This window comes from Podarcis liolepis (assembly GCF_965112155.1).
Source record: "Podarcis liolepis genome assembly, chromosome: 1".
NCBI lineage: Eukaryota > Metazoa > Chordata > Lepidosauria > Squamata > Lacertidae > Podarcis > Podarcis liolepis.
The window spans coordinates 61298626-61586983 of record NC_139554.1 but is presented as its reverse complement, the minus strand read 5'-3'; the positions used below and the strand labels follow the sequence as shown (position 1 = coordinate 61586983).

The 288358-nt window shown below is 42.1% G+C and overlaps 2 protein-coding genes and 1 long non-coding RNA gene across 10 annotated transcripts; 1 reads left to right on the top strand and 2 right to left on the bottom strand.

Moving 5' to 3' along the window:
- Nucleotides 1-161390: 161390 nt before the first annotated feature.
- On the bottom strand, nt 161391-163075 carry LOC310711219. The gene is made up of 2 exons (XR_014528387.1): nt 162439-163075; nt 161391-162145 (listed from the first exon to the last, which is right to left on the bottom strand). It is a non-coding gene; the product is annotated as an uncharacterized lncRNA (long non-coding RNA).
- Nucleotides 163076-163185: 110 nt separating this feature from the next.
- On the top strand, nt 163186-170970 carry SVIP (small VCP interacting protein). The gene is made up of 4 exons (XM_083512785.1): nt 163186-163365; nt 167252-167302; nt 168132-168245; nt 169163-170970. The coding sequence occupies exons 1-4, from the start codon at nt 163303-163305 to the stop codon at nt 169175-169177; spliced, it is 243 nt and encodes an 80-aa protein (XP_083368911.1). The 5' UTR covers nt 163186-163302; the 3' UTR covers nt 169178-170970.
- Nucleotides 170971-172697: 1727 nt separating this feature from the next.
- On the bottom strand, nt 172698-288112 carry GAS2 (growth arrest specific 2). Of its 8 annotated transcripts, XM_083465404.1 has the most exons (10): nt 287835-288112; nt 272322-272377; nt 269005-269030; nt 268581-268742; nt 258700-258824; nt 233876-234017; nt 218073-218136; nt 214856-215000; nt 208102-208209; nt 174481-175317 (listed from the first exon to the last, which is right to left on the bottom strand). In XM_083465404.1, exons 4-10 carry the CDS (start codon nt 268720-268722, stop codon nt 175099-175101), a joined length of 945 nt encoding a protein of 314 aa, XP_083321530.1. In that variant the 5' UTR covers nt 268723-268742; nt 269005-269030; nt 272322-272377; nt 287835-288112; the 3' UTR covers nt 174481-175098. The 8 variants fall into 8 exon arrangements, 7 of the variants coding, with proteins under 7 accessions (XP_083321530.1, XP_083321533.1, XP_083321529.1 ...); XR_014517072.1 differs by lacking the exons at nt 269005-269030; nt 272322-272377 and adding an exon at nt 172698-174240 and having other exon boundaries at nt 174508-175317; nt 287835-288111; XM_083465407.1 differs by lacking the exon at nt 269005-269030.
- Nucleotides 288113-288358: the final 246 nt, after the last annotated feature.

The following is a 288358-nucleotide window of genomic DNA, read 5'->3' as shown; positions in this document are numbered from 1 at the left end:
ACCACTACACCACATGGGTAACACCTTATATCTTCATATTTACATTTATGAAGGAGCTGAAAAAAGAGAGTCATTTACTTACTCAATAGGGAATTTAGGGTAGATTATTCTGTCTCAGGAAATGGAATTATTGGGAGCTTAGGAGAGTTGAAGAGCCTAATTTTAAATTTATACTTAGCCATCCGAGCAATTTAGAAATCCTTTATGGTTTACTGTACTTGTCTGCATAATACAAGCAAACATCAGAACTTCCCATAAATGTGTACATGTAGATATGATGTCATAAATAAAAACAGCACTACACTAATAAACCTGCTACGGAGACAAATGGTTTCAATTAGCTTTCTCATTAGTTTAAAACTAGGATTATTTCCTTAGCCATGAGTCATTTGGCTAATTTTTAATTTCTCCCCCCCCCCCCGATTTGATAGAGCTCCTCAAGAGCTGCTAAGTATATGGATTCTGGTAAGCAGAGCAAATTTCAGAATCCATGACCATCCTCTTCCATTTATGTAGGTCTACTATTATTATTATTATTATTATTATTATTATTATTATTATTATTATTATGGCTCTTCAGGTCTTCACAAAGAGTGAGCAATAAAGAGCAAGGACTTATTTTCTATATCAGGCTTTGGAACTGATACTGTGGGTCTTGAGGTGGACCTTCTAATTTTAGGAACATTTTAAGAACCTAAAATGTGAAGGTTTTTATCCCCCTTTGAAGATCCATACAGGTCATATAGGCCCCAGGAGAGCCATTATGATATTTCAGAGTACACTTTGAGGCCTGGCGATCAACCCAAACCCCATCCCTCAGCTGTGGAGCTTGCTGCATGGCCTTAGTCATACTCAAACGCTTGGCATCCATATGCACAACGCACAGCCTCTCAGATGTTGAAACAAATAGGCATTGATCAGATGTGGAAGCTGCTGTTGCAGTACTACTTGAACTCAATGACATACAAGAAAGATAAAGGAAAGAAAATTCAGCAGAGATAAATGAAAGTACTTCGTCACACAAGGTGCAGTTAAACCGTAAGGATGAGGCTAGAAACAAGAAATGGAGGCAGTGAGAGATTTTACTTTCTTGGGCTCCATGATCACTGCAGATGGTGACAGTAGTCACAAAATTAAAAGACGCCTGCTTCTTGGGAGAAAAGCAATGACAAACCTAGACAGCATCTTAAAAAGCAGAGACACCACCTTGCCAACAAAGGTCCATATAGTTAAGCTATGGTTTCCCCAGTAGTGATGTATGGAAGTGAGAGCTGGACCATAAAGAAGGCTGATCGCCAAAGAATTGATGCTTTTGAATTATGGTGCTGGAGGAGACTCTTGAGAGTCCCATGGACTGCAAGAAGATCAAACCTATCCATTCTTAAGGAAATCAGCCCTAAGTGCCCACTGGAAGGACAGATCCTGAAGCTAAGGCTCCAATACTTTGGCCACCTCATGAGAAGAGAAGACTCCCTGGAAAAGACCCTGATGTTGGGAAAGATGACAGAGGAGAAGGAGAAAACAGAGGAGAAAAAGGAGAAGGGGATGACAGAGGACGAGATGGTTGGACAGTGTTCTCAAAGCTACTAACATGAGTTTGACCAAACTGCGGGAGGCAGTGGAAGATAGAAGTGCCTGGTGTGCTCTGGTCCATGGGGTCACAAAGAGTCGGACACGACTAAATGACTAAACAACAACAGCCATGATGGCTATCTTCTGCCTCTACTGGCAGAGGCATTATTATAATTAACAACCACAACAATAATTTTAGTATATGTACTGCCCACATGTGAAAATGGCCCCTAAGCAGTTTACAAGTATAAAATCACTTATAAATTCTGCACATAATTAAAAGGCACAATACAGCAATTCCATTGAAACATTAAAAACATCCATAATGCCTTTGAATGCCACTTAACTGCGAGTCACAAGTGAGGACACGTCCACATTGGCGTCTGATTTGCAACTGTGAAAACAGGCCTGCTGAACGAGTTGGGTCTTTGGCCTTGCCCAAAAGGACTATTCCTATGTTCTGAGCCTCCTCCACAATGCCTGTTCATTATCACATGCTTCATCTTCTTCACAGAATCATTTCATAAAATAAGACAGCTCCGTGTATTTTGTCCTGAGCAGCTTTGAAGGAGGTTGGGATGCAAATGGGCTAAATAATAAATAAGAATGTTCCCTACCCCACCAGAAGAGCTTAACTGCACCAACAGGCTGTATTTTTCTAGCACAGATGAAAGCAACCCTACAGCTACTGATAGCACATGCAGCTTTCAAACAGACTTCACTAGTATTACTAGTCTATTACAATTATTTCACTTGCTATAAGTTAGTACATTGCATTTAATATGGTGATTACTGAAGAGTTGTTTAGTTGAGTGAATTAAATTCTATTGATTGAGAAGATCCTGGCTGGTAAATCCTTGATCTAGAACTCTACAGAAACTCTGGCAGTCATAACAGTGACAGCAGTTTTCCTTATTCTTCTCAATTACTGGGGACTTTTCTGTGAATGCACTGAGATTAATGTGTGGCCAGCCAGACCCAATCATTTTTCTGTCTGAAGGGTCCCCTCCCTGCTAGGGCCAACACCTTTATAAAAAGAGGTCTTGCTGCATCATTCACATGCTAAGTTCTGTCTTCATCTGTTGTTCAAAATAAAGCAGCCTGCTTTTTTCCACGCTGTATGGGGAGGAGCTGTCAGCACTGAGGAACAGTGAGTGCCTTGTAAATACAAAAGTTCCCTTTGTACACTGGAGTCCCACATATATAAAGAAATTCTGAGCTCCATTTCATTAACCACCGCTTGCTGGTTTTAAGCACGCCACAAACTTAGGAGTGTATCAACACACCCTGTACACATCTACACAAAAGAAAGATAGCACTGAGGTCAATGGAGATTCCTCCCCAGAAACTGGGTATAGTGTTATATACCCCAAGCTTCTCCAATGCATCACAATCCTGGGTCACCCCCTAATTTTAACCACACACATACACAAACTTAAGCCTGTATACATTTCTTCATCTACCCAACATTTGTTTGTTCACGTGTGGTCATCTATACTGTACACACACTATTCAATACCTACAGCACATTTTAGTCCATTTTTGGCAAAGACAATACAATATTTTATCATTAGAATATACTTCTTCTGGTTTGTTTTAATTACTTTCCCCTTCAATTCCGATCTTATCCCTTGGTAATTGTGCCATAAATTGCTTGTTGTGCTTTTTGTTTACCCAGCAAAATACAAGGATGTTTTAGCAGCACAGACAGGGTAGCCCTATAACTCAGAAGCTGAACTAGGATTTTAAATTGCACAATAACTCATTCTTATGGCAAAGTTCTAAAGGGAGCTTCAAGTGGGGCCATTTCATCTCTCCTCTCTCCATTCAAACTCTCAGGTAAAGAATTGTTTTAAGATGGGATGTTATCCATGGGACCATTGGGTCTCTGGATGAAGCCATGCTATTCCTAGTTGTTCTGAAGATACATACCAAATCCACAAATTTAGGCTTCATCTCCACTTCTGTTCCTTGACTTTTGTATAAGGGCCCATCTGCCCAAAATATTTAAAACAGTACCTTGTCACTTTCAACAGTCATGGCTTCCCCCCAAAGAACCCTAGGAAATAGTGGAGACTTGTATCCATTGGGACTGGTGGCAGGGAAGGCAGGGAGGCAAGGAGGCTCATGGTAGGTAGAACTAGAGCCAATGTTTAGACAAACATGGCTGACACCATGTCAAGTTTCCACTTCAGCAGTGGTGGCTTGTGTCCATGGAGACTGGTGGGGTGGAAGGTTAGGAGGCCCTATCAAGGAAAGGAAATGTTAGGAAACCCAGCCAGATGGGCGGGGTATAAATGTTAAGATTATTAGTATTATTATCAAGTGGTCTGTGAGCTTGATTCATATGGTCCACGGTGTGTTCAGGAAAAATAGCGGAAGCAATGGTTCATATTGCACATTAAATTGTTCATTTTGATTTTTTAAATTGTGTTTTTATTGCTTACATTGCATTTTTGTTATTTATTATTGTGTGTTATATTGTATTCTGCGGAATACAAATTGTAGAACAATAAAATACTATACATAGGAAATACATGGCATGGCATGATCTCACAGAAATCCTGGAGAAGAGGAGGTTAAGCCTGGAGAAGAGGAGGTTAAGGGGTGATATGATAGCCATGTTCAAATATATAAAAGGATGTCACATAGAGGAGGGAGAAAGGTTGTTTTCTGCTGCTCCAGAGAAGCGACACGGAGCAATGGATCCAAACTACAAGAAAGAAGATTCCACCTAAACATTAGGAAGAACTTCCTGACAGTAAGAGCTGTTCGACAGTGGAATTTGCTGCCAAGGAGTGTGGTGGAGTCTCCTACTTTGGAGGTCTTTAAGCAGAGGCTTGACAACCATATGTCAGGAGTGCTCTGATGGTGTTTCCTGCTTGGCAGGGGGTTGGACTCGATGGCCCTTGTGGTCTCTTCCAACTCTATGATTCTATGATTCTATGATTCTAGCCGCACCCACTCTGTGGGTGTGGCTCAACTATATACATACATTCCTCTGCTTTTATCATTCCCAGGACTGCAGTCACATACTCACTTATTTAGAAGAAAGTGAGAATTGTTTCTCAGTAAGCATGCATAGAATTGCATTGCTTAACTGCAGTTAAGCCCTATTGAGCACAGAACTGGGCTGAAATTTGCAATACTATGCATACTTACTTCACAGTAAGCTCTACTGAAAGCAATGGAAATCTTTGCAAGCTAACATGGTTAGGGTCATTTGCATCTAAAGACCTGAATCTGAAGAAAACTAGTTCTGCTCATGCCTCGATTGAATCAATTGGGACCTGAGTTGGGCTTTGTCTCAATTAAGGTCAAAGGCTTAATAACAGCTCTAAAGTATGTTCATTCAACAAAGGGGACACTAGGAAAATCCTAAATTTAAAGAACAGTAGGGTGGATCCAGACAAACTGGTTAATTTTCCAAAACTAGTGACACTTGCTAATACATCAAAACCTGACATTTTGTCCCATTTGAAAAGGGTTATATGCCCTTTTTATCATAACTCTCAATAGCTTATAAAATCCATAAATGACTCCAAAGCATGTTATTATAGTCTGGCTCGTTTGTACTGATTCAATGAATTCTGATATAGTAGAACTTTAATGAAAGTCACCTTAAAGTCTAAAATTGTTTCCAATCATTATTAGATGAAAATCACAGCAGTGGTTAAGTTGTTAGGAGCATAGCTGGTAGGAATATTATGAAGAAAGTGAGGGGAAATGACTGCTCCGACATCATTTCCATGCATCTATTCCCAGTCGTTGCAATCAATATATTGAATTTGTAATGACTGAGTTGTAGAGTTGCTCGCAGTTCTTGCAAGGAAAACCTTTACTATCCAGTTGCTAAAGATCAAATTGAAGAAGGTGTTTTATCTTTCCTATGAGAAAATAAAGCTATGCAATTCAACAAACTGAGAGTAAGTATAGTCAGTGCTTTTTTTCTAAAAAAAAAAATGTTTAGGGATACTCTCATTTTCCTACTCATATTGAAACACTACCCTTCAATGAGGCCAAACTTAGATTCACAAAATGTTTAGGGGTATGTGTACCCCTGTGTCCCCTCAGAAAAAGCACTGAGTGCAGTTATTGGAATCTCTTGTGTACATTTAGAAAAATATACATATCTAGGGATTGTCTACATGCTCAAGATTATGTGGGGCTGGTCATTGTATCTGGTCCAGAAACTTCAACTAGTCAAAAATGCACCATCCAGACTGCTCACAGGAGTATTATTATTATTATTATTATTTTATACTACCCTTCATCCACAGACCTCAGGGCAGTAGATTACTTGCAACATGTTACTTTGTTGCTGAGAGACTTGCAGTGGTGGGCAATTTGGACATTGAACATGGTAGTACAGTTGTACCTTAGATCCTGAATGCCTTACGAGTCGAACGTTTTGGCTCCCGAATGCCACAAACCCAGAAGTGAGTGTTCTTTGGAACCCGAACGTCCGATGTGGCTTTCACGGCTTCTGATTGGCTGCATGAGCTTCCTGCAACCTATTATAAACCGTGTCTTGTTTTCTGAACATTCTGGAAGTCGAACGGACTTCTGGAATGGATTCCGTTCAACTTCTGAGGTACAATTGTATTCAGAAACCAGTGGGAGACCATTTCCATCTTCCAGAGCTGACCTCAGAGTTGCTATGTTTCAAGAAAACAGGCTCCAGTGTGAAATTGCTCATCTAGAATTTATCAGCATCTGATTGTATTTGCTTAGGGCTTAATTGAGAATTTGAGGCCAGGGATTTCTCTTTCATTATGGGAATTAGATTCACATATCTAGAAAGATTATGTTTCCACTAATTATTGTTGCTATGATCACTTTATTTATGTTGTATAAATTTGCACATTGCATAGTAATGCCACAGGCTGTCCCTTTCGCATTTATCAAAACAATACACACACCACCATGTGGGCTGTGAGATCCCATCAAAGCGAAACACATTCTACATTCCCATTTATTTTTGTGGGAGAGGGTTAAGTACATCCTTAACCTTCTCATTTCAATGAATAGGACTTAAAAGTGGGTCATGCCCCATTGATTCCAAAATGTCTGCCCAAAATGACTGAGGCACTAATTTGAATTCCCAGTGCTTTGAGTGTTGTGAATAATTTTAACGAGCCTGAAATAAACAGTCAACTTTTTTAAAAAAAGGTTTATTTTGCAAGCAGACTAGTGTAGCATTTTCTAAGACTGGAAAATATTAGGCATTGTGTTTAAAAGAGCATAACTGTGTAGCTTTTCAGGACCTAGCTATATGCTTTATAACAGTTGAACACATTGGGTCCCGAAAGGACATAGCACACTTTAAGAGACACCCTTACTCACTCATCATCATATGAATAAGAACAGCCAGACCTTGACTGGATTTCAGTCTAGATTTTTCATTGGCTAGAAATGCTCTATTAAGTCTCTTCCCCTCTTCCTCCATACAACCTCTTAGTTCTGAACTTTCTGGTTATGTCTCATTACTCATACTGTATATCAGTTCACAAGCTTCCTTGGGCACATTTTGCTCTGCTTTCCTTAAGGCTGTTTCTCCTGCCCTGTTCAGGAAGCATTGTCAGCATCTTACAAATTAATGAGTCAGTCTGGATAGCTACCTTGGGTCAACAGCTGGGCAATCACAACCTGGACTCCTGAAAGAATTTTCAGAATTATTTGCAGGCTTGAGATGTGGAGTGCTATTGGCGAAGCTGTGTACGTCATGTGGGGGCTTCTTAATTTATTTATATGGGCCAATTTTGTGGTGCTTAGGTTGTTTACCATGGTATTGTTGTCATTTCACCTCTCTCTGCTTTATAATATTTTCTCTCCCCCACCCCATTAGTAAACATCTTTTCCAGTTGTTTTATCTTATGACTGCCTATTCACAGAGTTTTATATTTGTTCCACCGAAAGCACCATCTTTCTGACTGACTCTGTTGGGAAAACCAGGCTTTTCCATATAACTGATGGCCATAAAAGGCCAGTAAATTCTCCTTATTGCTTAGTTTTAAGCTAATTTGGTTTTATGGAAAATGACAACTTGAGAGAAAAGGATATTAGCAGTGTCTAATAAAAATGGTTGTTTCCTTCCTTTCCTTTCTAATTACCTGTTTATTTATGTATATTGACCCACAGCAGCCCTGCAACAGTACTATAAGATTATAAATGAAATATTTTAATGGAGTTGGGATGATGCATAAAATAAATATTGTTTAACTTGTGAAATTTCTATGACAATATGCAGAAGCCAAATCGTATTTTATAAGAGATAATTATTCTGTTTAAATTCCATGGACTCCTCTCTGCCTCCTCCCCCAAACAGTGCACACAACTGAAGGAATAGACAAAAGAAAATGGTCATTTTGGGATGCCTGAACCAGTATGGGAATAAAGATGGAAGACTAGGGGGTTCACCTGAAATATGCATGGGGAAGACCAAGCTGGAGCTAAAGCCAACATGCCAATATGGATCTAATAGGTATTTCATATTTATATTAAATTACAGTATATTCTAATACAAGACAAGACAATATGAATCAGCAAAAATGTCTGGGTTAGTTGGTGTGTGTGTGTACATACATATAATTTTTAAAAATCTAAGAAAAGCCCCAAAACATATATCTCTCTCTCTCTCTCTCTCTCTCTCTCTCTCTATATATATATATATATATTCCCAAAGAAAGTGCAACAACTTTGACCAAAAACAACTCTATCCTGATTTTCACTTTGGGGAATATGGCGACCCTACTTCAAGTAAAAAAGTAATCACACTAACATGGATGGGCAGTCTGTAGGGCCTGAATGCCACAGCAGCACAAAAAGGAGTTGTCTGTGGTCTTCTGTGGAGCAGCACGAGCTGTCTTGCCCTGGTTTGGTTCTGACAAACAATCAGTACTGCACTTGATTCCTAGTCTTACATCTATGCTAAACTGCTTTCAACTGCCCTGCTCAGGAAATGAGAGGGGAAAATGCCTCACGACAGTAGAGTTGCACCATCTAATACTTTTTTGTTGTTGTTGTTTAAAAAAAGTCTGGTGACCACTGCACTGCTCTGTGTTTTGGTCTCTTCACAGTCAATTGATGTATGGGTTTAATAACCTACAAATAACATTTTATAAAGTCACAGTTGTGCATCCTATGTAGGTTTTCATAGTCCCACTGGAACTCAGTATTCCACTGACACAAACGTTCTGTGAGTGCAAGCATTTCTGCTTGCCTGATGGAACAATCTCTCTTCCCCCCTCACACTTTTTGGGGGAACTATCCTTGCCCCCAAAGCCAATGGGGGGGGGGAGAGAAATGAGAGTCCTTGCACTGGTTTCCACTAGTGCAACTACTTAGTTGAATCAGGCCCACTATGGTTTATGAGACTTACTGTCATATATTAAAGGCAGTGTGTCTTTGAATTACTGGGGAGCATGAATGAAACAGTGCTATTGCACCCATGCTCTGCTTCTGACTTTCCCATAAGTATATGGTTGGCCACTGTGATAACAGAGTGCTGGCTTAGGGCTCTGGTCTGTCCTTATGTTCTTGTGTATGTGTGCAGAGGTTTGCAACCTTGAGATGTTCTGTCTAATCAAATGTTTTCCGGCCTCACAAACATCAGCTGTGTACATATTACTGACTTAAAACACAGGTCATTTCCCTCCGCCATGTTTCAAATCACATTTGCATGTCATTGTGCACATCAGTGAGAACATAAGAAGAACCCATTGCCCCATCTAGTCCAGCATCCTGTTTTCACAGTAGCCAACCCATGGGAAACCCACAAACAGGATTAAAAGCCTAAGAGCCCTCTCCCCTCCTGTAGTTCTCAGCAGCTGGTATTCAGAAACACTGCTACCTCCAACTGTGATGGCAGAGCGCAGCCGTCAGATCAAAGCTGTTTGGCAGAGGAAACACATCAAAATGCAGTGTTTCTCAAGAAACTACAAGATAGATGTGGATTTCATAGGGTTGCCATACATCCGGGAATTCCTGGACGTGTCTTCTTTTGGGGGGTCCTACATGCCCATCTGGGGGGAATTTTACAATTTAAAGTAAACGTCCTGGATATTGGGTTTGGTGTTTTGTTTTTTTAATGTGTGTGGGCAGCTGTGGTTCAGGCTCAGGTGTGGGCAGCATGGGTTCTGGCTCGGCGGCAGCGGCAGGGCTATTGGGCGACTGTCCTACAAAAGCCCAACAACTTTTTATTTTTACCTCTTGAAATATGGCTACCCTAGGATTGCATCAAATGTACGTGGTTTTGCAAACCAGCGGTGGGAATGTGCTGCATGCAGGGTAAATAGGAGTGTGTACACAGTCATAGTGCCAGACATCTTAACTAGATTTCCCTGCCTTTCCTGTCAAGGTGAGTGAAGCAGCTTTGAATAAAGGCGCTGTCAGGGCACATCACGTACCTTTAAAAATATTGGCTTTTTAATCTTCAGATATCCATGCCAACTAGGCTAACATTGGCTGTCCTGAAATCTGCTTACGAAGCTGGGCTTAAGTTTATTATATCAAATGCACCAGTTGCTCTTAAATGTATGAGATGGCCCAGCAATATGAAGGTTTTGTGGTTGCACACTGACTACATAGCAATGAATGCAGCCAGCTTGTGTGTTGCTTTCTTGTTTGCTCTACTCCTGTCAGAATTCCCATTGCCAATAATCTCCCAAACTCCTTGCCATGCTGCTGTTGCTCTGACTGTTCCACACTCTGACTATGGATACACAAAATGTTTGGTACATGATATTGGTACATGACAAAGAGAATCCAGCTGTCTTTAGGGAAAATATTTCTGTTATTTGGATGGAACTGTTTTCAGTTCATCATATGTATGCTATGTTCTTCAAATCACAGTTTGTTGAAGGACGGGTGATTTTTTTAAAAAACAAGTATCTCAGTAGGAATCATACACTGATCATGGCTGTTTGTTAACAAGATTCCAGACTAATTTGTGTTTAGCTTACAGTTAATCAAGAAACCAATTCTATAACTTATCCTACAGCTGCCAGTAAAATTTAGCTGGATTGAAACAGAAGGTATGTCTGGATGGACATGCTCAGGAAATATATCTGTATGGATTTCAAAGAGAGTTCAAAAGAATTTTGGCAAAGTTACCTCCCCCCCCCCCCGATTTGTGCATCTCCTGCAATCATCTCCAGTGTTGTCGAGGACTGAAGATGCTTCTCAGTTTTAAGCATCCTACTTCTGCCCTGCTTTTCCTACAATGATTATGAGATGCCTTTTTTCTATCACTGTATTGACACTAGCAGAAACTGCCCATTGCTTGAGAAAGAATCTTGTTGACTAACAAACAGAAATATGGCACTCTTCGTGCTCAGAATTAAAACATTTAAAGCTCCTTTAACTCTTCACATTTTCAAATAGCAGTCATACACCCAAATATAGGAAGTTTAAAATAACTGAGCTAGTTCATTTATTAACTCAGAAAGGACAAGATTCTTGCATATTAGCTTCTCAATAGGAAGCATCTTTGATTTCCTCCGCCCCACTTCAGTTATCCTGAATGGTTTAAATGAGAGATTAGATTAATCTGCATTTTTGTAACATATTTAATACTGTTTGTTTCGAGTTTTGAACATATTTTGATGGTTATTTCTGTTGTTGAAAACCTGTATGAGGCATTGTCCCTTTAAGGGACTGGTTGTAGCCTGTTCCAAGTATTATGGTTTGAAAAGATTGGGGGGTGAATTCATTCTTTCCTTGGGGTGGCACTTCAAGCAGCTTATATCAGACTGTGTCCATTATTCTACTAGTAGTGGATGTTACCACTTTCACAGTAAAAAAAAACACCTAGCACAATAAATAAATAAATAAATAATGAATAATAATAATTATACCCCACCCATCTGGCTGGGTTTCCCCAGCCACTCTGGGCGGCTCCCAACAGAATATTAAAAACACAATAAAACGTCAAAAACTTCCTTAAGCAGGGCTGCCTTCAGGTGTCTTCTAAAAGTCAGATAGTGCTTATTTCCTTGACATCTGATGGGAGGGCATTCCACAGGGCAGGCACTACTACTGAGAAGGCCCTCTGCCTGGTTCCCTGTAACCTCACTTCTTGCAGTGAGGGAACTGCCAGAAGGCCCTCAGTGCTGGACCTCAGTGTCTGGGCTGAATGATGTGGGTGGAGACGCTCCTTCCAGTATACTGGACCGAGGCCGTTTAGGGAAGAGCCATAGCTCATTGGTAGATCATCTGTGTTGCATGCTGAAGGTCTCAAGTTCAACTCCTCAGCACCTCCAGCAGAGGGTATGAAACATTCCTCATTTGAAACCCTAGAGAACACCACTAGTCAGTGCAGACGATGCTAAGCAAGATGGATCATCGGTCTGATTTGCTATAAGACAGCTTCCTGAGTTGCAGCTCCCACATTTCTTGCATTAGCATTATGCTGGGTTTCGCCTTCTCAATACAAAACAAGAAACCTAAGGACACAACTGTGCCGGTATTAAGAGTGCCACTAAGTGCTGATGCGGAGGCTCTGCTCCTGATACAGAGGTATGAAAAGTAATTTGTAACATTGATATTTATGTCAGCTTGAGACACGGCTGCTGCCTCAGCTTTGAGGCTGAAACAGCAGACTTAACAGTTCTGGTTTAACTTACAAAATCAACAGCCTATATAAATGCTTTCAGCTGGAGCCCAAGTCAGCATTTCATTGTAAATAGCTCACACTGTTTCCAAATCTGCATGCACAGTAGTTAATTTTTAATGCCTTCCGAAGCAGGTGTAATTGGCCAAATAACTCCCTGTGCACCAGCGTCGTCTTTTCTAAAGGCTGCACTTTTCATTACAATTGAAAATCATCTCTACATGAGTGGAAGCTGGCTTCCCCCCACCCCCAATCTGACACGCACACACCAACCATTTTTATTCACTTAGGGGGGAAGTCTCTCCCATGGACCAGAGCACGCCAGGCACTCCTGTCTTCCACTGCCTTCCGCAGTTTGGTCAAACTCATGTTAGCAGCTTCGAGAACATTGCACAACCATCTCGTCCTCTGTCGTCCCCTTCTCCTTGTGCCCTCAATCTTTCCCAGCATCAGGGTCTTTTCCAGGGAGCCTTCTCTTCTCATAAGGTGGCCAAAGTATTAGAGCCTCAGCTCCAATTAAATTGTGTAGTAGCGGGCATTTCATTAGAAGCAGCATTCCTTGCCTTTGCATTACACATTGCACCTGCCATAATTCCATTTCTTAACAACGATTTATATACAAATAAAACTATCAAAAGTACAGAAGCCCTGCTGCCCTTTGCACATCTATATCCTACTGAGTAGAACCTGCAGGGACATTTGCATGGGGGTATCTCATTCTCCTTGTTTGGTTTCTAAGACCAAGGGGAAAGTATCTATGAAAGGGCATAGCTGTCAACTTTCAGATTTGAAAATAAGGGATCAGCAGCCTCACCACTCCTGTTTTCCACTGCCTCCCGCAGTTTGGTCAAACTCATGCTGGTAGTTTCGAGAACACTGTCCAACCACCTCGTCCTCATGGTTCAATGTTACTAGTGAGCAAAGTTACCCAGTCAGGATTTGAATCTTGGTCCTAACTTTTGGGGTTAAGTCCATTTAGCTGTCCATTAAAACTGACAAACCGTATCTCCCATTCATCTCTCAATTCCCCTTGTAAATCTAAAGTACTGACCTCACCACATCCTGCAATAAAAAAATTCCCCAAGTTACCATATTTTTTGCTCTATAACACGCACCCGACCATAACGCGCACATAGTTTTTAGAGGAGGAAAACAAGGAAAAAAAATATTCTAAACGAAACAGTGGATGTATGATTTTTGTGGTTCATGCTGTGGCCACAGACATGTGATCTGACGGTGAGTTTGGGGTAGCCCAATGCAAAAAAAGGATGCTGCTAATAATGCAGGCAAGGGGCTTAAGGGGAGAAGGAACACGTGTGGGGTGGGTGGAGAAGGATGCTGCTAATAATGCAGAAGAGGGGTATAAGAGGAGAAGGCTCCTTTCCTCTCCCGCTTTGCTCCTTTGAAGCAAGCAGGCTCTGCTTCTCTCCCACCTCCCTGGCTTAGTGAGCTGAAAAACTTTGCTGCTATGTAGCGAGCTGGGTGGGGAGGAGAGAGGGACAGAGAGCCTGCTTGCTTTAAAGGAGCCAACCAGACAGGAGCCGCTTACACTCGTGTAAGCAGCTCCTCTCCTCTCCCGCTTTGCTCCTTTAAAGCAAGCAGGCTCTCTGTCCCTCTCTCCTCCCCACTCAGCGGCTCTTCTCCTGCTTTGCTGTTTCAAAGCGAGCCACGGTGGAGGGAAGGAAGCAGAACCATGGATCCTCTGCTCACGACTGCAGCAGATCCCCCCCGCCACCCGTAGGCATTCGCTCCATAACACGCACAGACATTTCCCCTTACTTTCTAGGAGGAAAAAAGTGAGTGTTATAGTGCAAAAAATACAGTAATTACACATTGTGTGAAGGTAAGTGTGTGAAGCTACAGCATTCCTACTCTCAGCTTAAGTGACACATTCACTCTCAGTCTCTGTCTCTCTCACACGCACGCACGCACGCACGCGCATACACACAGAGAGAGAGAGAGAGAGAGAGAGAGAGAGAGAGAGAGAGAGAGAGTAGAGCCCTCCGAGCCAAAGGCAGAAAACCCAGCCAGCAGCCAAACGAAGCCTCAAGTGGTGGTTCCCACAGCGCAGCAACCCGGCAAACGGATACAGCAGCAAGGAAAACCATGCCATCACCTCTTCACTGGGAAGCGCTGAAGCAAAGGCCAGTCCCCAGGCAAAGCAGCCAATTTGATTTGCACAAGGCATGCAAGCTCCACCCCCCCAGTCTTTCTCAGACTCTGTATTGGGCAGCTGAGCAATGCAGTTGAGGAGTCTCCCTGGCCGGCAGGGAGGGAGAGGAGCTGCTTCCTTTGAAATCTGGGAAATTTACCGGATATCAACAATCCAGGATAGCAGCGGGAAACGGTGCTTGAATAAAGTAGTTTCATGCCAAATAAGGGAAGGTTGACAGCTATGATGAAAGGGTGTGTGCTGTGCCATTGGCCTGATTAGACCATATTCACCTTTAGATGCCCCCCCCCCCGCCTGATACAGATGGTGTCATATCAGTGTGTGACGAGTCACGTCAAACAGATATGCTTACATTTCTGCCTTAAAATCCCACTTCAGACACGTTTGCTGAGACAGTTTATAATGCAACAAAGGAAATGTGTAGACGATAAGATTGCTGAACCTGTATTTAGGTATGTTTTGTATTCAACACCTTTTGTCTTTCACCCATCTTTTCCTTCATGCAGTTGTACCATCCAGATAGGACATTGGGGCTAAAGTCCAACGCAAGATGAGCTGAAGCCCCCTCCCCCCCCAAAAAAGCAGCAGGGTTTGCTTTCTACTTTTTGAAGTAAAACACATCTTCACCTAAAGATGGGACTTGTATAAGATTATTAAATCCAGCGTCTAATATTGCCTAACTTGTCCCATGCCTTCATGCACATATACACATTCTCTCTGCACAAAATGATTCATGCAATCTCTAGCTGAACAACATGCCCTTCTATGCAGTTTCTTTCCCCTTCACCAAGCCCTTTATTTCACCTGCTTACCCAGAGTATTTTTGTATTCCTGATCCGTATACATGACCCTCAAGGGCTGAAAATACATCTTTCAAGTCTCGATTCTGTGCTTGGATGGCTTTGAATCGGATGCCGGCTTTTCCCTCTGGAGTACACTTCAGGAGACCGACACATGCACCTCAAAGTGTAGAGACACCCAAGAGCCTTCATTCATCCATGCAGTGCCCGTTCCAATAAAATGCTGCTCCTGAGTCTAGCTGTGTGGCACTTGCAAACCCTCCCAGGAGGAAGAAAAGAGAACAATATTTTCCCTTTTCAAAACGTTAATGCTCATTTCATTGCAACATGTCTGGCAATCAGAGTTCTCTCCTTCTTTTCAGAAGGCCCTGCTTTAACTGAGTGTTTAGCGAATATCAGATGCTGTTATTGCTCTGTAGTCTCAGTGCCATAAATATTGTTCCCTTGGCTGTTCAGCAGAAAATGTATATCAAACATTTATATCATATTTCCAGAAAGCCCTAGGGGTATTGTGTTATTGATAAAGTGTTGAGCAACAATTGGGGTTGACCTGTGTGCTGTAAAGCTGGAAGCTTATACCAAGGTGGAAACTGTTGTCCAGTCATCAGACAGAGCTCCTCAGGCCATTGTTGCCTGCCCAAGCCATTTCTCCAGAACTGAGGCGTCCTTGTCTCTAATGGAGACCACACAGAAGTGCAGTCCCTTGCAAAAGGAGAGCTGCAAATCTCAGAAGCCTTTCTGATGTATTGGGATTAGGGCTAAGGTGTTGCTGGACATCTTGCCATGGAGAGCTCCATTGTGAAGAGGGTGTGACATCTCTCTTGACAATGGCTCCATGGTACTCCTCAATGATCCCTCAAAATCTGACACCGTGTGAATCTGGAACAGAAGACGGAAGGCAAGTGTGACGCAGGTGGCACTGTGGGTTAAACTACTGAGCCTAGGACTTGCCGATCAAAAGGTCGGCAGTTCGAATCCACACGACGGGGTGAGCTCCCGTTGCTCGGTCCCTGCTCGTACCAACCTAGCAGTTCGAAAGCACATAAAAGTGCAAGTAGATAAATAGGTACCGCTCTGGCGGGAAGGTAAACGGCATTTCTGTGTGCTGCTCTGGTTCGCCTTAGTCCAGAAGCGGCTTAGTCATGCTGGCCACATGACCCGGAAGCTGTACACCGGCTCCCTTGGCCAATAAAGCGCGATGAGCGCCGCAACCCCAGAGTCGGCCATGACTGGACCTAATGGTCAGGGGTCCCTTTACCTTTACTTATACCCCAATTAATTTTATATCACTGGGTTGTTCTGGTTGTATTAAGCGTTGACTACAGCCTGCCTTTGGTCTTAGCTATTTCTGTTTAAGGGGCTACTTTTTCAATCAATCAAATATTAATTATTATTAAGGAACCATTAAAGAATGCACAAAACATAGAAAATAAACACACACACCCGGGGTTTTTTACAGCATCACTAGAGGTATCACATCTTATCACACAGGAGGCTTGTACCTGGATAATAGGATAGAAGCACATGTAGGTTATCTCTGGCTAACATCTAGAGTTGTATCTGAATGTACATTTCTGATTCAAATAGCTGATTGCAGATTGTGTTCTGCAGTGTGCATAAGGTGATAGAAACAGGCAGGCTACCCCTTGCCACTGCTACCTTTTTGTTTTCTATGATTTACAGGGATTTTTTTTCCAGAATGAAGACTGAATGTAGGCTCTTTGATTACCCTAAAAGAACTCAATCGATTTATGATACTCTTCTACACAAAGAAGAATAATCTTGGGCCAATTCAGAGCTGGCAGGTCTTCATAGATTAACTTTCAAGTATCAGCTGCTGAATCTGAAACCGGTATTGATGCTTTTCTCTTTGAAGCCTTTCCCCCTCTGGAATACTTCATCCAAGCTACCATTGTTGCCTGGCTTGGGAATGAACGGCAGCACATTCCTTTGGCATCATCAAGCTGTGCAGATTCAGCCTTTCAGGTGAGATTTGCTTTTAACCAAGCGTCTAGGTAATTATAGATTCCTTTGTTAATAAGAAGGGGACTGCAAGCCCAGAGTCACACCTGGAAATGTGCCAGGTTCTCACAGCAGCCAATTTGACCGCTCAGCAAATCTGTCTCTATTTACTTCATTTTCATCTTTCCTTCTCTCAATGGAAACATCTCCCCAGAGTTTAGCCCAAATATATTTCTGAACTGCCTTCTTTGAGAAAGAAATGAACCATGTATCAGCATTACCGTTTGTTTTATAGGCCTTAGCCCTTTTCATATCAGGGCACAAATAGTTGCACAGCAGCTACGTTTCAAGCCCTGGGTGCCAAGCAAGAGTCAAAGGAAGCCAACTATGCCATGCCTTTATTCTGCAGCTGAATATTGTGTCATTTCCTGCCATGTAGACAGCACTTTGTTGTGCGTGATGGTGCTCACTGGTACAGAATACTGGAACTTCTTTCTTTCTTTCTTTCTTTCTTTCTTTCTTTCTTTCTTTCTTTCTTTCTTTCTTTTTCTCTGCCCATGGCAACAATTATGTGCTAGCACCCATGGCTTGCTTATCAATATATATATATACCAGCGCCTCATTATTATTATTTAACTAAGGAAGCACTGCATGTAGATAACAGTAAGGAAAGGCCAAATTTGCCAGTTTGGGGTTTTCTCAGTTTTTTAAATTTTTCCTAGCTTAATTATATGCATTTCCTAATCAGTTTAAGAATTGTTTAAAGTCCTCATAAAAATTCTTCAGCATTTTAGTGCAATATTATTATTATTATTATTATTATTATTATTATTATTATTTAAATTTATATCCTGCCATTCCTCCTGGAGCCCAGAGAGGGAAACACATCCTTAGCAATATTATCAACATTATTTTTAAAAGCATTCTTAAAAAACAGTTGTTGTTTCTAAAAAAGGTTAAACATACACATTCCTGTATGAATTTTGCCTTAGACATTTTTTCAAACCTATTTCCAAATGCAATGCATTTTTGTAGGCTATTTTCACTGGTACATGCCTTTTTATGCACAGGTTACCCTCATATATGAATTTCTGTATGCATTACTTAGCCGGAGAACTGCCTTGCAAAATTCACAGAAGTGTGAATTTCAAAGCATGACTGACAAACAACTTTGTGGTTGCCAGAGAGATGCTTGTGGGAGAAATCCCAGAAAACCAGCGCCAAGAAAAATCAAAGAGAGGCAGTGACAGCAACCCTGTGCTTTATAAAACGGTTCCTCATGGGCTGTCCAAGAGATCCACTAAGCTTGCATACAGAGAAGAAAGGAAGAGAGAGCTGCAACTGTCTCCTATAAGGGAAGCAAGTGAGAAATTCATTTCCCTAAAATTTCTTAATGACACTCATTGTATATAATCATAATCTTATGGGACCACTGCAAAATCTTGAACTATGTCTCAGATAGAAGCATCTGGCCATTTAGAGATAACTCGGTGCAGCCACACCAGTTGTGGGATCCCCTGCCCTTCAAAATATAACTGGTGTCAACACCTACAAGTTTTCAGTTCCACCTCAGGACTTGATTATTTGCCCAGGCCTTCAGATGAATCTGGTAATCTGTTGTACTTGTGTATTATTTTCTTTTGTGCTGTGCTTGGTGTTTTGTAATTTTCCTGCTTTAACTCGTGTTTGATCAAATAAGTTAATGAATAAAGTTTTGTTTTCAGAGTCCGCAGATGAAGGCACCCACCAAGAAGCAGGCTTTTGACACTAATGCCTTCATCTTCTGATCCTCTGAAGGGGAGTGTTATGCAGAGCATATATAGAAAACGAAATGGCCAAATTAACTGAATGAAATGGCTGAATGACCAAACATCAAGGATGACTAAGGGAAAGGAACAATCAATAAAACTAATCTGGGTATTTGATTATTTCATCTGGTTAGGTTATGTGATCTCACCCCAGAAGTTGCTAGCAAATTAATCAAAGCAACTGAGGCAAAATAGACCAAGATTTTCTCTAAAAGTTTATTTTGCTTTAGGTCAAATAAAATTCTCTCAGGGTCTCACCGAATGGACTGTTGAAAAGTTGAATGACTACCTAAAATGCCTGAATGGAAGGAGATCAAAGTAAATAATAAATCAGAACTTACTGAACTTTCTTTTAAAAATGTATCGGCCTACTATTCAGCTATGTTTTTATGAAGGATAAATAATATAACTGATGAGGGAAATGCCTTTGCACAGTAGCTTATATTCCATCCACACAAAAGTTGAATGTTTTCATGCACTGCTACTTTCTGCAGGTCATCTCCCCATCCTTCATCAAAGAAAGCAAGAGACATTGTCACGGTTCAAGAACAAGAGCCAGGCAAGAGCACATGTGGTGGGCAGGTGATACATGTGACCCTGGAGAGCAGGTATGGCCTAGGCAGAATCCCAAGGGCCAATCAGAGAGGTCTGCATTTGGCCCCCAAAGTTCCCTACACCTGCTTTACAAAAATAATTATGGTACATTTTGCAAGCTATATTTTCACAAACTTGATCAAATGTCCATGTACTCACCGTGTCAAGGAGGATCACACACATCAAGTGATGTCTCTCACATGAAACATGCCAGTCCAATGGCAGGTTCACGGATGATAACCGTGGTATATGAACTGCTTTCTTTTGGGCAGGGGTACGGAGGTCCAGAACTTGGCCACCCCCTGACAGGTGGGCAGGGGCACCCACCTATGAACCAGCTGATTTGGGACTCAGCTACATTGGTCAAAAAACAGTGATTTGAATGTGTTGTGAATATGCAACACCAGATGGCACCAGAGAGCACAAAACCTTTCTATAGAGTTTTTACATAGGGTTTTTTCCCCTGACGTATTTATAGCGGGTTTTTCCTGTGTGTAGATCCACCCCAGGTGCTTGCTGATCTAACTTCAAAAGAAGACACAGGAGTGCACTTCCAATTCTTTCTTTGCAGCCCCGGCTCCAATTCAAGATACAGCTGCAACGATTCTTGCCAAAGCTTGTTTTCAGCACCCAATTTAAAATCAACTGCAAATGCACGACCAGCTTGAAGCAGGATTGACTATTCTGCATACTCTACCTATCTGAGGCAAATCAGGCAACTGAGATAACTAACATGAGCAGAAAGTTCACTACTGTTGGTGGCTCCCTACTTTCAGAATTCCATTTAGAGAAATATTCACCTGCCAATGGATCATTTCAGCATGAAGTGATGACATCCCCCCTCACCCACTCACACCAGACACATAAAGATTTAAATCCCTTTTTGATGTTCTTAGTTTTTGTTATTTTAATTTTACATTTCGCATTCCTATGCTTCATTTTTATAAACTGTCATCAAAGCATGGCTGAAGGCAGCATATACACTTCTGATTATAAGCAACAAAAATGTCTGAAGCTAACCAGTTGTTTTCCTTTTAGGATAAAACTGATTGGCTGCACTTTTAACAATAAAGAGAAACAAGAGACACTAACCATGCTTTCTGAAAAATGCATGTTGTGTCTTCTATTAAACCTGACTTAATAGGTAAAAATGGAAAATTTGGGGAAAAAAGAAGATGAAAAGGTACACCTTTTCATCGTTGGATTTTGAAGTCTTATTGGCTTTGGTGCTGTTATAGCAGACTTTTGTGGTATTTCTGTTCACTTAGAATGATATATTAAAGATCATTTTTCTGTCAAACAATAAGTGTTATTTTTGGTTTATGAATTTGTATCTTATCCCACACTTAAAAGCATCTGTTCTGTTCCCTGTATACTCAGTTTATGCAATATATAAACTTGATCTTATGCAGCAGATATATTAGATCCAATGCAAACACACACACACACACACACACACACACACTGAATTATATCCCACATAAGGCATTATTTGATTTAATCAGTTATAAAAGTGAGAGATTAATTAGTTGACAGTGATTCAGTAAATACAATTAGAAGCATGTCACTGATTTTAAAGCAAATTAAAACAGCTACTACATTTATTTGGCTAACATTTCCCTACTGTCTTCAACAACTAGTAAAATAGAAATGCTAGCATATGATCCTAATGATAAAAGTGTGTTTTATTCCCAGGTTAGCTGACTTTACAGTGTGTTTAATAGAGAGAAACCAAGCTAGTATTTTCACTGGTTAATTAGAGCTCCTGGGAAATTTATAAATAAATAAATAAGAAACAAATTCCTATGTGGGGTCAAAAAAATAGAGAAAAATATATATCCTGTAATTACACTTAAATAGTTGACATTATAACATAATGTATCCCCCGAACAAGACTCTGGTAGAATTTAAACACCCAAGGGGCACAATGAAAGCACATTACCATAGTCACCCATTTTAAGAAGTCTCAGTATAAGTCAGTATGTATATTATTTTATGTTTGCATTACACCAAAGTGCCCTCCCAGCTTGAACTCACATAGCTTTTAGGTATGCTTGATTATAGTAATCTTGCACAAATCCATTCAAATGGATACGCTTTTTAACCAGAAAGCAATGATAAATAAATAAATAATAAATATTATACATTGCATTGGATCCAAAGTTGCACAAGGGGAAGGCTCCCTGCACAATGGAGATTTTCTGCATTTCTTCCTTTCTGCATCCCACTGTGTCTTCCCAAAATGGTTGTGGTGGGAAGAGAATTTCCTGAAGAGCTGGAACTTCAGTGGGAGTATGTGATGGGCAAAAACTGAAACCACAATATTGAGAATATTGAGAATGGAGGGATCCTAAGTCCAGGCATTCTGGCATCTTTCCTCGGAACAAGTAGTAGAACATTGCTCTTGTTTTAAGAGTGGTTGATCTTGACCCTCTTGGTGGGGAGTGCATGTTCGAGTCAGTGTCAACAATTTTTGAAGGGGAATTTGGAGCTCACATTACAGAATCACAGCAGAGGTCCCATGGGAGTGGTCAGCAAAATATAAATCAATACGGAGGGCCACAAAAACTTTCCAACATCATTGCATCATGCTGGGTGACCAATAGGAGTAGTAAAAATAGCTGTTGTTTTAAAAATGACACATTGAGGGGAACTGGTGGGGCACAAAAAGGAAGTGAAAATCAGCTAGCTAACCCATTGGTCTGATTGTCTCCACCATCTGACTGCAGGGATGGCTAGCCTCAGCCCGATTGGAGAGGATGGGATGAAGAATGGGACAGTAAGGAGGAATACCCAGGGCTCTGCACTTTAAACATTAAAGGTGGCAGAAAAAGCACCACATGCCACAGTGAGTTTCCACAAAAGTGGAATGAGAGTTTCCCAAAAGCATTTGGCTCTGCAGAGAAAGAGCATTATTATACCCAGAGGTGGAGCTAGCTGCTCTGGCACCCGAAGCGGTGCACATGATGTGCACCTGGGGGGCTAGCCGCTAATGGTGAGTGGCCCAGGGGGGTGCCACGAGTGGCGAGCATCCCAGGGGGATTCCACCCACAGTGAGCAGCAAGTGTCCCAGGGTGGTTCCGCCTGCGGCGAGTGGCGAGCATCCCAGGGGGGAGGGGCAGCGATGTCAACCCCCCTCAGGGATGACACCCGGGGCGGACCACCCCCACCGCACCCCCTTTCCTCCGCCACTGATTACACCAGATACCCACATTCTAGATACAACTGAATGACATTGATGGTGGAATCTCTGCAAAGGGTGATTCATTCCTGAGCCATAATATGCAGCTGATTGGCCCGAAGGTTTATAGTCCTGTAGAAAAGTGATAAAAGGAAGGCTACAGGACCTGCTCCAATATTTGTCTTTAAATTTCCTCTGTCTTTACTATCTCTGTCTTTCATTGTGATCTCTAGGTGGCCTGTTCTCACTATCTAATTATACTGCCAATAAGGAGTGCAGAATGTCAGTTGGAGACGCTTGCCTTATGGCAATGCTTAAAAGAGCCATGAACAGAATGTGCAGGAGGTCCTTGGGGAGGTTAGAAACTGGTGTACAAATATGGCTTGAACTTTTAGTTTTGTTGAAGGAGCCCTACACCCACAAAAATCAAAACTTGCTGTGGAACTAATTTTCAGTGAAAGAAAAGCTACATTGGGAATGTCCCTGACAGACACAAATAACAGAACACTAAAATACAGAGTGATGAAAACTTATTTAACAGAAGATCATATTGTTCCAAGTTCATCTATATGTTGATATTGTTCTCTTGCTGATAATCTAAATTCTATTGACATTATGAACTTACAGTATTCCATGAGCCAAAGGTTTGCCAGCATTTTTGTCAATATGTATGCTTCTGAGACACAAGAATGAGGCTCCTCACTATTCTGTTTTTGTGGAAATTACTGAAGCATGCACTAGACATTCTCCAGCAATCTGTCAAAAAATAACGCAGAGGGGAAAGTCCTGACATTTGCCTGCTGTTCAGGTTTCCTGATTCTCAAGATCTTGAAAGGTCTCCACCATTTCTAAAATGGGGGTGAATCCATACAACCTGCTCATTGAGCATTCATCCTGATGTATTTGTGGGGAGATAGGGCACTCACAGGATCATAGAATTGTGAGGAACCCCAACGGTCATCTAGTCAAATGCCCTGCAATGCAGGAAACTCAACAAGATCATACATGACAGATGGCCATTCAACCTCTGCTAAAAACATCCAGGAAGAAGAATCAGCCACCTCTCACAGGACTCCATTCACTGTTGAACAATTCTTACTGTCAGAAAGCTCTTCCTGATGTTTAGTCAGAATCGCCTTTCTTGTAACTTGAATCCATTGGTTTGGGTCCTAGCCTCCGGAGCAGGAAAAAACAAGCTTGCTCCATCCTCCAGGTGACAGCCCTTTAGATATTTGAAGATGGCAATTATCTCTCCTTTCATTCTCATGACCAACTCCCTCAACCATTCCTCATAAGACTTGGTTTCCAGACCCTTGATCATTTTGGTTGCCGTCCTCTGCACACAATCCAGATTGTCAATATCCTTCTTAATGTTGACTGTTTAATGAGCTTTCATTCTTATTTAGTTCCAGGGATGTCAGATGGCATTGTGTTATCATCTCAAAAAGTCTTACATTCTAAAAGGAAAGTGGGTTTGCTGTGCAAGGCCTCCAATAGAACTACAATTGCACAACCTGAATTTGTCATTATTTAACTGAATCCCATCCAAAAATATCAACAGTATGGAAGCTCCCCGTGAATCATCTGATCCACACCCGCTCTGATACCTCTGATGGATGCTGTAGGAGTGAAATGACAGCGCCAACCCACCCCTGGATTCTCTCATAGGGATAGATGGGGAAATGACCATTTTGTCATTGCACACTAGAAGGAGAACTTGTTTTCTTCTCTAATACTTTGATTTGTTTCCCTCTGTTCTCTTATTTTCATTTTCCTGGATTGCAGAACTGAAACTTCCTGAACCTAATTCTCTACCATCCACAGCACAAAGCTTAATTTTGCACATGTTCTGAACTGATACTGGAGTCTATCGACAATTCTGTGTGTGTTTCTCTGTCCAAAGTGTGACCTATAAAATACCTCATTATTTAGATTTTCAGCACTGTTTACTACTTTGCCTTTAAATTAAACCCTAATTTTTCAGGCACCTTGCAGAGCAAACCTCACATAGCTAAACAATGTTTCTAGGCAATCTTAATGGCATTTTGCTGCTACCACTGTTGATATTTACATTTTGTTGAACGAATATAAAGCTCCCAGGTTGCCTGAAGTACCGAATGTGCTATATCTTCTCCATCCGCAGATTGTTTCTCGCACTTTTACATTCATCAGCTTTGCCCTTTTCGCCATCACAAGTGTATTTATTTCTAGATGGCATGCATAACCTTTATGCACACTGTAATTTTTTCCCATAGTGCTTTTTATTTCCTTCGGTGTCCTTTCATCCCATTCCCTTCTTAAGCCCAGCACTGCCTTGCTCTTTTCAAAACTCTGCAGTTCAGGAAATTCTAGGTCCTCCCCCCCATCCTCTTTCCCATTCACCAGCTATCCAATTGGCACCCTAATTAGATGAGTCATTCTTGCCAACTGCTCACCCACTGTTACCTCTCAAATCTTGTTATCTACATTGTTCTGAGCCAAGTTGTTAAGTGCCCCTTTACATGTTGCCTCCTTTATTTACTGTGCAATCCCTTATTTATGAAGCAATCACGAACCATGCAACAAAAACCAAATAGATTGTCTCGTCCTAATTTATATTGCTGGCTGTTTTTACTCATAACACCAATTAAACTGTGATAAATGTACTTCATTTCTTTTAGAGGTTAGATCTCGCTCACATAAGTGGTGTGGGGTGTGGAGGAAAATCCTCATCAAAGCTATTCAGAGTCTTTACCCTATGGGTTTTATTCAAGGCTGTGAAAGTTGTGCAATGGTCCTTCACCTTCACCTCCTTTCCTTGTGCACCCCCCAAAAATCCTCAGGGTCCCCCAACCCAGGGGGCAGGAGAGGAGGGGGAAGCTGCTGTGCAAGTGGAAGTCTGGTGCATGAGCAGAAAAGCAACACTGTAAAAAAAACCTTTGGTTGTTGTTTGTGTATTGATGATGGATCCTTTTCACACAAAGCACCTTCAAGTGGTTTTGCAATACAATAAAAACATCTATAAAAACAACTGCATATATAAAAATAATGGCAGATCTAAAAGAAAATTGAACTCCAACACAGATACTGACTAGGATAAAACAGCCTCCACTTAGAAGGCTCATTAGAAGAGGAAAGAGAACGCAATAATGATGGAGCCTGTTTGATATTCAGTTGGAGGGATTCCTAAAGGGTAAGCGCCACCATACTAGAGGTTCAATTCTGACAATGTATGGGATGGATCTCCTGGTGAGCAGTATTCTGGCCCCAAGCTGTATTGGGCTTTGGACACCAGCACCAACACCATGACCTTGGCTTGCTATCTGTTTGGCAGCCAGTGCAATTCTTTCAGCAGCACTTTAACAGGGTGGCAATAGTTAGCTCCAATGGACAATCAAACTACCACATTTCCCACAGGCGAAAAACATGTGAGTGCAGCTTTTAAAAATGTCAGCGACGTGGAGCCATCATCTGCATCTTCTCTTTTATTACGAATTACCAGCAGGAGAAAGAGGAGGTGGTGACGCAGAGCTGTCATGGAGTCACATCCTTGTAGATCCTCTACCCTTAATATGCTGCCAGAACATCTCAATGTTCTGACTTTCAGTCCTAACATGGTCAGTTCTAGGAGGATAATAAATGTGCTGGAAGTCCTGTGTCATGGTCTCCTTGGAACTAGGAAGGCTCCAGTTCTTAAAGAGACGGAGCACGGCGGAGCAGGCCTGCATCGCATGAACCAATTCCCTCCACCTCTTCACCGACACCACCACTATTGCTCAGGCATTATGGTTCCTTGTGAAATTCATCCTACTTCATTTGTCTGTGCTGCTCACCCAAAGGCACAATGTTAATAATATCACTAACTACTTGAGAACTATAACATGGACAAGGCACCAACACACAATCCCGTATTGAGCCATAATATGCTCTCTAATGAGTGCAGCGTGCACAATAAAAACATTGGGAAGAAGCAGTATTGTGTCTTCCAACTGCTATCTGCAGGAGTACAGCTCTGTTGTTTGCTAGGGTGGGTTCCCACGAGGAGCTCATTGTGGCGGCTTTTGGAACCGTTTGTGCTTCCCCCACAGCTGCAAGGCAGCAATGCGCTGTGAATGCTCCTTTGTAGCATCATAATAGAAGTGCAGTAAAGCCTTTTTTATATTGTGTGGTAAACTATTGTGTATTATTCCTCGAGTCGGAATATATCCTGTGTGCCTCCCTCTTGCTTTGTTTTCACAGTGAATTCTTTCCGTCTTCATTTAAAGAGCAACCTTGTACTGTTGCTACTGCTATTGAGCCTTGACGACGCCACTAGCACCGAAGGCTGGCGTTTGCTGCATTTCTGAGTCACCCTCACCTTGATCTTGTTCAAGTCCTCAAACACCAAACACAATAAAGGGAAGAGGAGGCGGAGGGGGATGTGACTTGGGAGGGCAGGGGATGACAGCTTCCTCTTGAAGGTCTCCTGGGTTGCTGCTTCTCAGATCAAGACTTCTTGAATAATAAAAATGATGTATATGGCCTATGCAAAACATCCCAGTCATCGTGTCAAGAGGCATGAAACATATATTCGAAGTGTTTCTCAACTTTCTTGAAATGTGGATAATTGCCACACACCCTCAAACTCTGGAGCAGATTTTGTGGGTGCACAAGGGACTACAGAGGAGTGGGGGTGGAATTCCCATTGCATGAGTTGAAGTCTGCTACATGAGCAGAACAGCAGCATTGATTACAACCTTCTTATCAGTCTCTCCCTTTCATTAGTTAGTTGGTCTCTAAGGTGCAACTGGATGGATTTTTTTTTTATTTTGTTCCCCCTTTCCTTGTTAAATAATAATGAATTAATGTAAGGTGTAATTTAGATTCTTTACCAACCTTTTTCTCTCCCCCACCCTGTTCCTTGCCTTCTTTATCGAGCCCAAGGGGAACAAATATGCTGTCCTCCGGATGATTTGGAGTTGGACCGCAGTTCCCATCAGCCCCAGCCAGCATGGCCAATGACTAACAATGATGGGAATTCTAGTCCACAACATCTGGAGGTCATTGCACTGACTACTCGTTGTGGTCAAGCCTGACAAAGGTTTGGGGGAACTTGAAAGCTTGCATGCTATCATGTGTCTTTTTGCTTGGATTCTGGAATTTTTCTAGCATAGCTACCTTCAGTTTTTGTGTAACTATTCAAATAAAGCAGAAACACCTGTATTTCTCTCTCTTTAGTAAGAATCGCCATGAAAATAGTATGTGTTTTATATAAAATGTATAGGAACCATCCATTAACACACACCCTAATGACAGATCTAAGTGCTTAGTTTTTTGGGGGGGAGGCTGGGGTTGGGGGGCGGTTGGAAGGAAACTTTCAGGATAAAAAAAACCTGTCAGCTTTTATACTTAAATAAGTCCTCATTGTCATGGTAAAATACTGAGCCAGGCCTGTATACATTTAGAAGGAGTATGAATTTAACTAGAAGTCCCTGTTGAATTTGCAGGCTGCTGTTTCTGTCATGATTGCAAAAGTAGGAGCAGACAGGCAAGTTGTTTAAATCAAGCAAAGTGGAAATACTCCTTTTTTGTAATTCTATTGGAAGTCAAAATGCAGGATGAAATAATATTCAGTGTATCAGTGTATGTGTATATATATATATATATAATCAGCCCATCTTTCCATTCCACCAAGATTCTCAACCGCTATGGATATATAACCATATGCTTGGAGTTTGCTCACAACTGGGTACTTGGCTGTGCAATTAAACAGGCAGTTTGGGAATGAGGGACATTAGATACCTTATTTTTTCTTATGAATAACTACCATTTATTGGCCTGGTTTGCACTTCATGCTAAGCCAAACCTTGACTTCATGCAAATGAGTGGGCTTCTAGAGAGAAGCTCCCAGCCACTTTGCTTCTCCTGTCTTTTGGGCAGTCACATTGCATTCTCTCCCTACTAACTAGCTGTTTGCTCTCGGTTGTAGCTCATCTCTTAGATCAGAGCAGCACAGCATCCAAAAGGACTGAGGAGGAGCAAAACAGCTGGGAGCTGGCTACCTACCTGAATGCAGAGTCAGTTTTAGGAGAACATGGGCACAGGGGAGTACAAGAGGGGGAGCACCGAATTCTGGTGTGGAACAGGGTGTCACTGAAAGTTGAGACCCCAAGGTCCGCCACTGTTTGCTGTGAACCACAAACATACAAGAAAGGCAACAACTGTCAGCTCAAATTAGCAAAACAATAAGCACCAGTACATCTACCTTAGTCTACACATACAGATTGATATATGCATCCAAATAGGTATCCATGTAAAGTTGGTGTTTATGTAGGTTCAAATATAACAAGGGTATTGAGGTCTTGTGTATTCATCCTTCCAGGCTCAAAGTCTCCTAGTGACTTCTTGTCCTGCTATTTGTCTGCATACTACATTTGCAAGTATCAAGGATTTCACCAATCCAAAGCTGATATGGACAAAAATCTCAGACCAAAAAGGAATTATCACTGGCCATGCTCATACTAAGGCACTTCTCGCATTACATCTCCAGCATCCATCTATCTGAATTATACAATGCCTTCCTATAGTGGTGTTGTATACCTGAAATATCACCTTTTTGCTGAATCAATCTCAATTCTGAGTGAATGGAAATATTTTCAATTACAGCACCTGTGGGTGTCTATTTATGGACCATCTGCTTTAAGTGCTTTAGCATCCAACAAATTGATAGAACTGGATCTTCACAGAAAGCTAAAACCATAACTGTTTACAAATGTTTGTTGGAATCCTAAAAAATAAAAGTTCAGGGATATGCTATATAGCCTACATGATGGAAAGTGTCTTTAGACTCTTTACAGCGCCATGTCCATTCCAAGTCAGGGGTCTGGAAACAGGGGTCTGTATCCCATGAAGTCCTCCTGGTAGTGGAAGGTCTTGCTTTCAGAATGGATCTTCCCTTTCTTCATGTGTTCTCTGCACTGGCACCCCAAATCTGCTCCAGGAGGTTGCAAGAAGCCCTATAGTAGATTTGGAATGTCTGGAGGGAGGAGAGGGAGGAGAAGTTCATTTGCACAAGTGGACATCCTTGAGAAACTGGAAAAACTTCATTCAATACAACAGAAATTTACCATAACATAAAGAAAATGGGCCGGGAGCAAGTATTCCTTCTCTACTACATCTCTATTGTAAACAGGAGTGTGGTAGCCACCAGGATTCCATTGCCTCATAATTTGGCTTAAAGAAGGCTGGGGACAAAGGAATCAAAGATAAACTGAAGCATGGGAAGGGGGGCGGGGAGTAGAGAAATAAAAAATATTTTAATTCTTGGAAGATACATTTTGGGAACTATTTTATATCGTCGATGGCAAAAGGAATTAAATCCAGCAACTTAAATAAGTTAATTGAACTTGAAAGACCCAGGTGAAAAAGATTTGGAAATGTGGAAAGGTTAACAAAACAGTTTGTTGCTCTGTCATACCCATCAAGTCCAAGCTCCTTAATACACCAGTTGTCAAGTCATAAGCCAAGCTAAGCATGTACAAAAACAAATTCTCCACTGTGTACACAGTATAATTGAAATAATCAACGCATTAAGCACAATTACCTCTAAGCGCAACAAAAAGCAAGCAGCTAATGATAGCATAATGATTTCCAGTCAGCCTCTTGCACTCTCAAATATCCTTAGACGTGCCCATATCCAGGGATCTACTTTAACCCCTCCACATAGCTAAAGACAATTTAGAAAATCCTTATTGGACAGATTTTATAGCCCCCCCCCCTACCCCTAGAGGCAATTGAGGAAAAAAACAATTAGGTGCTATAGATTTATAAAACATGTTCTAAGATATTTTCTAAGTGAAATTATATTGCCCAGGAAGGCACAATCTGTGGCCTTGGCTACAAGGTGTTGGATAAAAAAAGGTCTAATCTTTATTGACTACAGTGGACAGTGGGGTTGACATGGAAGCAGGGTAAGGATCTCTTACCAAACTTCCAGGGTCTCATTGGGAGATCAGGGAATAGATTTTGGGTTTAGCACCTTCCCTGTTCTTGCCTAGAAGGTCCAAACCTGGTGGAAATCTACACCTGTGTCTCTGGTTGGTGAGAACAGGATGCTGGACTAGACGGGTCATTGGCCTGACCCCACAGGCTCATCTTATGTTCTTACAGGAGGAGGTCGGAACATCAAACTAAAGCTGGATTATAGAGTTTCTCCATTTTCCTTTCCTTTTTTATTGTTACTGTGATACCTCAGTTTCTGAACATAACCCATTCCAGAAAACCGTTCAAGTTCCAAAACATTTGAAAACTGAAGCATTTACTTACAGAAGCATTTACTTACGGAAAACTCAATATGGAAGCCGCATGGCACGTTCGATTTCCAAAAAGCATTTGAAAACTGAAGCAGTTACTTCCGGGTTTCTGGCATTCGAAAACCAAAATGCTTGTCAACGGAGACTTTCAAAAACCAAGGTACCACTATATTAGAAAAATGCTTCTGTTTGGGGGATGTTCTGACAGTCTTTTAAACACTTCGTCCAGTTTTTTCCATGCCTTGGAAATTGGAAAGTTGACTGCTAATACCAAGCCTGCCCCCCCCCTCCAGGTGGGATTTAATGAGGATAAGGCTTCCCTGAGCTTAAGTCGAGTAAATAAAATCTTGTTACTAGGCTGATAATTCTTCAAGGCAAACCTTTCAAATTAAATGAGATTTTAGACAGCCAGCAGGAAGGAGCAATGGGATATGTATGAATATAATTAGCATAATGGATATCTGGTCTTTTACTGATTTCTCCTAATTGCTATATCAACAACAACAACAGCGATACACTGGCCCTGTCCTGCCATCTCTTGATCTACAGAAAAGGAACCAAAATAAGGAAAATTTTAATCAGCCCAATTTTTTAAACAACAATTGAAAAAATGCATTAAAAAGTCTTGATCTTACTGGGCAATTATAATCTCCAGGAAACCAGCTTGAATTGCTGCAATTCAATACAGCAGCATATTAACATGGGCACTTAAAAAACATTAACAATAAATACAGCTATACCAGCATGCAAGTTAATTAGCTGGCTGCATACACACATACAGAGAGACAAGTGGTCCACTGAAGCTTCTCTTTCACTGCTGTAATGTTTGGAAACAATTGCTGGGGCAATTTATTCTGATACTGCATGCTTCACCTTGATTTTCCTTATGTGATGCAATTTGTGCAATGTGATGTCATAACCAAGCTCAGTTTCTAGACAAAATCTAGCACCACGTCTGTATGAAAACATTGACCTGCTCTGAACATCTGTGCTCTTAAATCCCAACATGCAGGACTCTTCAGAAGTGAAGAACATGCACTCTGAACATGCTCCATGAGACTTTTTTACATGTTCCTAGCACTGATAAAAGATGTCAGAATGAGTCCACATATAGCCTGATCACATTCTGGCAGAAAATAAAAAAGAAATCTCTTTCAATAAAAATGTAGCCTGCAAGAGAACCTCTAGATGGAAGTGCCTGAAATTTGGCATGCTTACTTTTGTTTGCAAATTCCATCCACTTATGTGAAGCTGGAGGGAGGTTATATCATTTTTTTATATTCCCCATTATAGTAGGTGGGGGAGCTACACAGCTTTGAATTTAAGAGATTAGAGTCAGTCCTAAACAACAAACTGAATCCAAATAAGGCAAATTAACAGATCAGATTTTGTCCCAAATAATGAATAGTATGACGCAGAACTGATATAAAGCAGACCAGGTTGCTTTCAAATGCTACAAATACAGGAATCGGCTTTGTTGGGCCAATGTGATTGGTTGGTGGAGGCCCGCCAACTTTAAGGCAGGAGGAGGCTGCTTCAAAGAGCAATATTTACAAAGTGCTTTAAGACAGTGCCCATGCTCTGGTTAAACCCTTTGAAGAACAGCAGCATGTGGGCTGTCTTAAAGGGCTTTGCAAAAGTGTCCTTTGACCATTTATCGTAGCTCATCAATAGACTCAGCCACATTAGTACAGTGGTACCTCGCAAGACGAATGCCTTGCAAGACGAAAAATGCGCAAGACGAAAGAATTTTTCATTTTTTGAGTTGCTTCGCAAGACGAATTTCCCTATGGGCTTGCTTCGCAAGACGAAAACGTCTTGCAAGTTTGTTTCCTTTTTCTTAAAACTGTTAATACCCAGGGAAACCGTGCTTCGCAAGACAAAAAATTCGCAAGACGAAAAAACTCGCAGAACAAATTAATTTCGTCTTGCGAGGCACCACTGTAAAAAGAAAACGTTATAAATGCTTACAACACTGTGACATCAGATGGCGCTGTAGAGGTAAAATAGGAACTCTGTGAAATTTTCCATTGTGAGCTTTACAATGCTTTTTTCAGAGCGTTTTCAGAGTGTGTTTTTTATCATTGTGTAGATGTAGCCAATGTTTAAAGGAGATTCTGCTGCTTAAAGTGTTTTGCAAAAAATCACTGTTTTACGCAGCCTTCCTTCCATCTCCTTTAAACATTACTTGAGCATGGAGGGACAGCTTCAAACAGCAATTTTGCAAAATGCCTTGTGGGCCAAACTGGAACCCCCTGGCGGGCCACGACTGGGTCTGAGGTTCCTCACCTTTGCCCAGACACAATCAAAGTCAATTTCCCTCTCTGCTGTTGAATTCCAGGAGGTAAAATTACACTAAGCTCTAGCTATTTCAACTTCACTATTAAAGAAAAATCTATCTTTCCCCTTCCTAACATGTTTGCAGGGCTTTTCACGTTAAGAGTAGTTCACTATCTATTAGGTTAATTCTGCTGCAATGAGGAGTGCATGTGAGCCATATGTGAAAGCACTACTGTGTCAATAGTTGTTTTGTTTTAAGAGGAAATCACATCCCTGCAATCGGAAGGCTAGACTTCAAGCTTGGGTAGCTTTGGCACAGCAGCTGGTGAAATTAATACACTTTGCATAAATGGATTTAACTAAGTAAACAACCAGTATGTTGTTTAGCTTTCTTAATGTGTTCCAATATCAGATGTCATTAATGGAATTCAAGAGTTTAATTCTTTCCCTGCTTAAAAGCTTTTATTTATAATAGCTTTGTTGGGTATTAATGCTGCACATTTAAATTTTAGTAATTAGAGAAGTTTGTTTTTAAAGTCCCGGGAGTTCACTTGTTGTTCTTAATAATGCAACTACTCAGTAAGATTTCTTTTCTTTTACAGAGCAATACTGAGTTTTAGTTTCAGAATGACCTGCTTTATTCAGACACTATAGGCTCATCCACATTTCTGCTGATCCCATGCCTTTTTGGGCATGGATCTAAGTGGTTTTTTCCTTTGTCCTGCTTCTTTGTCCTGGAAAACCCACTCTTTAGTGCTAAATCAGAACAAATTGCAGCAAACTGCAGACAATCTGGTTGCCGTTTGTTGCGATTCAGCAGTAAGCCGTAGGTTTTCCTTGGGAAAGCTGTGGGTCAAAAGGAAGTGGATGAGCCCTAGGTCCCTAAGAACTCCCTGGATCAAGGGTCAGCAAACTTTTTCAGCAGGGGGCCAGACCACTGACCTTGTGGGGGGCCAGACTATATCTTGGGGGGGGGGATGAATGAAATTCCTATGCCCCACAAATAACCCAGAGATGCATTTTAAATAAAAGGACACATTCTATTCATGCAAAAACATGCTGATTCCTGGACCGTCCATGGGCTGAATTTAGAAGGTGATTGGGCCAGATCTGGCCCCCGGGCCTTAGTTTGCCTACCCATGTCCTGGATTATACAACAGGCATTCACAGGCAATGATCATCAGGGTACCTGTCAGGTAGGTGAATCCAATGCACTAGCTAGGATGATGCAAACATGTGAGGTGGCTGGTGTAAAATTGCTTTTGTTCAGTTCCAACAATTTGGCACAAATGTGGATAGACACTTGGTGGGAGAAAGGCAGTGGGCCCGCTTGCCTTGTTGGACCAGGGCAATTATATTAAATGAAATGTAATTTCCCTCAGTTTAAAATATATTTTAATCTAGTTTGCATTGGTATACTTTCCAGTCCCTTCATAGAATTTTATTGTGAGCAACTGAGAAAACTTAAGTTATTGGGTGGTTACCGGGTATATGAATTCAGTTAATTAATAAACCTACCAAATATGTATTTGTTTTAAGAAAAATCTACCCCATTTTCCTGCCCAACCTGGTCTTCAGCATGAATGGACTTCCAAATAAGCCACCTGAATAATTTTAAATCAGTTGGCCACTTCTCTAGGAGCGGTTCAGCAATGTAAAGCAAGGCTACAGAATCCTTGGAGCTTTTCAGGGAAAGTCTTTGAGTACTAAATACCCTGGAACAAAGGCAAAGTGAAGGACCATTCTCTACATGATCAATAAGACCACATTTCCAACCCCATTGTGACATGAAGTCTCTGTTCTTTAAGTAGGATGACTCCAACTGATGAGTTTTTTACGTTCCAGTAAGATTTCATTTGTGGCACATGTGCCTGCTCAGACTATAATATTGTATAAATTATTCCACTCTATTAATCACCACAGCACTGCCAAAAGAATCACGTCTATTTTTATTTGAGGTCCTGGCTCTGTTAGGGCACATGAAAAAGTGTCTGTTTATTTGGAGCAAGCATTTCACGCTTCAATGAATCCAAGATTTTGTAGTTGGGTGTCAAATGTAGGAAGAACCTTGGAAAGAAAGCAGAACTCCTCACATACAATTAGAGAATCTGACAACTCCACAATGTTGGCATTTTAAGTCCAACCAACTTACTTTTGAACTAATTTGGAAGTCCAAACAAAACGCTTACCACCTACCTGGCCCAGGGCAGGGCCTGAAGCCTCACAGGGACTGCTGCGCTCTGCTGCCCAGGAGGACTCTCCTGTGTGAGTGTCTGAGGGCCCTGCTCTTGCCGCTTACCACCTACCTGGCCCAGGGCAGGGCCTGAAGCCTCACAGGGACTGCTGTGCTCTGCTGCCCAGGAGGACTCTCCTGTGTGAGTGTCTGAGGGCCCTGCTATTGCCGCTTACCACCTGGCCCAGGGCGGGGCCTGAAGGCTCACAGGGACTGCTGTACTTTGCTGCCCAGGAGGACTCCCCTGTGTGAGTGTCTGAGGGCCCTGCTCCTGGCACTCACCACCTGGCCCAGGGCGGGACCTGACAGGCCTCACAGGGACGGTTGCTGTCACTGCTGCTGTGGCCGAGGGGGATCCGGAGGGGCGCAGAGTTCTTTTTAAAATGTTTTTAAATTTTCCTTTTCCTTTTTTTGGGGGGGTATATGTGGGGATGGAGATGGGGGTGGGATGGATGTTTAGTTGGGAATTTGTTTGATTTTGATGGATTTGTAATTTTTACAGTTTTTTATTTGTATTGTTTTTTTTTTTTGTTTTCTGGGGTTTTTTTATTGTTTTAAGGTCTTATTTTGTTCTTAAGGGGAGGGGTCAGGGCTGCCGGGGAGTGGGTCCCAGCCAACAAAATGGCTGGGGCATGTTCCACAAGAGGGGGGTGTACTGGGACAACCGATCTCAGTGATCACGGGTAGGAGGAGGAGTTACGCTAAGACCAGTCTGTGTCATTACAGAGGAGGCAGGTTTAGTCGTTGTCTGAAGACTATCCCTGCCTCCGGGTCTGGTCCTGACCGGACGGATACTAGAATCAGCAAGGGATACCCACATGACCTGAAAGTGCTGCTGTGCAATGCCAGGTCAATGATTCATAAGACCACTGCCATCCATTACTTGATCATGGATGGAGGATTTGACCTGGCATGTGTAACAGAGACTTGGTTGGATGAAGCAGATGGGCCTGTTCTTGCCGCTGCTTGTCCACCAGGTTTCTCTTACGCACAGCAACCCAGGCCTTGTGGGTGGGGAGGGGGGGGGTTGCAGTGATTTATAGGAAGTCATTAGTTTGCACCAGGCGTCCTATTGGGAAGACACAGTTCTCTGAGTGCATGTTCTGGAAGTTGGGCAATAGGGGCAGTACAGGATTCCTTTTGGTGTACCGACCTCCCCGCTGCACCAAGGATTCCCTGCCTGAGCTGCTTCAGGTCGTGGCGGATGTTCTCCTGGAGACACCTAGTTTGGTTGTCCTAGGGGATTTTAATATCCATGCCGACACAACCTTACAAGGGGCCACTCGGGACTTCGTGGAAAGCATGGCCTCCATGAGGCTGTCCCTGAATAAGTTTGGCCCAACCCATAGCCACGGACATGCCTTGGACCTGGTGTTTACCTCCATGGATGTTGGTGATCTGACACTAAGTAAAAGCGAAACGAAAGAAGTGCCATGGTCAGACCACTTCCTGGTGCAACTTGACTTCTCCGCGACCCTTCCCCTCTGCAGGGAAGTGGGACCGATTCGGATGCTCCGCCCCCGCCACTTAATGGATCCAAAAGGTTTCCAGAGAGTGGTAGGGGATGCTTTATCCCATGTTGATGGCCTTTCAGCTGATTCCCTGGTGGCCCGCTGGAATGTGGAGTTAACCAGGGCTATTGACTGTTTGGCTCCGAAGCCCTCTCTCCAATTGCATGGAGCCCGGACAGCCCCGTGGTTTTCTTCGGAGCTGAGGGCAATGAAACAATCGTTGAGACGGCTAGAGCGCCGGTGGTGGATGACCCATTCTGAAGCTGACCGGACACAGGTTAGAGCTCAATGTCAAGCCTACCAAGTGGCGGTAGCGACGGCGAAGAAGACTTTCTTCACCGCCTCAGAAAACAGCAGCAGGAGACTTTTCAGGTGGTCCGCAATTTAGCGGAACCACCTGCTACATCGGGGCCCAGTACAGGCCACATGATCTCCTGCAATGATTTTGCAAAGTTTTTTGCAGATAAAGTCGCTCAGATTCGGGAAGAGGTAGACGCCACCGTGGGAGCAGGGCTGGGGCGGGAGAGTGCTAGAGTCCTGTCTAGTCAAATTGCATGGGATCAATTCCAATCTGTTACCTCCGAGGATGTGGACAGGCTGCTTGGACAAGTGAAACCAACCACCTGTCTCCTTGATCCTTGCCCATCCTGGCTTATAAAAGCTAGCCAGGAAGGGCTGGGTGATGGGCTTCGTGGGGTGGTGAATGCTTCCCTCTGTGAGGGAGCCTTCCCAGACTCGCTGAAAGAGGCGGTTATTAAACCGCTTCTTAAACCATCTTTAGATGCGGCCACGATGGCTAACTATCACCCAGTCTCAAATCTTCCATTCTTGGGCAAGGTGATTGAGCGAGTGGTTGCAGAACAACTCCAGGCACACCTGGAAGAAGCGGACCATTTGGATCCCTTCCAGTCGGGATTCAGACCTCATCACGGGACGGAAACTGCCTTGGTCGCACTGGTTGATGATCTCCGGCGGGCTAGGGACAAAGGTGGGAGCTGTTTCCTAGTTCTGCTGGATCTCTCAGCGGCGTTTGATACCATCGACCATAACATCCTTCTGGACCGTCTTGAGGGGCTGGGAGCTGGGGGCACTGTTATACAGTGGTTCCACTCCTTCCTCCTGGGCCGTGTTCAGAAAGTGGTGGTGGGGGATGAGTGTTCAGACCCCTGGGCTCTCACTTGTGGGGTGCCTCAGGGTTCCATCCTCTCCCCCATGCTTTTCAACATCTACATGCAGCCGCTGGGAGAGATCATCAGGGGGTTTGGGCTGGGTGTTCATCTGTATGCGGATGATACCCAGCTCTACGTCTTTTTCAAATCATAACCAGTGAAGGCGGTGACGGTCCTGTGTGAGTGTCTGGAGGCAGTTGGAGGATGGATGGCGGCTAACAGATTGAGATTGAATCCTGACAAGACAGAAGTACTGTTTCTGGGGGACAGGAGGCGGGCAGGTGTGGAGGATTCCCTGGTCCTGAATGGGGTAACTGTGCCCCTGAAGGACCAGGTGCGCAGCCTGGGAGTCATTTTGGACTCACAGCTGTCCATGGAGGCACAGGTTAAATCCGTGTCCAGGGCAGCTGTGTACCAGCTCCATCTGGTACGCAGGCTGAGACCCTATCTGCCTGCGGACTGCCTCGCCAGAGTGGTGCATGCTCTGGTTATCTCCCGCTTAGACTACTGCAACGCGCTCTACGTGGGGCTACCTTTGAAGGTGACCTGGAAACTACAACTAATCCAGAATGCAGCAGCCAGACTGGTGACTGGAAGCGGCCGCCGAGACCATATAACACCGGTCTTGAAAGACCTACATTGGCTCCCAGTACGTTTCCGATAACAATTCAATGTGTTGGTGCTGACCTTTAAAGCCCTAAACGGCCTCGGTCCAGTATACCTGAAAGAGCGTCTCCACCCCCATCGTTCTGCCCAGACACTGAGGTCCAGCACCGAGGGCCTTCTGGCGGTTCCCTCACTCCGAGAAGCCAAGTTACAGGGAACCAGGCAGAGGGCCTTCTCGGTAGTGGCGCCCTCCCTGTGGAACGCCCTCCCACCATCAAAGAGAACAACAACTACCAGACTTTTAGAAGACATCTGAAGGCAGCCCTGTTTAGGGAAGCTTTTAATGTTTGATGTATCACAGTATTTTAATATTCTTTTGGAAGCCGACCAGAGTGGCTGGGGAAGCCCAGCCAGATGGGCGGGGTATAAATAATAATAATAATAATAATAATAATAATAATAATAATAATAATAATAATTACTATTATTATTATTATTATTTACGGTAACTGAATGCGTATTTGGGCTCCAGTATTGACGTCTGCTGGACAGCTATGACCTTTTTAGAAATTGCAAGTTAGAACAATATTTTTTTAATCCCTTTACCACTGGAAATTCAGCTACCAGTTCAAATTTCAGCAGGTCCCAGAATCCTTTCAAAATTTTGTTTATTTTTCATGTGAAGTGAAGACATTTGCTCTTTCTGTGTACATATATTAAACTGCAACATGGGTTTTGTAGCTTTAAGTCTGTATAAAGAAGTATTGATCCTCCCATTTCTAGTACTGTATTACAGTCACAAGAAGGAATTTTTTTTTTTTACCAACTTTGACAAAATAAAATTTGGCATGTTATTAAACAATCCTTTAACATATTTTCATAAGACTGCCCTTAATATTATCAACCATGCATATTTATAGGGCTGCCATATGTCCGAAAGGCGGCACTTTGTCCTGGATATTAGGCAAGTCAATTGGAAAAAGTAGCATATTCTCTGTGCTTTTGTTAAAAAAAGCTCGCTCAACAACTTTGGGGTGTCCTGGTTTTTTAATTTTTGAAATATGGGAACCCTAATCTTTATATAAGTCTGAAGTAACCCTTACAAAGCAATCACCTCTGTGTCCTTGCTTTACAGTATAAGAGGCAGTATCTGACAGAAGTATCATAGTAATATTTGCCATTTCACAAGTTGCAGAGGCTTGATAGTATTCTGATATTTTATAATGGATTGCAACTTTTTTGACAAGGAACTGGTGATGATGATGAAGAAGAAGAGTTTGGATTTGATATCCCACTTTATCACTACCCGAAGGAGTCTCAAAGCGGCTAACATTCTCCTTTCCCTTCCTCCCCCACAACAAACACTCTGTGGGGTGAGTGAGGCTGAGAGACTTCAGAGAAGTGTGACTGGCCCAAGGTCACCAGCAGCTGCATGTGGAGGAGTGGAGACGCGAACCCCGTTCACCAGATTACGAGTCTACCACTCTTAACCACTACACTGGCTCTCTGGCTCACATTGTATACCCTATCTTCCCGACATTATTTAACATATGTAAGCTTGTCCATTAACCCTACAGGCATTTGTGATTTTCAACCTGCTCAAAGTTCATTTAATTTGAAAGTCAAACTCAGCACCTGAGCTGATCAGGGATCTCTCAATAAAAGTTATAACAAACAAACATAGCAATTTGTATACCACAATTCTTCCAAAGATCACAGGGTGCTTCACAACATTAAAATACAAAATGAGAACACAAAATTCATAATGAAACAAAAACAAACCAATAAGCCCACTCCCACATCCAGCAAATTAGTGAGGACAGGCAGCAGTCCAGCACAGCCACCTGCAGAGGCAAAGGAGAAGACCACTCCCCTTCTCTGGGGGATGGAGTTGTGGGAGGGCATCCAGGACCTCCCTGTGACCTGGCAGTGGATGGAGGGATGCCACCCGCACATCACGTCCCCCAGAGCTGACCAATCTGGTTAGCCGGGGCTGTGGCTTGGGGGGTGGCCTCTTTTTGGCTCCTCGTCAGATCTGGTAGCAATCGTCACAATTTTGTAAGGTTAGGGTTAGGCATTGGGTAAGCCTTGTTCATGGGAGGCATTGTTGCTGCCTCCACCTGCCCCTCCTCATTAAGGGTGTCCTGTTAAAGGGATCTGGGGGCATGGTTCCTGTCCAAAGCTTGAGCATGGGCTAGAGCCATGGCACGACCCCATCAGGAACCCTGGGGGCTGGCTCTTAATTGACGTATATCATACGACTCCACCTACTGGTGGTTTACCCGAAAGAGACTTCATTCGGGCATGCAGAAGTCAGGATATAGTCTGGTTTCACCCAATGCCCAAGCCAGACCGCTCCCATCTATAACCAATAAAGTTGTGGCCTTATTTATCCCATTAACTCAAAATATTTGTGTTCATGTGTTTATTATCTAAGGGGAACTGGGGTCCCTGGGGTCTCGCCACTCAAGTAGAGCTGTGTGTCATCATCTTTGTGAAAGGAAAACAAGCTCTTTCTCTTCTACACCTTCCTCTTTATTCAAATTATCTCCGTCAAAGGTTTTATTTGAGAATCACAACAAGATTAAGGAGATATCTTTTTTAAAAAAGATATTGACAATATATTTCACCTTGCTCCTGATTTCATCCTTATTAATCCTGCCTCCAAAAAGGAAATATTTTTGGAAGGGAGCAGTTGCTAAAGAATCAAAATAAGTTGGATTTAATAATATACAACAGGAAAGACAAGATTTCCATGGTCAACTGGAGTTCAGCAAACACTGCCTGAGTTGTAACACCAGACATGGGCTGGGCTGATGGTTACCGCAATGAAGGGCATCACACTAACCTTCCCAGACACATGGGATTTCCTAAATTGAAAGCCAGCTGTCGGTACCTTCTGTTGCCTCTTTGCTGAGCCATGTGGGCTTGTTGACCTATCTTGTCACCTATCGAAGATAAAATGTTGCCCTTCATATCTACTTCCCTAGATACTGTCACCATCTTTAGATTTTAGAAGCAAACAAATGATGCAGTTAGAAACCAAACAGATTGGAGGAGAATTTGGGTTTTCTGGTAGCCTACATATGGGCATCTGTTCTCCTGAAGTGTTTCAAAATTCTCATGAAGGAGAACCTCAAGTTCTTTGATAATAGATTTGTATCACACTATAAATTCCAACAAAAACCAAACAGTATGATCTTAGCTTTGATTGCATATGATTCAGAAATTATGTAGGTGCCTTCACTGTGTTGTTTTCTGTGCCGGCTTAAAGAAAGAAAAAAAAGTCCAGCAAGCCTAAGGAGCTGTGTAATTTTAGCATGCAATTTTGATACATGATTTCAGTAAATATAATTATTTTTCTAAAAATTGTTTTATCTTATGTTTTAAGTTTTTTATGCAAATTGTTCTTCATGTTTGTTTTTATTGGTATTTTAATGAAAATTTTAGATTGTTTATTGTAAATAATTTAGAGGTCTTTCATTCTAGCAAGTGGTATAGATTTGTATATTTGTTTGGCAAATAAAAATAAAAAAATCATATCATCCAGAGTTTCAGTTGTGAACAGATTTTTCCTCTATATAGACCCACGGACACTATTGAGATTTCTCCCGATTGAGATTGCTCCCAATTAAACCAATCAATTTGCTTCATTGAACAAGGCTAATTATAACTTAAATCATTCATGTGGCCCTATCCAAGGCATGTCTTGTTAAGATGTACATTGACACCCACACTTATGTATAATTAAGTATATTTTCTCTTCCATCCAGATGACACAATGCTTGAGGGGTTCAAGGGGAAAGCTGATCATCGCAGCAGGATGAAGTGTCAGAAAAATTATGATGATGATAATAAATAAAAAGAAAATAAACTGGAAATTTGAAGAGAGATAGTGTGTTGCCTTATTGAATCAGCAATTACGTGACATGATCTCTTGTTTATAAGCTGTTTTAATTTTGTTTCTTATATTATTTTCTCAAATAAACATATGTTTAAAAAGGAAATATTGTTAATGTGTTGTTTTAAAATAAGAACACAGGAATTCGCCTTTTGCTTAGCCAATGGTCCATCTAGTTCCATCCAGACAGCAAGGCCCGAAGGTTAACAGCAGCTGTCTATCCTAGCCCTACCTGAAGATGCTGAGGGCTGAAATGGCGAACCATAGCCAATTATATGCCAGCAAAATCTTCAATCCAACAAAAAAAGACAACAGTGTCAGTGGCGCTGGTTACTAAAACCTCCAATATCCCACAGCTGATAAAGTTTGGCCTTCTTATATCAAGTTATGCCACCTGCACTGATGCCTTGATCAATAGCAACGAACCATGTTAGAAGTCCAGATCGGCACACATTGTTACGCAGGTAGGACTGCTCTGGAGAGCCTCTGCCTGTCACCATAGACAATACTGATCTAGAATGGTCTACCTGGATATAAGGCACTTCATAGTTCTATGGTTTTTTGTGTGTCAAAAAGTTAAACTTATTCTGTGTGAACAAGTCAAAAAGCACAGGTCCCAATACTGACAAGTAGCGGGACTCCACTTTATATACCCCTTCATTTGGAAAACTATCCATTTATTCTAACTCTCTGCTTCCTGCTACTTACCCAGTTCCTGACCCATAAGATGACCTCTCTTCTTTGTCGTAGTCTTGTGCTGAGCAACAAGCAGAACTTAGTGGAGTGGGAGGCCAACCAACTAGAAGAGTCTCTGGGGTGTACTTGTCTGGAGGCAAGTCAGTATCCAAAGTCAGGTCCAGTCCTAGTGTTGGGTGAACATCAATCCACATGGTCAGATGGTCCAGGAGGCAGGGAATTTGATGATCTTGGTTCAAGGGTCAAGACGAGCAGGTAGCAGCAAGGTAGGACCAGGAACTACAAGCGTTGTTAAGAGCATCTGACTGCTGCTGGAAGCTCTGCTTAAGAAGGGTGAAGCCAGCTGGCTCTCACCAGTGCCTTCTCCTCTGAGTCTTTGAAGGAGTCACTCTGCCTTCTCCCCCTTCAGGCTGCTGTTCAGCAGGCGAAGCTGACCCCTGATCCATGACCCTCTTATTCCAAGACTGATAAGCTTACTTGGAAGTCTTTGGTGAGGTATCTTGCCAAAAACTTTTTGGAAGTCCAAGTTCACTAGGGCAACTGGATCATCTCTATCTATGTGCTTGCTGACACTCTAATAGGTTTCTGAGACAGGACTTGCCCTGCCAAAGGCAACCATCCGAAAAAGCTGACAGACGCCAACATTTAAAAAACCCTGTAGGCAAAGCTAACAAACAAACACATAGAACAAACAATCAAACAGCAGCAGAAAGCAAAATAACTGAGAATAAGTTACAAGATGTGTTTTATGTCGGCATGCCAAGAAACGAAAGGATGAGAATGTGTTATTGAGTAACCTTGAATGGCACTATTTAGCTTGGAGGATAAAAAATAATTTTAAAAGGCAATTCAAAATGTTTGGGTGCCTTTCTTGAATAACTAAACTGGAATCTTTCCAGTCCCAGGCTCGAGAGATTTTGAACAAAGAAATAAAATGATCTCTAGGATATATTTTATTTGCATATGTCCCATCCCTATATTTAAATGAAGTACCTAATTAACTGTGGTAGTTTTCCCTGTGGTGTTCATCCGACAAACCACACAAAGCATTCTTAAATTAGGGAAAGGAAGGATAAATATATAATATGGTTTGCAATGCTTATATTAATATTGAAATGTACAATCTGAAAACGCAGGGAACTTGTTCTCAGAAGGTATAGAGACGGCTACCAACTTAGATGACTTTAAAAGGGGAAATAGACAAATTTTTGGAGGCTAAGGCTACCAGTGGCTGCTATCATAGAATTAAGTGGCACTGAGCCTCTTGGGCTTGCTGATCAGAAGGTCTAATCCCCGTGACGGGGTGAGCTCCCATTGCTCTGTCCCAGCTCCTGCGAACCTAGCAGTTTAAAAGCACACTAGTGCAAGTAGACAAATAGGCAGGTAAATGATGTTTCCGTGCACTCTGGTTTCTGCCACGGTGTTCCGTTGCGCCAGAAGTGGTTTAGTCATGCTGGCCACATGAGCCAGAAAGCTGTCTGTGGACAAACACCGGCTTCCTCAGCCTGAAAAGCGAGATGAGCACCGCAACCCCATAGTCACCTTTGACTGGACTTAACCATCCAGGGGGCCTTTTTTTACTTTTACTGTTGGAAGTGGTCATCTAGTCCAACCCCTTGCAATGCAGGAATTTTTGTACTAGTTTCATTGTTATTTCCTTCCAGAAAAATTCGATTTGCAAATAACTTGGGAATTAGCACTAAACTTGCACTACGTTCCACTATATTTCCAGATGTGGCTTTTACATTGTGTGAAAGTTTAAATATAACATGGAAATTAACAGCCAGAGAAATGTCTGGAAAATGGAATAAGCTGCTGTGTGCATGCAAGCCTTGAAAGAACAAGCATTAAGAACAGGTAGCATTAAATGCTTAGAAATGCAAGTTGAATGTAATGCATTACAAAGGACACAAGAAATGCCTGCTTTTTTGATAAAGGTTCTGATTATTTTAATGGCCTTGCTTGTTAGCTGTCTTTCAACATTTCTACCCTCAAACTTTTTAGCCAAGCCCCTTTTACTGAAGCATGTAAAAATTCCACCTAAAGAAGGAAAATCAAATGATAACAGGACTGTGAATATGATGCAGACTGCTTGTAGGAACAAAGAAATGTCATGGAAAACTCTGGCCTCTGCCTGCCTGTCTGTTTCCTCTAGTAAAGCCGGGGATATTTCTAAGCTTGGTAAGTGCAATATGCTGTATTCTTCAAAAAGCTGATAATATGCAGTTCGGTCATGATGATCACATCATTTCAAATAGGTAGTACAATGTTTGAAGTCTCCTAAGGTAAAAAAAAGAAAAGAAAAAAGTATTATACATTAAGATAGATCATGCAACTCTGCTTTCATCAGTCAAAATGATGAGGAGAAAATGGTTGCAACCCCAAATGCGGCTTCTTGCATTTGTCTTTCCAGATGGCTTTGAAGTTATCTATTACGGCTCCTTGAAGCTCTCCCTATGGGAAATTTAGAAATATATTTATTTCATCTTGCTCAAAGCTAGAAATCAAGGCGAGCAAATGGGATGCCAGTGAGAAAGCAGGGAGCTACTGAAATGTAAAATATTGCTGTCATTCCCGCTTGCGTTTTTGTTTGCTATCCAAGTTATGGAGGGAACTGAAAAAGAAACAAAATGGTTTTCTTTTTTTTTAAAAAAATGTTTTGTTATATTTCACTGAATGGCAAAGAAAGAGTAATTATAACTGATGAGGCGGTGATCCTCCTAATAACAGTCAGTAGATGAAATACTCACATGCTTTTTTGTTTTCTTCCTTTCCCTGCCTCCACCATGCTGCCCATAGAATTTTTTTTAAAACTACCCAATGTTATTCAAGCAGAGGAAAAGTGGCAAGAAAACGGGGACAAATGGAAAGGAAATTGGTGTTTTAGGTGTAGCTATCTGCCAGCAATTATATTCACCATGCAAAAATCCTGAAGTCTAGTCTGCCTGGGATTCTGAGGCCTGTCACATATATATGTGTTTCGTTTTTGATTACTGTGCTTGGTGATTGCGGACTTTGTTAACAAGCATATGACTGATAAGATGATTGTGAGTTGATATGAGGGATGAGAAATTAACAACAACAACAACAACAACAACAACAACAACAATAATAATAATAATAATAATAATGTGATTCTAATAATAAAGAGCCTTATTAAGGTGTTCCCCCGCTCAAGTGATTCGAATCATATAATCATAGAACCATAGGGTTGGAAGGGACCCCAAGAGTAATCTAGTCCAATTGCCTCCAATATAGGAATCTCAACTAAGGCATCCATGATAGATGAGGGAGGAGAGTGGGGTACACTCCCTGGCCCAGCCGACTTCATAATGTAATGGAGGCTTAACTTGAGCAGCAGGGGAGGGAGCCCATTTCAGTAGGTTCCTCACTCAGTTTAGAACCCAAGTCTATTTGGCCAGTGGTATCAAATTTGTGATTGCCCATTTCAGCGTGAAAGATGCCACTTGATACTACAGCCACATTGTGATGAGTGAACATTTAGTAACATGTATGGAATGTCTCCCAAGCACTGTGATTCAAACAACAGTGTCCTCAAACAACAACTGCTGTGACCTGGCAATCTGAAGCCTTCCTCAGCTGGTACAAAAAGGCTTACATCCCAATCTTCCCCTTCCTCACCTTGTGTTTCACTCATTACACTCATCTTGTGTTTCGCTTTTATCTTGTTCCATCGTGTTCCTTATTTTTTAGCTGATTGAGAGTAGAAGACCAGATAAGTCAATAATTCCACAGAGGCCAAAGATTCCAAAAAAGGCATAATTTAGTTATTGAAAGCCTTTTTTCTTGCCTATAGTTAAGAATCAAATATAACCGGTTTGCTAAACCTTGTGTATTTCTTCATCTCCTTCTCCTTCTCCTTCTCCTTCTCCTTCTCCTTCTCCTCCTCCTCCTCCTCCTCCTCCTCCTCCTCCTCCTCCTCCTCCTCCTTCTTCTTCTCCTTCTCCTTCTCCTTCTCCTTCTCCTTCTCCTTCTCCTTCTTCTTCTTCCATTATTAACAACAACAACAATAAACAATATAGAGAGGCTTTAGACAACTGAACAATCACCATGTGAGTAACTCATTTACAGTGGTACTTCGGGTTACATATGCTTCAGGTTACAGACTCCGGTAACCCAGAAATAGTACCTTGGGTTAAGAACTTTGCTTCAGGATGAGAACAGAAATCGTGCTCCGGCAGCGCAGCGGCAGCAGGAGACCCCATTAGCTAAAGTGTGCTTCAGGTTAAGAACAGTTTCAGGTTAAGTACGGACCTCCGGAACAAATTCAGTACTTAACCCGAGGTACCACTGTACACAATTGTACTTTCCGTGCAACATCACCATTTTTGCGCCCCCTCAAAAAAGATTCCTGCACTGCAGGGCTTGGACTAGATGACTCTCATGGTCCCTTCCACCTCTACAATTCTATGATTAAAATGGTATCATAAAAATTACCAGTTGAGAGATGCTCTGTAGCAAATTAAGTGTTTTGTGTGTACATGGGCAGGGGGAAGCTTCCAGGAGAAGCAGAGGCAGCAGGTGTCCTCTTGCATAATGCAGAAACAGGAAGGAAATCTTTCTATGCTTCTAGCAGCCTTGGAATCTTAAAAAGTACAGTCTGAATGAGTAGTTGAACTTCTCCACCTTATGCACTATTGTTGTTGTTGTTGTTTAGTCATTTAGTCGTGTCCGACTCTTCGTGACCCCATGGACCAGAGCACGCCAGGCACTTCTGTCTTCCACTGCCTCCCGCAGTTTGGTCAAACTCATGCTGGTAGCTTCGAGAACACTATCCAACCATCTCGTCCTCCGTCGTCCCCTTCTCCTTGTGCCCTCCATCTTTCCCAACATCAGGGTCTTTTCCAGGGAGTCTTTTCTTCTCATGAGGTGGCCAAAGTATTGGAGCCTCCGCTTCACAACCTGTCCTTCCAATGAGCACTCAGGGCGCTGTCCTAAATGACTTCTTGAAATGAGGAGGAAGCATTTGATAGCCCAGCCATTTCTCACCTAGTAGCTTCTTATCTTAGATAAAGCTACATTAGCGTAATAATTGATTATCAAAGATTTTCAGTGGTTCTATAAAAAGATGTGACTTACTTAACAAGTTGGGTTTTCTGCCATGCTCAGAATTCAAGTGCCCTCCTTATTCAAGCTTTCCATTTCATTTGAAGCCTGACTCCTGGTTTCCTCACTGAAAGAGGTAAAGTGAATAGAAAGCCAGCTAGCTTGGAAGGCCAGTTGGGTTTACAAGGTTGCTTTGCAGCCAGGCTCCCTGCAGAGTGGCTGATTACTCCAAAGGAGACACTTTTCACCTTGCCAGGAAGCACCATTTCAAATGAATCATTTTCTTCCTGAAAGATTTCAGAAGAGGTTGCCAGATGAAGGGGCAAAGGTTGAAAGCTACAGTCCAAAATGTTATTAATAGGAAGTAATCCAAAAGTAACTGCAGAGTAATAACATTACAATAGCCCACTCAAAAGCCAAAAGAGTCCTTTTCAAAAAGTTGCGGAGACACAATATTACTTTGCATGGTGGAAAAGCAAATCCATGCATTGTAGTCTTCTTTACTCCCATTTTACTTGCTAAACATCCAGCCTCAAAATTATTTCTGGAGACCTGGAAAGCTTGCTCACATACTATCAACATTTTAGCTGGTCCTAATAAAGGCATTACGCAGGTGGCGCTGTGGGTTAAACCACAGAGCCTAGGACTTGCCAATCAGAAGGTCGGCAGTTCGAATCCCCACGACGGGGTGAGCTCACATTGCTTGTCCCTGCTCCTGCCCACCTAGCAGTTCGAAAACACGTCAAAGTGCAAGTAGATAAATAGGTACCGCTCTGGCGGGAAGGTAAACGGCATTTCTGTGCACTGCTCTGGTTCGCCAAAAGCGGCTTAGTCATGCTGGCCACATGACCTGGAAGCTGTACGCCGGCTCCCTCGGCCAATAAAGCAAGATGAGCGCCGCAACCCCAGAGTTGGCCACGACTGGACCTAATGGTCAGGGGTCCCTTTACCTTTAATAAAGGCATTGCTTTACAGACACTGCTGATTCCCTCCCTTTTAAGGCTGTAATCTTACAAACACTAACTAGGGGCAGTAAGGCCCAGCAGATATGGCAGAAATCACTTTTAAATTTGTATAGGATCATGCTGCACGATCTATCAGTAAGGACATAATTTTGCAGTTTGTCTACATTTAGCAGGATTTGACCACTGTTCTTAAGGTTTTGAGTATGCTCTCATAAAAGAGGTTAGCTGGCCAGTTTCAGCAATTATAATGTAACTCTTGTGGGTATATCCATTTAAACATTTTTGCATTCTTTGTCATTTAGCAGTAGTGTGAAGATACCATTATTTGCCCACACATGATATTCTATTCCCTAATTTTGTTTATATTTATTTAATAGAAATATTCATAAACTGCTAAACTTTTAAGGAATATTATATAATAAATCAAAATACAGTCATACATAGAATAAATTTTCGGGGGGGGGGGGACCTGCCAGGAAATTCCTATCAGAATTCATTCATCTGGGAAGGTGAGTTGAAACCAATTTTTTTGTATATGATGAAAAGTACTGTCTGATTTTGCACAGAGGCATGTTCCAGTATGCAAGTTTTTTAATTAATTAAGTCATTCCTGGCATTACAGAATTTGTTATGAATGACTCTCCATCTCTCAATTACTTTTGAGCCATGATGTTTTCAGAAAATTGCCATGTCCACTGAAGTATCTGATCCCTCCATTTTTAATGTCTATAGATGTTTTCCATTGTTTTAAAATGTTTTAAATAAGTTTTAATTTTAATTTTAATTCAGCCTTTATTGGCATCACAATAATTTTCTTTTTAATGGTTCTGTTTGAGCATTTTGGTGTTTGCGGTCCTGGGCTCCTTTGGGACAAAATGTAATAAGGAATAATAACCAAAAAAGTAAGTGAAAAATTATCCTCTGCGTCTACTCAGTACAGTGGTACCTTGGGTTACATAGGCTTCAGGTTACAGACGCTTCAGGTTACAGACTCCACTAACCCAGAAATAGTATAGAATCATAGAATAGAATCATAGAATCATAGAGTTGGAATAGACCACAAGGGCCATCGAGTCCAACCCTCTGCCAAGCAGGAAACACCATCAGAGCACTCCTGACATATGGTTATCAAGCCTCTGCTTAAAGACCTCCAAAGTAGGAGACTCCACCACACTCCTTGGCAGCAAATTCCACTGTTGAACAGCTCTTACTGTCAGGAAGTTCTTCCTAATGTTTAGGTGGAATCTTCTTTCTTGTAGTTTGGATCCATTGCTCTGTGTCCGCTTCTCTGGAGCAGCAGCAAACAACCTTTCTCCCTCCTCTATATGACATTCTTTTATATATTTGAACATGGCTATCATATCACCCCTTAACCTCCTCTTCTCCAGGCTAAACATGCCCAGCTCCCTTAGCCGTTCCTCATAAGGCATCGTTTCCAGGCCTTTGACCATTTTGGTTGCCCTCCTCTGGACACATTCCATTTTGTCAGTGTCCTTCTTGAACTGTGGTGCCCAGAACTGGACACAGTACTCCAGGTGAGGTCTGACCAGAGCAGAATACAGTGGCACTATTACTTCACTTGATCTAGATGCTATACTCCTATTGATGCAGCCCAGAATTGCATTGGCTTTTTTAGCTGCCGCATCACACTGTTAGCTCATGTCAAGTTTGTGGTCAACCAAGACTCCTAGATCCTTTTCACATGTACTGCTCTCAAGCCAGGTGTCACCCATCTTGTATTTGTGTCTCTCATTTTTTTTGCCCAAGTGCAATACTTTACATTTCTCCCTGTTAAAATTCATCTTGTTTGTTTTTGCCCAGTTCTCTAATCTGTCAAGGTCATTTTGAAGTGTGATCCTGTCCTCTGGGGTGTTAGCCACCCCTCCCAGTTTGGTGTCATCTGCAAATTTGATCAGGATGCCCTTGAGGCCATCATCCAAGTCGTTGATAAAGATGTTGAATAAGACCAGGCCCAAGACAGAACCCTGTGGCACCCCACTAGTCCCTCTTCTCCAGGATGAAGAGGAACCATTGATGAGCACCCTTTGGGTTCAGTCAGTCAGCCAGTTACAAATCCACTGAGTGGTAGCATAGTCAAGACCGCATTTTACCAGCTTCTTTACAAGAATATCATGGGGCACCTTGTCAAATGCCTTGCTGAAATCAAGGTAGGCTACATCCACTGCGTTCCCTTCATCTACCAGGCTTGTAATTCTGTCAAAAAACACAATTAGGTTAGTCTGACATGACTTATTTTTCAGAAATCCATGCTGACTTTTGGTTGATCACAGCATTCCTTTCTAGGTGCTCACAGACTGTTTGCCTAATGATCTGCTCCAGAATCTTCCCTGGTATTGATTTCAGACTGACTGGGCGGTAATTATTTGGGTCCTCTCTTTTCTCCTTTTTGAAAATAGGGACAACATTTGCCCTCCTCCAGTCTGCCGGGACTTCGCCTGTTCTCCAGGAATTCTCAAAGATGACTGCCAGTGGTTCTGAGATCACATCTGCCAGTTCTTTTAATACTCTTGGATGCAGTTCATCTGGCCCTGGAGACTTGAATACATCTAAACTAGCCAAGTATTCTTGTACTATCTCCTTAGTTATTCTGGGCTGTGTTTCCTCTGCTGAATCATTTGCTCCAAATTCTTCAGGTCGGGCATTGTTTTATTTATCGGAGAAGACTGAGGCAAAGAACGCATTGAGGAGTTCAGTTCTTTCTGTGTCCCCTGTTTGCATTTCACCATCTTCTCCTCTGAGTGAGCCCACTGTTTCTTTGTTCTTCCTTTTGCTACGGACATACCCATAAAAGCCTTTTTTGTTGCTTTTAACCTCTCTAGCAAGCCTGAGTTCATTCTCTGCTTTAGCTTTTCTGACTTTGTGTCTACATGTGCTGGCTATTTGTTTGAATTCCTCTTTGGTGGTTTCCCCCCTTTTCCATTTTTTGTACACATCCTTTTTTAATCTTAACTCAGTTAAAAGTTCTTTAGATAGCCACCCTGGCTTCTTTAGGCACCTTCCATGTTTCCATCTCATTGGTATTGCCTGAAGTTGTGCTTTTACTATCTCCCTCTTAACAAACTCCCAGCCATCATGAACTCCCTTTCCTTTTAGTATTACTATCCATGGGATCTCACCCAGCACTTCCCTAAGTTTTATGAAGTCAGCTTTCTTAAAGTCAAGAAATTGAGTCCTAGTATGCTTGGCTGCTCCTTTCCGCTGTATAGTAAACTTCAGAAGAGCATGATCACTCGTGCCTAATGATCCTTCCACTTCTACCCCACTAACCAGGTCATCAGCATTGGTTAGGACCAGATCTAAAATGGCTGTTCCTCTTGTTGCTTCTCCACTTTCTGGACAATGAAGTTGTCTGCAAGGCCAGTGAGGAATCTGTTTGACCTTATGCTCCTGGCTGAGTTTGACATCCAACAAATATCCAGGTAATTGAAGTCCCCCATTACTACTATCTCTCTTCCTTTTGCATGCTTGGCCATCTGTTCCAGGAAGGCATCATCTATGTCCTCCGTTTGGCTTGGGGATCTATAGTAAACTCCCACAATGAGGTCTCTGTTATTCTTCTCTCCCTTAATTTTGACCCAAATGCTCTCACTTTGGCTTTAAGGTTCTAAATCTTGGATCTCTTCACATGTATACACACAGGTACCTTGGGTTAAGAACTTTGCTTCAGGATGAGAACAGAAATCGTGCTCCAGTGGCACGGCGGCAGCAGGAGGCCCCATTAGCTAAAGTGGTGCTTCAGGTTAAGAACAGTTTCAGGTTAAGAACGGACCTCCGGAACAAATTAAGTACTTAACCCGAGGTACCACTTTATATAAATAGAGAAGTTATATTTATGCTGTGACTTTAACATGCTTCACAGTTTTTCGTTTTTTAACTTTTTACCCCAAAGAACAGCAAATTCTAGAGCTCCAGGTTCCCCAAATCCCAATGACCTCAGCAGCATGATGTCAGATTTTAATAGAACAGCCCTGCATTCTCACAATGATTAAAAGGCAATAGTAATACATGTGCAGGTCATCACAGAAATCAATATACCTTTCTGAGCCTTAAATCCCTTTTCATAGGGCTATATTAATGATACACAACATTCAAGTCCAGCACTGCAAACAGTTATTACAGGAGGCAAATGGTTATTAGATGATTACCAGACTGGAATCATTATGAGAGAAGAATGCAGGTATGACTCATGAGTGACTTTGAAACGAATGTCAGGACCACTTCAGATATTACTTCCAGAAAATAACTCATGTTAAGTGTTCACATGGCCTATGATCAAGCACCTTATTGGTTTCACTTTGGCCATTAAGTTGCCAGAAAATATGTGCAAGCTCAACAGCCCAGCATATACATCGAGTGGAAGCAATCATGTGCTGTTATTAATGCAGGTATTGTTCTACACAGGTTTCGTGCTTCCCACTTTGGTTTGTTGGTTTTTGGTCTGGTATATTGTCCTGATAGCATTTTTCTGAAGTGCCTCACCAACATTTTTATTTTTCCCTTCTCAGAACAAGAGTATGGTCATTCTTGTTCCTTTCATCACATATTGATTGAAGCATATCACCTTGCAGCAGCTGGTCCATTAGGCCGTAGCAGAAGGGAGAAAGAGAAATGATGCTGGACCACGAAGAGACCGGCCACTTTTGACTGCTCTTCTTCTTCTTGGAGGAAAATGTACTATATGCTTGAAATAAGATTTATTTCAATCTCGAATTCATTTTTCCTTCAAGCACCTGGGCTTTCCTCTTTCTCCCTTTTCTCAAACTGTTTTGCTAAAACACTAATAAGAAATGGTAGCTGAGTTTACTTATTTCCTCCTCCCACCTACTCCATTTTCCTTTTGTATCATATTTTTAGATTGTACACCTGAAGACAAAGGCTGCTTTGTTCATACTGACCTTTAAATTGCTCTGGGAGCCTTTCCCCCCCTTTTTTGCTGAAGAATGGAGCAAAAATTATTCAATTAAACAAATAATAATGAAACAAATATTGTTGGGATACTGCCAGGAAGACAGGCATCTCCAGACGATCCATTGGTCTCCTGTAGAACAGCATCAGTCAGTTAGCGACACGAGCCTCAGACACATTCTAGGACTCGTGCACGCCCTTGCAGCAGACTCCGCAACAGAAGATGCACCCAGAAGAGCATATTTACAACTTTATTCAGCGTTGGTCAGAACAAAGGAAAAACATGACTGCCTGCCTTCGTGTCGAGGCAACAGACAGAAACAAAAGCTATATACAAAACGGAAACTCCCTGTGAGCAGGAAATACACAGGCTTGTGACACACAACAGCCTGCTCCCTTTTTAAGGAGGAACGGAAATATCCTAACATCCTCCCCCTTTCCGTGTAACCTGTAGTACCTGTGGTTCAACCCAATTGCAACATCTGTACATAAACCTTAAGTTGTTCTCTGTTAACAACCTTAGACAACAGATCAGCAGGAATTTCATTTCCTAGCATATAGGACACCTGAATGAGTCCTTTCTGAATACACTCTCCTGCACGATGTAACTTAATCTGCAAGTACTTGGTTCTTTGCTTGCCCATGGGGATTTTATGGACCCATGTTCAATAGAGATGGCTTTGTGACACCTGCAGCTTAAAACGTGACATCTTTGTTACTGCATTATCATTTGGGCACGTAATGAAAAGGTCACCTCAGCATGGTTTATTGAAATTTTTTTGGTCTGGGCAGGAATGTCTTGGCTATGAAATTCACAGTGTAACCGTGGGGCAGTCACAATCTTGGCTTAAATTACCATATAGGGTGGCTGAGATAATATAAAGCACACAGGGAGAGTGGCTAAGGAGTAAGTTAGTAATTACCGTATTTTTCGCCCCATAGGACGCACCGGCCCATAGGACGCACCTAGTTTTTTTTTGGGGGGGGGAATAAAGGGGGAAAAAATTATTTCCCCCCCCCAGGTGCGCTGTGCTAAGCCCGAAGCTTGGGGCGTGTGGAGCTCAGTGCGCCCCAAGCTTCTGGGTGCAGGCAAGCTCTCCGCTAGCCCTGGGAGAGCTGGGTCTCCCACGGCTAGTGGATAGCTTCCTGAAGCCTGGAGAGCGAGAGGGGTCGGTGCGCACCGAACCCCCTCGCTCTCCAGGCTTCAGTGAAAGCCTGCATTCGCCCCATAGGATGCACACACATTTCCCCTTCATTTTTGGAGGGGGAAAAGTGCATCTTATGGGGCGAAAAATACGGTAATCAGCTTGTATCATATGCTGAAATCTTCATAGTTCTATCCTGGCTTGTCATCTTCACCTGATGATGAAAGTCCTAAGCAACATAAAAGCATAATTAACAGATAATCACAACCACGGGCTTTACAAATGAATGCGCCAAACCAGCTAATTGATGTCTGAAACCAAATGTAGATTTTTATTTTTTTGTGTTACTTGCAACATTCATCACCGGTGGGCAAATTCACACAGCCAAATAGCAAAGCACGCCCCACCCACCCCCATCTTGCACACACAGACCTTAAGAATTGTATCTGGAGAAACATATTTTGTCTGCTGGCTTTGCATACATTCACCCAGCAACAATTCCCATGATTATTATGGCTCCAAACTGCATTCACTTTTCTTTCTTTTTTTGAAATTGCATGGGAAACAAACACTGCTGGACAGAATGTAGGATCTTGGATCATGTAGATGGTGCCATAACAGTCGAAAGAACCCCCCTGCCATTGTGAATATATGAGATGGTCCAAATTCTTGTGGATCCAAGAGAATTGCTCAGAAGATTAATGACTCTTTGATCCTTTCAAATGCTGCTCTGAGTTATTGCTCCCAAAGCTATTTACATCAGGAGTAGTCAATGTGGTCTCCTAGAGATGTGGCTGAGCTATGGCTCTCATTGCCCATTGTCCATGCTGGCAGGGACTGCTGGGAGTTGGATTCCAGCAACCTCTGAAAGGTAGCCGATGGTGTATTATAAGAGAGTCTGTAAGCTCATTATTTTTCTGTACTGAGCGTTTCATCACAACCAGTTATAGTCATCCGCCTTCTATTCTCTTCCAAATATGTTTGGCCACTGCAGCAATAATCTGTAGCCTACTCAAGTTCCAATCAGTGTACTATATTTTAATCAAGCACAGCAGCCTGGTGCCAGGCCTCCCTTATGTCACCAAATGAATTTCCACAGTATGGAAGGTTGCAGCCAAAATCAGCGCCCTTCCAGAACACTGTGGTGTTCATTTGCTCATTGTTCTCCAAAGACAAAGACCTTTCTCCTTGGGCCTTATAGTTACAAAAACACAATTAGGAACCTACCCTGCACAGATGCATTAGCTATTGTGTATTTTTAAACTATTTCTCTAAAGACTTGATTGTTTTCTTCCTTCCTTCATCACTTTGTTCTGTAGTTATTATGTGACAGCTAGATCAAAGAGGAGGAGACCCTGAGAGCTTGTGAAAGTCTGTTTGAAAATATTTGTGACTTGGCCAGTGCTATGATTGATCAGCAGTCTTGACATACTCTATTTACTGACATAATGGCTCAGATCGAGAAAAGCACAATTTATTTGCTTTTTGATTGATAGGTAAAACAAACCTTTTCAAACCTGCCCTTTCCTGCCCCTAAGTGCCCTGTCCTGCTCACTCTACTCAAAGCTCTGCCATGATTTAGAATCACCTCTTTCTGTGCCTTTCAATCCGAGCTTTGTTCAGCCCTCTGCCATTGTTTTAAACAGCCACTCCCTCCCTCAGTGATCCTCCATCCCTACTTTACTCAGACTGTTGCCATTGTTTATGTTGCCGCAAGCAACTCCCAGTTCCCATGCAAGCTCTTCTTGCTCAAGCTCCCTTAAAAAACTGGCAGCTTTAAAGGCCAATAGGGAAGGGAGTTTGGGAATGTCAAAACCAGTCAGAATGCAAGCAGGCAGCTCTGCACCCTCTCTTTCTGTTTGTGAGATGTAGGAAGGGCTAGGATTCAGTCTGATTGGAGAGATTTAATCCTGTATGTAGCCAAACAAATTTTTAAGACTCAGCGAGGTGTGTGCAAATGCTAAAAGAAATTCAGAAAGGAAGCTTGTAGAAATGTGACAGGCTGCTGTAAAATATCTTTAATTCACCAGTGATGCTATCTATATTAGGTATCTGAAGAAGTGTGCATGCACACGGTAGCTTATACCAAGAACAAACTTAGTTGGTCTTTAAGGTGCTACTGGAATCTATATCATCTATATCTATATCTATATCTATATCTATATCTATATCTATATCTATATCTATATCTATATCTATATCTATATCTATCTATCTATATTAATAATAATAATAAAAAATTTTATTTATATCCCGCCCTCCCCAGCCGAAGCCGGGCTCAGGACGGCTAACAACAATCAAATAATCAAACAGTCAAATAGTCACACAATCTAAAAATATTTCATTATAAAAATTAATTAAATCAAATTGATGGCAACCAATTAAGGAAAATTCTGTGCAGGTTGCCAGAGGAGGGAGTCAGGCTGCGCCCTGACCAAAGGCCTGGCGGAACAACTCAACACTTTATTTACTCAACACTTTTCAGCTCCTGCTGCTCCTACAGCTGATTGTTTCAGAGAAAAACATTTTGAAATTAAAAGAAAGACAATGTACCTCAAACAAAGAAGAGAATATCAAATCAAATGAGCCCTTCCCCATGAATTAGTATTTTGCCATCCAATGAAATACATATGAAAAACAGAGTAAAAAACACATAACCAATGAAAAGGGAGAAAATTATTATCAAGGCAAAAAAGGCTTGATGTGAGCTTTATTTTCTCTCTCTCCCAGAACTAGAAAGATTTGAGGTGATTAAATATGGGGAAAATGTGTCCCTGCTGCCTGTAAACTGCATCAGGCATATATAAAGGAAGAAAAAAGTACCCAGAGAATGGGCCTGTTCCAACTGCAGGTCATGTAAGAGCTGATAGAGATTATTAGTTTAAAAACATAGTGAATTCGCTTAAACCTGAACTTCATAAAAGTTCAGAAGGTTCAGCAGCGAATGGAGTTGCAGCAGGAGAAAGGCAGTTAAATATAAGTGTTACATTCCATTATGCCACATTTCCAGCTAAAATGCCTTTAAAGGTTGGAAATTTATCTCTGTATGGCTCAAAGTGTTCTTTCGAGTTAAAGCAACTTACTTGGCGATTGTGTTCTTAGCAGTACTGGGCAGCTGAGAAAAGCCATCCTTTAGATTTCAAATAATGTCCCAGAATGATAGCAGTTTATGGATATTGTGGTAAATTAAAAGGGTAGCCAGATTCAGCCTCCTGGTCCTGATCCAAGCGAAAAATCCTGGACAGGCATTAGCTATGGGCCATGGCAGTTGCCGAAAAACAACAGGTGCGGACGCCAACCCTGATCTGGTAGCTCCAAGAAAACATAAGGAGTGAGACTGACAGGCAGAGTGATTCAAACCCCCTTTGCATCAGGTTGGCAGGGCTTTCTGCGAGTAGGGATGAACCAGCCCCACTGCTGTTGTGTGTGGATCAATGTAAGTACGGATGGGTGGCGCTGTGGTCTAAACCACTGAGCCTCTTGGGCTTGCTGATCAGAAGGTTGGCGGTTCGAATCCCTGCAATGGTGTGAGTGCCCGTTGCTCTGTCCAGCTCCTGCCTACCTAGCAGTTCGAAAGCACACCAGTGCAAGTAGAAAAATAGGTACCACTGTGGCAGGAAGGTAAACAGCGCTTCCATCACAGTGTTCTGTTGTGCCAGTAGCAGTTTAGTCATCCTGGCCACATGAACCGGAAAGCTGTCTGTGGACAAACGCTGACTCCCTTGGCCTGAAAGCGAGATGAGTGTCACAACCCCATAGTGGCCTTTGTCTGGACTTAACCATCCAGGGGTCCTTTACTTTTACCTTTTAATGTAAGTGAAACTAACGACTGGGCTATACAGCTGCAAATAAAATGTTTTGAATGTGTTGCAAAGTGCAATATACAATTGCGACACTAGATAGTGACAGTGAATTGTGCCAAGTTGAATGCATTTTTCAAAACTTTATTTTTGGTTTATATGGAAGCCGCCCAGAGTGGCTGGGGAAACCCAGCCAGATGGGCAGGGTACAAATAAATTATTATTATTATTATTATTATTAAGCACTTTTTCAATGTTTTTAATATGTGTAGATTCCACCTACGTAAGAGGGTGAGGACAGCAGACAGGGAGAGAAACTTTGTGATACAGTGGGAAGACAGTACAGAGACAGAGCAGGTGGGACAGAAAGAGTTAGGAATCAAATGCAAGCTTGTTTGAATAAAGTTCTTTGTTTTATATTACTCCTGCTTGATTAATAATATAACTAACACCACTTGGAAAAGTAGGACAGTGCTGGCCCAATCTGGGCCTAGCTTCCCTCAATTTCTGCCCTGTCAGCTATGGGGATGTAACAAGTGACCCTACTGCTCCAGAAAACCCCACCAGACTGCGGAAGAAAGAATTAGGATTACAGCTTTGAAAATACAAGTCCAAACCAGTGCTATTTTTCTAGAAAATGAGATGCTGGAACTCACCATAAACACCTCCCTTGTTCTCTTAGAACGTCAACGACACCCACCTGAGAGATGCTGGAACCTTACAGTGAGTTCCAGCCGGAGGAAAAAGGAAGCTTCACAAAATACATTAAAAATGAACTACTGTAGCCTTCAGGATACCCTGTATGATGGGAAAGGTGTCCCCCTTCCACAAAATAGGGTGCTCACCCTTGTATGCTCCATTGTCTTCTACAAGCAGACAAATTAAAGGCAATGCAGCCCATTGAGTTATTGTGGAAACATGCCAGATGTAAAGTTTAGAAGTAAAATATGTGCATATGTCCATTTCTAAAATGCTTAAGTTCAATCTGATTGCCTTAGGTTTCACATTTAAAGACGTGTATGCTTCGTTTCCACACTTTACAGATTTGCTGGGGTGGGGAGTCATTAATATAGTACCAATATTTCCTGAAACATGTAGTGATGCTCAGATATACTTCGAGGCCTCTCTACCCCCAGCAGTAACAAAGACAAGATAATCATGGAGTATAAATCATGGCTTGTGCCTGGGAAGCCGCTGGAGTATCTTGTCAGTTCTTGGCAGCTGCAAATCTGAGTCCACATGCATTAACCCTCTTTTTTGAGAAGGAGAAGAAGCATATGCTGAAGTTTTTTAGAGGTCAGGGAAACTGCAGAGGGCAATGGCCGTAATGCATTGTGTTTTGAGCAAATAAGCTGTCAAAAGTCCTCAGCTCCAGCTTCTACTGGCAATGGTATAAAGCATTTTAAAACAAATGGAAGCAATTCCACTGATGGGGCAATGTTCCTTGTAACAGACCAGTATATAGAATGACTTGGCTTAGCTCAAGGACAGCTTTGAAACCAAAGTAAAAAATATACATGCGCCAAAATACACAAGGGCGGCTTTGTTAGAGGGCAAAAGAAAGCTCTTTGAGCAGAAGTGGGAAACCCATTTGGATGTATGCAGAATCTTTCGTTGTAATCTTTGTGAAGTGTAAATAGAATGGCAGTGGTGGGATCCCAACCCAGCTTGAATAGAAAACATCCCTTCTTTGAAGGAGTCATGATTTTATACATGAAAAAAAATCCCTGCTCTTTGTCATTGGCATTCTGTGGGAGGAATTCAACATTGCACTCTTCCAGTCATTCTGTCTGTGCAAGCATTTCAGCGTACCAGATTGAATGACCTCCCTCTCTCCTCCTCTGCATGCTGTTCTGGTTGTTCTTTTGCCCCCCCCCCCCATCCTTGCCAACTGAGGAGGGGAGGTGCACAGGGGAAGAGAAAACAGGAAATCCCCACTGTGCAAGTGAAAGTCCTTGCACAAGCTGGCTAGGTGCATCTTGCCCTCTGTTCCTCTAAGATGGCTACAATTTCCTCACAATGGACTCAGCTAGATTGGCAAAGAAAAAGTGTTTCATATGCGTTGTATATGCATTATAACACTGTGACACCAGATGGTGCTGTGGGGTTCTGTTTTTGCCAATGTGATTTTTCATACAAAGTTTCCAACGCGTTTTCCTGAAACGCTACTTTGATGTGTCTAGTTCCAGCCAATGTATAGACTGGACCTCCGAGACCTAATGTATAACGCTGCTTATCATCTTTGGTCATCATCCTTCTAATACCACACTTGGTGGTCTGTTGCCTTCAGAAGGGTAGTGGAGAATTAATTCTGCAATGGCAAATACTCCCCTGTTACAAATTTTTTATCATTATACATTCTATTGTTAGTCAATTAAAGGGGGGAAATGGCTTGACATGGTCTCAGTGGTTTACAGGGAATATGGACTGTCAAGGGCACCTGAGTGTTGTGTTTGGTGGATGAAAATGAGATTTGTGGGAGGGGATATAACTGTCCAAGCCCTTGACAGCTTATAGCATTCTGAAAGAGGGGCATCAATGTCAGGGGTGCACACTATCAAGTTTAAAAAGTGTCCTTCTCACCCGAGCAGAAGGTTCCAGGAAATTTTCACTCTCTTACTCCCCATCAGTTGCATCTGATGCCCTCAGATGTTTTGGACTACAATTCCCATCAGCCCTAGCCAGCACAGACACAATGTGGCCTGAGCCAACTCCACGCCTTCAATATGCCAGCCATTGGTCTAGCTCTTGTCCCAATTTCCTATGCAGAGATAAAAGAGGGGACCACTTGGAGTTGAGGTTCTGCAGGTGACTCTGCTGCAAGGACCAATTGTCCGGCATAGTCACATGTGCAAAACCTTGTGCAAAAGTGCTCTGAGCTTTTCACGGGTAGCTTTTCACTGCCTCCATATGACCGAGAAATGAAAGGACTTGATTTGCATTTGCTTCGTTACAAGTCAGTCTATTATTACTACTGAAATACGTGGCATTTATTCAGAAAAAGTGTGCACAGCTGTAATTTAGAAAACCAGAGGCATCCTTTCAGCATTGCTTATCTCTGTGATGCAGACTTGCAAGCTGACCTCTCTTAGCTGAGTCAAATGGCATAGTATCCACACAAGCTGAATCAACATGCTTTTCTCATTGGCATCTAAATCCATGGACTGTAGTCATTCTCTATTGCATGACTGGCTATTGTCTTAGTCTAGGGGCAGGGATGGATCTTGGTAATATGACATCCTGTATGAGGCCAAAATCTGATGCCCCCCTCAGCCATCATGGTGCCTTTCCAAGGCCGGGCAAAGGAAGTGCCGGGCTTTGGGAAGAAGGCACGAGGCTCTGGCAGGGTCCTGGAGCCCTCCTCCCTCCTTCCCAAAATGGAAAAGCACTAACTAGGCTTTGGCAAGGAGGCTGTGGGACTCCAGGACCCTGTCAGAGCTCTCACACCTGCTTCCCAAAGCCCAGCGCTTAATAGACTTTGGGAAGGAGATGGAAAGGCACTCCCTTGGTCTTGTGGGGGAACCAGTCCTGCTGCCCTAAATCCTAATTCAATATACAATATTGAAATATTGTATACAGGCTAAATAAACCCATGTTGTCTGCATCAGCATCTTGTACTTAGCTGATTTCTGTGAAAGAAATAGAATCCTACAGAGCTAAAGAGTCTATTGGTTGCTTTCTAAGGAGCAGGGTGGCAGCAATTGGGTGGGGTTTCCAATAGAGTTCTGGATGCACCAGGGAAATGCTTGGATGCAAATGTCTTGGGCTGGACCATGCAAGGTCAGAAAGATTTAAGAAACATAGGTGATAGAAATCACAGATTTTAAAAGGGAATAAAGCATGTTTTTATACAGTGGTAGCTCAGTTTTCGAACGTAATCTGTTCTGGAAGACCGTTTGAGTTCTGAAATGTTCAAAAACCGAAAACTCTCAATACAGAAAACTCAATACAGAAGCCGCGTTTCATGTTTGACTTCCAAGGCACGTTCAAAAACTGAAGCATTTACTACTGGGTTTACGGTGTTCGAAAACCAAAATGTTCATCAACGGAGACATTCAAAAACCGAGGTCAAACTGTACAACAAATCTCTAACTGGCAACAACATGACTTCAAAAAAGACACATGGTGAGCCTGTCCACAGCTGAGGTGCCACCACCATGAAGGCCTTCTTCCTAAATTACTGCCCTCCTCACTTCTGTCCAAATAGTACAAAGGCCTCTAGATCTCACTCTTGAATTCTTTCTTGGCACAAGTGAAAGAGATGCGAGTGAACTGTTGCGTGTCAATTGACAGGTGAACATTATAGCCATATGGGGAAAGAACAGACTGTGTTTATGAATGGTTAACAAGAGGCTACGTATCTATTAAGTTCCTGTTTATCATTTCTTTGCAAGAACAGTGTTTGGCATACATTCTGCCTCATTATGCAGCGAAGGTACCTATCCTTCCTGTTTCAACACATGCTGCTGCAATTCTCTATGATGGCTTTAAAAAAATAATGAACAAACACATTTTGTTATACTCTGGATTATTAAATCAACATAACACCACAAAGAATTTGGCAGTATTGGATTAGTGTGCTAAATGAATAATTTTTCTTCATTAGGATGACAGTACGTTGATATTTAAATAACATGCTTCATGGGTATCTAAATCCTGTTCCGATTACCCTAGTCTTGCATCTGTCACATCTGTACCTTTTGCAAGTACCAATTGGTTTTGAACAAAATCCTAACTGCAGCAATTAGTGTGGTAAAGATAAGTACTTTTCTTTTCCCATGAGATGCTGAAGTATATTATGTTAATTTGTTTTCCTCACTATAGTGAAGCTTGCTTTTAATTAAATAGATAAGGCTAGTTTTAATGAAGTCTACCAGAAATGTGAATGTTGAAATTTAGCTTTATCAAGACGATGACCAGTCTAGGAAAGCCAATATATTTCTCATAACATTTTTATTTTATTTTATCCATGCTAAGGAACCTAACATATCCAGTAAGACTTGTTAAGGCTTGGTAATTCAAGAAAAGAAACCAAGTTCTTTAGTTAAGTTTCTGTTGGTGTCACGCACTGACAAAGAAGAAATCACAAGTTGGGGGAAATGGGGAAATAATTGCAGATATACAAAAAGATGAAAGCTTGCGAAGGCTAGCTGAGTGAAGCTCAGGTCATCAGGGCTGCCAGTAGATCAGGATGCAAGGGGGTGGGGGGGAAATTGAGATGATTTAGTCCCTGGTTAATAAATTTTAATATTGATTCCTAGTGAGTTTTTGCTCTGTCTCCAATGTCTTTTTTGGAGTGGTGATGGTAAAGGTTGGCTCCGGGCTGCCAGAATTTTGCAAGTGCAAAGCAGAAATATAGGTTTCTGTGATTAAAGAGGATAACACCTCTCCATCTCTCTAGCACAACAAATCCACTAAAAAATAAAAAATACATCACCAAACTTTGTGGGGTTAGGAAATTCATGTCGAAATGCACTGAAAAGTGTTGGATATAGGAAGACATATGAACACCATAAAAGCAAATCAGAATGAATGGTCAATGAAGACCAGCCATAGTCTACTGTCAGTGTGATTTTTGTGCAAGCAAATCTGGATGAATGCTTAATAAACTGATAATATGGAGCAGCTTAGTGACTATACCTAATGTAGGGGCAAAGGAGGAATTTGTTCAAACTACTTTTTGTGGGAGACCAATCCAATTCCTGAACCTGCTTGTGGATTGGAACACAGCTCCTGATCAGATCACACAGTTCTCTAGATTTTGCAATGCGATTTTGGCATGCAAAAAGTATGCACAAAAATGTGCATTTTGCAGTTAAAATATGTATAAAATGCATATTTTAAAACATGTATAAAATGCATATTTTATGGGGAAATGCATCGAAAAGCATTGGTGCAATATTGTATTTTTGGAGAAATGCATACAATTATGTGTATAATAATGTGCACAATTTAAATGTGACCTTTTCATGCATTCTTTCAAAAAATTGGTAAAAAAATTGCACTGCGCTGTAACTGAGTGCCAGCTAAAATGAAATGGGACAGATGTAGGCTGATATTTCTATAATGCTTTATATTTTATTAGGTTTGCATTTTTATTGATCTTTGTTGCTTTGTGAGCTGCCTTGAGTGCCTCACGCTGAAACAGAAAGATGAGATAAAAAGTTTTCAAAGAAATACACTTGATTCCTTGACATTTGTCTGATATAGCATGAAAGGTGGGTTACAGAGGAAGGGGGAAGTCAGTGACAAATTTCCACTTACCGTCCGTGGGAACAAATTCTGGATCCAATGCATTTGCCTATAATAGGAACTAAACAATTCCAAACAAAAACAAATATGTACAAGCAGACAAAATTAAGCAGTGCTGAGCCTCATCAACTTTCATGGAAGAATTAAACATATCCTTCATTATTTTGCAATAATTAAAAGTGCTTAATTTTTAATGGACCATGCCTCAAATTTATTTCAATTGCTTTATAGTTCTGCCCCAACACATGGCTTGATGATTGTTAGTGGAAAGAGGCACAGCTTTTCATCGTGTTGTTCCATAATCTCTCAAATGTCAGTCTCTTAAAGCAGTGCTGCTCAAAAAATTATTGAACATGTTGTTCATAGGATTTCATTTGTCTCCAAGGCTGTAGATCTCGAAGTGCCAATAGCATTGTTTGTAATTAACTCAACAGAAAGCTGCTTGTTCCTAAAATGAAAAAAGTATTCTCGGAATTCAATTAGAAATTTACCTCCTCAACAGTACATTTGGCAATGCCTATTCAGAAGCCCGGGCCTGTTCTTTAAGCACCCCAGTAATTGAATACATTTTGCCTACCACTGTACATCTATTCAAATGTTTTATATTAAAGGAAAATATAATGGCTGTGTGAAGCCTGCACACAATTTCTTTTAATCTTATAGTTCCACATTATCACGGTGCTAAAAAAAAAAATCCCCTCAGAGAATTTGAGGCAGTCCTCGCAAAGCTTTGAAGTTTATCTTCACAGTATTTTACATCATGAGAGAGGGAAAGGGAGGGGGGAAGGGAGAGATTTTAATTTATATTTTAATTTGTTAATTTGAGCTAGGCAGGACATTTTTGTAAGCACAATGCCTTTCTGTGTTTTTTTAACTTTCTCGTTTAAAAATAGGATTTTACAGGCTTTCCTCAAAGCATGATTTTTTAAGTAGTAGTAGCAGCAGTAGTACATAAGGCAGAGTTAAGTGGCTTCCCCTCTATTTGTTGTTCTTAGCAGAGTTGGATCCAGAGATTGGGCCATTCGCAGAAGAGGAAGAGATCTGTTGGAGGCTCTCACTGGTGGAAGAGCCAGTGAATTTCTTCTTCTTCAACCTCTCTCTTTGAACAGCAGACTCGGATGATGCAAGATCACAAGCTTTCAAATGTCCTCTTATTTGTAAAAGTATGGAATGAGTTATGTGGCAATTTCATTCCCAGACTTTCTCTTGTGGCATACGATAAATAGTATCACTTCTTTTAATGTTTCTCCACAAGCAGGCTCATTGGAGTATTATTAATGCCACACATTATGTGGCCGTATTAGCTCTATTTGCACAATTACTTCCTAAACTCCTTCCCTACATGATCTCTTCTCCTTAGTGTCTTCCTGAACTTTTCATGCCATTTCCCAGGAGTCCCCTATTCTGTATGCAGTCTTTAACCTCTGAAGGACAAAGCATCTCTCAGGCTTCCATGCCATATTCGTTATGATAGCCTGGGCCAGTGTCTGGTTTTATTTTTAATATTTTATAGGGGTACCCTTAGAATTGTTATTACAAAGGCAAAATTAATTCTCCCTCCTCCATTCAATATATTTGTCTTTCGTTCACCTTTCAGTTTTTTTAGTCTTTGGGACCAACATATTCACTAAATATCCTGATCTTCAGTGGATGATATCAAATTTTGGCACACACACAAATGTTATTTAGCCTTTAAAAATGAATGAAAAATGGGTTAAGAAAATATAAAAAAGCTGTCTGGCTTTCTAGTGGTCTACAAAGCCATAAATAATTTAGAACCAGTTTATTTGAGGGAATGCCTTCTCCATTGACCCCTGCCCATCTTGGCTAATGGGGTTGACTGGTGGGTCCAGAGAGTGAATAATGTTTCACTAGAAGAGTGGAACGTACCATCTGTCTTGAAGGAGGGGCTGATGTGTTTTCTCCTTAAGAAGACCACCCTGGATCCAGAAGTGTTAAATAACTATTGTCCAGTGGCAAATATCTCTTTTTGTGGTAAAGTGCTCAAGAGGGTAGCGATGGTATGGTTTCAGGCAGAATGAAACTGGTTGTTTAGATCCATTCCAGTCTAGTATGTGCATTTAAAAAAAGTTTCCAGGACAAGACAATAAAACAAGAGGTATCATAAGTAGGGTACATGTTTGTCTGATGTTCTAACAAAAATAAAACGAACACTCATTAGTCTCATTGCTGCATTACCTGCCTAGACAACTTCCTTTTAGAATTTGGAGAAATACAGATGTTAGTTCATATATTGTTTCTGAAACTGTGAATTAAGTAGGTTCAATTTTAAATGTTAACCAAACTGAATTCCTCCCCTGTTCCATAATGACAATGGAGAAGGTAGAATCCTGTGGCCTCACGGAATGGCCCTACCATAACATAGGGATGTAAAGAAGAGTCCCCATTGCTGAATATAACAAACAGGCAGGCTGATATGAGAGAGAGAGAGAGAGAGAGAGAGAGAGAGAGAGAGAGAGAGAGAGAGGAGCTCCTTCACATATTTCAATACAATACAGTACTACCCAAGAGACTTAGGCTGATCATATGCAAACTGCTACAGCACAAACTAGAGAGTAATACATTTCTCCAGTCATTAAATTTCCATCTGATTGTATCAAATATTATTTCAGGAGAGTATGTAGGGAATTATTTTCAGGAGAGCTTCATTATCTCTGTGGTACATTTTTTCCTATGTAAATATTTGCAATAAGTGTGAATCAGATTTGAGAACAGTGTCTGATTGAAATGATTTTTTATTTTATTTTTTGCAGTTCTCAGTATAATTTGGAGTGCAGTAAATTAAAGAGAGACTCTCCAAACTCTTAGAAAGAAAGGAAATACCCTGAAACTGGAACAGTTAGTCATTAAAATATATATTCACTGCAGACAATAGAGAGGTAGGGGAAATGGGCCAGTCACTGAAGTTTTATTTTATTTTTTGCATGAAGAAAACCCACCATGCCCATATAATAACTATTCTATTGAAAAGGCTAGGAGAAGCTGCCTGAACGGGCTGTTTGAAGGCTCAAAATATGTGCCTGATGCTTTACTAATCACAAAAGAAATGGCTTTTGAAAAGGAAAGGAAACCTGGCTGAGCCAACACTTTTGGGAACAGAAGAGTTCAGTGGAAGAAAGAGGGGAGATGCAGAGAGTGCTTTGGGTTAGTAAATTTGACAGTTATTCCTTTTCATTTTTATGTACCGTCAGCAAAAGAAACTTCAAAGAGAAGTTGGCTGCATTTCATATGTTCAGTGCCCATTTGTATTTGTTTGCACAAAACAATTTCCCAATTCCGTAGTGACTCTGTACGTCACAGGTGGGCAATCGGGCTCCTGATGACCTCATCAGAACCACATGTCAGCTGGGGAAGACCAGAGCAAGAAAAGAGGGGTAAAAAAAATGGGGCAGTGGAAGCCAAAATAGGGGGATGCATTCTCTAGATATATGTACAGACCCCTGGCGACAGTGATTTCACAACAGCCCTATGGGCAAAGAGGCAGGCAAGGGTGTCAACAGCAGAGGCAGTGTGAGGTTTTTTGCTTGCATCATGGAATATTCTCTCCTCCACCCTTCCCCCCACCCAGTGTGTCTTCTAAATCTCTTCTGGCATCCCACAACACTCTGAAGCAGATTTGGGAGTGGTATGGGGTCCTATTGTGTGAGTGAAAATCCCCCCTTTAATGAGACATTAGTTGGATACAGAGGGGAGGGGTTTAGATTCTGGTTGGTGGTTGTGAATATTTGCTTTGATTGCAGCTGTTTGTCTGCTGTAAAAAGGCACGGCAGGGACTGCTCATGTGGGGCTGTTGTTTGGGGACCTCAGGGGTTGCAGAGGCTCGGATCTGCACCTGGTTTTCCAGCCCCAGCAGAGCCGATGAATGCAAGCACCAAGCTGCGTTGCATGCAACTTTAAGAGAGTTTTCAGGTGAATTAGAATTAGATTTCACCTGCTCATGAAAAATCAAGCTAAGGTCCAGGTGATGCCCTTAATTTAAAATCCTGGCTATGCTCTCCTAATGTCACAGGAATAACACTAATTAAAGCTAACCTTTACCCTGTCCTTTTCTCACTCTGCTGATAATAAAAATAGAACCATCACATGCACTCAGGCTTTGCGCATTTTGATACAAGGCTCTTAACCTATATCACTGATGGAATTCCAAACACTAGCCATTGCTAGTGTAGTTTCCAAAAAATCAAGCTGGTAAACAAAGTTTGTAAAGCAGTTTGAGATTTTCTCTGTTCTGTTCTATGGAATGAGACAATTTGTAGAAATGTTTTGACAATGCCCTTATTATGTCTCACTCCCCAAACATACCACATGCCCCCAATGTACAAATGATATGTACTTCATTGACCTGCTTTGGTTGGCTCTAATCTGCTAATTGACATTTTCAGTAAATAAATTAATGTTTATTGCATATGGGTGTGCTATGTACACATACCGTATTTTTCGTCCCATAGGATGTTCCGTCCCATAGGATGCACCTTGTTTTTTGGGGAGGAAATAAAGGGGGAAAAATTCCTTTATTTCCCCCCCCAAAAACCTGGTCAGGGAACAGCGGTATGGCGGCACTCCGCCTCCCCGCTATCCCCTGAGCTTGTGGGGCTGGCCGATGTCTGCCTGGCACGAGGGGTGCTCTGCGGGCTCCCACAGGCTCCCCAGGCTTGCTGATAGCTTCCTGAAGCCTGGAGAGCGAGAGGGGTCGGTGCGCACCAACCCCTCTCGCTCTCCAAGCTTCAGCGAAAGCCTGCATTCGCCCCATAGGACGCACACAGATTTCCCCTTCATTTTTGGAGGGGAAAAGTTGCGTCCTATAGGGCGAAAAATACGGTACTTGCTGGGCAGAGGGAGGCAAGCTCTGTCCCCCAAGTGGCCTGACACACACACACCCATATATAAAATAGAAATGTGTGCCATATTTTTTATCTCTCTGGTGGCTTTGTGGTCTGGACTGAGGATGGTGAGAAGCTGTTGGTTAAACCTTTTGTGATAAGTAAATTGATGGGGAAATGTTTTGCTTGACACATTGTCACACAGTTTCCCTGCAAACAAATTAGAATTGATGGGTTGATAAACAGACACTGTCACCTAACCTTCCCATAAACGTTGTGCAAACAAATGTTGAAGGAATGCTTATTATTATTATTAAATAAGCAGGTCATATTGCAGCAACTAGATTGTTTCCATAATAAAGTTTAGCCACACTCTTCATCCTAAAAACAAGACTTAATGCTCTCTCCTTACTCTTTTTCTACCCTATCAAGTGACATGCATCTGTGCATGCCTCAGCCCAGTATACGTGAAGGAGCATCTCCACCCCCATCGTTCCACCCGGACACTGAGATCCAGCGCTGAGGGCCGTCTGGTGGTTCCCTCACTGTGAGAAGCCAAGTTACAAGGAACCAGGCAGAGGGCCTTCTCAGTAGTGGCACGCACCCTATGGAATGCCCTCCCATCAGATGTCAAATAGATAAACAACTACCTGATGTTTAGAAGACATCTGAAGGCAGCCCTGTTTAGGGACGTTTTTAATGTCTAATGTTTTAATATATTCTTAATCTCTGTTGGAAGCTGCCCTGAGTGACTGGGGAAAACCAGCCAGAGGGCGGGGTACAAATAATAAATTATTATTATTATTATTATTATTATTATTATTATTATTATTATTATTTGGACTTTGAGTATAAGTTTCTATTATTGCAACATATTTTCTCTCTGTTTCCAAGATGCATCTCTGTGCATAGCTGTCAACGTTTCCTTTTTTTAAGGTAAATTCCCTTATTCTGAATAGGATTCCTCGCAAGAAAAGGGAAAAGTTGACAGCTATGAACTCTGTGACCTGGATTATGCACTATACCAAAGCTGCATGGAAGTCACCACAGGAATGGGAACTACCCCTACTTATGAAATGTGCAAATCAAGCTTGTGCCAAGAAGACTTAAGATTCAAATAACTCCCCAGGTGTCCACATAAGTCCACCTGCTCCTGCTTCAGTTTGAAAGCAGGCAACCATGTTCTTCCTAAACTGTGCTCTTTTTGTCATCCTGTGGATCTCCATGGGAAGTCCTGTCAGTTCCTTAACTCAGGAGATGGAAGATAGCTCCACATGGCTTCCCATCCCCAGGCTTAGACGGCAGCATTTGATCTTTCGAGTTTGCTTTGTGAAGTGTCGTCTTGGAGTGGTGGCAGCCAAAGTCGTGAGGGAGTGCAGGGCCCATCAGTCTTCCCAGTTTGATGCTGACATTCAAAAGCCACATGAATCATGCTCCTTGAAGGTAGCACTGATATTGCAGAGAGGAAAGATCAATACAGAAGGACAGAGATGAGGAGGGCTGGATACAAAGGCTTTGCTTATTGTATCATGTCCAGGTAATGCCTAGATTAAAAGTGATAGGAACAGGCTGTACAGGAGGAAAAGGGAGATCTGCTTTCCACATCAGAGCAAGCCCCTACTCACCCTCCCTTTTAATGAGAAGAAGATGCTGAGCTGGTTATCTTCAGGCACAGTATAAAATGGAAAGTGTCTTTCCCTTATATCATTCCACACTTTCTTGGATCAACTGGTAAGGCTTTGATCCATATTCCAGCAAGGTCAAGAAGTGCTCCATAAGGCCTTGGAGCAAAGTTGTTTCTGTTGCAACCCCTGATTTCTGAACCCTTTCACACAGTAAACCCATACTAGGTAGACTAGTTTACATATTTACTATATTGTCTTATGGTCCTGAGAAAAACAAGATTAAAGTCCTAACAAGTGGGCGCTCAAACTGTAAAGACCCACCTGCCTTCAACTGTTTCCAAAAAGTGCAGATAGAAATACTATTCCACAGAAGAAGGGCAGCCATACTTGAAATTGCCAGCAATCTAGATTTTGTTTTCCTGTTTGCTCAAATCTTCCACTTGATTGAGTAATAGTGGATGATTTATTTGTAACAACCCGTGCCCTTCCTTTTGTGTTTTTCTTGCTGAATTGTTTTGCATTGATTGAAAGGGTTGATTTTCATGTTTTATTGTTTTTTAAATGAATATAAATTAGTTTTTTTTTTAAAAAAAAGAAAAGAAGTGGGGAAATCAATTCCTTTCTCTTTCACTCCTTGGGAAAAAGGCGACTTATTCTCCCCTCGCCACACACATACACACATTTTATCTGGTGTGAGGGTTGAAAGTACCCTTCCCCTTGCCTGATCTTTTCTTCCTGCCCCACAAATGAGTAAACTTTGACCATTTTCATATCACACTACTCTTCCACAAGATTAGATGAAAGGGAAGGTCTAACTTCACAGTCTGCAAACTGTTTGGTTTGACTTTTCAGTGTGAGCTTTCAAGATGTTTTAAAGATGTGCTTGCTGTTGCCAGTTATATGTCTCTTCCAAAGTTTTAGATGTATTTTTAAAGACTTTTATCCAGCTTGTTGTTTTTAGGTTAACACTAAGGAGAGAGAAAGGTTACCATCCCTATGAAATGGCATTCCCACCTTTTATGGATAGGCAAATTTTTCTTCATGCAACCTTTTCATTTGGAAGCGTCTTTTATGCAATATATTATCTCCTTGATAATATATTCTGAAACCAGTCAGCAGGCTAGGCTCCCACTGAAGTTAAGACAGAGACCCTTGAACTGCATACACACTAACCCATTCATAACACAAAAAGTAGTTTTTCTCAATCCAGAATTGTTTGTGCTCCTTCTGATCCAGATTGATTCTAGATCCTGCAGTCTATGACAAAGGTGGATGTGTTTACCTGATTTGTGTTTCAAAACTCTCCCCTTGATTGGGGAGGGTGAATGAAGTGGTGGCTGAAATCTTGGCATACATCCACCCATCATGTCATTGGGCAGGTATGGATGCACAACCAACTGATTGCCAGGACCACCTACTCTGTTTTCAAATGTTCACACTGTCCAGTAATACAGAATCAATCTGCAGTGGGCTTTTGTTTTCAGAATGAAATCAGTTTCTCAATAAGAGCTTTTCAGGGCAAAACATATACAACAGATGTGGATTGTGTGTGGACTACCTAGGAAATACTCATTTCCCCTTGAGTTTAGAACAAAATGCTGCAAGTGTATGCAGCCTTGGATTAGTTTGGAACTACCTTTGGAGAGATTGGGGTCCAATTTCAATGACTGTGTGTTCCTTGGAGAAAGATTTTTTTATTATCCTGCTGTACTCATATTCTGGTTCAGCAGTTGTGATTTTTTATGTGAAACCACCTTTCTATTTTTAATAATTTGACTGTTCTATTTTTGTATTGGGATCTTCCAATATTGTGGTTTTTTATACCAATATTTCACATAGTAAAAATGGTAAAATGTGTGATTGCGTAATATTCAGATATTTTATTCCATGAACATTTGTTTATTTTAAAAATTATATTGTGTGCTTATATACATGTATGATTATACGATTTTATTTAGAAAATTTGTATCTCCAAAATCAGATGATTTTCCCTTGTAGAAAATTTCCCCTGGGGCCAGGTGGACAAATAGAAATGAGGACACCTGCTTTTCTATTCCCAACTCTCAGAATCAAATTCACCCAGAAGAAAATAAGGGGTTGGAAATGAGCAGTATTTCTCTTGCCCTTTCCACAATAAACCATCAAGGAAAGCTGTGCTTAGTATTGCTGCACAGAGATCTGCAGGTACAGAACCCTTCTGTTAGTCTGTCACCTCTAATGTAGTTCAAAGGTGTAGTTTACCAAGCAAAGTTAGAGTCATTCAGAGAAGCTGAAGTCAATCTACCATGACATATATAGCTTCCCCACACTATTCTGGTGCAATTTCATTGCTCTATGATGGAGTCTTTCCATTGCCCAGTACCTCAGTTCACAGGTTCCATTATTGTACAGGCCATGTATAGCAACTGAGTGAAAGTGATGGATTTGGCCCATTGAGTTTAATGAGATCTCAGAATAAGTAAAGACGGTGATACTCTGTGCTACAGGACTGCTCACTACAATGTACTATATAAAATTTCTACAAGCACACAGCCTTCCTAGCTGCAGCAGCAGCTGGTGCCTCATTTATTTGGGCAAGCTACTGAAGAGTCCCTCATTTTTTACTGGTCTTCATGTCATGAAAATCATACACAGTTTAAGGAGTTGGTAGTGTTGCCAATTAGTTCAAAAATATGTTGGAGGTCTCAGATATAGTTACCTCCAGTTCAGGCCAGTCCAGGATCAAGCTGATTCAAGGGAGAAAACTTGCAACATTTTATTTACAAAACTGTTGAGAAAATGGGATTCGAGACTGCAGGTTGAGGAATTTAAACAAGAAGGAAGGAAGGTCCAGTATATCTGAAGGAGCGTCTCCACCCCCATCATTCTACCCTGACACTGAGGTCCAGCGCCAAGGGCCTTCTGGCGGTTCCCTCACTGCGAGAAGCCAAGTTACAGGGAACCAGGCAGAGGGCCTTCCCAGTAGTGACACCTGCCCTGTGGAACGCCCTCCCACCAGATGTCAAAGAGAACAGCAACTACCAATCTTTTAGAAGACATCTGAAGGCAGCCCTGTTTATGGAAGCTTTTAATGTTTGATGCATTACTGTATTTTAATATTTTGTTGGAAGCCACCCAGAGTGGCTGGGGAAGCCCAGCCAGATGGGTGGGGTATAAATAAATCATTATTATTATTATTATTATTATTATTATTATTATTAGCATCCCAGCAATTCACTTTGTTGCTCATGGAAGGCGTTTTTCTTCAGCAGAGGCTTCTGTGAATGGAAAGGTGATGGAGGTGATTTCTCCCACAGCCGTCATGCCTGCCCATGTTGCTCTGGAGGCAGTCCTTCAACCCTCTGGAGCAGATTGGGGTTGCATAGCAGACATAAGGGCTATTCCTACTGTGCCCATTGTTGTACAGTGGTACCTCGGTTTACGAACTTAATCCGTTCTGGAAGTCCGTTCTTAAACTGAAACTGTTCTTAAACCAAGGCTTGCTTTCCCTAATGGGGCCTCCTGCTGCCGGTGCCCTTCCAGCATTCGGCTTCCGTTCATAGACCGAGATAAAGTTTGCAAACCGGAGCACTACCGGTACTTCCAGTTTTGCAGAGTTCGTAAACCGAATAGCTCGTAAACAGGACTGTTCATAAACCATAGTACCACTGTAATGATGTACAGTGGTACCTCTGGTTACAAACTTAATTCATTCCGGAGGTCCATTCTTAACCTGAAACCGTTCTTAATCTGAGGTACCACTTTAGCTAATGGGGCTTCCCACTGCTGCCACACGATTTCTGTTCTTATCCTGAAGCAAAGTTCTTAACCCAAGGTACTATTTCTAGGTTAGCGGAGTTTGTAACCTGAAGCATCTGTAACCTGAGGTACCACTGTACAGTGTTCTGTGAATCATGTGAAAAACATGCATACACTGAAAGCTTCAAATCAATGTTAAACTGCCATGAGCAAACAGCTTGTACCATCCCTGTATCGTCCAGCCTTCTGAGGTAGTCTGTTCTACTTTCAGACTTTTGTACCATCAAAAAGTTCTCCCTAATGTCTGGGGACCTTAGGGATGCAGCTCCACACATGGGACTTTGCAAGTCCTAACTATCAGTTCCAGGGTTGGCAAAACTTATGCACAGGGCCTGGTGGGTGCAAAGCTCCTTTGGCCCAGCTGCATCTGTCCCACTATGGGCATCACATATAATGTTAGGTATAAGGCAGGTGTATGTGGCTTGGTCCGAATTGACAAATGAGGAAGCCTGGTGGGCCTAATTAGCCAACATATGACAAGTGCCCCACCTCTGCCTTAGGATGACACATTTCCAAAAATATCTAAAAACCTATTCCTTAGAGAACCCATGAAACATTTGAATAGCAGCTTCAAAAATGAGATTAAAATACCTATTTATTTGAAAGACAAATAAGCAGCCTATGATAGAATGGCAGCTTTGTGGCTTTTTCTTCTTCCCTGCATGAATTTCTGACTTACGTGATCCAAGTGCTTGACTGAAGCTTGGAACATTCAAGCAGATTATAAACACAAGTGACAAATGGGAGATCTTCAAGTAGACAACTACTTTGCTTTCAAATGTTGTTCTTTTGAAAATATTAAGTACCCTGAAAAGCCTGCATAGTGTTAATCAGTTTCTTGGGGAGTAAGAAACCATTTCTTGAGAGAGTTGAGGTTGTTGTTTTTTGTAAAAATGCGCATAAATATATAGATTTCCATCTGCTGCTGGCACAACTGCCATCTTATGTTGATTCAGTAAACAGAAATGCACCCTAAACGCAACGTCTGGTAGTAATGGTAGAATCTGTTTAGTAGTTATAGGAGCTTTTCAGCTCTGCTGTCAGAGGAGTTCGTCTTGTAATCTCTGTTTATTTAGAAAGATGACTTTTTAAAGATGGCTCTCTGACTTCTTTCTTTTCACTTCTTCAATGGTAACACACATATCTGTTTTGCACACAACTGTATCACACTTTATATTAAGAAATACCCTTCTTTTAAATCTCTAGTCTGATGATAACTAAGAATAATCATTGAATTAAAGAGGTGGGGGGAGCACATATATTGGCCTTCTGTACGAAAATGTTACTACATCACATCTGCGCCATCTTTTGAAACCACTCTTATACAATTTTAACAATCATGGCTCCCCCCCAAAAAAAAATACACCACACCTGGGAACTGTAGTTGGTTTAGAGTGCTGAGAGTTGTCAAGAGACTTCAGAGCCACAGTTCCCAGCACCCCTAACCGACTACAATTCCCAGAGAAGTCATGTGGATCTCCTCTCAGTCATCATGTGGGTGTGGGGGCTAATTTAATTCACAGTGGCGATAAAAGACTGAAGCCCACCTGATCTAAGCCAAGTTCCCAATCTATATCCCACCCCTACCTGCCTTGGCTGCTATTTACTTTTTTAGAAATCACAGAAGGACCAATCACATGGCATACATCCTGTCTAGTTGGCTCACTTTCTTCCGGCATCCAGTTCTGCTTCCTCGTTCTCTCAGGGCCCTTCCCTATCGGTTTTGCCTGGAATTTTACTACATTTCTCTTGCTACTGAAGGCCACCAAAGCAAAGTTGCCCAGGCTCCCAGAAAAAATCTGGCACCGTGCCTGAATAATATTTACAGTTTCCTTGAAAAGACTTTAACCTTCATGTTTTATTTGCCATTTAATGAAACTTTTCACATATGGAAGTAGTGGGAATCTGTCCAGGCATTTCTATTGTGAGCGGAATAATACAAACACTTAAGGCTATTGCTCAAAAAGAAAAAGGAAAACCTAGCAGTGGCACATGTTCAAGGTTAATATCTAATGGTAGGGTTTGCTTCTGACAGCACAATTGTGAGTACTTGTGGAAGAGTGACTCATATGGAAAGCAGAACCACAGACCTTGATCACAATAGGCCACACAGAGCTTTGTGCTTGATAAGCATACATACTGAGATTTGTTCTTCATCTGCAGAATAATTCATGAAAATAAGAGCAGCCCTCTCAGTCATACCAACCAACCAGGCATCTATGGAAAGCCCACAAGCTCAGTAGGGTTCTCCCACTCATGTTCCTCATCAGCTGGTCTTTAGAGGCATACTAGATATAATAGCCATTGTGACTAGTAGACATTGGTAGTCCTGATGAGGACTCAGGACACTTTCTCAGTGGAGAGCTGCCAGTACTTTGTCCGAGGCCCTCCCAGCAAGAGAGGACAGTCTACATACCATCTTCAGACAGAGGATGAGTCCCTTGCACTACCACTGTCATCCCAGCCTCACAAAATTGAAAGACTGTAAAATTAGGCAAGAATCTTTTATTAAAAAGATAGTGCCTACCACACAACCCTACTTGTCAGCCTACATAAGCTTTCCGCTTTGTTCTTTGCTATGACAACATCTTCCACCAGCAACATTTATAGAACAGAGCTTGAGCCAGCAAGACCCATTGGAGTTCTCCATGGACCAGTTTTTGCCTGATCTCTGGGGGAAAGAGCTTTCACACAGCTTTTCTCTGTTTGAACTGGCCTTGCCTATCTTGACTGAAGTTAACCTGCTGATATAAGAGAAATATATAAAAATATATTATAAAGTTTGACATATTCACTGCATTCTGTGGCATTTGCTTCCTGCGCCAAAAGAATGCATGTTCAGGTCACTTCCACCACACTTGAAATGCTTGTCTGTCTTCACCTTTATGGATTATAACAATTCCATTTGAAGATTTCTGATGTATTTATGTGCAGTAATAAAACATGTATCCAGTGCTTCTAAGTTCCTCTTTATAAGAAGAATGTGCATGGCTTAGGAGTATGTCTCAGTACCCTCATCCTACTGTCAACACCAGCCATCCCTGGGCTCTTCCTTTGGCAAAGGAAAAGTCAATCACCATTTGCTTTTAAGGATGTAACTTGTCTGTTCTACATTGTAGTTCAGGGGTCAGCAACCTTTTTCAGCTGTGGGCCGGTCCACCGTCCCTCAGACCATGTGGTGGGCCGGAATATATTTTGGAAAAAAATATGAAGGAATTCCTGTGCCCCACAAATAACCGAGAGATGCATTTTAAATAAAAGCACACATTCTATTCATGTAAAAACGCCAGGCAGGCCCCACAAATAACCCAGAGATGCATTTTAAATACTCATGTAAAAACACGCTGATTCCCGGACCGTCCACAGGCCGAATTGAGAAGGCGATTGGGCTGCATCTGGCCCCTGGGCCTTAGGTTGCCTACCCTTGTTGTAGTTGCTTATCCTTACCATTAATTATGTGGTTTAGTTTAGTCAAAATTCTACTGGTGCTTAGTTCCTACACTTTTCAAAACTGCAATTTACTACCTAAATGGGTGCCTGAGGTGCCCGGCACTCCTATGATGAATCAGTTTCAGAAAATAATTAAAGGTCACCATGACCTTACAAAGTAGCCCAGTTTAATTGGGAATGATATCACTCTTTGAGTATCCTGGGGGGAGGGGAGAAGAGCATCATGTTGAGAAACCTCACAAAAGGAACCATTCACAGCACAATATGAGGGTTCTGTTGTGCTTTTGTACAATTAAAGTTCCATTCCCATTTCAAAAGCACATGGCGAAAACCTAAAATTGGTGTTATGAAACTGCTGAGGTTGTTTCTATTATTGTAATTGAAGGAAGTCTAAAAACGTGACTTCATGGAAGAGACGAGAAGATTTATCTTACCTTCCTTTCTATTTGTATTTTCCCCTCTAATAGGAACGGATGGCACCTAATGAACAGTAAGGAATGCAATGCAAACACCTTGTAACCAAACACATGCAGAATTAACAGGAATGCTTTATTTCTTGCGTTCTTTGTCTAAAGATGAGAAACACAAAGAATAGCTTTGATCTTCTCTTCTCTGCAGAAAAGTGATAAAGACAATCATCTGTATAAAAGCATGAGTTCACTTGCAGGGGTGAGGGAAGAAGTATATTTGATTTTTAATCACCTTGCAAAGAGACGCTAATAATTTTTTCAAGGCATATTTGCATATACTAATGGGTGGCTTTAAAAAAATGCATCCCATTATAGATCTAGAGAATTAATCCTCATTCACCAATCACTTTGTTATGCACTGGTATATACAAGACCATTTTCTTTTGGATGATGTGAAAGCATAGAAGCATAGAAAGATAAATTGTGATTCGGTCACTTATTTTTTCCCCATCTGACTGGGATCTTGTGCGAAAAGAAAAGGCATAGATGTTCAAGATATTGAATAAGCAGGGCAGTGTCAGATTTAGTGTGGTACAGGCAGTTGCTCCCAGTGGCGTAGCATCCTACAGCTGTGGGCGGGGTGAGTCGCCCATGGGGGCGGGGCGTTCTGCATGGAGCCTCTCTGCTGCCTCCCCCTCAGCTGTAGGGTGGCAGAAGGAGAGGCGGTGGGCAGATGCAAGTCCCACGTTGCCGTTTCAGACAACGCGGAGCCTGCAGGTGCCCAAGCCACCATGTCACTCCCAGGAGAGACGCGTGGCTCAGGCACATTGCAGGCCCCACGGTAAGTGCCAGCCCCTGTGGTGTGGCACCCAGCCCCAGCTGCGTTTCATTGTGTTTGTTGCCTGAACCTGAGGCACCACTTTAGCTAAAGGGGCCTCCCACTGCCGCTGTGCGATTTCTGTTCTCATCCTGAAGCAAAGTTCTTAACCCAAGGTACTATTTCTGGGTTAGCGGAGTCCTTAACCTGAAGCATCTGTAACCCGAGGTACCACTGTAAATAGGTACCACTCCAGCGGGAAGGTAAACGGTGTTTCCGTGCACTGCTCTGGTTCGCCAGAAGTGGCTTAGTCATGCTGGCCGCATGACTCGGAAGCTGTACACCGGCCCCCTCGGCCAATAAAGTGAGATGAGTGCCGCAACCCCAGAGTCGTCCACAACTGGACCTAATGGTCAGGGGTCCCTTTACCTTTACCTTTTAATCTCAGATATTTTAATGGTATTAAGCATACCTAACTCTCTGACAGATTGTGGACTGTGAGTTCGCATAGGTGCAATTGTTTCCAAACAAAGCATTAAGACTTCAGAAGCTTAGAACTGAACTCCTGCTTCACAAAGGTCTGGCAACACAGCTCCAAGTTAATGCCTAAGCTTCAGCCTTGACTTTGATTTTTTTTTCCCCTCTGGCGAATATAAATGGGTTCTTTTCATATGTTCGATGTTGTCTCTCTTAAACAGTTTTTGAATGATCTCAACTCAGTTTGGATGCAGTCAAAACTTCTACCCACTTGCTTTAATCAATAGTTCTTACTGTTGGAGCACAAAAAATCTTTTTTTATTAAGCTTAAAAAATGAAAAGGGGTGGGGTTTTATGTACAGTATTCAGTTCTCATGCAGCTTGAAATGAATGACTAAATGTAATCTTTTAGAAAATACAATTTCAACTTTGGTGGATTCACACAGAGGTAACAAGGAGTAGCACTGTAGTCAAACTATTGAGCAGTTATCTCCCATCAACTTTTGGGCTTCAAGCCAACCATCAACCTTTTAATTTCAAAGAATAAAAATAAAGCAAGGTTTATTTGCTTCTCAGATAATGGTGCAGTTGTAGAAGTAGTCTTGATAGATGAAAAGATGGAGAGGGATATTCATGATAATGGGCTGTAAGAGTTGTTGAATGGAGAGTGGCTTAACATAGAAATGCAAACTGAAGAAGTCCCTTGGGTTTCCTAAGAAGCAGCCACTATGATTTCACCATCCGGCTTTTATTGTGCCTAATGTACTGACTTCTGAGTACTCACAGAAGATTAAAAATTAAAGATTTACATGGATTTGCACTAACTATCAAGGAATAACATTTACACAAAAAACCCAAGTTGCAGAAAACCTTTCAGTGCAATTTGCATGTTGAATGTGTTTTTATTATATTTTACATTATGATCGGCTTTATGATAATTATTTTTTGTTTCATTATCTAATTTTCTGTGCATTATTTTTATGTACACCGCTGAGAAATGGGCTTAATTAAGTAGTATGCAAATGTCTTAAATTAATCCTTTAAAATGCATTAGTAATATTATAATTCAATTTTGCTTTCTGTCGTAGGTGCCATTTTTGCCACATAAAGAGTCAAGGGGTCATTTGCAAAAGGAGAGGCATGCAGTGACAAAGTTGGCATAAAAAGATTATAATCAACATGCTTAAGTCTAATTAATGCATGGAGGGATTAAGACCATAGAGTAAGATGTCCCACCAGGCTTAGCTCAGCTTGGGAGGGACTAGGTAATCAAGCCTTTGTTCCACCTCAGCCTACCTGAGAAGCTCAACATGTGAGGGCTGAACTGGTTGCTCCAAGCTCAGACCATATGATTCTCACAAGCTATTCTTGATTTCCTACACCAATAATTGAGGAACTTTAACCACTTTGCAACTAAACCAAGTTTTACAACTTTTTCTAAATGCTGAATGGGAAAGCACATGAATCTGACTTTTGGGGGCTTCGTAACTTACCAAACATTTGGCCTTTTTCTATGCTGGGGGGAAAGGAAGTTTTGGAACTCACAAGGGCATATTTTAAAGGTCTAACAGCCTCTATTTACTTTACTTTATGTTTTGTGATTTTAGATCTCTGCTGGGGTTCTCTCACCAAAGAGTACTTGCCCCAAACCTCGATCTTGGCATCCAGGAAATTCTCATTTATATGCCAATTTTTTCCTTGCACCAACAAAACCTTCCCTCATGCTTTGGTTTTAGGGTCCTTTGGGCATGCTAAATCCCTCTGCAGGATGCCTGTCTTATCACTGTTCAATGTACCTGAAATGAAGCTGCAGATGGCTTGTGCCACAGGAACCTCTGGCGGTACCCGAAGTCTGAATTTAAAAGGACCTTTATCTTTTGCCTTTCTAAACCTTTCAGCAGCTCCTCTTGCCCTGCACCTCTACTGCATTTACATGTTCAGTTTCTACACACTTTTTAAATTGCCCAAGAGTACACAGATTTTTTGAGGGAAACTATATATAGCGTTTAAGTTTTCAAATAACCAAATTACAACTCACACTGTTAGGCAGCAGAGGAGTGCTCAGTAACATATGTGAAAGGCCTTTTACAAGCTCAGCACAGCTGCCAGTTGCCATAGGAAAAAAGAAACTGTATCACTACACTTCCACTGCAATGTTTTCTTAAAAAAAAAATGTGACAATAATGTAAAATTTATTTAATACATTTATGTCTTTCCTTTCGTCCATCATGTATTTATTCATGTTTTTAATGGCATTTATATCCTACATGATTCTCTCATTCCTCATTTAATGCCCACAATAACCCTGTGAGGTAGGTTAGGCTGAGAGTGAGTGACTGGCCCAAGGTCACCCGGTAAGCTTCATGATCGAGTGGGGATTCAGACCCCAGTCTCTCAGGTCCTAGTCTGTCACTCTAACCCATGGGTAGGCAAACTAAGGCCCGGGGGCCGGATCTGGCCCCATCGCCTTCTAAATCCAGCCCGCATCTCTGGATTATTTGTGGGGTATAGGAATTCGTTCATTCCCCCCTCCTCCAAAATATAGTCTAGCCCCACACAAGGTCTGAGGGACGGTGGACCGGCCCCCTGCTGAAAAAGTTTGCTGACCCCTGCCTAACCACCATGCTGTCTTTCATGGAAACCAAGGGAATGTACATGAGGTTCCCAGACAGTCCTCAGGCCAGGCACTGATCAGCCCCAGATCTGCTTAGTTTCAGCAAGAGAGTGGCCTTGAGTACCGGCAGACCTGAGCTTATTTTGAAATGAAACTAATGTGAAACTAAATTAAGATGACCTTTAGAAATGCAAACTAAATGAAAGCAGAATGATTTCACCCCAACCGCACATCCCTAAGAGTATAACCTATGTAGGATGGTGGATATCAGTGGCAATGAGCCGTGATTAACATTATGCTTTTGCAGGTTGTGGAGGCAATGCTCTGCTTCCATGTTTGGACTGGAGAGTGTTCTTGTGCTAGGGTTTCCACAGGGTCAGCCACAGGGAGAACAGGACGTTTCACTAGATGGGCCATTGGCCTGACCCAGCAGGCTCTTTTAAGTTCTTATGTAGTGATGCCGCCAGAGTTAGCATTAACTTACTCAGAATACAAAATCGCCCATCTTACCACATATAGCTGCACTGCCTTATAAACCTTTCAGAGATTTTATTACGATCTGGCAATATATCGATTTTGCTAAATAAATATAAATAAATAAATATTGTGAATATTTACTCAACCCCTCCTCCCAACTTTTCCTCCAGTTCAAATGTAAAGCGAGATGTTAATAAGTTTCTCACTGGCCTGCATCTTTGTAGGCATATGTGAAAAAGCTCTTTAAAGTTAAACTCTCTATTCTCTTTGAAACTACAGAGTTCTTTAATGTTTATCCCCACCATTGAACTGTGTTACTGGGTCACAGGCCCAACAAAAGCATCCTTTTATTTGGTGTGTATCTTCTCTATTTAGGACCGTTTGTTGCATTGTCTTTTGTAGTTTTATTCTTTTTATGCTGTTCCTGTACCCCATTCACATCTATCGCATTTCATTCCCAGATATGTTTGTTTACAGGGGAGCAACAAGATATGCATGTGTGGCACTATCAATTTGTATGCACCAGCTATTGTCAGGAAAAAATATTGTTGCCTTTTTCCAGGCCTTGACTGAGGAGGGTTGTTATTGCTAAGCTGATTCTGAATAGAGCCAGTAAGAGTTTGCCCAGCACTAGATTTATGTGGTTACTCATTGAGGCAGTCCTTATGCTTTCTCCAGACAGAGTTGGGAGAAACTCAATGTCTCAACAGGAAGGAGGATGGGGACAAAGCTAGAATTAGTTGGTTCTACCTCTGATTGACTCCAGTTTCACCTACTATTGGCTTCCCTGTTTTTTGCCCTACCAGTTCCAACTAGCAGCAGCCATCTTGGATGAATGAGTATCAAACAATCTGAAAGGACACCCAAAGAAGTGTGCCTGATCAAAACTCCAAATACCGTGATAATGGTCTGGGTCTACCACACTGGAATGTAACTATCATCTGCTCCTGAGTTTAGTGAATTCAAATGTTTTTGTGTGCTTTAAAAACAGACAGAAGCCTCTGTGGGAGCTTAATCTGCAGCAAGATTTGGGAACTACTGCACTCTCTCCATAGATGCCAAAAGGCTCAAATCACAACAGGACAGAAAGTAATTTTCAGGTGCTAGATTCTTGCTATCTGTTATTATTAATTGAATATATTTTTTTAAATGGCTTATCTGTCTTTCCCAGAAAGTATGCTATGTGATAGTTCAGTAACTTCAGATTCAATTTCAGAGCATCTCCATGGAGATCACGAAACATTTTTGCTGTAAGGAAGTTCAGGAATCTTTTGGATTTCTTGACTTACTTATGTGGTGAATTGGTCCCATTACAGCAAACTATTGCAAAGAGTACTCCAGACTTGCATTATCTAGCAGTGAGGACTTGAATTTCCCTTTTGGTGCCCAAGATTGCTTTACTGACTCTCAAGAGATGTTCTGCTTTTGAAGAATAATATCTTGCGTGACAGTCTAGCAGATGGAGCACCACTTTTGGATCCATCGTGATTTTATTGAAAGTCTCTATTGCCTTTATTATGACATAGAATTAAAATCAGGTCTGAAGCCTGCCATCAAACAAGGGAGGAGAAAAAACATAGCAAATATTTTCCAGGGGGATTTTCTGTCAAAGAGAGAAAAAGTAAGTGAAATGCCCACTGCAGTTGTAGCATATGTCTGTGCAAAGGAAAAAAAACCCAGCGGTTTCCCCAAGATAGGATCCTTAAATACTTGTTTAACCTAGCAAAATGACATATCGCAACAATAACCTGCCTTCCAGGCAACATGCAAAGCTATGGACTGTCACTTTTGCAGGTCCTGCCAGACTCCTTCACGTAGTTTCATTAGGATATATATACCTCTAATTGTCAGCTCTCCAGATGTAGCAATTTAGATGCCAAGGAAAAAATCTGTTTTATTCATTCTCAAGAGTATCATGACAAAGACAGTCTGGAAGCTATGAAACATTTTATAATTGCATGCTGTTTACAACCCATTAAAGAAACAAGCGGATCTCATAGCAAAAGGGGTTTGGGTTGGGATGGCAAACATAATCTTACCCATGTAAAAAACTGAGGGCAGGCCAATCTGTTTGCGCTTTGAAGTCTCTTGACCCAACCTGTAGTTGCCCGGGCCTAGGTGCCTAATATCACATTTTCCTGTTTGCTTTCTCTGCCTACAGAGACATGAGTACTTTGGTAAGTAAAGGATCCAGAGCAGGCAGCAGGTCCAGTGAAAGAAAGGAGGAGTCTTGGAGAGGATGTAGTTAAATAAAGAATAGTGAAGCTACACAGACTCACAACAGGAGGATCAAGTCTAGAATCATAGACTTGGATAATGGCTTTCCCAGAACTTGGGCAGCCTCTACAGATGGCTGTTCAGAATCTGCTTGAAGATATCCAGCAAAGGAGAACCTACTCCTCCTCTAGGTAATTGGTTCCATTGTCAATCTGCTTTTAGAATCAAGAAGTCTAAAGACAGGTGACAGGGGCACAGGAATAGGCCCCTTTCAGGCTGGCCAGTGGTCTTGTACTGTCCCAGTGTCAAGGCTTCCATGTGTCTTCTGAATAGCTCAGTCGGTTAGAGCATGGTGCTGATAATGCCAAGGTTGCAGGTTCAATCCCATATGAGACAGCTGCATATTCCTGCATTTCAGGGGTTGGATTAGATCAGGCATGTCCAACAGGCAGACTGTGATCTAGACATCTGTGGTAGATCACTGGTAGATCACCGGCTCCCCCCAAAGAAGCTCAACAACTTTGACCAGAACCCCTCAAAACAGGGCTTTCGTTCCTAAATAAACTCAACAACTTCGACCTGAACCCCCCAAAAGCGGGTAGATCACTGCCAGTTTTTTGGGAGTTGGCCACCCCTGGATTAGATGATCCCCAGGGTCTCTTCCAACTCTACAATTCTATGATTTCTAAGGTTCTACAAAGATGTAGAGAACCTGCAACACCTCTTCAGGCTGGGACAAAGAGATGAGCTGGGAAATGGCACTAGTATCATACCATCTTCAATGCCTATAAAAATTATCTCTGGCTTCTGCAGAAGGAATTCAGCCAAAGTCTGCACAAGGCAGCAATCAGTCACATTTCTTTTCATAATTTGTGCAAAGTCAAAGGATTCTGATGGATGTCCTCAGACTTTCCTGCTTTGCTCACATATTCCTCATCATTTGAACAAGCAATTTCAAGTCTTTGTGCTGAAATGTCACCATATCTTTCCCTATGAAAAGCTTTAAAATTGTACCCTTTATTATTCATTTAACAAATGGGCCATGTAAAATTATTTTCATTCGTTCTTTTCTGTAGGTCTGAAGTGTGTGTTGACCATCCATCTACAGAATTGTTCAGGTTTTCCACCAAATTGCTTCAATCTGCAGCTTTTGAAATGAGACTTCAAGGTAAACTTAAACCAGGTATGGTTCACCAGCATCTTGTAGAGACACATATTTTTTACTGGACTTACCTTGACCCATAAGATTGGACCTGTTATTGCTGAATTTTATTCTATTGCTATTCTACCATTTAGCTGCTTTATATGTTGGTATCTCTGCTTTTATACTGTTTTATTGTTTTGGTGTTGCATTTTTGTATCCCGCCTAGAGATTTTTAAATATTAAGTGGTTTAGAAATGCTTGAAAATAAGTAAAAATAAAATAAATAATTTCAGGAGAGCCATAGGCTCTCCATCTCTGACTTAAGATAATCTAAAGTATCCTGTGAATTGACTATAGATTCACACATGCTAGCATTCAGACTTGCACCATTACATTCAAAACTGGACAAAGATAAAATAAATAAATAAATAAATTTACTGAGTAGTCCTATGGCCATTTCTGCCTGTATTTCGTTATTTAAAATTCTCAACAAATATGGAAATGTATTATTAAAAATTCATTGATCTGTAAAGAATAATTTAAGGGAATGATTGTGAACATTCTGCTGATCCCATTTATGCATCTCTCCTTCCTTAGACAAGTCTCATTCTTGGCTCAAGTCAAATCCCCAATATATTAATTTTGCTATAATTACAAATAGATGACTTAATTATATTTTTCCAATGTGTTTAATCAGAGTGTTTGATTGCCTGATATGCTTTACAAGATCTTATGTGCCAGGCTGATGCTGTGAGTCACCACAAATCTTCCATGCCTAGCTGCAGACTTCCTTGTGGGGTGTTTTTTTTATTGAAAAAAGCTGTGAGTTGGGGTTTTAGCTAAACTAAACTAAAAGATTGCGAGTCTTACACTAAATCATATCCTGGAGACCAGGCTTTAATCACATAGTACATTCCACAAGGCCAACCTGATGTATTTTGCTGTTGGAGGTGAAGGGCAAAATGCACAGAAGTTGACCATATTCACAGCTGGAACTTACTGATAGCACAGAGAAAAGAAACGCCATAGTACATACGCAACAACATAACCAGCTGCCCCAGCTGCAGCAGAACATGTTTCTTGCCCTCTTAAATATTCCAGTAGTAAATTCAGCAGCAACTAGGCCCCTGACAACCTTTGAAAACCTCCTCCTAACAACAAAGGGACACGGCAAAGGGATGGTATCCACAATATGCAAAATGCTGCTCAAAAATCCCACAAACACCCTTGACGTAATCAAAAAACAATGGAAGGATGACATAGGTTATGAGATTAACCCCACCCAATGGACCAGAAAAGAACTCACTCTGAAACTCTCAGGTGGTACCTAACACCACAGATACTATTGCTAATACGCCCAGGAACCTCACCAAAATGCTGGAGAGGATGCACCTCCACAGGCACATACCTCCACATGTGATGGGAATGTCTTAAAATCCAGCACTTCGGGACATCAATCATATAAGAAATATACAAAATAACTAAGCAAGTATTAGAAGTCGCCCCAGAACTAGCCCTACTAAACATCTTCCAAAATAATAATAATACCCACTCACATCATAAAGAGCTAATAGCCCACCTACTCTCAGCAACCAGAAGCATCATAGCCAGACACTGGAGAGACATGTCAGGAGTAAGCATGGACCAATGGTATCAAATAGTATGGAAACAGCCTTATTAGAAAAAGTAACCAATAAACTGAGACTGACACGGAGACAAATAGAAAAAGATGCCTTCACCCTGATATTGTCTCCCATTTATCACATACACAGCCCAACAGAACATGTCTCTCCCATATAAGTCCCTACAACCACAGCAGGCACTGTGACCTTCCAACAGTTTGACTTCACCCCCAATGGCACACTCCATCATTGTCTCCTGAAACAGACAGGTGCCAACCTAGCAACCAACCTGTAATAAGAGTAATGGAAACAGTTTATCTGTGTGAGAAATTATAAAGAAATTATTCTATGCTGTCCCAAGAGTATACTTGTAAAATATACGGAATGCCATGTACACTTCCAATGTGAGAAGACCATCAATGATTCCTCAATTGCCTCGCTAACAATTTCATTTCCCAGAAGGTGGAAGAAGCAACAAGGGGGTCATCTATCTTGGACATGGTCCTCACCAATAGGGAGGAACTGATCAATGAAATGGAAGTACTGGCAACCTGGGAGGAAGTGATATATCCTCTTGGGTTTCATGATACACAGGCAAGGGGAAGCTGAATAGTCAGAAATGCACTCTGGACTTTAAGAAGGCTGATTTCGAAAAGGAACTATTGGGTGAGATTCTATGGTCTGAAATACTCAAGGGAGCCCAAGATGGATGGGAGTTTCTGAAAGGTGAAATATTGAAGTGACAAATGCAGACAATTCCAACAAAAAAGAAAAGTGGGAGTCACCTAATGAAACTGGTGCGGCTGCAAAAGGAGTTGACAGATTAGCTGAGATTTAATAAGGACATGTATATGAAACAGAAGAAAGGGGAAATAATGAAGGAATGTACACAAGAGAAGACAACAGTTGCTAGGAGAAGGTCAGGCAGGCCAAAGTTTAGAATGAGCTCCGGCTTGCAACAGATTAGCTTGCAAACTAATCTTTTAAAAAAAGTTTATTTGGCAAGAAGAAGAGTAAACAAGTAATGGGCGCTCAGTATGGAGAAGACAGAAAAATGCTATTAGGTAACAGAGAGAAGGCAGAACTACTCAACACCTACTTTCCACAAAAGGAAAACGGTGTCCAACCTGGTGATATGATACTAGAAGGGAGCTACAGCCAAATATAGTAAACGAGGTGGCAACCTAGCCACTTTAAATGAACCTACCAGTAGCCACTTTAAATGAATTCAAGTCTTCAGGGCCTGATGAGCTGCATCCAAGGGTACTAAAGGAGCTTGTGGATGTAACCTCAGAGCCTCTGTCTATAATCTTTGAGAATTCTTGGAGAACAGATGTGCTCCCTGTGAACTGGAAGTGGGCAAATGTTATCCCCATCTTCAAACAGGAGGGAAAAGAAGACCCAGGTAACTACTGATCAGTTAGCTTGACATTAATAATAGGAAAGGTCCTAGAACAGATAATTAAACTGTTAGGCTGTGAGCACTTAGAAATGGATGTTGTGGTTACTAAGACCCAGCATGGATTTCTCAAAACAAGTCATGCCTGACAAATCTGATCTCTCTTTTTTATAGAGTTACAAGTTTATTGGATCAGGGGAATGCTGCGGACGTAGTGTATCTTGATCTAATGTATCTACATGGAAGATGGAAGAAGGTTGTTTTCTCTTGGTCCAGAGGCTTGGACCCAGATGCATAGAGAAATAAAAGTAGTATAACATCAAGAAGAATATCAAACATTGAGTGGATCCAGAGAAATAAAATAAACTGAATTAGATCATCTAAACAATAGTGAAAAGACAAGTTCCTTAAGGTTTTCTTAAATGCCAGAACTGAAAGGCTGAAGCAACTGTTTTACCTTCCTTTCCCTTTCTTGTTACAGTGGTACCTCAGGTTAAGTACTTAATTTGTTCCGGAGGTCCATACTTAACCTGAAACTGTTCTTAACCTGAAGCATCACTTTAGCTAATGGGGCCTCCTGCTGCTGCTGCGCCGCCAGAGCATGATTTCTGTTCTCATCCTGAATCAAAGTTCTTAACCTGAAGCATTATTTCTGGGTTAGCGGAGTCTGTAACCTGAAGCGTATGTAACCCGAGGTACCACTGTAGTAAGTTATTGAGCAAAGCAAACTAGAAGAGAATTCATGTCTTGAAGAGTTTTATTGAAGACTGATGTTAATGCTGACCCCAATTTTACTTTCTTCGTATACAAAGTTAACTTGCTTTAGCTGTCAAAAGCTACTAATACAATTTACAACAAGAAAGTACACACTGTAACATTGTCATTTCTATAGACTAGGTGACAATTGCTCTGTAGTTCTATAGATGTGCTAAATGTAGAGATAGTCTTTGCCCCCACCCCCAGGAGAGCTCTTTTACAGGAAAACCTTTTAATACTTTGCCATCTTGTTCAATGACATCAAGCGCAGATACCCATCACCTTTTCCAAACGGTAGTTTGGTTTTCCATAGAAATATCTATTCAAGTACTGACCGAAGATGACCCAACATACCACATGAGACCTGAAAAGATCACAGAATGGAGATTTGCAATATGTCTGTGGGTCATGTATTATTGGTTGGAGTCTCGTTATTAAAATCAAAACCGTCTTTTCTCATGCTTTTTACTCTCTTTTATCAATACCACAGAATAGCAGAATTCCCTTTATATTCCACAAACTATGCACTTCTTTAGTTAAATAAAACTCAAGTTGCCATTTGAAATAGCACAGTTCTATATATTATTCCAGACATCATTTTTCAAGACTAGTTTTCTGTAAATGTCCGTGTTTTTTTACCACGAAATATCAACTGCCATGGGAGTGATAACATTTTCACCTCCAAATGAAATATATATGCTAATCTATTACAGATTCAGAGATACTTGGGGCACCAGAAGTCTACATAGAGAGTATTAGCTTTTATGCCAAACGTATTTTCAGCTACCAAGAATGCTAGCTTTAAAATGACCAACTTTATATCTATATCCATCCTTGCAGACCACATCTCAAGCATGGGCTCCATATACATGTACAGAGCTCCAGTAAAGAAGGACAGGTCCATGTTCTCCAAGGAATGTGATAGTGGAAAAATGCCAGGTATGTACTACAAGAGCACCATGCCCAGTGATCACTAGGATGGGGTGAATGGTATTAAGTATATATGCAAAATAGTATATATGCAAAATACTTTTGAATGCTGGAGCCGATCTTGGCAAGGGAAATTAACCTGACATTAGGACAATTGGGGGAGCAATTAAGAGGTATTTCAGCACTGATATTCACAGTCGTCATCAACAGAAAGGAGTAAAATGAGCAGAACACGACAAACAGGAAACTGTTAATTAACATTAAAAAGGAACTTTTCTGAATGGAAGTTACATTTGAGTAAATACCATGCAAAAAATATTTTTCCACTACAAAGGAAATTGCTGGATAATTTAACATGAACCATTGTGTGCATTTCCATTTTAATTTTGCTTCCATCTTATTCCCAGCACTGTTAAAGGAGATGAGTAATTATATAACATTTAGGAAACATCTGAAGGCAGCCCTGTATAGGGAAGCTTTTTAAGGTTTAAGGTTTTACTATGTTTTTATATATGCTGGAAGCTGCCCAGATTGGCTGGGGCAATGCAGTCAGATGGACGGGGTACAAATAAATTTATTATTATTATTATTATTATTATTATTATTATTATTATTATTATTATTATTATTAATGCAGAAGCAATCTATAGCTCTAAAAAGAAACTGGTGATACATACTATTTGTTGTAAAATCTAGCCTGATTATTATTCTAAAATATATTGTTTTAAATGCCAACTACAATTCAAAGATATATACTTGCAGGACAAAAATTATAATTTCACATTCAGTTGTCTCTGTTCTGTCCCTTAATAGGTACTTATGAAAATGTATTATATGATGCTAACAAATTGATATCTCCTGCATCACCCAAAAGCTACTAAAAATATGGGAAGAAAATATACAACGTGATGGCATTACACAACACGTTTCCTTAAATTCATATTGCGGGGAAAAGGGGGGGAATTCAGTACAGTGGTACCTCGGGTTGCAAACACTTCGGGTTACAAACTCCACTAACCCGGAAGTAGTACCTTGGGTTAAGAACTTTGCCCCAGGATGAGAACAAAAATCGTGCGGTGGCAGTGTGGCAGCAGTGCGGCGACAGAAAGCCCCATTAGCTAAAATGGTACCTCAGGTTAAGAATGGTTTCAGGTTAAGAACGGACCTCTGGAACGAATTAAGTTTGTAACCCGAGGTACCACTGTATGTGACTGCCACATCATCATCACCCAGCCCTGCCTATACCCCTTCATCTGTTTAATGAAGTTCAGGCAAATCATCCATATTCTCTTGCTATCCTCAGCATATTATCAAGCATGTGTTTGGAAGGCAGTTATCAAGTGTGACTCACTGTATATGTTTCCAACAGGATCTTTAAGCAGCAGTACTTTTTGCAAGTGTTTTGTTCCATTTCTGTGGGACATAATCACAAGAAGCAATACAAAGTATTACAGTCCTTCCTGCAGATGGAAATTCATTTGTCTCCATATGTGACTGTTTTGATCCTCAGTTCCTCTGTGAGAATAAGAAAATTAGAACTATATTTTTAAAGAAGTATGTATTTTCCATTGTGTATCAATGCCACTTTCAAAAGATAGCTTTAAATAAGATCCAAAATTTTTAAAATCACATAATAAGCATATTTTCTGGGAAGTTTGAAGGAGAAATGGAGGAAGGGCACTTGAAAGCCTTGAACAAGGTACTTTCCTACCTGCCTTAGCTGACAGGGTAGGAACACGCCTTCAAACACCCCCTCCACTCTTCTCCTTCAAATCTCCATGTAAACTATTCCCACTGCCTCTGCCATCAATGCCTTCCTTGAGTCATAGCAGGGAGGGCTAACTACTGCTTCCCTTCCTCCATGGGATATGTGGGTCCTCAGGTGGTTTTAGTCTCTTCTACAGTTCAGGAGCAGGAATACTGGGCTGGCCCAGGTTTGAAGTAGAAATGGGCATGTGCAGGGACTGAAGATATGTTCCCATCTGCCCGGATGGCAGATGGAACCACACTTTGCTAAATAAAAGCAGGAACTGGGAGCTTGAAATTCCCAATTGCTCCTTTGAAGTCCTGCTCTTATCTGCCCCACACCTGACATGAAGGTTTCCTGAAAATGATCATGTGGGTCAAAAGCAGGAGGTGTGGAAGTTGAAGGTTCCTCACCCTGATGTAAAAAATATGTGCACACTTCAAACATCAAAACACAATCCAAAATAGATAATTTTAACACTTCAGTGGGATAATTGAGTTTGCACTTAGCATTCTCACCTGGAAATCAATTGGACCTAGAAATCCTTCTCTTTAGTTACTAGACCAGGCATAGGCAAACTTGGCCCTCCAGATGTTTTGGGACTACAACTCCCATCATCCCTAGCTAACAGGACCAGTGGTCAAGGATGATGGGAGTTGTAGTCCCAAAACATCTGGAGGACTGAGTTTCCTATGCCTGTACTAGACCATAACCCTTCAAAATTATTGCAGACTTAGTGACTGTTCTAACAGCAGTGCTTTGCCTTCTCTGGAAGTCTACCACTGTAGATCTCCAAGTACACTGAATCACCACCCTCAGGGTTGCTTTTTTTGGTGTGGAAGGGGAAGAATATAAATTCAGAGATTAGGAGCATGAACAACAACAACAAAAACTACAAACAATTCAAATGTATGTCAAACAGCTCCTTAATGTGACAGCTCCTCAATGTGACAGCTTTACTAAATCCTGGATTTATTGGTGTTTAAGAATTGGTTCTAAAACATTAAACAGAAAGGTAATAAAACCCACCAAAGTGGCATTGTCATTTTGAAGAAGAGCAGAATTTAAACATGACTTGTTAGAGCTTAGAAAGCATGGGCCAGTAAGAGGATCATGTGTGTGCTAGCCCTGATGATGCATTATGTGGTGTATTAGGACAGGGATGGGGGATCTGTGGCCCTGCAGAATGAAGTTGGATTCCAACTGGCATCCCCATTGGCCATGCTGGCTGATACTGATGGGACTTGGAATTCCTATCCTTGCAGTAAGAGTTGTCCCAAGCATAACTGGCTGAACTCTCTCATTCTAGAGCAATCTGTATCCTGCTAAGGGGGAAGGAAGATCCTAACGCACATCAGAGGCAGAAGTGTGCCCAAAAGTTACTAAAAATCAGTGGCACAACACTTATTTTTGTCTACCCTGTAATCTGATGCAATGAGGAAAGAGTTGGGGAAGAAGCTGGCAAGGGAAGGAACATTTCACTGGTTAAGGACAGCTTTGTCAATAAGCATCTCAGTTTGGGAGGAGAGGGGCAGAGAGAAGCAGCAGACCAGGAAGGCACATTAATATTTGAAAACAAAATAGCCTCTGGGGTTCTATTTAGTATCTCGCTGCTTTTTTGTAGCAAGCAACAGACATCCGTCTCAAGAAGTGTATTTAATTTATGATGTATCAAAAGGAAACGAATTGTGCTATTGATCTTGACTTTAGAAGGGAACTTAAGACAACTTAAAAAATAATAATAATGAGAAGTGGGAAAGCCACAATGAGGAGGTGAATAGAATATGGTTAGATTGTGTTTCAGAAAGCGTTCTGCTGTTACTCAGAATAGCTGCTCTTCCTCAGTTATAGAAATAATTGTTGAAATAAGATAATGCTGTTTAACACAATCTATCCAACTTCCAATGTACTGCACACAGTTTTAAACTTAGGCTTGTGTGGAAGAATGTGGTAGAAGGTGAGTCAAGCCCTAATTTGCATTTTATTTCCCAAATGTAACATTGAATAAATTTACTTGAACAATTATTCAGAGAAGAAGAATGTTAGACAAACTTATCAACTGGTAATGGTGTTCCTGTAGAAACTAGCATATTTTTCCATGGATAAGACACCCCCATGTATATAAGACTACCCTTATTTTTTTCAGCCCAAAATTAAGAAAACAAAACCGTCAAATAGAAGTGAAAATCTGGATGATCTGTGGTGGCAGGTTTATCTTTTCGGGGGCAATTGCCTTCAAAGTTTCCAGCATGAGGTGCACTGTGGTGCAGAAGCAAAGGCAGCAGTTGGGGCACCGCATGCCCCCCCCCTTAGTGGCAGCTTCTGCTGCAGGGAAGCCAGGGAAAAGAGGCTCCCAAGCAGGTTACCGAGGAAGACAGGGGGGAGGCAGCGCCCACTCTGCGTGAGCCATGCTGTCGAGCAAGCTAAGCTGAGGAAGGTGGTGAGCAGGCTTGGGGAAGAGAGGAAAAAATGAAAGAAGGGCAAGGAGAGGTGGCTGAGGCAGCTCTCGGCAGCGGCGGCGGCAGCTGCTCTTGCTCCCATGGTCGAGCCAGCGGGGGCTTCAGGAGGCAAGCCAGGGGCCAGCATGCAGCTCAGAGGGGGAGGAGAAAGGGGGGAGGCAGCAGGAGGGACAGCCTTAGCCCACCCCAAGCCAAAATCCCGGACATATGCTTAAATATTATTTTAAAAAATCCCCCCAGATGCCCATGTTTCGTATACAAGATGACCCCCAATTTTTTACTTTTTTAAAAAAGCAAAAAACCTAGTCTTATACCCAGGAAAATATAGGAATATCATCAGGGAAGAAGGGAACAAAAGGGGTTTAGACTATCTGTCAAAATGATAGCTATCACTTTGGTCCCATCCTATGAGCTTTGGTGCAGTCATTATGTTTCAAATCCAGATATTCATGTTGTTTTATTCAGTTTTAGTCAACAAAAAAAATGCTTTCTACATCATTTTTTCAATATTTTCTAATCATCTGTAACCAGTTCCTCAGAAATAGATTCTTATAAGAAATATTATGGCTATTTATTTCCACATTTAGGAGTATTAATTTCCCACACTGAATTTCTTAGCTGTAGCTATGCCCTCTGGGATGACCTAGAAGTAGTGAAGCATAGATTTTCGATATATTCATACTATATTTGACATTAAAGGCCCATGAGTGACCTCTTAACTTGGATATCCTCAATATGACTCAAAAGCTAGCAGAAGCCTGTCAGAAAATGCTTATAGGATGCATAAACTGGCATTTTCATCAAGCATACAATATCCCTTTGCCTGCATAAGCAATTTTGACTTTAGTCGATGTTGCCAGCCTCACTGTCTTTCCTACAAAAGAAAACAAGTTCACCAACTTTATCATACAGCAGCTTAGGCCCCAGAAAAACTTAAAAAAGTAGATTCCAGAAAATGGTAAGTCGTATTTCAACCTCAGAAAACCAGTCTGATGTCATCAATGGTGGGGAACTATCTCACCCAATTGGCCATCCCATCTAGAGCTGATGGGAATACAAGTCCCAAAATATCTAGAGGGGCACAGGAAGTGCTTTTTTCTGGCAGAATGCTCTGATATGCAGTTCCATGACCTCTTTCTTTCCCAAAATCAGAGCCTCATGCCTCCTTCCCAAAGCCTGGGAAGTTTCTGCCTGGTTTAGGGAGGCAGACACAATGCTCTGGCAGTGTCCAAGAGCCCTCCCACCTTCTTCCCAAAGCCCACCTGGAGGCAAGAGAGCTGCAGGATCCTGTCAGAGGCCTCACTACAATTAATCCAGAATGTGGCAGCTAGACTGATGACTGGAAGTGGCCTCCAAGACCATATGACACCAGTCCTGAAAGACCTACATTGGCTCCCAGTATGTTTCTGAGCACAATTCAAAGTGTTGTGCTGACCTTTAAAGCCCTAAACAGTCTCGGTCCTGTACACCTGAAGGAGTGTCTCCACCCCCACTGTTCAGTCTGGACACTGAGGTCCAGCACCGCAGTTCCCTCACTGCGGTAAGTGAGGTTACAGGGAACCAGACAGAGGGCCTTCTCAGTAGTGGTGCCTGCCCTGTGGAACACCCTCCCATCAAATGTCAAGGAAATAAACAACTACCTGACTTTTAGAAGACATCTGAAGGCAGCCCTGTTTAGGGAAGTTTTTAATGTTTGATGTTTTATTGTGTTTTTTATATTCTGTTGAATGCCGCCCAGAGTGGTTGGGGAGGCCCAGCCAGATGGGTGGGGTATAAGTAATAAATTAGTAGTAGTAGTAGTAGTAGTAGTAGTAGTAGTAGTAGTACACCTCCTTCCCAAAGCCCAGGAAACAATGCAGAGGAATGGAAGGCAAATTCATGTGCAGAAAAGAGATACGGAGGGCAATTTGGATGCTGCCAGGTGAGGTGAACCCTTTGCCCCCTTCTTCTGTCCCACGTTCCGTTCATCTTGAAAAGGCATGAGATGCTCCTCCCAGACTCAAGGGCAGCACTGTGGTGCCCATTTGGGGGAGATCAGTAGAAGCACCACAGGGCTGGGATCAGCCTGCACAGGACATCCTCAGGAGCAGTGCTAAAATGCTTGAAAGAAAACATGCATATTTGATATTTAAAAATGACAGGAAATATTATTTTAAAAGTTATTCTTGTTAAAACATCTCACATCTATAATCCTGTCTTTGAGTTATTCCAGGTGTTTATAAGGATTCAATGGGACTAGTATTTAATGAAGGAGTATGACCTATCTGTACCCAGTTACACGTTCTTCTTATGCCCCATTAAAAAGTTCACAACTAGTCTTAGAGTTGCTGCCTAGGATTTAAATTATTCCTTGAAACAGAGAAAAATGTTTCGAAATCAGTTGGCTCAAAATCCCACAAGGCAATGGGAAGCAGGAACGGACATGTATCAGAAGAATAAAAGCATCTAAATAATTGGCTTTTAAGAATAAGATAGCTGGGGGGAAATTGACTTCCAACACATGTAAAAACCCATTTGCCACCTTTCAAAAACCCAGCTGAGATTATTTCAAAGAAGTGAACTTAGGAAAAATATCAAACTCCACAAAGCAGATACCTTTATTATCACCTTTGTTTAAAAATACAGTTATTAAGTATTGACTACTTCTGGATCAATCCATACCCCCCACCCCCGAATGATAGAGATATATTTTGACATGGCAATTTTCTTGTTTTACAGAAGATCTTGAGTAAAACTCCTTGAAAATTCAGAGGGCTGATATGCCCCCATTACATTCTCTTCATTTCATTTTCTTCTGTTATGCTCTCAGGATTTCTTTCTCTTTGTTCTAATATTTTTACCTTTTATTTTTCATTCATGTTGTCTTTACAACTGCATTGTTTTCCTCATGTATCTCTCTTCTTGACAAGAGCTGTGCTATTTTTCCTTCTTCCATTTCCCTCTGAGCCAAAGGCTAGGGTAGAAAAAAAGATCACAAACTCCCGTTGTGTCTCCTTGGTCTTACAGTCTTGTTTTTCCTTGTATGCCTTTCTTAAAAGTGTTCTGTATTTTGCCTTCTTTTTAACCTCTCACAGAGGACAGGGCGTTGAACTTGCCTTTTTCATGCCTCCTACTCTGTTTTATAATCGTCAATGTTCCTTCCTCCCCCCCACCAACTATGAACTCAAAATGAACATTGAGAACTTCAAGTGGGCAACAATTCAACTCCCTTGAAAATTGAGGTTAACTTCAGGTTGTTTGTTACAGCTCTTGTGACTATTTTTGAGGTTAGTTCTTTAGCTGTTCCCAAGTAAAGCTCTTTACTGTTTCCACAGGAAATTCTCTGAGGCTTCCACTGCAATTTGCACTTATCTTTTGTTCACCTTTCCACATAAAAATACTGCATCAGTTCCCATTTTTTCTCCTTGTGTTGTTCACAAGGAAAACCATGTTGTTGTTTAAGAAGGGAGCGGGTTTCTTAATGGATTCTTCAAGGGCAAAGGATTATTTTCTCATGCCCCCATACTTGAAACACATGTTGTTTTTCCATTCTGAACAGATCCTGTTATTTACCAGAGATAAATTATCTCCCATTTCTGTGGCAATCAACATGCTATTTCCATTAATAGTACACAATGTTCTAGTAATATTTGGAAAGGGACTATTCTCTGTAAGTATTAAATAAAAAAAGTTAATGGAACGATACTGAGGAATTTCAATCAGCTATGACAACTGTTGATCTCAAGATTACAGTAATTACATATTTGGGAGCAGAGGTTTCATGAGTCGAACCATGGATGGTAATGAACCTGGTTGAGATGTTCTGTGAACCTTTATATTTAGTTTCATCCCTTGAATTCCCTCCTATCTAATCACCCACTATTTCTTTTAGTCATTCTATTCCCAAAGAGCCCAGCTCCCTCTTAACTTCTCTATTTTTTCTACGTGACTCCAAAACACATTTTATTTCCCTCATCCAGTCTCCAATTAGCTCCCCCTGTATGTTCTAGATTAAGTTCCATACTATTTACTAAGGGGATCTTCAACCTACCCTAATTTATACATATTTGAACTCTGTCCTTGGGATTCTTTGCTTTGCTGAAACAAGGAAGGAGCTAATTTGATGGACTGCCCCTTACCCCTGCAGCCCCTTGTGTCCGTTCCACCAACAGAACTGCTCCAGAGGGTTTGGGAAGCTTCTAGAACAACATAGGAAACAGTCCAGGGGCTTTCCAGATGTAACAGGAAATCACAATGTGGTGCAAAACAAGAAGAGGAATACTTTCCATTGTGGGGGTAAATGATTCACATATAAACCTTAGTTGTTTGTTTGTTTGTTTGAATGTATATCCCTCCCTCCCTCCTCCCAAAGGAGCACAGGGCTATACAAATTACCTTTGTACAGCACGCCCACATGTACACCTTTCTCTTTCCTTCATCCAGGCAAGCAAGAAGCATCATCGGAGATCAAGGGCACATTCTAGCCTGTCAAAAACACATTGGGTGCAAGTCAGGGTCAGTAAAGGGTTTGGGGGATGGAAATCAGCTTTCAGCTCCATAGTTCCCCACCCCTGGCATTGTGTGTATGTGTGTGTGTGTGTGTGTTGTGATTCCGTTGTTCCTCGTTTTCTTTTAAATATCCCACACTTGCAGGCTAGGGGTGAGAGGGGGAGGAAGAAGTTGGCTAAGAGATGTCACCATTCATTCTTGCATGCTTCTTTTCTACAACTTCTCTCAAAGATCATAAATACAAAGGATCACTAAGCAAACTGCAAAATATTACACTTACAATTTTTTTTTAAAAAAAAACCCTGTAAGACTGTAAAATATTATATTCACTAAACCTGTCAAATGACTGAGAGAACCAAAGATGATTTCTGTCTCCTGAAGGACACTGTCATTTCCAAATGTATCCTGAAAAACTATATGTCACTTGGGCTGTGATACTGTATAAGTTACCAGGGGGAAAGCCTCAATGGGCTTTGTATTCTTCTGAACATCTGAACCTCCTTTTTCCCTTAAAAAAACCAGAAGCCAGCCCAGATCCCAAAGGGAACTTTGAAACAATGATATTTGAGAGAATTGAAATATTTTCTTTGGAACCAAGGAAGCTGCCTGATTCTATGGTTGCCAGGCAGCTATCTGGATCCCAAAGAATGCATACATGCCAGCAATTTGAACAGGACAGAAAAAAAAATGGAGGTTAAATGTTATGTTGACAAAAACATAAAAGGAAACAAAGATTCTTTTCCAATTTAACAAGCAGTTGGAAATTGTGGTTTTATTTCAAAAAGGCAGTTATCTTCTGTACCTGAAACTACTTACCGACAAAGCAGCTAATCAATAACTTACTCCCACCCTGCTTTCATTGTGTTGCTTTTTGACTATTTCCTTTGCCATTATAAATACAAACTTTACCTTTTATTACTGGTGCAATTTAAAGTGTACAGCCCAGCTTTGTTTGGAGAAAAGGCAAATCTACTGATTTATAAAGACAATGTTATCGTAGTCCCTCTGTGCTTTATTTGAAAACCTTTTATCTGCAACTGATTCAGTTCTGCTTAAGAGTATTATTAAGCATGTGAATAAGAAGGGACTAGATCAATTCAGTTTTGTGTGGTCTGATAATATAAGAAGCACTAAAGTCTCCCAAGAAAGTGTAAAATCAATTATTCAATCAATTGCAGTCCTAAGCAAACTATTTTTAGTTTGTATAATAGGTGGAGCAATTTATATCAAGATTGTGCTTTGTCATGAATATTGTTATGAGTTTGTGGGTGCCAGAATCCCCTAAATTCCTGGGTCCAGTAGGTGTTAGAAATTAATCAAGGCTTGGGGAGTTAAACTAGGGAGTTAAACCTGGAAACAGCTTGCCATGTTTAGGAGATTGCCTGCGTGTGGGCCATTAAGAAAACCAAGAAAAGGTAAAGAACCAGTAAGAAAACAAAGGCTCTGTGTCATTTTTACTTTTATCTGTAAGCTGCCTTGAGTTCTATTAGAGAAAAAGGCAGGATATAAATAAATCAATAAATAAGATAAATAAATAAAAAATCTGCAGGTGTAATCTGTGTTGCCAGGAAGGTTAGGATTTGGTGGAAGTGTTCTCTGCTGGGTTCCACTGGCAGAAAGAGGTTCACCACTGCAAAATCTCCCTCCACACCCATCAAAGGCACATGCAATGCTGGAACTTCTGCTGGGACAGAATTAGGAACATATTATCACTGTCCCTCAAAATATAATATGCAAATATAAACAATTTCCCTAATATAATTCATTTTGGTATATTACTAGCAATATATGCATAGTTTACAGCACTACGAGCATTTTTGCACACATTACTTTGCTAGAAATCTGCACAACTAAATTCAGATTAGTGCAAATTTCTAAGAATGTCTGTGTTTTGGTTCGCGTCTTATTTCAGAAAGAGTGTAATACTGCCTTGAGATTGTCTTCTTACAGTTAAGCAGGATATAAATTTAATAAAATAAACAAAGTAACTAAAGTAGGCAAGTTCACCCTTCGATGCAAACTGATGCAATTCCCCCCCCCTTACCCCTATGTGAATGAGCCTTGGGTTCATGTGTTCCCACCTCCACACTCCTTTGACACATCTGTAAGGAGGAGAGCAAAGCTTTCATTTCTTCTTCTTCTTGTTGTTTAGTCATTTAGTCGTGTCCTACTCTTCGTGACCCCATGGACCAGAACACGCCAGGCACTCCTGTCTTCCACTGCCTCCCACAGTTTGGTCAAACTCATGCTGGTAGCTTCAAGAACACTATCCAACCATCTCGTCCTCTTCTCCTTGTGCCCTCCATCTTTCCCAACATCAGGGTCTTTTCCAGGGAGTCTTCTCTTCTCATGAGGTGGCCAAAGTATTGGAGCCTCAGCTTCAGGATCTGTCCTTCCAGTGAGCACTCAGGGCTGATTTCCTTCAGAATGGATAGGTTTGATCTTCTTGCAGTCCATGGGACTCTCAAGAGTCTCCTCCAGCACCACAATTCAAAAGCATCAATTCTTCGGCGATCAGCCTTCTTTATGGTCCAGCTCTCACTTCCATACATCACTACTGGGAAAACCATAGCTTTAACTATACGGACCTTTGTTGGCAAGGTGATGTCTCTGCTTTTTAAGATGTTGTCTAGGTTTGTCATTGCTTTTCTCCCAAGAAGCAGGTGTCTTTTAATTTCATGACTGCTGTCACCATCTGCAGTGATCATGGAGCCCAAGAAAGTAAAATCTCTCACTGCCTCCATTTCTTCCCCTTCTATTTGCCAGGAGGTGATGGGCCCAGTGGCCATGATCTTCATTTTCTTGATGTTGAGCTTCAGACCATATTTTGCGTTCTCCTCTTTCACCCTCATTAATAGGTTATTTAATTCCTTCTCACTTTCTGCCATCAAGGTTGTGTCATCCGCATATCTGAGGTTGTTGATATTTCTTCCGGCAATCTTAATTCCGTCTAGGGATTCACCCAGCCCAGCCTTTCGCATGATGAATTCTGCATATAAGTTAAATAAGCAGGGAGACAATGTACAGCCTTGTCGTACTCCTTTCCCAATTTTAAACCAATCAGTTGTTTCATATCCAGTTCTAACTGTAGCTTCTTGTCCCACATAGAGATTTCTCAGGAGACAGATTCTGTTTTCAACTAATTCCAGCTCTTACCTATGGCTTATCAGATCAAGCCGACTTCATAAAGTCCAATGTTGGTTTGTTTCAAAAAACCACAGTTCGGCTCACAACATTATGTATAGGTGCAGACGCAATGCTACAACACACTGAAGACTGTATAACTTGGGCTCAGCCCTGCCTGCCATTTCCATAGCCCTTGTAGATTTCCACTTAGGCTGCTGCTTCTTGTTGCTAGATTATGACACATAATGTGGACTAGATATGGAGAATGCTACTATTTTGGAGTGGGATTCCGTCATCTTTCAGCACATTTAGGTTGTGCCATTAAATTTAAATTAAAGAAACTGGACTTTCTGCAGCAAGCGAAGTGCTGAGAAAGTGTACTGAAAATGTTGGATAACGAAACACTTGACAGGCTATTGTATAAATTCTGCATAAACATACGTGGATGAATGCTCAATAAACAGGTTGTCTGGAAGTGGCAACATATAAATCCTGATCAGAGTAGCTTATCTATGATATGACCTGGTTTGAATCTTTGTGAACCAACTTATCATCCATGCTTTGACGTTGAGGCATTATGGATGGTTGGTCCACACAGTGCTGGATTTACGTATAAGCTAAAAATTTAAAGGAAAAAAAAACTGGATGTACATTTCCAAAGTGTAAGATAAAAAACAAATAAAACCTACATACAGCAACAGTGTTTTAGATACCTATTGGTCCATAAATTACCATATAGTATATATTCAACACAAAAAACAGCAACAATTTGTTGTTGACAAAGGACAGCTGGACATATAAAGGGCCTCATTAACTTCAGTAGTTTAGGGCCTCATCAAACCTAAATTCGGTCCTGACGCAACAATTGTGTAATTCCCTGTGTGGGCAGATTTCTCAGTGTCTGAAAACTGTTCCACAATACATAGCAACAAACCCAGGGTTGCTACTGAAATTTATAACTACAGCCTAAACTGACCCTTATGTATTTACTTGTGTAATATACATTTCCCCAAAATAAAAAAAATCCTTCATATTCACAGACTACCTTTATAGGTGCACATTTAAACAAAACAAAAAAAAGGAGTAAATCAACACATGTGATGAGGCCATCAAATTCAACTGGAGAGGTTGAAAGCTCTGTCTGTTGGGGTTGCCATTGGTTCCTGACATTATTGTCATGTACTGAATGATGGCATGATAAAGTTCATGTGTGTGGATTTCATGGGCTTTAATGCATTGCATTCTCTGAAATACTGTTTTATATTTGTTGTTGTTGTTGTTGTTGTTGTTGTTGTTTAGTCGTTTAATTGTGTCCGACTCTTCGTGACCCCATGGACCAGAGCACGCCAGGCACTCCTGTCTTTCACGGCCTCCCGCAGCTTGGTCAAACTCATGTTCGTAGCTTTGAAAACACTCGTCCTCTGTCATCCCCTTCTCCTTGTGCCCTTAATCTTTCCCAACATCAGGGTCTTTTCCAGGGAGTCTTCTCTTCTCATGAGGTGGCCAAAGTATTGGAGCCTCAGCTTCAGGATCTGTCCTTCCAGTGAGCACTTGGGGCTGATTTCCTTAAGAATGGATAGGTTTGATCTTCTTGCAGTCTGTGGGACTCTCAAGAGTCTCCTCCAGCACCATAATTATATCTGTACATAGTTCTAAATCTAAATCTTTGGCCCATCCTGAGAGCAGAATAAAACTCCAAACCAAACTGATCATTATGGCACGGTTCTGTTACATTTCAATGTTACCTTTCCTAACCCTTGTCTTTTAATAACTCAGTATATGAGGCTACTTTATACTGGATAAAACCACTGATCCACCTGCCTGGGGTTTTCTGCTCTGAATCACAGTGGACCTCCAGGCTCTCAGGCACAGTACCAGCCCATTGCTTTCTACCTGATCTTGTAAATCAAGTGTGGGGAACCTTTGCCCCCACCCAAAATGTTGCTAAACCACAACTCCCATCAACCCCAGCAAGCATGGCCAGAAATTATGGGACTTGTAGTCCAGCAACATCCAGAAGGCCAAAGGTTCGCTACACTTTCATTAAATGAAGATGCCACAGACTGAACTAGAGATTGTCCGCATGCAAAGCAGCTAAACCACTCCCCTCAATAGCAACTCCAAGAAAAACAAGTGTGTATTCTGGCTGGGATTTATAGCACAAAAATTCAGTGGTACCTCAGGTGAAGTACTTAATGCGTTCTGGAGGTCCGTACTTAACCTGAAACTGTTCTTAACCTGAAGCATCACTTTAGCTAATGGGGCCTCTGCTGCTGCCGCGCCGCCGGAGCCCGATTTCTGTTCTCATCCTGAAGCAAAGTTCTTAACCTGAAGCACTGTTTCTGGGTTAGCAGAGTCTGTAACCTGAAGCATATGTAACCTGAAGTGTATGTAACCTGAGGTACCAGTGTATTTTGTTCATGAGAACCAATTGTTTTGGACTACCCTTTAGAGAAAAATAAATATACAGTGAAAACCGTAGAGAAGTTACACTAGGTGCTTAATGTACATAATGCAGTATGATTGGAGAGGAGGATTGTTTCTCTGCAGCAAGGTTGAAATCTTGCTTTTAAATTAATGTGGAGTTTCTCAGGATATTAACAAATATCTTGGTTTGCTGCTTAATCCCCAGGCAACCAGACAATTGTGTGTTTGTATATCTGATTTCCTGCATTCCATTCACCCCAAACTTCGGATTTTGCTTCTCTTCAACAGGCATAATATGTAGATAAGTAAACCGATTTCATATCCAGCCAAACAGGCTCAGAATGTTTATATATCGCAAAAGGTGTTTCTGCCATCAGGCATTTTACAAAAGCAATAGCACGAAAGAGCTAATCCTGTGGGTGCCTGGTCCAATAATTCACACTCTGCTTTTCTCTGCACTAGGGTGATGTTTTGCTCACATATTTACTGATAAATCTAGGTAATTTGAATTATTACACAAGGCAATTGCAGATGAGGCACAAATACTGCAAAAGCAAATGCATTTCCAAAAAAGAAAGAAAATTGTGATGGACAATGATCTGTATAATTTGTTTACAGCTTCCCCCCCCTTCCCCCACAAGATGTGTTGGTCAAAATCCTGAAAAACCAGGTAGCACAAATGAACAAAAAGGAGATAACATATTTGTGATGGGATGATTAGCTGCTTGTGCGTAAAATCGTGCTCCCTCAGAGTTTGTGCGGCTCCACAAACCTCTGTGTGTGACAGAGCTCCTCAAACATGTCTGCTCTAATCACTCGTAGAGTCTGACAGTGGCTGTCTGCGGAAGCGCTTCCAGCATAGAAGCTCCTTAACGGAAACGCGTCTCCTGGACTCACGACGTGGCAGTTTCCGGCGGGGAGTGGGTGTCCCTACAGGAGGTCCTGAAACCTCCCCACTGTTTTCGCTGGAAGTGTCTCTGAGCCATCCCTCCTGCTCACTTCCCCTCGGCTCACCTCCTCTCCCCCTGCTGGTTCCCTCTTCAGCTGCTGAGTCTCTCCCAACCTGTGTGAGCCCTTCCACCTCCCTCGGCTCACCTCCTCTCCCCCTGCTGGTTCCCTCTTCAGCTGCTGAGTCTCTCCCAACCTGTGTGAGCCCTTCCACCTCCCTTCCTTCCGATGTCAGTTCCCTGACATCCACCTCCCCTCCAGGGCCCCCTTCCCCCCCCCCGCCCATACTCTCTCCTCTGGGCGGTGAGGAGTTAAAACCCCGAAAAGAATCCTCTTCATCTTCAGACGTCTCGAACATTTCTCTCCATCGGTCTTCGTTCCGGCTCGCTGAATCCTCCTCCTCCTCGGAATCAACGAACCCCTCCAACTCTTCTTCTTCGTCGGTGGTGGCAAAGTATTCCCTCCGGAACCTCGCCACTGGCTGAGGTTTACGTGGGAATCTCTGATGAAAAGTTTCTATTAAAACCTCGTCATCTACCTCCTCTGCCATGACCCAGGTGTTTTCCGACTCCGGCTCCCCTTCCCACATCACCAAATACTCTACTTGATCTCCCTTCCACCTGGAATCGAGAATCTCCGCTACATGGTAGCTGTGTTCCTTCTCCTCCATTGCTGGTCCCCTATTGACCCTCCCTTCTCTGTCCCCTTTATACGGTGACAGCAACGACCTGTGGAAAACTGGGTGCAGCTTCATGTGGTTCGGTAACCGGAGTCTGAAAGCCACTGGGTTGACCTGCTGCGTGACTTCAAATGGGCCCAGCCTTTTGGGTCTTAACTTCTTACAACCCCCTTTGAATGGTAACCCTTGGGTAGACAGCCACACCTGGTCCCCCACCCTTATGCTTTCACCTTCCCTTCTGTTTTTGTCTGCCTGCCTCTTATATTCCTCCTTAGCCCTGTTTAAGTTAAGTTGGAGCTGGCGATGGATCGCTTCCATTTCTTCCACAAACTGTTCTGCAGCTGGAACGCTCCAGTTCTCCCCTCCCCCCCCTGGGAAGGCTCGGGGATGGCACCCATGATTAGCCAAAAAGGGGCTCATCCCCGTGGACACGTTCTCTGCATTGTTGTAGGCAAATTCTGCCAACGCCAGCTTCTCCACCCAATCATTCTCTCTGTCATTCACATAACACCTCAAATATTGCTGGAGGACACCATTAGCTCTTTCCGCCTGCCCGTTGGTTTCTGGATGCCGGGCAGTTGAGAAATTAACCTCTACATGCAATAAGCTCATGAGCTTCCTCCAGAACCTGGAAGTAAATTGTTTCCCTCGGTCTGAAACCACCCTCAAGGGGGCGCCATGCAACCTAAACACATTTTCTACAAACAATTTAGCGGTTTCTTCTGCTGTGACCGCATGTGAGCAGGCTATAAAGTGGGCCATTTTGGTTAACAGGTCTACCACAACCATTATGGCTGTTTTCCCTCTGGACCTCGGCAGATCAGTCATGAAATCTATTGCCACTGTTTCCCATGGTCTTTCAGGTGTGGGTAGTGGTTCTAATAAACCTGCCGGTGCCCGCCTCTCCCCCTTGGCTCGTTGGCATTGGTCACACCCTCTCACATACTCCCGCACATCTTCCCTGACCTTGGGCCACCAAAATTCCCTGGTAACCAGCCACATGGTTTTGTGTTGCCCAAAATGCCCTGCTGTTGGGCTATCGTGCAGTTGCTTGAGTACCTTCTCCCTCAATTCACCTTCAGGTATATATAACGCTCCCTTGTAGTACAACGCCCCGTTTCTCTCCTCAAAACCCCCGGGTTTGTCTCCCTCCCTCCTGAGACCCCTGAGTTTGTCCTGGGCGTATTCATCATGCACCATTCCCTCTACCAATTCCCTTTGCCCCACCAATGCCGCCCCACACACCCAGCGGTCCTCTGGAATGACATGGGTCTCTTCGGGTGCTCCCTCCCCCTCCAAATATTCAGGTTTGCGTGAGAGAGCGTCCGCCCTAACGTTCTCTGGGCCTGGCACGTAACAAATCTCAAAGTTAAATTTGGAGAATTCCTGGGCCCATCTCAACTGCCGTTGGTTGAGCACTCGCGCAGTTCTCCAATACTCTAGATTCTTATGGTCCGTGCACACTTGCACCTTATGTTGTGCACCAATTAGCAGGTGCCTCCATCTCCGGAAACCCTCATGAATGGCAAGAAGTTCCCGGTCGTACACCGTGTAGTTCCTCTCGGATTTGTTCAACTTTCGCGAAAAGAAGGCACACGGTCGCCACTCTGACTCCTCCTTCCCTGGCTGCAGAAGAAGAAGCACCGCCCCTATGGCTCTGTCAGATGCGTCTGTTTCGACCCTCAGCTTTTCTGGTAAATCCACATGCAGAAGTTGTCCTTCAGAGGCGAAGGCCCTTTTCAGTTCCTCAAACGCTCGCTCCGCCTCCGCAGTCCAAACAAACTTCTTTTTACTGCTGAGACAGTCCGTAATGGGCGCCGTCAGGTGGGCGAAATTTCGGATGAACTTACGATAAAAGTTTCCAAACCCTAGGAACCTCTGCACGTCCTTCTTGGTTTTGGGTGTTTTCCATTCCAGCACTGCCTGAACCTTGCCGGGATCCATGGCCAATCCCTTGTCTGACAGGAGGTACCCCAGGAATTCCACCTCCTTGGTATGAAACTGACACTTCTCCAGTTTCACCCACAGCCTGTTGGCTTGCAGCCTGCTCAACACTTCTCTGACGTCTCTCACATGTTGCTCCTCATTCTCCGAATACACCAACACATCATCTAGGAAGGCCACGCAATTCTTGTAGAGCAGAGGACCCAGTACGTGGTTCATAAACGATTGAAAGCACGCTGAGCCTGCTTGTAATCCAAAAGGCATAACGAGATATTCAAATGCCCCCAAAGGGGTGAACATGGTGGTTTTCCATTCATCCCCTTTCCTTATACGTATCAGGTTGTACGCCCCCCTTAGATCCAGCTTTGTAAAAATCTTTCCCTTCCGCACCCTGGTCAAAATATCATCAATCCTGGGCATAGGGAAAGCGACTGGTTCTGTCACTGCATTTAACCGCCGGAAATCGCATACAAGTCTCGGCTTGTCCGTGTGCTTTTTATCCACAAAAAACACTGGGCTACCCCCCGCTGCTTTGGACTCTCTGATGAAGCCTCTCTTCAGGTTCTTGTCAATGAACTCTCGCAGCTCCTGCATTTCTCTGTCTGACATGGCATACAACTTGCCTACAGGAAGCTGTGCTCCAGGGAGTAAATTGATCTGGCAATCAAAGGGCCTATGCGGGGGTAGTTGGTCAGCTTCCTTCTCGCTGAACACGTCGCTGAGATCTGCATACTGGGGTGGTACCTTCACCTTCTCCATTACTTCAGTCCCTGCTAGGGAGGCTTGGGCCCCTGCTGAACCCTTTTCCCCTTTGCAGTGTTCTAAGCAATGTGCTGAACCAAAGGAAACCACTCTTTGATGCCAGCCCACCAGCGGATCATGTAGTGCTAGCCAGCTCATTCCCAAAATAATGGGAGCGCCTCCCAAGGTGGCCACATTAAACGCTATCAGTTCTGTGTGCCTTGCCACCCTCATTATCATTGGGACGGTCTGCAAGCTGACTCCTCCTCCCAACAACTCCCTGCCATCGATCGTGGTCACCTGCAGGGGGTTGCTTAAAGGGATCGTCTGTATCTGGTGTTCAGCAGCAAACTCCTTGCTCATAAAATTGCAAGAGCTGCCTGAGTCCAACAGCGCCTTTATTTTTAAGGGGTGTCCATTTTGCAGCTCTAGCGACACTTCAATCACTAGAGCAGGTTGAGGAGCTTCTGGCACGGGCACTTTCACTGCTCTTTGGCCTGGCTGCAGTGCCCCGACTGTGGCAACCAGGCGTTGGCTTTTACCTGCTCCGTTTCCCCCTGCTCTCCTCCCTCAACAGCTCCCACCATCCCTTGCCATTCCTTCCTCTGGGGGCAGACTCTGGCAAAGTGGCCTGGCTGTTGGCAGAGATAGCATTTCCGGGCGCCCTTTCCCTCCTTCTTAGCCCCCTCACTGGGTTTTGAAACTGCGCGCGCGCGCGCTGTTCCAATTTCCATCGGCTCTGCCGGCGGGAAAGCTGGCTCAGGAATGTCTGGAATGCGGAACTCCTTCCAACGTTCCCCTCTCCCTTCCCGCCTCTCCAAGGCTCTTGCCTCCTGGCGCGCTCCTATGGTCAGCGCAGATTTGGTCAGCTGATCCATAGACACCGCCCTGGGGCTCCGGGACAGTTCGTCTTTCACAGCCGAAGAAAGACCTTCTTCAAATAGCATCTGAATGGGTGCCGCCGATAAATCCCACCCCAATCTGTGAACCAGCATGGTAAACTCAGTCCAGTACTCACGGACAGATCGGGCTCCCTGCTTGCAAGCCATTAACTGTCTGCGCACCAACCCTTCCTCAATATCGCTGGAAAACATGATATCCATTGCACGAAAGAATTTCATAGTGTCCTTTAAGACGTCATTGTGCGTTGCCATCAGGGGTCGAACCCAATCCCTCGCGCCCTTCTCAAGATGCCCAATCACAAACGCAACTCGCGATTCCTCATCAGGGAACTCATCAAACTGCACATTAAGGGCATATTGCATCTCTGTCCTAAAGGCATGGTAGTCCTTGGGGTCCCCCCCAAACTTCTGCACCAATCCAGGTACCTTTCTGGGGAACTGGGTGGCTCTCCCCTTCGTGTCTGCATCCTGAGCCCTTCTCTCCTCAAGCCTCGCCGTCTGCAGCGCAAGTTGGACTTCCAACGCTCGGTATCTTTCTTCCAAGCTTGGACCAGCTCCAGCCCCTGCTCCTCCGGTTCCGGCCGGGTCGCTCATGATGCTTTCTCCTGCACAGGCAGCGTACAGAGACTGTCAGACTGCTGTGATGGGATGATTAGCTGCTTGTGCGTAAAATCGTGCTCCCTCAGAGTTTGTGCGGCTCCACAAACCTCTGTGTGTGACAGAGCTCCTCAAACATGTCTGCTCTAATCACTCGTAGAGTCTGACAGTGGCTGTCTGCGGAAGCGCTTCCAGCATAGAAGCTCCTTAACGGAAACGCGTCTCCTGGACTCACGACGTGGCAGTTTCCGGCGGGGAGTGGGTGTCCCTACAGGAGGTCCTGAAACCTCCCCACTGTTTTCGCTGGAAGTGTCTCTGAGCCATCCCTCCTGCTCACTTCCCCTCGGCTCACCTCCTCTCCCCCTGCTGGTTCCCTCTTCAGCTGCTGAGTCTCTCCCAACCTGTGTGAGCCCTTCCACCTCCCTCGGCTCACCTCCTCTCCCCCTGCTGGTTCCCTCTTCAGCTGCTGAGTCTCTCCCAACCTGTGTGAGCCCTTCCACCTCCCTTCCTTCCGATGTCAGTTCCCTGACAATATTCCTGGATTACAAGTGTATTTATCAATCTTTTCAGCAGCTGATATAAATACCTTTTGTAAACTCTAGAGGGAAATAAAAAAGAAGTCTATTTTCAGAGAAAGCAGGCAGGAAGATTTTGCATTACCTATGGGAAAAGAGTGAGAAAGATTTATGCTACAGAACACAAGATCCGTACTTTTAATTCTGAATGACTGTTAGATGTTAAATGGTGAGGAGTGAGATTTATTTCTAAATATTCTAAACATTTTATGGTGGTGAACCAGAAAGGTAACACACTCTTGGCACATAATTTGTAATAATTCTCCTGCAAGGGTTTGTAGAAGTCTAATAATGCAATCATATCTATTTCTATTCCCTAGTAAGCCCAAATAAGTACTTACTCCCAAGGGGCAGAGCAATTGGATTGGGTGGAACTGTCCCTCCACCAGCCCTTTCAATCTCTTGCCAGCCACCACTCTACTGGTATGGAGCTCCCTGCTCTGCCTGCAGAAGTGCCCTGTTGGCATCCTGGGGAAAAGGAGGAAGCAGATCATGTTAGGAACAATTGTTTAATTGACATTGAAATGGAAAATAACTCAGTATGTGTTTGAATGTGTATTGCTGAAAGTTTAACATGGAAAAATTCCATTGGGCTATACTAAAGCAAAGAAGAGCTTTCTGAGGACCTAAACAGGTTGATAATTAACTGTTTCTGTTCTTTGCTCTCTCATGTGGTGTTTAACTTTAGATCATGTGAGAGGGGTTATTCAGTTGCAAATTGCCATCTTGGGGACTTGGACTTTGCATGTTTCTCTGGAAGTCACAGAGAACAAAGGATGCAATAATGAGGTCTCTCCTGAAGAGAAAACAGCACGAGGCTAATAGATGCTGTGGGGAGAGACAGACCTTTGATTTAGATAAGTTTTGAGTTATTTCAAATTAGAAAGAAGATGAACCTGTGTGGGATATGCACATGATATTATACAACTATTTTGATGAATCATTAGTTGTTTTTGTATCTGTTGTGAATAAAGTTCTGTTAGTAAAGCTTTTGAAGCATATCTTGGGTCTGGACAATTTTTATTCCAAGAGGAGTCAGTTTTTATTCATCCTATTGCTTCAAACTGTGTAATATTAATATCTAATAGATCAGAGGTGCCCCTGGATCCGCTGCCTCTGACTTCACCATCCTCAGAATCTGGAATAATTGTAACCTAGTTGTATTTGTGGGAATCCTGTTATATTCTGCTAGCATGCTGGGTTGGTTGAATCCAGGCCTATGCCTGCAGTCTTCTAGAGTTAAATGGGAGAAGGTCCCATTGAACAACATGCAGATCACTTCTGAGTATATGATTGTGCTACAGTGACTTACTGAGGCAACTGCAACTGTAAACATGCACACATCATTCTGAATTCAGTTAGACTTAATGTATGGGTAAACATGCATCAAATTGTGCTCTGAACTGCAATAGTTGCACACATAAATATTTGCTGCCAGGGAGGAAATTTCAGCCTGGATTTCTCAATACGTTTTAGAAGGCTGTTGTAGTTAATCCACCTTAAAAATTCCTCCCAGAACTATAAGGCTTTCTGAAGCATTCATGCCTTCACTGACTTAAACAAATGACTCAATCACTTCTCATCTTATTCATAACAACTGTAAGACGTAACAAGAAGCAAGGGCCCCATTTTCCTCAAAATTACTGTACCACTTGTCACACCTGGAGCTCATGTTGAAATTCAAAGGAGGGCTTATGCTGTTATAAGGAACTAGAAACAAGAAAATAAAAGCCAATCCCTTTAAATTACTCCAAATAATATCCTTTCAGCAGATTCTGTTCAGAATTATATATTAAGCTTGAAATGTTGTGAAGAGATACCAAATGAAAACTGAATTGGAAAATGGTTACTGGGGAAAGCTCAACAGGCTGAGAGTGTGAATGTGAATCAGACACTTAGGCCAATTTAACTGAAGGAGGAAGGCCATGATCTGCCAAACTACAGGACAATAAGAAAGAAAAATCTCTTTTCTCACTGCTAAACTGTTCACTGTGTAGTCCACAAACATGGAAGATATTGGGATTTCTGTGCACAATCCTTGCAGTGTGCTTGGATTTCTCCATTGTGGATGCAGGCAATACATTTAAAGCAAATTTAAAGCTCGCCCCTCTTTCTCAGAATTCTGGAAATTGAAGCTTACCACTAATAGAGTTACAGTTGCCAGCACCCCTAGCACACTATAGTTCCCATGAATCTTTAAGGGGTGCTTTAACTGTATGATGTGTACAGAGTTGCAGCCTCCCCCATTAAACATGCTTTTCTGAACTCTGTACAACATGTCCCTGGGTAAGTAAGGCAAAGGGTGCCTCCAAACTATCGCTATTTTGCAGAAGGGATTCAAGTACATATTGTAAATTTAGGTTTGCATGATTGATGTGGATTAAAAGACTATGTTGCCCTAGCACAATAAATCCACTTAAAAAACAACAACACAGAATCAGTTTTTAAGATGAATATGTTGTCTGGAGGGTCTTCAGTTGCATTTATTGGATCTGTGGTGTTGCTATGCATCATTGCCTAGTAGTTTATGCTGTTACACAAGTACACACGTGTTGGGATGTTTAATCTAGAGTCATGGCTTCCAATTGCAACATAATCTTTCTTGCATCTGGTCTGTTGTATGGGTGTGGTCTATATACTTGCAGAACCACAGCATGTATATATATCCTCATCAGTGTGACTATGTTGTATGTAGTGTTGTACCATTGATGCTTCCAAATTTTGGTGTCTAATTCTGGACACGTGCTCTAAAATCCTAATTCATATAGAACAGAGTGTCATACTCACATACATCTTGCTGACCAGGCATGTCCCACATGTAGATCACAATCTACTGGTAGATCGTGAGGTGTTCCTGGTAGATCCTGGTTGATTGTCCATCCAATGACAATTGATAGATCACTGCCAGTTTTTTTATACTGTGAGTAGATCACTGTCTATTGGGAGTTGGATGTCCCTGCCACACACCACCCATGATGTTTGACAAGTCGAAAAATGGTTCAGTTGCCACTTATGTCCTGTTTAGGGATCTGTAAATTCTTTGGCATTGAGTGCCATAGGACAGATCCAACAATGTCCACATTTGAAATGAGCCCCTGATTGCATTACGTGATGTCTCTAGTTGAAGAATGTCCGATCTGGTTATGGATTCTTTGATGGTTTTGCCTCTCCTAATCACCAATGCTAGCCATGCTCCGAGAAGACGCATTGAAATCAATAGACTCAAGTAACTGAAGTCCATTAATTTTAATGGATCTGCTCGGAGTATGATAGAGTAGGAATTCACCCAAGGTCTCCATATATCTTTCAAACTACAACAGCAGTCTGAACCAATTATTCTTGGGTATCAAATGACCAGGATTTAGGTGTCAATTTTGTTATCTTCTCCACTGAATATTACAGGAGTGCATTTTAGAAGAGTCTAAATAACTAAAATAAATCAAGGGTGGTCATATTATCAAAGTGCAACCAGCCACACAGAAGGCTGTATTTTGATGTTAGAGCTTAGAGGGGTAACTTTCCTAGTCCTCCTCCCTCTCATCAAATTGGCCTCTGGTGATAGATTAATGAAGTTGAACTGAATGAGAAGGAGTGAATATAATTTTAATTTCACTCCCAGTATTTTAAAACAAGGATTGGCATGGGACTGCCAATATAAAGGAGGGTTTTTATAAACCTATCATTTTGAAATATGCCTTCTTTCAGCAGGGCCTTGGAAGTCACTTTGCCAACTAATACACTTCATAAAGGCAGTGCAAAATCCAATGCTGAACTTTCTTTATGTGGAGTGAAAAAAGAGGGGAGCAGTGCTTGTTATCAGTGTGGTACAGTGTACTGTTCCAACAGCTGAATTGCAATAAATATTTTCAAAAGAAAATAGCACCATTCCATTTGTTCATGATTTGGTCTGGGAGGATTATCAGCAGTTTTCTTTGAACACCGGGGTGGATAGAAATGGAAGGTGGCTTTCCCTGCCCCTTAATCCTATGGAAAGCAAACACAATGGCTGTGTCTGGATGTCATGAGAAGCCATGGAATAAGCCAAAGCAAGCCTGGGGATCATGCTTTCCATACACACCCCAGGATGACTGCAAGGATGAGTTCAGAGCTTGTTTTTTTCTGTTTTTCATTAACTGCAACTTCTTGTGTTGTTCAAATCTGACAAATGGTGGTTAATCTGAACTATGGGTTGTTTGAAAAAAAATCAAATGTGGGAGAAAGCTTGGGGGGGGAGAAAAAGAACATATCATGAATGATACAGTTGGCTTGTTTCAACAGTAAGGTTTGGATGAACACTAAACTGTGGCTAATCCTACTCACAGCCGTTTGAACCACAACCTTCTGGTTAACAACCAGATGCATTGACCCACTAAACCATGGTTCATTGCAATGTGCAAACACAACCAGGGCCTTCCCATCTCACTACCCACAGTATGAATTCACTGTAAGTCTTAAGCTTTTACTCACCTGCCTTTATAACAACACCCCTCTCGTTCTTTCTGCCACAGTTGAAGTAGGGAGCAGGAGCAGGGGAGGATTTGATTTTAAGCCTGCTTTTTTTAAAAAAAAAAAACCCTCATTAGTTTTCTACTGGTAATTTTATTTAGCTACTTTTGGTTCAAGTTTATTCCTTTTGTGCAGCCTTCACATTCTTGGACTGCTTTGTGTGGCTTATCGTTTTGGGTACGGGATGACCGATTACAAGTGACCAGGGGATTCAGCTGGGTATCAGGCAGTGGGGAAGCATCTGTCACTTCAGCTATTGAAGAATGTTAGGGGGACAGCTGCTGCCATTGCATCAAAGGATGAAGTGGGAGCAGCCTACCCCAGTTGTTCTTAATCTATCTTGGCAGAAACTGTAGGGGGGGAAATGCATGCAGTCTTGGATTGATCCGCATTGCTCAAGCCTGTAAGGCAGTTATTTCCCAGGGTTAGGATAGCTTGGATAGAAATGTTGCCTAAAAGGGCATAGTGGTATGAGCTCTGCCAATTTGGATACGACAAAGAGGAAAGCAAATAAGAATATTTGGAGAGAGAAATATATTTATATTAGGCTGGAAAATCTACTAGTTAAACAGGTAGGCCTAATGTAGGGCGCTAGGTGTTATGTATTCAGTGGTCTGTGTTTGCTTGAGCTTGAGTCTGTACTAAGGATTCTGAGCCCCTGTGTTCTGATTTGATACATAATATCCAATCACAGAACATTTCAGGATTTGGGCCTCTGCCATTGGCCCTTAAACTCTGAGTCATGATTCGCAGCTTGGAAGTTTAGACAACCAATCCTGTTGGGGTGGGAGTGGCCCAGGCCTCTAGAAATGTATATAAGCAGTTGCTTTGCCCCTGTTGTCCAGTTCTGTTTGTTCAATAAAGGTTCTTGCTGTTATCACTGTGTCTTGCCGCATGGCAACCCACCTACACTTCACTAGGCATGATGGACTTTTGGCCTGATGCAGCAGTTCACTTCTTATGTTCTTAGGGGAACCATCTACCACCTGCTGCCTACTTCCCCATGGTAAGGCTTTAAAAAAAAGTTTTGGAAAGGAAAGCAGTGGCTAATTTGGTATTTTTTATGTTCATATCAAACACCTGAAAAGTTGTTCAAGGCTCTTTGAATGACTGATATGAATCATTCAATGAGCACTTGAACACTTGAAAAATGAATTTATTTTTAGGATGAGAATGGGGGACTAGCAGCATCTATAGCTATGGCAGCTCCCTCCATGATGCCTTTAAGAGCCAGCATATTGCCAGGTTCCTTGAATACAGGTCTGTTTAATCCCATCTGCCTCTTCATTTCCCTCCCACTGCAACAATATGTTTTAGCTATTATACCAGCCAGTTACTACACATGCATGTTCAAGCATTTCAATAATGGAAAACTAGATTTAAATCCCTGATAGACTTTTCTCTCAGCACTTCTGGATAGTGATTTGAATAACAGTTTTAAATCAGTGATTCAAACCACCTTGGTTTGAAACCAATCCACCTTTCTGAATGCAGACAAGCATACTTCTGCCTTCATAATCCCTCACCAGCTCCTGAGATGGAGTGCCACTGCAGAGAAGACTCTTCCGTGCACCACTGCTCCCTCAACTTCACCTGGTGGTGGAATAATGAGTAGCATCACTGCCCCACCCCACTTGTAGATCTTAATGTGAGGGCAGGTTGGTATGGGAGGAAGTGTTCCTTCAGATAGCTGGATCCCAAGTTGTTTACACCTGCAGCTCTGGCAGTGAACGTGCTAGACTAGACTGATGCCTTGATTAGATTAGACCACAAGAAGATGGTCTGAACATATCACTCCAATTCTGGCATGACTGCACAGTCTTCCAGTTAGTTTCTGGGCTCAATTCAAGGTACTGGTTTTGAATTACAAAGCTCAGGGCTCCAGTACTTCAGGGACCACCTCTCCCCATGTGAATTGACCTGGACCCTGTATTCATCATCCAAAGCCCTTCTATGTGTGCTCTCTCTGAGGGAGATGCAGAGGCTGTCAAGATGAGAAAGGGTCTTCTCAGTGCTGGCTTCCCATGTATGGAACACTTTCCAGGAACTCACGCATGACACCATCATAACCTACCTTTAGGCACCAGGCAAAAATGTTTCTTTCCTGCCAGGCCTTTGACCTTTAACTATCTGTAGCTTGTTTCAATGGATAGAAGTTCTTAGAACTGCCTTTGCATAGACATAAATGCATTTTTAGCTTTTACTCTGTTTTAGTTTTACATTGGTTTCAGTGCATGTGCTGGTTTTTTGTAAGCTGCTTTTAGTCACACACACAAACACACTATACACACTATACATACATACATACATGCAGCTAATAAATTCTAATAATAATAGGAATAATCCTGTCCTAATACAAAATACACATAGACCTGTTGTATCCAAATGTATTGATTGTATATGAAGTATTGATTTTAAGGGAACATGACTACCACTAGTCTCCCATCTTGTCATCCACCACACCTTGTTTAGTTTGTCTTTAGCTCTACCTTTGCCAGGGAGGTGAGGAATGGTATTCATGTACAGTTGACATACAATTTCACAACCCCACCATTTCGAGGGATCTCCCTGCTGTAGGCATAGATATCACTAAAACTAGAAAAGTTTGGTACCACTCTAAAAACATATGGTACATATATTCTTAAGTACTGCTTAGGAAATAAATTACCTGGTTTTTATGTAAGAGTGTGTGCGGGGGGAATCACAGTTACTTAATTTTTTAGTAAGCTAATGAGGATAACAAACTAGATGCGTTTGTTACACTGTAGCCAGAATCTATTACCCTGAGTCTCTAAAGAACAAACTAACATAGTTGTCTGTAATGAAGCTATACTGATTTCATTCAGTTGAAAGATTATTACTCTTTTGGGACGGGAGAGGGCCGGGGGCTAACCTGACAGAAACCCACATCACCCCTAGTGACATATTCAGCAAAAATTATGCTTTCAACACATTCTACTTTTTCACTTTGTTGGTTGAACAGATTGCTGATTTTTTAAAAATAAAACACACACATACACAAAACCCATTGCATTAGTCCCCTTATCTGAATTTGCAAGCTGTTTGCAAATAGCAAACTGGATGGTTTGAGATTTTCATAAATATTCACTGTCCTCTTTTTATTGGAAAAAAGTCTCCAATAAATTTGGTATCCAAATTTATAGTGACTATTCTCTCTGAAAACATCATTCTCTGCAGCAAAGATAAATGTAGGAGAAAGCTTTTGGGGGAATAAAATAGCCAACCTTCTGCCAAGTCATCAGCTTTGTTCACAAACCAGCAAACATTCCAATATGCTGATATATTCAAATTCTATCAACTTACTTGTTAAAAACAAAAACCTTTTCATTTCCCCTTTTGCAAGCTTAAGCAAATTAGCTACAAACAGAAATATATGATGGTATAATGCAACTGAAATGGAAATAATAAACTATAAAAAAATGGTCTTTTGCCATGGAATTTCTCCAGGGGTTTCAAAAATCTATCCTCATTGGCTGAAAACACAGATACATCAATGGCTGGCTGCTTCCCTTATTTGCTTGAGATCGAAATGCGTAATTCAAGAAGGCCAGCAATATCCAAGAGAAATGGTTGAAGCACCACACGTCCCATATTTACTTTGAAACACTTTTGGCTGTTATCATTCTGATCACTCAACAAATTCTGTTGAGATACTTGGACACATCCCAAGAGTTCTTGAAAATATGGAGAAAGAGAAATCAACATTAACATTTGAAGGATTGTTGTTTTTTTTTAACATTTTAGTTAGGGGAAAATATGTGGTATATGATAATATTAATATTAATAACAACAACAAGAGCATCTACAATTATAAAAATGACCTGTTATTTTGGAGGAGTTGCCCTCCACCTGAAGGAACAGATAAGTACTCCACGAGTACCCCTGGATTCCAATCTGTTATTTGGGTGACTGGTTCACCAGTTATAATTATTCCTAGATCTGGGTAGGCTGGCCTCAGTTCTCCATACACTAGTAACATTGTGCTTAGACTGCTGTAGTGCACTGCACATGGGGTTAGTCTTGAAGACAGTTTTCTAGTAGGGATTATGGTTTTCTTTTCTTTTTCCACATGCTATAACCTTTCTTGCACTGGGGAAAAAAAAGGTTTAGAGAGCACATTTGAGTTGACAAACATCCAGAGATTAAAACTCCTCTCTCTCTCTCTCTCTCTCTCTCTCTCTCTCTCACACACACACACACACACACACACTTTCATTGCTGATTGGGTGGTTTTCATTTAAAAGCACAGAAAGAGAGACAAACTGTTGAAGGAGGGGGACATAAGTGGGTGTCACATTGAGTTTGGTCCCAGTTTACAGTTATCTTTAGGATTTCCCGTCCTTTTCTATTCTGTTACATCAGTAACCTCTGCTGCCCCTCATTCCCTCACTTGCGAAACAGATTTAGTGCAACTGAGCAAACTCTACTTTGCAGCAAGTAAGACAAGGCAACTGGAGGTGAAGTGGAACAAAGTGAAGGTGGCAGGGTGTGACCTAGCTGTATCAAGGATTCTGTGCCTGTGTAAAAGGGCTGTAATAGACCTCGGTGGAGGTCTGAGATGGAAACATCAATGACAGCACAAAAAGTTTAAATCCTAAGGAGAGAAAAGGTGCTGCTGAGGGTAATTAATGAGTGAAACGGACTAGATATAAACACCATATTCTACTCAATCAGCTCTTGTTGCTGCATTTACTGTTGCATAGCTCCAGTTGCCAATTCAGTACAGGCACCCTAAATGTCATTAATGGGTTGAATTCAACATTGCATGAATGGGAAGCAGATCGAGTAATTGATTTTTACTTTCTCCATGCTCTCCCTTACAGCCCCTTAATTTCCTCAAAATTCCTTCAGGAGATGGAGTGGGCAAACTTAAAGAACATTATGGACTGTGTCTTACAGGGCTGCTATTTAAACTGAAATTGGATAGAGGAACCTTTCACCAGTGGAGTGCAAGATTTCTGCTCCTGATTTGGAGATGTCCTCTCCCACTGCCATACCCTCTTAGAGATCCAGAGAGGTCTATTCCAGCTTAGGAGAGCCCTAGCCATGATTTAAAAAATATATTTAAAAAATCACAAAATGCAATAATGAGGAATTATTCCTCAGTCAACTAAACTTAACTATAAGAACTACAAGGTCTCATCCACACTGCTCATTTATAGCTCACTTCTACTACTTTAACCAGTGTTGCTTTCCTCAAAGAGTCTCAGGAACTATAGTTTGATAAGAGCGTTGAGCTGTTAGGAGACCCCTCACAGTGCTACAATTTCCAGTATCCTGGGAACCAACCACAGTCCTCCGGATCTTAATTGAGTCCTCTGAGCTGTCTAGTTCACTTATCAGATGACACCTGCTCACTTCTCCCATTCCATCTCTGTTGACTGAAGCTTCACCCGGACCTGGAGGCCAATAGTACTCTGACAAAACAGGCTATTTATGGGTATTAAGAGATACAATATGGTCTGTCACAAGTCTTCACAGCAATTAAGTTGTATGGAGAGCCAGAATGTTAAATATAATTCACTTGCAGTGATTTAGCAAATCATTTATGTTTGTGGCGGTAAACATGAGTATCAGTAAAAAGCCATCAGTATCAGGAAACAAACAAATATGGGAATGATATCTTAACTCTGGCAATCAAAGGTCACCCCTTCAATCCAATTAGATCTGCCAGATCTTTGTTTTTAATATTATCTAATAAGCCAAGGAAGGGCAAGGAGATGTTCATAGGCATATCCGACGGCCTTAACTCACACCCTTTCCCACAAGGGACTCTCTCTTCCTTCCATGTTATTACAACAAATAGAACATCTCCAAATGTAAAGAAATTCAGCATGAAAAGCTACTTCATTACTGCACACAGCTAGGAATAGAAAATTTCCCCTGAGTTCTGAGCAGCCAAAAAATGTAGTATGATGCTGTGCTTTGCTTTGTTTTCATCTCTGTATCAAGAGTGAAGCACGATTCTGGGGTGAAGGAAAGAGGGGGGACTTGTTTAAAGAGAAAATATTTGCCCCGTCTACATAAAATTCTTTTATCATCAGGAGCAGAACAACAAAGATTTCACTGACGGTTCCATTTTAAAGATGGTACGGGAGCCCCAGGCAATTTCTTAATCAAAGAGAATACTTCCATGGGTTACCTTCAGATCTTATTGACTTTGACTGGGGCACAAATATTGTTCCGTGGCCAAGTTTTTTATTTGGTATTATTATTATTGGGCACAATCCCTGTGTGTGTTTATCTTGTGAAGGTCATGACGATCGCTTATTGGCAGCTGAAGAACTTGACTATAATTTACACGCAGTGTTCAGTGGAACAGATATTCATAAAGGGCAGGAATAGATGGTTTTCACTAAAAGGAAACAAAAGTCAATACAGCTTTGTAGAACCAAAGTTATTTTTATCACTCTAGACTTCTTCTGAACTAGCTACAATGTCTTTCATGTGACAGTTCACAAACACCTCAAAGAAGCAACAACTCAACTTCACAAAACCATTGAATGACACACAATGGGCTCAAAACAGCTCTTTTGGAAAGAAGATTTAGTGACTGGTTGAGGTGAGATAGGCAATGGATATCCACTTGTCCACATCTAGGCCACCAATGTGTCATCTTGCTCCCCTTGGCATAATTTTTCATCCTTCACATTTTCTTTAGTAGGTGGGCTACCTTTGGATTCATAAGACTTTTGGGGAACATTTCCATTTTTTAAGACTTCCTCAAAAGTATAATTAATGAACTTTTGATGCAAACCATTAAGACCCCACTAAACTACATTCTGCCCCGTCTTGCATTTGAAATGTGAAAATCAGCTTACCATTCTCAAAAGATTGCCTATTGCTGGGTTGCAACTGGGCAAACGTCAGCCCAGCAGGATCTGGCTGCAAATTATAGTATAGGCACTTTGAGGAGTCTGCCCTCCTCTGCTCCTGTCTCCCAAATAACCTCCCTTACCAGGTCCCACCCTGTGACATCACCAGGGGTTTCCCCTGGGTCTCAGGTTTGAAATCTCAGGATCTGGGATGCTCCTGACCTGGAAACCCTACTCTGGAGGTAGTTTAGAAGAGGTGTGGACTGCCATTGTGAAGTGGCTGAATAATGAAGTGAATTGAGGTGATTTGAAGGTCTTTTCCCTCTGCTCGTGCAAGTGAAATGTCAGTAACCCACTCAGCTAGATCCATAGATCTTACTTTCTCAAAAGTAAGGCTGTGGAAAATGTTGCCTGCAAAATACTGAATGACTCTGGATTGTCTTTTGTTAAAGCACAGCAGAGGAGGATTTCTTTTTCCCCAAAATGAGCTTCATTTGGTGTGGTTTTTAAAAAATATCCTATATTGCTCCACATTAACAAGCAACAAGAGAGCTGTTCAGAACTCTGTGAGCAATGTTCTAGACAGCTTCACTTTATAAGGCCTATCAGAGGCCTGTAACAGCTTAAACTTCTCAGAGCTATTGTAGGACACAAGCAACCACAGTAATAGAAAGGCCAGTATGAAGCTGCAAAGTTGTTGGATTTCCCCCTGAAAAAAGATGTAAAAACAATAATATACATCACATGGACACCTCTTGATTATTTTAAAGTAAGAAAGAGCAAGATAAAATCTGTCCCCCTCATATAGGATTACGGAAAGGGCAGTGAATCCCTTTTACTTCCCACACAAAACACTTCTGGAGCTATGAGACTGCTATTTGGCAGGTTTTATCCACTCTGGACGGACTCCTGTGCCTGTATATGTCATCCACTTTGGACGAAAGGGGAAATGATAGCTGTTCTTAGATTCTACATTATAATGAACAGGGACAACAAAGTTTCATTTTACACAGAGCAGCTCAGGATCCAAAACACAGATCAAAGCTGAGAGGACAGAGCATCTCTCAAATTGATCAGATTTTTTTTTAAATGTACAAATTCAAGTTAAGTCTTAGGTCCTATAAACAAACCAAGTTATATCACCATCAAGACACGGAAAGTCTTATCCTCCATTAATTGTCTATATCCTCTGTAAAATTACCAATTGGTGGCCATCACAGTAAATTGTGTAAATGAATTTTACATAATTTACTATGCACTGTGCAAGGAAGTACTTTCTTTCATCTGTCCTGAATGTCCCACCACTGAGCTTCATTTGATGGTTCTGAGTTCCAGCATTATGAGAGACAGAGAAAAATATTTCCCCACACCGTTCATAATTGTACAGTCATACCTTGGAAGTCAAATAGCCTACTTCTCAAACGTTTCAGCTCCCAAACGATTGAAACCCAGAAGTGACTGTTCTGGTTTTTGAATGTTCTTTTGGAAGCCGAATGTTCGACGGGGCTTCCACAGCTTCTGTTTGGCTTCAGGAGCTTCCTGCAGCAAATCAGAAGCCATGCTTTGGTTTTCGAATGTTTTGGAAGTCGAGCATACTTCCAGAACAGATTCCGTTCAGCTTCCAAGGTATGACTGTATATCCCTCAGTCATATCCTCACTTGCTTCTCTCTCTCTCTCTCTCCCCCTCTGTTCGTCTGTCTTGCAGACTAAATAAACCCAAACTTTGTAACCTTTGACATTTGGTCCCTGGGCCTAAGACTCCCTTCTCCTGCCTCAGGGAACTTTGGTTGATTTTGCTTTCCCTTCATGCTATGCTCAAAATAAATAGCATAAGATCGGTTTTGGTGCATATACAGCCTCGTTCCAAAACTCAAATGACTCTCACTAGAAGCAAATGCTCACACAATTTGATGTGCTTATGAATATATATTCTCCTTATTCTCTTCAGTTACTGCTGCCTTTTATTCCATGTTTGATTTTTATAAGTCTGCATTAATAAATATTGCTATCTGGGTGGAGAGATTTCCAAGATATGATAGAGCTCAGATGTCCATTTCATATTGCAAATATTCACTTCGGTTAAGATATATTTCTAGATTAACTAAAGAGGAAGAATTTGCTGTGGCAAGGAGAATCTATTTCCCTACCATGCACCAGGGAAATCATTTCCAGGATGCCTATTATTCTGAGTTTTACCATTATTAATCCACCAGCTTGTCAATGGAACAGTAGCTTTCAGCACCTTTTTTATCAGTGTATCATTACTTCGTCTTAGAAAGGTCTGGGAAGCCAATAAATGAAAAAAACTAAATGGCTGAATCTCTCAACAGTTATAATTGAACTTTGCTGTAAAATATAAGGTGAATATGTTCTAAAATAGGCTGGGCTGTTAAAAAGTTTAAGCAGGGTAATGCTCAGCAAGCGTTATTTCTTCCTCTTCACATCACTACAAGACTTTAAACCGCTGAACTATCTAGAACCTACTGGAGGTTGCCATCTTTTGCTGCAGCTTTGTTTTGTATTTTTCCGTTGTGAACCGCCCTGGAATCTCTGGATGGAGGGCAGTAGAGTGGTACCTCAGGTTAAGTACTTAATTCGTTCCGGAGGTCCGTTCTTAACCTGAAGCACCACTTTAGCTAATGGGGCCTCCTGCTGCCACCACACCGCTAGAGCATGGTTTCTGTTCTTATCCTGAAGCAAAGTTCTCAATCCAAGGTACTATTTCTGGGTTAGCGGAGTCTGTAACCTGAAGCTTTTGTAACCCGAGGTACCACTGTATACACATTCAATGAATTAATGATGGTGGTGATGCTCTTGCACATTTTAACTGATTTGTGAGTGGACAACAGTGCAACAGTGAAACCAGTGCTTTTTTTTCTTTAAAAAAAATGTTTATGGGTACTCTCTCATCTTGACTCAAGAAAATCACCATTTTATAGTTCAAATTGGATAGAAAAAGACAGTAAATGGACAAAAGTACAAAGAGTCACAAAATGTTTAGAGGTATGCGTCCCCCTGTGTCCCCCCCCCCAAAAAAAACTGAGTAAAACAGTCTCCCTCCTGCCATGTCAACGTATGAAAAGCTGCTCATTATGAGCTTTGCTGGAGCCAGATGGAAAAGCTTCAGAAAACAAATCGTCTTCTTGCAAGTTGTCTTTGTCATGAAGAATCAGATCATTTCACAACAGCGACCATATAATGATTTCTTCAAAATGTCAAACCTAGTCCCATAATTTCTAGGAACCCTGAACTTGGGCACAATGAGATTTCTCTACATGTGATTGTGGTACGTGTGGTGATGATGAAGATGATGGTGATATTTTATTGATTGATTTATTGCCCGTCCTTCACCCTAAGATCCCAGGGTGGGTTACAGCATTAAAAACAATATTAAAAACAATGAAAGACAGCTGGATGTGTGAATGAACTCAATTGAAAAAACCATTGTATTTGCAAAGATATAGAAGCTCTGCCTGTGGTAGCCACTGTACACAAGTAAGTCATTGCTTGCAGTTACACTAGTCTATACCATGAGTGGGCAACCTGTCATCCTCCAGATCAGTGTTGGTCTCCAGTTCCCATCAGCTCCAGAAAGAGTGGCCATTGGTCAGAGCTTTTGGGATCTGGGGGTCTACCACCATCTGCAAGGCCATAGGTGACACATCCCTTATCTGCATCTATGAATAAACCAGTTTTGAGACTCCCCTCACTGGCTTGAATCGATATATTATGGTGTTTGCTGTCACGTCTCCAGTTTCCCTGATGTAGGAAGAGGACCAATCGAAGTATGTCTTCTGATTCTGCCTCCCCCCCACCCTTGCCCTATTTTGTCTTTGTGTTGTAACAGAATGTTTTTCTTTGGATAGCAAAGGCTTCTAGAGCATCACTGGGTAAAAGGCAGGAAGGGACAGTTCACATAATGTAAGTATCTCAAACATCCTACCTTCATGCTTGCCTTTTTGGTTGGTCCCATGATATAGGTGTGCATAGCTGATTGTTTCATGAGGCAGTGTACAGTGGTACCTCAGGTTAAGTACTTAATTCATTCCGGAGGTCTGTACTTAACCTGAAACTGTTCTTAACCTAAAGCATCACTTTAGCTAATGGGGCCTCCTGCTGCTGCCGCACCGCTGGAGCACAATTTCTGTTCTCATCCTGAAGCAAAGTTCTTAACCTGAGGTACTATTTCTGGGTTAGCGGAATCTGTAACCTGAAGCGTATATAACCCGAGGTACCACTGTATGTGATTATCCCTCCCCTCCCGACAATTTATCATCATAATATGTCAGGCAGATCAGGTTGAGAAATCTGGATAAAAGTTACCAAGTGGGCTTCATGGCTCTGTGGCGATTTGAACCTGAGTCATCCCACTCTTAGGCACTCTTAACAACTACACCACACTTGTTGGACCCTTCTGAGTAGATAGTTGAAGAGTGTAATATGGAATGATCCCTGGCAGTGGCAGATATTCAGTGTGTTCCAGATTTGCGGGGGTCTCTGAAGAAGAGGCCTTCAATGGACCTCCTTCCTTCTTCTTGCTATTTCCCACTTGCTCTGCCCCTGTAGCACATTTTGCCACTTCTCTTCACTCCCTTTGCTGGCTCACACTCTGCCTCTGGGACAGTTGGAGAGAACAAGCCAGTGGATGGGTGGATGGAGTGGATGGATGGATAGAAGCATCAGGGCAAGGGAAGTCTGATGGACAACATTGGGCTCCCAGCCTTGTGTGTGGACCTTGAAAGGTGTCCAACAACGATGCTGACATATGGACCCACCTTGTAGAAGGTTTCTCCTCAGGATGTGAATGACCAAATGTAATATGGCCACCAATATTCTCAACTAACATTGAGCGAGTCCAGAGAATGGCAATTGTAAGCTATCTCTGGCTGGCTGTCAAACCACTGAAACTCCACCGCACTGGAATGAATGCAGTATCACCCAAATAAGCAAAAGACATGTCAGAACAGGATGTCCTCTCCTTTCCCATTAGAGTGACAGGACTCTAGCAATAACTTACTGAAATAGCAGCAAATTATTATTATTATTATTATTATTATTATTATTATTATTATTATTAGTACCGCTCTATACCCATAGATCTCAGAGCGGTCCACAAAACAGGGCAGTTCACAATATAAAGGTTGGAGAAAGTATAAAGGGTATATCCTCAGCTGCTGCCCCAGAACATTTAGGACCTGGTACCTGAAAATCTGAAAAGTGAATTACATGTGTGTATAGCATTGGGGAGGCTCTAACTCAACCACTAGTAAGTTATATTTTAACAGGCCTCATACTCGGATTACTGCTACTATTTATTATAGAGAGAGCAGTGCAGGTGCACAGAGCATTTTACAAGCATATAAAAAGGAATGTTAAAAAGGGAGAGGATCTGCATATTTTTATTTTATATGAATCATCCAGTTAGTGCAATAAGAACGAAAGGCAGAGAAACTAAGAGGGTGCGACCATTCTGTGCTGGGGCTTTCAAAGTTTAACTTTTAATGTTAAAAACTTCATTTATTTATTTTTTAAAAAATCATCTGCTGCATCATGGAATTCACTAAGTTCATGCGGGGAGAGGTAGTCTTTGAGACTCTGGGCTCTTGGGCTGCATAAGATGTTAGAAGTCAAAATAAGCAGCTTGAACTGAGCCTGATTAACTAATTGGAAGCCTCTGCAGTTGTGCCACAATTGGTGTCACAGGCTCAGGCTGCTTTGTGTTGGGCAACAGCCTGGCTGCCAAATTATGCACCAGCTGCAGTTTTGCAAATGTCTTCAAAGGCAGCTCCACATACAGTGCATTACAGTTAACTAACCTAGAGGTTTCCAGAGTGTAGACAACAAGGGTTAGGCTATATCTGTCCAGATGGGACACTGTCGGACCACCAGCCAAAACCAGTGGAAGGTAGTCCACACCATTGAAGCCACTTGAGCCTCAAGCAGCAGTGATGGATCTAGAAGGATCAACAAGCAATGCGCCTGCTCCTTTAGAGGGGGTGCAACCCCATCCAGAGCAGGACACATCCTGTTCATCCAGTCCAGGGAACCACCAACTAACAATCCACTGTCTTGTATGGGTTGAATTTCAATTTACTGGCTCTCATTCAGTCCATTACTGAGGCAATAGACTGGTGTGGAGCTGCTAATTTTTAGTAAATGTACCAGCAAGACTGCAGAAGTACTTTGCCACCTCTTAATTATTTTAAGGTTAAAAAAGAAGAGGAAGAGAAATCCCCTCCCCCACTAGCCATGGTTTGTGCTAACCACACTGCAATTCAAGCTTGTCGACATACAGCAGGCAAAAAATAGGCTAGTGCTGCCTGTTCACATTCATTTTGTATCTGCTTAGCACTCAGCTCCTCAAGTTCATAAACTTATTCCGATCACCATACTGTGGAAGTCTCTTGAGGCAGAACAACTGTCATAACTGCAGCTTATGTCAATAGCTTTTAAATTCAAATCTTCAGCTTAGAATAGATCCATACAAACTCCATTAGGACAATCAGAGATTTCTGAATAGAAAACCCCTCCTAATGTAAAGATCACTGGCTTCATTCTTACCTATTTGCAAATGCTACCTCAGGTAAGAATGAGAATGTGCCTTTCCCTAAGTGCAGACCTTGTGGAAGAAAATATGAACATGGCAGCTGCTCATTGACTAACTGTCAAATATCTTGATGCTTTATTTTGAAATCTATCAATATTGCATGACATTTTGAAAAGAAGACGCTTTGACAGATTTCTATTAGCAAAGGGAAAGAGAGGAGGTATGGCTTTTTGTTGACATGACATGACAAAGGCACCCTTTGGCTGCCTCAGTTTATCTCTCAGGAGGGATGTATGTATGCTGATGGCCATTTAATGGATTGCCTTTCTCCTCCAACCTTCACTTCTATAATGCTATGTGACATTTGCTAGCAGGGGATCTGTGTAATGCTTGTTCACAATCAGTAAGGACTGTGCAAAACCTTTCCACTATGCTAATCCTAGCTAAATGAAACTTAGAAGGTCCCTCCAGGGAGACCTACTTTTCTCCATAGCCCAGGCTGACCTAGCCTTAATTATCTCTTAGCACATATATGAACAATCAATGAATTACAGCTAGTAAGTTTGCTTGTAATGAAGCTATGCAATTTTTTTTTAAAAAAAATCATTGTCTGCATCTCTGTGTGTCTCTGTGTTTATGAATTTTCATCAATTAATATATCATAAATTGCATTATTATGAAAAGGGAGAGAATATTTCAAATACATTTTCATCAGGCAGGTACAGGGTTTTACTTTTAAAGTAGCTAAGAGCTGTATCTTTCCTTTCCTATTTGTAAAGATTATTTCCTTTACAAATAATCTTTCTATTGGTCTGCATTCTGCAGCCTTCAATGCCCACATTTCCTCAAAACCTAATGGTGTCCTCGACTGTACTTTCCTATAAGCACAGGAAGACACAGAGACTGCCTACTGTGCTCATTGTTTTTTTCTTTTTTCTTTTTGAAATAATCACCATGTGTGTATATAGATGTAGATTGCTGGAGGATCAAGTAGGCCCATTCCCCCATGTGACTCTCTCAATTGTCCATGTCTCAACTATGCTCAACATTCTCATAGTAAAGGATTGTAGATCAGTAGTGGAGTATTTGCTTTAGATGCAAGATGTTCCAGGTATAATCTGAAGCATCTCCAGGTAGTGCCTAGGGAACATCTCCCCACTTCTGGAAACTCTGGGGAGAAACTGCCAGTCAGTATGGGTGAGGAATGGGAACCTTAGGCCTGGGAGCTGAATGTGGTCCATGAGCCTCTCTACTAGGCTCTTGTGACTCTTTCCAGCCACCAATTTCTTTCTTCAGGTCACATCTTTACTAAGCCTTCACAGTTCCTTAAGTGGTTTTGCCTGACTGGAATATGCATTTGGACTATGAGAATGCCTCTTGCATGTATGAATGGAAAGGGGGGTGAGTGTGAAGATTTTGGCTTTTGTGTGGCTAGAATGTAGCCTACTTCACAAAATCCATTGCTCTGCCCATGTTTGCCTCTGGCCCCTTGCATCACTGCCATGTGGCCCCCGGAATATTCCACATAAGGTGGAGAACCTATTGATCACCACCAATGTTGACCCACCGAGGGGTCCAGTTTAGCCCTTCAGCGCCCTTTCCCCCCAACCACACCCACCTGTCAACCCCTTCTCGCAATCCAAGCATCAACTCTGACAGGTGGGCAGGCCTATCAGCCACTTGAAATGATGGGTAGATGGGTAGCCCCATCCTCTTGTCAAAGTTGGTCCACAGTATGGGGAGGGCCATAAATATATTGCCTGTTGTGCAAAATAGGTTGCCCACCCTTGTCCCAAGGGTATACACCTTTAGGCTGAAAAGGGGTTTCCCAACCTTGGTGCAGACATTACTGAGCTAGATTGACCCATCACCTGACAGTATCAGGGGGCTTCCTACATTTCATATGGCTGCTCAAAGGTTCTTGGTGGACTCTTCAGACATTTGCATGGTTTTTTTAAAACGAATACAGTTTTGTATGTCCTGGAAGTTTCTCAAACATATAGAAATTGCTACCTTATTTTTGTTGGTTCCATTTTATGAATAGGCATGGATCATGTGGTGTTCAGTATAATGAAATGGTTTTATGATAGTTTTTTATTGCTACCTGGAGGAAGCAAAGTAGGCTGTTTGAGTCCTTCAGCACCCTGATGCCTGCAGGTTAATTTCCATAAGCAGCTTTATACACATCACTGGAGGAAGTGAAGATGAGAAACCAATTTAATTCATGGCACTATTTAAACCCGTTAAAGTAGTTGTTTACTAAGTTGCTGTTAATGAAAACATTCAGATGTTTTTTATTTAAGATCATCTATGGAGAAGGCCTGCAAAGATTATTGTTTTGTGAGCATAGACCACGTACTGAGCCTACCTGTCTGGAGAACTGTTCTACAACATTTAATAATAAGCAAATGAGTACTCAAAATTACTCAGACACAACTGCTGAAATTGTTGTAAGTACATATTATTTAGCTCACACTATGCAAAATCCCCTGGTGATTATTTATGTAGATGTGCAACATCTGTGTGATTGCACCAATGTATGATAGAGGGATTATTACTGGATATTGGGTAAAAAAGAAAAAGGGATAACTTTAAAAATCCAGGTGTCATTATTAACGGATTACTGATCACTTGGTCCTTTTTAAAAGGAAGGTTAATGCAAAGCATTTTAAGTAAATCAATGGATACTATTATGTAGAACATTTTGACATCTTACATCATTTGTGAATCTGTCCTTAGAATTTCTTGGGTTACAGCTTCTTGGAATATCTTGACAATGACTCACACCCAGTTCGTTTAATCCGGGATCTCCAGACCTATCTCTGAAAGTCACAGAGGCACTTAGCATCTTTCCAGGAAGATAAAGGTAATGCAGTTGATTATCATGATGAGTCTATGATTTCAAGATACAGGGATGAGTCAAAATATTGATCTAAATAGATTCTTACATTTCTCTGATAACAGAAAAATCCATGAGTGGCAAGCCTCCAGTGCTCCCACCTTTGCTAAGAAAAAAACCACTTGATATCAGGGTTAGAGCTGGCAAGAAACCTTGAGCTGACCAAGAAATTGTGAAACTACATAACTGAAACAACCCATTAGGAAGCAACTGAACTGGATTGAAAATGATCAGTTATTTTGAGTTGTTCCTAGTAAGGGTTTGCTTAGCTATTCTCCCTACCCCCATGGTATTGTAGCAGTAGTACTGTCCTTGCCTGCATTTGCCTTCTTCAACCCTGTTTCCTCTGGGTGTTTGGGATCCCAGTCCCAGTCTGCCACAGCCAATGTAGCAGTGATGGCTGAGGCTACTAGGAGCAGGGCATCAGGGTGCCTCTGGATGGCCTATTGATTGAGCATTCATCCTGATTTGTTTGCACAGAGGTTATGCAATTTCCCATCCATCAAATGTTATCACACTTTCTAGTGGTGTTTGTTGTGCAAGAGCACTATAGCAAACTGACACACTTTAATGGCATAAACCTAAATTTGTCAATATGTGATTGAATCTCTTCTGCAAAGAGAGGAGTCTTCTGATTGTCTGGAGAGGACCCAGGATGAGGAAGCTGACCGAATGTAACTCATGCTAAAACTGAATAGAGGATAATTGCTAAAACACCGAAGGTCCTACAGCTCAGCTCAGGGAAAGTCAGACTGCCTACATTTCTGCTTGAGACCAGTGTAGTGGTATATGAAGTGAATAAGCAATAGCAATCCAGCTAGACTTCTCTACAAGTTTCTGGAGTAGACGATGAGCTAGATGAGGACTAATGAATTGAATATCATTCCATATGAGACAAAGGTACTTGTAGTGGTGGCGAATAGCCTGTCCCTCCAAAGAATACAGTGTCCAGTTTATTCCACAGTCCCTTAAGTATCAGGTTCACAGACTGTTTGTTTCAGTTTTGCTGCTAAATCCTCAAGAAGCATGAAGCAGCTTCCAGGGCTTCCTACCAGCTTCAGCTGACTCACGAGATGCACCATTTCTTAGACTCATCCAGCCTGGATTACTGCAACCTGCGGTATATGGGGCTGCACTTAGAAATGGTCCAGAAATCTCAGCTGGTTTAAAACACAATGGCCAGCCTACCTGGGACTGACTTCTGCAAACATACTAGGAGCTTTAAAAAATTCACTGGTTACCATTTTTAAAGATATTTGAAGAAGGCTCTTCTCCAGGTGCCAGATTGTGAAGATGCCCAAATTATGAGATTTCCTCTGAGCAATATTTGCCAGGAACCTTCATTACTCACTTTTGACCACCTGACAAACACTCACTGGTCTTGTAAGTAATTCATCGCACTACACAGCTTTTATTGTTGGGTTTTTCTCCCCGAATTTACCAGTTTTCTTGGGGGCTTTTATATTTTGTCTTTTACTTTCAGTAGGTTTTTTTTTTAAAGAGTTCTCATTGTTTTCTTTCAGATATACTGTTGTTAGCACGTTGGGGATTTAGCAGTATCATAGGATATAAATAAGATGCTGAAACTAAGGAACAAAGAAAAGGTGGCATCACAAACATTCTGGGAGGCTGTTTGAAGCATACAGGACAACAAGGGACAAAGAGCAGTGTTTTGGGGGCAATGGGAGAACTTTGAATGGCTATATTCCTTGCCAAATGCAAGCTGGTTTTTTTAAAATGAGATTCAGAAGCAATACAAAACACAAGGGAGTGAGAAGAAAGATTTTATTCTAAACAGCAAGCAATATATACATACCAAGCAAGCACTTTAATCTGTCACTTGGAAGCCCTCAAGAAGTGGCAAAGTGACTCCCCCAGGGAGCCTCAGTTTGCACGGCCCCACGGCCGTAGGTCTATGCACAAGCTTCTCTCAGTTCTGCCCCAAACCATCCAATTTATAGATAGATAGATAGATAGATAGATAGATAGATAGATAGCCTGTGTTGCTTGCCCAGCTGACTAAGTGCAGATCATTCATTACTGGCTACGTGCAGACTATTCATTAGCCACCCCCTCCCAATGCCTTACTTTATCAAAACAATGTCCAGCATCAGAGAAGGTACTCATCACTATCTCTCCCTCCTAACTGATTAAGACGTTATAGGCTGTTCACATGCCATCGAAGAACTTAAGAGACAAGGAGAGGGGGAAGGAACAGAGGCAGGAAGAGGGCAACCATGTCAGATCACTATCTCCTCAAAATACAATTTATCTTCTGGATAGATTGCCCATACACTATAGCTGGAAAAGAAAGGGATGCAGGTAACAAGGCCGTACAGGGCAAGAACATAAAACATATAGGCTAAGGCAGCCTTCTATATTCCTGAGTGAGGACATTGGCCCAGTTAGTTCAGTCTTGTCTCTGGTCATTGCCTTACATGCTTGTGATGTGGGCTTAGACCACAGAGCAGGGCATATAACCTGCACGCATAATGCTGTCACAGTCTGAGCTAGTTCTTCTGACAATGTAACATTGTCAATGGGATTGTTGTTGCTTAATAAACATTTTGTATTCCACATCCTAATAATTTTAAATGTCAATACTACATATTTTGAGAAATTATTTAAGCCATTTTTCGTAATGAATAAGGGAACTGGGGCCATGAAAGTCAAGGCAATTTCCCTTTCCTGTCATTCATGAAAGAAATCCATTTAGTACGAGTCTCCCATTGTAGAGGTTTAATATATCATTTGACCTGGAAAATACTCCCGATCTCAAACAACAACATAAATGCTTGTAAAAATTCAATACCATATTAGCGGTGAAGTTAACACAAATCCACGCAGAACAAACAAACATGCCAGATGGAGCAGGAGAGAAGAAAGGCAATTGCAGGAGATCAGCATTGCTTGATAAAGGTGGCACTTCTAAGTCAGAAAATTAATCTTTGTGTTTACAGCTAATACATTCAGCTTTAGAAGAAAAGAAAGAATTTGAAATATTATTCTGTGTGTGTGTGTGTGTGTGTGGTGAAGTCATATTGTCAAAAGAAACAATAAGATCTTTGTAAAGAAAAGGATTTCAGACAAATAAAAAATGCTTTCACTACAAGTTGTTTTCTATGGTAATTTTCTCAGCCCAAATTAAACAAGCAGGCCTTATTAAGGTAACCCAAAGATTTATCATTGTTCCAAGAAAATGATACACAGATCCAGATGAGACACTAAATTTTTAACTGGTCTGATACGAGCTTGAGACAGCTCTGGCCTTTGTATATATAGTAGGGGTTGGTGCATTGAAATTCTCCAAAATCTGCAATGCAGTTCTCCAGCCAAAGAGTGTGTGAAAATGCATATATTGTCAAAGCTTATTCCCAAAAAAGCACGTTAAGGAAAAGAACATACAATGATGCATAATGTGCACTAAATGCTGATTTTTCCATTAACTTTTCTTAATGCAAATTGATGAAAATATGTGGCAAACTAAATTTAAGATTGGAAAGAGAAGAAACTGAATTGACACATTCATCCACCCCTAAGGGCAAGTCAGCAGCGCAGGGAAAGGAGAGAAAAGTACAGTAATGGGGTACCAACTTGAATAAAATATTGTGGGAGCCCAAGTAAACCCCACCCCACATAATCGATCACATGATACAGTGCACACACCATTTGAATGGGAATGCCCACCATCTTTGTAGAGGCCCAGCCCCCTCAAATATTTAATTTTACGGCACCTAGGAATTGGCCCCAATGTACAGTAAGGACATTTTACCCAAGGATCCCATCGAAACCTGGACCTGAAACTGGGCTGCCCCTACCTGTAGACCTGAGTGCACACCCCATAACTTGTAGAGATGTTGGTGATTGCACTGGCTGTGAACTGACAGCTCCAGTAACTGAGAAAACATAAATTACAACTGCCTCTTTTTGCGAACTCTCAACCAGCAAACTATGTTCTTCACATGAATGTTAAATTAGTGTTGAGTGGGACAACCTGAAAATGGGGGGAGGGGAGATGTTTGACTTAGCTTTGAATTGCCTTGTTATGTAAGGTGTCTTTAGCTTCTTAGCACCAAAGAGTACTGGAAACTTCTTTGCTGCAGTGCTGCCTAATAGCTGTCTGAGACAGCATAGAATTAGATATTGATTGAATTCTATATGGCTACTGAGTAGCACCCACTGTAGCAAAGTCTGTCAAATGCACTGAATGTAAGAGAGGCCTCTATCTTGGTCATTTTGATCAGTGACAATGTGAATGTCATGAAAATCCACTTCCCCATTATAATGCTGTCACTTTCCAAGGCTATAGCTTTCTTTCCATTATCTTCAGCAAGAAACCTTTTCAGAGATGGTTAATAGTGCAATTCCTCTAGAGTTACCCTATCTCCGGTATCTTCATTTGCGAACAAGTGAGGGGGGGCACTGCATTGTGAAAGTACCGTGCTTAAGCTTTAATCTCTGTTACTCTTTAATCTTCTGTTGTGTCATCAAAAAGGGACGCTTGTGTGGCTTGCAGCACCTGCATGCTGATTGCAAATTAATCTTGTGCATTTCAAACAAAAAGTATGCATTAGCAAATATGATCCCTGTTCAGCTACAAAGTTCCTCTTTGGGTAAGCTGAGCTAGTCAGTCACTATCTCTCAGCCTTATCTGTCTCACAGGATTATGATGTGATACAAACATATACAATAAATAAGAAATAATCAAATAGTTTTGGAGCATGAATAAAACCCTATTTCAAAGGAATAGACAGTTCCACACACAATAATTGTGTGGATAAATTATTTACTACAAAAATTTCATACTAGGTGTGGGTGGTGTCTGCTTCAGCCTACAGGAAGGAGATACAAAGCATCATCTCCATTCTGCAATTAGCTGTAGGAAAAAAGCTGGTACCAACGAAAACTTTCCACTAAAGAAAAATTGGGTAAGTGGCACAGCTGAGGAAGAAAAGGGTTAAACTTCCTCTCCCCACACACTGTAGTCCTAAGTAGTACCCTAAGAACAACACTGCAATCAAGAATTTCACTAATTTCAATAGGACTATAAATATATCTAACAATTTTTGGGGCTGGGACTTTGTTCTTTGGGAAAGAATGCTGCCATTTTGAAAATGGAAAGTACAGCAGTAGCATTCTCAGTAGGTTACTCTTCACCAAGAATCACCATTCAAACTGCTATGATAATAAGATGAAATCACCAGCCCAGCAGTCTAGCTTTACTATTCATGAAGTGGTCCTCAAACTAAATAATCATTGTTGACTTTGCATTTCTATTTTAAATACATAGAACACCTGTAAACTTTTCTTATATAAAACAGCAGGTGCCTTTATTTTATGGAAAAACTCAGAACATGCACACCAAGCTTTCTGCTTGACTTTGTGAACAATCTGAGCATCTGAATGAAAGTCTGTACTTCTTTATAATGTCTGTTTTTGTTACAGCTGGCTAGAAACATGCAGAGATTATACTTTGATATGTAAATCTTGACTGTGAAAGTGCACTTATTTATTATTCCTCAACACTAAGGGACTTCTTGTGTTTCTCAATCCCCAAACCATCACTAAAGTTCAGGAAATATGAGGCTTAGTATATGCCACAATCTAGCGGCAGCTGGATGCATCTCACTTCACAGGGTGGAGCTGCTACATTAGCTTCCTGGCAGGTGGGTCGCTGTTAGCTACTGGAGGGTGCAGTGACAGGAAGGTCAGTGCAGTAAAAACACATCTGCAGAGCCAATCCAACAGTCCTGTGGGTGCATTTCCACCATGCTGACCTCCTCACTGCTTCATTCTCCCTCCCCCCCCCCCCCGTATCAGGGAAGCGACTTTAGCAGCTCTGCTCCATCAGGGAGCTACTTCTGAATGTAGCTTCTGACCCTTGCATTTTTTAAATCTGTTAAGCGTAAGTTAAAAGCTGGTTATCTCAACGACTGCTGTGAGCATGATTTCTTGGGTGGAAAAGTGGCATACTGAACCTTCCTTGGGAGAGCATTCCACAAATAGAGAGCCACAACAGAAAAGGCCTGTTCTCGTGTTGCCACCCTCTGGACCTCATGGGGAGGAGGCATACAAAGAAGGGCCTCAGATGATGAACGCAGAGTTATATGGGGAGAGGTGGTTCTTGAAGCCTTGCTGTCTAGAAGACTGTTTGGATGAATCATTCAGAGGGTGGGCCTTTAGACTTGACTCCCTACTCAAGCTACAAAGTTCCATGCCAGTACTGAGAAAGCATGTGCCTGCTTCCACAGTTGCAGGAATGTTGTCCATGGTCCTGAAATCTGAGAAATTGCACCTTTGACTATCTAGGTCCCAAATCTTGCTTTGGTACTAGGTCAGCTCTGGAACTCTGGACTTGCCTTTCTCCACTTTGCTTGGGTGGTCACATCCTTTTGGTGATGGAGATCATGATGGAACATGACAGATGGTTCACTCATATCTACATCCTTCACAGTCCAATTTTGGAGGTTATGTTTTTACCCCCAGATGTCCTGAACAAGAAGCTTACCTTAAGTCCATTCCAACCCTGTCATTCTAGTGATCTTGAAACAGCCAGTTTATAAAATAATATCACTTCCATTGCCAGTGAATGGAGCATCACAGAAATACGAAAGAGAGCCAAAATTTTGTCTTGTATATTTACAGGTTTTTGATGCCTAACAGAAGGAGAACAAAAGAAAAATTACCAACCAGGTACTCAGCACACTGCTGTGCTCTAGTAAAAATGTCTGCCTGAAGATTTATTAACAGGATATTTTCTCAGGGATACCTCAGGACATGCACAAGAACATATGCTGCAATCATTTATGGGAAGCACACTTGGCTTAAAAAATAAAACTGTTTAGTTGTGAATCAGTTTTCTTTCCTTAAGGAAATTATGGATTGTTTGTAATATATGTCAGCAGGGATTGAGATTTGCACATGCAGAGTAATTAAAATAGGTGACATTCAGTATCAAGAACAGAAGTGTGGAAACCTTGGGAAGCCATTTAAATTCAACACATTCTGGAAACATCAGTGGAAATGTAGGCATTTTTGTGCTACTTGACTGGTTGCTGGTATGGCTGATTTTGTTCCTCTCCAAGCAGGTATTTGTAAAGAGTGGAGTAAAAAGCGAGGTGCTTAATGCAAATGAAATATCTATACATGAAGGTAGCACATTGCATTGTACTAAAGATGGGTGAACACTCCCCAGACTTACTCAAATGTGAACCAGTTTGTCTCCAAACAAAACAGAAGCAAAATGGCTCATTTCCCAAGCCATTCTGAAGGGCTCAAAGCACCCTTCCCAGCCTTCCCCTTACTTATTTGCAAGCAGTATAGCAACAGCAAGGAGAAGGAAGATTTTGTACCTTCTCCCTCCCTCTCCATTATCCAGAAATCCTTTGTACGGTATCAGGACAGGAAGAGCAGTCGTGCCTGGGACTTGAAGTGTTTTCAGCTGTTTCTGCCAATGCCCTTTTGGTCCTGATGAGCTGAAGAGCATTTCATGACAACATAGGGGGAGGATGAATGAGGGAGGAAAACTTCCATTCTCCCCAGTCTCTCGTACATAAAAAAGGAGCAGCTCTTTTCTTCTGCCACTATCTGCAATGTGAAGCTGCTAAATTAAAAAACATGATGAGGTTCAATGCTATCAGGTTCAAAGCCACTCTGGGCAGCTCCCAACAGAATATTAAACAGAATAAGACTTCAAACATTAAAAACTTCCCTAAGCAGGGTTGCCTTCAGATATCTTCTAAAAGTCAGGTAGTTGTTTATTTCCTTGACATATGGTGGGAGGGCGTTCCAAAGGGCAGGCACCACCACTGAGAAGGCCCTCTGCCTGGTTCCCTGTAACCTCACTTCTCACAGTGAGGGAACCACCAGAAGGCCCTTGGCACTGGACCTCAGTGTCCAGGCTGAGCGATGGGGGTGGAGATGCTCCTTCAGGTATACTGGGCTGAGGCCATTTAGGGCTTTAAAGATCAGCACCAATACTTTTAATTGTGCTCAGAAACGTACTGGGAACCAATGTAGGTCTTTCAGGACCAGTGTTATATGGTCTTGGTAGCCACTCCCAGTCACCAGTCTTGCTGCTGCATTCTGGATTAATTACAGTTTCCAGGTCACCTTCAAAGGTAGCCCCACCTAGAGCACATTGCAGTAGTCCAAGCGGGAGATAACCAGAGCATGCACCACTCTGGTGAGACAAGTAGGATCTCAGCCTGCATACCAGAGGGAGCTGGTAGACAGCTGCCCTGGACACAGAGGATAGATGCTAACTGGCTTCGCATTGTCAATGCCATGATGTCTGTGTTATCAGCATTTGTTTTGTGAATCACTGCTATTTTCTGCAATCCTCTGAAACTAATGCAGTTTCTGCCCTATTGCTTAGAGGGTGAGTAGCAACTACTGATGAACTCCTTGGCAAATGGAGAGGTGCATTCTAAGCCAGGAAGGTAAAGATGACTGCAGAGCGATGCAGAGAAGCCAGAATTGCTAACACAATTCTGTGTGGTACTAGCTGTGTGAGAGTTCAGAGGATTTCATATTCTTTTAAACAAATAAAGGGAGACATATGTTACCATGGAAACCATTTCAGCCATTACCCTGACAAGTAGATACACAATGTAGGAATGGTTTTTCACAGTAATGGAAAATATACACGAGATTAATCCCATTTTCTGCAAACCATCTGGCACTAAAGATCATAATTTCTTTGCAAGTGTGGAGCTACATTTGCAAAGGTTAATGTGGCAAAAGGGGGGTTGAGGTGATTCATCATGTAATGAATGAATGGAGTAAGCAAAAATTTTGAGAACTAAAGGTTTCTTCTCCTCCATAGTACTAAATTATAATGTTTGAGGGGCTTGGGTCCTCAAAAGAAGATAGTTGCCTTATACTGAGTCCATCTAGTTTAGACCTGCCTACTCTGACTCTTCAGGGTTTGGGGCAGGATTCTCTCCCAGCTCTAGGTGCCAGGAATTGACCCTTGGACCTTCTGTATGCAAAGCAGATGCATTGCTACTGAGCTACAGCTCTTTCCTCTTAGAAATTAAGTTTCTGTTGTATTCATTGTGATGATCATACCAAAGGTATTCTCTCAACATTCACAGGAAACTTCCTATTACATTTTGTCTGAATTCCTTGTACGTAGATCCTGTGTGCTCAAAGAAAGGTTGTGTTTGCTTTCAGGACAAGAGGGCTGGCAGTGGACCCAGGTTTTAACAAAACCAAAACAGCTGCAATGCAGTGATTTTAGTGTGTCCTTGTAACTCCATAGATACAAAGGTTTACCAACTCTTTTTTCGAAACAAGATAATATCTTGGGGAATATATTGAGGAATATGATCATGAATCCATCATTTCCCACTTCATATAAAAGAACATGAAGCCCAATGTATACATTAGGATTAAGGATAAAGTTCTGAACCAGCTTCATTAACAATACTTTTGCCATAGTTGCAAATGGAATGGATCTAAAACTGTTTCAGCCACCAGTTACCTCCAGTCAGCCAAAATCAACTTGATCATGCTGAGACTTCTAGGTGACCTCAGCTGCTCCTCCTATCAGCAACTGCCCATTCTCTAGATTCTCAAATTTGTACTGAAGCTCAGGAACAACTGTAACGGTCTCCCAAAAGTTGACTTCTTATCAGGAGGCCTCTAAAGCCTATTGGAGGACACAAACAACCACCAGAAATAAAGGTCAGTGTGAAGCTGCAAAGTTGTTATTATTGTTGTTTAAATGTACAAGCAAGAAAAAACACCACTCTTAATTATTTTAAGGTAAGAAAGAGTAAGAGTCAAACTTCTAACCCGTAAGAAATTATGGAGGCAAGGGAATCCCCTTTACTTCTTCCACAGAAAGCCACTGGACTTATTTGTCTGCAAGTTGGTAAGCTTAACCCACCCTAGATGGAGGGTGTCCTGTGCTTGTAAATTTCATTCAATTTAACCGAATGAGTGTAAGGTTATAGCCAGTTTTAGATTCTCTATTACATATAGTGAATGGGGAAGCACAGAGCTTCATTTTATACAGAGTAGCTCAGGAGCCAAATTACAGGTTGAATGGGAGGGTTCACAGAGCAATGCAGAAACTGATCAGAATTTTTTTAAATGCACAGATACAAAGTGACTCTAAGACCTGCGCACACCCCTAAAATTACATTAAAATGCTATATAGCAAGCATAACTTAACCCATAAAACTAATAAACATACTAAATCAAACAGCCCAGTGGCAAAAACCAAATAATAAATTCAGCTATTTATAAATGCCTGAAGGAAAATAATATTTATTTATTTCACATCAAAAAGCTGGCAACGTGGGAGAAAACTGTATCTCCAATGTAAATCCCATTTTCACAATAGCATAACCTTTCCTCTGAGATATCTCAACAGAAGCATAGAAGACAAAGTATTTCATGTAATCCCTATTGAACTGAATGGAAGATATGCAGCAGACATGCTTGGTAGATTGCACAATTCCCCACTAGACTGCAATGATTAACCATTACATGGTTAAACAGAGGGAAATAAAAGGATTACTATTTTATATGCCGACCCTCTACCAACAGTCAGCTTGCAGAGAATTAGAAACACACACACCAAACAATGTTAGTATATAAATGGTGATGTAATCTAAAGATAATTATTTTTATGATTTTGTCTGACATCAATCACAGGACAATGCAGCAAAAGGGGAAGGAGCCGGAACTTCGATTAACATGGAAATCACTTATTGTTATTCAGAAGGAAAAGGGAATTGAAATTGCACCGTCTATATGGAATACAACTTATCTAATTAAGGAGATACACCTAATGATGTTCTGCAGCACTCAACAATTTATGGAGCACAAAAAATATAGAAATATGAGATAATGAGAAATTCTACATGGCATAACTTATTTATCACTTTTCTTGCCAATGATTTCCTAAACAGAATGAACAGAATCAGAGACAGAGAGAGAGGAGATTGTAGCAGCATTTAGCTACCAGAAAGAAACCAATATTACCATTTGAAAAGATACTATTAATTGCAGTATGCATATAAAGTAGTGACCTGGACTGGGGCAGGGTTGAGCATCTGCTGAGGCCCCAAACCTCACTGACAAGAGCCCTTTATATATTGACACTAAAAACTTGAACTTGGGCAGATAGCAAATCGGCAACCAGCACAGATCTCTGACCACTTGTGTTACATGCTGTCAGAGCTGCTTGAAGATCCTAGCTCACAGAGGATCACGCTAGCCAGCGATCATTAAGTAAAAGTCTTTATTGAATTACAGTTTCCATTCTCACGCTGCTGCGCGCAACTCTACGTCTAGTAGCTAGATCGGCGAAGCTCCGTCTGAGTCTCCGCCCCGTGTGCACCAACTTAATATCCTAGCCTTGCTCCACCTTTTCCGCCTGACTGTCCTCCTCTGGGTCCCTCTACCCCCCGGGGCTTCTTCCTTCCGGGATTCTTCTGACGCTGACCCGGACCCTCCTGCCTCCTTGCGCCGGGCTTTAGGACCTGGTTCCCTTTCGGGGCTGCTTACTGCGCCGCCTTCCTCTGCATTTGAACTTGGAGCGCGCGCCCAACCTTCCACTTTCCTCTTAACCGTTTCTTCGCTCCCCGATGGAGGTGTGGCCACTCCTGACTCATGCCCTCCCTCCTGTGGTGAGCTGCCAGCGCTTCCCCCCTGGCTCCTTTCCTCTTCCCTGCTTCCTGGCGGTGACGCTGGTCCCGATTTCCAGCTGCTCCCCTCTGAGTCCCCTCTGGCTCTATCTTCCTGGGGTGCCCCCCTAGACTCCCCCCTTGCCCTGGCCACTGGTGCTCCTTTCTGTGAATCCTCTGATTCACTGGAAAGACTAGGAGATCTCGGGTCGTCGTCATCACTCATCTTTTCTTCTGCCTCCTCCCCTTCGCTCTCTGTTTCCTCCCTTGCCCGTGCCTCTGCTCCTAAACCCCTGACACATGCTGACAAGGTCTCACTCCTATCAGCAGTATGCTGATGACACTCAACTCTATTTCTCCTTTACAGCTGCAGGTGAAGCAGTGGAAGTGCTGGACCAGTGTCTTGCCTACCTAACGGACTGGATGAGAGCCAACAAACTGAAGCTCAATCCAGATAAGACTGAGGCAGTTAGTGGGTGGTTCCTCCGACCAGATGGCTGGGAGATCGCCTGCTCTGGATGGGGTTACAGTGCCCCTGAAGGAGCAGGTTCATAGCTTGGGGGTACTCCTGGATCCTTTGCTGTTGCTTGAGGCTCAGGTTGCCTCAGTGGCCCAGAGTGCCTTCGATCAGCTTTGGCTGGTGACCCAGCTACGCCCCTATCTGGACTGGGATAGCCTAACTGCTGTTGTCTATGCCCTGGTAACCTCAAGGTTAGATTGCTGCAATGTGTTATATGTAGGGCTGCCTCCGAAGACAGTTCGGAAACTTCAGCTGGTGCAGAATTCAGCGCCCAGGTTGCTCACCAGAGCAAGATAGTTTGAGCAAATTACACCGATCCTGGTCCGACTGCACTGGCTACTAATTAGTTTCTGGTCTCAATTCAAAGTGCTGGTTTTTACCTATAAAGTCTTAAACAGCTCAAGACCACAATACCTCAAGGATCAACTCTTTCCATATGAACCTACCCAGACCCTGAGATCATCTTCTGAGGCCCTCCTTCATGTCCTTCCTCGAGAGATTTGGAGGGTGGCCTTCTCTGCAATGGCTCCCTGTCTATGGAATGCTCTCCCTAGGGAAGTTCGCCTAGTGCCTTCATTATACACCTTTAGGCACCAGGCAAAGATGTTCCTTTTCAACCAGGCCTTTGGTTGTTCCAGTTTACATCCTATGCCCTTTTAGAGTGTGTTTTTTAGGGGGCAGCGCTATTGGGTTGTTGTTTTTATTTTTATTAGGTATTTTGTGGTTTTATATCCTGATTTTATTCTGTGAACTCCCCTGAGACCCATGGGTATAAGGTGGTATATAAATTCAATAAATAATAATAATAATAATATCAGCAATTGTGCTGCAGCATTTTGCATTAACTGGAGCTTCTGGATCGAGTGCAAGGGAAGCCCCCATAGAGTGCATTACTATAATGTAGCCGTGAAGTAACCAATGCATGAACTATGGTGGTCAGGGTTAATAAGAGGAAGGTTGTTCCATCTTCTGGTCAGCTGCTGATCACACTGAGGTCTCAAAAATTAAAGAACACTTTGTCTATCTCCATATTCAGATAGAAGGGTTAATTCACTTCTTAAATATATAAACACTTCAGCCTTAAATACATAAATGTGCACCTTCTTTAAAAAAATGGTTGCTGACTAACTTCCAAGTATCTTGTGATAAAATGCTTCCTTATTGAGCAAGCCAGCCTAGACTTGTCTGTCTTAACAGATGTGCTATCCAGTTATTCTGAAATTCCAGAACATGCTTCATGCCTACCTCATTTGAGAAGATTCCAACTGGTTTTGATAAGTTCAGTTTTAAATCTCTAATAAGCGCTGCAAAAAATATTTGCTGGGAACCTGATAGCAGGCGTCATAATGTTAATGGAGAATATTTTTTTATGCTCAATAGTGTATTCCCAGCTACTATTGGCTAGATTGAATACAGGGATAGCCAATGGGATGCCACATCCACTGTTCTTTACTATTGGCCATGCTGTCAGGGGCTGATGGGATTTGTGTTTTGACATCTGGTGGATTCCAAGTCGGCTACCCTGGCTATATAAACTTCATGTTCTCCTTTCCATTTTGTGTGTGTGTATTCATTGCAGCAAGAAAGTCTTGTTCATAGAAGGAATTTCATTGTATCACACCCCATATTTTAGTATCCTAACACAAGGCATGAAAACTTAAAACCTTTTGAAACAGAATGGCCAACTTGAAAAATAAATAGGAGAGATATCCAAGTGAAACAGTATCTATTTTTTCTCGACCTCCTTGCCCTTCTCTCATTTTGAATAGCAGAAGTTGGACATCTTTATTTATTGAATTCATGGGCATTCATATGGTTAGTTTTCCTATTTATCTATGTTCTGGCTTTGTGGCTTACACTACAAGTTGCTCTTAGAATCATAAAACATTAATACTTTGTGATTACATACTCCCACCCAGAGGAGAAAGTGGTTGCTATTCAGGCTCCTTAATTGTCACAGATTTTATAAGCCAAATTGGCTTTAGTGACATAGCTGGGGATTTTGCCTCCTTTCTCACTAAAGATGCCTTTGAATGAACTCCAGGCCCAAGCTTACTTTAGCCTGCAATACACCATAAATTTGTCTAATCTGTGTCTAAAGTCAACTTAGCTAAGGGCCACAACCTCACCCTGTGGCATGAAATTCTGTATGTTAATTCTGTGACTTGTGTAGAAGTGCTTCCTTTTGTCTGTCATGTTTGATGGTGAATTTATGTCACCCCTTTCCAAAGCCATCTAAGCTAGACAAGCCAATAGTTTTCCCCTCCCCATAAAATTCTGAGATTTGTTTTGTGGAACCTGCTCTCTGAAAAATACACAGGTGCTAAGTTCTTTTATTCCAGAGGGGCCTGTGTTTCCTTGAGGAGCAATGGTGTTATATACACTAGCACATAAATAAAAAGACTAGCTGAAGCGGCAGCAAGTACTCCACACTGAGTTATGCAAATCTGCACTCACTTTCCCAGCATGCTCCCTTGTGTTCACAGCAGGAAAAGCAGGCATGCTGGGGATAGAGCAGAGATTACAAAGGCTCAGCCTTATTTACCCTGCAACCCAGACATTCACTCTCACAGCTAGAGCCATTTCCTTGGTAAAACACAGTAATTAAAGCAGCATTGTGGCACTCCACAAGCTGGGGATGTAGCACAAATACAGCCAGCAAAACATAATATATATGCAGAACAGAATATGGGCATCACCAAACGGAAAGGCATATTAATTTATATTACATTTATTACTAAATAAGTATAGATGCCCATTAATAAATATTACCTGGGCAGCTTACAAGCAAGGCAATTAAAAAAACAACAATATATACTAATTAAAATCAACAAAAGAAAGTTTGACTGTACAGAACAAGTCCTATGACAGTGATGCTCACAACTTTGGAAACAGCAGTGTTAGTGAGGGGGGGGGATGCATTCTCTAATGTTACCTTTAAAAGCAAGTATTTCAATTTTACCTGCTCGAGCTGACTGTTTGCATACTTGATGCTTCAGGGACAGGGTAATGTGCGCTGCTGAGCCGTGTTAAAGAGCAGCCATGCGAAAAGGACTTGCAAACAAGCAGAGAATGTCAGGATATTGCCCTCAAGATGCAGAATTTTGAAAAGGTCAGATCAGCAATAAGTACGCTAAATGTATTTCGCCATGAAAGTACCATAGAAACAGCTGGCGTTTGTGGATCACAATTGTAACCAAAGGTCAGAATGTGACTCCCTTTCTCAAATTGCTGGTTTCACTTATGACTACCTGTGCGGTTGTCACAGCTGACCCATCTGACAAAAAGAAAAAGAGAAGAGCAGCGATAGCCATGTTGCCTTCATATATCCACACTTGTCCACCACTCACAAGGAGAGCTTGCAGTCGCTCTGTAGCAGGGAAGGCATTAACCTGTGGCGTGATACCATACCAGTGAGAAATCTGTATGGATATTGCAATCACAGGAGAAAGATCCACATGGCTGCAGGATTCACATAAAGAGTTCTGGAGTGACAGCTGCAGAAGTGGCTCCTCAATCATGTTTCCATGTACTGTATATGAAAGGACCTGTAGATGTGGTTATCAAAAATCACTCTTAATTTTGGTCCCCTCTCCCTGTATATTAGTCCTGGTTTACAACCTACGAACAGTGGGATATAAAGTAGACTCATGTGATTTCCTTCTGTTTCACTGTTTTCTGTGAAGTTTGACAGGCAAAGGTTAGCAATAACAGAAATTGTCTCCAAATCCAAAGATGTAAAATTATGGTTTGAAATAGGCTTGTAAGGCAGTGTTTTGCTTAGAGGAAATCAAATTTCCATGGAATGAACCACAGGCATAGGTCCAATATATATTTAGCCATTGTCATATCTTCTTGCCACTCTAAGAATGTTTTAGTCAAAAGATATTAGTTAACATTCAAAATATAGAAAGTGAGGTGATTAAATCGTATGTTTTGCCTGCGTGGCAGGATTAATCACTCTTCTACTTACACTAAGGAATGCTACCTTCTGAGATTCCTGTTTTCAGAGCTGGGCTGAGACACTTGGCGACCGTGACATAAAATGAAAATAGCAGGGGCCTTGCAATCTTCTATGCGCATAAATAAAAGCTGCCTTTTAATGATGCCCAGAATTTGCCATGAGCTGTCAACCTTGTGCCTGCTGAGGTGCAATTATCTTTGGGTTTCCTATAGTGAAGATTGTCTTACCTTACACTGTCACCGGGTCCCTTTGACATTATTTACAGCTCAAGACAGATTGACTTCTTCCACATTCCAAGAGAAAGAAGCATAGTGGACATGAGAGGGAGGGAGGGATGAAGGAAAGTAGACTAGAGAAATAAATGTGCGTGTGTCCCCTCTCTCCATGGCTCTGAGCAAAGAAGTAAAACAACAGGGTATGTACTGAAGTTGTGTAGAATTGCAGAACACCTAAGAAATTACCTCCTATATTATGACCAGCTGCTGATTGCTGAATTTATATAAATGTACTGCAAAGTCAGTAGCCTCTTCGTGCATATGGAAATCTCTCCCATTGGGAACCCATCAGAGCTTTATTTATGTGTTAAGATATTTATATTGCAACTTTCCACTTTATTGCTAAAGCAACCAGAGCAGCCTCCTTCCTCAAACTATAAAACACTCAGGGAGTGGGGTGGAATCCCTAGAAATACAGTGGTACCTTGGTTCTCAAACGCCTTGGTTCTCAAACGCTGAAAACCCGGAAACAAGTGTTCCGGTTTTCAAATATTTTTCAGAAGCTGAATGTCCAATGTGGTTGTCGGCTATTGTTTCTGGGGCACCTGCACCAATCAGAAGCTGTGCCTTGGTTTTCAAATATTTCGGAAGTCAAACAGACTCCCAGAATGGATTGAGTTTGGCACTTTTGTTTTTGCTGTTTATTTTGTGTTTTTGTTTTTGAGGCTTTTTCAGTTATTTTGTTTTTGTGACTGTGTGGAACCCAGTTCAGCTACTGATTGATTGATTGATTGTGTGACTGCGGAAATGGATGAAAGCCCCCCATCCAAACAATGCAGTGCAGGTAAGAAAATAAATAAATTTTAATTTTTATCATCTACAATACTGACTTATTTATTTTATAGTACAGTCCATTGATTATTGCTTTCATTTTATGAATCAATGGTCTCGTTAGATAGTAAAATTTATGTTAAATTGCTGTTTTAGGGGTTGTTTTTAAAAGTCTGGAACTGATTAATCCATTTTGCATTACTTTCTATGGGAAAGCACGCCTTGGTTTTGGAACACTTTGGTTTTGGAACGGGCTTCCATAACGGATTAAGTTTGAGAACCAAGGTACCACTGTATATAGTAGATTTTGGAAAATGAGCATTAGAATCCTTCTCAAGTTCCATATGATTTCTGTCTCCCCACCCACCCACCCCAGCCTAACTCAGCAATGGAATGACATTTTTGAAGGATTGGAGTTTCATGTTTGTTTTAGTTAGCATTTTAACCCACTGCTACCCAGGAGGATTTGGGCTGGAGATTCAAGTTCATGAATAGCAAGAAATTATCCTCACTCCTCCATACTTTAAGTCCTACAAAAATGAAGCCACGGCAGTTCAACAGACAGGACGTTCCTCTACGAAACCACAACATTCTTCTGCTGATGCTGAAATAGCAATCGCAGTACGCTGTCAAACTGATGCATTTTTTGACTGATGACTGCAGCATACAAAACAGGCCAAGCCTGGACTTCAAACCCCTCTTGACTTTAACTGACCAAGAAAACCCGCACGAAAACACAATCCCCTGAAAACAAAAATAGAAACAGAGATATATGGGGTGGGGAGTTGGATAGTCCAACAGCAGGAAAATGTTAACAGTATTGTAAAAAAAAAAGAAAAAGAAAAGCGGTTGCTATATTGGCACACAAAATGCAAGCAAACACACACAAAGAATTCAGACCAAAGTATTCGTAATCAATTTATTTATATACCATGTTTCCCATGGATTTGTGCTCAAAGCACTTTATAAAAAGTAACCATATAATTACAATAACAGGAAAAGATACATTGATGATAATACATAACTACAATAGAGATTCTGACTACACATTAGGAAGAACTTTCTGACGGTAAGCTGTTTGACAGTGGAATTGTCTCCTTCAGAAGGTAGCGGACACAGCTTTAAACAGGAGTTGAATGGGTTCTTTAGGTGTGATTTCTTCAATGGCTAGATGTCCTTTGTGGTCCCTTTCAACTCCACAGTGCTATGAAGCAACAAGAAGCAACTTACTAGGCAGGGCAGAGCTGCTATGCTAGCTTCTCCACAGGCGGGCCTCTGTTGCATATCCAGGAAGAGGGAAGGGAGAGGCAGCAGGGAGGCTGGCATGGTGCAAATGCACTGGCAGGAGCACCCAACTGGCTCCGCGCCTGCATTTGTCCCATAAACAGACCCCTGTGTTGCAGTATAGACAAGCTGAACAATGCAACACAACACAGTGGCCAATAACAATGGCACTAAACACTATTTAGAGACTAATACAAATGATCAGAAATTACAACCAAAGTCTCTAAATCTTCTTCACCAGTCATGGTAGAGTGATTCAAAAGTTCGATATGTACATAATCTGTCACCAAATATTGCCGGAACAGAGTTTCCGGATAACCAATCTGTTTCATTCAATGTTTCATCAGCCAATCTTGATCAATTCTTCATCAGCCAGACTTGTAAGAATTAATAAGAGAAGGATGCAGTTCAATTTCTTAACAAGCCAATCTTACATGTAAGCAAATACAAACACTGTAGAAAATATACTCTGGATCAGTGCTCATATGATACTGTAGTGACTACAGTATCATATGAGCACTGATGAAGAATTGATCAAGATTGGCTGATGAAACATTGAACGAAACAGATTGGTTATCCGGAAACTCTGTTCTGGCAATATTTGGTGGCAGATTATGTATACAGTGGTACCTCGGGTTACAGACACTTCAGGTTACAGATGCTTCAGGTTACAGATTCCGCTAACTCAGAAATAGTACCTCGAGTTAAGAACTTTGCTTCAGGATGAGAACAGAAATCGTGCGGTGGCAGCGGGAGGCCGCATTAGCTAAAATGGTGCTTCAGGTTAAGAACAGTTTCAGGTTAAAAACGGACCTCCAGAACGAATTAAGTTCTTAACCCAAGGTACCACTGTATATCAAACTTTTGAATATTCTACCATGACTGGTGAAGAAGATTTAGAGACTGTGGTTGTAATTTCTGATCATTTGTTTTAGTCTATAAATAGTGTTTAGTGCCATTGTTATTGGTCATTGTGTTGTGTTACATTGTTCAGCTTGCCTTTGTCCCATGGCACCCTCCCTTCCCACCTCTCCCTCCTGGTAAGCAACAGGGAGCCACCTGCTCGAAAGCATGTGCCGTGCCTCCACCACACCTGCTTCTGTTACTCAAAACACGTTTCAATTATGAGCACTAAGAATTTGACAATTAGTAAGTCACTTAAAATAGATAAAAGGAGATGAAGTGAGCATACAGGCAATTAATATCCCAAAGTAGCCATAAAGCGTCTGACAGTAGTAATGGCTTGTAGGCTCCCCTGGTCAGCTCACTAAGGGTTTTGAGAATTACGTGAACAATATATCTGTTTACGAGGGCTTTTAATTTGACTGTTGACGCTGTGGAAAGGTTTGCTGCGGATCTCTTAATGATGAGAGGCTTTTCTTGCTTTCTTTTTGCTGTTGATTATAATGGGAATGTGCATGCTTAGGTTAAGATGGGTTATTATTATAGGAGAATAGGAACACAGGAAGCTGCCTTATACTGTGTCAGTCTGCTGGTCCCTCTAGCTGAGTATTGGCTGCACCAGCCGTTCTTAACCTTTGGTCCCCAGATGTTGATGGACTACAACTCCCATCATCCCTAGAAGCTTTCTATTTCCCTATGTTCCTAAATGGAAAAAAATAACACCCTAAGCAAAAAGCCACTTTCCCAGATTCCGTACCATACCAATGCTGGCTAGGGCTGATGAGAGTTGTAGTTCAAAATATCTGCAGCCTTTCACTCTGTGCTTGTAGGAAGCTTCCTCTGTCTTCACATTTCCTAAGCTGCAGAGCTCAAAGAAGTACCTGAAGTTTAAGGGACAGATTATACTCATGGTGAACCACGTCAGTCAAGATAAAAACCTTGTTATATAGCCCCATCTTGTGGAACAAGGAAGAAAAAGTAACTGATTTTATAATAACATAGGCAGGCTTCCCAGGAAATTAAATATTATGCCCACTTGAAAGGAGTGCAATCTGAATTATGTGATAACAGTTTGTCAGCTATGCTAAAGTGTTGCTAGAATTTCCAGAGAAGTGGTAGGATGTGATTTACCCTGCTATAGAAAATGTTCCAACTTTGCTTTGCATTTCAGCAAATGCAAAGTTTCTTACATTGATGTAAAGCATTAAGAAGTGACATTTTTGATAATGCTACTTGATGAAAACTGCTCACCTTCACTGCGAAGCAAGATTTTACAAAATTGGCTAATGCAATTACCCAGTTCCAAGATTACCGAAAAAGCCATTATCATGAACTGAAAAGCATTAACCTTATTTGACCTCAAAGTCAAAGTATACGTGGTATGCTATTACCAAAAACTAGCACCCTGAGTAATTGAGGAAAGTACATTCCACACAGATAAGCTTAAATGATTATCACTATTAATAACCAGAGACAATATTCTTTCCTAATTAAGGCAATCAGCTCAATACCCTCAACATGACTTGTGATCCATACTGGGCCTGCTTATTTAGTGTCGTAATACAGAATGCAGCATATGGTTTTGAATGGGGGGGAAAGGAGCAGTGGGATAAAATAGGACCATTGTATCCTGTATATAGGTTAGGCGGCAGCTTAGTGTTTGAGGTGTAATACTAACAATATTTTATGTAAATGATAGGACCACACAGGTCAACAATCACTGTGCTTCCCCCTTGATCCAGATCTCTCGTTTAATCAAGAAGCATTCTTTCCTTCTGCTCAGATCCTGCCCTGACATCCCATCCTTCAGAGCTGACCCAGGCTCAATATTTTATTTTATTTTTAAGCTAAAGAAATAATGGCACCCATGGAATATCTGGAGGATATATGGATATGGGTACTTCCAGGCCATCACTATTTTCAGGTGGGATTCAATCACATACAGTACCAGCAAATTCAGATTCCACAATTATATTTCATTGGGAGATCTTACACAAGAAACCTGCTTCCCCAGATGATCAGACATTTTGCAATGAGAGTATGGGACGGCACTTGTTTTGATACATCATCCAACTTCCCCACAAACAATTCAGATGAAGGCTTATTAAATAACCAACATCATCTAATTTCTCTGCAAACAAATCAGGATGAATTTTCAAGTAACTGGTCATCTGAAAGCAGCCTATATCTGGAAAGTATATCAGTATCTAACATCTTTCCCTCCACATTTCCCAAAGACTTGGCCAGAGTATAAGCAAAATAATCTCCTATGAGATCTGTAAGCAAAATGAAACCTGGTGGAGGAAGATGTAAGAGAGCAAGCAAATAAAACAATCACAGTGGATGGTTGTGAATATCTCCCTTTCTTTTCCTGTTTCCTTTCCTTTCCTTTCCTTTCCTTTCCTTTCCTTTCCTTTCCTTTCCTTTCCTTTCCTTTCCTTTCCTTTCCTTTCCTTTCCTTTCCTTTCCTTTCCTTTCCTTCCATGTATTTAAGTCAATGGATGCCACCAGAACTGTTGCCAGATCTGGAGGATCCCAAGTCATATGGCAGTTGTGGGTAGCATTATGTTCCATTAAAAGTTGCCTCAATGGAAGTCATGCGCAGAGGAACGCCTTGTTTTGGTGGTAGTGCCAGAGTGCAGGACAGTAGCTGGAAGCCACAAAATGCCTCTCTGCTTAGAATATGTGTGCCTCCGTTAAATGCTATGTATGGGAATTTGTGAGCCAGGCTAGGGGGTTGGATTCTTGTAGGCTACTGATGCTGTTAGGCTTCATTTGCCACCGGTGTGTATGAGACAGTCATTCAAATTAACACAGAAGGGAGGTGGTGCCAACAACTATACCCTTTCCTTGAAACCTGAATGGAACTCCCAAGTCTACAGGAAGCTCCATTCAGACATTTAATGAGCATGTGTAAGTCAGGGATGGAAGAACTAGCAATCATGATTCTGCCTTTCTGCCCCAGCACATTAACTGGAACATGCTTTTTGAATGCTCCTATTGTCATAGCTTCCTAGCACAAGTGGGATGCAGGCATAAAGCACCATACTCTCAGCCCTTGCAGTTTGTAGCATGCCCGGAAAATGCAAATACAGTAATCTTAAAAAGCAGCAGACGCCACTTGTCAGATCTTCAAAGCCGGCTGGATGGGAAAGCAGAAAATATATGGAATGGCACTATCCTATAACTAGTCGAGGATGTGAACTAAATGAACTAAAAGATGTGCCATGCTCTCCCATCGTTATGGCCCCTGTAATATATTTCCCCCAGTGTTCTAGCCATATATCACAAGCAATAAATGGACACCAAATCATTTCATGCAGTGCTTTTTCACAGCTGTTGCACGGCACAGCTCTCTTGCAGTGGGAAAACCCACACTGATTCATGCTGCGGAGATTAAAATATTCCCAGAAGTCCTTTCACATTTATCTTTGTTTTACAAAAGATTATACTTCTGCTGTTCCTGTTCTGCATTGCTGTTGCATTTATCTGCTCAAAAACCCCTCTCTGAAGTTCCAGGATTGGGGCAAAACTGAATAGTACCAAGAGTTTGCCCAATGTGGAAGGGAAATCCTAAACATAAACTCCACTCCAAGAGTTGTGGCCAACTAAGTCCTCAGCAGAGGAGACCCACTGAAATTAATTGGATATGACTAACTGAAGTCCACTGATTTCAGTGGGTCAACTTTGCCTATGAAGTATCTGAAACATTTTCTGGTTTGTGGGTGAGATCTTAATTTCTCCATGTTTGGCGGGCCAAATCTGACAGGTGGGCAGGGTCTCTCTCTAATCAGGTGATGACATGCTTTACAGCATTGATTGTCAGGATTTTAAAGTGCAGCATGGACTGTATAACACCGGATATACAAGATTTTAAAGTGCAGCTAGTATAACACCGGATGAATGTGCTTCCACGGTGAGGACCCCGTGAGGAGTCTTGCCACGGCATTCTGCACCCGCTGGAGTTTCTGGATCAGTTTCAAGGGCAACCCCACATAGAGTGAGTTACAATAATCAAGCCTGGAGGTGACTGTCGCATGGATCACCGTGGGGAGGTGAAGGCAAGAGATATAAACACTGAGTGCATCTTATATATGTAACTATCCTGAAACGCAAGAATTATTCCACGTCTCTTTTTATGTTCCATGCTATGAACACAACCTTGAATCTTTATTTATAGGATATTTTTCCTCCTCCTCCTGTCCGGTTTTCTCATTTATCAAGTTTCTGTGCTTTCATCTCCATTCATCAGTTCTGAACATGACCAGTTCCATCAATTAATCCAACTCATGTTCCCTTCCTCCTCTGATCATCCATCAGTTACAGCAATCACATTTGAAACTCTGTTCACTATGTATTTCTACTGCTGTTAAAAAGTCACCATCTGTCTAAACATCAGTTTAAGGTTGCTATGATCCTTGAGAGGGCAGGGCAGGTCTAAGAGCCTAGGGAAAAAGAGGGAGAAAAGAAGATACAGAGAATTATGGGAAGCCTAGGAAAGACAAGATGAAAAGTATGACCCAAAGGAATGAAGAGAAGAGGACAATCGCAAAGGGAGGAGTCTAAGAAGAAAAAGAACACCAAAGAAATTTTCAGGCTGTCATGAATTCCCAGTGGGATCTGAACTCACATTGCACAATAAAAGTTGACTAGGGTTCCTGCACAACAAATCAATTCCCCCCAAAGATTTGACTTTTTATGATAAGGAAAGTGAAGGAGAAAATGTACTGTGAAGTGTTGGATAACACTTGCTTTGGGGTAACATCATATAACCTCCCCAATAAAAAATAAAAAAATCAGACTATGCATTAAATAGCCAAGGTTGTCTAGCCTCTCTTCAAACAAACCTGTCTGAATGAACAGGCCATCTGGAAGTAAGTCAAGAGTGAAAGTAGACAGGAGGTCAGAGATAAAGGGAGCTGGATCACGTATACAGTGGTGCCTCGCAAGACGAAATTAATCCGTTCCGCGAGTCTCTTCGTCTAGCGGTTTTTTCGTCTTGCGAAGAAACCCTATTAGCGGCTTAGCGGATTAGCACTATTAGCGGTTTAGCGGCTATTAAAGGCTTAGCAGCTTAGCGGCTTAGAAAAAGGGGGGAGCGGAAAAAATCGCAAGACTTGCAAGACTTTTTCGTTTTGCGAAGCAAGCCCATAAGGAAATTCGTCTTGCGAAGCGCATTGAAAAACGGAAAACCCTTTTGTCTAGCGGGTTTTTCGTCTTGCGAGGCATTCATCTTGCGGGGCACCACTGTACATAATGAACAGAAACAACCAGCCAAGTTGCAGCAGAAGCAGATTTAGGGTGAGTATGACTGGTTCACCCACAGTGAGCACCACAAAAATGACTTAGAATGGAAGGCAAGAGGCAGAGAGGTGCTGAATTTTGGCATTGCACAGGGCACTGCTGAAATTTGAAAGCCCAAAGTCCACCACGGAGTTCTGGCCTGTAGTAACAAGTTAAAGTCTTTGTAGCCATATTGGTCTTGCTAAACAAAAATAGTTAAAATAACTGTTTTTGAAAATAATAATAACATTAAAAATCACAGAACAAATTAATGTATTTATTTGAACAAATCAGTGTTTAGGTTGCTTTCACAACATGTAGGCTTGGTAGAACTATCATACAAACACACTGCAAACGCATAGTAGTTTTCAGAAAGAAGTGACAGGGTGTTTTGTGGTGTATTTATCCTGTTGGTCCATTATCCTAACATTCCAGCTGGATAATCTCTCCTGTAGATTATCAATGCCAGAATTAGAAATTGACTTGCTTTGAATGTAAACTCAAAGCTTATCGAACAGCCTTACAATATGCCATTATACTACAGCATAATTAGGTAGGTACTGTATTATAATGACATTTTGTGAGGCTGTGTGTGAAGGACGTTACCACGTAAAAGACAATGGACAAAGATTATTGAGTTGCCACAGTGCCATATGGCCAGGGATACAAATACCTACCCATTTCACACATACCAATAGCAGAATCCTGATTTTCAAATAATCAAGAGTTTTGGTCCAATAGCCATTTTCTATACAGTGGTACCTCGGGTTAAGTACTTAATTCGTTCTGGAGGTCCATACTTAACCTGAAACTGTTCTTAACCTGAAGCACCACTTTAGCTAATGGGGCCTCCTGCTGCCGCCACACCGCCAGAGCACGATTTCTGTTCTCATCCTGAAGCAAAGTTCTTAACCTGAAGCAATATTTCTGGGTTAGCGGAGTCTGTAACCTGAAGCGTATATAACCTGAAGCGTATGTTACCTGAGATCCCACTGCATATGGGTCTTCACAGCCGGTTCAGTTGTAACCTGTCCCCCCACCCCACCCTCTTTAGAAAACAATTTATTTGAACTGAAGTGTTCAAAACAACTTACAATCACAAAAGCAAGGTGGCTCAAGTGTCAATAGCCAGGGTATTTAGACCACATACAGAGCCAATGAACATCTCTAGCCTATAGTAACAGCTCAGTAGTCTGTAGGTGCAACTGCTCCTCTCATGCACACAAACCATCACTATCATAGAGCATGGAGTTGTTGTGCCTTTTGGAAAATAGACACTGTAAGGATGGGGCAGCAGGAATATCTCTTTCTTTTCATTGGAACTTGAGAGACTTGGGGGAAGAAAGATGACTTGAATGAGATAAATGTCACACACACCCCAACTCAAATCTATGAATGATGGCTAATCTACTTTAACAGCTATTATTTTACAAAAGAGGAATTTCATACCAAATGGATTTAGCAATCTACTGTTATGTGGAAGTAAAGCAATTAGCGCTTCTTGGTACCACCAAATCCCAAGCATCACTCAAGAGAAACTAGAAGATACTGTGTCAAACAGCTAATTACAGAGGAAACAATTTCTGTGTGGAATTCAGACTTGAATATTGGCTTCACCAGGATGAACTGGAAATTAATTTGAACACTGTACTTGCTTAACTAGTGCCCTTTCTCCCTATATATCTGGCTTCACTTCTGCTGTGCTCCCCCAAATCCTATATACCTGAAAAAGGCTTGACATTACAAGCAGAGCATGATCTATTAGAAACCACTTTGAACTGAAATTGAAATATTCTCCTCTTCACTCTGAAGTGAATACTAAAGACATATATCAATCTATAAACCTGTCTGCATTGATTGGCTATTATTTATATGGAGGTGTTCTCTCAATTCTAGTTTGTTCAAAGGCCACTCAAATTGCAATTTGAAAAACACATCAAGGGGAAAGCAATCTTTTTACACTCATCATCGAGATAATTGAATAAAGCATTAAGGTGCTCAGTCATTTTTCTGTCTAAGTAATGGTTATTATCTCAAAAGAACTGGGAGAAGCTTTACTGTTCATCAAGTCCAATTCCAGAAGGTTATAACCTTGTGGTATTATCTCAAGAGATTACACTAATCTCTTTTAGAGCATTTTTCATTGATGGGCCCCCAGTGACCAAACCTTGGCAGCTTCTCACTTTCCGGCAATTTTCCCATTGTTGTTGTTGTTTTTATATGGTGGGGGGGCTGATGGATGAGGAAAACCCTCAAGAATCCAAATATTCTGAAAAACTATTTCTGTGCAAAGAATACTGATTACTACACTGGCAAGTATTGTTCTAGCATTCTTTTCTCCGTTTTTGTTGCCATCTTGTTGCTTAAAATGACAGAAATTGAGCCCAAAAGTCCAATCATCATCAATGGCAAAGGACAACCAGGTGCCAGTACATGACTGGAAGCCAATCCCCATAGCAAGGGAGAGGATAATTATTCATCATCATCATATCTGTAGTAGTAACAATTCACTTGATATCCTGCACAACAGAGGTTGAGGACATTAGGACCAGGGCCCAGATTTAGTCCTCCATCCCTCTCTAGTCAGTTCTTGTGACTCTCCATAGGCACCACCCCTCACCAGCTCTGTGCCTTCCTTGACTGCTTTTGGCTTGTCTGCATCCTCAGCTGAAGAAAAGCCTAGGTCTTTCCACTTTCACTTCTTTTATTTCTTCTGTCCCTCTGTTGCATTGTTACTCGTCCCCCCTCCCTTTTCTCTTTTACTCAAAATGTACATTATAATCTTTCCTAGGAAGGGTACACAGTTCATCTCCATTGCTCAGATTTCAGGAGATGGTTTGAAGGCACATGTACTGTAATATGGCAACTTTGCTGAAGTGAAGCAGGTCAGATCTGTGCCTAGCCAGGTGGCTGCTTGGGAAAAAAATTATCTCATGGAAAAAGAGAGATGTAATGCACTGAAGTTTATTAATAAAGTTACTCGGCAAGACACAATCTGCATTAAACTGGCATCATATATGGTTGTGGCAGAACCTTGCATACAATATACTGAAGATACACACAAAAAACCCAACCTATAACTGAAAGGTGTATCAATTTATGGGATTAGTTACAAGTGTGAACCCATGAATGATAGGTATGGGGTGCAAAGTCATGACTAAAAAGGAGGGAGACATGCCTCCATGGAATACCAGCAACTAATATTCAGAATAATCACTGTCTCCAATCATGTCTCCAATTTTTTTATTTGTCTTGAATCTTCCAACATTCAGCTTCATTGGATGTCTATGAGTTCGAGTGTTAGGAGAGAAAAACTTTTCCTAGCCACTTTCTCCATGCCATGCATAATTTTATAAATGTCTAGTTGGCATCCATCTGTCTCAGGAGAAAAAGGACCAATGCACCTTTGGGAGTGACGTCAAACCATCCAGTGCCTACTAAGGCTGCAGAGATTGATATGGGAGAGACATGTTTTGTTGTAGCTGGGGCAGATGAAGGCTTCCGGTTGTGTTGACATAGGTGTACCATGGCATTTATTCTTTCTGCGCTCCTCCCAGCGGTCATCCCTCCCCTGGTCACTGCTGTGGCTAGACGACCTGTCTCCAGCCACTGTGATCATCTGCAAGGGATTCCCACACAGTGGGATTAATGTTGCCAGCCTTCACGTCACATTTGCAGGCATCTTTGTAACACAGAGTTCATCTGCCATCAGGCCTGGTGCTTGAAGCCAGCTCCCTGTGGAGCACGTCCTTGGGAACCCTGCCACCTTCCATTTTGTGGACATGACCAAGCCAGCGCTGACAGGAGTGCAAACATAACGTGGGCTTGCAAGAGCTCATCTTTGCATGAGACTGCCCTGCCACGCGATGCCCCAAATCTTCCTGATGCAGCACACATGACAGGCGTTGAGGTGTGGCTCCCGGAGGGTATTTAAGTTGCCCATCATTCACTTCCATAAAGCAGTGTGCTCTACACACAAGCCTGATAGAAGAAGAAGAAGAAGAAGAAGAAGAAGAAGAAGAAGAAGAAGAAAAAGAAGAGGAGGAGTTTGGATTTGATATCCCGCCTTTCACTCCCTTTTAAGGAGTCTCAAAGCGGCTAACATTCTCCTTTCCCTTCCTCCCCCCCACAACAAACACTCTGTGAGGTGAGTGGGGCTGAGAGACTTCAAAGAAGTGTGACTGGCCCAAGGTCACCCAGCAGCTGCATGTGGAGGAGCGGAGACGCGAACCCGGTTCCCCAGATAACGAGACTACCGCTCTTAACCACTACACCACACTGGCTCTCATCTTGATATTAGTCAGTAGCATCACCTTTTAAATGCATTATTATTTACTGACTTTTTTGTTTTCTCTTGCCAAAAGCGACTCAAAGCCATTTAACAACAACAAACAAACAAACCACCCTGAAATAAACAAAACCCGCACATACCTATATTTAAAAAAATACAGGGGGGACAATTTGATTTTTAAGGGGGGCAACTTGGAAGCTTGTTTAGACCCAGTTAATGGCCTTTTAGGCTTCCTCCACGTGAATAGGAGTTCACTTTTTGAATAATAAGAATTAATTGTCACGGGGTGGGGAGGCACCAGGATTTTAGAGATGCTTAGGTGGGGCATGGCCAAAAAAAGGTTGGGAACCACTGCTCTAAACTAAAAATAAAGTCCACAACGCTGGAACTTTTCCTCGTAGGGGGGTCCCCTCCCTCCCACCCCCGCTGGACCATCTCGGGGGTCCTTTTTTTCTAAACCTTTCCCCAGCCCTACAATATCTTTTCCGAGGCGAGGCGACCAGAACCCTACGCGCAGCTTCGCAGGTCCTCTGAACTGGCCGTTTCCCTTCCAGTTCCTTCCCTCCCGATCTCTGGCATGGAAAGTGACTCTCCTCCTCCTCCTCTTCCCAGTCCTTAAGACGCGCTTCTTTCTTTCCCTTCTGCTCCTTCCTTTCCCGGCGTTGCGGCCCGCCTTTCCCCCCGGCTCCGGAGCGGCAGGGGGCGCCGTCCTCTGCCGGCCCCTCCGCGGAAGGCAGCGTCGCGGCGGAGAGGCGGCTGGGAGGCCAGAGGGCAGCGGGGCGGGCCCTGCTTCGCTGCTTCCCAGGCGTCGGCGCTGCCCGGCCGCGGCCGGCCGAGGGGTGCGGCGATGGGGATGTGCTTGCCCTGCATGGGGGGAGCCGCCGACGACGTGGTGGAGACGCCCGACCCGGTAAGCGCGGGGGGTCCGTCTCCCTCCCCTTCCGAGCCCCCTTTCGCCATTAAGGGCCACCCCAGATGCAACTCCACCCCAAACACAGGGAAGTCTCGCCATTCAGTAGTAGCGAAACATTTCTTAACCCCCACCCCCCTTTCTTAAAGGGAAGCGAAGCGCCTTCCTTCCACCTGCGCGTCGCTTCTTCTAGTGATCTCCTTTCCCCTCCCTTCCCGGGTTGGATAAAGCGCAAAGCGTGGCCAGCAAATCTCTTCCAAATCCTGGGAGCGCAAGCTTTAAGACCTACTTGGAAGGAAGCCCGGCCGAGGGCCAGGTCAGCGGCTGGAGGATCGCAAGCCTTAGAAGTTAGCCAGGAGACACACCCTTAAGGACTAGCCGCTTGGAAGAAAATCCTATCGTGCTCAATAGAGGCAATAGTGTCTTGTTACGTGCTCTTGCCTTCACGCGTTGGTAGAGTTGGAACAATCGTGCGCTCAAAAGGGTCACCAGGTTGCAGGCGCCCCCAGTGATCCCAGGTACAGGCACAGAGGAATAGCGGCCAGTGAGTTTGGTGGTGGTGTTTTTTAAGCCTCAAAAGGAGAACAGAACTCTGGAGTGTACAAGCCCTGCTGGAAAAAGAGCACCTACTTTGCTGTTAGTGAGAATGAGAGAGAGAGAGATTACACGTTCTGTTGGATGCATAGTTCAAGGATATTTGAAATATTTATAAGTGTACGAAGTGCAGTTGTCTAATTGCTCTGTAAATGCTTCTGCTGGTATGGGGCGGGGCGGGGGCGGGACGTAATCGTAATAGCTAACCCAAGACGGTGTAGTTGCTTAGAAGCAAACCCCACAATCTACAGAGGGGCTTACTCCGATGTAAGCATGCATAGGATTGCAACTTGATTGTTTACTTATTTTTGCACAAAAAATAAATAGCATTTTTTAATTAAAAAAACCCCAGACAATACATTTTTTATAACAACATACCTTATTTAATAGCACACAAGCTACAGGTAAACTTGGTAGTTTGTAGAACAGTAAAATCCAGAAAGTTTGTGTTCTGAAATCTATATTTATCACTGACAACTTGATTTCCTGGGATTGCATCTAGACCAATTGATTTCTTGATACTACAGCAATATCAGTATCTTCCCTCCATGGTATCAAATTGAGGTTTTAATCCTACCTTTACATGATGTGCGATAATACATTTGTTTATTTCAAACATTTCTGTTCCACTCTAGATTTAAAATAACAATGATGATCTGAATTGAAACAACAAATAAGCACTATAAAATACCAAAATAAAACATTACAGGTGACTATCATACATAAAATACACATTTAAAGTAATATAATTGACAGGTGAATAAAACTCCCTCCCCTCAAAAAACCTCTTTGGTTTTTGTATTGGGCCAGGGAGGATTTTAAGAACATTTAGCTGAGCATAGTTAGAAATCTTCCCATCAGACCTGCCTGCTGAATGTGGTTGGAGGCAGAGCAGCTGGGATAGTTTGTTTGTTTGTTTTACAAGTGTATAAACTGCTTCACAGCCTGAAACCGTGTATGAGATTAAAAAAAGAGATAAAATACAGGCTCTGAAAATGCTAAAACCTTTTCAGCACCATGTACAATTAATAATCCATAAATGGTTGGGTCGTACTTCAGGGAAAGCCTTCCTAAATAAAAATTCATCCAGTAGCCACCTAAACATCAATATGCTTGATGCCTATCTAAATTTCAGCTGGTAATTGATTCCACAGGGCTGAATGCTCAGGGTCTGGTTTCTAGTAAAGTGGTACCTCAGGTTACAAACACCTCGGGTTACAAACACTTTGAGTCACAGACTCCGCTAATCCGGAAGCAATACCTCAGGTTGGGAACTTTACCTCAGGATGAGAACAGAAATCACGCGGAAGTGGGAGGTCCCATTAGCTAAAGTGGTACCTCAGATTAAGAACAGTTTCAGGTTAAGAACAGACCTCTGGAACGAATAAAGTTTGTAACCTGGGGTACAACTGTATAAGCTAAGCATACCTCTGGGGCATTCAGTATTCTCAGCAGTGCCTCATCTGAGCAGCACAGTTACTAGGCAGTGGTGGTGAGTGGTCCCTTGGATAACGCCTTGGTCCCAAGTGGCTGAGGGCTTTAAATGTTAAAAGCAAAAACTTGAATGGTGCCCAGTAGCATAGAGGCAGCCAGTGCAGTTCTTTCAGCAGAGGCGTGTACACGATGTCGACGGGATACCCTCGTCAGCAACCTAAGTGCTATGTTCTGCCTGTTTAAGGCTGTTTTCCCAGGAATCCTGACCACGGTCTTGAGCAGTGGGAATTGAATTGCTAGAAAGGGTTCAATTTTTATAATTTCCGAAGTGGAAACTGTTATAAAGTACAGTGGTGCCCCGCAAGACGAATGCCTCACAAGACGGAAAACTCGCTAGACGAAAGAGTTTTCCGTTTTGGAGGTGCTTCGCAAAACAAATTTCCTATGGGCTTGCTTCGCAAGACGACAATGCCTTGCGAGTTCCTGCGGGGTTTTTTTCCTCCCCCCACTTTTTCTAAGCCGCTTATCAGCTGATCCGATCAGCAGATAAGCCACTAAAAGCCACTAATCCGCTAATCCGTCAATGGGCTTGCTTCACAAGACGAAAAAACCGCTAGACGAAGAGAATCACAGAACGGATTCTTTTCGTCTTGCGAGGCACCACTGTAGTGCTTAGGGTGTGACGAGGCTCGAGAAAACCTTTGTTCAAATCCCCTGTCAGCCACAAAGTTTCCTGGGTGACCTTGAGCCAGTCTCTTGTCTCAAGGTCACCCTTTTAGTGCTGCTGTGAGGGTGAAATGCAGGATGTGGGGAGATCATTGAAAACACACTTGAGCTACCTCACTGAAAAAGGGGGGTGAAATGTATAGCACCTGGAAGGCCAAAAGCTCCCCTCCCTGTGTTGAAATCTTTCTCGTACTCACACACATGTTGTGTCTCCAAAATAATGTGCTGGAGAGAATTTACCTCCCCTTAGCTCACACCTCAGTGACAGACCCCAGGCTACTGTTCCAACCATTTCTAATTCACAGAGATTAAATCTGTCTTGTCTATCTCTCAGTGTGTGTGTGCGTGTGTCTGTCTGTCTTCTGGCATTGGTTTACTTCGATTTCCCCTTCTCCTACCCTCAGGTCCTTCATGTTCCATCTTTTACTTTGCTGCTGGACCGGACTGCTCACTTGGTCACTCACTCACTGTTGTTGGGCTGGAGCACAAACATCCACACCCTCTCCTCATACCCCTTTCCTCTGCTGAACTGGATTGGCAGGCCCTCTCTTATCCAAACAAGTGTGCATGTAGATGGGCTAGGAGCAAAGGAACCCGGTGCACACTGAATCAGACCGTTGGTCCATCTAGCCCAGTGCTGTCAATTTTGACTGGCACAGCTCTCCAGGGTTTTAGGCAGGAGACTTCCCCAGCTCAGCATGGAGATGAAGATTTCAGGGATTGAACCCGGGATCTTCTGCATACAATGTATGTGCTCTGCCCCTGAGCTGCGGGAAATGAACATCACCTCACTGTTTGTCTTCTTCTTTCTTCCCACTACTGCATAGTCAGATATTGGGGTGAGTAGAACCCTGGTATTCTTCCACCCTGAAATGTGCCCCCCCCCCGTAGCCTCACTTGGTTGCACTTTTGCCTAATGATGAGGCACTTGGACATCTCACTGTCGACTAGGAAATTGAAAGGCTTATATGCAGTTGCAGGCAGAATTGGCAACTTTGGCTCGAGTTCCCAACAACTGGGAATAATTTACTGCATTGCAAAGAGTGATGGGAAGTCCAATTTCCTCCTCAGTAAAGTTGGTGTGAAATAACTTCTTAAACCACTCTTTTTTTATACTGTATCCTTTTTGCAGGAGCTGAAAAGAAGACAACTCGCAGAAGCTGCAGAAAAAAGGCAGATGGAGGTAACCTAGTGTTTGGCACAGAGATTGACTCAGATACTTCCTTACTGAGTGAATGGGAGCAATAGACAAATGGTTGTTTTCTGGAAATTGCATCAGAGTCATTCCTGAGCTGCTCTGGAATATAGGCTTTACAACTAATATTTTTGGAATTAATATCCAGTAATAGTTTCTAGGTATCATATGCTTCTAGATATTTGGCTATCGTAAATAACTCTAGTCTCCCAAACTTTTCGGGCAGTAACAGGATTGCTTTTCTGAAGAGTTTCAAGAGGAAATGGCTGGCCAGAGCAAGGCACGGGCTTTCATCTTCCTTGCCTCGTTTTTTTTCCTTTCTGGGGAAGGATGCCTTTGGACCCATGAAGAGCTCAGAGGATTCTGAGTCAAGGAATGTCCAGGGATGCTATGTGGCCCATGGACGCCATGCTGGCTACCCCAGTTGTCTACATGGACAACTGTGTTTCCGTGCCCTCTGGCACTCGTCACAGTCCTCCGTGCGCCAGAAGCAGTTTAGTCATGCTGGCCACATGACCTGGAAAGCTGTCTGTGGACAAATGCCAGCTCCCTCCGCTTGAAGCGAGATAAGTACCGCACCCTATAGTCACCTTTTACTGGGTTTAACCGTCCAGGGGTCCTTTACCTTACATGAATTTAATATCCACTGAATTTGAGATTTATGTAAAAGAGCAGCCCTGTGCATGCCTGTAATTCATTTAGGAAAGAAAAAGCAGAACGGAAAAGGTATTTTATGTGATTGTTGTGTTGATTTTTATATATTAAAAAAACCCTAGATTGTCATGTGATTCTTGTGTCCCATTGTTCCTTTCTAAAGTCTGCTTCTCGGGGTATAAAGAATCCATCTTCTGTGGAGGAAAGGAAAAGGAAACAGGAGGAAATGGAAAAACGCCTTGAATCAGGCCCCGGACCAGGCGGCGGCGGACTGAGAGTAATTATGCATAAGATTAAACGCTGTAATTTCTTCTTCCCCACCCCACTTTTTAAAGTAATTATTGAGAGTCAGTTGAGTGATTGCCTTCTTTTTGCAGACAACTGTGTCTTGTAAAGTGCTTTGTTGCTGTTGAGGCATTTGGCACAGGGAATCCAGATCCATTTGATGGTTTGCTTCACGCGTAGCAATTTCATTGAACAACTGAAAACTGTTTTTCAGAATAGGAGTGCGATGGAGTCTTATGACATTTAAAAGCGAAAACATTAAATTGAGTAAATAATTTTAAAAATATTTTAAATTTAAAGAATTTATAAAGCATCCACTCTTTGATAATGTCATGAGGTGTACAAAGAAAGAAAGTTAAAAATGAATATATTAAATACATCTGTAAAACCAGCAGGGATAATATCCAGCAGTGCTACAAAACTGGTTGAATTGTAAGTTTCTTAAGCAGGCACCAGAAAGAACAAATTGTTGTCACCATGCTCATTTCCAGTGGGAGTGTATTCTAGAATCTGGGTGCCACCACACTTAAAGCTCTGCAGCAGGTATTGTTTACATGAAAATCCAAGGTGTGTGGCAGCCACAAGTGGCCTCACTTGATGACCTAGGGGTTTGAGTGGAATGCTATGGAACAGAATTGTATTTCCTAGGAGTATACACAAGCATTTGTTGTGCATTCCTGGTGGTCCAAAATTATTGCTGGAGGTGTCCAATAAAAACCAAATACGAAAGAAATAATCAATGCATAAGCTAAATGTGGCCTCTCATGAGCAGATGAACTGGATTCACAAAATGTAAGCCTATTCCTATGTATAATAAAACCCTTGATCTTGATAAAGATCCCTTGATAAAACAAGGCTGTGAATTTATATCCCCTTTTCACCTTCTTATGTTTTTTCCCCCCATCCTAGTGGCAAGTTGGATAACTCCAAGGGCAGCTCCTGGAGGGAAGAAGACATCCTACTGCCAAGACCTTGCCAGTTCTTGCGACTGAATGGCACTTGTTCGGTGTCTGGTTTTTGCCATTGTTTGCCTCTGAAGATGCAGCAGTACTTTGCCACCATAGCAGAGCAGGGGAAAGATGTGCACTAAGGTTATTGTCAAGTGAAAGCTTCACAATGCACAGCAGAGGTGGCCAAAATCAACAGTCCCCTACTAGTTCCGTTGCCATGTTCTAGAGTTTTGCATGTCTTAACATATTTGAGGGGCCTGAGGAGACACGTATGTAATAAATGAAATTTTCCTGCCTTGATTCTTATGGAAATCCATTCTACTTTTTACAGTGTGCCCAGATACTTAACTGTGTCCTTTTCTCCCCTTGTGTCACACTTGTAAGATTTAAGTCACAGTCCTTAAATCTTAACGTGAGAGTGAGTATTTTGAGGATAGAAGCTTTGGTGCCTTTTAAGGGTGAACTCATATATTTAAGAGAAATGTCACCATGAGGTAAGAAATTGTGTCTCATTCTTAAAAATGCTAACTCTGGGAGGGCAGTGGACAATATTTATGGGATTTATTTTGCTATCTCTCATATTTCCTTCTACAGCATTGAGAGTATGTGATTGTGAATCGCTTAAAATACAATTAAACCAAAAAGGTTTTGCCTGCCTGCAGTTGTCCCTAAGTTGGTACTGAATGATGCCTGTCATGTCAACTGGGTAGACAGTACAAAGCCTTGACATGTTCTGCTTTCTGGCTATTTCTTTATTTTTAAATTAGTATTCTGAAACAAATATAGGGAATATTCATGTAGTCTCTTTGAAGAAAACCAAGGAATTAAATCAGCTTATGAGGGAGATGGTTTCGCCTTTACTTTTTGTTCTTAAAATTAAGTTGGTGGTTTCTTGCATGCTCCCAAAGCATATTTGGTTTTTTAAAAAAATCAGTAAAAAATGTACAAAACAAAATCTAAACTATATGCAACCCTTGTGTGTGTGTGTGTGCGCGCGCGCACGTAAATAAAGTGCCCAAATGAACTTCCTCTAACTTAAACGGGTTATTTAACTTTTCCCATCCCACAGCATTGTTATAGGTCGTGCTGATTTTCAAAGAGCAGACGAATCCCTACAATAAAATACCCCATTAAAATGGAATGAAATTAAGTTGGAAGGAATGTGCAGTTTTAAAACCTCTCAACATTCTGCTGAGTTAGCTTCTACTAAAGAAAGTATGTTTCTTGTTTTCTAGCCCACAGTAATATAATGTCTGCAGCCTTTCCCCTAAAGGTCAAACTCTGTGTTGAATTTCATAAGCTATGCTGTATTTTTAACTAAAACTGTCCAAGTGCTTTAACAAGTTAACTGAGAATGGGATGTTTTCCATTTCCTTGGCACAAAATAACACAGGTTTGGGTTGGGAGTGATGCATTTGGCCCAGTTTTGAGAGAAAAGTTGTGGGTTACGGCAATTTCCCTTTCACTCATTAGCTTTACAAGGTGTATCATGGCAGGAGAGAGTCTATCATCTGTCTTCATATTTGTTCACGTAATGTGATTGTTTTAATAAATACAGTGCAGAAAGTCTGGCCACGTTGTAAAATACCGATACCTCAAACATAATTATGGGCATTTGTGTTGCACTCATACTGTACTTACTGCTTTTTCCTGCTGTAATACCAATGGAATAACACTTGCGACATCTAGATTTCCAGTAATGCAGAGCATCCTTTAAGAGGATGATGCTAAGAAAAGTTATTATTAAAGTGCCAATTTGGGAATTAAGTTGCCTGTGCTTCTTTTATTACTTCTGTTGAGCTCCCAAAAAGGGGGTCCATGTTGGACTGAGAGCTTTCCGTTGTCAACACTTTCTACATTAATTGGTGCAAAACCACTGTGTTCTTTCAGTGCAAACAGTAGGTGTGTGAGGTCTCAGCCCTTTACTGGCTGAACTTTTTATACTTCTCTGGCTGTTATAGTTGCCATACTTCAGAATGAATTTTGAATTTCAGAGCTTTGAATAATGTGGATTTTGTGTTTGAGGAAAGGAGTGTGTTATTTTATGTGACAAGTCATGGTGTTGTAGAAAGGTACTGGAATTTTATTTGTGTTACAAGTTGTGCTGTTTGCTTATATTTTCCAGAAATACTACAGAAGGATTTAATACAGAATTATTTTTAAAACACATTTTCAGGAGCCAAGTGTTTTTAATTTCACTAAGAGCAAGACTGTGAATTACAGCTTTATATCCTGTTACATATTTGTTCTGACCACTCTCCTCTCCAAAGGCGACTTGAGACTTCTTAGGAATAGATACAATCCTGCTTACCCCATTTGCTATTGCAGAGGCAAGGTGTCTGCCTCTTCTTGTTTGTGTGCAACCCAATAAGCTGATTGAGGGGTCTCACACACCCAAAAACAGGTTATTAGTACTTTGAGAGAGCAGATAGCCTCTATCCAGAAGCTTTTTGCAGGTGAGGATCTTGTTCCCACTGTCCTGAAAACTTGAGTGCGTAGTAGAAAGAAAGCAGTGCACAAGCTGTAGACAAACCATGTCCTTTCCATATTTTTTGGGAATGAGCAAGTTCCACCAAAATCGAAGGGATTTTGAAGTAATGTATAAAAAGATCTTAGGGACGTGGGTGGCGCTGTGGGTAAAACCTCAGTGCTTAGGACTTGCTGATCATAAGGTCGGCGGTTCGAACCCCCGCGGCAGGATGAGCTCCCGTCGTTCGGTCCCAGCTCCTGCCCACCTAGCAGTTCGAAAGCACGTCAAAGTGCAAGTAGATAAATAGGTACTGCTTTATAGCGGGAAGGTAAACGGCGTTCTGTGTGCGGCGCTGGTGCTGGCTCGCCAGATGCAGCTTCGTCACGCTGGCCACATGACCCGGAAGTGTCTTTGGACAGCGCCGGCTCCCGGCCTCTTGAGCGAGATGAGCGCGCAACCCTAGAGTCGGTCACGACTGGCCCGGACTGGCAGGGGTACCTTTATAAAAAGATCTTAGGTTCTTGTCAAATATGTAATTTGATAACAAAAGGATATTGGTTGCAGGTAGAGTCCTTGATGCAATGCCCCTGGAGCGTTACCAGGTATCTGATGACACTACATAGGAGCAGAGGTTACACACATGCTTGTCTTCTGAGGTCTGATGCCTTCAACTAGGATTTTCCATTTTGTGTGCACAAAGCATTGAAAAGATCAAGGCAATGCCAGCCTACATGGAACATCCAAGTTGTGTAAGCTTCTTATTTGGTCTGAGACAATGATGGTCAAAAGATCCATTCCGTCAGCAGCTCACGGAAAGTGACTGTTCTTATAGCTGCAGATTAAGGATTACTTATAGGTAAACCTATACTGTAAACTGCCTCATGAGCCCTGGTATATAAAATAAATAGGTAATGCTCATGGAAAGTGTCTAGCCCCCAAAACACTGCAAAATCTGAGTAGGTTTAGGTCAGTCTCTACTTGTTTGTGAGAGCAATATGTTGCAATGAACCACTGAGAGTTTGTTTTTTTAAAAGTATCTGTTTATTTCTAATGCACCATGTGATTTCAGCTCAAATTTATACAGTCATCATTCAAATAATCCTCGAACAATGATTTTTCTAGGAAAGGCACAAAAGTTGTCAAGTATAGACAAAAGAAAATTAGCAAAACCAATAAACCAAAACCCTAGCATTCCTATATATCACGGAGATGTGTAACATAACCACTCCCCAACATTTATCTACAGAGAATGCATGTAGTATTTCCATATTTTATTCAATATGCTCAAAAACATAACTAAATCCAGCGGCAGAGAATATCCCACCATCACACGGGACAATGGTCTATAACTGCCTATACATTTCTATAACCACCTAAAGCTATACTGTTACCCTTCAAGCACAACAGCCAGGAAGAGCTAATCTAAAGGCAAATACCAAGCACCCAAACAGCAGATACATGGGAGTACTACTGGTGATTGCATTCGCATGTCAAGTTTGAAAGTTTCAGAACAGGGAGGGGGAAGCTGTGCACCTTCACATGTTGGGTTCTCGATTCCCACTAGGCCTGGCTAGTGGTCGAGGATGATGGGAGTTGTAGTCCAATGACACCAGGGGGGCTACAGGCTTCCTATCCTTGGGGAAGAATGACTGTCAGGAATCATTCCTCTGTCAAAAAAATATACAGATTTTCTTTAGCACTTACTATGAAAAACAAATCTGAGTGGACTTACTCTTTTAGCTGTAACTTAAAGCTATGAAACACACTCGTGAGTCTTATCGTTCCAAAATGTTGGCCAATCTGAAGCTCTTTAGCTCTTTATACTAAGGGCATGTGGTCCTCCAGATATTGTTGGACTCCAACTTTCATCGGTCCCAGCCAGCATGGCCAAGGGTCAAGGATGATAGGAGTTGTAGTCCCCATAACATTTGGAGGATACAGGTTCCCCATCCCTGTAATAATTCCAAGGCACTCTTCTCTATCTTTGTCAAGGCCAGCTTTAGCCTTTCTGTTGTCCAGATGTAAATATGGTTACTGTCTTTCGATCCACCTAATGCATACCTCTGATGCAGTCACTTGAGAGAGCTTGCTTTGCAACATCATCACTGGTTTAGAGAGTACAGGGTGAGGGGAATGGGGGATCCCAGGTGGCATTTGACTTGTAGTCCAACAGCGCATTGCCATCTCGTCAATACCTGGTGTTATATGCAGCTTAGGAACCAAAAGCATACATGAACCATATTGAAACATCTTAAAACAGATTATAGCAGGGGAGGAGGACAAATACTCTTAACGTGGCTTTCAATAGCACACATGTTTTCAAACCTATACATGCTTGCTGCTTGTTTCTTTCACCAGTTGGGAAAGGCCATATATTAAGACAATATACAGGCATTTCCCATCAGTTATCTACCTTCTTATGCAGTAAACACACTGGCACAGCAGCTATTGATAGGCCTAGAGCTATGTGATGCAAGTATGACATTCTCTTGCCTGTAAGAGTATCCCATTCATTACAGGGGGCTGGGGGTTGATGAAGTGCACAGAAGAATGCATTACAGTGGTGCCTCGGAAGACGAAATTAATTCGTTCCGCGAGTCTTTTCGTCTTGCGATGTTTTTCGTCTTGCAAAGCACGGTCTGTCGCAACTGCGCCTCTTCAAGCGGCTTTCATAAAAAAGCGAACAAACTCGCAAGACGTTTTCGTCTTGCAAAGCAAGCCCATAGGGAAATTCGTCTAGCGAAGCAATGCAAAAACTGCAAAACCCTTTCGTCTAGCGAGTTTTTCGTTTTGCGAGGCATTCGTCTTGCGGGGCACCACTGTAAAAAAAAAACAGGTCTCATCTATGAATGAGGCAGCCTATAAACAGAGGAGTTCACAGTGTGTGTCAGAACAGGGAAAGCTGCCTTATATCTATCTGGCCCAGCAGTGTCTACTCTGACTGGCAATATATCTCCAGGGTCTCAGACAGAGGTCTTTCTCATCTGCTACCCAGCTTTTTTCTTTTTTTTAACTGGAGGTGAACCTGGAGCTTTTGGGATGCCAATAATGAGGTTAACCACAGAGCTCTGAATTAGGGCAAATGATTGAGAATCATAGATGTTTTCCATACAAATATATCACATTTTGTTACTTTAATGTGACTCATAAGTCATTCTAAGAATACATTCATAGAGTAATAATTTGGCTAAAAATATATGTCTGTTTTTTAAAAATCAGATTGTAGTAATTAACCTATCGAGGGTAACTTGTATAAAAAGGAACAGCACTAGAAATAAATAGTTCTACAGTTCAACAACCCACAAAATGGGTTGCCATTTCCAGTCTGCATGTAATTTTCAGGAGTCCTTTTAAAGCACCAACTAATGTAACTACACTTGAGAAGATAGCATGGGCCTACATATACAGAGTCCCGAATGAACATTTCACTTAATCTCCTTTTTGGATTTGTAATGGGCAGAAACAACCAAGTAGCTGTCTGGGTTCATATCCTTGATGGTCGGAGACTTGTTCTGGATCGGGGATGTTTTCCCATCCACTCGGGAAATCTGCAGCATTCGGCACGGGTCGTGTTTCAGCAAATACCCGGCAAACGTCTCCCAGCCGCCTCCTACGCGAACCATCACATGCTTGTTGTGCAGCATCTGAATTTGCAAAAGAAAAGAGGGAGAGGGGAAAAATAACTCCTGAAATTCATGTTTGCGAATGACAAGTTTTTTCCTGAAAACACTCAAAGCCCAGTTCACTGTAATCCTGTTGAAATCACTGGGAGTAACGGCTCAGTCCTCAACACTTTCAATGCTATTGCAGAAACTGCAGGGGAGGCAATCAAAGCTTTGCCACAGCATACATCTGCTCATGGGTGCAATGCAAGGTTGCATTTGGGCCCCGCTATTGTTTAATATCTCCCTAAATGATGTAGTTTAGAGCTTTCCTCTCCTCTTCCCTGCCTGCCAAAACTGGTAATGAACAAAAATTTATACTGCTGCTTTATTTAGACAATATGGTTCTTATTTCATTATCCCAAGTAGGTACAAGATTACTTTCCAAACTCAGAGCATATTGGAAGCAGGATAGCTCGTATATTAATTAAAGTAAGACCAAAGTGGTGGAGGTTGCCCAAAGGCATAAGTGCCATGAATGGGTCCTGGATAGTCGTTTCATTAAACATTGTCACTCATTCAACTACTCAGGGCATCGTGGGTTTTTTTGTGAAAAATACTCCCTGGCCCACTCATTTTAAGGCAATTTAAATTTCATCTGCCTCTTTATTGAGAGCTAGAAAGGCATATTACTGTAGTAAGGGTCATTGTTTCTTAAAACAAATTTTTTTTCAAAAAAAAAAAAATATTGCTGAAACCATATCTTGCTTCTTATATGGTGCAGCTATTCATGGTACTTATAGTAGGGGTGAACTGGATATAATCCAAAATAAATATCCATGTGTGCTACTTAAAGAGTCGCAGAGAATACACATGATGCATTACTTGGAATTGACGTAGGTCTCCCTTCTCTAGAAGCATACATTCATAATTCTATACCAAAAAAACCCTCTTGCTAATACCACACCAACATTTAGCAAAACTGTGTTTTTAGACCTGCAAAATAGGGAATTCTGGGCATCATGCTGTAACAGTATGATATTGCATTTCCCCATGTCCCCTATAATACCATCTCCAGGGGCGTAGCTAGCTAATCCAGCACCTGGAGCAGCTCCAAACAGTGTTGACTGCTAAGGGCATTTTTTAATCTAAATGGTCTGAGAAACCTTACCATTTTTAATTTTGATAATTTGTATTCTCAGCAACCCTTAACAAACTACAATGCCCAGAATTCTTTGAGTGAAAAAAATGTGCACTGGAGGAATAGTGTGTATGCAGCCTATGTTTTGGGTTGGGTATAATGACGGCATCTCAAAAAGTGTATCATTTGCCACTGCAAACATACCAGGTTGAATGGAAGGTGAAAAGGAATCTTTCTGTCTCTCTGTGTGTGTCTGTCTCCTCTCTCCCTTTGCTTTCTTTCTTCACCACAACTGAATTCCCTTTATAACAACTAACTATCAGAGAATGCTCCAGCACAGGTGGATGTGACAGAAGAGCTCAGTATGGTCCCCTGACAGTGTTAGAACCGAACTCAAAGAGTGTTATCGTAACAAATAGGATATTTTAAAAATCCAGATTGGGAGTGAAGATAAATTACAAAGCTCTCCAGAATTCCCTATGGTGAACTGCAGGCACCTCATGTGACAGAACTGATATCTGGCTTTGCCCAGAGACCAACGGAAAAAAGAATGAGCAAAACATTAAGGTACATTAAGGGGCCCCAGGAAAGCAAAATCACGTTCATAAATAGTCCAGAATTAGCAGAGTATGTGAAGGATAACACGTATCAGGAGGGAGCAGATAGGAATCAACGCCTTCCCTGGAAACTAGTTCATATGAGCCTTACTAGGAAGGCTTGGGAAATCATTGTCAACATAAGAAAAGTTTTCAGTTATAATTATTCCACCATTTTCTCTTGACAGACAACTCTCAACAATAGAATGGGCATCTCCTCTGGCTGTCGGTCAAATTATCATACCATACATTTTACTCCCACTTTCAGGAAAGAAGTTATGAAAATCATGTTGGTAATATTACTTTTTTGTAAACCTATTTGCAACCGTGGAGTAATTGCTAGTTCTGTCGCTCTGCTAGATTTATGTCTAAAATGGGTCCAGAACTAGGCAATTTGATGAAACAGTAATAAAAGAAACTGTATGCTGTACTTCTCTCATTTGAAAACAATCCCTCCACACTTTCCCCTGAAATATTCCCACAACAAGCCCGACTAATGTGCCCTTAGTAATACTATTGTTGATCGCTACACTGACTGTCCTAGAGGAGAAGTTAAAAAGTCAGAGGAGAGGGAAGAATCTAGCAAACTGACAGCGTAGCCATTGTGTTTCATTGTGGAATAAATTCCAGACATGCCCACGGCCAATGCTGCTACCATAAGTGCACTAAAACCAAAGCAGGAAAATGTTTAATCGCAATGATTCCAGGAGACATTTATGAATCACATACATCTTTACTATTGGGAGGCTGCCACAAGAGGGCTCTTCTCTCACAAGACCTGCCATTGAATTTGTATAGAGAAACCAGGAGTGTTATTAAAATGGAGGTGGCAATATGTGAGGAGGGGGATTAATAATGTGGCACTGTTTTACGGTGCTTGCATCAGCTGAGGAGGCACTGTAACATCACAGTCAGGGCTGTAGGAACTGCTGAGTGGCCCTCATAGCTTGGGAAGGCAAAGGGATACTGGGTAGCTTTGCACATGACAGAAAAGCGTGGAAAGGAAGAATAGATTTTTAGATTATTTAGTCTAACCCACTGCTCACTGTAGGAAGCTTGCAGCTACAGCCTGAGTCATCTACCCTCCAGGTAAATACCTCCAGTGACAGAAAGTCTCCTACCCCGAGACTTTCTTTCCTCCCTTCAAATGGCAATAATGCAATAATGACATGAGCAATGTAAATCGATGACAGCATTGATAGGAGGACAATTCATTGGGGAGCTCACTTTCAGCTGCTTTTACACAGATAATGGAAGCAACAGCACTTCTTAGAAATAAGTATCTCACTGCATCTAACCACAACAGAAGTACAGCCACTTTTAAGTGGAAATCAGCCTAAGCCAGATATCAATACCCGAGAAAGTTGGTGATTGTGATAGCAAAAGTTTTTCTTAGAGCACGCAAAATGTTGGGATGCCCTACGTGACAATGAAACCAATGCCATGATATGGATTCTAACAAAAACCTACATCACAGAACATCATAACTATGACATACATCACAACACAGGGCAAAAGGTTGAACATACAATCACGGTGAAAGCCTGTTTGCGGGGGCTTAGTAGGAGATTCACATCAGTATTCTGCATAAAACACATCAGTGGCACTCAGCCTGACATACCCTTTTGTTTTCCTTTTTATTTAAAATAAAATAAAATGCATTAATGTTTAATGAAAGAAACAAAGTTTAGGAGAGGCAAACATGAAGCCACATTTATAAAACTACAACAGTTGCAACTGCAGCCAAAGGGATTTACGCAAGCTAAGCAGGTGGAGGATTTCAGCCAGAGGGTTTTGCAAAGCATTTTAAACACAAAGATGGATAGCATTTGTTTTGCTGGCTTCTTCTCTGCCTTTAATCTTCAGTCAGGAGAATAATAGATTAATAAAAACAGAATAATAAAATAAATTGGAATAATAGAAGCAATAATTAAGCATGGCTGCAAACACGAGATGCAGAAGATGCCTTGACTTCAAAGAAGCCTCATAGCCTGAAGGAAATGCCATTTCTCTCCTGCCAAGTTAGCACTGAATGAAAGATTCATAAGCTCTGGGGTAGATCAATCAATGCAAACCTTTAGAGGTCACCCTTCTACCCAGGGAACAAATGCTTGGACTTTTGAAATGTGATACAGCTATGCGTTGAAGGCATTCCCGCCCCCTGCTTGGCCCAGTCATGTCACAAATTTCAGCTACACAAGCAGACCTGAATGATTTTGAGATTCTGACACTTATTTGTCAAGTGTGTCAGCTTAAGTTTGGATATTCAGGAATTCTTGGCCTGCAGCAAGCCATTTCAGACACGAAAGCTCCTTAGCAGATTTTCAGTTGTAGGGGAAATGGAAATATTTATGTTCTTGAAAGCTCCTCCCCACCCTGCTATTCACACACTAGATTAGAATGCTAACTTGAACAGTGCCAGTAGAACACCCATTGCATGACCTCAGTTTTATTCTTTAGAAGCATTTGCACTGGAGTCACTAAAATGTGTCCCCCTCTCTTTCTTCCAGAGAGAAAGTCCTTTTGCTTTGCCAGGTGTGTCTTCTCCTCCCCCTGAGCACAGATCTGGAGGAACCACAGAGAGGACATGGGGAGAGAAGGAGAGCGAAGTCCCATTGCACTAGAAGGAGTTCTTGTGCAGGGCTTCCACTAGCAGAATGGGGTAGTTGAATCCAGTCCCATATGTCCAGATAGGCTTGCTGAAATAAATGTGCATTTAGCAGGCATCTAAAGCATCATCACCATTATAAAAATAATAACCCCATGGGTGGTAGTGTGGATCCATCCCAATGCTAGAAAAAAAGAAGCCAAAGTATTCACATCACTTAATCAATACGTTTATATGGCACCCCCACCAGCAGCAGCTGGAGAGGAACAGTAGCCAGACCAACTGCAAAGCAGGCCAAACTTTTGCTATCACCTGTCTGCTCTGCCTTGCTACTGCTCCCCTGCGAAGAGGGAGCAGAGATGTCAGTTCATCCCTGGGGGGCACAGGACCTACCCACAGATTAGAAACAGCCGGAAGAGGAAAAATAGTTGTTTATCTGCGGATTAGTGAGTGGGAGTATACTTTGTTTATTATTTGAGTATACTAATGTTGTTGTTATTTATATGGTGGGCCACTTGGGTTGTTTTTGTTTATTTTGTAAGTGTTATTTTAGACAATATATTAATATATTATATGATCCCCTTTATTTATGTCCTTCCTTTATAGTAGTGTGTGTGTGTGTGTGTGTGTGTGTGTGTGTGTGCACGTGCGTGTTTACTGTAAGTCACTTGGACACTTTTGGGAGACAAGCAACTAATAAGTTAAATAAATAAGTAATATGAGTATTATGTTCATTCTAAGATGTACTGTCCACAAGTATAAGATAGGCCACAAGAGTGAAATTACATTGCTAATTAATACTGTCATATTAATTTGCTTATTATTCCACTCCAGGTCCAGTTTTTGACCCATTTTTTTTCAAATAGTAAATTACTGTTTTCAGTAATGGAATCTTCATTTATGAATGAGTCAGATTCCAACACCAGGAGCTTAAAAGAAATTGGATCTAGAATTTGGAACACCTTTGACTCCTGGGAATACTATAATGTGTGTTTTCAAACACCTACTTATATTTTCCATTTGCAAGTTACCATTGCAGGCTATTCATCCATTAAGTGAGACATTCTTCCCCTTCTCCCCACAGCTTTTCAATGGTTACACACAGACTGTTTGCCTTCTTTATGGGTCAGTACACTTTCTTTCTGTGCTGTTTTATATGTAACAATATTCTGAGATGGCACTGTACCAACATAAGGCTGCTGACGACTAAGGAAATGTGCTTTTTGCTGAATGCTGAAGAATATAACAGGTGTTCAACAGATTAGCTGGAAGGCAGAATACTAGAAACAGTAGACAAATGCAATATAACGATGGCAGAACATTTGAAAAAGAACTTACACATTTTATCCTTTCAATGTTAGCTGCATTTCACACAATGCCTCTGCAGCCTTACCTGTTTCCACCTTGCGGAGAAAAGTCGGTGGTGTGCTTTTTAACAGTGGATGATCCATGGACAGACCCCACTAAATGCTGCTAAATGCTAACACTGTGCTTCTCCATAAGGTACAATATCAGTTTTTATAACAAATAAATCATAGTGTAGCATACAGGCTGAGTTACACACAAAGCAGTTCCTGATTTAGATCACAAACTCGCTTAGGTAAGTGTCAACCTGTCCATTGGCAGTATGATGGTGGTAGGATGTGGGTGGCGCTGTGGTCTAAACCACCAAGACTCTTGGGCTTGCTGATCAGAAGGTCAGCCGTTCAAATCTGTGCAATGGGGTGAGCTCCCGTTGCTCTGTCCCTGCTCTTGCCAACCTAGCAGTTTGATAGCACACTAGTGCAAGTAGACAAATAAGCATCACTGTGGTGGGAAGGTAAACAGTGTTTCTGTGCGCTCTGGTTTCCGTCACAGTGTGCCGTTGCGCCAGAAGCGGTTTAGTCATGCTGGCCACATGAAAGGAAAGCTGTCTGTGGACAAACGCTGGCTCCCTCAACCTGAAAGCAAGATGAGCACTGCAACCCCATAGTCACCTTTGACTGTACTTAACCGTCCTGTATCTTTTTAAATGATGGTGGTACTGATGTTGCTGCTGTTCCTCACTGTCATCATCCTGATCTACCTTCCAGGGTTGCAGTAAGGCTTGGAAAAAGGACAGTATGGGAATAACCCTAAACATTCTCAGTTGCTGTATACAGAGATTCTCCGAGAGACCAATTTCCTAAGCATTCATTCTGTTTTGCTTGCACAAAGCTTACATAGAGCTTTGTTTCTACCCAGTCTTTACTGGACACTTGTGCTTCTTTCTTTTTTTGCAAGATGGTTATTATATGACAACCAGAATTCATCTTGATTTGCTTACGGGGTATTTTACATTAGTTGTTCATTCATCCCACACTTTTCAATGCATTTGCTCCTAACCACAAATAGTCCAGAGTGGTTGTTGTTGTTTTTTAAGTGGATGCGCTGTGCTAGGATGCCAGAGTACTTTCACCTGTTTTAGTTGTGCAAACCTGAAGATCTGATATGTGTCAAATCCTGACAGTCTGGAGATGCCCTGTGTCAGTTAGCTTTGAGGCTTTTCCAGAGCTTGAACAGACAAGCTCAGGGATTGTATGGCCCCATGTTCATTAGAGTTTCCCTGACCTTCCCTGTTGTTAAATGGAGCCTTGTGATGAAGAATTATAGAAATGTAGTGTTATAGAAAGCAGACATTTGCTTGCCAGATTTAAAGCTCTTACAGACTGTGGGTGTGGCATGCTGACAGGCAGCATTATAAAGCCATTCGACAATGGGACGATAAACTGTTCTGCTTTCTGTCAACACATTGCCAAAGATTAGATAAATGATGACAAGCTACGATGCAAACCCACTTCCTTTTTAAACAAAATTTGCAGAATGGAGCTTTGCCAAGTCATTCGATCTTTCATATTCCTGGAAAGCAAAGCATATATTTCTAGAACTATTGTGTGGAGACCATTTTTAACTTAACCTGACGGAGGAATAACTTGCAAAGATGATGGCTACCACTGGATGGCAGACATGCTCTGTGTACAAAGTACAGAGGCTGGATGCAATCTGACAATTTCATACCAGCAGGTAAGGTGAGAGGCAGTATGTTAATTTCAGCCCAGTTTTGCCTACAAAGCATGTCCTTTCTGTACTGAATACTATAGGAAGACAGCATTCTGTGGAGCTGGGAAAACAACCAGAGGTTCTAGTTGCACAAGCTTCAAAACATGATATTCCTCATTGTACTCAAAGGAGAAACCATAATAGTGCCAAAGTGCCTTTTTATCTTCCTGTGGCACATCTTTCAACAGTGTCAGATAGGTGGAAATGTTGCAAAAGAACCCCTTGAGAATATCCTCCTCCAAACCCCCAGGATTAGCTGCCGGGGGTAGCCTGTCTACATACCTTTCTAAGATGTATGACTGGTGCTGGAGGACAAGGCATTGCTCATGTTTAATGATGTCTAAGGAAGTCCCGGGGCTTAGTTCTGGGTAAATGAATAAAGCATTGCAGCCTAAGAGATCTCATGGACTGTTATTTTATTCTGTAAATATAGACTGCAGTTTTAACCTTTTTAGTCACTTACAGTCCAATTCTATGCATGTTTACTCAGTTGAAACATGGATTTCAGTGGGGCCTATTCCACTGAATATTATAGAGGGGTCAAAAAAATAAGGCAATGTGTACTAAGTAAACATACAATACAGACTATCCCTCATTATGCACACATCTCTAGAGAAAGTGGAGTGAGAAGAAGCTTTTGAGTCTATTGAATCCTCTCCACAAAAGGACCCTCAGCTGGTTTTGTCGTCTTCTGCCAGGTGTGCTATAACACACCTGACCGATGCGCCTGACCAATCTGACCATGTAGCCCTTCTGTACTTTATGTATGTGTATTGAGATACCCATTCTCCTCCAGGATATGAAAAACCTGATTGCAATTTGTTCCAATTCAGTGGTAAACCATGGGGTTTCCTAGGGGAAAGTGGAGGTGTGGGTGAGCCCTTCCATCATGTGTGGCTCTGCACATGTGGAAGTGGTTGGCTCATGTCTTAATTTTCATTTGCTTATGGGCACAAGCCAACCATCTCAACCACTCTGGCCTGAATAGTGCACAAGATCAGTTTGCTATGTGCCCACCTGGAATGACCAAATAGTGTTCTTTAACAACACACACACACACCATTCCCAGTTTCTCGTTCTCCATCCTGTCTACATGCAGTTAATCAGGTCTTTTTTTCAGTTGGAACTCACCGGAACTGAGTCCCGGCACCTATCTGGTGCGTTTGGGCACATCTGTAGTGTTGTGGTCTCAACAACTTTGGTCGTTTGATGCTCCTCCTGAAAAAAGGTCCACAAGCTCTGGCACCTCTTTTTCAAGAAAAAAGGCCCTGCTGTATATACTCCATACATTTCAGAACCATTTTGCCTGGTACAGAAATTTAATAAATAACAACAGGTCCACACTGTCTTTTCTTCCTGAACCCTTTATCCCTTCATTAATCTCCCCTTGCCTTGCCCTATCCCTTTCAGACTACAATGGTACCTCGGGTTACAAACACCTTGGGTTACAAACACTTCAGGTTACAGACTCCGCTAACCCGGAAGTAGTACCTCAGGTTAAGAACTTTACCTCAGGATGAGAACAGAAATTGCACGCTGGCTGTGCGGTGGCAGCAGGAGGCCCCATTAGCTAAAGTGGTGCTTCAGGTTAAGAATGGATTCAGGTTAAGAACGGACCTCCAGAACGAATTAAGTTCATAACCCAAGGTACCACTATATGCTCTTAAGCTTCCAACCAAGAAGCTAACCAGGATATAAGATAAGGGGTGGGGAGGGGAGGGAGAGAAGGGGAGAAACTCCCAAAATTCTACTTAATAGAATGCTCAGGTTCCTGCAGCGTGCCTTCATAAATAACACCTTCATTTTCATACCAGTCTACATGGAAATCAAGATATCCTTGCAATATTGCCCTATTTCCCCCCTCTTTTAGAGATCTACATATATGCAATGTACTCCTGGGTTCACAAATGCAAACACAATGTTTTATTATTATGATTATGAATGGCAGCAAAAAAATACTAGAAAATGAATTGGATCTTAAGCTGCTCCTCCATTCACACATGTGGATCATTTCCACCAATTCCTCTCTCCATTTGCACTGCGGAGGGAATGGGGAGGAGGGAAAGCTCCATTATGTCAGTGTGAACTCTGCAATTCTCACAGAAGGAAAGTTAGGATTCAAGCCAATACCAATGTTTTCAATGAAATTCTTTGGAAAGGCTAACACATTAAGGGTAACAGTCCAGAGAATGATGGGTTGGATTGATCCAGGCCAAGTTGGTTGAACCTAGTGGGGTCACTGAAACCTGAAGTCCTACTGATTTCAATAGGGACTAAGGGCAACTAACAGAACAAACTGTGCATAGCTAATTCCATGTACCTAAATGAGGTCTGATTTTTTTTTGCAAAGCAAACCATGCCACTCTTAAACATATGGAGTGGGAAGATGTTGAAAATCATTTGCACTGTTGCTGTTCCATAGTGTTCATTTCCCAGCTGTTGCTTCAGTGATAGCTCAGGCTGGGAGCTTCTGTAGGAGCTAGAGGTTCAACTCCTTGCTAAGAGCGGTCATGATCCGAGCAGGTACGTCTGTGTGCTTCCCCTTTCTCCCAAGTAGCACCATGAATAGCTAGACAGGCACTTTGGCAATGGCTGTGAAGTTCCTGCCTGACCCACCATCTTCTCTCCTGTGGTCTTGGAGAAGAAGATTTTAAGGGTGTTGTGTGAGGCACAGCAGACCATGAACCCAAACAGCTCTTTTAGGGCTTTCTAGTCCTGAGGCAGGGGTGTCCAGATTCTATGGCTTCTCAGGGTCACTGGCAGTATTGAAATATGCTGGAGGGTCCTGCTCCCTTTGTTCCTCATCCGAGGAGACATCAAATGTGAGGTTTGGGCAGAGCTGAACTGTGACACATGGCAGCATTGGTCCCACTGCACCACTGTGGACATGCAACACACTGGATATTCAAGTTAGAGTCTAGGATGCTAGCTTGTAAAAGAGACTGTTATGATAAAGGCTTGCAAAACATTGATTTCCTATTTCATATAATAGCAGAAAGGACCTGATGCTTACAGACTTCTGTTTTGAAAAAGCTTTTAATAAAGTTCCTTTCCAAATATTCCTGATTAAACTGGGGCATAGAGACAGGTACACCTATGGATCTGTAGATGGTTAAAGGACAGGAGGCAGAGGGTGATAATAAACAGAGATGCTACACAGGTAAGGAAGCATGGGCCTTTTCAAGCATTGGGGTCCTCTAAGGATCTCTGTTGGGGCTGATGCTTATTCATAAATTATATTTTAAAAATCCATCAAGAAGCATTTAAAAATAAATGAACTGGACTTAGGGGTGAGCAGTAAGGTAGCTAGGTTTACAAACACCACCAAATGATTTGGGGCAGTAAAAACCTAAGTAAATGGCGAAGGATTCCAAAAGAACCTCTCCAGACTGAGTAAATGGACAACAAATGCAAATGCAATCCAGTGCAAATGTGAAGTTAAGTACTTTTGGGCAAGCGATCCCAGATTTACATATGCTGTAATGCAATCTGAACTGACTGCAATTCCCCAAAGCAAGTACTACTGGAGTTGGGGTAGATAGCTCAAGCAAAATGTCAACTCAGTTTGCAGTGGCAGTTAAAAGGCAGATTCCAGGTTTAAAAGGTCATTAGGAAAGTGCTTGAAAATAAAATGGCCAGTGTTACAAAGCCATTATACAAAGCTATGGTATGCCCACATTTGAAACACTGAGCGTGGTTCCACTTCCCCAGTCTAATAAAGTATGTCTGCATATGAATCTGCTTTAGTGCAAGGAGTTAGCCTTCTGTTTAAGGAAAATGAATACCCTACAGATGTGTGTGTCAGCCCCATTCCCATTACAGAACTGGGATACTTTTCAAAGTAATTTCCTAAGCTACGCTAGTGAGAGGAACAAGCTTATGGAAAAACAACAATTCAGTTTCACCAAATACTTCCAATTCAAACTGGTCTGAACACAGTGCAGATGTGTTGTGTATTTCAATTATGTGTTGATTTTATAGTTGTGCACCGCTTAGAAGCCATTTTTGGCACATAAGTGGCAAAGGAATAAATAAGTAATATTTTTGCTGTCACTCGGGGTTACACACATAGGGAGACAATGAAGAAGGAGAAGGAGATGTAATTCAACAATGGAGATGCACCCTGGAACTCCCTCTCTGAAGCAGCGGCTTCGAAAACAGGAATGACAGATTGAGCTGGCTAGAAATTTTAATTAAACCTGTAAGTGAGAAGTCTGAAGCTAGCCGAGCCTCAGCTGTGAGCCGGTAAAGAAGATGTGCCAGGGAACAGAAAGTCATAATATCCTTGAACTCATTCATTCTGGTCCCCAATAATGACACTGCTTTTAAAGTGGAGGGGGCAGCTTTAAAAATGACAGAATATGCCACATAGAATACAAAGCAATATGTCCTTGGTTGCTTAGCAATGTCAGGATAATGAAAAGAGAGAGAGAGAGAGAGAGAGAGAGAGAGAGAGAGAGAGCCTATCGGGCCTTTGTGCTGCACACTCTTGCCGAGGGTTATGTTGTACTTGTCTTTAGTGTTTTTGCTAAATCGCTAAAGCTCCCCACATAAAAAAAGTCCCTGAAAATGTAAAACGTTAATGAGAAAAACACAGCACCACTCTTTCCATTCTTCCAGGAAAAACGGGGTTTTTTTGTTAAGATGCCTATAGCATTTTTAAAAGATTGGTTTGGGAAACTCTTCCAATTGCAAAAGAAAAGCATTAACCATACAGAGATCCATAGGCTACTTAGGCAAATCCCAATGGGGGGAAGGGATCCAGGTTACCAACTGCTACTAAAAGGAGCTTCCTGAGAGTAGTTAAAGGTTAATTAGAAAGCTGTGTGAAGTAGCCGAGTTACACTGAGGCTCATGAAATTAACAAGGTGGATGAAAAGCTACAGTTCCAGTACCTGAGCAGTATATCCTCCCATTTTCTTATGGCCTTGAAATATCCTTTTGTTCCATGTACAATTTAATATCATGTCTACCACAAATTCAGTTTTAGTAGGAAATAGGGTTGCCACCTTTGTCAATGAAATATCAACCTGCCATAAAAATGCATGCATATTTAAAGTGCTACTTCAAATTGTGTCCTCATACTGTATTTGAAGACAATCACCTCTAACCTAAAATGGGATCCAGTGGCCAGCATTTATGCCACAACCAGTGTTTTGTGTCTAGTTCTCCGTTTAGAGGAACACACAGCCAATTTTCCATGTGTGCACTTCAGAGGTCACAAGAAACATTTTCCATCTTTTGTTCTGTATTTGAATGCAAAATCAGGGTGAACAGAACATATATGCAATGCAGGAAAATGGGGCAAGTTGAACGGAGTTTAGTAAGTCGGTGACCGCAAAGATCATAATGGAAGCGAGTCGAACCTTCGTTTCAAATATGTCTGATTTCTGAACGATAGGATTAAATTGAAACACTGAATACAAATCCATGCAGACTGAAGGATTGAATTGCTGCCTAAAAGCGAGCAAGCCTTATACCAGAGATGACAAAAGAGAACAACACAACTTGCCAAAGATACGTCTGGTTTTCCTATATGCCAGATAAGACTTTGCAACTAACTTTTCCCCCATGGTCAGTATGAACTGGGTAAAAGGGGGAAGGATGTAATTATCCTATGTTATGTGGAATTTAGATCTCTGCCTCAGGATGGAGAGGAGATGAGGGGAAGGAGGAGCCTTATTCTATTTCATCCTTGTGGCACTTGATGAGTAAGCAGCGAGGCACTTAATTCTGAAATCCATCCAACTAATTAGATTGCTACAGAGGGGTCAGTTTTCATGAACAACCTTTTTCTTTACATCAAACCTATGGGTTCCAAGAGAGATAGAGCGTATTCCCTACACACCACATTTCCTAACTATGGAGGTACTTGATAGCCTTATAGCTCTGATATTATTATTATTTTTTCTTTGTGATTTGAAGATAAATGATCTGAGTTTAGCATTAGCCATCCAGAGTGCTGCTCCCTGCCAAATGCAACATGGAGACATTTAGGCAGAGCCCCGTTGAAATCCCCTAATGTAAGAAATTTGAGAACGTTGGATGTCTTGACATTCATCAGTTTTATATCTTTCCCTTTACACTATAGAAGACTCTTTTTTATATATAAAAAAAGAAAAGAAAAACCCTTTACAGACTCTGGCTAAGGTCTTGGACTAGAAATATACTCTAAATGCCAAAAAAAGAAAAAAGAAACTCTACTGATTGCTGAAACAGAGTATCCGGGAGCTTTTATCCTCCTATTTCCTTTCAGCATGAACAACTGGATTCTGGTGTAGAATTTGGCCCTGTGACAAGAAGGTGTTTCCTCACAAATAAGTAGTGAGTAGCTTTCTGATGGGGCAGCCTCATAGCCTGTCTCTGTATTACAATGCCTTGTTTGGGTCCTGTAGAGGGGATCAGCATTCACAGACATCAATTTAGATGCATGTAATATCCCAGAGCTCTTGAAGGAGATGCACTCTGGAGCTACGCATACAGAGAGCAAAACTTTCTGCTTTGGAAAAAAAAAGAAGAAAGAGGCAAACTCTCCTTTGTTTGCCTCAAATTAACTTGCAAATTATATGGGGTTTTTAAAAAAACAAAAACCTTAGGGTTTAGATTTTTATTTATTTTTTGAGCCAATCCAACATTCAGAAAAATTAACATTCCGTCCATCAAAAATGCCTCCATGTGCCAAAGCAAGAACAAGAATCCTGCACAGGGAGTATAGAGCTTTGCCCCCACACAATGACCAGGGCCAGTTCCTCATATCAGCCTCCTAAGCAAAGTGTGACAAAAGGGTTAAGAATACTGGACCCAGGAAACAGAGTTCTAAACCCCATTCAGCCATGAAGCTCTCAGGATGACCCTGGGCCAACCCTTCAGGGTTGTTGGGAGGGTAAAATGAGATGGGGGAGAACAGTGTACAGCACCTTGAACTCCTTGGATAAAAGGTGGGATATAAATGTAGGAAACAAAATAAATAAATAACTAGTGCAGAAACATATATATGGGGTTTGAAGAGATGCATCTGGGCAAACTTGTACATGGGCGAGAGAGAGGGAACTTAAGTCTACTGTACCCTGCAAGGCGTGGGTTTCTGCAGCGACTTAACTCAGAACACCACTTGAAAGGGGTAAATAAACCAGGAATGTCTTCTCTGGTTTGCATGTTAATCCAAGACACAGGAGAATTCAGGAGCTTGTCATAGTTTACCTCTCCTTTGAGCCAAGCATTACTGAATTCTGAAACTTATTTCCAGATCTGAGTCCATTGGCATCTCTAGAAAACATAATCATTGCCACTATTCCTTCTTCTAGTTCCTGACATGGTTGAGGAAGGTTTAGGGGCTACAGCAAACAACAAACAAAGCAGGAGTGAAAATAAAGTAGTGTGGCACAGAAGTGCTCATCCAATTCTCAGTTTAGTTATTGGGAAAAACTTTTGAAGTTATTGGGAAAAACTTTTCCTTTTGCATATGAAAGGTGCAAGCATCTTTGTAGCTAAGATCTAACTTTAACTTTTATATCAAGCATGTCCAACTCCCAAGAGACTGCGATCTACTCACAGTATTAAAAAACTGGCAGTGATCTACCCATTGTCTTTAAAAGGAGGATTGACCAGAGTTGTGGAGGTTTTTTTAGGGAGCCAAAGTTGTTCAGCTTTTTTTTATTTATTGAATATGTAGGGGTCCTAAATTCAACCAGAATCGACCAGGGACACCCCGTGATTGACCAGTATATCTCAATCGTCCTGTTAGACAGGCCTGTGTTATATGAAGTGAAATTTGACTGAATGTATTTTTGCCTATGAAAGCTTACACTGCACAAAATAAATGTTATTTTTTTTAATGACACAAAAGTAAGCTGAATATGATGAAGTAGACAGAAGGGTCAGCTGTCCCACTCTCCATATTTGCTGCCTGCCAGTAACCTCACCATAAGATTTTACTGGGTTCCTCAGGCACCCGAGGTCCAGTGGATGGCAACCTTGCTCACCTGGAACCCATTCTGATGTCTTTTTGGCACATGGGAAAGAGCTTTGCATTTCCCCAGGGGTTTTTGTTTGTTTTGTTTTTTGCTTTTGTTGATCTGTTTTATTTGGATGCTGCCCTAATGTTTTTTTTTTTTGTTTTTTTTTTTTGCTTATTTAGAAGTATTTATTACTTCATACTGTTTTAATAGTAAGCCTCCTTGATAATGTGTTTGAAGGGTAGGGTACAATAATAAATAAATGATACCGGACTCATTGCTTATTCTTTAAAAGAATTCACATGACGAGTTTCCTGATGAGACTCTGTGAAGTTTTTAGTGTCCCTTTCTCAGCAAGAGACATACTCATTGGAAGGCTATCCAAAATCTACAAAACTCTATACGATACTAATTTTTTTAAAAAATCACCTAAATATTAAAGATTTAATATCCTGTCTAAACAGCTTCTTCCACTGCTGAACTGTTCATTTTGTAGATAGAAATACTTTTTAATATTAGCTGAAATGTGCATTCAGTTTAAGATAATTTCTCTGTGTGCTTAGTCACAATTGTTTACTTTTTATCACCTAGCAAATATTTGAGAAACCGCCTTTCCCTTTCCAGATCCACATCTTTTTTCTATCCTTCCTTCAAATGTTGTTTCTTGAGCTATTTTCACGGCCCATATTTTTCAGTCTTATATGTCTCCTTTCAATTCTTTCCATGGTATAGTCATCATAATGTGAGGAAGTCCTAAAATCCCATACAAATGGCACTATGAGATAACTTACATATCCCCTGAACCACACCGAAACTAATATACAACATAGCGGGATGGTTATGATCCATCTATCATAATAAGGCTATTCCGTTGTGTCTTTTGTAGCACTCATGCAAAGCTGGGCCAGAGAGCCAAGTATGATTCTAGGACTAAATCCCATGGAACCATCTCAGTCTCTTTAAGCAGGACACTTGTAAGGATCCATAGGACATCATAGATTGGTTCAACGTAGAAATTATACATATTTTTAGAACGCCAACTGACTTAAAACCATATTCATGGATTCTTGCTTCCACATTAGTTAACATGGAAGTGGGATTGTGCTATGTCATCCCACACTCTAGTTTCTTCAAGCATTCAGCTGTACACAGGAAAGCTTATGTGCGACTTGACACCCTGATTGTGCAGGTTTTGTGAGTTCACCTGCATGCATGAAGGCTTCACAGCTACAGATGGTTGTGCTAGTCATGCAAAGGCAAAGGGTTGGTGTTGCTCCACACATCTCCACTCCCAATTCACCAACAAGAAGGCCCAAATACCGTATTGGCCTGAATATAAGCCACACTCCCCCCCCCCCCAAATTCCGACCATGAAAAGTTAAAGTGCAGATTAAATTCGCGACCTTACAAAAATTGGCTTTTACAATATTGCTGCTGAAACAGACATACGGTAAAACGGAATGTGTGCGAGTGCCTGCAGAATTTTAAGGGAGTGGCTTATATCCAGGTATTCTCTCTCCCCCCCCCCCCTTTAATCTTAAAGGTACAGCTTATTTGCGGGTGCTGCTTATATTCGGGCCAATACGGTAAGCCTCTAGGTTATTCAAATATATCTACATCAATCTCCAATAAGGCAAGGTACTGGAATAGTGCTTTACAATAACAATAGGTATACCTACCTACTTGTAAACAGGTGAAAAACTTCCTAAAGAATCAGAAATGTATTTTATTTCCATCTGCCTTGAAGATGGGTGAAGGGGCTCAGCTGGACACGCAAGTGGTATAGAGGGACTGAATACACAAGTGTGCTTGTCTGCTCCAGAACCAATAAAAAAAGGGTCATAGCATATGTGGACACTCACCAGAGAGCTATATGGTCCTTAGAGCCTGCTTTCAGCGAGTCAGAAATTACATTTGTGCCCTGCTTACTGAAGAATGTCGCTATTCAGATCTGCAAGTGGGCACTATTCATTAATTCTGAATTTACAAAACCACCACCACCAAAAAAAGAAAGATGACAACGTGTGCTCTAGAGAGAAGCAGGGCGAAGGAACAATGTACACTTTCAGCATTAAATGGGCATGACATCACTTTCTTGGCTTGCTACAATCATATATACCTTGGGGAAGGAGGGAGGAGGGAGGGGAAAGGAAAGTGAAAAACAGGGCTCTTTGTACATGTCTCAAAATGTTATATGACTCTCTTCCTTTCCTCTTAGCAAACCACAGTGAGCAACATGACATAACAAGCAACTGTTTGGTAACACAAACCAAAACAATTAGCTCAAAATAGCCTTGTTTCTGAAAAACAAGAGTAAAATTCAACAAAGGCAAGGCAAAGTTGTCTGGATTCAATCCAAGTTGCGCACAGAACAATAGCTTACAACCAGCATATAATGTTCATCTTCATATATAAATATACTGTATCTGGATTCATCTATATAAATTAATTTTGCATCTCTCCTTTAATTCACTGAGCCAAAGACTGGAAGCACATTTAACTGTACAGGGAGCGGGTGGAATTCACACTGATCAAGTCATACCACTCCAAAGAAATGAACCTATTTACAACTGGAAATTTTGACATGCTGATATTGCAATTGTTAATGCTTCTGACACCCAAAGTCACCACTCTTCACAGTAGTAGTAGTAACAGCAGCAGCAGCAGCATGAACAGGCAAATCCAGATTATATAATAAATTACAGATTAATCAATTAACATAGTGTTGACATGCAAAATGCTTGCTACTGGCAGTACATGAAGAAGAGCCTCAAATGATGACTGCAAAGTCTGGGTCAATTTATATGGGGAGAGGCAGACCTTGAGGAATTGTAGTCCTCAGCCATTTAAGGCATAGACAACAGAAGTTAGGCTATACCTGTCCAGGTAGGGGCACAGCTGGGCCACCAACCAAAGCTGATGGAAGGCACTCTGTGCAACTGAGGCCACCTGAGCCTCAAGTGACAGCAAAGGATCCAGGAGTATGTCCAAGCTTTGTACCTGTTCCTTCAGAGGGCATGTAACCCACCAATGAAGAGCAGGCAACCTCCCACTCGTGATCTAGGGAACCACCCACTAACAATACCTAGGTCTTATCTGGATTGAGCTTCAGTCTGCTGACTCTCATCCGGTCCATTACTGAAGAAAGACAACAGTCTAGCACATCCATTGCCACACCTGCAGATATAAAGAAGAAGGAGAACTATGTGCCATCGGCACATTACTGACAATGTACTCCAAAACTCTGAATGACCCCACTCAGCGGTTTCATGTAGATGTTAACTAGCATAGGGGATAAAATTGAGCCCCAAGGAACTCCACATTGAAGACTGAAAAGCACTCCCCAAGCATCATCCTCTGGGAGTAACCATCCTAGTAGGACCAGAACCAGTCCAAAGCAGTGCCACCTACCCCAAACTCAAACACATGCTCCAGAAGGATACTATGGTATCAAAAACTGTTGAGAGGTCGAGCAGAATTAACGAGGACATATTTCCCCTGTCATTCTCCCTACAAAGGTAATCCCAAAGGGCAACCACAGCAGTTTCTATGCCAAAACCAGGCCAAAATCCCAACTGAAATGGACCTGCAAGATTACTATTACTTCTACTTCTCTGAGGTGCTTCCTGTTTTCACTTCCTAATTTAGCACCACAATCGCTATGGAAACCGACATCTGGAATAATGAACTTACCTTGTAAATTTGCCTATCAGGTAAGACATTGGCTGTTGTGGTCATTCACCCTAGCCCAGCCTTCCCTAGCTTTATGTCCTCTAGATGTTTTGAACTACTTTTTTCAGAACTTTTCAGGTCTCAGTGGACCTGAGAAATGCTTGAGTGATTTACAGTAGCATACTATTAAGTTGAAATAAATTAAAAAATTTAAAAAATCTCCAGAAGCACCTTGGAGACCAATTAAGTTTGTTCTGGGTACAAGCTTTCGTGTGCATGCACACTTCTTCAGATATCAGAAGCATCTCAGAGAAGTAATAGTAATCATGCAGATCCATTTCAGTTGAGGTTTTTGGCCTGGTTTTGGCACAGATATCTGAAGAAGTATGCATGGTGGTTCTGATTTATCACTAAAAAGTGGGTTTTCCCTTGGAAGGGAGTGGGGCAAGAGGGAAACTGCTTGTACCCATGTCTAGAAAACGTGGATCAAGCAGGAAAGCCCTTGGACCTGTGCTTTCTAGGCACAGCACAAGTGGAAGTGTGGAATCAGCCCTTAGTGGGTAGTGAATATATGCAAGGTTCGGACATGTTGGCTGCAGGTGTTCTCTGAGCTGATATTCTGAGGAGAGGAAGCAAACTCAAATACAGTGTAGCTCAGAGCTTTCCAAACTTTTCAAGTTGGTGACACACTTTTTAGACATGCATTATTTCGCAACACAGTAATTCAGTTTTGCATCATTTCACAACACAGTAATTCAGTTTTACTAGCAAACCAGAGGTTAAACTAACCCTTTCCAGCCCCTGGAGGAGTGTGGGGAGCATTTGTGCGACACACCTACACACTGCAGCCATCACACTAACATGTCGCGACACACAGTTTGGAGAGCTCTGGTGTAGCTGATACAGTGACAGAGTGATTGGGGAAATGGAGTAATTGAATTGCTGGTGAATACCAACCCTCCTTCCTTGCTGCCTTGGAACAGTTAGGAAAGACCACACATGATTCTGAGATGGCATTCCTGTAGAAATACTTTCAGAGGGTGGTCATGTAATTACGTCCTTTCTAAGTTTCTCTGTGCAGCGCCTTCTCGTTTATATGTTCAGATGTTTCTGCTAGAAGCAATCCTATAAATCAAAAATCCCTTAAAGCAACATATTTTGAAAAGGCAATTCCATCTCCTTATGAATGCTCCAGTGTTTTAAACTTCTGATGTATATAATTATAAGTTAGGACATCTCTGCTGAAAAAGAAACCCTAATAAGAAGGAAAGCCAAAGTGCCATAGGCTTTATGATGTCAACATGGCTCAAGAATGCGTTCCACTTTTCTGCAAATGCTCTGCAGCAAAGGTTTTAAAGGGAGATTTTTCTGGTGGTTTAAGAACATTGTGCAAAGCTCTTTTCAAATCCATACATGAAAACATTCACCACCCAAAGTTTAATTATATGTTTCATGTTTGTAGCACATAATTCTACAACTGTTGCAATAAGGCTTACACAAATCAAATATTGATCTGCTTAGAAAGCCAAAAGGCATTTCCCAAACAACAAGGAACATTATAGCCAAATCAGTTTTTACTCCAATGATTTTTTTGTTAGAGTGAGCAAAACCAGGCTTCAATATTCCATCCAATAAGGGTTGGGGGGGGGAGAGAGACACTGACTATGTCAGCTTTTCTCAAGCTGTGGGTCCCCAGATGTTGTTGAACTACAACTCCCATCACATCTAACTAGCAAGGCCAGAGCTCAGGGATGATGGGAGTTGTAGTCCAACAACATCTGGGGACCTACAGGTTGAGAACCGCTGGACTATGTAGTTAAATCATACAATTGCATCCCTAAAGATGCCCATTTATGGAGGCAGCAGGTTTAAACCCCTTTGATCAGGGAATGTGTAAATGGCAGATTGGTGGACTACTGGACAGTTTCTGGTGGAGTACCTAATAAGTGTTAGCTTTTGTTTTTTACAAATACAGTCGTATCTCGAAAGTTGAATGGAATCCGTTCCGGAAGTCCGTTAGACTTCCAAAACGTTTGGAAACCAAGGCACGGCTTCTGATTGGCTGCAGGAGCTTCCAGCAGCCAATCGGCTTCCGATTGGCTGCAGGAGCTTCCAGCAGCCGTGCCTTGGTTTCCAAACATTTTGGAAGTCTAACGGACTTCCGGAACGGATTCCATTCAACTTTCGAGATACGACTGTATTTGTAAAAAACAATAGCAGCCAATCGGAAGCCACAGAAGTCACGTCAGACGTTTGAGTTCCAAAGAACGTTTGCAAACAGGAACACTCACATCCGGGTTTGCAGCAAAACAACAACAACAACAAAAGCATTTGGAATACAGTGGTACCTTGGGTTACATACGCTTCAGGTTACAGATGCTTCAGGTTACAGATTCCGCTAACCCAGAAATAGTACCTCGGGTTAAGAATTTTGCTTCAGGATGAGAACAGAAATCGTGCTCCGGTGGCGTGGCAGCAGCGGGAGGCCCCATTAGCTAAAGTGGTGCTTCAGGTTAAGAACAGTTTCAGGTTAAGAACGGACCTCTGGAACGAATTAAGTACTTAACCTGAGGTACCACTGTACAAGGTATGACTGTAATGCTTGGTCTGACCTAGCAAGGCCATGCCTTGGTGCTAGCTCAGAATCACCTAACACATATTCATGTCTTAATTATTAAGAGAGCCTGACTCTTGTTTTGCAAATTTGCAAACTCTTGTTTTGCAAATTTAAAACATACAAGTGGCCAGTGCACATTCTAGGAAAATATGGAGACTGACTGAGATTGAAATCAGCCCACTTCTCTCTTAAATTGGCTCATGTTGAGGAAAACATTAAGAGAATGGGACAAATGATAGTGAATTAAAAATGAGACATCTTTCAGAGATACTGTCGTTTTTAAATAGTTTTTCTGTTCCCTTTCTCTCCTGCATATCACTACCCTCAGACAGTCATTGCTTTCTTATTTGTTAGTCTGTAACACGTGGTTTAGATAAACATTCCCTCTTGATATCCTACCTTATAGTACATGGATATTTTATTATTGCTTTGAGATTCAGAAGCATTGTTTCAAAAGACAGTAAATAAGTAATAAATGCAAAGAGATACTCCATATACCAAAGTTTGACTCAAGTTGCAGCATCAATGCAACAAGTTTGTTATTCTTTCTAAACTTGCAGCTGCCATTTCTACTACCAACTCTCAACTTAGTTTCTGCTCCTCTCATCCCTTCCTCCCCACACACATACTTTGCTCTGACAGAATGAAGAATAACTCCTCATGTTCTCATTTCCTGATCTGGAAGTTAATCTAATAGCATATGGATAGTAAAGGCTATATAATGTTATTTATTTTACATTCCAGTTTTGTGTGTCTTTACTGTATAAAGCATACTCCCAAATAAGTGTATATTGCAGCCTTAGACAAATATCATATGTAAGAAAACATACTTATTGGAATATTGGAATCATTTGGGAATTTCTATGAAAATTCAGTGTGCTCCCCATCTTCCAGCCTGAAGACACACATAGGCTTAGGGGTGGTTTAGGTGATCTTCTCAAATGGAAGATGGACCTGCTTAATTTATGTGGCTCAGGTTGCTGTTGAAGACACAGAGTCCCAGGGCCATAAAAATACTGGCAATCCTACTTATAGCTCCCTTATGATACATTCACAGACTTTCTTTGATGCTCTGGTTTAAAAGAGAATCCAGATTATTATAGAAAATTATTCCTGTTCATTGTAAGAGAGCTATCAGATAGCAAGCAGCAGCTGCTGCTCTGGTTCTTTAGAACACAAAACAAAAAAAAATGAAACATTTTGTCATTTACCTGACAGAAGGCAAGAGAAAAAATAATTACTGTTTACCCAATTCTCATCTGCAAAGGAAAGCTAACTTTGTCCTCTGTTGTCATGCAGAGCCAAAATACTCAAACATTTTCACCTTGCAAAAGATCTACTCACCTTTTAGCAACATTTCATAGCTCATGGCAAAAGAGTGCAAAACCAATCAGAAGTGGGCATGGATCAGGAAAATAGTTAATATTCTCCCATTGCAAAAGCAACCAGGCTGATCCTTCCGTGACCAGCATTTGTTGCATGTGATTGACTAGTTGGTCCAGAATGTGAACAACACCAGCGAAGTTAATTTAATATTTATATGCCATCCTTCTGGTTGCCCCAGCCACTCAACGAAGTATTAAAACAGTACTTAGATGCACATGCAAATGCAGACCTTGTCCACCCAAATTGCATTACACTCATTAGGATATGCATTTTCATCTACAATTGCTCCAACTAGTCATGTTTAATAAATGCATTATTAAACATTACAGATAGTTTTACACAGGAGTCTTTCCATGCAACAGCAAAACAGGGAGTGTTAGCCTGGGCAATGAGGGTACATTTCCTCTTACAGGGAGAGTTTTAACTGACCTCAATGATACTGTCACATAGTCAACTAGACCTCTGATTGGATGGGATCATGTAGTGATTAATCCCTTTCATAATGCTTTGTGAAAGTACCTAAGCTGGGAAGCAATTGCTGCAAACAATCACAGAAAACTATGAAATGTGGATACATGAACTTTTTTTCATGACTATCCCTCTCTCAGGTGCGTCTGCTCAGAAGAAAGTCACAATGAATGAAAAAGAGACTTTCTCCCCCATATATGTGCACAGACTACAGCCTTAAGAAGATTCAGTTCCAGCAGAGAACAGTGAGCAGAAATACAAAATGTGCCTGTGGTTATATATGTAGCTCTTGCTGACCAGTTAAATGCACAGTATGCACACAATACACTCAAAATTGGTCAGTTAAGAGAGAAATGGTAATAGAACATTTTCTTAATGAAGAGAATTGTCCTACAATAATAACCCTTACGGGAGCTGGTTTGCTTTTTGACTACAGTTTCCACTCGAGAGTATCCAAATGCTCTGAATTAAGATTCATTATACACTAATAAGGCTGTCATCAAAAGGGCATAGAGTTTAAGTGACTGGTCTGTGACTTGTGGCTAATCTGAAATTGAAGCCAGATGCCAGGTATATCTTTCCTGAAAAGGAAAATTCACTTTTAAAAACCACTTGATAATAAGTCAGCTGCAGACATGCCAATTCCTAGGCCTCCTTAATATTTGCTGGCAGGGGTCAGGCGCCCTCAGTGTTGAGGGGGCAGAGGAGGCTGAGCATGGAGTGGTTGAGTGACTGGCTCCTCCTGAGCGTGAGAGAGGAAGCTGTGCAGCTCCTCCCGATGCTGTGATGTCGAGAGTGCATCGTGCATATGATGTCACACACATGTGACAAGCAACATGTATGTGACACATACTGCCCCCCCCCCAATATTGGGTGCAAGATAGCGCCTCTGGTCAGCTGTGTATGAATAAAAATAGAATAAAAATACACTCTCAAAGAACTGGCCAGCTGAACCTTCTTTGAGGATTTTCAGACAAGTCCTTTAAAGCAGTGTCAGTCTGTGTCATGTCCATCTCAGCGCATACCGGTGAACTTATTTTGACAGTGTTTCTCCAAGCATATCATTCTGTTATTCCTGGTAGTCGCGGCTGATCCTAAATTGTCCAGACAACCTGTTTATTGAACATTCATCCTGACTGGCTTGCACAAAGCTTACACACGTTATATGATGGTTTCCTTTTATTGAGCATTTGTTCAGGTGCCTATGGCTGTATCGAGATTAAATGGCTGAAAAGCAAGCAATGTTTTCTAAGCGCATTTGTTATGGTCATTTTACTATTTATAGCTCATAATAACTTCTGTACAGCCACCCATTTTGCTTCAAAAGAGAGAGAAGGATTGAAATGAACATACTTGTTTTAATGGCTGTACCAACAACAACCTAGTAGCAGTGGAAGAAGGTACACAGAGTGGAGTGACTGCTGGGCAGCCCCTCGGTGCTGCACTGTCAGGGACTGGAGTGAGGAAAAATGGTGGAGACCACTTCCCCCTCCTCCTAAACCTTCCTGAGAAGAGGAAGACAGTATAGATTTACAGTGGTGCCCCGCAAGACGAATGCCTCGCAAGATGAAAAACTTGCTAGACGAAAGGGTTTTTCGGTTTTGCGTTGCTTCGCTAGACGAATTTCCCTATGGGCTTGCTTCGCAAGACGAAAACGTCTTGCGCTTTTTTCTTAAAGCCGCTTGAAGAGGCGCAGTTGCGACAGACCGTGCTTCGCAAGATGAAAAGCATCGCAAGACGAAAAGACTCGCGGAACAAATTATTTTTGTCTTGCGAGACACCACTGTATAACAGTGGTTTGCAGAAGGTCACAGCTCAGAGATAGGAGAGGGACAAAGCTGGGAAATAATGGGAGAAGAGGAGGTGGGAGAAACAGAGCCGGAGCAGTTGGCTGACACGTTATCATCAGAAAGCATGCCAGACCCCCCTTCGCCCAGAACCTGGCGAGCAGTAAAAGTGGGAGAGCTAAAAGCTAAGAAACAAATGGCCTTAAGCAGCCACCGTAAAGGGGGGGGGGAGGTGCTGTTGATGACTGAGAAGGGAAGGGGAGAGGAGATTACTCAGAGCAACACAATTATTCCAAGAGGCAACATTTCTAAGCCTCTCTCTGTGAATATTGAATGAACGACATTGGTAAGAGCTTTGTCTATCTGTTACTGGCAGCCTGCCATGGGGGGTGGGGACAGATTTCCTGAAGCCTGACATGCACGCAGAGTGGGGCAAGGTGGTACTCTAGCTCGCAGTAGGCGGAGAGAGAAGCGGCTGTGGGATGGGATTCTGCGAAGTTGCTCCAAGGGAGGTGGGCAGCGAGCAGAGCTACAACTTACAGCCATCACTGCTGGGGCAGCACCTTCTGATGAATGCAGCCGCACCCAGGCTCCACCAAGCAAGCAAGCTCATCGGGGAACAAGAGATTTCTGAGCCTCATGCTCCTTTGGCATCTCTCTCATGCGGGGTGGGGTGGAGGGGCAGAAGAGAGAGTGGGGAAAACACCCCCTTGGTGCTACTTGAATTACTTGAAATTGACACTTGTGAAAAGGGCTGCCATATGTTGGGATTTTCCCAGACATTTTGCCGATTTATTTTTTTAAAATCCCCCCCCCCAGACCTTAAATTCCCAGATGTGTCCAGGAAAACCCAGACATATGGCAGCCCTACTTTACACCTCACACCCCTCCTCTCCCCACACCTTCCCCAAACCTCTCCACCACCTCCCCTCACAGTTCACCTTCAAAGAGCATGATGCCTAGCTCCGCCCCCCAACTGTTAAACTTCACAGCAGCCACAGAATAGGACCTGAATGATACACCAAATATTCCAAAGCTCACCAAATATTCCAAACTTCTCACAACTGCACCAGAGGGAAGGGAGCATGCAAGTCCAAGGTCATTGTAACTATGCTGCTAATGGTTGCTTTTTAGTATGCCGCTGCTGTGTTAGATTCTTTAGAATTACACTTTAGAATTACATTTTATGGCATTGTTTTAGGGCTTTGCAGTAAGCTGTTTTGGTCTCATAGTAGATGAAAAAGCAGGATACAGAGTATTCATTAATAATTCCTTTTCAGAGAGAGAGAAAGGAGAGAAACTTTTACATCTGAACCTAGGGCTTTGCTACAATAAATTAATAATTTCTTGCAACTTTCATGAACAAACAATGGTGAGGCATGTTGAGATGTGCAACTCTAATCGCAAGAAACAGCACACAGTTGTGAGACAGGAAACTAATCCATTAGTTTTCTTTTTCCTGTCAAACAGGTGGACAGACAGAAGATGCATATACAAACAGTAAGAAAGGAAATGATTGGTACATTGTAAAACCCAAAGCACATTTATAGATGTTACCCGAAAAGAACATGTAGGAGGAAATAAAGGAAAGGAGGTGGAGAATACAATAGAGGCCATAGGTTGATGTCAAAATTGAATGTAGAAAAGGCTCCAATATGCAGAGATTGTACACGTGATGGGCTTAATTAGGTAGTCTTGTTCTAACAATTCATTTTAGCTGTAGCGGCCCAGAGCATAACATTTGATAAGATATTTTACATGACTAATTTGGTACAGCCTTCTCCATGTAAATATCCATAATATCAAACCCATCCATGAATAATTAAAAGAAAGCCCCATTGATTGCTCAGAATTGCTTTGTTTTCACAAAACCTGAGCTCAGAGTTTTATTCTAGCAAATCTGATTGCTCTTGGGATGTTCCAGTACAGCACCAATGTAGAAGGAGAGGTTTGGTGTGCCTTCCTCTGCCTGAAAGGACAGCATTGGACGGCAGAGATTGTGTAAGGTCAGCATTTTGGCTCTTGCATGGATTTGGCTGTCTGATCCTATAAGCTGCTACATTCATGTACAAAACTGCAAGGTTCATATCGCCATATGTTTCTTTCACTAAAAACAGTCATTGCGTTGTGACAGTGTGAGGATTTACAATCGTAGAAGGATATTAAAAGGATCAGTAGATGTCAGCAGCAAGACATTCCAGTATATTGATGCCATCAGTACAAGACGATGAAGCATTCCTTCCACGAAAGAACCCAAGATGTGGCCAGCAGAAGGAATGATCCAATTCAGACCTATATCTTTCTGCAATTTCTTTGCTGATAGTGAAGAACAGTTGTCTGTTTCTAAGATATTTAAGTGTGTGAAAACTTTTGCTTTTTTCCAATGCTCAACATGCTTTCTGCATTACCTTCATTCACTACCTTCATACTCTCCTCTGAGCTCTTTCAAGTTTCCCATATTCTTCATAAATTTTGGCTACGAAAACTGAAGTGATTGGTTACCCATTACCTCTTGATGAAAAAAAGAGTATAAAATACATACATAGAACACAGAAGCAATGATTTAAAGAACTGTCTGAAGGCATAAAAGGAAGCCAAACTAACAAAATTAATGTATAAGGGGCCTAATTCAGCTAAAATGAATTATGAGACCATAATTGCCATCACGCTCACTCCAAGGAAGACTCAAGACACCGCTTAGAGTTAACATTATGGAAAACTTGAGAATCTGCAGAGAAAACCAAGTAACCTTAGTCCAATTCAACCAAACAAAACATAGTCTGAGCAGGAAGTTTCTCTACTTGGGGGGATCATCTCCCTCCCAATTCCTAAGGTGACGGAAGTCACTACCTGTGCCCTGCAACAACGATGGTTAAGAAATTCCTCCTCCTTGCTACACAAACTCTGGATCTGTGAATCAGACAAGGACACTGTGGCCCCATCTGTTTGGCGTTCACCCTGATGCACATGTTCAGCCCACTGGGCACCCCTGTCACTCACTAAGCAAATACAGTGTAGGGCAATGCCACATGATTAAAGGTCCCAGATCTTAAACTGTCTTTCCTGTCCAGACTAAAGGCCTGAGTGACAATAAATTGCACCACTCCAAAAGAGTGGAGAAGGCAAAAAAGAGGAATCCCAGGCCAATTAGAGGATCCCCTAAATATTCCTATTCAGCCCCTTCAACAGGTGACTGGCAAAGTCCACACTGCAAAAAGGAGGAAGGGTGGGCACAACAACAGAACAGGGAATATATATCCCTGTTCCTTCCTCATCCAAACTGGCTAGTTATCCACTCATACCACCCAACACTCCTCCCCAGGGAGAAATCATTTGAGACCTCCCCTGGAGTGATGAGAGAGTGGCAAATTTGCCTCCACATAAGAGTGAGAATGGCATTATATGAGACAATGGAGCAAATTAGTCATGACTAATTGAAGTCTTGTGGGTTTTAATGGGGTACATGTAAACATTTAGCTGGATCAAGGGAAAATGTAAATTTCAAAAAGCTGATAATTGATTCCTGAGTTAAACACATTATTCAGCAACAGAATTAGTTTCAAGGGAAACATTTATGCCTCAAAAAGAGCACAGGCATCATATGCAAAGTATCTTACATATGAGATCAACTACTCTGATGAAAGGGAGAAAAACAATGTTCTAATTTATCATTACAGAGTGGGTTTTCCAGGAGAAAGCAGCAGGGCAATGGCAAAATTGCTCAGACTCACGCCTAGATAGCAAGGGGCAAGCAGAAAAATTCCTGACCCCATGCTTTCTAAGAAGGGGAGAAGCAGAAATGTGGACAAGGCCTAAGTGTCTTTGTAAAGTGTCATGTGCACTGCTGGTGTTGTATGCATAATAAACACCATCAATAACACTAATACCTGTTGCATTTTGGTTATATTTTCTTTCATCTTTTACCTACCTAATGGAGCCCTTCAGAATTGTTATACTGCCTGGTTATTTGTGCAGTAAATGTAATTTTTTATTTACTGGATTTCAATGCTGTCAGTCTTCATGACATTATAACAACACTTCTGGAGAAACAGAAAGGCAAGCAAGCCCCTGTTAATATAGTAAATCCCCAAAGAAATGTCCTTGCTCTGTTTCCTTAGCAACTGCACTGCCTTTCCTTGCTAAAGTATGGCATGTGAGTTAGCATCTAGATAACTCCTTTAGCTTTACAGACGGAGAAGAATCCTAAACATGCTCAGACATTTAAATCAGAGATGGCTAACCTCCACTGTGGGTCCTAATCTAGCCCCCAAGCCCATTTTTCTGCATCCCTGAAGACACCACCAATTTTGGGGACAATGGTGAAAGAAAGAAAATAAATGAGACACGGTACTGGGGTGCCCTGATGAGGATGCAAATAGATTTCTCCCTGGTCAGCAAAGTAATCATTTGATGAGCAGAGAGACACAACAGCCTTCAGCTAGTTTAAACAGATCAGCTGAGGAAGACACACTGTACCTTTGTGAGCATCTGCTTGCATGTGTCGCCTGTGCATGACAAGGCGTGGGTAGTCACATGTGCTCCCCAGAGGGTTGACCAAGGGTGAATGTGGTCTTCAGGCCAAGTGAGGTTAGCCATTCCTGATTTTTAAAAATGTCATGTGCATGAGAAGGTACAAGGAATTAATGTTTGGGGGCCACAAAAAGGCTCCTTGCAAATTGTTGCCAATTTTGCTTCATATATATATTTTTTAAAAAATATTTTTTATTACATTTTTTCCAGATAAAAATACAAAGTCAGATATATAAAGAAGTAACAGAAAAGAAAAAGAAAGAAAAAAGAAGAAAATCCTCTTTTCAAAACATTTTTTCATAACCAACCGGACTTCCCCACGTCTCCCTCACCGTGCATTCTTTGCAATAAAAATATCAGCAAATTATCACCTTGTTTCGTGCATTCTTTTGTTCTTTCAACTAATTATATTTTAAGTTTAAAATACTTATTGTCAATTTACTCTGAAGACATATGTAATATCATTTTAAACATTAATTCTTTCATTAATATAACTTAATTTCCCAAACCATCAAATCTTATTGTTGGAGCTAAATTTTCCAAATCATGTGAAATCTTAACATTCATATAACTTATAAAATTTTTGTAAATAATCTTTAATTTTTTTCCAATCCTCCTCCATTTTGCTTCATATAAAGGGAAGCAGCATGGCAATCACAAAAAGAGTAATCAGAAACAAAGGTTAGATTAATCTGCAGCCTCTGTAAGCCAGAAACTGGGGATCTAACAGACCTACGGCCCACAAATGATTTTCTAAATATTTCAAATGGAGGAAACCTCCAAAATTTGCAAGCCACCGAAAGCAATTGAAAGAGAAATTTCCTGTCTTCTCCTCCCCACTTCAGCCTCATGAATCTCCACGAAAACACCTCTCCTGAAAGTGAGAATCCTCTGGAGCAAGGAGAGATGCATGGTAGAGATCAGTGGACCACCAGCCGACAACCTCATCACACTCCATTCCAGAAGCTCCTCTAATTCTCAAGAGTGGCTTTCCAGGGGAACAGGGAGGATGGGGTGGCAAAGTTCTCTCTCCTCATGGTTCTTATGATCCAACTCATTCTGTTGTATGGAAGGAGTGTAGCTCAGGGAGAGAGTAATGCTCTGCATGCAGAATGTCCCCGGTTCAATTCCTGGCACCTCCAAGTAGAACTGGGAGAGATCGCTGCCTGAAGAACTGGAAAGCTGCTGCTAGCTGGTATAAACAATACTGAACTAGATGATCTAATGGTTCGACTTAGTATACAGCAGTTGCTTAAGTTGCTATCCGTTCCATCCAATGAAATAACTACACAGAAAAACAATTTAAGAACTGCTGGCCTAACTCAGCCATTGGAGTCCAATCCTGTTCTAACTCATAAGGGAGTGACTCATGTTGACTTCAAGTGAGTAAACCAGCACTGGAGGAACTGTTCCTTTGTTAAGAAGTGTAGCATAAAGTTCCCCAAACCACTTGACTATTCAAGATCCAGTGTAGATACAACCGCTTTTTGAACAAGGCATACGGGTATAGGTGACATGTCATCTATCAAAGGCTTAAATTTCACTCTCATTACTCATCTGCACTATCTTGTAAAACATGTTTCAGCTTATCTGAAATGACAACTCAAATAATACACTGTTAAATTATTTTTACAAATCCAATTTCATGCAACCATGCTAAAATCAGTGGCTTATTTTTGCATGCAACCAAGATGGAAACAGAGGCAGGGCCTGATTTATACAGGTTGCACCCAGAAAACCAGTCTTCAGTGTCCAAAGTCAACCCTGAAACATGCTCAGCAATAACACAATCACTTTCCCCTCCCTCAGTCTGGATTTTCTCATACCCCCTCCTTTTCAGAGTATACCTAGTATGTGACAATCCAGATTAAGGGAGGGGAACATATGGGAAGGTAATGGTTGGAGGAGAGTGTCATATGGACAATAGATAATTAATAGAGGTACAGGAAACTGGCCATGTATGAGCCCTTGCATTTAGGGACAGCATTTCTAAATCATGGAGTACAGCTTCTCTAAAAATACTATATTTCTTTTTTTGAAAGGTTATCAAGTGGTCAGAGAAAGTGTTTAGCAAGCTGAAAACTTGCCTCTTCAACAGCATAGACTCAGTCTAAATTTTACTTTAATCACATGGCCACCAATCACATCTGGGTTGTTGCTGCTTTTCAGTATCAAGAGTAGACCCATTTTCATTGGGACTGTCGCATGCAAGGAGGGAAGGTTTAGCCAGAAGCATCTCAATGGGGGACAGGAAGCCACTACACTAGCTTTCTGGCAGATAGGTTGCTGTTACATATCAGAAAGGGGAGGAGGAATCAACAGGGAGGTGAGCATGTTGCCAATGCACTGGCAGGAGCCCAAGACTGGTGTCACCAATGCATTTGCATCAATGCTGAACTCCCCACTTCCTCACTCCACCATGTTCTCTTCCAGAAAGCAACAGTGGCCAAGCTGCTTCTCAGGTAGACATTATTCTTCATTATTCACATCCCAGGTGTTATCCAGGTGAGGCCTTTGGCACTCACAGAACCAGGTTCCATGCAATGTTCAATGTATTTTCCAGTAGATTCACTTGGCAGGAGAAAATACCATTCTGCAGTTTGAGTATGGGGTCAATGTGATTATCCATAGCTGAAGTGGTACCCATGAAAATGAGATTTGGATCTCCTGCAACAAATCAGTAATGACTGCATTCTTATAGGCAATAAAACAACTGTTGGGGAGGGGTTGGACAATGATGATAGAAGCAGACAGATCAGCAGCATTAAAAAAAAACACCCAACCACTTTAACTATGTAATTTACAGGAACTATCTATCCCAGCCAGATGTTCATATATATGGAGGCATGTTAAATCTGCCCCTGCACAACTCTATCCAGTAATGATGACAAGTATATGGCAAGATAATGCTCATTCCTCATAATGCTCATTCCTAGTAAAGTGCTTACCAGATGTCACTCTGCAAGTTGAATAGTAAATCTTTCTTACCCTGATGAAGAGGATCTTTTCTCCAACTCTGTATCTTCCTTGTGAAAGACGCTCCACACAAAATTTACTAGGGCATTTACAAGGAGGATCTTCAGAAATATGTTTGACCTTTGGAAAAAAGAGGGGGAAAGTTATAATTTTAAATTGTTTAGTGCACTACAGTACCATTAGGACATATTATATTCAACTGTATCTTTCCCACCAGCTCCTAAACCAAGCACCTGCTCTTTCTTATTTCGTTGTTCTACCCATCACATCACTATTGTGCAGTGTTCAGACTGTGCCAGAAATTTAGGTGCCTTTCATTGGAGGCTGGTCCATTAAATCAACTGGGACACTGCTGCACCAGGCTCAGAATGTCCTCAGCCAGCTCCCACCTGCATCCCTCCTTATTTACAAACCAGTCTAGGGGTGGCACTGTCTGTCAACCTCCTTAGTCTCAGTGTTGCTCTTGTGGAACTCAGAGTGGAAGCAGAAGGACGGGGTCATAACCAAAATTAGTTCCACCCTTTCTTGGCTCTATCTTCATCAGCCTCCTTGCCTTCCTCCAGTGGCAGACATTGGGGGCTCAAATTTCAGCGGCACGCTGAGCAACACCCAAAATCCAGCACCTTCCTCCAACCTCTTGTGTTCCAGTCTAAACTATAGTTGCAGCACCCCCTGCAGCACCCCTGAGGCTCCATGACTAGTGCGACTGAAACCAGTCACACTCTCCTAAGTCCTTCTCTGCTTCCTCCTTACCGGTTTCAGTGTGCACCAGACTCCACTGGTACTCGTAATTAAATCCACCTGCCTCACTCTCTCACTCATTCACTCCATACATACAAAAAACTTACACAAACACCCATCATTTCCAATATCAGAGGACTGCTGCAAAAGGGGGCAAGGCCTCTTGTGGTGCTGCCTATCGCCCAACCACAGCTTCACCTTCACTCTGAGGTAACTCAGCGAGCAGCAAGCAGAGACTGCAGGCCTCATTCCTCTGTGGAGTAACCTCATTGAAGTTCCAGCCTACAGTCTGGGAAACCCTGAACTTTGACTTGTATAACTTTGTTGCTACTAATACACGCAAACAGCTAGATTCTTCTCCCAAAGGGTGCTGTGGGTGGGTGAGCCACTGTACCCTGAGGTAGTAACGCTGATAATGAACACAGTCTACGAGCTTTACTCATTTTATGCTCCTCAGTTGTTCAGAAAGAAACAGTCTGAATGTGATACTGTCATGGGGAAAGTGCTTGCTGAGTTTAAATTGAGTTGCTGTCCTTACATAATAGCATGTCAGGGAACGATGGAAGTGATGAGCCGGATGATGGTGTGGTGATGTGTGAGAGGGAAAGCTGCTAACTGCATTCTCCCTTTACTGCTTAAGTTATCCTTTTATGTTGCATTCTTCCTATGATGGGTCCTATGTTGGTGTAGCAATGTAGCACATGTAGGATGGCAACATAATGCACATAGAAAGCCAGATCTGGAGAATATAGCATGGGAAAATGTTTTTCATGTGACCAGCTTCATGTTTAAAATAATTTAATGAAAGTATTGGTGTAACCTAAATCAAAGCTGCTTTGATATAACCCCAGATTTGAATAAAGTGTTTGCTAAATATAAACCTAATATATATGTAAATCAGAAGTGAGAATGAAAGCTGCTAATTGCATTCTCCATTTACTGCTTAAATGATTCCTTTGCATTGCATTTTACCTGTGAATGCTGGTCTGATGAACCACCCATACCAATCCATTTTGGGAACCACTACTCTAAGAGATATGGTTAAGGTGCATTAACATTTAGTGTATCTTGAACTTGTTGGTGAAATGCAAGGAGCACAGACATCGCTGCCAAAGAGCAGATCTGGTTGAGTGAACTCTAATTTGACATTCAGGTATTACTGCTATTTTATATCTAACCTTAACACTGACAAGTGCACACATAAAATAATTTCCACACAATGTAGTTCTCTAGGAGGAAAGTTGACCTAATGTGTTGGTGTCAAATGAAGCAAAATGCAAGGCACACTTTCTAAAGATTTCATCCACCCCAGAGACCTTTGGAGATCTAGTTCAGAAGCCAACAGTCTGTGAAGCGAGACTGAGAGCATAGGAAAGATGTTGTTAGAATAACTACTGGTGAAAGATTGACTTTTACATTTTCTTAGAAAGGGTTATTTATAACATCAGAGAGGGCTATAAGAAAAGCCTTTCTGGTCAGACGGAAGGACTACATAGTTCAGCATCTTGCCTCAGACAATTGCCAACCATATGTCTCTGTGAAGTTTACAAGCAAATAAATAACATTAGGATGTTATCTTGTATATTTTAATAGCTTGCCAATAGATTATAGAAATTCTGTGTGTTCGGGAAGTGTGTTTATCCTTCCTGTAATATCCAAATACTGTGTGTGTATGAAGTGTGCTTGACATTGCTACTGCCAATTATTATTATTTATTCAACATATTTTAACCTACTCACCATCAATATCAGGGTGGGATACAATCATGAAAATTTAAAAGGAAAACACATAAACGCACAACCCAAAAATCACAACCTGGTAGCAGCAAAACAGTAAAAAATAAAATAAACCTGCTTGGTAATTAGATCACCATCAATGTCTGCTTGGATAAGTAGGTCTTCCACTAGCATCAGAGTTGAGGCCAGTCATATCTCAAGAGGTAGAGCAGCAAAACCCATGTCAACTCTTACTGGACTGACCCATTTACTGCATGTCTTTTGCTTAGTCCTGTTTGCCACTCCCTTCAGGGATTTTCAGACTGAATTTTCATAAGTTTCATTACCTAGCTGAAGTCTGGTTACTCAGCTGTAGTGCATGATGTCACTTTAAACACCAACGGCTTTCACTGACTTGGGGCTCTTCAAGTGTGAAGGTATTTGTCTTGTTACCAAAATGGGAGTTTATGTTTTAAAAGAATTAGTAGCTCTTTCTTTCTGTTAGATTGAACCAAATATGGGAGGCAGATGGGCTGTTCAAGGATATTGAGCGTTCAGAACATTGAGAGTACATTAGGGTGGCCAGTTGTGCATTGCCAAAAATGAGGACACCAGTTTGCATAAGGCATTTTTGTTTATAGACACAAATTCAGAAATATTTACTATACCTTTCTAAAAAAATGAAATAGACTGCATCTCTTAGTAGGGAACGCATCAGCGACAGGTGTCCCTGCTCAGTCTGCTGACTGGGTTGGTGGGCAACTTCAAATCTCTTGTTCTCCCTTTTTTTGGTTTTTTGCCTTTAAATAAGATTTGGACTGGATGGCCATTAAATAGAAGACACCTTCAATTATAGGATTGTCCTCTGGCAACCTTTCAAAATAGAGGAATATCCTCTGTAAAGTGGGGCCCATGACCACTCTGGATGCCATGAAGGCAGTGCTATGTTGACTCCTTCTAATGGTCTGAACAAAGAACTTTCAACACTTGGAAATTTGAGCCTGGTTCTCTCTCCCCCCCCCCATTACATCCAAGCAATGAAGAAAATTGTTCCAGACCTAGTACCTAAAATGGACACCTGTGCACATTCACCGTACAAAGTCTTAAGACAGCAGGCACTGAAATGGGGGCATGTATTCTTCAGTCTTCAGCTGATCAACCTGATGAATTTCTTGATAATACTAAACTGGACATAGAAATCCAACATCTTTTCAAAGGGAAATAGCATGGGTTCTCAATGATTGCATGGGCCCCTCCTTCTGTTCAAATAGCTTCCATTGCCAACCAGAGCCTCCAATCATTCCTATTCCCACATACCCCTGATTTCACTACCCTCAAAAGGATGGAAAACACACGAACGGAGTCTCTGCATGATCACTTTTCCAACAAAGATCTGCTACATGCTGGAGGGTCTTTGAAGCAGAAAGGGGAGGCTCCCCCACCCACTATTGTAGCAGCAGCATCAAAACAATTCTTTGAGGATTTTCCCCGCTTGCATTTTGCTATTTAGCCTTAGAAGAGCAACAGAAAGTACAAACCAAACAAGTCATGAAGCCTTTCACTCTGCTCTTATTTCCCCAAACCCACAGCAATATTACTGTGAGGCAATCTAGAAAGAAGATGCGTTTTGGGGGCTGGGATTCAGTCTTGCTGTAACTTTGTGCATATGGAGGCTGCTATAAAATTTTCAACTATTTTAATTTACACCCGAGACGTCTTTGTTAGAATTGATAAAATAGTTTTATGTGTTTGCGTTTTGCTGATATTCTGTAAATTAAAGGAGGTCACTTAAATCAGACTTCATAAGCTCTTTTTTCTCCTTTTTTCTTCACCCACAGGAATTGCAGTCACCTCTTCTATGCTTTGTCTCAGTCCTTCTCTGGCAGCCACAGTGAAAGACTTTGAGAAGTTAAAGAACCAGGAAGGGGGGGGGGACGCTAAACCTAACCAAGTTTGCATTTCAGCAAATTACATTTCACAAGCACTGTTAAATACACCAAATTCCATCTGTTCATTGTAGCTCAGGAGTGGCACAGGGGCTTTCAAGGAGTGCTTTGTAACTCCCAGGTGGCACATCCACCATGTGATATAGGAGTTGCCATAGCAACACGTGCTTTTTTTAGAATACATTTTTTACTTTCCTGTTTAACCCTTGGTTGTTCAGAACACCGCCTATTCAGGACCAGTGTGCTTTTTCCATAAAGAGTGAAAAGTGAATGTTACTGCATAGGTTAAATGCATCAATGAACTGCATTCAGCAAGTCTCAGGTTCAATTATCCTCAGCATCTCCAGTTAAAAGCATTTGAGGTAGCAGGGTTGGAAAGATCTTTGCTTAGGACTTTGAAGCCGCAGCCAGTCACATTCATAATACGGATCTGATCATGTAACACCCCTTCTTGAACCCCCTGCTGGCTTCCTCTCTGTTCCCCGGTCCAGGCTCCTTCTCTTAGCTTTAAAGTTGCTCTGCAACCTTGCCTCCTCCTCATCTCCCTGCTCTTATATCACAATATATCTATACCTGTGACCTTTGGTCTTCCACTTGGTCCACCTTCAAGTGTTCACACACTGGTATGTGATTGCACTGCCTTACAGCAGTGTGTGTATGTGTATGTGTATCTGTATGTGTTTTAAGCTTATATCAGTATTGTTATCAGTCTGAATAACAATGAGGGATTCCCAGAGACCCAATTATTGGGTTCCTGGATCTGTGGGGGTTTGTAGGTATGAGAGCTTGCCAAACCAGTCCCTTTTTCTAGGCAATGGTTGTGTGGCCAACTAGTTAAGCACCATGATTAGCGTAACCAAAGAAATTTCTCTGTGCCATGGAAAAAATGGATGGGCCTTCGCTCCCACACCTAGCTGCTAGGTAGAGAGGAACAAATGCAAGAGTGGATGGGTGATCTAGGGAGAAAGCAGGTTGGAAGCTAGACGCAGAGGCATATTTGCTCTGTGCTACACACAAAACTGTGACTGGTGGAGAAGCAAGATCTTTTGGGGTATTAATGCTATGATCCCTCCATCTTATGCTCAGGTTGTATAAATATATCCTAAAGACACCACAGTCTCTGATGACCTTCAATCCAAGGAAACTAAACCTGGGTAAGTGCCTGGAACCCATGGATCCCCTCACTGTTCAGAGATTTGGGGTGGGGAGATTCATCTAACCAGCCGCATCAGCAGAACCCCTCCTTCCCCAAAGCCCCCACATACCTCCTGCGATTGGCTCTGGCAGGGTTGGGAGAGCTATCTGAACAGCACCTGGAAGGAGGGGGTATTGTTCCATCTGGCAAGTTGGAATACTTGCACAGACAAAACTATTGGAAAAGTGTGACATTGAATTCCACCCAGAGGGTTTATTCAACCAATTCATACTCATGGACTAGGCCCACTAAAATCTATCAGAATTAAGTTAAACATGGCCAGCTTGAGGCCACTCATTTCAACAAGTCCACTTTGAGAATGATTCAGTCAGATACAACCCACTGCATGATGTATCTTTCACAGGCTTCAGTATTCACAGGGTAGAACATCTGTGTGCTTTGAGCTTTTATAAAAAGGCTTTTAGTCATGCTTTCTGTCCCTCATCCCATATTATTTCTCTGCTGAACTGGTTCTTCATTTTCGCTTGCTTTATTTTTCTTTCCTCACCATTTTCTCCAAATACCATTGCTTACCTATATCCTTGCACAAAATAAACTACAAACCATATATATATATATATATGAATGAATTTGAATTCAAAGAGTTGTAGTTCAAAATGCATAGTGCCATTTAGATGGGGAGTTGGCATCATAACCTTTCCAGACTAGCTCTCAGTAAACCACTCCCTAACAAGTGCTATCAACTAAGTTATTGAAGAGCAGATGTAATAATAATAATAATAATAATAATAATAATAATAATAATATTTTATTATTTATACCCTGCCCATCTGGCTGTGTTTCCCCAGCCACTCTGGGCGGCTCCCAACAGAATATTAAAAACACAATAAAACGTCAAACATTAAAAACTTCCCTAAGCAGGGCTGCCTTCAGATGCCTTTCAAAAGTCAGATAGTTGCTTATTGCCTTGACATCTGATGGGAGGGCGTTCCACAGGGCAGGCACCACTACCGAGAAGGCCCTCTGTCTGGTTCCCTGTAACCTCATTTCTCGCAGATGTTACCGTACTTCAAACTGAGGATAGTTAATGGTTACCCTTCTTTTATCCAGTGCATCAATATACCTTACCAAGAGTGGGAGAGGGAGACTCCCCGCCAATCACCTGTCGAGAAATATGTATAGTGTGAGGCCTGCTAATGCACACTTACCGCATCATCCAGAAGTTTCCCTGTGCTCTTTTTGCCAGGCGACTTTGAGGGGGAGGGGGAGGGGGACGGAAGAGGGGTTGAAAGTGTTTCTTCTTGCTCAATCTCTTTCTCCAGTTTTATTAATCCAGGAGGCTCCACGCCAAACCTTTGAATGCAGAAGGTGACCAGTGCTTACAAAACCAGTTCCAACAGGTTAAAAATAATAGTTACATTGCCTTATGAAAAGTGCAAAAAACCCCCTAAAATCATTATAATAGTATTTGATTTCACGCTTTACCCTAGCTCCAGTATTAGAGCTGAGCAACACTCTTGGAGCACACTCTTTGGTCTAATAGGCTCAGACCCTCAAAGCATCCTTATTTTCCAGGGATGTCCCTGATTTAGAGAAGCCATCCCGGTTTCTGATTTGATCCCGGAATGTCCCACTTTTCCTTAGGATGTCCCTATTTTCATTGGAGAGATTTTGGAGGGTATGGAGTTATCCAACCCTGAGCCGTCTGAAGGCAATCCTGTATAGGGAAGTTTTTAAAAAAAATGTTTAATGTTTTATTATACATGTTGGAAGCTGGGGCAAGCCAATAATGTGTGGTGTATAAATAGTAAAATTATCATTTATGAAATGGGACGTCCCTATTTTCATCAGAGAAATGTTGGAGGGTATGGGAGCTCAAGGTGACATACATGGTCCTCCCTGCTCTCCATATTATCAGCACAACACCCTGAGGTAAATTAGGCTAAGAGACAGTGCCTACACCTAGGTCACCCATTCAGCTTCATGGCTGAGAGGAGATTTGAGGCCTGGTCACCCAGGCCATAGTCCAACCTCTATACCACACTGGCTAGTCTTTCTGACTAGCTTTTTTTTTTAACAGCTTTTGATTATATTACATTTGTATGAAGCCAGCCAGCTACAAAAACACAGAAGGGGGTTCTCTTGTCACTGTAGACAGTCTCCTATTTTATGGAAAACCAGTGAAAACTGACAGCAGCAGCAGAAAAAAGATATTCTGGAGGCAAAGAAAGGAAAGAACAGATTCTTCGCAGGAGGCTCCTCATCTCACGTCCATTAGCAGTTAAGGGGAAATGCAGAAAATTCAATGAACTCCTGTAGCTCCATTTGTAGAAGCTGCCTTGTACCAGCTACTTGTCCTTCTAGCCCAGCATTGCCTACTGCAGTGATGGCCAAACTTGGCCCTCCAGCTGTTTTGGGACTACAACTCCCATCATCCCTAGCTAACAGGACCAGTGGTCAGGGATGATGCGAACTGTAGTCCCAAAACCGCTGGAGGGCCAAGTTTGGCCATCACCGACCTACTGTGACCGGCAGAGTCTTGGTTGTCCACAGTCTCAGGCAGAGGTCTTTCCCTGCTGCTTAATACTCAATGGATATGCTACAAATTGAGTTCTGGATCTTCTGCATTCTAATCATGTTTACTCATTCTGAGCTACAATTCTTCCTCTGATTGAGTTCCCACAATCATAAATGAAAGGGGGAAAGGGGGCACAGGAAGGGAATGCCCTTTTTTGATCAACCTTACAGTATAGCAACAGGAGAATGGCTATAGCTTGGTTTTGCATGTGGAAGGTTCAATCCTCAGGTAGGACTGGAAAAAGACCCCTACCTAATTCCTAGAGAGCCACTCAGTCAGTGAAAACAATACTGAGCTAGATGGAACAATGGTTTGATTCAGTATAAGGCAGCTTCCTATGTTTCAATATGATGGAGATATTTCTTTTTTAAAAATAGCATTTTATAGCCTTAGCTACGACCTGTGATACTAAACTGTGAAATAGTGATGTGATTAGGCCTGGATCCTCTAGTCCAAAACTAGCACTCTATCTCTTACATTTTAAAATTCTACCCCCACTGCCCAATTTTTTAATAAACTACTCAAACAATGAAAATAGATACGTTTTGCTGGGACATGAGAAACCTCCCATGGTACAAAAACAAAAGACTCAATGCACAGAGAGGATTGCTACCACTATGGTTCAAATTTTATGAACATGTTTTTTGACCCTTGGAAAAAAAAATTGAGAAACCGACAAGTGAAATCATACTGGGTTGTAGTAGCTGCTAGCTGGTCCCTTCTGTTTAATGAAATATCAGCCTAGGCTGGAGCAAACACCTATATATATAATCCATTGACTTCCTGTCTGTCTGCAGACGCTGACAGGCTGTAAATCACTCAGTTCCCACTGGGCCCTGGCTCTACACCTGCATGCAACCTTACTCATCAGATGTAGCTCTTGTACTCTTTTAAGGAATGCAGATCCTTTTTTCCCTGCATCTTTACACAATCTGACCTACCACATTTTTCATACTTCAGAGTAGATGGATTTAAATGTTTTTCCCGCTGTCCAGCCACAATCCTTCCTTCTCAGTTCAAAGAAACAAAACACAAACTTTTCCAGCTCCTTTAACTTGGTAGAACTAAATCCACACATGACTGTATATGGGTGAAGCACTAAAATGAAATGTAATTTAGAAGTCAAACTGACAACGCAAAATCCATCTACTCATCTCACACAATTAGCTCAGTCAGTTCTTCATTGCTTTCAATGGCTGATATCACAATGCCATTTCATAAACCACCTTCTATGCATGAGGGAATTTGGGGGAAAGGGTGTGTGTGCCAGTGTTTCACTTCATGCCTGCTTTCAAGACTCTCAGAAGTAGCATGATTCTCAGAGAATGAAATGAGGGACATGTCTTTCCTGTCCCTTGAGTTATCTTATATGTGCCAGATGATTAGTAGAGTGGTAAGGACATTGGCTGGTCACAAAAATGACTGATCCATTATTTCAGATGACCCAAATATATCATCGTCATCATCATCACCATCATCATCTTGTTACTATTTACACATCAACAGCAGCCCAATCATCCCAATGGAATGAGAACTGAGAACTAACTCAGTTATATAGCAAAAACAGCATCAGTTATTGCTGTAAATGTTTCAACTTGCAGAAGAAAAATAATCCAATTTAGAAAGACCTGCTGGTTTCCTTGCCTTGGTTTAAAGATGGCAGACAACCATATTAAAGGAGGCTTGTTTTTGTTTGAACAACTGTCCACAATAAGCTCCTGTGCAGCCTCAGGTGGACATCTGTCTTGATCCTGGCCAATATAAATTTGCTGAAGCCATCATTTTCTCAATAGCTGTTGCTGTCAAAAATGCAAATATTGCTCAGTTCTTCAAATACTTTTGCCTACCTTGCAGCAATCCTTCCAAGTTCGAGCAAACAAAGGCACACTTCTCTGGGCTGCTTGTGGAGGACTGGAAAAAAATAAGAAGAGACAAAAAGTACTTACAAAAGAGATATTTTATGTATCTGAGTGATGTACCAGTCTGTTTGCTGGTCCTGAACCTCAAGGCTTCAGCCCTGAACTATTGACACAGAAACACAATCAAATAAAGGATGGCAATGTTGCTGCCATCCTAGAAGTACTTCTACTCTCGTACAGAGGTGAGAGTGGGTCTTTTAAGATGACACTTGATGAGATGCATGGATGTTTCACCTAGAGAGTCCTCTTTCTTGCCTCCAGCCCTGGAGTTGTATCTAAGGCTCCATGTGCATAATTTCCCTTTTCTCTTCATGTGTCCCACTTCTTCTCTAGAAGAGTGTAAGTGCTAGTTGGGGACAGGACAGGAAAATAAAGTTCAGTTGCACACACAGAAATCTGCTGTACCAGGGGAGCTTGGGATATGGCCCCTATGGTTTATTCTTATGCAAATTTATGCAGATGATTAACAGTACAATCCTAGACATTTCTACTCGAAACTGAATTCCACTGAGATTAATTAGGATTATTCCTAGATAAGTGCCTGTAGGATTGCTGTCTAATGGCTTAAGTAATAAAATCATATTATCAAGATTTTTAAAAATAAAAAATGGTGACTCCTTAAAGATGTTTTTAGATGAAAGAAAGGCTGTTATAAGCTACATTTTCAGAATGAAAGAGATTTTGAGGCAGGGTAGGATTAACAGAATTTACATCCTATTCATTCAGTCATTCATTCATTTATATTGTATAAAAGACAATAATGACAAAAATTATTCTGAACAGGCAATGCTTCTTTCCACATGCAACCTAAACTTGTTGTTGAACATCAGTAGATATCTGGGGCACTCAGCAGAATTGTTTTTTCCTGAATCCAAATAATATTTATTTGATGATAGCCGCAACCCCAGAGTCGGCCACAACTGGACCTAATGGTCAGGGGTCCCTTTACCTTTACCTTACATTTTTGGGTACTGAGTGTTAAACTGAATGAGACAGTAGAATTTTGGTCTGTAGCTAGAAGCATGGGGGCAATGACTTTATTTAATATTCACTCAAATAAAAAAGTAAGGCTTCCATCTGCATGAAACAAACATTCCTAGCACATCCACAAGAAATGCTTACAGGAGGAATGGTAAACCTGTGTCCCTCCAGATGTTGTTGAACTCAACTTTCATCAGTCCCAGACAGCATGACCAATAGTCAGGAATGATGGAAGTCCAACAACAACTGGATGGTCACAGATTTCCCATACTTAGAGTATTCTTATCTCAGATTTATGGTTGACCAAATACAGACCATTTTTAAAACACACTGGGGGCATTCAACTAGAAGGGGAGCATATTGTAGATAGGATGTATTGAATGAATAATGATTTTGCCAGTTTAGTTTATTTATATGTAAAATAAACCCACTGAAATGAATGTGTCTATTGTGAGTAGGACTGGCACTGGATACAACTCTTTCAAGGGAAAGAGTCATTATTAACTTCTTCATCAGTGGAGCTAACTGACAATATTTGAAAAGCAATACTTTAACAATCATCAGACAATATATCAAAAATATTTCATATCTGCACTACATAGTCTGACCAAAATGCTCTAGCAAGAGGGAACACACACACACACACAACTATAGTCCCTTCACACATTATTAGTGTGTAATGCAATGGTTCTCAAAGGGTGCGGTGCACCATATCAAACAACCGTGTTTCTCTTTACCGCTGTTACTTCTGTGGTATGACACAGGACCATGTTGAAATCAAGTGGTTCCCTTCCCACAATGGTCAGGTACAAATGGGACAATTTCTTCTAAAAAATTAGATATGCTTACTTGTGTGGTTAAATCTATTAAATTAAGAGTTCATCCATAGGTATAGTCCTCCATGGTTTGAACTCCACAAGATATGATATGCTGATACAATCACACCACAAGAAACCACAAAGTTTTGAAACATGTTGTGAGCTATCCAGACGTGTCCTATTAATTTATTTTAATGATGCAGCATTTCAAGACATGACATAGTATGGAATGATGAGACAACTGAACAGGCGAGAGACAGTTTCTGCCAGAGCTTTGCTTCTCTGATGAAAAGGAATGTGCTGCTGTGCAGCTGGTTCACATATTCCAGACACATTTCATGCATTTCATGACGAACAATGTGAGAGAGTGAAATCATTGTTAGAGCATGACAGACAGCGCAGGCACTAGCCAACTATTAAAAAATACCAAGTATCTGGTGAAGTGATAAGAGTATGGCGATACGTTAAAAGCAAAATTGCTAGCATTCCTGAGGTCAGTACCGACATGGGTATGCATGTGAAACTTGGAGGGAGGAGTTCTATATGATACAATAAGTGCTGAATTCCTTTCTGGAAACAGAATTGCTGTTTACACATGCATTTGCCAAAATCATCATGGGTCTATAGCAATGCTATTAGTTCCATACTAATGCCAACTCTAATGTAATGAGGGAGTTGCATGGGACACAACCGAAAGCACTGCATCTTCTTAAGAGTGCATCATATTTTAGATGGCGACCCACCCCCTGGCATGCACACTGGTGCAGCTGGTGTACACTTACAGCCTACAATAATTTATCCCCAAGAATCAGTAGCAATATTAGTATACTGTCTGCATTAACCATTTCATATGAGTTATTTAGTTGCTGCCTACACTAGTGGGGTTCTTTTGAAATCCATGGGACTGAGCCATTTGAATTAGTCCAAATAAACATAGAATTTGCAGTAAAATCAACCTGATTCATGGTATATTTATAATAATATTACTCCACAGAATTTACTTACCCCCACCCATGAGCATGCTTTTGTTTTTAATCTGATTTTTATCAAGCTTTTAGGATAATTTATTGAATGCTCTCAAATTGTTACTGTTTTCATGTAAGACACTTAGAGGGGTTTTGGGGGGTATATTAAGCAGGATAATTCTTTTTACAAATAAACAAAAGGAAACAAACATGTTCAGAAAGGTGTGTGTGAACATGGATGTTCAACATGCAGCAATGGTGCCATCTGGAATTTGCCGCTGTCTCGGAGAGCAGTAAAGGTAAAGGGACCCCTGACCGTTAGGTCCAGTCACGGACGACTCTGGGGTTGCGGCGCTCATCTCGCTCTATAGGCTGAGGGAGCCAGCATACAGCTTCCAGGTCATGACTAAGCCGCTTCTGGCGAACCAGAGCAACACACGGAAACACCGTTTACCTTCCCGCTATGTTGCTGCCTGCTCTCCAGGTGAGTGGACTAGTGGTTAAAAACATGCCAAAACACAGAGGGCTGCATATGTACTATAGTGTGCAACAGTAGCATGTTATTGTTTGCCTAGTTGTGAAGAAGGTTGGCCACTACAGATATAGACTACATACTGCTTTTAATAATCCAAGGGATCTATAAATCAGGGCTTAGGAGCTCTGGCCCTGCAGATGTTTCTGGACTGCAAGTGGTATTATCCTTGTCCATTGGTTGTGCTAGCTGGGGCTGTTGGAAAGTGAAGTCCAACAACATCTGGAAGACCACAGGACTCCCATCTCTGCTATAAATTAATCAATATCCTTTATCCTAATACACTGTAATCAGATACAACTAACATAGTACTGTATGTATTACAAGTCATTGGACTGCTTGCACACATTGCAAATTCCAACTATGACATTTTTATCCGTAAAAGTTTTAACTTTCACTAAGAGGCAGGTTCTGTGGAATACATTTCAAGCAAACTCCTGGAGCAATGATTGTCATAAACATGGCCTCTTCTAAATATAGTCCTAATCTCTGTTATATAGTGGTGTTGGTGAAGAAGATTACCTACTACTGCTACAACTCCTCCTTGTTGCACTTTCACCTAGCGCCAGTATGTTACGCAGAAAATAAAGTTTCCTTTCCTGTCTTCAGGAATCTATATTATCTGGACGTGTCAACAGAAGGAAGGATCAGAATGCACTCGGGGGAAACTGTGTGGCAATAAAGGAAAAGGAAAGGTTTGGCTAAGGTTGTTCAGAATGGATTGGTCAGATAATGTGAGTCAGAGAGGAACTTGCAGAGCTGTTTGTGAAGGAGGAATGGGAGACGAAGATGTTGGGAGGGGATGTGTTTCTAAGTCTAAGATAGAAAACCCAAAAGATAGAAAATAAAGAAGGCAGCAAATAGAGGATACGGTACTTTGTGTAGTTTGTCTACTCCCAAATCATATTTCTGAAGTTGATATTTCCCCAATCTTTATCAATACTTAGTTGATCCTGGCTCATCCTACACACATTGCTAATGTTAATGGAGTTGCTACAGCTCTCTTTTTCTAAAATTTCATGCATTGAGCCCTTTCTTCCACCTACTACACCCCCAACGTCAGTAAAATTGTGTGGCTATCTTCTACCGCCAATGATATGGCAACCTAACACTTCTTTCACTGTGCGCTATTCCAGGTCCTCACCTTTAACACTCCTCATTTTTATATTGCTTCTTGCTTACTGTAATTCAGTCTCCATTATTTCACTACTAAATAGAAATCTAAATTATCAGCTTCTATGTGGATTTGGTAGAGATCATCTAGTGAGAATTACTAAACACAGATATCTGACTCCCACAGATTGTCTAGTTTTCTCTGAAAGTAGGAGTAAGCATAGTAAGAATCATATAACTTTTTTAAAAAGATTGATTTTCATAACTACACAACCTTTGTCAAAAATAATTCTATTTATGCAATAACAGAATGATACAAAAATACTTTTAAAATCTTCAAAGTGACAAATCACATACAAAAATGTGGATATTTTAAACAAACTGTGTGTGGGGAAATAGACAGAGAGGAAAAAACTTTTCCTGATGCAACGGGCAGTGGGATGTATTCAGTCAAGTAGTCTGAAAAAATTCACATGTATTTTTCACTTTATTCGAACTGAATCATAACAGCAGTGGAACTTATACTACACATTCATGCACAGTTCAATGAGACTTGCCCATGTATATGGGTATAGACTGCAGCCTCAGTCAGAAACGCCTTCAGCTGGATTGGGGCCTTTGTCTCTTAGGACATGAAAGAATAATGTAAATATAGTCATCCAGTATCTTTAATTTTAAAAGCAATATAAATCAAGAAATTGAATATGCAGAAAATTCCAGAGTATCCAAACAAAGGATGAATATAATATACTGCTGCAAACATGTGATTCACAAGTCAAAGAAAACCTATAAACCACACATAGGGCCTCCCAGGTTCTTGGTACTGTGGAAAATCAGGCCCACAGTGGGTCACCATATGTTGCTGGTGGGTTTTATGGGTCAAAAAGGACTTAACAGTTAATGTATACCAAACTGAATACTATTTTATTTCCTCCCACATTTTATTGCTAAAATGAAAGACCACTTAGTGGCTTGCTTTAAAGATTAAAGCTGATTAAGTTTTTAAGAACATGTGTTGCATCAAAATAAGTCAGTCACACACCTATGTATGTCATATAAATGCATAAGTGTATGTACGCTAGTGTCACAAGCACTGAGGATGGAAAAAATATATATGTCAAAACACTCCGAAAACAAACCACACATATTAGCATGCTAGCGTAACTGAAGGCAAACCCTTTTCTTGCCGCGTAGAGTCTTTGAAGAAAGAGGTGAAGTACGTTCATGGCTTCCAGATCCTATAACCATTCAATAATATAGGACAGTCATATTCATCGAAAATGAATTGCTCAGAAGATCTCAATAATACACAATAATACAGTGAGCAAGCCAAACACCCATTTGTCCTCTGTCAAAACACTCCTATTGTGGTTAGCAGGAGTTTTGGCTGCATGAAGCAGTCCATGGAGAACTATAATAAGAATGCAGACTAGTGTTAGAATTTTGCATTGTTCACATAGGCACTCTGGATCAGATGTCTGACTCACATTTGAAGAAGTGTTCATCAGAAACTACTGAGATGTCCATGTTAAAGATTGGATTAGCATCCCTTCAAGGAAAAAATGGGAAGATGCTCAGGAAAAGCCCCATAATGGACTTCGGAATAACTTCTTATCATCTTGGGTGGGGTGTGAGGCAATGGGCAAGCCAGAAGACCAGGGTCACCAAGAGAAAAGGAGGCGAGGTATGGAGCACGCAATGGGATGCATTGCTTTCTAACCAAAGCAGGATTGTGACAGGCCTGCCAATAATTCTCTGTTGCCCTTCATGTCTGGTTTGCCTCCCATGACGGAGCAGGATGCACTTTGCTGATAATGGACTTTACACATTTCCCCCCTTCTAGCTCCAGGGCATTTTCCTCTGCTCCCCTGAAATAATCCACTTGGGGATCCTAGGAATGGGCCAATTGGAGATCCAGAGGCCTTTGTAGTGGAAACATTTTCCTCTATAATCCATATTAAGACAATTAAAGGTGGGGCTGCCCTTAAATGCTGAAGAGCTCCAGAGGATTTCCCCCCCTCCCCCTTAAGCAAAACTGTGCCCATTTTTTAAATTTAAATTAAGCTTTTAACTTTTTTTAAAAAAGTCCTCTGCTTTAACACCAACAAAGAAGCACTGAGGGCTCTTCAGTGCTCCACAATCAGCATGTTTCACTCCTTGCAAAGTTCAAGGACCTAGAGTAGAAAAACAGACGCACAGAAAAACAGGAGAAAGCAGAGAGTACATATAAACAGACAGACAGAAAGGTACAAGGCTTTGTGGGGAACCAATTGATCCAACTTGGAGTGTTTTGTTTACATTGCAATTCAGCTCCAGAAAGGGTAAAATCACCTCAGTCCTCCTTGTTATTCAGACTGTGCCCAAAGCAGTTGCACGCCTTTAATATTTACAATTTTTCATACTTAGCCCAGCTATATCCCACTAGTATATACTGTATCATACCGTGTGTGGAATAGAACATATCAGAAAGCTTCTGTACCTGATTTTCCCCTGCATTTTTCCCTTTCCTTGGTTTCACTGGACAACCACCCCCCTCCCCACAACATTGCATTCACAACCACATATATAAACCTTGGGTTATTTTCAAGACATTTCAACACATTTTCAATACACATCTGTATTGGGCAAACATCAACAGAAAACTTCTACAGGTGGGGTAGGCCTCTTTGTGACGTGGAAGAGCCCCACCCAATATAAGTAAAGTAAGTTTGCAAATGCCATGAACCAATAAACCAGCCTTTCTCAACCTGTGGGTCCCCAGATGTTGTTGAACTACAACTCCCATCACCCCTAGCTAGCAAGACCAGAACTCAGGGATGATGGGAGCTGTAGTCCAACACCATCTGGGGACTCACAGGTTGAGAACCACTGCCAGGACACAGAACTTCAGTTCTGTCCCACATCACAGAAGAGCAATAGCACATTTTGCCTATTTCTTTCACAGAAAAAAAGAAACATAAGAGAGGATCCAAAAAAATTGTGTGACTAGTTCTTTGTGCCGAAGGGGGCTTGGTACTTGTGTTTCTGAAAGAGAAGCTGCCCAGATACCATGGCAAGCCTTTTAAACAAAACAAAAAATAACCTGAGAGGCGTTTCAAAAGCATGGGAGGGGGTTGCTGTCAAAGGAAGCAAATCAGAAGTCCCACAGGGCATGCCATAATGTTTTAAAATAACGTGAGCTGGAGGTTTTTTTTCAACATAATGAAAATCAAATGCTGTGAGGCCTGTTTCCAGACAGAGAGGCCTGTAAGCAGCACATTTACAATGCCCACAAGAAAACTGACCCGGTTCACAGAGCTTGTTTGTGTTATCACTCTTCCCAAGGTACCTCTTGAACTCGCTTCAAACTTGCCTTGTTTTATACACTCAAGGTGCAACTCAAATTAAAAAGCACCCTGGATAAAAAGGAATCCTGATTCATCTCTGACTCATTACACAACAGGCAGCGTTCCTAGTGTGACCTGACAATAACCCCATGTACTGAGCAAAGGAGTGAATCGAAAATACCTTCTTCCAGTGAAAATAAACACAAATGAATAACCTCCAAAGAAAGAACTTCTGAAAGCAAATTGACTGTGTCTCTCACAATGTAAACAACCCTAGAACTACTCTAGAGGTACATTCTTCTGATTGCATCTTCTGGAAGAGATTATTACCTAAGGGCATATAACTCTGTCTAAGTATATTGGACTGGTTTGCACAACATGGTCAACCAAACTGTGGTTTACCAAAAACCCGACAAACCTCCTGGAAAGGCGTTAACAACTACTTTGCTCCTTCCTGGGCCATTTGGCTGCCACACCTAAAACTCATGGTTTGTGAGAGACTTCAATAATGAGCCCTGGTTTGAACGATATGCTAAGCCAAATCTTGACTTGGTTCAGTGTGGCATGGCAGTAAAAAGGAATGGGGAAGGGCAAAGTGCCTGCTAGTCACCATCAGTAAACCATAGCTTGGCTTACTGTGTTGTCACTGTGAAATAGTGGGTCACATTTCCTAAGTGCAGTTGGGTTGATCTGAACCAGCCATATTAACATAGATAAGCATCAGGCCATTAAACATGTTTCTTTCTGAGCACGTTGCACACATATGTACGGATCACTTTTACTGCTACCAAACCTTACTGCACAATTTTTAACCTACAGTATTATGATAAATTAACATTAAGTGGTATTCATCTAAGCATTACTCAGAGTAGACCCCTTTAAAATAATAGGCCCAACTTAGCCATGGTCATATATTTAAGTGGGCCTGTGCTGAGTAAAAGGGACGCAGGTGGCGCTGTGGGTTAAACCACAGAGCCTAGGACTTGCCGATCAGAAGGTCGGCGGTTGGAATCCCCACAATGGGGTGAACTCCCATTGCTCGGTCCTTGTTCCTGCCAACCTAGCAATTCAAAAGCACGTCAGAGTGTAAGTAGATAAATAGATACCACTCCAGCGGGAAGGTAAATGGTGTTTCCATGTGCTGCTTTGGTTCGCCAGAAGCGGCTTAGTCATGCTGGCCACATGACCCGGAAGTTGTACGCCGGCTCCCTTGGCCAATAAAGCGAGATGAGCACCACAACCCTAGAGTCAGCCACGACTGGACCTAATGGTCAGAGGTCCCTTTACCTTTTATGCTGAGTAAAACCTAGTTGAATACCACCCAACTCAGCAGAAAACCATCAAGCAGTAGTGATTGTGTGCTCCAACAGTGGCGCAAATTGTGCCTTTGTGCCGCTGCCATGACACTGAAGTCCTGTTAGGTTTGCCAAATCCCCTGTTGCTAACATAAAGTCACATAGGCCTACCAATCTGTGATAAGACAGAATACCAGACTGGGTGCATCCACAGGTAGTCGTCGCCCCACTGATGCCAAATCAGGGACAGTTTGTACCGGATTGTGGGTGGAACTGCTATTGCAGTGACAACTGGCGTGTCCCACAACTGTCACGTTGCTAACTTGTCTGCATCTACCTAATGGGTTGAATTCTCAACCACAACTTTGTGTATTCAGGGCCCCCTCAATGTCTTTACCCAGATTGTGGAACTCTTTGGCCTGCGAAGTGCAGTTGCCTTCCTTCCTCACCATTTTTGTTATTGCTCTTTTAAACTGCTGGTCCTGCCCCTCTCATGGTGGAACCGCTTTATGTATTTATGAAATTCTAATGTTAAATGTCGTGAAGACACCCCTTTGCGATGCCTTTACAATAAAAAAATAGAAAAATAAACCAGAAGGTGAAAGTCTTTTACAGAAAAGTCAAAACAGGAGGGGAAATGGAATATTAGTGTTTAGTTGTTTCCAAAGCAGCAGGAACTGGGTATTGTGTGTATATATATATATGGGGGAAAACAAAATATAGGGGAAAGCAAACATCAAAAATCAGGTGCACCAAGGTGCTCAACAAGCACTCGGCCAAAGAAGGAAGAGAGAACAAACATTTGCTATGCCCTTCACAATTTACACTGGTTTTTCATACCTATTTGTCTTACTAATCATGAAAAAGCTGAGTTGCCCTGGCAACTGCCACATTGCCAGAACTATAAAGTCACAAAGATACAAAAGTCTTTCATAAGGCATTGCAAATACCAGTATTTCAAGTATGTCATATTTCACAGCACTATTGAAAAGAGTCTTTCACATTTTATTTTATCCTTCACTGTCTTTTATTTGCTGCATGTGTGGGAAGTACATCGCCTAGCAGAGGCGAATAGAAAGGTTTCTAATTACAATTATTGCCATTTTTCTTCATTTAAATTGCACTAGAACCAAAAGGGATAACAAGTCTTCCCTTTAACAAATATTCAGTGAAAAGTATGGGGAAGTGGAAGGAAACAGATTATTCTTCCATGTCTAAAGGTATTCAACCAAAATATAATTTATTTAATTTCAGGAAATGAATTCCAGTTAGTTTCCCATCACACCCTTGCCCTGACTTGCTAGGCAAGTAAAGGGTTTCATAATGTTGGGTTTTGGAACACGTTCTACCTCATTTTTTGCTGTGTGAAATACCCAGCAAGATTATGAGGGATTGACTATAGGTTCCATCCTGCCATTTGGCTTATTCACACTTCCTCTTGTCCTGCCACTTTCCCCCTGGGGAAAAACACTCTTTAGTGCTCAGTCAGAGCAAATGGCAATTGATAAATGAAATGATGTGCTGACAGGGTTTTTTAAAAAATATATTTTACACAAAGCAAGGGGTGCGTTGCTGGCAGCTTGCAGGCTGGAAAATAATCCAGTACATAGCCATAAGAAGATAACTTATCCATGAGGTTCAGTCCTGAGGATCACGTTTTCTAAAGGTAAAGGGGCCCCTGACCATTAGGTCCAGTCGTGGCCGACTCTGGGGTTGCGGCGCTCATCTCGCTTTATTGGCCGAGGGAGCCGGCATACAGCTTCTGGTGCATGGAAACGCTGTTTACCTTACCGCCAGAGCGGTACCTATTTATCTACCTGCATTTTGACATGCTTTCGAACTGCTAGGTTGGCAGGAGCAGGGACCGAGCAACGGGAGCTCACCCCGTCACGGGGATTTGAACCTTCTGATCGGCAAGTCCTAGGCTCTGTGCTCTAACCCACAGCGCCACCCTAGGTAGCTGTTATTCTATGGGATTACACTCTACGGCCCTGAAGCTTGGTTGGGGGATGGGGCAGAGGTTCAAGTAGGCCAACTTTGTAACTGAGGTGGATTTCCAGAGTTGTGTGGTAGTGGGAAAGCCCTGACGATGCACATTGTCTGCATCATCACCATAAGCGAGATGATGTGTGTGGCACAAGCTCTCTAAACATGTAGCTGTGCAACACCAGTGCAAGTAGTCGGCTGAGGAAAAACTGTTCCGACATTCACACACACACACACAGCCCCCAAAACAGTAATAATTCTTTTTCTCAAAAACTTCCACAAGTTGTTACTTCTGCAAGTAGCTGTGCTAACTTCATCGTAATGACTTTGACCAGAGCAGAGCAAGAGGCCGTCTAGCTGGAAGACCTCTCGACACAAATTTCACAAAGGACGGTTGCTGGGAACATCACATTAACATTGTTTTGCTGGAGTGGTCTAGTCATAATGCCTCATGCCAACACCAAAAATAATAAAAAAATGAGCATTTTTAGCTGTTAATTAGCTGTACTTATTTGACTGATTTTGATTTTTGAGTGGAGGACATGTTTACTTGGGCGGTATATAAATGCCTGGAATAGATGTAATAAAATACATTAATAATTATCACGTAATGATGATGATAAGTAATATTAGAAGCCAAGGATAGAATGAGGATAGCACGATCTTCTCACATATTAAAAATGCAAGGAAAAGAATGTTGAAAAGGAAGGCAAACAGATCAGTTGCAATAGAGATAAGAGCTACACACACTGAAAAACCTTTTGAGCAGTGGAAAACAGAAGCCTCTTGATGATAGCACAGTGAGTTCATTTAGTGCTCCAGCAGACTTGTCTTCCATCACAACAGCTTTTCACTTTTTATTTGATTCCAAGTCCAACCAAACAATTGATTCTCTTCATCTTCGGCTGAAAGGCAATCTTGAGGCAAAAGGTTGTCCTAAATTTTGTATCAAAAGAGATTTGTCATAAGCATGAAAGGAGGAAAAATTATATTATTAAGATTATGACTTTGCTGAAATTGTTGCTTCTCGAAGGCAGAGGTGGTCAAGATAAAAATAAACTGTCCATCTCATACTCTGCTTTGGTTCTCTGAATGACTCAGCCAGCAAAAAGGTCAGTGTGTAATCTGGAAAGTCATTTTCCAAGCTTCTGTATCTTACTGTTTAATCCTTCACCTTTATTTCTTGGCGACTAAAAGCAGAGTGGCTAGAATTTACCGTATTTCTTATTTGGATGAGCGTTTTATGTCCTTGTCTTATATTTGATTTGGATCTTGTTTCCTATTTCAGTTTTTATCCTGTAAGGCACTTTGGTATTTTTAAAAAATGATGAAATAATTATATTAACAGCAGCAGCAACAACAACAAAAGCAGTAATTGTTTGGGAAGAAGGATTACATTTTGTGGAAACAACCACATGACTTCAAAATAAAACAATTGCCGAATGTAGCAAAGAGTTATAGGTAAAACTCTACACACATGCTATTATTATTTGCAGTTACTGGTTGTTTTCCCCCAAAAGTGACTCAAAATTATTGGCAAAACAGTACAAAGATCAAAAACATTATAAAACCAGCACAAAAGGAATAACACATTGATACACATCCCACAGTTCAAAAGGATGAAATTCATCCAAATTAAAGGATGAAAGCCCAGATAAAAAGAAACCTTTTTGCCTATTGCCTAAAAGTTGATAGTGATGGCACATTCCTGGGCAGAGCTTTCCACAAGAGGAGAGCCACTACTGAAAAGGCCCATTCTCATATCACCACCCTCCACCCTTCCCTCAAAGGAGGCACACGCAGAAGGGCCTCAGCTGATGAATCCAGGGTCTGGGTTGGAATTAGAGTTGTTTAAGTAGTATGGTACAATTTTCATGTAGGCAAATTGATCATGAATGCTATTGGGGGAAATAAAGGGGTGGGTCTGGGTAAGTATGAGCAGAGTTCCACTCATGCAATATGGCTTTCCTGCCCCTTTCTCCTCCCCACTGCGGACCTTTGGAAACACCACCAAAGTCTCTGCTTGACCGTTGGGAGAACCTTCCCAAACAGCTTTGGACAGCTGTGTGGGATGGGATGGAGAGTGAAGTCAGCGAAGCTTTGTGTGAGTAAAGGTGCCTTTCCACTCACTCACTCACGCAAGGCAACTTTGGATCCAGTCCAGCAGTAATACCATCCCTCTTTCATTTAAACAGTTTCAAGTGCACAGTGCAAAGCAATAAATTGCAGTTATTACAGAGCTGTAGTAATTTTGGTGTTGCTGCTTAATTATTAGTTCACTTGGGACTTGTTTTCGGCCTAAGTATGAAATTAAAATAAGAATTAGCTTACTGGAGTTATTCTTCTTTTTTTCCTCCACAGGAAAATATTGTTGCATGCTACCACAATCTTCAAGCAGTGCAAGATTCCAGAGGTTCCAGGAGCTTACCCCAGGGTTTGGTTTCCTCATAATGAGGGGCAGCAGAGATTGTGATGTCTTTATGATACAGGGTTTATTTACACATATATTCAATTTGAGCCCAGGATGGAGGGGCTCACAGCATTAACACCCCTAGAGGATCTTGCTTCTCCCATAGCCACGACCTCGGATTCCTGCAGAAATCAAGCCTGTCTCTTTCTCTATGGCTTTCGCCTGCTTCCAATATTTATCCTTATTCACATCCTAACAGCAGGATACTATTACTATTCTTTTACTAATCCTCTACATCAACATATAATCCACACCACTTCCCAACACTCCAAATTCCCTATTGCCATTTTGGGTTACTAATCCCATCTACTAGTCTTCCTTCGCCATTTAACATCACTGTAAATTTAATAATATTCCATTGTTTTCAGATTTTTCTGAAAAACGGGAGGGGGGATTCAGAACCAATCTACTTGCTTCATCATTTTTCCCATGCTTGGGCATACAGAATTCTGGCTGTTGTTGAAATGTATAGCGACTGGGTCTGGTATGATGCAGCAACATCCCCTTTCACATTTCTCTTGCACTCCAGAGTGTATTTATTTTTATATGCTTAATAAGAGAACAGTAATCATACAATTAGCTGACAAAGTCACATGCTAAGTATACAGGAAATATTTGGAGTATATCACAATGATGCCAATAATAATGATCCAATAAGCATACTTAATTGAACTATGCAGAGAGAATTCCTTTTTCAAGAGCCAGCAACTGAAAGACCAAGAACTATGCATAGTGGAATGATAGTTCTAATATTATTTAGATGTTGTTTCAGCATTTAGTTATTCCTTCCTTCATTCATAAAATGCCGATTTTGAATATACAAGTAAAACATTATGTGTGATCCAACTGAGGTCCAGTCCTGCAGAATTAGACATCTTCCCAGTTCTACAGTAGCTACTGTCAAGCTTCTGGGATCCCTCCCACGGTGGCAGCCAGTAAGCAGATAGACAATAAAAGTTCTTACCAATTAATTTATTCAATATTTACAGTGAGAGATGAAGGAACGCAGTATCCCCTAGATAATGGTGTTGCTCCAAGTAAAGTCCCACCCCACTACATCTCTCCTATTCTACGTCACCCCTGCGTCGGCTAATCTGAGCTTTCTGCCTCTGAGCCTGCTGTTTGACTACCCTCAATGCTCACCTGGTCCTGGGAGAGGGGGGCTCAGGAATGCTTTCCAAAGACACTGAGTCTGTCAGCTGTTTCTCCCCTGGTGTTTCTTCTTCCTGCTGTTCCTCTTCCAATATTTCCCAGCTTCTCCCCTCTGCAGCCTCTGAACTATGCCCTTTTGCAAACCACTGTTCTAAATATATACTGTCCTCCTGTTCTCAGGAAGATTCAGGAGAAAGGGAGGCAGTCCCCACCATTCCTCCTCAGTCCAGCCCCTGACATCTACTAACAAAGTCAAAGAGGAAAAGAGATCTGCCTATGGCCCAGCTGTCACACGCACTGTGCAGATTCACTGAGGATAGGGCAGGAGGTTTGGGCGCTCAGTTCCTCTCTTCTTTCCTACCAACTCACAGTAGCGGGAGGGAATTAACTACACTAGCCCCAGGGCTGAAATAAAGTTGTGCCATTTTGTCAGGGAAACAAAGGGGCAATTGATGTGGTTCATCCATTCCCACACCCAACATGCCCTGCTGTCATTCGCTGTGCATTGCCACAGGTGGAGCTCTCTGCTAGCATGCCAGGAGGTTTTGAGCAGCCTAAGCATTGCCTAAGGCCCTTCATTCAGTTACAGTGTGGAGTTATGCTTGCTCCCTAATATCCTGATTAGTGACTATTGACATCAAGATATCCATGACCTGATGCAGCCATCAATATGGCACTGGGTGATCTGTATGCATTCAAGACAGAAGTTCCATTGTGTGTGGTGAAACTGACTTTCACAAGATAAGCATCCATAATATTGCAGCGCAGAATTAACTGACTGTGGTTGAAATTAAACTAGAACAGGTTTTCTCTTGAAATTCCACAAAACATCCTTCATTTTCATTTTCATCCCAACTCAGAGTAATACCACATTTAATAGAAGGCAGTGTCTGTAATATTTTGAATGCAGTATTTTAAAACAAATAAGCAGCTATGGCCTAGAACATTCTGTTAAAAAACGTGACTCAATGGTGCGTCATGATTTCAAAGACAGCTTGATTTGATTCTGCCCCCAGTGATAATCACTAGGGACATGACTGACGCTTCGCTATAAGTACAATGGATATTGTGATGTGCAGGAGTTGACACATACCCAAACCTTCAGATTCAAATAGACAAGTATCGTCTACTCCCACATCTCTGCACCAGGATAAGAAATTTGCTGTATTGTCCCGTGCAAAAAAGGATCCAGGTGGTGCATTGGCTTTGCATGGGATTCTCCTCACCGGCATTATCTGTAATGCAAACAGAAAGAAAATTATACATTACATGATGATTTAGGATGCTTATTAATATTTGGACATGCCTCTCAATAAATATTCCCAGGGTGTGCCTGCTTCCAGTTAATCAATAGGAATGTGTGTGTGTTTTTAATATTCCTAGTTTTATTACACTGATTGTAATTGTGTGAACATACAGATCCCAGAGGGCTGTGGAAAGACTTCCACTCAAATGCATCTAGATCTTTCATAGCCCCTACCTATTGCAGGTGAATAGAAAAAGAAAATATTGGATTCCCGCACCTCTAATAGTTGTGCAGAAGAGGGAATTTTAGACAGTTTAGCTTGCATGACAAGCTACACCTACGAAAATTCCCTCGTCCACGTATCAAAAGGCGCAGGGGCCCTGATTGACCTCTTTTTTACCCAGACTCCCTATGCAGTCTTTTATAGACCCCTCTGGTGGTAGGGGGAAGAGGGATATTTGGGCTTCAACCCAAACCCCCTATGTGCTGGGCTTAAAGGGGTGTTGGATCAGGTGAAAGTGCCCCTCTTCTCATCCTCCGTCTACACTTACAGGATGCATAAAACTCGTAGATGATTGGGATTTTAAGAGGGCTGGAGATGAATACACTTTCTCAGCCTTACTGCTAAAAATGGCCAGTTTTTGTATGACATCAACTTTTAAGAACAAGGGGAGGGGTTCCGCTTGGCAGGATACATAGGTGTGACAGTGCCATACACATTCAAAGTTTTCTCATCCCAGAGCAAGCAAGACTAAAAATAAATAGTTAAAATGTTCAGCTTGGCCATTAAAGTGATTTATGGAGTATCTGCTTCTGTTCTGGATCTGGTTATAAAATGCAAGATTTTCTGTAAGCCAAGCGCTGAGAAGCTCAAATGATGTCTGCAAAAGCTTCCAGCTCCATGTCCAGACATAGATTGCTTGTGAAAAGAAAAAAGGGGTAAAAAAAAACTAGTCCCAAATAATTTCTTGGAAGCGTCACAAAACACTGGAGCGGGGGGAGGGGGTAGTGGGGAAAGGAAGCCAAACAACATGGGATTGAATGGGCTTCACATAACCTCAGCTACTGGCAAAGAAATCACAGCTGATATAGCATCCAAGCCCAAAGGACCACTTGAAGTGATGCAATAGTTTTGGGAACAGAGAGGGTGCTGTTACAGTAGGTAATGCACGCCACTCCAATCTCCAAATGGTGCAATATTCCAGGGGTTCTAGGCGTATATGGGAATGTAGCACAGCAGAGACTGTGGTGTCTTTATGATATATGGTTCATTTACACATATATACAACCTGAGCCTATATGATGGAGGGGCTCACAGCATCAACACCCCAAGAGAGTCTTGTTTCTCCCATAGCTGCAGCCTTGAATTCAAACAGAAATCCAACACTGCTCTCAAACGTTGCTCTGGCTCTCGGCCCAACTTGCTGCTTTCCTTCTAAGTCACTTCACTACCTAAAAAAAAACCTCAGCTCTCAACTTTGGCTTTTGTCCTTTCACTATCTGTCCCACCCATTTGCCGTCTCCCATAAAGCCTCTCCCTTTGTTCTCCCTACACCTCACCAAGAGGATAACCTGGCTATTCCAAGAATTAGAAGCCTCGATTAGATGTTAACACTTGCTGGATCCAGGGATTAGAAGGGTCTCTGTACAGAACCTACTTCCCCAAACTCATAATGGTATATAAACTGAGTTAGGTGTTTTTTACTGGCAAATTTACAATGTTGGGGTCCCTTTCTTCTCCCCACACATTTTCTTTGTTTGTTTCTGAATTTACAAGTAGCTCTTTATTCAGAGAATACCTGAGTGGAGAATGAAAACAGAACGTGAAAGATAATCCAGATCATAAAACAGTATTAAGACATACACACTAACACAAATGAAAAACTGCAGAAATAAAATAGGCTAATTGGAGAGAAAAGAAAAGTTTTTAACGGACGACATAAACATGACAATGCTGGAGCGTGCTTCACTTCGAAGGGAAGAGAATTCCAGAAAACTGGAGCCACAACGCAAAAAGCACATGCTCAAGCCACTATGTCACCACCAAACTCTCCAGATGGCAGCCTGTAGAGAAACCAGAAAGCAGCTGCCAAACCACAGAAGTGACTCACTGCTTGGAGCAACCATCCTGCAGAAGGAGCAGCAAGACAGCATCATATCATTGGGACGTAACTGATGCATAAGGGGATGCACTGGCCAGACACTTCCTTTCCTTCCTCTGACTTTCCCTTTTGCCTCCTGTTTGGGATGCAGGTCAAATAACAGAACCGGTGTTTTTAAATGTATGTAAATCACATAGTGCAAAGTGGTTTCAAGCTCTGATCCAGGAACCCCCTGGGGTGATTTGAAAGCTTGTTTGGGGGCTTCTCAAATGCCAAACATGACAGCAAGTTGTATACAACTACATCCTACTCAGAGTAGACACAATGTAAATAATGAACCTAATTTAGTCATGGAGGTCTACTTCAATGAATAAAACTGAATACTGACAGTAAGAGCTGTTCGACAGTGGAATTTGCTGCCAAGGAGTGTGGTGGAGTCTCCTTTTTTGGAGGTCTTTAAGCAGAGGCTTGAAAACCATATGTCAGGAGTGCTCTGATGGTGTTTCCTGCTTGGCAGGGGGTTGGACTCGATGGCCCTTGTGGTCTCTTCCAACTCTATGATTCTATGATTCTATGATTCTACTATCAAGGCTCCTTTGCCATTTGTATAACAAATGACAACTGCTGACACCTCTTCTATGCAAGTATTGATGGCCTCTGGCCATCAGTGAGATCAGTAACGGCCAGGCTTCCTTGGACAGAAACTTGTATTTATCACTATCCACCTTTCTGTTTCTTGGGGGCAGAGTGCAGTAGTTGGGGGGGCAGGAGCTCAGGGTTAGAGCTTTACACAGAGAAGGCCCCAGATTCAGTCCATGGCATCTTCAGAGAATTTGGAGAGCGTCTGTCAGCCACTGAGCTAGGGGATTCAATAGTCAGCCTCAGTATAAGGCAGCTTCCTACATTCCAACTTTCCCTGTTTTGTATAACCACTGGATTGTGTCACACATCTTGTAGGATAGAGTCCTACAATGAGTACCAGAGGCCTGGCCAATGACCCAAGTGAACTGAGCATGCTCTGGAATGCCCAGGACTTCCTTAACATTTCTGGTTGATGCTTAAGGGATTGTGAGTGAACATCACATATTTGGTTCTTCCCGTTAAAATTGTCATTGCAAGAATATTCTACAGCACTATATTTAAGTGTGATGAAGAACTTCTGCTGGACAAGGGCCCTATTGAAATGCATGGGAACTGTCCGTATGCAGTTTTACTGTACCTCAATGGGGCTCACGCAAAAGGAATTCCCATTAATGGGGCCAAACATGTGCAGGAGACCAAAATACCATCAGTCACATTAACACCATACATTTAAAGCACATTCATTGCACATGGCTTCCCCCAAAGAATCCTGGGGACTGTAGTTTGTCAAGGCTGCTAGCAACTGTCTCTCTGTGAGGGGTAAACTACATTCCCTCAGGGGAGGTTATATGCTTTGAATGTGCTTTAATGTGTGTGACAGTTGTTGTTTATTATTAAAAATACTACTGACACTGAAGTGGGGAGGCAAGGAGCATTTTGCCATTTATATCCATAGAGCCAGAATTTTACTCAGTGCCTTAAATGAAAGTAAGATTAAACTTATACTGAAGGACTGTGGGGAAATATCTATGTTTTCTTCTCACCTAATAAATTCTCAACCACCTAAAAATAACTAAAAAGTCCTTTTTATTATTCTCAAATCTGTTAACTGTAAGTTCTAACTCTGAAATATGAACACTGTTATTTAAGGAAGGTTGATTCTCAAATGCTTTTTTTTTCAAAAAAGAAAAGAACTGATTTACTTTTTGTTTAAATGACTTGAATTTCTCCAAAGTGATTTGGAACAGATCATCCTGACATAATTAGGTTTCCATATGGCAAAAGTGACTTTTGTTGACATAGTAGACTATAGCCACAGTTACTCTAAAACAGCAGTGCGCACAATTGCTCCTATCAAATATCACCCAAAAACAGTTCCCCAGTTACACTCCTTTTACAATCCTGACTTGTTGATGTGCATGCAGGAGGTTTAATGCAGGATGTGAAAGTGTGAGTGAAACAGATGATGTCAGCCTGGAAAAATGTGGTCAGGTTTGCTTCGGCACCCCAAGAGGGGCTCCGGCTCTATGAAATCACATGGAAAAAGAAATAGATTGATATAATTTTTCCAAAAGAGGTTCCATAATTTTGCTTTTAAAATGTTTGCTTTGGGGAGACTCAAAGCATATTTTAAGATCTCTCGAAAAGAGAAGCTACCCTTTCTTTATTTCACTTTGAAATTCCTGTGAATAAGTAAGCCCTAAAACAGTGGGGGTTGTAGTCAGCCAGGCCGCTTATCAGAAAAGGATCCCAACAGTTTGACTCACCCAGGTTATCAAAATATGATAGCTAATATTTTCTTGGTGTTGCAGCAATCATTCATAACTACTATCATTCACTGATTATAGAAAATGGGTTTCAGGTTTTCCTTACTATGCCTAAAGAAGCTATGATTTCCCTTCTCTTTTCCCCCCAGCTGATCTACACATACAGTAGAATCACACAGAAGAGTTTTTCTTGAACCATTTCACTTCAGATTGTAGGTGCCAGAATCCCATCTTTAAACACCCACCCAAAGAGGATGCGGAGGAGGGAGGAACTGACATAGAAAGCTTTACATGTCAGGGAGGTGGTAGCCCCCTGCCAAACACACTGTTCTTCATACAGAGAGGAGTTTGTTTACATGGGGGAGAAGTCAAACATAAGGCCTACAGTTCAGGGAAAACTGCATCATGTCTAGCTTTGGAACTCTAGTATTATTGCTTGTGACTTAAAGATATTAAAAAGAAATGTATAAAAGAGAGGGCAAAATATAGTGACGCAAAACGCGGATGGACCCAACCAGAGCCGTCTTTCCCATAGAGCTTAGTGGCGCGCTGTGTCACAGCGCCGCCCTCTATGGGTGCCCCAGAAAGTGGGGGAGCTGTGTGGCATTGCCGGCGGCCTCTCCTTTCCCTGCACGCCCAAGTGTGCAGCTTGCCTCCCAAGCATCCTGTGCATGGCAGGAGCACGGGAGGAGAGCCCTGAAGAGGCGGGTGAGAACAGTTTCAACAGGGAAGCTGGAGCCTCTCCCAGCAGCTCTCTGTCAAAGCACCCCACCAGCAAGCAAGGACCCCACCTCTCCCTTTTCGGTGCAGAAGCTTCCCGGTGGGCAGAAGGGAACTCCAAAGCATTTGCAAAGACTCTCCTCCTCCTCACCCAGGAGCAGAAAGAGCTGCTTTGGCTGCTGCCCCTGCAACTTCCATGCCCTTTTCTGGAGACCAAGCTGAACTCTGACTGAAGTAATTGTTTCATGGGGTCTGCCCAAGGCGTTTGGCTCCCCCTCCCACCAGACACGTCCTTAGCTGTGCCCAAGTGCACTTTTATTTCTCCCTTTAAGTAGCGTTGTGAACACGCACACCCCATACACTGCGTGTGTGGTCGTGGGCAAGGACAATCTGCTGCTGTCCTGCCACACCCACCCACCCACCCACTCTGAGGGGATCAGGGAAGCCTGCGTCGGCGGGAGGAGCGACTCTACTTCTGCCCCGGCTCAGCTTCCCAACCACCACACCCTCCTCTCCTCTCCATCGGTGGGTTGAATGCCCTCTCCTTCCTGCTTTCCTCTGTCCCACTTTCTATCCAGTAAAGGAAGGAGTGGGTTCCCCCCACCCCCAGCTCTTGCCTCTCCTTCCCTGTAGTGAAATCTTGTGGAATTCCCAAGTTCAGATCAACAACTCTGAGGAACCTTTCCTTAAAAAGGTCGGCAACTCTGGGAAACTGGGGGGGGGGGGATCTTTGGACCACGTCACCAGATATGCTTAAGATGGCCCTGGACCCAACAAGGTCAAGGTTTGTATGGTCAAGGTTCGAGAAAACAGTCCCAGGAAATTTGGTCATGCCCAGTATGATGCTGCCCCTGTAAAAAATAAAATAAAAAATCCTGTCTAAAGGAAAGCTTAAGTTACCCAGTGTGATCCTAAAACATCCCACTTCAGAACCACTTAGCTCAATGGCACTTACTTCCAGGTGACTGATTGCAGCCTTCAATTGATATTCTTTCCTGAAGCTCCCACAATGAAACCCTGCAGGGGCCTTATGTAGAAAGCACTTCTGCAAAGAAATTCCGGCTCTCCCATTAGGTAAGGTGAGTCCCTTGACTCAGGCACTGGACTGGGAGAGGGGGCAAGTTGGTGGCCCATCCACTATTGCTGCCACCCACCCAAGTGCCAGCTGCAGCTTGCTTGTCACTGCTGTGGCACAGTCTCTATAAAAACCTTTTAAAAAATAGTAATGTTATGTTTGATTGGGAGAGGGTTCCCAGACAAAAATCTATGGCTATGTAAAGATATGCACACACAAATATATATATCAGATCTGACCTCAGTGACATCTGCCTTAAATTGCAGCTTGTTAGGACTACTGTGACATGTCCTGTGTGGAATTGTCTTTGAGGAGCATTCAGAAACTTCTGTTGGTTCAGAATGTGGCAGCCAGTTTGTTAACTTGGGGTGGCTATAGGGAGAATGCAAGTCCCATGTTACAACAGCTTCAGTCCATTTCTGGGCAGTTCTGGTTGCGATCTACAAAGCCTGATGACATAACTTGGCCCCAGATTATCTGAAAGGCTCTGTTCTCCCATATGAACCTGGTTGGGTTTGAAGATCTTTGGGAGAGACCTTTCTTTCAGTACTGTCAACATCTGATGAACGTTTGCTAGGAACTCATAAAGGGCCTTCCCAGTGGTTCCTCTCAGGCTTGGGAACTCCTTGACAAAGGAAGCACATTTAGCCCAATCTATGACAAAACAGCCACATGCCCTACTTTGCAGCTCCATTTGAAGACGACAGTTCTTTGTTTCAGTAATTGAGAACATGTAGCCCTTCAGATGTTGTTCAACTCCAAGCCCCATCAGCCAAGCCAGCAAGGTCAATGGTCAGCGATTAGGCAATTGTAGTCCAAAAGGCAAGAGGTTCCTGTTCCCTGTTTGAGGGAGTCCTCTATTGGATGGGCTATCTGGTTTAAAAACAACAAACATTGAGCCTGTGGTGCAATGGATCAGTACATCTGACTGTACATCTGGCCAGAAGGTTGGTGGTTGAAGCCTACCCAGGGACAGCTGTGGGCAGGATTCCTGCATTGCAGGGGACTGGACTAGATGACCCTTGGGATTCCTTCCGATTCTACAATTACAGTGGTACCTCAGGTTAAGAACTTAATTTGTTCTGGAGGTCCGTTCTTAACCTGAAACAGTTCTTTAGCTAATGGGGCCTCCCGCTGCTGCCGCGCTACCGCTGCACAATTTCTGTTCTCATCCTGAAGCAAAGTTCTGAACCCTAGGTACTATTTCTGGGTTAGCGGAGTCTGTAACTTGAAACATCTGTAACCTGAAGCGTCTGTAACCCGAGGTACCACTGTATATGAACATCTATGAACCATAAGAAGGGACAGTAGAGGCCTTGAAGCTGCTTATCTTAGTTCCTGGAAAGCAGGCTAGAATCATAGAATCATAGAGTTGGAAGAGACCACAAGGGGCATCGAGTCCAACCCCCTGCCAAGCAGGAAACACCATCAGAGCACTCCTGACATATGGTTGTCAAGCCTCTGCTTAAAGACCTCCAAAGAAGGAGACTCCACCACACTCCTTGGCAGCAAATTCCACTGTCAAACAGCTCTTACTGTCAGGAAGTTCTTCCTAATGTTTAGGTGGAATCTTCTTTCTTGTAGTTTGGATCCATTGCTCCGTGTCCGCTTCTCTGGAGCAGCTAGGCAAGCAAACAGGGGACCTTGTCACAGTCTGCCCCACTACAATAAGATGCATTGTATTTCTAATTAAATAAATACGGCTCTACATATACAATAGCACATGCCAATTGTATGCAAAGCCCTATCCTCTTTAGTCCTCTTTTTTGGGGTGTTGCATAAGTGCATAACCTTAGACACATTGTACCTCTTTGAGGGAAAACACCTGAGTACTGGCTTATCTACAAAGTACACCATATGAAAGAGAAGGTTTCCCCAAGTTCCATCTTTCTGCGAGGCTACAGTCTAGGCAGGACCCAGAACTGAATTTTCACTGTTATGACACTTCAGTGTTGAAACGCCCTCCATAAATGGGGCCTGCCTAATTCTTTCAGACATCTGGTAAAAACATTTTTATTATTTGGCATTTGGGATACATGACCTTTTACTGCCCTTAGCAGTTATAAATGTAGCATTATATTCATCTGTATTTTTAAATTTACCTTTTCTTAAAATTGTGAGCCATCTTTAGCAGCAAGTTGTTTGGAAAAGCAATTAACACATTTTAAGAATAAATGAAGATAGGGGACAACATTGCAGCTGCACAATAAACCTTGTACAGGAATGCCATGGTGGTACAAGAATAGTACAAGAGGCATCAAATTGAGCCAAAGCATCCCTCTTTGACTTCAAGAAGAATGTTGCTCTAAATCAGTGGTTTCCAACCCCAGGATATTCCAAGGGGAGCACAGGTCAAAATCGTGTAAATGGGGGGGGCACAGCAGGCTTGGGGGGCACAGAGGGAAGTAAGAAGTGAAGCGGGGAATCAGGTAAGTGTGGTGGTGGGGTGGCAATTGGCAGGGCTGGGCGAGGCAGAGCTGTTTGTTGCTGCTGCCAGTGCTGGGCGTGGTGGCAGCCTGGGCCTGACTCTGCAAGGCACAAGGAGCAATCCATCCCAGCGCCTAGTGGATCAGGGCCTTCGGATGTTGTTGAGGTGTGCAGAGCCCGTTGGCAGCATTGACTTGGCTCTGCAAGGTGTGGGGTGAAATCCACCCCAGAGCATAGTCAAGCGGGGTTGTCTTGTGCTGCTGACTTGCATCTAGGAAATAACTAAGTGTCTACTCAGAAGTAAGTTGCACTAGTTCAGTGGGCCTTACTCCCAGGTAAGGATGTGTTTTATCTAGGCAGCCAGGGCTCCTCCAGATGGCAAGATCTTTTTGCACCAGGTCAGTGAGGACCACTTGCTTTTTAAAATTCTCCCATATATACAGAACACCCTGTGTGCCCTTTGGACTGTTTCTGTAGGTTTTCCCCTCTGTGTCAAATAATTAGTCAAATAAGTGTGGTTTCCTTTTTATAATACACGAAAGATGGTTCTCCCTCTGGAGGTTCTGGGCTCTCCTTCCTTGGAGGTTTATCTGAGTTTCCTACATTGCAGGGGGTTGCACTAGAAAGGTGATCCTTCGGGTCCCTTCCAGCTCCATGATTCTATGCTTTTCTGCTTCAACAATATTTCACTCTGTTCCTATCATTTTATGCAATTGTATTTTGTATAAATTATAAACATTACAAATAAAATCTGTTTTATTTACATATGAAACATTTAAATAGCTACCTTTCTACCAGTAGGATGGAAAGGCAGGGACATAGCCAGGATTTTTGTTAGCGGGCAGGCTTTTGTTAGGGGGGGCAGAACCTCAAATATGTATTGATTTGTATTGATTTTTACTTATGGGTGGCAGCTGCCCCTCCTTGACTACACCCGGGGGGGGGGGGTCACAGGAAGGAAACAAGAACGGAAGGGGGCCATGGTTGGAAAAACGTTGGGAAACGCTGCTCTAAATCACCACGTTCAGCCTTGAAAGCAGAGTGTGCACGCTTTTCAAACAAATACCAAGAACCCTTTGACCTATTATGGTAAGCCAGGGATGGCAAAAGTGGCCTGGGTGGTGTTGGACCCCAGCCCCCATCAGCCCCAGCCAGCATGACCAGTGGCCAGAGATGGTGGCAGAAGTACAGTAAGTAGGTTCCCCTCCCTTCCTTAAACCTTTGGTCTCAAGCTGACGGATTGTGACCTTCCGCTGGTTTCTTCCCTGATCTATGGTGGGTTACACCAGAGTTTGTAGTTGTTAAAAACATTTGAATGAAATTCTAAGGATAAAAATAGAAAATTGTAGAGGAAAGAGGGAGAAGATAGAAAGATGAAAGGGTCTCATATTGCAACCTGGCGTTAAAGGTGGGGGTCTTGAGTCAGAAAAGTTTGAAAGACTACTTGCATGCATGGTAGAGAACTACCAGCAGTTATGCCAACTTCCCCAAATAATAAACAAGGTAATTATTTGGAAAGTATCAACATCTGACCATTAAAGAATAATGCAGACAGCTCCACACTGCAATATGAGTAATAAATGTAAAAATCCGTGCAAATTCCAAGCAGCAGTCAGGACCACATGGAATGTGTTGTCATATTCAACTTATCTTGTCTCCCTTTGTTTCTCCCTGCTTCTTCATGGTCAGGCTATGCAATTCTTCAAAATGTACCATTTCCCCCTTAACTCTTCTGCAAAATTAGTTCCAAATGGTGCTTTACCTTTTATGAGCCAAGTGTCAAGCAAATACCCCAGGATAGCAATTTAGATAATCTAAAGAAAGAATTTCCTTTTAAAAAATTTAATATTGCCTTTGCTGTCATTTTTCAGACTGACAGATGTTCAGAGATGTTGATGCTGTCACCCAAAATGTTCACAAGGGATTTCATTCATGAATTCCTGAAGTTAAGTTTGACACTCCTCTGAAAATGTTTCATTTTTGCCTCTGCGATAAAGATTCTAATTTTTTTTCTGTAACTCTTCCAATCAGAAACCACAAAGAAGCTGCTGAGATTTTGGGAATTCAAAGCTGGATAAAGGGTTTTTAAAAATACATATATATAAAAAAATGGCTCCATGATTTGAAAAACATGTTGGAATGTTAACAGACAGAGCCAAATTTCCAAATTGGCCTTAACTCGGTGTCTGAAATTCTGAAGGTCAGCTTCTCTGCGCACACTCATCATGCCTACAGAGCTGTGATTATTTGTAGCATGAACACATATGCTACAACAAGCCATTGTCTTTCTCCCTCTCCTGTTGTCTGGCTAGTTTGGTTCTGTTCTGATCCTGTTGTAGATTTGTACAGCTCATCTGCTTGGGACTGTTGTGTTGGGAGAGGCACCAACATACTTTCCTGTTTTCTCCAGCAGGGCAAGCAGCACTTTCAGAGGTAAGATGATTTTCATCAGAAAAACAGGAAGGGGGGGGCATTAACCTACATACCTATATAGAGAGAAATGAAGGTTGATCACGAATTCCCTGATATCCACATCTGATTTGGCCCATAGACTCATCTATTTCCCCCGGACTTGTAAAAGATTAGCATGTATCAGTCAGATTAGAACGGGCCACAAGGCAGGTACACACAATGCTAGAGGTTCCTTTTGGGAGTCTGCCATACCAAATCCAGAGGGTGGGTGATTGCCTCATTCAACCTAATGGTAGGACTGGCCCTGAATGTATTGCAAGTATAAATGCAAAACTAAGCAAGTGAACCTCATCAAGGTAACATTCTGGAGTGCTCTATCTAGCCTAAGTTCTCCCCAATATCTGTTTTTTTTAATATTAAAATTCAAAATTACACTAGCCCATCAGAGCTAATGTAGCTAGGTGCATCTGTTCCTAACATCTACTAATCAGTTGTTTAATGGCATGCATAATTTCAAGGGAATTTCCATAAACCAAACCATACTCATGCATTTATGCCCAGAAGCTGTAACATCATCCAATAATGTAGGTTCCCTGTGCTCCCATGCAATCTCCCATTACAACACACTAAGCAGTTATAAAGCTATCCAAGTGATTTTAAAGCACTTTTAAGGAATAATATGACAGTGATGTATTATCATGTCTCTAGTACAAATGGGAATCCAAACTCCTTCTATTGACAATTAAAACAATATATCTCTCTTTCCCTCTTAATATAGAACAGATCATTCCACTCCACAAGTGTCTGAGATGGTGAGGTGATAAATAATGGAGAAAATGAAGTACTTCTAGGATTTCATGGAGTAATATTACTTATGTATCTATAGAAGAGTCACAAAAGCCTGGAATCAGTTAGCACAGAGCTTTGGTCAAAGGTATAGGTTGTGGCCAAGTAACACTTCACCCATCATCATCACAAACTAGCAATTCTTAAAACAGTATCAGTGGAGCTGCTTCCCCATGACACAGACAGTATTGCCCACCTCTCAAAACATGGGAAGGGAGGAACCACATGAGAAGGGTGAAATCATGCAAAGGGGACTGGACCAGGCTGGGTGAGAGTCTGGCTTGGGGAAATAGCATAAGTGTGATTCTTTCCCCCATGCAATCATGAATGGTTAGTTCCAAAAGGTCAAGGGAAGACTTTCAATTGGCCCTAATACATTTATGCTGTGGGATTCCACAGGGTTCCATTTTGTCCCCCTGTTGCTCAACATCTACTATGAAGCTACTGAGTGAGGTCATCTAAGGAGATCAGGAATGAGGTGTCACCAATGCTCACGTGAAACCCAACTCTAATTGTTTTTCATCAGATGATATGGTGGAAGTGCCAAAGCAGTACTTGAGGAAATAGAGCCAAAGAAGTACAACTCAGTCTAGGAAAGACATAGGTGCCGTGGAGGAACTGCTCATGAGTTGAAGTTCAAACTGTTCTCAATGGGGAACATCCAAAAGGAGCAAGTTTACAGTTTGCAAGGTTACATTAGAATGAGCTTTGTTACAGGATGTACAAGGGGTGTCTATGGGGCTTTTCAGCAGTTTGGTCTGATGTCCAAGCTGCATTCCTTTGATAGTCCATCACAGGATCAGGATCACCTATATTCATAGTCAGAGGCTCCTCTCCCGAAACCCCTGCCACTCCAGATACATGCCAGACCATTAATCCATATAGCTGTCTACTTGGTGCTGTCTATACCAGGAGTAGCCTTTGTAGAGCGTTCCATTATAATTCCCACCAGCATCAACCGATCTGGTCCATGGTCTGGGATGATGGGAACTCTAGTCCAGAAACATTTGGAGGGCACCACGTTTGCTGCTCTGGCTCTATATGGAATATAGCAATAAATCTCCAGGATCTTGAGCAGGCTCTTTCCCTACCTTACCTGGCAATAACAGGGATTGAACTTGGATCCTTCTGCATGCAAAATGGGTGTGCTACATGTGCCCCTCTCTTTGCATGTTCTGCACCATGGAGTGATGTTTGATACGCCACTTAAAGCACTTACCTTGTACTTGTGCATTTCTTATCACTTATCAGGTTTCTGCCACTCACTAACTAGAGTTAGCTACTTGGATGCAAGACCTAGTTGCTGTTGCAGATGAAGTCTATTTCATTCTGCCTGCTCTAAATTAGGTACTGATTTTTTAGATTCTCTGAAACATGGATGTAAGATATTGTTGACAGCCCAGACAAGGATACTAGTGATCCTCTCCCAAGCAGCTTTATAGTCATGTGAAAATAATCCTGTCCAGATGGATTAACACATGTTAACACAGGGTTACATCTTCCCAATTCAAACCATACACTAGCAGCAAAGCAGTGAAATAAAAAGTATACAAGATCTACCATGCTTATGCTCAATGCTTCTGAGAAAGGCGAAAGAGACAAGGCTTTCATGATAGTGCTAAGAACGAAAAGTTCAAGAAACTCTAGTTTGATGTGTTTGTCAATGTATAATGCTGTCTTTAAGGATCTATTATTGTAACATTAAATGAAATTCATTCATTCATTTAAGTAATATACACACTGCATATTTCAAAGAAAAATCGACACGTGGTTTACTCCACCCTAAAAATATAATAAATAAAAAACTACCAAAACAAAATCCAGTAACACAAAGCAGCACAGATGAGTTACATTAAAAAATTCCCTTTAGTATAAACTGAGTATATCTATCAGTTAAATGCCCCAGAGCAGCATAATTGTTAAGCCATGCAATATAATCATAACACTTCAAGTATAACAAACGGCAGTTTCTAAAAATTGACCGTATAGCCAAGGAAAGGCAAAGGATCTTACACATCAAAAGAGGGAGCAATGAAACTATGAATTGCACATTAAAAGCCCATCAAAATAAAGGTGTCCTCGGTATCTTAAAGATGTACAAAGAGGAAGCCTTAATCCTGATGCACCTGAATTGGGAATGCATTCCAGAGTTCCAGGACCATCATATAAAAGGCCATGCTCTCTTGCACTGGGAACAAGGCATCCCACAATTATTTCATCACAGGACTGGTTCATTGGGAGCAAGGGGTCCTAAGGTAATCTGATAATTTATACATGGTGTGGAGAAAGTGCATATGGAGAAGTTTTTCTCCTTTTTCTCATTTTCTCATTTGAAGCCATCCAATGAATCTAAATGTTGGGAGATTCACAAAGGACAAAAGAAAATACCTCTTCATGCAGCACAGAGTTTAATTTGTTGCCACAAGATGCAATGATGGCCAGCAGCTCGGATGGCTTTAGAAAAGATTAGACAAATTCATTTTGGATAAGGTTTTAGATGACTATGTTGTACCTCTACTGCCAGAGACAGTATGCCTTTTATATAACAGTTTCTGGGAATTTTAAGTGAAGGGAGGACTGTTGTGCTCAGGTGCTTTTGGGGGGATCCCCATAGGCATATGGGGGAGCCCTGATCCAGCAGGGCTTTTCTTACATTCTTATCCTAAGCCATTTAAGTATTTAAATGGTAGAACCAGCACTTTGGATTAAACCAGGAAGCCAACAGAGCTGATATTAAAAACAAGAACAGACAGAAGTCTGGCCACCACATTCTGGACCAGTTGACGCTTCTGGACTCTCTTCAAAGGCAGCTTCACATAAAGGACATTAATCCAGTCAGGAGGTAAGTGAAGCATGGATTATACTTTCTCAGACAATATGAGCCAAAACGTAAATACTGGCCCTGATCCAAGTCTAGTTATGCTTTGTTTTTGATACAGATCCGTTCTACGTCAGATAGATCTCTTGAAGTCAGTAGGAACTTGATGAGTATTGCAGTGTGCATTCATATCCAGATATGCAACTTCATCAGCAAATCTCTTTTGAGGAGGGCTAGTTTTTACTCAGCCATGCAAGAAAGCACATGCTCAAATGCATTATTTTCTGTGCGCATATTCCAGATCCGAGCCCACGTTCATTGAAGCCTGCTGAGCTCCCATGACAAAAGTGACATCAAATCGGACACTTGTATGTTCAATTGGTCCAAAATGTGGTGGCCAGGCTTTTGAATGGTGATTGCAGGCTATGTAACTTCTTTTTCACCTACACCTATGAAATGTGTGGCTGAAACTTTCCTAGAGAAAATTTGTATGCCAGTCAAGAGCCCAGTGGCGGAGGTTCATGCTCCGGCACCGGGGGCGGACAGCAGGCGGGGGCGGGGCTGGCACGTGTCCTGGGGGCAAGGAGCATGTCCTGGGGGCAGGGCGCACCACCGGGGGGCAGCCGCGATGGCACCCTGGGGTTCACGCTGCCGGGGGCGGTGCGCTCCCCCAGCACTCCTCTTCCTCCGCCAATGCAAGAGCCTATGCTGCAGGGCTATTATTAAGTACAATCTAAATTGAATTCAAGTTGAGAATGGAGCACCAATTCAAACTTTCAGACACTCTTGGTAGCATTCCTTTAATGTGACTAAATCTGCCCACAATACTGGCAGGTTGCCCATTTGAAGTATTCCAAAAAAATTAATATCCCTCCATGTTGAGGAGATAAAAGGGTTCTGGCTTAGCTTGTTCCTTACAGCATAGATTTATTACATGGAGGAAGATTTTTTGGATGTGAAAGAGCATTAAAAAATAAATGTATACCCAACTATTAATTTCTGTTCCTGGGACACCCTGCAAATGTATGCCCTTTTCTCTCTCCACAAAAATCGACACCACAGCTAGTTAAAAACAGCTCTGGGCCTTGGAAGGTACTGCTGCTGACAGCTACAGTTCCAGTGTCACCTGTCTACAATTTTGTCCTCCTCTCCTAGTTGTATTCACTGGCTGAATATGCTTTCCGGTGTTTGTATGCATACACAGGGGCACTCATTGGTGCCAGCCCTCATTCAGGGAATATTTGGTTCTCTCTTTGCACCCCCTGTTCACATTGCATCCACGATCTCATCATCACACAGTAGTGGTTGGTGGGGCAGGGCTACTCACCTGATCTCCCGTCACTGTGGTGGAACAGGAGGGTGAGGAGGAGGCAAGGTAATGAATGGCAAGGTCAGCATGGTGCAAACCACTAGCATATACACCAGATTGTTTCTACCAGTGTGTTTGCGCCATGCCAACCTTGACACTACCTCACCTCCCCACCCTTGTTGCTACACCACAGCAACAGCAATAATGGAGGTCAGATAAGCAGTTCTGCCCTTCCAATCACTACTGTCCTCCCATGCCTCTGAGATGAGACTGTCATCTGAGAGGACTGTACCATTTGAGTGCCTACATATTAAAACTGCTCTTAAATACCCATTTTGACAGATACAAAACTGCCCTATCTTCTGTTTGATATGCTTTTATTTCAGAGCCCAATATTACCCATTCGTAGTCACACCAGAATGGCAATCCCTCTTCAGAGAGAGCTGGAAGAATGCCCTGAATATTATGCTGATAACTATTAACACACGTGTTATTTGAGTTTACTTTAAATCTGAAAAAAGTTGCTTTAATAATTCCAAGCTAACGTGGGCTCTGTGCATACCACACATGCCTTGGCATTTTAAATTTGTTTGTACAGCTGCGAAATTCTCAAATTAACTATCTGTCAGGAGAAGTAAAATATGGCCTGGAGAGCAAGGAGATGAAATCTAAGCCACTGGGAGAAAATTACAAAATGGACTCCTGCAATATGAATCACTTTTTTACAGAATCACACTTGCTATAATAATAAACCTGCAGTTTTGGGGGCAGTAGGTCATTAGCCATAACATGGGTAGAACCAGCCATTTACTACTATACAAATCCCCAGCATTTATTAACATAACTGTCACTGAATCTCCCTGTCTCTTAAATCTGCTGGAATATAAATTTAGTCATAATGCAAATACCACATGGCGTCCCACAGGTAGGTTTCACAGGCAAGGAAAAAATGGAATCAGGCCCTTCAGAAATGATCGCTATATTCCTCCGTATCCACTCTACTGTTAAATCCTCATCCAGGTTGGAATGATTACATTTTCTTTATGCTGTTTTAATGGTTCTAAAAATCCATACACAGAGGTATTATTTGCTGCTTTTTGGTAGGGTTGAGAAGCGCTGGGAAGGGACATTCCTGGGCTATGTTTTGCAATTATTTTCATGTTAGTGAACCGAAGAGCCCTATTAAGAGTTGAATAGCTAAACTGAAATGTCAGCCACTTAGTTATCCCACATCCTCAGCCCTGAACCTATCTTAGTTATTAGTAAGTCCCATGAAAGTTTTCAACTTTCCTCAAGCAAGTGGGATGCTGCTGAAATGGAGGGCCCCATCTCCATGAGGGATGGGTGAATCTGTCAATTTCAGTTTCTCTCAATTATTTATTTTTTCCAGTCTTAAATTCAGTTCTCCACATTTCTACATCAGTTTGCATTTTTTTAAAAAAAAGAGTTCTCAGGAAAATTCATCAGGATTTTTGTGCACATTCTTCTTGATAGACGTATCTTTGCAAGCAATTCCCCCTAATACAGTATAATGCATTTTTTATGTGACTTTCACTAATATATTGATTTATATGCACACTTTGCCCTGCAATGTGCATTTCTGTGCACATTACCTGGCTACAGAACTGCACTGCAAAATTTAGAGATGTGTAAACTTTGAAGGGTAGCTGCATTTTGGTTCCTAGGCTGTTTCGGGGAGGGTGAATTTCAGTGATCAAGCTGGACCATAAGGAATCAGGCCATTCTTCAAGGAGTTTGAGGTCTTGTTATTTCAGGCTTTGTGAATTAACACAATAACTTTACCCAGTAGCAGATCAGCAACCAGTGCAACTCTTTCAGCAAGGGACAACATCTTGCCAGTAGCCTGCTCTTGTGATATTTAAAGGTAAAGGTAAAGGTACCCCTGCCTGTATGGGCCAGTCGTGTCTGACTCTAGGGTTGTGCACCCATCTCACTTAAGAGGCCGGGGGCCAGCGCTGTCCGGAGACACTTCCGGGTCACGTGGCCAGCGTGACGAAGCTGCTCTGGCGAGCCAGCACCAGCGCAGCACACGGAAACGCCGTTTACCGTCCCACTATAAAGCGGTCCCTATTTATCTACTTGCACTTAGAAGTGCTTTCAAACTGCTAGGTGGGCAGGAGCTGGGACCAAAAGACAGGAGCTCACCCCGCCGCGGGGATCCGAACCGCCAACCATGTGATCGGCAAGCCCTGGGCGCTGAGGTTTTACCCACAGCGCCACCCGCTTCCCCCTTGTGATATTTAGGATGGTCTTAATTATCAAAGTTTTAGAAACAGTGAACAATCAAGGCTTTAAGGATCAGTCTACATGCTACCGGTTCAGCCACTGTAACCGCCTGCTTTGTATCAGATCTGACTAGTTCATCTAGCTCAGTATTGTCTCCTGTGATTTACAACTAGCAATGCTTTTCCAAGGCCTTAGGCACTTCTTTCACATTACCTGCTACCTGACCCTTTAAAAAATAACATGGGGGAAGACTGGGATTAAATGTGGGACCTTCTGCTTGTAAGATTCAGAGCTGTGGTCCCTCCCCTGGAAATACAATACACTCCATATGGAAGGTGCTTTAATCCACCCCATCTGGGTGCATTAGCTTGCCATGTAGTTGAGGCCTTTTTCCCCCACACTACTGCAAGTTACCAAAAAAAGAAAAGAAAAGAAAGGCGGCTTCCAACAAAATATTAAAAATACAATAAAACATCAGACATTAAAAACTTCCCTAAACAGGGTTGCCTTCAGATGTCTTCTAAAAGTCAGATAGTTGTTTATTTCCTTGACATCTGATGGGAGGGCGTTCCACAGGGCAGGGCCACCACCCAGAAGGCCCTCTGCCTGTAGCAAATGTAGCAAATCAGCCCAGCTGCATGACTCATACCAGCACCCAGACAGTTGGTGATAGTATTAGAATTAGCATTATAATGTAATTAACAACATGATAGATAATAAAATAATAGATTATTATTCATAATAATAAATAGCCAAATTCAACAAATTAAAAATTTCATGTGGCAGCTCTAATGTGTAAATTGGCCAAACAAAAGGGCAGAATAGCAGCATAGGGCAGTAGTTTCCAAACAGTTCCAAACACACCAGATGTTTCAGAAGGTTTACATCAGCATTCTGTGACAGAAGGCGTTAGGGATTGGTGCTTCCCAGTACAGAGAACTCTGAGTTAAGAAAAAGGGCATTGTGGTGTCTGGCCTAAAAACTTTGGACACCAGTGACATGAAAAAACACAACTCTTGCATGAATGTACTTATCAAGGGGGCTTGTAATTGCAAAATATTCCTTAATGTCTATCTAGAGAAGCAGCTCCAAGCATGTCTGCAGACAAAACCAAACGCGTGCCACATGACTCATGGAAATTTCATGCCCCTAATGTGAACTCCCAGTTCGCCGGTTGTCCCAGATTGTTCACAATGGGACCCCTATAGTCTTGCTATCGGGAACTTTGCATACTGATGCTTCAATGGAGACTATTCCCAGTGCTTTCTACTATGGAGGCAGCCGTGCTCAAATTGAGTTTGACAGGACCAGTACACTTTCTTGCATTCCATCAGTTTGAGAAGGGGATAATGATGCACCCCTACGCTGTCCTGGCCTCTGAAAGCATGTCAGCAAGAAAGGAAATATGCAAAGAAAGCCTATTTTTCTCTCTCCTTTGCAATCAAAGGTAGAGCCATACAGGACCACACTTAATGCCAGATGGTGCTTATCTGACTGACATCACCAGTACCTGATAGCATTAGTCATCCCAAGTGAGTCACTGCGAAGATGAAATATGAGTGTCACCAGAGCCCTCCACAACTTTGAAGATAACACTGTCTTCAAGAGGGCAAAAGACCAGGTCTTCTGACCCTCTAGGGGACATCGTCAACATGATTTCAACTCTTGCAAAATGAATGTTCAGTTTCCCCAGAATTGCCACTTTACCCTCCAGCAGTACCTTTGAATTGTTCTACGACAAGCAGAAACTCACCAAATGCAATCATTAGAAAAGCTCAACCTTTTGTTTCTGTTCAAAACCACATGAACGCTTATTGACAAATAAGGAAGAGAAAATCCTATGTTTTGCTAATTTAATTTTTGCTTTTGCAAGGAAGTATAATGCCTTAGAAGTTTTATACTTCTCAAGGCAATGCTCCTTTTTTGCTAGTTTGTCTCCTAAGAGATTGCTATGTCTTTAAATCCAATTAACATTCGCTTTGAAAATATTAATAATTGTGTTTCTTCGTTCTGAAAACAGCAATTTGGTTAAGGTAAATAGCAGCTTGAGCATCTAACGCCTATTTATATTTTGGTTCTGAACACCTATATTAAAAACGCTGCCGCTTGAAAGCTCAACCACAGCATTTAGAAACAATAAAGATCTATTCAAATATCATGTCAACACTACAGCTGACTTGCCATGAAAATAAATTCCATTTGGCTTCAGTCACATGCCACTGAGGTACACGCCAGCTTCCCACATGGTTGGCCTGATTATATGGTAAACGCTCATGTCAGCAATCCTTGTCTCCAAAGAACTGTGTCATAGGTATCGCAGAACACAGGACGTTGACCAGAAGGAGGTGTACAAGGTGCCATCTCCACTCCAGATTTGTGTAGGGTTTACTGCTTGGCCTTTTCTTCTCCTGCAGAGGAGGTTTAGGATCACAGTTTTCCTTCTCCTAGATGGGCTACACAGAGTCAGACCATTGGTCCATCTATTTTAGTGTCTACACTGACTGGAGATAGTCCTCCAGGATTTGAGACTAGGCTTTGCCCTGGTCCCACTGAGGCAATGCTTTAATTATCACTGCATTGATTTCTGATGGAACTGTTTTGGGGGTACCAGGTGCCCTGATTCACCATAACAGATACCTCTAGTCACATATACCGTATTTTTCGCCCTATAGGACGCACTTTTCCCCCTCCAAAAATGAAGGGGAAATCTGGGTGCGTCCTATGGGGCGAATGCAGGCTTTTGCTGAAGCTTGGAGAGCGAGAGGGGTCTGTGCGCACCGACCCCTCTCACTCTCCAGGCTTCAGGAAGACATCCGCAGCCTAGGCAGCCCTGTGGGAGGTCCTGCAGGGCTGTCTAGGCTGCGGATAGCAGCCTGCTTCCCGGAGCCTCGGGCGTCCTGAAAGCAGAGTGCCCGGCGCTTCAGGAACACATCCGCAGCCTAGGCAGCCCTGCGGGAGGTCCCGCAGGGATGTCTAGGTCCGCAGCATGGGGAGCCTTGCAGGAGTTCCCCGCAAGGCTCCCCACGCTGCGGATAGCAGCCTGCCACCCAGCGCGAGGGGCGCCCTGAAGCAGAGCGCCCCCCGCGCCCGGCAGACATCCGCAGCGTGGGGAGCCTTGCAGGAGTTCCCCGCAAGGCTCCCCACGCTGCGGATAGCAGCCTGCCGCCCAGCGCGAGGGGCGCCCTGAAGCAGAGCACCCCCCGCGCCCGGCAGACATCCGCAGCGTGGGGAGCCTTGCAGGAGTTCCCCGCAATGCTCCCCATGCTGCGGATAGCAGCCTGCCGCCCAGCGCGAGGGGCGCCCTGAAGCAGAGTGCCCCCCACGCCGGGCAGACATCCGCAGCGTGTTGGAGCCCTGCAGGAGTTCCCCGCAGGGCTCCCCACGCTGCGGATAGCAGCCTGCCACCCAGCGCGAAGGGTTCCCTGAAGCAGAGCGCCCCTCGCGCCGGGCAGACATGGGCCAGCCCCACAAGCTGGGGGACAGCAGGGAGGCGCAGCGCCGCCATCCCGCTGTTCCTCGACCTGGTTCAGTTTCCCCGACTTGCTTTGGGGGGGGATAAAGGGGGGGGATTTTCCTTTATTTCCCCCCCAAAAAAACTAGGTGCGTCCTATGGGGCGGAGCGTCCTATGGGACGAAAAATACGGTACTGTGTGGTTCCTTTTTTCTGATGCCAGGTACATGAAATGGCAGATTGAAGGGCTCTTGAGTTCACTGACACTGCCGATTCCCAAATTTGTGCAATTTCACATCTCATTTTCCCAAGCTCTGCTTCCCACACCCTTTCTGTTTATGTGCTGAATCACATAACCTCCAGCATGGGAGCCTGCCGTCTTGATTCATCCCAGTAAATCACACTGTGCGTTTCTTTCCCCATATAATTAAAAGACATGTCCTCCTTGGCCTACTCATCAATGAGGAGTGGATACCCATCAATGAGATCCAATGTGCATGCCTAATAGCTTATTCTTTTGCATCCAAAGCTGTGTGACTTGGTCATACACAGAGAACTTCCATTACTGTTTTTAAGGAATGCTTTCAGGAGGTTCAGCGGTAGTGCTTTAATTGATGGGGGGGCAGGGATATAGAAAAGCCAGTGACTAACAGGGTATTTCTCAGGGAGAATTTTTTCAGCCCTGACACAGTATGCAGAAATCACCCATACTCCTTCAAGCTTATGAAAATACTGACTTGTAATATTCTCTCCCTGCTCTGGCCTTCTCATACACTGACAGCCGCCCCCTCACTCAGCTGCAGCCTGGCTGCTGTCTCCAGCACAGTTCCTCTGGCAGCTGTTTCACTTTTTGTATCAGCCCACACCTACCTACAAATATATATATATATATATATATATATATATATATATATATATATCCAGAGTGCTTTATCTATTTTAATAGCAGCTGAAGTGTCTAAGAGGCCCAGCTGCCTGCCGCAAAAAGCCATCTTTAAGGTAGCAGCTGGATGAAAGCCATACTATGCTTCTCAATCCCTGCACAGCCTCATGGCTCCATGACAGCACGTATATTATGAATGCGGTAGAGGCTAATGGTTCGAGGGGGTAATATGGAATCCATACTATGCCGAATTTCATGCACTCTTATTCTCGGATAACGTTCTTGGCACCGAGGCCCACATTTTCCAGTTGTGGAGTCTGCTGCCTGAGACTTTCTACACAGGGAATTACAGTGTGAAACCGGGGGGTGGGGAGGGGATGCCTCCGTAACAATTGGCAACGACACAAAGGCCATTACGCTGCCATTTCTTTGCGCTCTTACGCTACAGAATGTGAAATAACACACACACACACACTGCATAGCTTTGGAGTGAGGTTTTCTAATCTCATTCACATGACTCCCACAGACCACGGTGAAAGAAAAGGACTCTGTGAAATCCAAATGACTCCAGTGAAAAGGGAAATGTGAACTCAGCATTGTCATATTCCAGCATGGGATGCAAAGTCCCAAGAGGGCAAAGTTCCAGGAGGGCAAGATGAAGTCATTACCTGAAGGAGCGTCTCCACCTCCATTGTTCTGCCCAGACACTGAGGTCCAGCACCGAGGGCCTTCTGGCAGTTCCCTCACTGCGAGAAGCCAAGGTACAGGGAACCAGGCGGAGGGCCTTCTCAGTAGTGGCACCCGCCCTGTGGAATGCCCTCCCACCAGATGTCAAAGAGAAAAATAACTACCAAACATTTAGAAGACATCTGAAGGCAGCCCTGTTTAGGGAAGCTTTTAATGTTTAATAGGTTATTGTAATTTAGTGTTTTGTTGGAAGCCGCCCAGAGGGGAAACCCAACCAGATGGGCAGGGTATAAATAATAAATTATTGTTGTTGTTATTATTATTAAACTATGATGGACTTTGTTGTGTAACTCATCAATTCACTTCATTCTTTTTTCCTGTGATCAAAGGCCTTAGCAGGACCATAGCTCAAAAAATAGTGACAGTTGGAAAGTGTCATTAGGCATAGCTTGACATGCAGTGAATGAGATGCTAAAGGAGGACCATAGCTCCATATGTTTTCATGTAGAAGCTTCTGTATTCAGCTCCTTGCATTTCCATGTAAAAGGATCCCAGCAATAGGTCTAGAAATTCTTAGAGAGTCTGAATCCTCAGAGATTTGCCACCTGTCAATTATTGGGTCTATGACCCTTGGTCTGATGGAAAGCACTCCCTGCCCACAAGGCCACTTGAGCCTCAAGTGACAGCAATGGACCCAGAAGTATCCCCCAAGTTGCATACCCATTCCTTTAGAAGAATTGTAATCCCATAAATAGCAGACAACCTCCCATCCGTCTGGTCTAGTGAGCCACCCACTAACTACACTGGGGGGGGGGTGACAAAAAAAGTATGCATCCCCTACCAGGTAAACAAAGACCTGAAAGAAGGAAAGAGGAAGGGGCAGCAGGCCTTGATTTCGGGGGGGGGGGCGGTTACCACATTGGGTACTCTAGTGCTAAGGTGAACCACACCTGGGGATATTAGTAGCTCAATGAAAAAGTTAGATTTTCTTCAGTCTGAAAAAAAGATGAGAGGGGTAACACAGGATGGCTCTGATTTAATTCTAAGTTATGGAGATGCCCCATTAAAAAGGGAGTGAATGAAGTGTAGCACTAAATGTCTAGTGTGGGAATGACATTGTTTTTCAGCCCCTAAATTGTGGCTTGAAACTGAGTTGTGCCTTGACTAAAGTTGTTTGTATCAATGCTGCCACGATCATTTTAGTGGGTGATGAGAGGGAAGAAGAAAGACGACGAGTAAAGATAAAACATTAAAGGTGGGTCATTGTAGCTAGAAATATTGAAGGCTATTAAACTTTTTCAAAGAAATGATTGTTCATGCTGTCTCATGATTTAACCAACATTTACCTTTCCAATCTTGTTGACCTCAATGCAGTTTTCTTTAAATTTCTCTTGTAAAGTCTCTGCTAGCCGACAGAGCAAAGCCCCATTATCCAATTTCTCCATGAAGGTCTCAGCTGTTATTTCCTTTCCTGAAATGGAATAAAAATAACAGCATTCAGCATCAGCTTTGACAATTACCAATGTTCTGAGCAGGTATGGTTATATTGCAATTTTAGTTTGTGCCAAATTATAGTTGAGTCTTTAAAAGGAATCTGATGTTATATTATCAAAGTACATGGTCACTAGTTGTTGAAAATAAATAGTGGAGTTGTTTTTAGAATAAACCTCTGATTATGGACCCAAAAGGTAAGTGGAGCAGGCACATTATTGTATTAATATTTTTTGAAATATGGTTTCTCTCTATGTGAGCGAGCCATGATTATAGGATTGTGAAATAGTTGGGGTTGTGTAAGGTGAAGACTACCCTGCTTCCCTCTACTTCTCAATGTCTGCAGATAAAATGAAGAAAGTCAGTGTGGTGGTGAGTTTTTAAAGAAATCAATTTTAATGAGTGGATAAACACGGAATTGGTTCCTTAAGAAATAACAATGAAAAACTGCAATAATAAAAGAGGAAAGGCAGGAAAATAACCAGGATGCAGCTAGGAAACCTTTGGCTGGAACATTGTCTGCACTGAGCACTGCAAAACCATTAACTGAATTACAACTAGTTTTCATGTCTGGAAGCAGAGTGCCAACCGGGGACAATATGAGACCATCAGTAGAATGAATTTCATAGTGCCCAAGCTCCTGGCACTATTTTTCAGCAGCAAATTGTGTGGAAAGCAGCTGTTACTGACAACCATAGCATTTGCCTCGTCCGTCTGTTTCATCATGATCATTTAGACCTGCTCAAGAAGACTTTCTAAAAGATTTTACTGCAGAAGAAAAACTTACTCGCTTGAAAATGGTGAAGAGAGAGAGAGAGAGAGACTTTCCCCACCGCTCCATTGATGAATTATTATGTATTCTGGGGAAGGCTGCCAGAATGACTAAACCAACTAATGTCATATGTGCCTGAGAAGACAGACTAATGTATTTTGTTTGCTTTCATTGCCTGTCAAGAACAAAAAGCACAGAACTGAGGTGAGTCTTGGGATAAGGTTTTCATTGTTTCAGTTTTCAATGCTTTATCCATTTCCATTTTGTAACAGATATCGGCAGCAGTTATGTGCAATAGCTTTCCTACAGAACCTATATGCAGGATTCCTTCAGGTGTTCCAAAGAACATGTAAGTGCTCTTTACAAATGGGGTAGGGAGCATGGATGTGCCACTCCTAACCTTTGAGGACTGAGCACAGTTGAATACAGTTCCACACTTACCCTGTTAGGGAATCCTAACCATTCAGAGCTCCTGATCAAATAAGGGATTCTGAATGTGTTTAGAATCTCCCTGTAGACCAGTCTGGGGAAGAAAGGGTGGGATCACTGAGGGCAGAGCTTGCATGCAGCCTATGCATCCTCCCCAGTTTGAATCCTCACACATCTATCAAAAGGGCCTTTGTTCCATTTAAATATGATCCTGCAATTTAGAAATACCATCTGATTAAAGATCAGAACCACCCAGCCATATTTGCACCAAGAGAGCAGAGCACTGAGTGAACTCAAGCTCAGCTCCTTTCCTCCATTGCCTTGTTTATATGTATATACTATGTCCCTTGCTCCCAAGTCCCCATTGGCAGCACCATCTTACTCTTTCTCAGAGTAGACTATGCAGCAGGGGCCCAGAGAGCACCAAGCTGGGTGGGGTAGGACTGAGCTTGCCAGAAATAGCCAGATATGTTTCCTACATACAGTTGGTACAGATCTAGGGATGGGAAAACACATCTATCCATTTCAGCTTCTCATTTTTCTCGTGGAACGCTCTGTCACAAGAGACTAGGGCCCTGCGGGACTTGACATCTTTCCGCAGGGCACAGCCTGACCCCCTCCTTTGGCAATCCTCACAGAACTCTAGCCCAATGGTTGCCATTAATCTGATTTGAATTGATTTTATAATGAAATGATTTTAGAATGTTGTATCATTTTACTGTTGTTAGCCGCTCTGAGCCCGGCTTCGGCTGGGGAGGGTGGGATATAAATAAAATTTTATTATTGTTATTATTATCTTCACTTCTGTTCTCCACATCAGTTTGTGATTTAAAAAAACAAAAAAACAAAAGCGCCTCATGAAAATTCACCAGCATGTTAGTGCAAATTTCCCATAATATACACATTTTTATATCCAATTTTGCCTTAGATACACATTTTTGCAAAGCAATTCTCCCTAATATTTTGTATAGTGGTTTTGTGTGTGTATGTGTTTTCATATGCACATTTCACCCTAGTATATGCATTTTTGTACACGCTAGTTGACTAGAGAATGGCACTGAAAAATTCAGAGAAGTGCCAATTTCAAAGATCAGCTGTGTTTTGGTTCACATATTGCTGTGGAAAGTGCAAATTAGGTAGGTTCACCTTTAAATGTGAACTGAATTGAATCCCGCCCCCCACCCAGTACCTCCACAGAGGGGCCAGAAAGTGTTCATTGTGTTGTATAGCTGCTGTTCTTCATTCTGTTCTCTATCAGCAGAAGGAGAATGTGTTCCCTCATAAGCAAGCCTGGCCCTACTATTAGGGGCCAGCAACCATCTCAGGCAGCTGATTTTGGGTGCCCTGAAAGAACAGCTCCCCCCCCCCATTTATTTTTATTGTACTATTTTTAGCCCTAGGGAGAAAAACTTGTGTTTTTTAATTTGTCTAAGGTGCCAAACTTTGTACAGACTTGGGTATAATACACATGGGGGAGAATCAGTTTGCCATTCTACATCAAACAGTAAAAAGTTTGGGCCAGCCCTGATTCTGTGCATAGCTGTCAACTTTTCCCTTTTCTTGCGAGGAATCCTATTCGGAATAAGGGAATTTCCCTTTAAAAAGGGGAAACGTTGCCAGCTATGATTCTGTGTCCCAAGTTATGATTACAATGATTTGTTAGGAGGTGCTTTGCATCTCACCAAAACCTCAGCAAAAATGACTTTTGGAAGTTTTAAAAAGCACTCTGTTTTAGCTGGGGTTTGAGTGGCTTGGGTTCAACTTTCAACAAATAAAAGAGGCTTCAGTTTATGTTTTCATTGGTTAAATTTGTCAATTGATATGTTATCTTGTGCATTTTGTGGTTTTCATGTTGTAGCCAGCCCAAAAACTAAATCCAAAAATAAAACGAGTGCAATAACAATGCAGAAATCACAGATTTTCTTAACTTGGCACCCCAAATTGAGAGTTTAAGCAACAAATCAAAAATAGATTTAACAGGCTTGGCATTTAAATTATTGCAAATTATTCTTTTTTCACTAGCTGAATAAAAGTAAAGAAGACAGCTGAAGAGAGGCACACTTGTTTGCACAGCAAATAGCAAGTTAGAATTACATGGAAAGCAGATAATTCGTAATTCTAAAGTAGCCTCTGTCTTTGGAGAGATCCTTTATAAGTGATGCTTGCATTTCCTCAAGTTTAATATTTAAATCATTTTTGGTATCTTCTTCCCAGAAAACTTTATTTTCTCAAAGGAACTGAGACCATAACAGTCTCTGCTGTTACCAAAACAAAATAGGATATACAGTACGGCATTAGCTTTCAACCAACAAGCTGTCACAAATTGCCTTGGGCCTGCTTCTGAGATAATCGGGCTCAGCTCTCGATCGGAAACAATAGGAAAATGATATGCTCAGATTCAGATGGCAATTCTGAAGTGGGATTTCATATACTGTATGCTGCACAGCATGTTACAATATCAACATACACATGGCTAGTATTTGAATAATCAATACGCCATGAAGCCTGCAGATTTCCAGAATGGGGAGTGTGTGATATCACCGGTGTGGTAATAGGCATAGGACCCACTTGAGCAGTACATAGTAGAAATAATGCAGGGAGGAAGGAAATCTGTATTTTCAAGGTCACCTCTGTGCCAGCTGCTCAGACTGCCAGGTTAGTGTGCAAACACCAGCCAACAGCACAGAAAGCTATTTCCCCGACATTCTTCACTTTGCAAAAACTATCTGTTTCATCAGAGCAGTTTCATATTTCTTTCCTTGGAATTTAACATTTTAATACAATCTGGATCTGCTCACTGCTTTGAATAGAGATTGATACATTTGTGTATAGTGTAATTGTCACAAATGACATTCCATTTAGCATAGTTTGGGGCTGTTTTTTTTATACTTTCCAGCCCGAATGAAATGGTCATTCTTCTGAATTAATATATTGTCTCAGGATTTATGGGTCTGTCCTACCTTTTGGGTTGATTTGATAAATATAGAGCAATTTTTTATTTTAAAAGTTAATCTGGTGCTGGGAGAGATGCTTCTACCAACACCATCTAAACCCACATAGATTATTTTATAGTCTGACACACATTTATGGCTTGATTATTACATTTTGTAAACCAAGATGAAGTACTTATTACAAAGTGAATGGGTTTTTGCATTCAACATCTGTAACTAATGAAAAATGTGTTATGTAGTACAACTGTGATTACAGAAGGCATCGTGTGTTGTTGCTGTTTTTTGCAGAGTCATTTAATACAGCTTCAAACAGCATACCCTCCAACATTCCTCAGATGAAAATAGAGAGATTCCATTCTACATCATTATTACCACTTGATCATTACTTCCTGGTCAGGTACAAAAGTTATTAGAGGAAAAACACAAAACGGCAGCATTTTAAACACAGAAATATTTGAGCTTATGTATTGCATTTAGGGAAGCCTGAGGGGAAAAGAAAATCAATAATAATAATAATAATAATAATAATAATAATAATAATAATAATAATAATAATTTATACCTCACCCATCTGGCTGGGTTTCTCCAGCCACTCTCAATAAATACAACTAACTAGCAGTGATACTGAGATAGAATGGAATGTCCCCACTTTCTCCCTCCCCTCTCCATGCTGGAAGGCCTTATGCAGCTGAGGGTGGTGGAGCTAGAAGAGGAAGCATAGGGATGGAGGAATCTGTCTGTCTGAGTTTCCATCATTTTTTACTTTTTTCAGTTTTAAATTTAGTTCCATTCATTATCACATCACTTTGCATTAAAAAAAAATAAATGCATGAAAATCATACACCATCTCATGCACACTTCTAACATATACAGTTGGGGGGGGTGTTTTGAGCAAGTTCTCTCTCTCTCTCTCTCCCATATACATACAAAAGTATATGCATATTTCTCTGGAGCACAGTATCACAAAATCCAGAAAACTGAATTTCAAAGAATAGCTTCATTCTGAATCATGTATTGGTTTGGAAGTGCAAATCAGGTAGATTCCCATTACAGTGCAAACTGAACTACATAGCTAGCTATTGCTATAAGGAATTCAATGGGCCTGTAGACTAGATATGCATACCAGAATCACAAATATATTTTGCTTCCAAAAGGCAGTTTATCCATGTTAATAATGCCTTACTATGCTATTTCATAATTAAAACAGAGTTGCTTGCACTGGAATCCCAAAGATACCCTTTCTGAGTGCCAACCCTCCCGTGAAGCTTTATAAAGAATTAAAATTCGGTGTGGCATGTCAGAGCCTCAAGTTGCTATGCATGCTCCCTTGCTGATTTCATGTTTGACTTTGTCCATGTGAAATCTGCCTGCTCAGGAATGCAAACAAAGCCCTCTCTGTAGGATTTTCTCATTTAATATTAAAGCTGTGTTTTATGTTGAAACCACGAAATCCTTGTTCTGGCACCATCCCCAAAACTAGAGATCTCTGTATCCATGTAAAAGGGGAGCAAATGCAACTCTGGGAATTCCAGCTTAAAGCAGAGCATGGGAACCTGTGACACCACTACCCTGATGTTCCTGGACTCCAGCTCCCACCATCCTTCTCCACTGACTATGCTTACTGGGGTTAATGGGAGTTGGAATCCCAACAACATCTGGAGAGCAGCAGAAGTCCCCCAGCTCTGATTTAAAGGGTTGGAAATGGTCCTTGGAACTCAAGACAGAAAGCTCTTCCCCCTGCCCTCTGTCCTGATCCATGTCAAAATGAGCACACAGGGCAGACTTTTTAGAAATTATAAACTCTTCCCGGAGCTTTGAAGTGTTAGATGTGTCCATTACTCATTCTAACAAAATGCTTGCACACCTTTTTAATCCCCGACAGTCAGTCCTGTTCTTTCTCTAAATTATAATATGGGAGGGAAAGAGCTGCCTGCCTGAGAGAGGATATTTGGTTACTAATCTCATCTGAAAATCCAGACCTCAGCAGAGAAATGGATGGAAAGGGCATCTTAATGAGAGAAAGGAGGAAAACCAATGTGCTAGGATAATTGTGTGTTTCAACACAGATGCTTTTATATGCAATCTTTATCCCAGGATGCTATAGCTTCTGGTGAATGGAGAAACCATCATCAATACGTAATATTTTTATGGCATTTTCAGGTGTTCACAGTGCGTTATGCATCCGGTATCATTGTCTCCCATATTGCAGGTGAGGGGACTGAGGTTAAGAGAAAGTGTCTAAGGCTACTTAATGAGTTCATAGTAGAGGGAAGACACAAAGCTGGGCCTTCTTGTTTCTCTTGCCACTATGCTGCACCAGACATCAGTAGCAGATGAAGCACCTTTGGGGAAGGAGAAGGAAATGCCTGCTTTTAAGCACATTATTTCTGTCCTAGGTAGCCACTTTCTGATGAATATAAATTAGAGGAAAGATGTGCAGAAGCAAATGGTTGTAGATGGAGCAGCTTGACCAGAAAAAAAGAGCAAAGCAGGAAAAAAAGAACAAAACTGCTGGAACAGGAGGAAAAGATGAGGAGGCGGAGCAGCAGGAGATCACAGGAAAGTACTTGCTAGCATCATGCAATTAAAATGAGACAGTAAATAGATTGAGTAGGCTGGATGCCTACTCAAGCTACATACTACTTACACACTTACACACAGAGAGACAAGAACATGAAAGTACATATACATATGTCTGAACAAGGACACAGAAAGATCTAAATTGCATGCTGTGTGCTAAACATTAATAAATTCTGTATTTCAGACATGAACTGTCTTCACTTGCTGTGATGAACATAAATTGGATCTAGATTAAATTAGTTTCACTTAGGTCATTGAAATTAATGGGGGGATATGATCATAAGTTAAGTCACATTAATTTCATCTGGAATTAATTTAAGCTACAAACCTTATCTCACTTACCTTGGAATAAGCCCCACTGCATTAAATAGGACTTACTTCTGAATAGACATGGTTAGGACTATGCTGTTAGGTTGGTTCCAGCACAGAAACATTTAAAATGTCTAATTTCCTCTGATCTGAAGTCACGCAAATGTCTGAAATATCACTCCCTGAATGGCTGGCTGGAACCCTGAACAAGAGTGAGGATATGCTGTAACTGTTGGAAGTAGGGCGCTGCTGTTCGGCCCTATAGTTCTTAAATATTTAGAGTAAGCAGTATATGGTATGTGAACTTTTGTTAGAGAGCAGACTTTACCTGTTTTAATCACACACATAGAGATGCTTGTAGTGAACGAAAATAACAAAGTTGTTTATTATTGGAAATACATAACTTGGGGCTTGTCCGCACTTCTGCTTGTCCTGCGACTTTCCCTGGGGAAAACTGGCTCTTTACTGCTGAATCAGAGCAAACATCAAATGGGCTTTCCACAGAGTGACGTTTGCTGCAATTCAGTGGTAAAGAGTGTGTTTTCCTGGAGGAAAGCAGCGAGCTACAGCTGCTTCCCAAACTTCCAGCAGTGACATTGTGCTGCTGGTCCCCACTTGTGAAGGCTATTACATAAGGTCCTGGTGTATGTTCTGTCTCATAATGTTGCTATCTATGCAAACTCAGGACAAAAGGGAGAAATGTGGTAAGAGGAAGGCACGCTTGGCAAACCCTCACCATGATCAACTCCTGCCCGGAAACCTATGTCCCCGCTGTGGAAGGACGTGTGGATCCAGAATTGGCCTTCACAGTAACTTACGTACTTACTGTTAAGACCGTGTTCATGGAAGACAATCTTACTTGGCTACGAGTGATCGCCGAAGATCTATGCATGTGGAAAGAGAGTGGAAGGTATGGGGAGGAAACTACTAGCATGCTTAATTAGACACTGAAAGAGCCTGCCAAGGATTTCTGAGGCAGACACTGCAATACACCGGACATTTAATGTGGGTGAACAAACTGAATCTTAATCCAGACAAACAGAGGTACCCTTGGTCGGTCAGAAGGCAGAGCAGGGCCTGGGGATTCAGCCTGTGGTGAATGGAATAACAGTCGCCCTGAAGGCACAGGTTTATAGTTTGGGTGTGCTTCCAGAATCAGCCCTGAGCATGGTTGCCCAGGTCTCTGCAGTGGTCAGGAGAGCATTTAAGCAGTTAAAGCTAGTGTACCAGCTCTGCCCATTCCATGAGATGTCTGATTTGGCCCTAGTGATGCACACCTTAGTTACTTCCCTGTTTACTGTAATGCACTCTAAGTTGGGGCTGCCTTTGAAAAGTGCTCAGAAACTTCAACTGGCTTGAAGAGATTGCTGACCAGTGCTGGTTACAGGGAGCATACGACTCCCTTGTTAGAAAAATTTCACTGGCTACTGGACTGCTTCTGGGCACAATTTCAAAGTGCTAGTTGTGACATATAGTATGGCTTAGGTCCAAGCTATCTGAAAGACCTTATTCCCTCATATGATCTTTTGTGATCTTCAGGGGAAGCCCTTCTCATGCTCCTGCCACCCTTGCAGGCACAAGGGGTGCAAGAAAGGGCCTTCTCAGTGGCTGCTCCCAGACTCTGCAACTCCCTCCCTGGCTCCCTCCTTGTTGTCCTTCTGCTAGCAGGTGATGACTTTCTTGTTCCAACAGACTTTGGGGAACTGATTGCTTTTAATGAAAAGGCTGGTGCCTGTCAGGAATGAGCCAGCTCCAAGCGAAGGTTTGCAGCCAACGGCAGAAAGCAGCCAGGAACAGAGAGGCTTAGGTGTCAGGCAGGCAGGGGAGAGCCGGCAGCTGCAGACTTCGGCTCTTCCTGACCTTGATGGGCAGGCTGATAAGGCAGCAGCTGAGAGCAGGCTAAAACACAGCCAAAGCTCACAAGAGACACAAAATGGCACAAACCAACTCAGAGACAGCCTCTCTGAAGGTTGGAGCTGATCCACTAAGTCCTAAGAGTCGGTAAATGGGAGGGCTGCTAGACAGGAAGCAAAACAAGAGACATAAGGGTTGTATGTTCAAAATCTTCTGTTGATGCCAGAAGGAGTCTTCAGAGGGGTTCACCTTGAGTAATGGTACCAGAGACTTTCTTAGAGCCGTCCAGAGCGATCTGTTTGTTTTTGCAATAAATCCTCCTTTTGAATTACCTACGCTTACTGTGTTATCAAGCTGGGAACCTGGACTCCTGACAGTGCCATGTTGTTTCTATTGTAATTATATGTATGGTTGAATAGGTCGTCCGTCCCCCCCAAATGTTTTTAGCTGTGATTATCATTATCTGTAAGCTGCCTTGAGTCCCTGTCTGGGGGGAAAGGTGGGTTATAAATATATATATTATAATAATGGTGGCAGTAGGTAAGCAAGCTTTGCATTCCACCCTTCCATGCACAGCAGTACCTAACAAAAAAATATGTCATGGCTTCTGAAGGACAGTTAAGCCTGTGCTTGCTTCGCTGTGGCTTTCTGGGTTGTGAAGTCACTTAAAATGTCTCACTAAGCATCCCTATTGAACAGGGGGAGGGAATGATAAACTCCAGGATGCTAACAGTCACCCTAGAGCAGATTTTTCCACCTGCGCTTCAGGAACTCAAAGCAGAATTACTGTTGCTCCTTAGAAAGCTCTGCCAATAATCACAGCATAGAAAAATAACCTTACCCAGCAGGTTTGTCAGCCACAGGGCCAAATCCTCCTTCATCGGCAACAAATTAGCCTCATGTCTGCTAGCCAGCCACTGGCTATACTGGTGCATATCGGAGAGGCCAGGGCCTCGGGCCTTTGGGCTGAGGGAGGTGCACATCTTTTAACCACTGGTGCTACCTATTTTGTAGAAGTAAAAAAGAAAGAAAGTATTAGTATAGCATGCTGTGTGAAGACTTGTAATTTTTAGTATTATATATAGCTGCCAATGAGTCAGATTCAATATGAGTGTAATGCCAGACAAACAGAGGTTTGCTCCATGAAACAATGTACTTGATAACAACCAGTTTGCTTTTAATAATAATAATAATAATAATAATAATGGAGTGTTTTGCTAGTGATAGTCTAGGAACATGGGCTAGGTGAATACATTTGTACTTACCTTGGTATGCATGTTGTCAAATATCTCTGCAAGCAGGGATTTAAAAGATTCAAATAATTAAAAAAAGAGATGATTAGGCAAAGGGGCAAATTGAATGGCAAAACAGATATGATAATAAATAGAGATTCCCCATAACATGCTTAATTGGGGGGGGGGATATTGCCATATATAAAAATGACCTCAGAACAGTGCCAAAGGAGCTGCTCAGTGACTTATGCCTGTTGAGTACCGTATAGTAATGCCTCTTTTGGCATTAAGCAGCATAGTAATTCATTCATTCATTTAAAAAATAGTCTAGATTTGCAAATGTGATTTCTGATTCTCTTTGGGTCTTTCCTCAAAACCTGTTTAGTCAGGAAAGCCTTTGCAGAGTCCTTGTGACACAACCTAGCCTGCACCACCCCTGGGCACTCCTACCTAAGTCTCTAAGACAATCTACAGATAGGAAATGGAGCAGAGGGGAGGGGTGAAGAGCAGTTGAACTTATTAGAATCACTGGGTGGACTTGGGAAGGAGCAATAGCTAGAGTGAAATAGGCATATTTCTCTTATTTCAAAAGCCAGAATGTCAACATGAGGCCTACCAAGCTGAGAAAGGGTGAAATGACAAAGATCGTGTAACTTCTGCAGAAAACACAGATCATTAACACAGATATCTGGGGACAGTTGCACTAGAAGTGCTAATCAGACAGCTGATTAACAGTGAAGTGCTAGTCAGAGTAAGATCAAAATATATGATGTTGAAGTTTCTTAAGAAGCCAAAGGAAAACAGGGGGGGAAACAGTAGCCTGAGAGCCTCCCAATTGCACAACTAATGGTGAGGGGGAGAGATACTTTTTCTACTATCTCACAACTTTTGCGACTTTCCAAGGCTTTATCTACTATGTTTCTTTCTTAAATGTAACCTCCACTAGGAAGCCAGTGCACATTTCTATTGCTTATCCCACAAATAATCTTTCAAAACTAAGTATCATGGCTGATGGCTGTTATCCCAGTCAAAGATGGGCGAATGCAGCCTCACCTTAGAGCACAAGGTGGAGGTGTGTGTTGTTGTTTTTTTAAGGCTCAAGAAAAGGCCATGTGCCATTATGAATTAAAGGGGAGTTTTCAGATTCTAAAGAATCAGTCAAGCTAGGAATCTGGATAGTGTCCCAGTCAATGGGCAAGGTCCAAAAAGCAGCACGGTTTTTCAGCATGCAACAGGATTAGAAGCTAATAATCCAGCATGTTACACAACTCAGAGCAGATGGATTTACAAAGGGAGCCAGTAGTCTCTCTCAAAGGACCACACTTTCAGGTTTCTCTGTAAGCATCAGAATGGTTAGTGCAATTGCCAAACAACTGCAGGGTACATGCAGCACCGCTCAGTCTCCCTGCTGTGAGACGATAATAGTATTTATAAAACATCAACATTTCACTTATCATGTAAACTCACACATATAAGGCTACCTAAAGCAGAAATAGACAGAGAAAGGTCAAGCTTGTTTCCTCATGCTCTGGAGGGTAGGACCTGGACCAATGGCGTCAAGTTACAAAAAAAGAGATTCCGACTGAACATCAGGAAGAACGTTCTGTCAGTAAGAGCTGTTTAACAGTGGAATGGGCTCCTGATTGGAGGTTTTCAAGCAGTGGCTGGATGGCCATCTGTCATGGATGCTTTAGTTTGGTTTCCTGCATGCAGACGGGTGGATTAGATGCCCCTCTGTATGCCTTCCAGCTCTGCAATTTTATGAGTCTATTATTTGCTGTGTTTCATACTGTTAATTTGCAAGCTGGTTAAATCTCATTTTATCATAGAAAGGTGAGGCAGAAATGCTCATACAAGTCACGCACGCACACACACACACACACACACCCTTAACTGCAAGGCAATAATACTGTACTGGCTATTCATTGCCTATCTAGAGTACTGTCTCTGCTATGTAAATGAGTTAGGAAATTTGAACGTTGCCCATAATATTTGAACATCCAGAAAAATGTAGATAGATCGTAGAACTTAAAGAATTGCAGGGTCAAGTCCAAGCGTCCTTTGACAAACATGGGGGGTGGGATATCAGCCGGAGAGCATTTTAAGTACGAAAAATAGCATGGGGGAAACGGATTTTAAAAACCCTTGTAGAACACCATAGTCATAAACTGAATTGGGTCCCTTGCAGCTGCTTTGATCTCTCTTTTAAAAAATCTGGTAGATTAAATTCCTACATGAATGAGGCTCTGTTGAATATGTAAAGGCAAGATGCAACTCTACAGGATGTTTGTGTTTTTCTAACCTGTATTTTGTTATGAATCTGAATGACCATTATAAACTGTGACCCAAAGCTACAAAAAAACTACAACCAGCCCTGTTGGTTTCAATATGCTGCTTGTGGTGCGTAAAGCCCTAAATACCTAGGAAACCAGTTTCCTTCCCCTATCATACCCCACTCGGTCTTTAAGATTAATCACGTGGAACCTCCTTAGAATAATATCCATGTGCCTATGTGTAAAATCAGCTAGCAGAGGACATACAGATGTTGTTTTAAGTGGCTGTCCTACAACAATGGAATTTCCTCTCCCTGGAGCATTTTCCAGCAATGTTGCAAAATCCTTTTTTCATTTGAGCTAGTCTTGGAGAGTTGGATTAGAGTTGGAGTAGAGATCTGTTTTAGCTGAACTGCACATATATCAATGCTGCTTCGTGTACACATTGAAGCAAAGCATATTGTTTTACACCTTTCCCCCCCAGGCAAATTAGGGACAATCTAGCCATTCACCACATCACTGGAGCAAACTGAGTAGGATATCATGTGGCCACATAATCAGGGGTGTCACACTGAATTTGGAACTTTAAATAATTAAAAATAGGCCACTAATACTAAGGGGGAAATATGGACCCCTTATTATCCTACCCGTGGCACTGAGTTTCCAGACTGGGTAAAATAAACAAAATTACTATGCATTATATTTTGCTGCCACCAAACATCAGTTCCAGCTGCACGATGTATTTCAAGCAATATCACACCACTTTAAACATTCATGGCTTGCCCCAAAGATTCCTGGGAGATGTAGTTTGTTAAGAGTGCTGAGAAGTGTTAGGAGACACCTAGTCTCCTCTGAGAACTTTAATTCCCAGAGTTCCCTATGAAGAGGGCTTGATTGTTAAGCCACTCTGAGAATTGTAGCTCTGTGAGGGGAACAGTAGGTCTCCTTAAAAACTCCTCATAAATCTTTGGAGGAAGCCATGTTTGTTTAAAATGGTATGATACTGCTTTAAATGTACAGTGCAGAGGGGCACCATCCCCTGGTGTTTTCTCCCTTAAAGAATGCTGGCTGGTTTACCTTTGTTGCCTTCATAAACTCTTCTCCCATACATACACAAACATTCATTTCTGGAACTGAAAGCAAAAGCAATGGCAGGAGGACAGATTTGGACTTAATGTGGTCAAACTCTGTCCAGAACATAAGTTACCATGTTTTATGGACAGAACTTACAAAATAGAGTCATGGAATCACTGAGCTGGAACAGAGCCTGTAGACTACCTAGAACAATCCTCAGTTTGATGCAGGAAATCTAGGGTTAGATCATTGGCAACACAAGCAGTCCAGCAAGGCAGAACCCATCAGCCCCTTGGTCATTAATACATTGGCTTAATTGCTCTTGCTGTCAATACGTTTCTCCTAATGTTCATCCCAAATCTACCCTCCTGTAACTTTAGCCTATTGTAACTATTTCCCTTCTCGTTTGTTACAAACCACAAAAATGATAAACATTGATGCTACTAAACTGAACATAGTAGCACCTACAGCATTCTTTTCACCACAGCTCTCAGATGTGGTCCACTAATATCATGGAATCACAGAATCTTAGAGTTGGAAGGGACCCAAGAGTCATCTAGTCCAACCCCCTGCAATGCAGGAATCTCAGCTAAAGCATCCATGACAGATGGCTATCCAACCTCTGTTTAAAAACCTCCAGGGAAGGAGAGTCCACCACCTCTCATGAGAGTCTGTTCCACTGCTGAACAGCTCTTACTGTCAGAAGGTCGGTGCATTTATGCTTAGAGTTAAATACATTGGGCAAACTGTTCTGCACTGCTGTTACTCACCTGAAAGCTCACCATGCTAGTCATTAAGGGATGGATTAAGGTCCATTGATTCCAGTGGGTCTGCTCTGAGCATGACCAGGATTGGATACTGCCCATTATTATTTGAGTTATGTTCTACTCTTATTTCAAGGTGTTCAGGATAGCTTACCAAGGTGATATTTTTATGCTGGAGAACTTAAAATCCTATGAGACTAATAGCAAAAGTTTTACTTCATTTAATTTTGCTACAGTTCATCAGTTCAAATTTTATTTCTATGGTGCAACCATAAAATAATGTGTGCACTTCTGGTTGCCACGTTTTAGCAAGTTTATTAGAGAGCAGGAAAGGTTCAGAAAAGGGCAAACTAAATAAGCAAGGGGCTAGAGCAGATCCCCTATGAGGAAAAGTGTGTGTGTGTGTGTGTGTGTGTGTGTGTGTGTGTGTGTGTTAAAAAGGCAAACAAGGGACGTCATTGTAGAGATGCATAAAATTATGTAGCATGGAGAAAGTGCATAGAATCATAAAATCTTGAGTTGGAAATGACCCAAGGGTCATCTAGTCCAACGCCCTGCAATGCAGGAATCTCAGCTAAAGCATCCATGACAGGTGGTCATCCAAGACAAAAGCTTTCCTCCCTCTCCCATAATACCAGAATTGGAAGTTATTCAATGGAGCTGAATGTTTGAAGATTTGGGACAGGTAAAAGAAATCATGTCTTCATGCAACACATAGTTAAAGTATGGAATTTGCCCCCACCAGATGTAGTGATGGCCACCAACTTAGATAACTTTAAGAGAGGGAGAGACAAATTCATGGAGGATAAGGCTGCAAGAGATGACGGTGGCATGCTTCCAAATACCAGTTGCTGCGCAATATGAGTGAGGAGAAAGCTACTGTGCTCACGTTCTGCTTGTGGGCTTCCCATAGGCATCTGGTTAGCCACTATGGGAAACAGGATGCCAGACTAGAAGGGCCATTAGTCCATGAGGACTCTTCCAATGTTCTTATTATCACATATCTCAAAGAGCCGAAGAGAGCATGCATGTGAGTTCACCCACCTTTATCCTCACAACAACCCAAGGTCATTCACTACAACTAAGCAGGGATTTCAACCCCAATCTTGCTTGTCCACATCCACTTGCTTATATGCTCCCTTATATGCTCAGATCTTCAGTGGAACCACTCAGGAAACTGGCAAGCACATGACACTGGTTAGCTCAGTTGGTTAGAGCATGGTGCTGATACCACCAAGGTCACAGGTTTGATCTCCATCTGGAGAAGCTGCATATTCCTGAATTACAGGGGGTTGGACTAAATGACCCTTAGGTCCCTTCCAACTCTACAATTCTATGATTCTATGATGAATTTCAAGATCAAACTGCAGAATACCCTCATGTGGTTCTGGATTTTAAGATGAATAGGACTTCTCAAAAATAAACACATTACACACTTAGGTAAAGACGGTATGCTTCTAGAGAAGTTGTGACATATGATGAACTACCTCAATCCAGCAAATAAAGACCAACAACAACAACTTTCCTATTTATATGCTGCCTATCTGACTGAGTCACCCCAGTCACTCTGGGCTGCTTCCAACAAAATGTTAAAGCACAGGAAAAACCTCAAACATTAAAAACCCTCCCTTGACATACTTACCTCTTCAGTGTCTTAATACTTCAGTAACAGGCCCCTCTTCATGTTTCCTTCACAATGGAGTTTTACTGGGAACAGGACTTTATTTACACACAGTTGAGCTGCACCTCCTATTTATGCCATGTGTTCCCTCTCTTTCCCTCCGCCCCACCTCTCGGATAGTAACAAAGCATCTCTAATTCTTAGCCTTATTGTCTGAGTAAAGGATTTGGGGCAGGATAGTTTACAGTACACCTAATGGCATGTAACAGTTTCAACAAGCTGGAAGGTTGCATTCCTCCCCATTCACTCCCACCAAACAGTGAGGTTTTTATGTTGCTAGACAGTAGTGCATTTAGTCTTCTGTGTATTGTAGCTCAGCCCAGTAGCTTGCCAGCCCAGTAATTTAAACTGTCTGCTGATGTTTGTCAGTAATCGCCAGGGGTAAGCAAGAGAGGTCAGGTGACCATTTGCTATCATGCATCCAAGTTGGGTTGTGGTGGTTGTTTTTTGTTGGCACTAATTTGCAAGATATTTTTTAAAAAATAAATAAATAATCATATCAACTGTGGATTAAAACCACATACGGGTGGAAGAAACTGGTTTGTTCAAGGACTTGGTAACAGCAGATAATGTGCAAATTATCTTTTCAATTTAGTCCTACGTATGCAGTGACCAATGACATAGGTTTGGTACCTTACATCACACTCCTATACCTACTTACCTGGGAGTAAGTCCCATTGCTGTGAATCCAGTTGAACTTACTTTTAAATAGACATGAACAGTATTTCACTATTTATCACCCCCAATGCTAAGTAACTACCTCTTGCTCAGGCACTTTCTCATTGTATCAAAGGTGAATCTTACAAAACCAATCATAATGCACAAACTACAACAAGCTGAATGTTGTGTTATCCATCACCCGCTAATCTGAACTGTAATGAATGTTAACATTTAAATAGCACTTTTGAGTGTTCAAAGCTTTTCCTATACATTGTGATCCTTCAAACAATGCTGTAAACTGGCCCGGTATTGTTATCTCTATACCGCAAACAGGAAAGGGGAGGGATGAAGCTGAGGTGGCATTTTTAATGCCAGCTGTGTCCCTCATGACAGATTTCAGCCAGAGACTTCCTACTTCACATTCTTAGCCACTACGCAGCCCTGGCCTCCACCATTTGTCAAACTATAAAAGCACAAGTCGTATCAATCAGGGTGGGGTAGACAGCATCCACTTCCTCAACCAAGGGAGGATGTGGTATTGGCATAAACTATCAACTAATCTGGGTTACATTTGTCCATAAATTGGAGTATTAGACCAGCAGAAGTGGAACATTACAGGTTTAGGCCACACCTGCAGTATATATTTAAAGCATAATATTAAAAGGCATGGCTTCCCCCCAAAGAATCCTGGGAAATGAAGTTTGTTAAGGGTGTTGAGTGTCAAAACTATATCTCCCTGGATTCTTTGGATTCATGAATCTTTAAAGTGATATGATCCCACCTTAAATGTGCAGTGAAATGGGCCCTTAGTCAATTCTGTGTGGATCGCAGAAGCATTTTCCAGGTTATCCCACTAGAAAGACCATAGCTGAAAAACAGAGTGCATGGTTTGCATGCCTATTGGGTCGCAGATTCAAATGCTGGCACTTCCAGTTTTTTGTTTGTTGTTTTTTTAAAGACCTAATAGCAGGTGAAAGCAAATATTTCTGGCAGAAAGCCAGATTAGGCAATACTGGGCTAAATGGGGGCAGATTGGAGGCTCAGATTGCATTGAATGTACACCCCAAAACAAGGACCATATAATAAATAGCTTTTAAGGGTCAATCTTTTGGAATGCAATTCATAATATTTGAGGCTGCAAGATTCCTTGTGGACTAGAATCCCATTACTTTAAGAAGTAGAACACTATTGCACCTGCCAGAGCTATCCTTCCTCTGAACCATTTATTGTGATTAAGCGAGTGGAGACTGGCTGCGTGCCTTTTAAAAGTACTGCTGTGGTGATTCCCTGCAATGAACCCAGCTCACAGTAGTGAGCAACAGCTGCAACTGTATCATTCTGCCTGGCCGGTGGCCTGAACTGAGCCTCCCAGCAAGCTTTGCTTTTCATCGTCTGCCTTGAACATATCTCTAATCAGTCTCTAAACTGTCAAAGAGGGAAAGTTTACATAATTTAAGATTGCTTTAATAACTGTAAATATGGTGCATGGACTTTTGAGGCCACGGTACAGTCCTGTCAAGGTTGTGTGTCAAGCAGACGCTAGACTGGCCAGCCCTAGTTATATGCCACTGGGGGAAAACAAGAAGAGATCCATTTCAGAAAGTGACTAAAAGCTGCACAGCAGCACAGCAGCAACCACACTAATTAAACAGAGGGGGGTACCAGCTGCAAGTGCAGAGAATCTTTGGCTTGCACAGTAACAACGCTGGAGAGCATCCATTTTGGAAAGAAATGAGCAGAGAGGGATCAGAAGCCAAAGTGAAGTTCAGCCGGGTCTAACATAAGTTTCTGCTATCCCTGCTAGTTCTCATTAACACAGAAAGGGCATTAGAAAAGAGCAAAACTCTTCTGACTCTTTGTCTCCCTCCTGGTTTGGTTCGCAGCGTTGATGGATTTCTTTTCAAACAGAAATGAGGAAAAATCACACATTTTGCAGTTCTATGCCGCAACTTGCCAAGAAGGTTGCTGGAAATGAGAGAGACGTGGGGGTCCGATATTCATAAAACAGTACTTACATTGTGCTCACACAATGTATATAGATTAGCTAATGTAATTATTATTGTAAGGAGATTTGAATCTCCACACAAACGGAGGCTTACGCAGGCAGGATAACATTGCCAACAGCTCCTAATGATGAACAAACCAAGGTTTTGCTTCTAAGAGCAAGTTACGCATCTAGGCAACGTGTACACATCACCTTGGATTCAGTCCAAAAATTTAGATGCAACCCCAGTTATAACTTTCACATGAGGTACTTTGATGCAAATAACATCATGGCGTCTCGGGCGGTCAGTGGCTACTAGCCATAATGGCTATGTTTATTTACTGTAAATCGGAGCCATAGGTAGCTGAGCACACAGGAAGTAGTATGTCCAGGAAGGGAGTGGAGTAACAGAGGCAGATCCATTGCAGGTCAAAGCCTGAGTGAAGAAAACCAATAGATGGAGAGTGGAATGATGGCCCAGGAAAGCTGACTAGCGAGAAGAACAAGCAGTTTGATAAGCCGAGGCACACAGAACAAGAGAGAGGATTGCTGCAGCTCAGTGATAGAGCATAGGCAGCAGGGCCCTGGTTCAATCCCAAACATCTCAGCAGGGACTGCATCACATTTATTCTTTCCAGGACCGAATAAAATGTTGGTGTCCAATAATTCTTAAACGATAACAGCACAAGATGTTTTTAAGTTGGTGGCTTTTATTAATTTTATTGGAGCTTTTCTGTATGTTCCAAGTGATTCTGGAACTTGTGGCCTTCCAGATGTTGTTACACTCTAATCCCTATCAACCCCATTTGTCAGATATGATGGGAGTTGTAGTCTAATGGCATCTAAAGGGCCGAAGGTTTCCAATCTCTTTACTAGACCTCGCTAAGCTGCTGCCAGACAGAAAAGACAGCACCAGACCGCATGGGCCATTTGGCTGGCTCAATATAAGGCAGCCCCTTATGCTATATTAAGTTATCAGAGACCCTGTTGGGTAGGCAGAGGGAAATGGAAGATGAGAATCTCAAAACGTTAGACTTTCTTAGCGAACAGAATTAAAGCCAGACCTTTATTTATTTCTAGCAGTTGTAATAGTTTTCTGCCAAAAAGCACCAAAAGCATACTATGACACTGTCATAAATACAGAAACGCAGAAACACAAACCCATATAAATAATACTAGAAATGTTAGGAAAGAATAATACTGGGAGTACAAAACAGCAGAGGCAAACATCAGTAACTGAAAACCTGCTGAAATAGAGGCACATTTTCTAATTTTCTTAAATTTAAAGTGGCTCCTCTTAGGTGGGGCTCCTTAGGAACAGGAAGCAACTACTGTTCCTTCGAAGAAGCCCTATGAAGCAACCCCCCCCCCCGATCTTCATTAAGGAGGTGGGAGGGTTCCAATGGAAAAAGGAGGTCCCAAAAGGTAAAAAAAAGTTATTCCATTGGCCCCTGAAGGGGGGGCCTAGTACCAAAGTAAGATACAAGACAATCAGGGACATGTCTCCATTAGTTAAAAATGCATACAAAAATATGTTTATTAGGAGGAATGCACATTAAAATGCTGACAAATTTTCATGAGGGTTTAAAAAAATGTGACAATGTTGAGGACTGAATTTAATACTAGGGAAATGAGAACTTTAGAGAACTGAAATTTGTGGGATGTAAACACAGGAGCAGTCAATGACAACATTCCTAGAGTGTACATGTTAGAACATGGGAGGGATGTCTGTCCAGCAAGCAGGTAAACTTCCTGGGGACGGACTTCCTCCACATGTGACCAGAGGTGGGTGTGGCCTCACCTGTGCAGGTAATGACAAAAGCACAGGGCAGGCAGCCATCTCTCTCTCTCTGCCATTTTTCCTTCGATGAGGAAGCATGTAAGGATGCTCTCTTGGCTCCAGCCAAGAGAGGAGATAAGGACTATCTTGCAACAAGATAGATTCTAAGTATATGTAACTTTTTAAGCCTGTCTGCCGTCTGGGATCATATTGTGAACAGATCGTGAGTAAACTCTTTTATACTTTTATAAAGACTGTGTTGTGTCTTGTATTTTAAGAGGGAACAAAGGGGAAAATTACCAGAGTAATTATTTTAGAGGTTCTAGCGAACCTGTGCACACGTTACCGTTGCGAACAAAAGGGGAATGTCTATAAACTCTGCTGATATTTTGGGAACTTGTTAGTACAAGTTGGATAAGGATATAATTAGTCAATATATCCTCTCCTGCACCCCAGAACATTCCCACAAAATTGACATTTTTTTCCATCCCTACACTGAGCAAAAATTGGTTATAGATCAACTCCACCACCTTATACTGAGAGTGGAAGACAATATGGCATCTGTGCAGCCACTGAAGAACTAGAATACTCTTTACTAAGAGCCTGCTGCTCAAGTTATCCTTGGAACTTAGGCTACGCCAGAGAATAAAATATAAGAAAATACAAATTAACTCTAACTACATTGAGGGTACACAAGATGGATAATCTTAATGGTTATTTCCCCTCCCACAACAATAACAAATAACTGGATAACACATAAGCTCGCTCATATTCAGCAAGAACAATTATATTTCTGCAAGGAAATTCAATCTTTTCTCTCTAGTTATTTTATTATCCATATAAACCATACTGCAACCAATTTAGCCCAGAGTTCTGGAACTCTCCCAGATTAGCTGGAAGCATGCTGCACATGTTAAAGGGAAGGAGGAGTGGGGAGGAAGAAGGCGAACCGCCATCTGAAACTCATTAATCAATTAGAATTTTTAAGGGCTTACATCAAAATGTGATCTATTCTGATAAAGTAAACTCCAGTTCACAAGCAGCCTTTGTCCTTTGTGTTATGAATACATTTGATACAAAGTGCATGGGGTGCTTAAAGCACAGTGGGACAGGAACCTGGCACATGGCTGCACACTGAGGCTTAATACTTATGTAAGTCTTGTGGGTTGGAAGCCAACACCAAAAGAAATTAGCAAATATATTTATCTTTTTGCAGCTGGTCATTAAAAGCCTGAGAACTTCCAAATTCATTTTTCTTCAGTAGTTTTACCAAGATCAGCGTAGAACTGTTTGACAGTAAGGGAGTCAGTGTGGATCAGGATACAGTTATGTCTGCTTCAGGTTGGGCGTTTTCAGGTTGCGTCCCGCGGCAACACGGAAGTATCAGAAAGGGTTACTTCCGGGTTTCGCCGCTCGCACATGCACAGACACACAAAATGACGTCACACGCATGCGCAGAACTGGCGAATCACGACCCACACAGACGCAGGTTGCATTCCTTTCAGGTCGCGAACGGGCCTCCGGAGCAGATCCAGTTCGCAACTACAGGTGCCACTGTATTTGACTGTCTCTCCTGGTAGGAAAGTCTAGCACATGTATGGAAATGATGTACCGATAGTATTTAATGTCGGTAAAATTAGCAAAAATGTATACCACTGCTTCAAATATTTCTTGGAAATGTAAGGAGAAGGAAGGCATGTTCTACCACATGTGGTGGACGTGCAAGATAACAAAAGCATTCTGAGAAATGATTTATAATGAGTTGAAAACGTGTTTAAAATAATGTTTGTAAAAAAAACACAACAGAGGCTTTTTTATTAGGAATTTTAGGTGCAGAGATACTAAAGAAGCAGAAATGATTATTTATGTATGCAATGACAACAGTGCGGATATTACTGGCCCAGGGATGGAAAGAAGACAAAGTCCTGACTAGAGATGAATGGCTGATGAAGATGATGGACTATGCCGAAATGGCGAAACAGACCAGGAAAGTCAGAAACCAGAAAGAGAAGAACTTTGAGAAGGAATGGGGGGGGGGATTATAATGTATTTAAGAGAACACTGTAAACAACTAAAAACTTTGGCAGGATTTGAGTAATGCTTGTAATGTATTATAAGCTATGGTTAAAATGGACTATTTAAAAAAAATAGAGAGAAAATAAGAGAAGCAGTTGGGAAAAGATTGACAATGGTAACCATGGAAGGACAGAGGGGAGTTGAAGGATTCAGGGAATCCTTAATCAGGCTTCTTCAACCTCAGCCCTCCAGCTGTTTTTGGCCTACAACTCCCATGATCCCTAGCTAGCAGAACCAGTGGTCAGGGATGATGGGAATTGTAGTCTCAAAACATCTGGAAGGCCGAGGTTGAGGAAACCTGTTCTAAATGATTATGTTCATGTTTAAGGTTTGAATTTTAATTTGCAATGTAAAACTTAACAAAAAAAGATTTGACAAAAAAATGAAGGTTTTACACATGGAATGGAGTGATTAACTTGGACAATCTGAGTCTGTTCAGTCTTGGGAATGCTTTAAAAAAAAATTTTAATGAACTGCAATGAAATACAGTTTGCATGCTGCAAGCACAGGTATATTTCTCTCTGCCTCGGATGATTCCTGTTTCCCAAGATCCAAGGATTGTCAAACAGTGTGAAATGCAACATGTCTCACATCCAGTTCTGCATTTCTGACTGCTATAGTGGATATTGGACTATGCAGATACTGGAACGACAACGGCACCATTGAACCTATGAGTCTGCACTCTGGATCCTGCAGTTCATTTGTTCAGACCACAAGTTTTAATTTCACCTTGGCACACTGCAGTCAACCAAACCAAGGACTTCAGCCTGGCACAAATATTCTATTTAGAAAAAGGGAAACCTCCATGCTCAAGCTGCCCCCTCCCTATCTGCCACCAGGCTCTGATCCAGAAGGGGCCATCTGGGTCAACCCAGGGACCACCTGCCCCCCAAAAATCCAATCCCAAATGAGTTAAACATATGCTTGGGAGGGGAAGATGCTGCTGCAACTCCTTCTCCTTCCCTCCCGATCAAGGATGGGGGTTAAGTTGTGCAGCATGCTCCTTTGCAAGCTTGCTGTTGTGAAGAGGAATTGAGCCTTCAGGATGCTGCTTCACAAGTGGCTTGCATCCAGGGAAACACCATGCAGGACCAATTGCAGGACCATGCAACAGTTGTTGAGTGGAGGCATAGATCCTGCAGAGTGCTGCTTCTGAAGCAGCTCCTTTGCAGGAAAGCAGGGGCGTCTTACCCATAGGGGCTAGTGGCATAGGGCACTACGGTGCCAAGTTCTGAAGGGTGCCAAGGAAGAGAAGAGGCTGGACGTGGCACCTCCCAGCAACAGCTTGCTGCCCTCTGCCCTGCTGCCCTCTACTGCGCCCAGAGCCTCCTCCCTGCTGGAGGAGCCACCCTCCAGCCTGCCTGCCGGGAGGGAAATGTGGGTGGGGGCATGCTGGAGGGATTTTTGCACCATGGCACCAGATACCCTTAAGACGGCCTTGCAGGGAAGGCACCCACAAAGAAGAGCCCTGCACCATGCAAGATCACAACAGGTGTTGAGTGGAGGTATTGATCCTGCGGGGCATCAGGCAAAAAGGAGAGTCAAGCTGCATTGGGCTCCTCCCATCTCCCATGAAAGACCCAGACAGCAGTCAGATAGGTCTTGGCCTTTCATAGCACTCCTGATGCATTCCTCTTCTGCTTGCCCGATAGCCCATCCCTGGACAGCCCCAGTTCCCTCTGTGTCATCCAACCCAATCTGCAGGAATTGGTGGCTGTCTCAACCAGACCTCATCCAAGGCCTGAATCTTAATTCAGTAGGCTCAATCTGTGAGAATGTAGGAGAGGATATATTGATTAAATATTATCCCTCCTCACTCACCCTAGTGAGCAAGCAGCAGACCACATTCCCTTGAAGATTGCTGGAAGCAAGTTGATGGATTTGTTAGAATCATTTAAGCTGAGCAATCCAGTCTGGCTTGTTCCTGGTAAGTTTCCCCTTTTATTTCCCTCTTAAAATAATAATAGTACGACAGTCTTGTTTAAAAGTAAGAGTAAAGTTTACTTGCATTCAGTTCACAGTAGTATTCTGAAGCCAGGCTTTTTTCTTGTGGTTACAGTTACATTTGTAGAGAAAAGAAGTTTGAGCTATGCCTCAGATTTTCTACCTTGTGACTTCCATCCATGTGCTAAGAGCCAGAAGAGAGGAAGATGGCAAAAGAGCAAGAGAGTCCAAAAAGGGAGGAAGATGGCTACATGGCTAGCCCTTTTGTAGGGTCTGCTAGGGTCACACCCATCTACCTGGTCACACACGGGGGTGGGAGGAGGCTTCAGAGCAGGTATGAGAGGAAGTCCTCCCTGTCTGGAGCCACATCTCCCTGTGTGTCCACTCTAGGCAACAGGAAAATGTGCTTGACTGCTTCAGTGATAATACACCCCACACAATCTGACTCAGGAATTAGTTTCTGCTGAATCCAGAGCACAACCCTCATGTTTGGTTTTAAGTTAGCTTCAAATCACATCTTTGAATTCAAAGATTTAACCTGCACCTTTCATAACATTTGAAGCAACCTTACAGGGCAGTGATGATGTGATAATCACATGGTCAGGCTGTCCTAGTTGGCTCCTACAATTTGCGGGTCTCTTCTACTGCTACGTTCATGGCACAGAGCCATTTACCAGCATCTTATTCCCATGCTACTCAGATCATGTGAGAACATAAGAACAGCCTTAGTCCCAGTGGCCAACCAGATACCTCTGGGAAGCACAGAACCAGGTAACACCTCTATTCTGTTATTTTGCTGCTGCAACTGGAGTTCAGTGAATTCCACTTCTGAACTGGGAAGTTGCAAATACCTCTCTTAGCTAGAATCAACTGATTTATTCTCCTACATAAATTTGTCTGATCCTCTTCTCTAACTTGAAAGCGGTATCCACATCTTCTCATAGAGTAGGCCATAGTTTAATGGTATGATGTATGGAATATTTAATTTTCCCAATCCTGACAGTTCCACTGGATTACTTTCAATTCTAGTATTCTAAGGGGGGGGGACTCTGTCTCACCATGCATAATTTTATAAATGTATGCTGTTCCTTCTTGGCCAACTTGGCCCTTCTAAATTTTAAAAGTCAACCATTGCAGGGAAGCTGCGCTGAACTCTTTTCCAATTTTATTGCCTTTTTTTGACATCATTTTTTGAGACATCACAACCAGAAGACCTGGGTCACTACAGAGAGAGGAGGCCAGAAACATGGTTGCCATATTACCAGACTTGGCAACGCCATTGGTAGAGGTGATGGTGGCTCAGGTAGAAGCTACAGCAGGAGCTTATTGTTACAGATAATACATTTCTCTCCCATCTTTCTTCCAAGGAGCACAAGGTAGGATACATGGTTCTTCCCATGCTCTGCATTTTATCCCCACAACAACTCTGAGAGGTAGGTTAGACTGAGAGGCAGCGACTGACCCAAGGTCACTTCAGATAGTCAAGTGGTGATTTGAACCCTGGTCTTCCAAGTTCCTAGTCCAGCACTCTAACCACTACACCACAACTGAGTCTCGTAAGCTGCTCCCACGTGGCCCAGAACTTCAGTGAAATAGAAGAGAAAGATTGCCATGGACTGGTTGGCCACAGAGGAATGGTGGGAGGAACCCGCTGGGGAACTAACAGGGGAAGAAGGCTCAGAACCCAGGGATTGGTGGAGAAAGGAAATGATGTGTAGCTCATTGTGGGAGGGATCACAGCTCTGTAGTGGAGCATTTGCTTTGCCTGCAGAAGGTCCCTGGTAACAATTCAATCCCTAGCAGCTCCAGGCATGGGCATAGCCAGGGGTGTGCAGGGGGCAGCTGCCCCCCTAAATCAAGTAAATAAATAAAAATACTTAAACTGACCAATGGAGTCTCGATAGCTTGGTCCTCTCTCCCCCCGACCAACATAAATTCTGGCTACCCCATGCCTCCAGAGAGGGCTATGGAAGACTTCTTGCCTAAAACCCTGGAGAGCAACTGCCAATCCGTGCAGGCAATCCAGAGCCTGATGGACGATTGGTGTGACCGCTTTCTGGTGTTATTAAGCCTTCTCCATTACTCTACAGCATGTTCTAGAGGTGAACCCTGCTATGAAAGGAGGTCCTGGGGAGATACTATCCACCAGGAAGCCCACTGCAACGCTAGCATCTGTTTCCATCCCACCATTAACAGCAAACCTGTTGCTTTCCCTGCCGCTCCCTAAGGAGTCTAGATGAGACCGACCGACCTCTACCCACCCGCCCCGCTCCTCCGATCAGCGTTGCGCCTGCAGGGCCCGAAACCTCGGCAAGGCAGGCGCGCCTAGTTCCCCCCCCCCATGCCGCTCTACGGCCCCTCCAAACAGCCTTGCAGGAGGCCAGCGAGCTTCCCATTCAGTCACAGCCCGCCACAAAGCCCATCACAACTGGCACGCCGTCGGATCGCCATCATCGAAGCCCTGATCCAATATTTAATGTGTTTTTTGGAGAAAGGCTGATAATAATAATCATTTAAAAAATCTCCCCCGCTCCCCCCTCCTCCTTGCAGTTCATGTGCATGATGGCAAATGCGAAGCTACGCAGAGCTGCGTTAGAAGGTGGGGTAAACCTGCAATGCGACGGGAAAGGCAGGGAGGAGGAGCGGGGGGGCGGTGCAGAGAGAGAGACAAGCTCCCTGCGTTTCCTATCCAAAGCCAGGGGAGGCAAAACCCTCCCCACGGAGTGGGGAAAGTTCTCCTCCCCCGATCCCGTCCCCCCGACCCCCCCGCCCGCTCCGGGAAAGAGCTTCGATCATTTTTCGAGCGGGTGGGGGGCAGCAGCAGTCTGAAGAAGCCCGGCGGTAACCTGATCCCCTGCAAAACACATCAAGAATAGAGAGCCTGTCTCGCTCGCTTGTCTGTATCTCTCTTCACCGCAGGGGAGTTGGAGGAGGGGTCGGCCGTGGAAGGAGCGGGGAGGGCTGGGCCTTAAAGCGCTGTCCCAGCGGGGCTGGACAGGGTTAACCTCCAGATCCGCAGTTAAGCGAGGGAAGCGCTCTGCCCAGCGACCCCGCCCCCGCCAACACTTGCTGCAACGCTCACTGCGGATGTTTCCAGAGAACAATGCATTTTTTAAAAAAGTAACTATATTTCTTTTTTGCACACAGCGTGATTAGCCCTGCGGCAGAAGGCGGAAGATTTCCTGTAGATGTTCTGTTTCATGAACGATCGTTTCTGCGTTCCTTCATTCGCAGTTACTTATTTTGCTTTGCCTGCTACCCGAACCCCAACGTCCTAGACGTGGCGGGCTATCAGTCTGAACGGAACCGCCTCAAATCGGTGCAACAGGGCAGGGTGAAACGCCCTGCGTAATCCTCCTACACTGCAATCCTACACACACTCACCAAGGGAGCAGTCCTGCTGATCACGAGTGGCACTTCGGAGAAGGCGTGCCTAGAATTACGCTGCAGTCCTAGCCACACTTACCTATAGCCCTCAAGGAGACTTGAGTAGGCTGTCAGGCACTGATTAGTGAATATCCAGGCTCAAACTGAATATTCCCCCCATACAACCGTATGATGGCCAAGACCCCAGTGGATCCAGGAGGGTGTGCGAAGAAACGCCAGGTGCCTAGTTATTTATCCCTCTTTGGACCGGCTACAAAAATCTAATTTGCAGAAATCCTTGTATTCCATCCCACCTTGGATGGAGCTCTTCTTCTGACGATCTTCTAGATCCACCCGCCCCGCCCCCTTCGTTTCTGCAGATCGCTAAAGAAATCTGAACTTAGCTTCTTTAACAATACTTTTACCTCCTGGCGCAATGTTGCAGATATAGAACATACTGTATATACAACAATATTTCCCCGCCTCATGCGCATACAGGGCTTAAAGCGAGTGCTTCGCTCTATACGCGATGAGCCCGTTCATTAAGGGAAAAGACAATGCCAGCATTCATTGGGGGGCGGAGATTGCTTTCTCTTATCTGCATTCAACCCTGACTTTCATGCGCAAAAAGCTCTGCTGCAGAGCGCGAGCAAGCTCTGGAAAGTGGAAACGACGACTCTTGAAAGAAAGCGGCGCGCACAACGCACCGTTCCCCTCTTTCCCTTTCCTGCCAACTTTGAAACTTTGTACTAAAAATGCGATCGTTCTCAACTCGCAGAAAAGCAGGCTCCCGCTGCACGCTTGTTTGTAAACTTTGGCGAGGCGAGACTAAGCCCGCCGCGTGGGCGAGAGGACGAGAGGACGAGAGCGCGTTCCCTTCTTGCCAAAGTGCCTGGGAAGGTGAGCCGCTTGCTCGCCAACGTCTTGCAAGGCGAGCGAGGTGGACAAAGAATAGAAAACCCTGGAGGTGCGGACCGAACAGGGATAAAACGGCTCCCTTCTTTTCCTCTGCAGCCTTCTCCTTTAAACTGAACTGCGGCAGTGGAACGAACAACGCGCCGCGAACTTAAACACACGCCCTCCCCTTGTTTAGATCAGCTGCAAAAAAGGAAAGAAAAAAACCCACCCTCGTCAGATGTTTGTTAATGTTTCTCGGCGGCGGCCACCAGAGTTCTTCCCCCCACCTCCCCGGCTATTTATTAGTAGCCAGCCAGCATTTCACGCCCGCCTCTCTCGCCCTTTGCTAAAAATTCTCACTCACTTTCTGTGCGCGATGCCCCAAAGCTCTTCTCTTGCAGTCCGTCCTGCTTTCCTCGCCTGAGCAGCCCGGCAGCAGCAGCACTACTGCCACTCTTCATACTTCTGATCTCTCTCTCTACTTGGTGCTCTCTTTGGGAAACCTTTTTTTTTCCTCGCCAGAAACAGATTTCCTACATTTCATCAGTCCACATAGACTGAACGGAAGTTTAACGCTTACTTTTTTCTGGCGGAGGAAAAGGGGGGGCCGTTGAAACAACGACACGGCAAATACAATTGACACCGGTTTACCCAGCCTTGAAACGCAGATATTGAATTACAAACTATTGGCAAGGACTTTGGGTTGAGAAGGGTCCAGCTCTTATTTATGCTGCTTCCAATATTCTGGTGGAGGGGAAGGAGGGATGGGTGAGAAATACCCTTTAAAAATAATAATAAGCAGGCTGGGGTTTATTGAAAAGCGTTTACTGCGACACCACAGTATGTTGTAAAATGTTTCTTTTGGGGATGGTTTAATTTTTAGCTTTG

Excerpts from the sequence above, each read along its gene's own strand:
- SVIP (XM_083512785.1), top strand. The coding sequence starts at position 163,303 with ATGGGGATGTGCTTGCCCTGCATGGGGGGAGCCGCCGACGACGTGGTG. Across the intron at positions 163,366-167,251 it reads TGGTGGAGACGCCCGACCCG|GAGCTGAAAAGAAGACAACT; the intron begins GTAAGCGCGGGG and ends TCCTTTTTGCAG. Across the intron at positions 167,303-168,131 it reads CAGAAAAAAGGCAGATGGAG|TCTGCTTCTCGGGGTATAAA; the intron begins GTAACCTAGTGT and ends TCCTTTCTAAAG.
- GAS2 (XM_083465404.1), bottom strand. The coding sequence starts at position 268,722 with ATGTGCACCTCCCTCAGCCCAAAGGCCCGAGGCCCTGGCCTCTCCGAT. Across the intron at positions 218,137-233,875 it reads ATTTGAATCTGAAGGTTTGG|TCCTCCACAAGCAGCCCAGA; the intron begins GTATGTGTCAAC and ends ATTTTTTTCCAG. Across the intron at positions 215,001-218,072 it reads CTTGGAAGGATTGCTGCAAG|GTTTGGCGTGGAGCCTCCTG; the intron begins GTAGGCAAAAGT and ends CTGCATTCAAAG.